Source organism: Hetaerina americana, unplaced genomic scaffold, assembly GCF_022747635.1.
Source record: "Hetaerina americana unplaced genomic scaffold, ioHetAmer1.1.p SCAF_32, whole genome shotgun sequence".
Taxonomy (NCBI): Eukaryota; Metazoa; Arthropoda; class Insecta; order Odonata; family Calopterygidae; genus Hetaerina; species Hetaerina americana.
Genome location: NW_027286897.1, coordinates 3263436 through 3551793, shown reverse-complemented (window position 1 = coordinate 3551793; position 288358 = coordinate 3263436). Strand labels below are relative to the sequence as shown.

Here is a 288358-nt window from a genome sequence, read left to right as displayed (position 1 = left end):
TCAAGATGTCTCGCTCGTCTAATATTGAGATTTCATTCGCCACTTAAGAGAATAATTTGCTAGTGCAGGGCTTTCGTTGAGCATTTAATGGTACACTTCCAGAATATATGTATATTTCGATGCAAGTTTGTTTGACGTAGCTGGATTCCTAAAAAAATTCCTTCAGTACATGGAGGCTATTACTTACTTGCACAAGAAAGTTTTTTCCAGAACGTTGAATAGTATAGTGATTCGAGGCTCATTAAAAACTTCGACTTATTCCAATGAGGTGATTTTCAACCAGCGGACTCATCTCAGCGTGTATTTTTACCTTAAACTCTTTTAGTAAACGTCGTAAAAGTGAAATCATGATCAAATGCTGAGTGACAAAATATTGAACAATATTGTGAATGATTATAACAATAACCGGAACGCATTCAATTTCTTTTAGCGTTAATTGATTGGGTTCCGTTTCATGCTCCATATTCAGCGTTGTCATTGCTCAAGAGTTCTCAACCGTTGTACCGTCAGGTTAATTGATCACCAAGCGAACGAAACCCAAAATCCAACCGCTGCGAGCATAATATAATATTCTACTTACTCTCAAAATAGGGCAACACATTTTTCTCTGAAATCGCATTTCGAGCGAATCTAGTTTACGATCTACGTTAGCTGTCTATTTCATGCATCAAGGTTTTCATTGGCGTCGGATTATTACCAGATGGTATATAACATTTAGCACTTTAGAAAAGTAGTTTCTAACCATACCTATTGATGCCCAGCTGGTAAAAAAGCTTCCTTTGGTTAGGATGTTCACCCGCCGAAACTGTGAACGAGGAGGGAACTGCGTCTACCTGCTGGAAAAGTTTCAGGAGAAGTCGAGTTTATTGCGCTTTGCCAACATAATTACTAACACTGTTCCCACGCCATATGTTATCCATCGTGTCTAGATCTCAGATCTTATTCTTTCGATAAGAATCTACTCACTTCCCTCCATTACATTTATTTTTCCTCTTCCTCGAATCCGGTAACAGGATTCCTCGACATTTCTCCCTGTGGCCCCTCTCCTTTCCGGGAGTTCTATTTATGGCGGACGAAGGAGACGACAAAAGAAAGATGATCCAGCGAAACCAGCCCGCCCCTCCCGAAACGCACCGGCGCGCCGGGAAGATGACAGAGTAATGAAATGGCGGCGGTGGGAAAGCTCTAGGATACGGAACCGCCGTGCGTCTATCCTCGGGAAGACCGAGCCTTGGGAGAGGGAGGGAGAGAGGGGCGGGGTCACCAGAGAGAGCCTGCCGTGTGTGGAGGGTTTAGTTAAGGGTGAGGGAGGGAGGGAGGGAAGGAAGGGGGTTAGCAGAAGGGTTGTGCCTGACGGGGAAGGGGGATGGGGTGGGGTGCATGATCTAGGCTAGATCGAGATGGGCGGAGAGGAGACGACACTGATGGAATGGCGGGCGGAAGGAAGGTGCGGGGTGGAGGACCGGGCGGGGGTCGGCCATGTGATGCACGGGGAGGTGGCGGTAGTGGTATGGGCGTCTGCACGGGATAGTGGCGACCCTCCCCCATACTTCGTCTATCGAATAAAGCATGTCTGCCTGCCAGAACGATACGCAACGTTTCGCTCCACCTATCAGGAACCAGGTCTCATCTCAAAATGGTAAATTAGAAGCGAAGAGGGTACCACACATCCTATGTTTGGGCAACAAAAACAAACTCTCCTCATTCTATGGTTCGTGACTTCCTTGGGTGATGGGGGGCGAATAAATTTCCCGATGCTTTCTGTAGACAAAGAGCCAAGCAAATATAACTCATCCATCTAAAATCGTTTTTTGTTGACCTACGGGCATGAATCTATAAAGCGCGGTGCATTTAGCATTATTTTAAGCCAAATTAGGGTGATGGAATAACTACCGTTGCTATTTCATCAATTTTAAACTAAAATATCATCTATTCATAATATTATTATTAGCAGTAGTCTTATCAGCTTAGGGTAGGTTTTTAATGGACCCTAGCACTATGCACTACCGTACTCCAGCGCCCTTACTAACTTAAATTGCCAAAATAATTTTCGGGGGTTTGTTTATCAGCATTTCGTTGATTGCTAGGTAAGGGTAAATGAATTTCTCCAGGGAAGACAAGTGGAATACCTAGCTACAAACCGCAGTACAACGGGAAAATGAAAAGCCCCAACAAACGCACACATTAGTCTTCAAATGAATTTCCCCGATTCGCAATATATGTATACAGGGTCTCCTCTTCCATTTCAGCGGTTTCTCAGGAACTCCTAAGGATATATAATACCCAAATAAATTGATAAATTGATGACCTAACGAGTCCAAATCCGCAAATGACGAAACATTAAAATATACACAATTTAGTTCGATATTCGCCGTCGTCGAGACGAGCGATTGGAGGGATATTTTTTAAAAATCTCATGAGATTCCTCGTGCTTGCCATCATCAACAAACAAAATCAAATTTTCAATCCAAATCGTTTCAGTTCTCACGGAATCAATCCGGGGGACTTGGGAGTCGCTCAAAGCGGAGAGCACCCCGCCGTCCCCAGACAACCAACCCTCTCGCTTCCCCGTCTCCCATCGCATGCCCGAGAGACGAGTTCCCTCCCGTCTTCACGTAATTTTTTTTCGTCGTTGTCTTTCCCTCTTCTCCGAGATGGATCGGATGCGCGTTGCCATGGTTTTTATCTCTCAATGTGCGTCTTCTATTCTTCTATTATTAATCCCGCCCTTCCCTTGCCACGGAATGACCCGACAGAGGGACGAGACGCTCGCTCTTCCATCCAAGTGGCACTGCTCCTCAAAGGGAGGTTCTCCGGGTGAGGGAAAAAGAGGCGGTGGCTGACGTGCTCTGCTCGAGTCATTTCAGCGAATCCGAAATGCGTGCGGGGAAAAGCGTGGGATTCGATGCTGGGAAGCATTCGGGTGCCAGTTGTCGTATTTCCCTGCATCTCTCCCATTCTTACTACCTCTCTCGTAACCTTCAAAGTAAGCCTCTATTTCTCTTGCAGCTAAGCGGGGGGCACGTTCTCCGAGCAAGTATCTGCTATAATTTTTGTGATCGACAGACGGTTGAGAAGTGCGAATGTTTGAATTTCGAGATCGAGCCGATTTTATTATTTATTGGAAATTTTTTATTGACCGACTGCCACTCCAAAGAAATTTGCTTTTCCATACAAATATTTGTCTGTATACCTCAAATTCCCAGCGAATACAAATAGATAAGGGTCAAAGAAGTATAGTATAGTAGTTTGTAGTCAAATACGATATCAGCTTGATATACGAGGTTAACCTGAATATCAAAATTTTTCTTTTAAGAAACTTATTTTTTGAAAAGTATATCACTTTAAGTTGCTAGAGATTCTGATTTTTCTTGATATTTTTTTATTTATTTTCTTTCATTCTTATTAATTTCAATAGTTTTGATTGCTTTGGTAGGCTATAAATTTGAGCCATTACAACCTCTGTACTCGTAAATATTCTCTTAATTATAGGGAAAGGTAGTCCAGCTTAATTTCTGTAGCGTATCTATCCTTATTATCCAGGGAAATGTTAATCGCAATGAAGTGTATTCTATCAAAACAAGTTGAAAGAAATACTCATTTCTGTGTAATATTAGCATCTGTATTATATTGATTCCTTAATAATTCCACTCCACGTCACACTTTTTGGCATCGTTTCTTTGATGCGTAAAAATGGTAATCGTCCACCCTTTTCCTTATTTTGAAACAAAATTTTGCGGAGTGGGATTCATAATTATAATCTTTATTCATCATTATATGGTCATATACCGCGATATATGTCGTCGAAAAATTTTTAAAACACAAAAGAGAGTACCATTATTCATAATCGATCTCATTTATTTTTCAGAATTAAAGTTTTGGATCCAACAACGAAATGCTCTCACAATTTCTTTCATGAGCGACAAGAAGAAACGCCGGAATGCTGAGAATGGCAGTTCAGTGCGTAAATTTCACAAAACTGGGGCGCTTTCAGTTCCCAATTTGAAGGATGCGCATAGAAAAACGATGAGTACAAACAGACTCAATATCTACCATCAAATGACAGCGGTATACGAAATTCTCGCCAAGCACTTATTTTGTGATCTCCAAGAAAATTAGTTTTCTATCGACGCAAACAGTGAGCAATTAGTCTAAATATAAGCGACCCGTATTCATTTCAGTAAACCGTGTTGAATAGTGGCTCGTCGAATATCAATAAAGTTTAAAGTTATTAATATTAAAAGTATTTTTTCCATGAAACCCTAACTCGGAAAATGCATGAACGACAGAGTGTGGTGAAGGGGTTTTAAAATGATGTCCCTTGTTCTCTATAGGCCCGAAAACGATACTTTCAATTGAACATAATAGGAGTGGAGTCACACAAATAGCGTTTAGGACGATATTCAAATATGCTCGAGTCTTTATTTTTTAATTGCTCTCTGTAGGAATAAATTTCAATATTTGAATAAAGTTACCGTGGAGAAAAGAGAAATGATGGAGTCCGTTCGAAAAATATTTATCCTGCAATCGTTATTATAATCGTTGAAAATATGCAGATTAATTTTGACTAAGCCCTATGGATTTTCTATGAGGAAACGAAATGGATTTTCTTACAAATATTTTTATAGTTTTACATTTTTCTGTGATTTTTCGATAATATTGCAAGCAAGTGTCCGAAGACGAAAGGAAATTAACTCTTTGGATCTAAGACTCTGCAGGAAAAAAATCATCATTTATCGATGATTTCTGCTCGTAACAGTATTATAAGGGTGCTAAATAATTACCTAGCGCTGAGCTAAGCAAGTTCAAATTCAAAAGTTTAAACTTCTGCTTAGGTGTAGGCCATCCGTACAATTTGGTTCTCTTAGTGCGAGAAAAACGTTTCAATCAGACATTCCAATCCAAAGTCTAAAATCCAAAACTTGCATTCATTAATGTACTACATACATATAATTAAATCATAGTAACCTACAAATTTACTTGATAAAACTGCACAGACTGGATACTGAAAATTCCAGCTCTGAAAGGCGATGTCCAGACTTTTCGTTTTTGAAGTTTTATGACAAAGTTAAATGAATCACAAAGACTTTTTCGAAGCCCTTATTACATAAAGACTCCTAATGCTTTTCCTAATGACCCTTGTGTTCCTTTTGAGTAAAAAATGAACAGCCTGCGATCGTTTTCGTTTTCAAATTTGCACTCACTCTTCCATTTTTTTCTGGTTTTATAATGCTTTCCCATGCATGTATAGCGAGAAATCGCAAGCGTGCATCCAATGACATTCCCGATTTATGCCATTTGTTCAATGTGCGTACGCGAAATTCTTACTTGCGAAATCCGATCGACTCAAATTTCACCTCCAAGGCGCCATGCTCATGTAAACGGCAGAAGTCGCCGGGCAGTGTGATACGACCACGGCGTACGCAGAGTCGAGCAGAGGACTTCATCTTCACCATCCACCATGGGCCCAAGACGCCGTCTCCCCTTCAAATAACGCGGTGAATATCCTCCTGGTCCTAGACCACCCTCTTTTTCTACCGGCTTCTTTTCGATGCTTATCTCTATACCTTTGCTTATCTCTCACGACCATATGAGAGAGAATAGCATCCAAACTATTCTCTTTGATCGGAAAATATTGATAAGGTGAAGGAAATCGTCGAATTCCTGCAACTAGGTGCTGTGGTATGACTAAACCTCTCTTTGCTGTAGTTATATCTATTCACTTTACCCTCGGCTAGTGATGGGTCGTACACTCTGAACCTATTGAAACATTTCATTGAACTTGGTGCCTGAGATGCTCCTTCAATTGCTGCCATATCGTGTATCGTTAAATAATCATAATGGTATCCTATACGTGACAGCTATAAATTTGAAAGGTAATATCATGTTGCACTGTTAACACGGTTCTAAGGAATGAATTACAGTATCATATTGATGACTAAATGACATCCATGCACAACAAGGGGCGTTAACCCGCGATCTTGGCGTTAAACGGTGATCAGGCCTGAAATTAGAGCAATACAGCGTCGGTTGGTAATTCACCAAATGAAAACTAGTTGAAATGTAGACATGTGTAGCAAACCTAATTTCACGTTGATGATGGGACCACCGAAATTTCGGGAAAAACTGAGTTCGTTTATTGGGAGTTTCTGGGCGATATATATACGTGTGTGTGTGTATATATATACTCGTATGTATATAACACTTTTGTGAAAGTCTCACGGACGTGAATAATAATGTATATGAAGTTAGCACTCTTGGACAGAGAAAAAATACAGAAGTACAAAAAAAGAAGAAACTCACAAGGTTATGTGAAGGGAAGTGCGGGGATAATGCGGGAAACTCAAAACAATGGAGCAAGCCTTCATCTGACTCCTGGATTCCTGGATTTTCCCTGGTATCAATATTAGATATTAATTACCCCGATCTGCTCATTTTTATTCCCCCTCCGCCCCCAACAACTTCCATATTATCTCCGCATTTCCAAAAATCCTATTAACTCTTTCCCTCCCAACTGTTCCCCTCACAAACCTTTCCGCACCCTCTCCTTCCAGCCCTTGCCTTTCTTTTCCCCAGTTCTATCCTTCTCTTCCTTGAGAAAGGTGGCTGGGACCACCGAAAATAGGAAACCTAGAGAGGAAAAAAATTTTATATATATATATATATATATATATATATATGTAATTTTTTTCCTGAGCGGTCATTAGTTGCCTCATTGGTTTCTCTTTTATCTCGTCAACGTCAAGAAGTTCGTGCTGCAGTTGCAGGGGACTTGCTCCAAACCGCAAACATTGACCCATGTTTTCTAACAAAGCTCATAACTGCATATGAGTCACAGGTCTACCACTTTCACCCTAAAACAAAAGCCCAGTCCTACCAACAGTCAGTTAAATAGATAAAGGAGAATGCGACTTGGCAGCTGATGAACATTCCGAAAAAGGACGTTGCCGATTGTTTTGAAAAGTGGGAGAGACTGTAGGACAAGTATGTGAGGTCTCTAGGAAAGTGCTCCGAATGGGACTAAGGCCTCATTATCCTAGGTAGGCTACTTTTCTCAAAATAATGCATGGCTGGATCCTTTCCTGACAGACTTCGTGTCAGTGTATACGATACATTCTTGGGGAAATGTCGATTAGCGATAACAACGTTGAAAGATACTTTTGAGCACAGGCACAAGTACAGGTATAAAGGACACCCACGTGTCATTTTTACTGTCAATTTTCCGGAGGCGTGTGTATTTTTACGTTCCGGCGGTCGAGCCGCCTTCTTTGAATGAAGAGGAATTCTTCTTCGTTCAAAAAGTGAAAATATGCAGGCGTCTTTTCGAATTTGTGTTTTAATAGTGCCATTATGCTGAGGGTATATGTCTAATACAGACAAATACGTGTGTGTGTGTGAGTATAGACCACTGCCGAATCCAAGTGCCATTGAGGCATCTGATTTATCGATTTTTAAGTGTCCATACTTGTCTCCAAGTAAACATGAGTATGTAATGTAAACACTCGCACACAATGGCATACACACGCACGCATACCAAACATTGTGACGGCTAAGTGGAATTGACACAGTGAACTGACAGCGAGCGGTGTGGGACGGGAAATGGGAACATATGGACGCGACTTTTCGAAACGGTTCTGATCGCTCACCGAGATGGAGAGATGAAACGAAGGGAAGGAAGAAGGGTGGGATGAGCGGTGGGAATTGGGAAAACAGGAGAGGGGCGGGTGTGGCTGCGGCCGGGGGGGGGGGGGAATGAGTTCGTTTTAAGTGATACGGCACCTAGTGAAGTCGAGGAAGGCGGACAGGGGGTTGGGAGGGGGGGAAGACGTTTCAGATCGCCAAGGTTGGTGGAGAAGGGCGGAGAACAGGGACGTGGAAGGAGCGAAGAAGGAGAAAAATTAAAAGAAAGAGAGAGACGGAGGCGTCGGTAGTTGAAGCGGTGCATGAGGCGGGGTGGTGGGCAGGAGCCGACGACTCAAAAGAAGGGATGGAGAGATGGTGAGAGATGGAGAGATGGTGGAGGGAGAGTCGGGAAGGATCCCGGCGGGTGTCTCGTCTCCGCAGGCCGGGGGACGGAAAGGGGACGTGCCGGAGGAGGAGAGACCAAGATGGACGGTTCTCGATTGATAAGGGTGCGTCGGGAGGGGGAGGTGGGTGAGTGGTCCCGTTCGGCGGGAAGGGGGTACGGAGGGGGGGATGGAGGCCCAGGGACGTCTCGACGGAAAGAGTGGAGGGAGGGTGCGCGGGAGGAGGACGTGGAGGTCGCGCCGTGGTGTCGTGGGAGGCAGGGGGAAGGGGGTGGCGGGATGCGTGGTGTAGTAGGGGGTGGGGAGGTCGGAGTTGGCTCCTCGCAAGAAGGGAGGGGACCTCGAGACAGGTCGTGTAAGGACATAAAAGCGTGGTCGCGGTCGTTCGCGGCGCCCGGGTCTTGGGAGCCCCACGCGCTTCTTTCTTGAGCTCCGAATTCCCGAAGCTGCCCCAATAGCACCTGAACCCTTTCTCCCGGTTCTCAGACTTTTATACAAGCTGTATCGAAGGAAATTCTTTTCTCTACTAATTTAATGGAATTTTGCGAAAGTATTCAATACTCGAAAAGTAGGTCGTAACTTAGGACCGCATACCATTACATGTATATCGCCTCCGAGCCACAAAGGTGGCAGGGGGTTTAGGGCACCTTCCTATGTAAGATTGAATGAATGTGATATGCCAGTAATAGGGTTGTTAGATTACAATTCTATCATAGTTGAGTGAGTTACTTAGCCTTTTTCGACTTGTGATCGCCACTTTGGAAAGGATTCACAAATAACAGTGTCTGGTCTCTCTCTCTGACCTTTCTCTCTTCCTGCATCAAACATATTTTAGCAGAAATAATATTACCAGCATTGGTATTAAGCTCGTGTTAGCATTTACATTTTCAATTAATCACCAACACAGATGGTGAGTTCTTCAAACAACAAGTTTCCAACCAAATATGCCGCCATCATTCTTTCCGTAAAAACTCCATGCTCCATACTTTATGATCTTCATTTTTTCTGCACTACATGTTCTATTTTATTTTGCCTCTCTTCTTTCTTCATGACCCCCCTCCTTTTTCTCCTCAACTGGTTTCTCTTCTGGTAAAGGAGTGCTGTTAGAGAAATACTATATTTGATGAACTGCACGAGATACGAAATTTTATTTTACCCGAAATTATTACCAAAGAATTGATAGGTGGTGTGAAATATTATTGTTTTGTTTTGAGTACACAAATGAATGCGTGAGGTTGTGTTACAATCGGCGACTATGGTCATTTGGAACCGTAATCAACTCTTAATATAATTCACCAGATCATGATTCCCAAATTGGTTGACTTTCACCCTTTGCGTATAATACCTCCGCCCTGATACCCTCTCTCTCGTGGTATTGGGAATCGGTGCCACTGCTAAAAAACGATGCCAACTTGAACTATTACCAAGAACCAAAGAGGCATAGGTGATAACTGCCAATGAGTGTGCCTGAGATTTTCACGCCCTACAAAGAAACTAGACTGGATTTGACAACAGTATTTAAACAGGCGCGCATACGCAATTTGCCTTATTCCAAAGGAAAACGAACGGAGACGCATTCCTCAACTGTAGGACACGTTCAGTGTTTATAATTGTCCTGGCTAGTTCACAATTATTTCTTTTTCCTCGTTTTCACCAGGAGTTATATCTAAAAATGTGGCGGCGGATGAAATCCACCGTTTTAACGTCCAGAGGGAACGATGCTTCTCAATTTCGCGACAGTAAAAGGTTCACGCACGCTTCCTCATCACACCTTCGTCTTGGCAACAATTGCCGGCTGCTTCACGCCCACATCCATTCCATCCCTTCCATCCGCTGCCGTAATCTTCCAAGGCTGCGGATATCTGGTCGGGCGAAGAGGGCACGCGGGACACCCACAGCATTAGTCTATGACGGTATGCGATACGGCAACATTTCACTATCATCATTATTTTCTTTTTTCGTAACATACTCGTTGATTTGGAGCGCGGGAAGAACGCCTACGATTACTCTGAAGCTGCACCTTGGATTCACGGACAGCTGAATGGGATTAGTACATCTACATGCATTTGAAAGCGTTGAAACTTCCATCTCATTTTTTTAAAGTAACATATTCACCACACACACCGTTTAGACTAGAGTCTTTGTAGCTTGTTCTCCACGGCGATAGATATGCTAGTCGATTCATCTATGAAAATATGATATAACTATCTTAATTAGGCATATTTATCGCGTTGGATTGCGCGGACGCATTCTGAATTCTTTCTTCCCCCGGTTAACGAACATGACTGCGGATTTTTAAGGTGCCTTGGCTTGAAGGTTGAGCGGTGATAGATGAATACTCTACATGCCTCAGCTCTCGTGTTTATCCCGAATAGTACATCAGTTCCATGCTCAGGAGGCCGAAGTAGTTTTAATAGTGATTAACTGCATCTGTGACCAAAGGTTGAGGCGAGCCGTAATTGTGCGTTCATTTGGGTAATAAAGCCGACCACCGCATTAAAAAGTTTTCATTCGTCGAGTTCACACCCGGGGCAGGATTTAGGGGCGCGATTAGCTTGCGAGCGCACACTTCGCCCGTGTAAAAACTAACTCAGTCGGCTTTCAGCGGCAGTCCTCGTGTCCGAACCGGGACCCGTTAATCTAAAAATAAGGTCCATAAAACAGACGGTATTCGTCCGGTCATCCATTGTTCGCGGATTTGGGCCGCGTTGCTGCTGCTTGCACGCGGCCGTCTCGTCTCTGTGGGACGTCAAATTTGCACCGTGCGAATGATTGCCGCGGGCCGTCGCTTCCTGCGTGAGCGTGTGTCAGCCGGAATTGGGGATCCCATGACAAATTGGCGAATTTCGAGGGTAGAAGTAAAGGGATCGATTTGAAGAGAGTAATTCGCCGTCTGCCGAGTCCGTTTGATGGAATTTTTTCAAATAACAAAAAATTACTCTTCTTCATCACAATTGGGTTAAAAATTGATTCAACGATCTTTTTCTGCCGGATGGAAAATTATCTACCGCAGTGCTACGTAAATATTCGGCCCACCTCCGAGGGAAGAGCTTTCTTAAGAATTGACAAGAGTGCAGGAGACGATGGCATCCCAGAATGGCCCTGACTCGCTGTCCAACTTTCTGGGAATGTTCGAGAGACTTGCACAATTGTGCAAACATTCAGAAATGGTTTTGAATCCGGAATGTGGTCTTTTTACGTGCTTATCCTTTGAATTTCCATGATCTGCATATTTCCATGAGCTCAATTTCCATGAGAATTGCATATTTTATCCTGAATATTATTTTATTCTGAGTAGTAGTAGTCTCGTGGATTATGATGGGTTTTTGTTGGACCTTACGTGGGCACTGCAATCTACTGTAATCATAAGACCTATATAGCATGGCAAAAAATATCCATAAACTTAATATAAAATACCTCTTTCTTACATCACTGTATACTCTCTACCTCCATTAATTTAATCCAAAACGTCCATTCTCTTTCTCCATCATACTTTCCCAACATTCTAATCTCTATTGCCATCCTCAGCATCCCATTGGCTATCAGTATTACGTTAATCAACTTGTCCGGCCTTCTTCGAATTATTAATAACAGCAGTCTCTCTTCCTCTTTAATGAATGGAACTTTACAGTTTGTTTTCCCTTCGGTCGGTTTTCTTTTTCCCATTCTTTCCCACACCCACATCTCAAAGGCTTTCAATCTGCGCTTATCCTCCTGCCTCATCGACCAAGTTTCCGAACGTTACAAAACTACGCTCCATAAATAAGTTTTCATAAGTCTTTTCTTAACATCTATTCTTAAGGTACCCATCATCAACTCCTGTTTGTAAGCATTACTTTACTTAACGCAGTTTTTATTTTAATGCCCCCGCCACTCTGCCCACCCTCCTCCAAAATACTTCCCAAATAGGGTTTAACCTTGTGAACCTTTTCTACATAGGTTGTGCCCACCCAACTTTCATGTTTATCTTCGTTTCCCTGCTTCTTGATAATCTCATTGCCTTCATTTTCTGATGATTAATTCTCCACCCATACCTATCAGACTATTTCTCCAGTGCGCTATGTAATAATTGTAACCCTTTAGCTAACTGGTTAGATGACGCTTAATCGTCCACAAATCTGATTTAGAGTTCTCCACCTAATCTCACCACTGCCTCCATCCATTCTCAAAGCTTTTGTACCACCCTCCGCATGTATATGGAAAAGAAAAGGTATTAATATAAACATCCCTGCCTTACTCCCCTGCCTAGCACTGCACATTATTTATTTTTCGCTGCCAGGTAATCGGGACTGAGAATTGATTCTGATTATAATAATTGCAAAAATAGTAATATATTTGTCCATTTTATAACCCCCTTCCAAATTTAAAGAGATAGGCAAATAGATCTGCATAACACAATTGAATGAAAACAATAAGTTACCATCATACATTGTAAAATATGCACTAAAATAAAATTTTCGCCCTGTTCCTGCTAAGTCAAAGACTTATCAGGAACCATTTTTACAACATTCTCGAGTGCTGCTATAACAATTAATTAATAAAATTTTATCTCTTCATATGAGTATTTTCTGTAATACAATTTATATCTCCAATAGATGTTAAGCTTTTCAATTTTCCTTGACAGAGCATTGAGTTCGTAGGAATTGACTCATTTAATTCTGCAGGACTCTTACGCCATATTATCTTGGTAATATTATGCTACCAGTGCTCATCTTTGAATAATGGAACTTGATTATTTGAAAGTAATTTTGAGTTGAATTAATAATGTGTCATGATTACAAGGTGAATGAGTAAGGTAACAGATTATACGCAAATACTTATCTGCAGATCTATGATATGAACAATTTTTAACATCTCTTAGTTAAATTCCAAGAAACTGCGTGAGATGCCGCGGCAGTAACTTTTTTACGGAGTCATCCGCTAATATGCATTACAATGCAACACTTTCAGAGTGTAAAAATCATTCGCTTTGACCGGGATTCTGGCTAACCGGCTAAAGCACTCGGCCGAACATCGAAGGATCAGGGTTAGAATCCCAGTCAAGGCGAATGAATTTTACACTCTGAAATTGTTGCATTGTAATCTGTTTGTTAAGTTAAACGTGCTCAATATATTTTTAAGTCAGTGCAGGCACAATTTGCTGATACTTATATATAATTCGGTAGTTCACCATTTAGGCAAGTGTTGGATGTGATCTGAGTGACTGAACACCGATACACTTCTTAGCCTATCCTCCTAACTTGTCACCGTAAACTGCAATAAACCCTTCTTCAGTTTCACATACTTTCTTTCGTCCTTCATCCTATCCAATGTGCCTATCTATCCTTTTCCTCCCCATATATCGCCTGCCTAGTATTCTACCCTCTATTACAGTCTTCAGAATTCCATCCCCGATTGAAATTATCTGCATCCACCTTTCCTGCCTCATTTGAATTTCTACCCACAATTCCCTCTCCAACCAACTATGCCTAACCCTACGTTTATTTTCCTTTTGATTAATTTCGCCATTTCGATCCTTCTCCGCACCCACATTTCAAAAGCCTCCAATCTACGCCTATCCTTTTGCTTCAATGACCATGTTTTCGAACCGCTTAAAAGCATCCTCTTCATCAAAGTTTTCACCCGTTTTTTCGTAAAATCCTTAATTAACATCCTTGCCCTCAATTCCTCCTCCTTATGGTAACTTCTTTGCCGAACGCAATTCTTCTTCTTACGTCCCTACTATTTGGCCATCTTGGTCCAAAACATTTCCAATACAATGTAACAATTTCAGAGCGTAAAAATGATTCGCCTTGACCGGGATTTGAACCCAGATCCCTCGATGCCCGGCCGAGTACTTTAGTCAGTTAAGCTATCGAGGCGTCCTCTTACACTCTGAAATGTTTAGTTTATTTTAGCTTATTTAGCTTATTTCAAATTTTTAGCTTAGCTTACTTGATAGCTTAACTGGCTAAAGCACTCGACCGGACATTGAGGGAACCGGGTTCGTATCCCGGTCAAGGAGAATGATTTTTACGCTCTGAAATTGTTGCACTGAAATGCACATTAGCGGATTACTCCGTGAAAAGTTACTTTTGCGGCATCTCTCGCAGTTTCTTGGAATTTCCAAAAAATTAAACTGTTCAACATGTTCTAGTTTTTACCCCACCATTTTAACGTTTAACATTACTTAGCCTTGCTCCTACTTGAAAATCTCATAGCCTTTTTCTGCGTGCATTGATTCTCATCCCACACTGTTCACGCTGATTTTCTAATGCGCTAAGTAATGACTTTAACACTTTGACTTACTAAAGATTGATCACTAGCAAACCTGACTAATTTTATTAATTCTTCGTCGACTTAATTTCTAATCTCAAGTTCTTCCCATACCATTTTTATCACTTCCTCCGCATGCATATTGAAAAATACTGTTGATAATGGGAACTCTTGCCTCACTCCTCTTCATAACACCGCCCATCGCGACATTCCATCCGTCACACGCACTTGAGCAGTTTGAGACATGTACAGGTTACGGATAAATCTCCCTTCCCTCCAAGCTACTCATATGGTTTGCATTACCTTCATCAATTCCACCCAATTTACTCTAGTGAGCTTATTCTCTAAATCAACCAAACAAACGAATACCTCCTGATTGTGCTCTTATGTTCCTGTCTATTAGTGACATCATTATTGCTCTGGCTCTCCCGAGCCCAAACTGTTCATGCCTTAAGTAACCATTTGTCCTCCCTATCCTCTTATTGATGATCCTAATGATTTATAACCTTACCTGCGTTATTATTCTTCAAATCAAACTGGTATGTATTGTATCTATAGTGCCTGCATACGGTTACCTTTCCTTTTTTAGGAATAGGACTTATCATATATAACGAAATATTCCGACCAAATTCAACCCTCATAAATTCTACAAAATAGCCCTAATAATACCTCTTCCTTCCACGGTTTCCTAAACCCGTAAGTAGCCCCGCGGGGATATTACAAATCCCCATTCCGTATTTGATTTCGGTTCACTAATTACCTTTCTATCTCGTAATCAAGTATGCCTGGTCCTAAGCTATCCCATACGTCATATTCCCTTTCTGTGCCTAATCTTGATGGCCTCATATAATTATCATACAGATCCTCTATGTAGTCTTTTCATTTCTCCCGGATATTTCCTGGCGTCATTAACTGTTTTCTTGATGTAAATTCAATAAGTTCCGCGGATTTGCCCTTCTTGCTTCCAGATAATAGCTTTCTTCTTTCTCTAGTGTTCACCAGATTCACCCTTCCTTTGTAAAAAAATACCATATTTTCTCCCTGCGTCTTCCACCAAGCTTATTCAGCCATATTAGTTTCCGCCCCCGCTAATTATTTATCTCTTGGTACTTGCTTCTACCTAATTGCTTACTTCTTCTATATCCTACTGTCGCTATCTCTGATATCACCTCGTCTGTAATCCAAGTTTCCCTTGTACTTTTCCTATTTATTGATTCTATAGTTTCGTTTGCGGCTTTTGATTTTTCTTGTTGAGAATTTTAACATCTTCAATTTTCTGTATCTCTATTCCTGTCCTCATTCAAAATTTTTTCCTCAGCCTCCTGGTACTCCTTTCTTATGGACTCAGTGAATGCTTTTACATTCCATTTCCTTATTTTTATTTCATTTTTAATGCTTTTGAATCTGTCATTAAACTTCATTGGTACAAAGTCATGATCTATATCCACATCTTCTGCCGGGAAAGTATGAACTAATCACGTTGTTCCTAGATCTGTGCCTAACCATAACATTGGAATTCTAACAGCTATTTTAGTGTATTCGATGGTTTCTGGCTCAACTTTGTGGAAGTTCATGTTCATGGAATAAAGAGCACAATGTGCTCGTATTTTTTCACTGTTCTTTATTTGGGTACCACTAGTTTCAACACTTACTGTAGGCGTCAACATCAAGAACCTGATGATGACGCCAACGCCTAAGCTTTGAAACTAGGTGTAGCAAAATAAAGAATGACCTATTTTGCTGTTTAAACCAAGTGCTTGCTTTAATTAGACCATTTCTCCTGAAAAAATGATTTCTCCCCGCGGTTATCCATTGTTCTAAACCATAGTCTCCGATCCTCACTACGCCTTACCTCCCTCACCACCTTGTTTCAATCCCCCATCACTATCAAATGTTCCCTTCCAGGAAAATCCGTACTTTCACGTATTTCCTCTAATTGTTAATATACCATGCCTATTTCTTTCTCCCTATGCTTGCCTGTTGGCACGTACACCAGACTAAGTTCCTAGGCTCAGCCTTCAATTCTACTCATAATATTTCACCACTCACCTGCTCAATGGTTACTACGCTTCTTCTTATCTTTTTGTTTAACATAATTGTCACCCCTCGATGGGTCTCGCTTCCTCCGCTGTATAGTACTCCGTGAATGTCACCCCAGTACTTCCCGTTACCCCTCCATCTCACCTCGAACGATCCTAAAATATTTACATTTCATTTCTCCACCTCCCGCTTTATATTTTCTAATTCCCTTGCATTCGACATCGTCCTTACATTCCGAGTCCCTATTTTTACTGGTTTGGGCTTCTGTATCTCCTTTACTGATGATGCTGTCGATTTCGCTTTGCTATGATTTCTTTAAATGACGACCGCGGAGGCCTTGCCTCTCCCGCTGCCGACCACGACACAAATCCCAGTAGGCGGGATCCCGCGGCTGCCAGGACTCATTTTCATGCTTTTCTCTCCCATCATTACTTGGGATAAATGCTTGAGGTGGTTTCCCTTTTTCGTCCTCAAGGGTGTTTTTGCGAGGCTCTATCATTGGCATGGCCGCTCCACTGGAGCCTGTTGTAGCCTCCTCACTAAGGGACAGGTCAAACGTGGATCGCTAAAACGGGTGTCTTAGAGCTCTCCTTTTGAGCATATATTCAACTCCCTCCTCAAAGATGAACACACTGACCCATACAGTTTTATACGTAATCTTAATCTCAGATCAATCCTCCAGTTCTAATATCTCCTGGGTATTTTCTTAACTACTCTTAGCTATGCCCATTTCTCTCATCATTTAAGATTAACATAATACTCAAATATCTAATTCATGTTTCTTGCGCTGATAATTATTTAATATGTTCCACAGGAACTGCAAAGCCTTGGCTTTGTGACTAATTATACCTTTATCACAGCATACATTATTGAATGCCCTCACTATTTTATTTCTTTCCCCTTTTTCATTATTAATGAAAAGTTAAGCTTGTTGTTGATTTTTTATTATGAAGCTCCATGCCAGGGAAAGCTTACTTATCATATTGTTATCTCCAACACTGTGGAAAAGAACACTGTGATGTAAGTTACGTGTTTGAATTTCCTGTGCCCTCAGCGTACGTTAACGGTAGAATTCGTGCCGGCATCTGTCTGAATCCTCATCCATAAGCTTACCTAGCGCTTGTTCTTGGCCGTTGAGGTTCAGTTACTTCAGATTGGATAGTCGATTCCAGCAGTGTGAAGGGATAAAATTCACGCAGTGTGCTCCAGAGGTAATTTTGCGTTAAAGGTTATGTCTCGGAATTTCATATTCATGGGCGGGATCCCTCCCGGAATCAGCTCGTTAGGATTTGGCAACATAGACTCGTGATCGGAGGGCTCGAGTCCTCCCCCCTCCCCTCGCCGCAGCGGTGGTTTTATTCGGCGAGCGAGGGTTCATCGGGAAGGGGAGAGATGTTTCTCGGAGTGCACGGTCGACCCCCTCCCCCCACCCCCAGAATAGTACGTGGGTCCCGGGGTACCGTGCGTTGCACATCCCCCTTACGCCCAATCTCCACCCCAGACCCCACCGCGGCCCATGCGTCTAAAATCAAACTGTTTCCTTCCCCAATCCACCAACGCCCCCCCCTCCCAAGCCGTAACCCCGAAACCTCCTCTTCCACCTTATCCCCTTCCGCATAATGTCTCCTTCACCGCTGCTTGCTCCTTCGGACCCCTTTTCGTGTTCGCTCCCTTCGGATCCCCCTCCCCTATTTGTCCACCCACCGCCGACTTCCACCCACTTCTCCTTCCACGCGTTCGTATTCACAACCACACAAACACAACCATGAAAGAAAAAAGTTTGCTTTATTTATTTTTTTAATTATTATTATTTTTTCAGTTCCGCGTTCCGCATTTCGTCCTCGGCAGCCGTGACGTCACTCCACAAAAACCCAAGGGTCTCTCCCTCCCCCACTCGCCCTGAATCCCTCACTAACCCTTCCCCAATACGAATCCGTCCCCTCCCTTCATCCGTCCCTCGCCCCTAGAACACGCGCTCTTCCTAACCCCATGCCTCCTGCCTAGCCAAACATTCGAGCGCCCCCTCTCCCCTTACTCCTTTTTTTCATCGAACCTTATACTCAGCCATCTTCTCTCACTATCTCTCCCTCCCTTTTCTCCCTGCCACTAAATTTCCCTCCCTCCTCGCCACCTCGTACTCCCCACCTCCTCTAGCTCCCGCTCTTCTCCCCGCCACACAGCTCTTCCCCCAAACCTTCTCAGCCGTCGCAGACATAGACGGAGGAATAGAGAGGAGGGGAGGGAGCTCGCCATACCCCCCATTGTGTTAGTTCTCCCCTCCTCTCCTCTAACCCCTCCGTCCCCCCTCCCCGCGTTCGCCCCCCTCTCATTTCCCCTCCAGCCCCACTCCCTCTCACACTTTAGTCAATAGGGCTGTCGCAGAACCTAGAACACGGAGAGCTACAAGCTTTGGGAGTCGGTTGTGTGAGGGGTCGCGAGGGGGACAGGGATGGGGGAAGGGTGTTGGTTAGGGGTCGCTAGGGTGGGGGACGCCGGCCGCGGAGCCCTGGGGGGAAAAGGGGATCGCACACAGATACACGTACGAGTAAGGAACGATGCCACGAGGGCTTCCTCTCCTATATGGGTGTATGTATGTGTGTGTATATGGGTATATGTATGTATGTGTATATATACATGCATAAATGCGTCCACGCACAATTATTTATACATATATATATATATATATATATATATATATATATATATATATATATATATATATATACACTCGATGCACACTTGCAATTAATTAGTAAGAATAAAGAGTTTAACCAAAACATAAACACAACTTACTCGGAATTTCCGTGGTCGCAGCCACCTTCATCAGGGTACAAGGAGTCACACATTATACATATGTTAATATATATTTAATGTATACAGATTTGTATATAAATCTTGATATTATATGTATGCATTTATACACACACACGCACACATGTATATATGTGTGTGTATATATATATATACACATATATACATATATATATATATATATATATATATATATATACACACACACACATATATATATATATATATATATATATTTATTTATTTATTTATTTATTTATGCATACATATATATATACACACATATATATACAAACACACACATATATGTGTGTGTGTCTGTATTTATGTATGTTTGTGTAATTTATATTCATTCTTTTAACGCTCTTGGTCACTTTAGTTGATTTTCTGTTTCCTTCCTCCCTTGGTCTCTCCCTCCATCACCCCTTCCCCTCTTCCGCTTCTTTTCCCTACCTCATTCCCCTTTCCCGGCCTCTCCCCTCACCTCTCACCCCGCACCGAAAATTTCGATGCTATTCTTATCCGTCGAGTAGGTTTGGGGTCTCGGAGAAAGATCGAACGCGAAATTCGTATTTTTTTTTACCTCGTTCATTTTTTCCCCTCTCTTAATTTCCAGAGCGATATTTCTTCCGCCGCGATCAGACATTTTTTCGTTCGAAGCTCGTACAACCGCGGGAGTGAGTCCGTGAGGCAGAAATCTTTTGGTCGTTACCCCGGGACCCGAAAAATGACAAATTTTAATGCGAAGGCAGTTCGATTGTCCTTAATTTATTTTCTTTTTTTTAGTTATTGGCGTCGCGGCGTCGGATGGAGGCATCGGTCCGACCGGTCGGAGGCGACCGAAAATGGACTGCTGCTAATGAGTCGTTTTGGTCGAAATCACGAATTTGAAACTTGAGCCAAAGGTATTTTTTTGGAGTCTCATTTCTGTGGGCGAGACGTGGATTTTGGCGAATGGGGCTCCAGCCCGTTTGGGAAGGAGGGGGGGATGAAGTTTCCTTCAGTTTGCTCAATAATGAAGGAAAAATTCAGATACCTTCGTCAGCGTAAGCAGAGAAGTTTTGTTTTCGTTGAGACCATCGCCATTTTCTTAATTCAAGCCACGTTCGTAAACATAAAATAACTCGTACGATATTTAATTGTGTCCCTCACGATTAAAAAATAATTTAGGCATAATATAAGTGAATCAAAGTGATATAGGATTTCGCTCACTACTCACATTAGATAAGACGCCGTTGGTGATGAAAAGGCCACTCCTGCGCTCAAAAATTCGCGTAAAGTGTATTGCTCTATGACCTATAGGCATGGGTCATTGGGGGAAAAAGATAAGAGGAAAAGGGTGGGGGCCTTCAAAACTGGGATCTACTATATAAGTAAATGCGGAAAATCAATTAGGCGTATAAAATGAAAAATTAGGAAGTATTCGAAGACAGAAAAGGAAAGTTTTATGCTGTGGAACTATGCATGGAAAGGATAGCTGGATGGATTAAGAGTGCCGCAGGATGAAATGAGCTTGTTAGGAGCATAATAGGAGGTCCAATGGAAGGGAAGTTCCCACAAAGAAGACGGAGGGACAAATGTGGAAACCAAATAAGGAGGGAAGTAAGACGGAGGGGTGACGAGGGTGTCAGCATTGGGTAAGAATGGAAGGCCTAAGTCAACCACTCTTTGGATTCAAAGACTAATGAATAAGGGCACTAATTATTTTCCAGGGAGTGACTTCAAATAAGCGTCATTTTTCAGGTGCAAGAACTTTTTTTTTACATTCATGGAAACCACGGTCGGAAAAGAATATAGGGAACGAAATATTATAAAGTTTTTATTCACTTAATTTACCTCATAAGAATTGGTTATTCATAAAATGTTTCCTTATGTTCGCTACAAATGCTGAACTATGCTTTTTCCTCATGAAGAATTTATTATTATCACTTTGTCCAATGTAAAATTTTTCGCTATAGGGTTCAGATTAATTATAACTGTCCAGAGCATACGTCGTCCATTTCCGTAATAGTGCCATGTCAAAATTTCACCATGTCATGAATTGTGAGCGAGTCACGGTTTCTTCAACTTTGAGTCTACATTTTGCAATATAGTGGGTTTGATCCATTTATTCTTTACACATTTCCATGCCTCACGTTGGTATGCCAAATGTCAAAAAATATGGCTGTAATTGTTTGCGGTAGCATATCAGGGTCAGCAATTCTAGTCACACTCGAGAGTTTTGTATAGATTATGTTTAAGGGTACCCATTGGAATTCTTTTCGTAACATTGACGGCTTGAGCAATTGCGCGGCGTTTCTCGACCGAATCCCTCGGACAAATAATTGCATTTCCCCGCGCCGTGCGGTGACACCGTGGGGAGAAAAAAAACCTTTCCCCCCGTGCCAATCCATCGATCGAACAGAATTCAGATTTCTCCGCTCTAAAGCAATAATGAATGAATTTGGACCATACATTTGGACATTCGAGGAGGAAAAATCGCACACCCCCGGCCGTTCGTCGCATCAGTGAAACGGTGCGATTTAAACACGGAGTTAATTTCACCGAGTTTAAGTGGCACAGCGAACAGGTTGGGCTCTGTTCATGCGTAATAGCCTAGATTTTTGAGCTTGGACGGAAGCGTACAAAATCGCAGACCAAGGAGCAAATATTTTATTTTTTATTCCCGAAGAAATCTTCGAAGGACTTCACTTATTAGTACCTCCTGGAAAGGGGGAGCGGTCGGGGTGGTGGGTTTGCAAGTCGACCCTTAAATACACCCCTGACGTCGACCAATCGCGCTGCCGTGATGTACATGCGATAACGCGATTGGACGGGCGATGCGAAATTTCTCGTCGATGCGCGGGAACTTGTGCGATCCTCAATTGACAATTCAAAGCCCGCTCTCCTGTCTTCAAGCGATGCCGGGCGGGGAGGAAGTTCACTTCAACGGCTTTTAAGAGTTGGAGAAATACTATTGTTTTTACCATTTGGCAATTTCCCCCTGGTGGGATTCTTTTTGCTTTTCGAAGGTACATTTATCAATTCCACCAACAAGTCTGGAGGGTCTATTCTTCCATTCCCATAAACTCGCCGATTTCACCCTAACTCCCTTTATCAGCCTAGAGGAATGGATATAACTATTTATTTTTATTTTATCATTCCTTGTCACGTTCGGCCCTGATATTTTTTTTGGTCTGACAAAATTTTATGTCAATCCGTTTCAGAATGTTTCGTTCGTCGACTTGTCTTCGTTCTCGGTGTTCCCAGTACTTCCCACGGTCGCCGCAACCGACACGAGAGGCACAAAAAATCTCGCGATTGCAAAATTTCGGCCTTATTCCGTGGCGCTTGGATGTTAACGTCAGCGCGTTCCCGAGATAACGTTGCTCCGTCGCCGAGGGGCATCCAGGATTTTTGCCGGCGGTGACCAAGGAACTAGGGAATAGTGCCCTCCTCAAATAGCACCGCAAGCAGCCACTCCGAGAGGTCCCGATGGGCATTCCCTTTGAACCTCTCTGAATTCCCAACGAAATTGTTTCCGATTGCGGAGGTCAAATGCGAGATGTGCGCTCTTCGTTGCTATCATAGGAGGGCAAATAGGAGTGTTTGTTTTTTTCCTTGTATTTACGTTTATTCCTGGTGGACAGCGCAGCAAATATCCAGCTAAGAGAAATGAATCATATTTCATTCATGAGGCACTTCTTTATAAACCTAATTGTTGGGCTGGACAATTTTTTAAAATAACTGCCCACCATTTGTATCCGAGATAAAAATGTGCATCTATGATATTTTCTTCAAGCCAAAGATGAACCAAGACATTCAATGGCTCCATCACTCGACTCAGGTTTGTTCTTTTCAGTAAGTTTCTCGTAGAGATCTGCATGTATATTAGGTAGAAGATTATTGGTTGTCTCCAACTTACCATGATGAACAATTTCACCAAATCTCCTCCTGATATATAACTTCATGTATATCCACTTTATTTCCCTTACATATGTTTAAATTTGTCCCAGTTGTGTCATCAGCATACGGGTAGTTGACAGCTCTGCTCTTCCTTGTATTTGTGATTTGTAGGATTTGTGTTTTTAATTTTTGTTTATGGTGCAACATTCTAGCATTTTTACTGGTCATATCAATTGCTGTAACTCCCATCTCTTACATCGGCTCAAGTTGCCGGAACATTTCCGTTTTGGGGTTGAAGTAAAATTTGGACAAATATTTTGACTTATTTATGTGCAAGGTAGTACGAGGTGAAATAATGATTAAACCTCGGCACGGCGAGTTTTGAATTTATGAATACTATACTATTTTTAATAAATCGTGATTCCAAACTCATGTGAGTGAACTACTTCCCGTTGAAAAGAAACTTAGTTCACGGAAGTAGGTAATCAGTATGTCTGTCTTAATCCATGCCCCGCTAATATTACTAAAATATATCTCTATATTATCTTCCTTAGGTCCCTTGGTCTCTTCCATCGGAAAAGGAAAGAGTGCATCTCATCAATTCAAGCGAGACTTTGAGTCCTACCGAACCACCAGTCACAAGGAGACGACCTGCGAGTGCCAGAACACGGACAAGTACCAGGCAATTCTGAGGCAAGTAAAAATGAATGGTTGCATGTGGCAAAGAGATTTTGCGTGAATTTGCGCTGGGATGGTTTAAATTTTAATATTAGATAATATTTAGGTTTTTGCCAATAAAATGTTCAGTTAGTTAGCTCGCCGACTGAAAGGCCTTTGCACATTTCAACTTAAACTGTTTTGATATTTTGGTTTTGGAAAATTGAACGATCGTGGCCATTGAGTGGCCTTTTGTTTTCCATCTGCGAAATTTATGCTTCTCATCTGAGATGGGTGTTTGGACAATTTAACCGGCAAACTGTCCTTGATAAGCAATATCTTTTATTTTTGGTCTTCCTTTTAAAGAATAGTCCCATCAAACGACTGAATTTTATTTTAAGCGTTTCCATGTTTCGAAATAGCAATTATAGCTTAAATGATTCTAATCACGAAGCCATCAGTCAACTAAGTAAATGATGGTATTATTTGGTGTATTTACAATTTATAATAACGTTTCAGGATATCTGTCAAGTCATTCAGTATATTTGTGAACATATGTTAAATAAGTAATGTAATCTTGGAGCATCATTCAATTTATTTCAAGTACATCAAATCACTGTACACGCTTTCCTAGCTAAGGTAAGGCTGTTATGGACATTTGACCATGGAAATAACCCTTTTTAACCCACATTTTTCCAGGCATAAACTGTGAATGAACATCGTGAACGTGACTCTGAATGGGTATTTAAAAAATTAAAGTAAACATTGTAACACCGTGTGATGAAAGTTATACCGTGGCATAGTGATGAAAGTAAAAGTATAAATACCAACCCCAACATGGAGGTTTGGCAAGAGGAGATGAGGATGTTGTCTTCTGTAATGTAAGTCTTTGGAGTATGCATTTCGATAAGCAAGTATAGATCCATAATATTCATGAGAAATTCTATTGACTGGAGCTTAATGTGTTTGATCGAATTTCGGTCGTTAAAAAATTCAATGAAAAACCATATTTATCCTTTATATATTTTAGTGTGCTTAAAATTGGTTTTGATTTTCTATATAAATTGGCGTTACGATGTGAGACAAAGGTTTTGCATTCCGTAGAACAGTGTTGGAAGGCATCAAATATGTGCATTACACTTGAGGGCAAGCAAAACCTTTCCTAAAAGTAATAGACATTGTTGTAAGCGTGGATACTGAGATAAAAAAAAGTTAATGTTAAACTAACAGCACAAGGGTATATTTCATTTGTTTGAAAATGCTGATCACGTGAAGAGTACTAAATATTTCCTTTTTATTGTCAACAATGCGAGTCTTCTGTGACTTGGAAAATACTCAGTTTTAGTGTTTCTTAGTCTAAATCACAAAAAAACCTCAGCATTTGCTTTCTTCCTAATAAGTAATGAAGTTGAGCTAATTTAATACGGTCTTCTTTGAGCTTCATTTGATTCCTGAATTAACATTTTTTCTACAATGGACGCCGGTCAGTTACGTTTTCTAACTGTGGGTTAACTAAATAAAATAATATAATGTTTGAATACACAAACTATAAATGCGATAGAATAAATTTGTGGTTATTATCATGAAGTCATCAGTGGTGAATTTTCTTCTCTTTTCTTTTATAAAGAACGCTTTTTGCATGGACTTTATTGGGCATAACTAATAATGAGAGAAAAAAATATTTTCACCAATCACTAATCTATAGCTGCTCACTCTCTCTAATGGAAAATATCTTTTTTGGTTGGCATAAGATGGATTAACTCTTACAGTGTTTCTATGTTTCTTTGCTCTCCATCCATCTTTCCTGCATTCAGAAAAGATGAATGCAAAGCATTTTTACTGACGATGGAATGCTGATCACTGCGATAGAGGGTAGGACGTTAAGCAAGTGAGTTAGGTAGAAGAAAAGGATGGGAATGTCGCACCGAATGAAAGGAGATAGAATGTATGCAAAATTTAAGGACAGGTTATTTGATGTGGGGTGTGGCATGTTTTGTCTCATTAGGGGAGGCTAAGAAATATAGGATTGTGCAGTAACTACCCATCCAAAAGCTACCATATAATAATAATGTTTCTTTACGCTTGTTCCCGCTTCACTTCACCTCACAGTCATCCGAAGTTGCTTCCGAAAATGGCCCCCATCAATTATACCAATTCACATAACCCTATGAAGTAAACAGATACAGCGATAATATTTTGACACGGACTTTGTTTTGTAATATTCCCGCATTGTATGAGATTAGACAGGACTTCGCTAGCAATGTATGTTGCCCTAGCTTCGAATAGGAAATTATTCGAGAGATTTTTGGTGGCGTGAAAAATTACTTTTGCATGGCGAAACATCATTTGAAAATATCAGGTTTGCATTCTATTGTAATATCGCAATTAGACGGTCGTGGTAGCATAGTGGATTTGAACGATGGTCTCGAGCTCTGATCTTGGTGATTCTGAACAATCTCAGCTTTTGTCCAAGTTGATTAGCTTTTGGGTATCCATTCTTCCCGAGGAATCCCAGGTGGAACAGGAAGTTAATGTGTGGAAAGCGTGCTGCACTATGGTCTCCATCTTCACATATGAAACCAACTCTCTGGTAGATTACAGTAATTTTACTCTAATTATAATTAATCTGTTTACCATCAACAATAGTAAAATAGTTAATAAGTCCGGAAAAAGAACGAATATGTTCAAATGATATTTAAGGTTAACTTTGGAGTCACAGATTTAAAACTAGGTAGTACAACGTTCAGGGCGATAATACGTCTCTTTATTATCCTGCATGATCGAACCGACATCAAAATATTCTGGGAATCTTCAATTTGGCCTCGAATACTGAATGTGCGGTAACCCTCAATAATAGAAATAAATCGTCTTCATGGGAGCGAGATTGAAACTACTGTAAAAAGTTCCTTCTCCCACCTTAATCATTTACCTCCTCCTCCTCACCTCCCTTGAAAATATTACGTAAAATGAATAACGTTGGAAACTGGCAATATAAAAATAAAATGCGTCCAGATATGCTAAAATACTTAAATATTTACAAAAATTAATAAGTACTGAATTGACGATTGAATGAAAAACCGATAAAATAAGTGTAAATGCGATCGCAACAACATTTTGATTGTCACATGACTATGGTAATAATATGGCATTGTCACAGGTAAAATATTAAATTCCATTGACTTGCTCTGAAAATGTATATTTTAAGAAAATAACTACCTTCCAGAATCATTTTAGTTGATTACTAGAATTCCCTGATAGTTTCAAGCAAGAGATAAGATTTTTTTTAGATTCTAGCAAGGTCAGCCAAAGAAAACGAATAAATTGTTTCTGATGACTCTTCGTTGGATATTTCCAGTCGAGGAATCGTTGTCGTGTGGTGAAAACCCAGTGAGATAATTATTGAAGGAATGCCCAAAGGCGGACGAACGAAAAACTCAATCATAGGTCAAAATGTGCCTTTGTGCTGATCTTGTAGGGAAGTGAATTTCCTAATCTCGCCTTGACGAATGAATTCCTTCGGCATCACGTCATTTTTATCATTTTTGCTGGTATTCAATCGCTTCATGTAAAGTGACCAAATCCGCCTATAAACGCGAACGGATGTGTGGATAATGCCTTCAAATTCCATTCTATTTGGCATGTTCACTGCATCCGCTGCATGAACACGGTTAGATTACAATGTGGAACCGGTGGTATAAGGGGCGTAACATTAAAATATATGTCCTGAACTTTCTTCAAATTAAACAAAATGCCTTCGAACATCGATCCTAGTGTGTATTGAATGTATAGAATGTTAAATATGCAATTATTGAATATTGTATTTAGCACGTTCATTCGTCATTGGTACCATTTATTAATTTTTGGCAGGAGAAAATAATTTTTTAGAATACATAATAATGCCATTCGGCTAAGATACTATTTCGTAGACTACCACCCTAACTGAAATATGTTGATTTTCGTCGCACTATTCAGACATATTTAATTGGTATGTCATCAGCCTGGAAGAATCCTGGGTCTACCCCTGATATGTGTGCTCATTTTATGCTTCCATTGGCCATTTTCGGACAATCTTGCAGCCTCTAGTAAAAGTTTTAAAGCAGTTTTGGTTTGTCTATTGAAATTTGTATAAATAAACCCAATACCCGTCAAAAGCGGTTTGGAGAAGTGATTTCATCCACCTGATCAGAAAATACTCTTCCGCTCGCCACACACTCATGTGGCGGTTTGCGGGTTATGGTGTAGATGTAGATGAAAGTTTTTAAATGATCATTTTAGAATAATTTAGTGTGAACTCCTGTGTGTGTCGAATGCGTTTCATCATGATATCATCAGCGGTATATGTTAAACATGTGCACGTAAAATACAAGGAGGTACAGTTTAATTCCGCGTGTGATTTTCAGTTATTTCGGATTTAATCTTCACCGGTTGTCAGATTTTCTTTCTATGCCTGATTATATACATATTAATCTCTCTCTCTCTCTCTCTCTCTCTATATATATATATATATATATATATATATATATATATATATATATATATATATATATATATATATATATATACGTATATATATATGAATGTATGGAAAATTGGGGTTAGTTTCAAGCCGACATTTGTGAAGCTAGGAAAGCCATTACATTCCAAGGCTTAAATTTTCCAAAGCATTACATTTGAAATTTAGAAATTTTCAAAACTTTTGTCAGCATATAATGATTATACACGAAGACTTAACGTCACGAGCCTATTATTAGTTAATTATCACAAGCTCATTATTGAATTTAGAATGAAAATGAAAAAAAAACGAAAAACTTGAACTCATTAGACAGTGAGAGCTTTCCTTCCCTTCTTCCTCTTCTTCTCCTCACCCTATTTCCCATCGCTTTCCTCTTCTTCCCTCTCACCTCTCCCGCAAGCTCATTCACTCAAACCCATCTCTCATCCTCTGGTAAGCACTCGCTAAACACCGTGCCTTTGCACTGACATAATCCCGTATCAAACCATCTATACATTTTTCTTCCCGATAGTAGTCACCTTGGTGACCGAAATATCGTTGCAAAGGATTATTGACTACCGGATTTAACACACTCTTTGTTCTTTTAACAACCATGAGTGAATTCATAGTCATTTCGCCAGAGAGATAGGTCAGGTATGGAAATTCATTCTTCCAAAGGCTTCAGTTTTAGTGCTAGACAATTCACGTTTTTTTGCATAGCTCCATTTGCTGCTTTCAAATGTCATATTTTCAAGTCCGCAGCGACTCCGGTGCCATGCTACGAGTATTAAAGCCATCCTTCTATGATGAACTCGTTTTATGAAAAAATTCGATTTATTTACCGTGGTAAGGTGGAGCTAAATAACGTACCTAATGAAAATGGCGTATTTCAGACTTGCGGTTGTTGCACTTGAGTGCGGAGCGCAATGACAACAGTTTCATCGGCAGGTCATGCCTCCGTAACTTTGGGTATACCAGCTACCAGGTGCAGACAAACGGTTCATGTGGTCGCGATATGACCTGCCTGAATCTTGTTTGACATCCTGTTTCGTGCATTTAACTTAAAACGAAACTGGAATCCCGACTAGTTTCTGGGAAATGGATAAACCAGTCTGGCAATAGGAAGGAAGCCTGTCGTGAAAAAAAAATCCAAAGTTTCACGGGAAAATCGTAAGGTTTATTAGTTTGTTAGTGCTATCGTTAGAAATGGTAAAGCCCAGTACATGAGATCACCCATTCCTTCATTCATTTTGTGCGTGATCTGTTGTGAAATATACACACCTTCGGTCAAAAAATGTTTTGCTCGATTATGAAATTCTATATGATAAAGGACTGGTTGATATATTTCATGTTAAATTAAGGGCAGATAAATACAGTTCATATGAATATTCTGTTGGGAAAAAGGCTTTAAATTGAAGTGGAAAAAATAAAAAATTCATACACATGCGATACAGTGAAATGTTTAGCCTGTGACCTAGAGAGTTTTCGTAATCTGTGCCTTTGGTGCCGTGTGTTTAGTGTCAAAAATATACATGGAATTAGAAATTAAACATTTTATTTTAATCTGTTGTAAATCTTCCGTTATTAATTGGAAAAGTTTTACTTTGTCACATTCACTAACAATTTACCTACAAATACTTTTTATGAGATTGTTTAGGTAAGTTTTTTCTCCATTGGTGCAATTAGTTCAGTGTATTATTTTGCAACACTCCTAACAACCATTAGTAAAATAATTGTCATTCACAATTTATTTTGGCTACTTTGAATTGTCTGCTGATTATTTCAAGAACATGTGAAAGAAGTGTGGAATGAACAATTTTTAGTTTGGTATGTGAAATGGAAACTGTGGCTATAGATCCGCTGTGTAATATTGGGTAATAATGGCTGCGAATTATTATCATTTACTCCACTGTGATGCTGATAGAAATGATCACAGCTATTTTAACCAAGTAACCGTAATTTCTATAAATTAGCAATTAAGTCTGTTAGTTTAATTACTCTGAAGAGGTTGGAAGTAAAATTGATTACGGGTTGAAATATTTCACCCTCCTTAAATTTATAAAAATCATAATTTATATTAAGTTTCTTCATTATTTTTCTCATTTTATAAAGTTCTCCTCAATCGATAAATAATATTCCACGCTTTGATTTATCTCTTATTTAAAATCAATTTGTTTAGACGGAGAATGGCTATACAATTATCAGATTGTCGTGATCTAATAACAAGTACGTCGCTTGCATTATCATATAATATTCATCTTAATTGATCCACCAACTCCGTTCCGTTTTTATCATGATACATGATGAATACCAGGGAATTCGGTGACGTGATGATTTTCGATGAAAGTTGATATGTTTAGTTGTTATTGACAAAAACTTAAATAATCAGATTGACAAATTATAATTGTCATTGGAGGGCAAATTTTATGTGTGGCAGAAATATTATTATTTATTATCGCCCTATTCAAATTGGCTCTCGTCGAAAATTCTCTTTCCGCCACAGTAGAATCGACTGTTCAATCAGATATTATTCGGCGGGAGGAGTGCGAAATTCCCCAGGTGATCAGGCCGTTGTATTCCGCGGACTTCTATATTTCCCCCCCCCCCTCGTCATCGCAGGCGCGAGTGGGGAGCTGGTGGGGTGGCAAAACTCTCGGAGCTCTTTCCCAATTAAAAGAATTGATCGACCCATTTCCCGAAGAGAAGTGGCAAATATCCCAGCCGTCTCCCGCACCACCCATCCATGCCCACTAACCTCACCCCCGTCCCACTCCCTGCCGACGGACAGCGTCGCAAGAGCGTGGGGAGCGGGGGCTGCGGCGTGGGTGCGATTTCGTATATCGCCAAACGCAAAGAAAGGCCCGCCGTTCTCCCGACGCCACCACCGCCGCCAGCCTCGCGACGGTCTCTTCCCATCGGCCGCGGTGGTGGGATATTTGATCAGTGGCGGGGGCTCAAAGGGGCACCCCCACCCTACGGGGCGGTCGTCTGCAGTGCCCTGGGCATCCGAGAGGGCGGCTGACGACAACCCCTGGGACCCTCGGGGAATTCCATCTTGGCGACTTCGTCCACCGCTTCCTCGTCCATGTAGGAGTATTTTATCCACGGAAGGGGTCAACTGTCTCCTTCCCCGCAGGAGCACCATCCTTCGTGATCTACATAAAACAGTGGTGCAATACCATTTCTAAGTGCTAAGACGTAATATAAAGGAACGAATAATTTTTTTTTAATACTTGTAAAGAATTTGCGGAAATAGTTGACAAATTCACGAAGTCCGGTTAGAATCACCTAAATTAATGATCGTCGTGATATGATAAACGTAGGATGAACTTGATCAGGCCCCCTCGTGATATGTTTCGTTTCTTTGAAGGAAATTGGGATTATAGATTTAGAAATATTACAGCTGTAACATTATATTTCTTTTGCCAATGATTTAATACCCTATCATAACGAGTACATTTTACGTTCATTCATTTAACATTATTTACGATATGTTTACTTTAAAATCTTGTGTGTGAAAGGTGGTTCGATTTACATGTTACTCGTATATACTTATTTACCTGTTAAAATGAATGTTTTTTGAGGTGTTATTAGAGAGTAGCCCTTAACCGCAAGAAAACGAAAGTAATGAGATTTTCAAAAGGTTCTTAGCATTTAGAAAGCCAAGTTGGACATGAAAGTGGGAGGGAATAAACTAGAGCATGTGAAGCAGTTCATGTATTTGGACAGTATTTCAGAGGAAAATGGGCGTGGTGGTGGGGACTTTAAGAGAAGAATAGCATTGAAGAAAGAAGCACTTGCAAGAAGAAAATTAATGACAGAAACGGCAAGGGAATACGCGAAGGAAAGATTAGTAAAATCATTATTATGGAGCGTAGCACTGATTGGGTGTGGATCCCGGCATTTGCGACGAGAGGATGGGTGTGAATAGGAGGCTACCGAGACGTGGGTGTGGCGTAGAATGGAGAATACTACCTTGATCAAAAAGTTCCCGGAATTTATTCAGAAAATTAAAAATACAAGTTTATTCATCTAAATCTATATTGTCCCTTTCAAAGTAATCCCCATCGACTGCAACACACTTATGCCAGCGCTTGATCCAATCCTCGAAACATTTTTTATATTCGGTTTTCGGTATGTCCATCAGTGCTTCCTGCGATTTTTCCATTACTTCCTCTCGGCTGCTAAAACGCGTTCCCCGTAATGGTTTTTTAACTCGATTGAACAGAAAGAAGTCACAGGGAGCCAAATCAGGTGAATTCGGTGGCTGTTCGATGGTATTTGTTGCATTTTTCGTCAAAAAATTACGAATAATGATAGCACTGTGCGACGGTGCGTTATCATGGTGCAAAATCCACGAGTTTTCTGCCCACATTTCTGGTCTCTTTCGGCGAATTGCTTCACGCAAACGTCTCATAACGCCCAAATAATACTCTTTGTTTACTGTCTGGCCTTCTGGCAAAAATTCATGATGCACTACACCGTTGTAATCCATGAAAACCGTCAGCATTGCCTTCTTTTTTGACTGAAAACGACGTGGTTTTTTTGGTCTCGGCTCATTTGGTGAACGCCATTCACTTGCCTGATGTCTGGATTGCGTGTCGTACTCATAAACCCACGTCTCGTCTCCAGTAATGATCCTTTTGATGAATGTGGGATCGGATTCAGCCTCGCAAATCATGTCTTTTGCGACGTCAACACGGTCTCTTTTTTGCATGAAATTGAGGTCTTTCGGCATGCTACACGACGGAAACCCAAATCATTAACCACAATGTCTTGGGCGGATCCATAGGCAATGTTCAAGTCCTCCGCTATTTCTCTGATGGTTAATTTGCGGTTATTGACCAACATTTCTTTTACTTTATCAATTTTTTCACCGACTTTCGATGTCGATGGTCTGCCACTGCGTTCATCATCTTCGATTGACTCACGACCACTTCTGAACCGCTCGTGCCACTGGTAAACGACCGTTTTTTTTTAGAGAATCGTTGCCGAAACACTTTTCCAACATTTCCAACGTCCGTGCGCCACTAAATCCGTTTTTTACGCAAAATTTAATACAAGTTCGTTGTTGCAAATTTAAATCCATTTCTGAAATTGTAAAAAATCGCCAAAACACACAGAGATAGATGTACTCTTGGCTACGTAACTTTTGTAAATGTCAAGTTATGACACTAAGATTTAAAGGGAATATCAACAACAGATGTACCAATTTAACAAAAAAAAACAGAACTCAAATCGGAACGATGGGAGCGCCACACGGTGGTTATTCCGGGAACTTTTTGATCAAGGTAGTATAAGTTGGGCAGAGAGAAGAAGAAAAACGATGAGATTTTAAACGGCATGGACGGAGAGAAGATGTTGCGGGGATAAATCTGAAAAAGACACAGAAAGGGGATGGATAAAACATTGGGTTGTGGAAGGGCGAGATAAAAAGGGGGATATCGATGGGTAATGGAGGAAGTGACGAGACATTTCTGTGTGTGATCACCATGAAGACAGGTAAAAGTTACGAAGAATTAAGGAAATATGTAGAGCATGCATGAAGAAATACTCGTAATTAATAGGCGATAGTCTTGATGAATCATCCGAAACCTATCTTATTAGGTAGACCACCTTGATAGAATTAATGGAGTGCCCCATAAAAGTCCATGTAACAAGCGAAAAAAGTACCCCGGGGAGCCGATTTTTTAAATTATCTCCGTCGATAAATCGTAATTCAGAGATGCTATATTGAAATTAACATAATATCTGGAATGAGTTGACCCTGGGAAGAGAACCTCCTAAATCGTGTGACCCCTCTCCCGCCGTGACGACGGGCACCTCCCGCACTTGTTTAGCGCGGGGAGACACGCCTGCGACGCGTGGAGGGCGGCGCGGTGTGGCCCACACTTAACAGCTTTGTCGCTCGTGTCGGTCAGTCACTCGCCGCGCCTCTGGTCAGTATTTTCGAATTCACCCTGGGGGTGTAATATGAAAATACTTCTTCTCAAAAAATCATTTTTTTGGGCGCCAAGCAAAAGTCGATCATAATCAGCTGGAGAAAATCACTGCATGGTATCATGAAGGGGCGTGGTGTGAGCGTGACGGGGAGGAAAGTGGTTTGCTGCGTTCAATAATAAGTCGTTCCAAGGTGTGTGTCATGTGATTGCTTATACATTTCATGTAATTTTTATGTTGCTTTTCGAGAAAGCTTTTTAGCCTGGCCTGAATTATAGTTATACATGTATGTGTAATCAACGGCACTATATTGTTACGTTTCCTCCTTCTTAAGGAAGCTGGACGACAACCATAATTCTTATAAATTTACAAGCATTTTGTGCAATTTTTATCCGTTTTCTGAATGAATTTATACCAAAAAAATTTCATTTATAATATACATGGATGCCTACTGCCACCTACGCCCTCTACCAATCCATTTCAGAATTTGTTCAAACTTGCAGAAACAATTGACAAAGCTTTAGCAAGTGGTTTGTTTCGTTTAATTTTGCTTATATTTTGTTTGAAACTCTCTAACATGCAATGCAGCTGGTCATGGATTTTGTTTTTACGTGGAAATACTGGTCAGAAAACTGAAAAACATACATTTTATACCAGTGATATTCTCTGACTGACTGAAAGCACCGGATTCCTCCCCCCCCCCCCTCTGGGAAAGAGTTATTCAGGTAATCACGTTTCCGTTAAATCATTGTTGTGTCTGCACTTTATCCTAATGCATATCTCTTTAGGTTTAGCGCTAGTCGATTAAACTGGTAGCCGTAGGATCGTATACTGAAGTTGTCTTGTGACAAACAGAATTTTTAAGATAGGACATAACGATACGGTCTGAACCTCTGCTGCCTTAGCAACTTTTATGACCACATAATTAATACGGCAACAAATACTCTCACTGCGTAAATTCGCAAAAAAATTGTTACATTACATTACTTAAGTCACTTTAATACATATTAGAGTATAATGGAGAAGTGTAGGAAGAGAACCAGTGGCTCTAGCTGAACAGATAAACCTATAAATTGAAATTAGCAAACAGATAGACCTATTAGTAACCAAAATGAAGACCATTTTATACGGAATCATTGGAAAATCCGACACCACTAAAAATACAAAATGTGTTTTATTTTTAGTACCCTGTAAGCCACCGCTAGGGTGTGTGGTATGGGGTGAATACACACCAGACTAATTTCGACCCGAATAGTTTTACTTCTACAGCGGTCGGAAAATGTTATCTTATCCCTTATCGTTCATGGAAAAAATGACATCATCAATCCATCTGTTCTACACTTAATATCTCAAATTTTATTGACATGATTTCTCCTACCGTAGTGCGATGGGGGTAATAATACATTTTCAACAACACTGTTAATGAAACGTCCTTCAAATTTATGCAAGAGATTTATCTGCAATTTAACCCTCGCTCCGTGAGTGATTCCCACCGTAGCTCCTCTAATAATTTTCAGACGTTCTATGGTAGTTCTTTAATTCTTCTGGTTTATTTTCTCAATTTTTAATTTGCATAAATAAGTTCTATCATGGATGATTTGAAGGAATCTTTATCCTGAAATTTTAGAAGTAACTCATTATTTCGTATTTTATCGCGTATTTTGTTTTCCTTGAAATAGTTTGGCATTTCCTGGTTTAAGTACAAACCAGGATCATTCAAATAATAAACTTTATGTTTCTGTATTTACCCTCGTTAGTTGTAATCATATTTGTAATTGATACCTGTCATAATTGCTAATCTTTCATGGGGAACGCGTACAGGGAACATATGAGGATCTGTCTTGAAATAGCTCCGTAACGCGAGACGGATGTTACATTGAGCCGATAAAAAAGCAAAGAAAAGAGATGATTCCATGTCAATCAGGCAACCTTTGAAACATATTGCATGTTATTGAAAACTACAACTATTGAAGAAAGAGTCAAACTCAAGTAAAACCCTCTTTTTGTATTTTTTTACTGGGTAAATGTGATGAAAAGGTCAAGGAGAAATGTTATATTTCGCTAGTTAGGCCTCATTTAGGATATACTGCAAGTATATGGGATCCTTACGAAGTTGGATTGACTCTAGCTCTCTAAAAGAAAGAATTCTAATGGACTGCTAGACTAGTAATTCGATCTCTCCAATTCACAATCATACACAAACTAATGATAAATACTCCAGCAGTACCTATAAAATGACCGTTTTCCCTCATGATTTCCCTTAAATGAACAATTCAAAAACATAACTAATGGATTTCTAGAAGAGTACCATTATATCCTGAAGTTCTAACACCCCCATGCGATGCCTGACTGGGTATGGTCCTGGCTTCGATTCTGGAGCGGTCACCTAGGCAAAGTTGTAGCTGTCAGGAACACTTAAAAAGTTCTAGCCTTCCCTCTTCTAAATGATATAGTTTTGATTACTAATTCCTTCATCAACACTTCTTTTAGCAAGAGGTTTAGTGGATAAGTGGTGTCTAGAGGGTACGGAGGCGTCAGGCTTCACCCGTCAGGAAAATGCACGGGAGGGTCACCACCGCCTTAACTCGTCCATTTTTCACCTTCCTTCGGCCATAGTTCCGTCAACATCCGACCCCCTTCTCCCATTCCTAAGTCCTTTGTCCCCGTCCCCTCCTCCCACGCAGCCTCCTCCCCCCCCCTCGCCCCTTCCTCTCACTCCTTCCTGAAGTTAGCATCAAGCCGCCTGCACAGACACACACGCACGCGAACGGCGTCAATGTGCCAGCCACGACTCACCTAAAATTGCTCGACACTTGCGTTTTAAGTGGACTGTCTTGAGAGGGGGCGAGGGTGGGGGGGCTGGCATGTGGGAAGTTACCAGGGGGAGGGGGATAAGGGGGGGTAGTTGAGATGGATGCCTTGAGGGGGTTGGGAGGAGGGGGGGTGGAAATGGGGTTGGGGTGGTGGAGACGCGATTTTCACGCGGCCCGGCGTCGCTGAAGGGGGGGGGAGGAATCTCCGCGCCTGTGGTCTCCGACGCGAGTCACTCCCGAAGCGGGTGAAAGTAGAAAGTGTTTTAAATCTGGATTTTTCTCTCCCCAAACGCGCCCCTCCCCCGGCCACTATCCACCGTTTCCCCGACCTCCCCCCCCCCCTCTTGGTTCTACATTTCCCTTCCCCGAATGTGCAGGGGGATGGAACGTCGATTCGTGTGGTCAGCACGCCGAGCATAGCCATGACCATTTGAAATTATCTCTGTACTGCTACCAGTGAATGCAAATAATTGCAGATTTTTTTCTAATAATGATATCCAAATAAGCATTGACAATGCATTGATTTTTATTGATCTAAGATAAATTATCATCATCCAGTAGCTAAGTAGGTTGGTTGCTTGCTGACATAAATTGTAACTTGACTGTTATGAGCAACAAATTGTTTCGGTAATCGATGAAGGCATCCTGAGATGGAGCATATGGGTAGAGATATGCGTGATTACTTTATAACGAGCGTGTGTGATTATTTATTCATCAAGCTAAGAGGCTATTGATGCCATTAAAAGCAGGAGGCAATAAGTGTTTCAATGGGAAGTTGATCGAAAAATAGGGAAAAAAAATTGCATCAAGGGCCATTCTGACAGTATTCCCTTCATCTGTTTCAGAAACGTTTTGAGATGCAAATAAATGGAGGCAGTTGCATCAATTTGGATGAAAGTGAAGTTGTTTTGGCTATATGGGGTTGGAACTGCACAACTCAGCGTTGGAGAGCGGAAAGGGGCGATGCAACACCAGGAACGCACGACCCTTTTAAACCGTTAATTTAATAACATTTATACTTGACCCGTATTAATGAAAGGCTAGAATTTGAAAGGTAAAAAGTCAGTATGTAACGGGTACAAACAACTTTAGATACACTAAAATATTAAGCTCTAAATTCCAAAAATTGTACGCTAATGAGAGTATATACTATTTTTTTGATTCACATGTATATGCAATGTAGGCCAACTAGGTCGAGCGAATGAACTTCTGTGCGATCATAGCAGCATCACAGAAATGATTTATTTTAGGCCTATCATTTTTACATTCTAGTTCTCTGATCTTTAATACGTAATCCTTCCCACCTAATTGGATGGAGTTCTCTACTCCTTTTCAAAATCTTGAGAAAATGGCCCAGATTAAAATCTTCCCAAGAGTCTGTATTTTAATTATCAGAAAATGATTGATTCCCACCGAAGTTCACCCGACTATTTCTGTCATAATGTCAAGTGTGTCATAATGTTTCGCAAATGTAGCCACCCTTCTTTCCAATTTGCGTTGCACAAATACCGTTAAGTGCCATTCGGATTCATGTCGAGAATTTTGTCTTAAGGTGCATGTACAAATCGGGAGTCAATCCCCTCAGGAACGCAAAAGGGAATCCATGAACTGCGACGTCTTCCCTTTCATTCCTCTCCAAACCATCCATTCCCCATTCACCTCTTTCCTCGACCCACCCCAATCCTTCCTTCCCACTACGAAGGGATAACCGCATTCCTATGCACGTTAATGTCAGGGATGGCGCTATAAATCGCTCGATAATCCGGGAGGGGTGGTGATGCCGAAAGTTTTTTTTTGGATCTATTGACCGCCTTTGATTCCGCTGGGGGGGGGGGGGCGTCGTTTCTCTTTCCTTCCCAACGCTCCCCCCGAGACGTTCGACACTCCATTCACCCCCCCCCCCCATATACGCACCACGGTGGATAAGTAGATTTTGAACTATAAATGCGGTGTACGTTGGTTTTAAAAAGATTGATGAATTGGTGATTCCGATTCATGACATGAAAATGAATAATTTGAGTAAAACGAAAGTAATGAGATGTCGAGGCGTTGAAATATTAAATCAAACTGGTGCTGGATGTTTAGAATTGGATGGGTTTGGAATGGAGAGGAGATTTGAAGAAGGAATCAGCGAATTAAGTAGATATTGAGAAAGATGTTGATTCTGGGTAGTATGGGGGAGGGGAGAAAATAGGTATATTCGATTTCAGGGGTGCCGGCCATAACGACACCTAATGCACGCCGACAAAAATATATACGACTAGTGGCTCAAGCTACCTATGTTCACTACTTAAAGTGGAATATGTATTGAAAATATTTATTATATACTTCCTTACAATGGAGATTTATAATGAGAATATAATAATTGGTGCAGCAGGAAAAAATTACCCAAGTATTGGGCGCCACTAATAAAAATAGGTTGAGGAAAGCGGGTCGGACATCATCTTATTTCATTTTTAGGTGTATTTTCAAAGTCCACAGAGACATGTTAAAATTTTCAGGGTCTACATGTCTGCAAATTCATTCCTTCACGAAATAGCGACTTTAGTTGTATCCGGCATCTAGCGCCTGATTTGAGCGAGATACGTCCAATGAATTAAATGCTGCCCCTGCTTCGTTACAGGTCGAAATCTTGCACCTCCGAGCGCCAGGTAGATTTGAGACTTTTAGGAAAAGTTCTTCCTCCTTTCCTGTCTTAAGAGTTCCCGGCGATGGTTTTCTGAATTTTTTGCGCCTCTCCAAGCCATTCACTTCTCACAAAAAAAAACACAGATGATAGTTGCTGAGCTGCTTCTGCTGGTATTATGATGCTCCTAGCGGCTCCCCACTATATTCTTCTTCACGGTGCTATAATGTTTTAAAATACGCGCTTTAACCATGGCTGTAATTAAATCGCCGTTTTTGCTCCAGCCATCGTGCTGGGAAGAAGTGGACTTGCTGCGTTTTTCTAATTAAAGAAAATAAAACTCTGGGAATCTCTCATACACATTAATACCATCTATCAATTTGTATCCTTCATGCCTATTTCCCTCAAGCATTTGATTTGTTCACTAAGGTCATGACGATTTTTTTTTCCTACGATGTAGCTTGAAATATTTTTAAGTTGGTAAGGAGCATTAATTAGGGATTATGATAAATGGACAAGATGCAAGTAATTTAATAGAAAAACCATAAGATTTAGTTTTACAATAGACTGTTACAAATTGTGGCAGTGTTCCCTTCCCCCATCATGCTCGTAAACCGCGCCAGCCTCTGGACTGAAAAGCAATGAGTAAGTGTGGGAATCACGCTCTCGGTATTCCTCTTGGAGCAACGGGATCCCCCACGGTTTCCAACGTCTCGGGTCTTCTCCCACGGCTAAGTAAATAAGTGATTACGAAGCATCGAGTTTAAGTTTATGAAAAACCCATACAGGTATAGGCTATGAAATTGTGTGGAATCGCTGTATTTGGAGAATTAACATTTTTCCCACTTTTTGTATCGTGGGCCATCTACCTTTATTGGCGAAGAGTAAATATTGGCCTTCGCAATGAAATACACGTGGAACACATATGTTGGAACTCAAAATTACATCTCAAATTTGTTTTAGCACATCCGCCCCCGTTCTTATCACCTACCTTTATCATGTCTTTCGTGATTTTTTTCGAATTTTAAATATCCCCACGGGAATCGTTTATTGAGACTGTTGCGGTAAATTCTTGTTTCTCTTTCAACTTATCTATTATTATTATTTCCATTAGTATTGTTCTCACTTGGTGATTTTTACTGGACGTTTTGAGACTATTAGCATGGTGGGTGTCAGGAAGTGTTTTTGGTGCTGGCCAGAGGTTAGAGAATACGAGTACTTAGTCAATGAAGCTAAGGGCTTGAAATTAAGTTACATGCATCAGATATCAACCTTTCCATTTCGCTTTTTATCCTTCGTAAATTTTTGTTTTTATGTGATGATTTCATTTTCTACGTATTTATTTATTTATTCAATGGCCACCAAAATCGGACCAGAGGCGTTTTACATTGGCAGACACAATAACCGTAAAATAACCAATGTAGCATCAATGAATAAAAAAATCATAAGTAATGAATTAACAAAAGTAATAAATTAATGAAAATACAGGTACAAAGAATAGATGGTGCATTAAAACAAGGAGATCACTTAGCGGGGCTTAATTGGCTAAATGGCGTTTAAGAAGGGAGCTGAAGACATTCATGAAAGGCAAATGTGTGGCCAGGGAGTTAAATATAACGGGCATTCGGTAGAATTGGGGGAACTGGGAAAGGAGAAGTTTTGAAATTTTGGTAAGACTATTGTTGTGTGCGGGCCGAGGAGGAACAAGGATTTAAGCGAGAAGAAGTGGTTGTCGTTGGAGCGGTGAGATCTGTTCATGATGGTGCGTAAGAACTTCATGTCAGATAGTACACAACATTGGGAGAGATGGCAAAAATTATGATTTTCCTAGTGTATTTCTAAGTAAATATATAATTTCGCGTGAATAAAACAAATATCTATTCGAATCCTAAATCTTATTTAGTTCGATGTAATAGTCAAATACTAATATAGTTCGTATGGCTTCATGGTCTCATTGTGTGTCTTGGAAACATGTAAAAGTATGTACCATCCAACTTTGCCACATTTCAAGGATCACTGTTCTACCATCATTGTGAAACTTCTTAAATAAAATACTTAAACATAATTCAGCATCTAGGGAAGGTTTCAATTCCCTGAATTGATAACCGACGAGTGCCGCTTCTGACGCCTCCCCAGGATACTCGGCAGACACCGAGCATAGAGACATGCATTATGCAGTGTGGGTAAAAATACGGCTTGGAGCTACTAGTCGGTTTATCTTGGGTCCAAATCGGTCCTCGGATGGCACTGTGAAACTTAGTGGCCTTAAATGCTTCTAAGAAAACAAAGAATGCAGGAAAAGGTGCCAAGTAGGTTCAATAGCCAGAGCTTCCGGGTTACCAGCCTTCGTGAAGTGCAAAAAAAAGTCACCATATTTATGATTCCTGAGCAAATATTTGAAATTGGAAAATAATGAATCCGTATTATTCCTCAGGTTGCAAATAAAAACTGTATTGGATAATTACCCCTCCCATTTCAGAAAAACCTCGAGGCTCGGAAATAATCACTGTTTGCATGCAGCTCTTTCCTGGAATTCTGATCCAATAAGTAGATACTTGATGTTTACAGAATTTTAAATGTTCCTCATGCTTTTAATGGTTGACTGATCATCGCTCATTAGAACGGTGTTATATCAATGTCACAGAAAAAAGTCGAAACTTGAAAACAAAATGTGTGTGAGTTGCTTGTTGCATGCCATTCGTAGGTCTTCAGTGGGTTTTTCCACGAGCTATACTGGTTCTCGGATTACTTATACAACTTAAAAACTATCGAGATGTCAGCAATGAAATTGGTATCAGTTATTTCTCTTCCGTCACTTTGATCACTTGTGAACTCATGAGGACTCTAAAACCCTCCTTCGTCAGATTGCAATCAGATTTACTAAAATATGTTCACATGAGATGGGATGTATACAAAATACTCTAACCTGCTATTTTTTTCACTCGACGGGTTACTTACTTTTTAACTATTTCAGACACCAGACCCTTTCTTCACGTTTTCACGCTGAATATAAAATTTTTAAATATAAATGTGAAAAAAAATTGTTCATTCATATTGAAAATGGATTTTTCCTTGTCATACGACAGAGATTTTCAATGTGTGCAAGAGCTTTATAGTTGCCAGGGGCGTGGTCTCTTACACAGAGAGATTGGTGTGTAATCCTCGCATTTAACGCATTTGTTCTTGAGAGATTGTTTATTGAAATCATTTTTGTGTCGATACCGTTTGTTGATAATTAGTGCACTGGATTGAGTGATAAATGCATTGGATTGAATTTGATAATAACTTTTAATTCAGAGACATATACAGAGGTACACTTTTTTCAGATTTATATTTAAAAATTTACCAAAGATTTTAAGCGGGCCCTGGTTATGTTTGAATCATTTTATTATATTACCCGCATGACAGAGAATGATCCTAGTGGAAACGCTATCATATCCTGAGTTAAGTTGGTTTCCGGAATTGTGTTAATGTCCGCTCTTTGAAAAAATAAATTTTCAACGATATTTTATCTCTCTGAGCTATGTTTCCAGTTTCTTGAGGTTTAATTAGTATCTAGGTCGAATCAAATAAGTAGCCCGATATAGAATACCAAACTTTCGCTACAGTTGAATCATTTGTTCAAAATAGGGAAGGTATTGTCTCTATTGTCAACAGATGGTTCAGTTGTATCAGAAGTTTGGTATTCTATATCGAGCTACTTATTTCGTTGACTTCTGACTTCAGAGTTTTATCTCCGGTGATTAGAATTTCGCTAAGGTTTCAAGTTGCACTGGCATTGAATTTGAGAGTTAATGGAGTATTAAATTTGAGGGTTAAAAAATAAAAGGAAAAACCCCAACGACAACGACGAGCAGCCACTAACCAATTCTGAAAACTGCTCAGTAGTCACATCGTATAATTTGTGGAAATGCGGTGTTTTTATTTGTCTATACGATGGAAAAATCCCACCAAGTAACGGCTCAAACAGTTTCACCATCTACCTGGCATAAGTCGTCTAATTTTTCATATTCGTTGTATGTACATATGTGTATTGAAAAGTTTTTCGAAAGAAGTCAAGAGAAAGAGGTAAGCAACATCCTTCGGATAGTGTAGACCGTTGAGGTCATGGAAAGAGCCGTAAATATGTGATTACAGGCCATTTATGGCAGTCTAGAAACAACCGCTTGTGCTGGTAAAACTAACGGCAAGTCAGCCACACCCTTGTCTTAAAAAATCTGATTTGTCACACCTGAATAGTATGATATCATCGAACCAAGTCAACCCATCGGGGCAAACGCTTTGAAACGAAGGTGGTTCGAAAAGTGGCACGCTGTCGGACATCATTTTGACATGATGCGGGAGTTTTCATTGGCGGAACCACACATTTCCTGAATAGCACTAACACGAAGATAGTATCAGAGATTAGGGTAAAAATCTTGTAACGACTCGCGTCTCCTTGACGCACACCCACTACTTCAGTCGGCCTATTTTTACCCCCTCCCTTGTTGTAAACATGAACATGCATGTGTACTAGTTGATATAATTTAACAAAATTTTAATCGTGAATCAATGAGAGCAAACCCGTTCAGGGATAGGTCATTATTATCATCAAGCTGTGTGCATAGATGTAAATAATGGTTAGAGAGTAGATATTAACACTCAAGTAGGAAGGCTATCTGAGTAGATATTCTTTATTTCTTTTATCCCGTAAATAGATGATACTTGTATCGCTTTAAAGTTCGGCGATAGTCGGCAGCTAGCATTCGAGCGTTCTTGTTAGAAACGCGTTCCACGTTCCATTAGAAGTGATTTCAATTGGTGATCCAATTGAAAGAAAACATGTAAATATGTCAGGACGTAAATTTGGGAAACCTTATCAAATGCCTGCGTCCTACGAAGGAGGAGGATGTACAGGAAATATTGCTCGGATTTCATAACTATTAGTCAGGAAACTGGGGATTAGCGAAGCATTCCTCCGCTCTAAAAGCAATATTAGATACCTGTCGACGAAATACATTACCTTCAACGCCAATACCTTTCCACCATTGACCTTCAGAGAATGAGGAATTCTTAAGTGCGTATCTAAATAATATAGTCCGTCGCTCGAGCTCGCTCGAAAGAATCGTGACGACTTATTTCCATCCGTTCATGCCTTGGCGCACAAAGTCTGCAAGTGTGTGTGCCCGTTCGCACAAACCTTCGATAGACCGAATAAAAACGAGTAAGGCGTCTTCCTGAGCCACTTCCCCGAACTAAACAGTTCCTCCATTTTAGAACACCCTCATCCCGTCCCCCGTCCCCCCAGACGCACACACTAAGCACGCTCCGTCAACGTCCGCGATAAAACCGAAAAAGGTCGACCGGGATACGAAACAAAAATGAAAGACGCGGGAATAACATTTGAAAAAAAATCAGGAGAGGAAGGGCGACAAACAAACAACCCGAACCCGACTGACTCTCCTTCCCGAAGGAAGGAGTCAGCGAGGTCGAAGATCCCGATACGTCTTCCTTTTTATTTGCGTGTATTTTTTTCCGGAGAAAAAAAAACGAAAAATCCTCTCCCACCCCATCTCCTTCCCCTCCCCCCCTCATCCCCAGACCACCACCCTCTCTCTCTCTATCTCCTCCCGCATCCCACCCGCCCGACCCCCACCCCCTTCCAACCGCATGTCTGTGTGTGAATTCGTATGTGTTCCGCGTGTGCGGACGAGCCGCCGTGACGTGTGCGATCGGGAATGTGGGCCGCTGTCGGCGGGGTTTCGTGGTGGCGTAGGTTAGGGACCCTGGTGGCATCGGGAGGCCGGCCGCCGCCGGAGGGGGGGCGGCGGAGGGAGAGAGAGAGGTGGAGATAGAAAGAGGAGAGGCGGTGGAGGAAAGCTCGGGGGAGCGGTACGGAAGGCGCGAGGGGAATGAGGGGCGGACGAAAGTAAGAAGTTGGTTATAAAGGAAGTCGTCGGAAGAAAGAGCGCGGACGAAGTGGAGGAAAGGAAAAGGACCCCCCCCCATGCCCCCCATGCCCAAGGCTCACCACCGTCTTATTCCACCCATGCGTCTTTTCCTTCCTTCGTTCCCTCCCGGGTCCTTTTCCCTTCGTGGGCCGACCGACCAACCAACGAACCGAACCACCGCCAGCCCAGGGCCACCAACCAACCAACCAACCACAAGCGAATGGCGAATCAAGCTTTAGACGCCGGTCCGGCGGTAAGAACCTTAGGGCGGGTTGGTCGTCGGGGGTTGGGGGCTGGGGGGAGGTCCGGAGGGAAAGGGTATGGCAGGGGGGCGAAACGAGGGGAGGAGGGTGAGGATTGGGCTATAAGGGGGTGTGAGGAGGCGGAGCGGTTGCGGGGGATGTGCGGGGGGAAAGAGAGGGGGGGGGGGAGAAAGAGCTTGGGTACGCGTCTGAGGCGACGTAGGGGAGGTTGAAGAGGGGGCGGAATGGGAAGGGGGGAGGGGACCAGAACGGGAAGGGAGGGGCAGGAGGGTATTGGGGGAGAAGAGAGTCTTGGAGGGAGGCCAATGACCCCAAAAAATACGGCGGGGGAGAAAAAACGCGCGAAAGAGGGGCTAGGAACGGTGTAGGGCGGAGGGGGGTTGGCGAGGGGGGTCTGTGGCGTAGAGGGGTGGCGACGGATTGGGGGGAGGGAGAGACGAGGGGAAACAAGGCGGGCGGGTTGAGGGGGGACTCCCAACCAGTTTTATTTACCGGTGTTTCTGACCTGCCTCACTCACCAATACGTGGTCGCAGCTACTTAGCTCCTTTCCCTCCGACTCCTCCTCCGGTGTCTTCCTTCTCTCAAACCTCGCCGTCCACCTCCTCCTTTCGGTCCCCTTCTTTTTCGCCTCCTCTTCCTCCTTTCTCCTTCTGGCGGGTTGCCTCCTCGCTTTTCTCTCCCAACCCGTCCCTTCCCCAATCGCGCGGCCTGCCCTCTCTTCCCAATCCGTCGGCCAAGAAGGAAGACGGGGAGCTGCTGCGTTGGTGGGAAGGATATAGAGGGAGTCTGTTCTCTCTCTCTCGAACGTTCGAAAGAAGAGACTTTCGCAGTGCGTACGCCGCCGACGCCGCCGCCGGTGGGGTGAACTTAGTGGTGGGGGGGGGGGTTATGGGGTGGGGGAAGGAAGGGTTTTTTTAAAAGGGCGAGAGAGAGAGACGCAATCCTAGCCGTTGGGGTAGAGGAAATTCGTGGAGAATTGAGAAAAAGAGAGAGATTGGAGAGATTTCGTGGGTGAGGAAGGAGAAAATGAGAGCGTTTGGATGAGGAGATTGGGGGTGGGGAGGGTACGCGCTGAGAAATTATCGGGACGAGGGTGGGGGAGGGGTTTGCCTTGGCTCTCTAGCCTAGATGAAGCGTCACAGCGAGACGGTGGCTAGGCTGTTGACTACTACTATTACTACTCCTTTCTGGCCGTCGGTGTTGGGGGGGGGACTGTCGGGTTGGGAAGAGGGGATTGGGGATTGGCGAGTGAGTGTTACGGGGGAGGGAAGCAGTGGCGGGGGGGGGGAGAGAAAGAGAGGCTATAGGGTGTGCTGAGGGAGGGAGGACGAGGGAGAAAGAATATCACGTCGGCTCTTTTCCGGCATTGAACCATTAGGCCAACTTAATCAATGATCCGTCTTGCGAGACATCTGGGCTGCGTACTGGAGCTTCTTTTTTTCGATTACTCTCTCTCCCTCTCTCTCTCTCTCTCTCCCCTATGACGAGCTCTTTTGATGCGGGGGCTCTGTCTGTATGGGACACGAAAGGATTTGAGGAAGGGGTGGCGCGTAACTGCGTAGTCGTTTGTTTTTCAATCACCTCCGCCTCCCCGCCCGATTTTTAGGACTCGCTTGTTAGGATTTCGAGGTGCGGCCACTCTCGGCGGAGCCTTGCGGAGAGGGTGGAGCAGATGGACGGGAGGGTCTGTGGCGGAAGAGCGGCGATGAAGCACGCACATGTATGAAGATGAGAACGGTGGCGTTCGAAGGATGGCAGTTACCCGGGGATACAATCATGGTTGGGTGGTGTTGGGGTCTCCCGTTGGTAGAGCTGAGGATAACTGAACTTTTCACAAAATTCTCGCTGATGGCGGAGTGGAATTTTCAAGTATTGCTTTCCGCAGGTGCGACGTGTGATTTTATTAAAAAAATGTGGGGATCCTATAGTGGTAACTTAACACCCGAATGTCTTCCGTAATTTTGGAATAAGTAAAACATTTCAATGGTAGTTTTGGTACTCCAAGGCCTCGGGCGACCTCCCCTTTGGTTTGTCATTGGTTGTGAGCAGAAAATATGAGGAAGGAATTTGAGGACGAGTTGCTGAGATTCCTTGTCCATTACCCGTCGGTAGATCATATATACACGATGGCCTCGATGTAACTGTGGATTCTGTCGCCGCGCACTTTGCATGCTGATGGCATTTGGTGTCTCATTAACCGAGAGAGAAAGCAAAGATCGTATTTGCTTGGATTTACAACACAGAAGATGGTAGAGACACACCCCTAGGACGACAACACTGGAAGTGACAATGAAGCATTGGAACCAGTGCAATTGTTTTGAGAGATATCGGCACGTGCGACCGTTATGTGTATTCGAGATGAGGTGGGGTGCCTAACTAACTTCTTCGCTTTGGGTCACCCTTTGTCTGCGATTCCTACGAATCGAAAACTTTAGTGTCGGCCCAAATATTTCACCCCAATGTGCTCCTCCTCGCGGTTGCTTACATTTTGATTTAGCGCGTGCAAGATGAAGTTGCAAAAACGCATATTTGCGACGCTGCAATGTAACTTCGTTTCGCCGCTGGCGTCTCGGATCCATTGGGTTTTTTTAACGCTGAGTGATTTATTCTTCCCCTACGCTCTCAAAGACGTTAACTACATCGCCACGGGCTCGAAGGAAGTTTTAACCACCGATGCAGCCTTTAGAGACTTGACGTGAACTTTATGTTCGAATGTAACCGCGCTGTTTTATGTTCGCACCACGTCGCCGACCAATTTGCGGTCCTCGATTTATGAAATTTTAAATTCAAACGAGCATTTTTTGAAGCAGTTTGTGTAAATGTTTGTCTTATTGATTATATAGCTCGAAGGGGAATTAAAAAATTAATGGTGGAAATTTTTCGTATCACATATTCCTTAACGTAATTAATCATTATCCCCATTTGTCAATCTGTCTATTTAAAACGCTTACTGAGTGAATCACTACCTACTTCCAATTTAAACTGAAATAAATGAATGCAGAATTTTCATGCAGTTCTAAGTGAAAATAGATTTTTTGTACGAATTCGAGAATACACATCAGCTCTTCCTATATGTAGTTCAAAACATATAATAAAGGCAGCAATTAATCTTGTAAATAGGACTAAAGTATCTAGCTAGCTCATCAACTCTCTTAATAAATGAGGAAATAGAGGAGAGGACATTAGAGAGTAACTAGATTACTAACCAACACAAGGGGAATGAGGTTCAGCTGGCAAAGCTTGGTGGTCAGCAGCAAATCTCTTGTACCAAACTCAATGACTTTGATTGACTTGATATTTTTTTATTTCTGCTTGAACCTACTTAGTCTATCCCGTACCTCTCTGTGTAAATGATAATGTTATTGTCAATTACTAAGCGTAGCACAAAAATATTTTAGGTGGCTTATGTTGAAATAAAGGGTAGGGAAAAATGTTTTATAATGAACCTTGGTTGGCCGGTCATATCATGTTGCAAAAAGTTTTGTCGATATATTTACCAATGATCAGTTTATGAAGCTAGAATGCCTTGTGATCCCAAGAAAGTCTCAGCTCTAATACGATTCCACCTCAAGCTCAAAGCAAGTATTGCACTTACCCATGTCAAGTGTGTACCTCCCCCTACTTAAAGATGGATTCTATTTGCAAAGCCGAACTTAAGCTTTTTTTGACGATAAGGTACGGTATACTAGTGTGTTAGAATCCCACTCCGACAGTCTAATTTTTGGTAAGGGTACCTCCAGTTGGAAAGCAGAGAAATGATGTAATATGTACATATTGCGGGGTATTATGTAGATTTATTTATGTATGACTTCTCTCCTGGTGACTGACGAAGCCGTACATACATGGGTCATATCGAACGTATATGTAGAACAAGACGGTCGGCATTTATATTTATACATAAACGCGTATTTGTGTGCATGTGTGTATATATATATGTCAATTACTATACGTATGTACGGCTTCGTCAGTCTATATATATACATACATACATATATTTATTTGTAAAATATGTTTGTGTATATGTATATATATATATATATATATATATACATACATTTATGTATGTATATATATATATATAATGGGCTGACACAATATAACACAAATAGAATAGAATAGCAACATTTAAAAGGACACTCTTACCGTGTGAGTGTCCTTTTAAATGTTGCTATTCTATTCTATTTGTGTTATATTGTGTCAGCCCATTATTGTGCCGCTCGTGTGAGTTTTTCCGTAAAATCGATATATATATATATATATATATATATATATATATATATATATATATATATATATATATATATATATTTCTATATACACACACACATACGTTGTCAATTTTACTCACAGACACTTACGTAATAATATGATAAAATATTAATAAAAATTATAACACTCGCTCAAGAATTATATATTTCGGTGGCCCAAGCCACCTTCATCCGAGTACGAGCAGTTACTGAAAAATAAATATATTTTTTTGTATTTTTAATACCCTGAAAGTTAAATTTTGAATTTTGAGCCCATTGTGTATAAGGCTTTCTAACCTCTGATCTTTGAATTCTTTATCAAGTGTGTACATTTGGCCCTTGCTACTTCTATTTTGAGTCTAACTAGATCCACTTTTGATGGTTCTTCAAGCATGGTGTTATAGGTTATTGTTCAAGCACTCTACTAAAATAAATTATACACATACTTATTAACTGTTGGAAATTCATCCCCTTCTTGGTGCTCTTCGAAAACCGTCGCAAGGAAATCATGGACTCTAAATCAAGTACATTATACTTGTGCATGTATAGATCGAATAAACAAACAAATCATCTGCATCAAGAAATAGTATCAATTGAAAGAAATATTGTCCATTGAAGACTACTCTATTTAATTTCAATGACTGATCTGCATTTTAAAAATCACCGTTTTTCTCCAACGAAGTTTAGCAGATGAAAACACTTTCATTTTCTAAACCAAATATGATCTGGACATATTGGATTCAAAACTACCGGCAAATATACTTAAGTGTATCTTCCAAAACCTTATGTAAATGTTGAATTCTCATTATTTTGAACTCAATTCCAACTCTCTCATTTGCGTAGTAATACAATGATCTTTCTCAGCTACTCGCTATATGTTATTTACACAGAGAATATATGTTCATATCATTTTTAATTTTTATGGTTGTGTAATAGCATTTACCGGAAATTTACTTGTTAAATAACGTTACTGGAAGCGTTTCTGAACTTATATTCACATATTGGCTTTCAGGCCATGGGAATAGGATTCTCGTCTGTGCCCTGATTACCGTATAGCCGCATACGATCCGTTTTTGCATGCTAAACCTGTAGTGCTATACTTACCCGTACCATTGTTAAATGTCTTTTCCTAGAGTATTCTTTGGAATGTGAGCGGCCGTGGAATACTCAGCCACTCGGTCAGCATCTTCTCCTTTTGAACGTCAACCCTAACTGGTATGGTGTTCTCCACCGCTCTCATTCTAAATAACATTTGAGCGCAATCAGAGCATGCGAGTAAAGAATCGACGCGCTAAAACAAGGGCACTTCTCACCCATCTATACATCATACCTAGCGAGCCGCCACATAGACGTGAGATCTGGGATGTTAGAGCAACAGCCAATAATTATTTCATGGTGGGTAGTCACAAATTAGTTGCAGGATTTATTCGTAGAAGTAGAAAAAATATTGTCTTAAAGGTTACATATATCTCACTTGTTAGACAGGCCTTTTTTTATTTTATTCGTAGGGATTGTCTAGCTTGTCGATAAAACGAAGGATTCAAATAATTTCCGCGGCGTGGACCGCGAACTTCTACGAGTCGATTCCAATTGCCGTACTCTCTCAAACGCCTACTTGCTTCGTCTTTCGCAAATGAAGTCTCTCGCGGATGCGATCTCGTTTGTGGTTGGCATGGCGTCGGTCAGGTCCAGTCCGTGTGGTCTATGTGGGGGCTCTGTCGCCGGCCGTTTGGGGTGACGCCGTGCGCGAAATATTCCGGCCGTAGTAGCACCGATGCCGCGGGCCCCCCGTTGCGCGGGGCCCCTGGGTGGCTGTCCCGCTCGCCCGCCCAATCCCGCCCTAAACGGCCGCCCGAGCCACCGGAAGTCCTAACGTGTGACTTCAAGGGCGAAAATAGTTGTCAGCGTTTTGGTTACGGTGCCTGCAATCTTTAATTTATTTTTCCCTGTATTTTAGTGTTCCCGACGGAGAATGTTATGCAAGTTGGGGCATGCACGCTAAGGCATTTCCTAAAAAAGGACGCAAATTAGTTGAAAAAACATCGGTTCGAGCTGAAAAAAACGTAAAACAATAGCAATTGTGGTTACGCAAAAACAACTGCGAAATTTGGTTTCATCACCGTATTTAGAGAGCATTCAATACAATAGCGTTCTGCCCAGATAATATTTTTATCTTGCAGTTCCGAAAACACGTCCTGGACACATCCGCTGCCTCAAATAAACCAGAGTGTTTAGGGATACAAAATTATTCTGCTATTTTAACAGAGGCCTTATTTCAAACTGCTGTCGCTGGGAATTACTTTCAACTATATTTCCTCACAAGCTTCTCGGGTCTGTTCTTTCGGGCATAAAGGTTCCAAGGGCCGAGTAGACACTCTCCCATAATCTAGATATTTTCAGATTGAAATGGATACGCATCATGGCACGCGGACGAAAATTTCCATTTTTTATGGATTAGTTATTATCGATTAGCTAAGTTAACCAAGGAACAATAGCTTCTTTAGTATTTACTTTTTTTAATCGAGTAAAATAGTGTCAGTGTGCGTACAATGTAAAGCACTAATTATGTTTTATGTAGTATCCGGTTCATATGCGGGGACGGTAAAAGTTTTAACTATAATCCAAACAAATTGTAAAAACTTTAACTAAGGCTGATGCAAGTATTTTCAGCGCAGAATCGTCGTACGCCTATTTTGGTAAAATTAAGACTCGGAGGACCCAGTGATTGGTCCTACTGCATGACAGTGACGCCAAGCCTTGATTTAAGGCAGATTGGTGGGCAGTTGGTTATAACTAAATTGATTTTATTGCTTAACATTTACATTTCATAATGGCATGATCATCAGAAAATACTCAAATATATGATTAAAATATTGCATGGGAAAGGCCGCGCTCAATGTCTCAAAAAGCTGCATATGCTTCAGAGACCACAAATTACTTACCCATTACCAACGGAAATCTTGATATTTAAGACGACAAAAGTCGTCTTCGTTGGCTTTCAAAAAACTTGTAAAGAAAACGGCATCGAGATGTAGACTATTGTACTAATTGGTTTCAAATCAACCACGCTCATAAATATACCTACACTTGCTCGTGATCCAAAAAACGGTACACAGCGGATGGGCTAGAACCATTGAGAAGGGATTGTGAGTGAGGATTATGACTCAAGGATGGGATTAGGAGAGGAAGCATGATAGTACATATATATATTAGGAGTAATGGACAATATAAATCGCATTGTCACGATTCATTTATACTTTGTCCACCTGAAATTTCTAAACGAACTTTATTTACTTGTATTGAGTAGATATTTTGGCATAGCTGGAAGAGTTTATTCGTTTTGGCGTACCTCTATGAATGGAATGGTCTGTAAATATTCTCCGTAGCGTTCCTCATAGCCGTTTGTATTTTTCATTGGGTGCATCCTCTTCTGATATCCACTCATGTGATATTGTTCTCATTTTTTTGTCCGGTAACCGAGCACTCGGGTGAGAAAAGGACGAATTTGGTTGATGCAGTCGAATGATACTCCTTGTGCGTGTTAATTTTCGTCGTGACGATTCCTCATCCAAAGAAGGCGAAAAAAAATGTATGCCTGATGACTAAGAAATATGATTCACACTCTTGGGTTCCTGCGCGTTTTCTCGCCGGTCCATGTGTCACATTTTCATCTTTTCGCTACCCATTCCAGTAAATGAAATGTGTTTATTTTCTTTCTCGTCGGTTGTCGAAATTATAAAAAAAATGTTCACGTCACAAGCTTAGCAGTCGGTAGAGGTTCTGATCAAGTGAAGTATGTGGGAATGATTGTTAAATCTTTGCTAAAGTCGAAGGGGGAAATTATAAAAAGATTTTCGGAAGACTTTGTCCAAGATGTGCGTATGCATACCGCTGCGTCATAACCTGCAACTTGCAACGCGGGTGTTTGCCAGGGTGCGGTTGCGGTTGGGCCGCGTCCATTATTCATATAAGGTGGATATTTAAGTAGGGGCATCAAAAACGACAGATAGCAAACTTTTTTGAGTATTGAATGTTAAACTTATGTGCAATGGAGGGAAATTTATTGAAATGTATTTTGCTTTTGTTATAAATTAATTAATGCTTCTCTGATATTTTCCGAACAGTCTAATTTGTCGATGTGTTGTAGTGTTAACTATTCTCTCTGTGATGGAATCTGTGAGTGGTCGTGTGCCTCTTTCATTCCAAGAGTCTTAATCTGACTTGCTATTTTCGTGACTGGAGTGTATACCGTCATACTTTCTCCAGTTATTCTGGAACACTTACTTTCTTCCTCTAAAAATCTTTGACTAATAGGTATCTTGGATTTTCTTTGAACTTTATCCAATTTCTCTATTAAAGCTTTCTCCGACGGATACCACCGATTGATTACTGCTTAAGCCGCGTTCCAAGAGGTTCCATATGAAACAGTAAGAGGCAAGCTTGTGCACCTTCGTGATTGTAATGTTACAAGTAACTTACATATAATTTCCCCTAAAGGGCTACGCTAGCATATAATGCCGTCCGCTTTCTGTGCGGTTCCATGCTTCCCCTTTCTTTCACTCTATAAGATCTCAACTGCTAATATGTATTTTTAATCTTCAGTATTTGGAACCGACCGATACCTATTTTAAAATCAAGAGGATCAGATGTATTAATATCTGATACTCTTGGATATTCTGTGGAATATATCTATACCTGTTTTTACACAAGAAATACATTTGATAAATTCCGCGAAATTCCTTTTTGCTCTGACCTAAATGGCCCATGTGTTATAGTGTATATTTAATGTTGTAAGAGCGAAACCAGTCATACCAAATTAACAATGTATGTCTGTATGTATGTGTGTGTGTGTATATATATATATATATATATATATATATATATATATATATATATATATATATATATATATATATATAATGCCAATGAATGATAGGTGAGTTAGTCAAGTATTATCACAGCTGCCATTGTTAAAAAATAAAGACACTCCAATTTTAGTTCGCTTATTTTCTATTTCTCCATTATCGATTCGATGGCATAAACATATTTATCCCGGTAAGGGAAGATACCAGCATTTTCGCTGTGGTGGTTGTATCAATATTATTTTAATATATTCGGAAAATATTTTAATGAAACAAAAATAAAATATAGTATTTACAAAATACTATTAAAACCATATAGGCTATTTTGTATCTTCGAAAACACATAAATTAACTTTCATGAACAATTCAAAACAGTGTATATTTAATCGGAAATTAACCTAAATATGATAGTCAATTATAATATTAAACAATAATATCAATAATATTTATTTATAATAATCATAATCTAATATTGTGGTTTACGTGTAAGCCTGCGTCTTCAGCGTACGCGATGTCGAGGAGGCCTTTTCGCACTTGAGGCAAGAGCCTCTTTTCATGCATTTTTGGAATACTTTGTTGTATTTCGAAGGTGGAAATCATCGTGGGAGATTAGAGAAATGTTTTTCGTCTCAGATGTAAGATTTGTCCGGTGAGAATTGGGTCACACGATATTTGTCTCACTATCGGATGTCCCAACCAAAAAGATGATGTCCGAGTTATATAAATGTATATATTCCCAAGTTTTAGTGATCTTGAAAGATTTCATTATGGAGGGAGATCGCAGCCCTCCGCAGGAGATTCCTTAGAAAGCCCACTGCAGAAAAAGTGCACGGATGCATGGTCCCGCCGCCGTCTTATTCGACGAGAGTTGAAAATCAGGGCACCTAAGGTCCGGTTGCTAACTTTCCTCCCAGTTGGGCCAGCTAACGCTTTCAACTCGGTGCATTTCAACCGTAATTATTTATATACGTACACCTAGGAATTGTCGGAACACATTCGCCGGACTGTCGCCCACCAGGAATATTATTCCGGACGGAACAGAATCGTGCCACGACGATTTCGAAATGGTCTATGTCTTCGGTTTTGCCCCGTAGATACCTAGTCGAAACGTTATAGAAGATTCTTATCTCTCGAAAGGTCATTCATGTTCTCTTTCGCGGTGTGTGGCCGCTGCACCAACGTCTTAATTGACACCGACCGCGGAACTCGAGAAATCGTCCGCGCGTCCCGCGAAACCCGATGCGTGAGAGCTGAAAATATTAAAATAAATACCCCCTTCGGCGCTCAAGTTTAGCGCCGACCGGTCTGACGGAGGACTGCTGGCTTTAAGGCCAAGCTAACTGATATTGACATTTCATTGCAAAGCTGATCGATAGTCTATCCTAATCAGCGCTCCGTCTTTCCGTCAACAAGGAGAAAGGAGAGAAATTTCTCGGAGGGAACCCCGGCGGTCGGGAGGAGGGAGGTTTAAGTATTTTGCGTCCATGCCGCAAGGAGGGGTTTAAAACTCTACACGCACACACACACACACACACGCATATGCACACCCGATCTCCTTCCCTCCCCCCCTGCAAACACGCGCGCACAACCACTCGTCTCGCGAAGGCATCAAAATCTCACTCATTGCAGAGAAAAATTTACGGCTAACTGGACGGAGAATTTTCGTTCCTCGGACGGAGGAGTGGTAAATGGGGGGCACATTTTCGCGCCCCCTCACCTCTAAGACCCCACCTTTTCCACCCATTTTTTTCCCGTCACTTCCCATAATAATTTTTTTTCTGCGCCCGCTTTTCGTCGCCGTATTTTCCAATGGCGGAGGGAAAAAGGACGGAATTTACGTAACGAATGCTTTAGCCGTTCATGGGGCTCCCTCCTCTTTGGCCCCTCCCCCCTTCCTCCGCCCCCCCTCTCCTTGGCGTCTCCGCCCCTCCCTCCTCTCCATACGTCCCACCATTGTTCCTCACTTCTCATCGCCCCTACCAACCCCTTCCCCCCCTCTCTCCCAATCCCCTCCAGCTACCCCACCCTTACTCTCCGGTTCCCCCCTTCCCGAGCTACGCCCCCTCACTCCCCTTCCGTCCCCCGTCCCATCAATCTCGAAACTCTCCCCCTTCCCCATTTTCCCCCTCCGCTGCCGCCACTCCCCTCCTGCCTCCCTTCCCCCCTCCGCTGCTCCCCCTTCTCCCCTACCCTCCGCCTTCCCTCTATTCCTCCCCTCCGATTCCTCCTGCGATTCTCCCTCCGGGCCCCATCCCCTCCGAGCGTGTTTGGGCGTGGCGAGAAGGGCAACGCAAACTAAAAGTGTCTGGGTCAGGAACACACAGAGGCGCTGCGAGTTCAGAGCGAGGAGGAGAGGAGGGAAGGAGCCGAACTGAGGAAGAGAGAGACGGGGAGGGAATTGTAGGGGAAGGAAGGGGGGAAGGGTGAGAGGTGGAGGGGGGATAGTTTTCCGAGAGGAGGGAGGGAAACGAGGGGAGGGTAACAATCTCGCATCGAAATGTAACCATTCGCTCTCCCGCACACACGCGCGGCGGTGCTCAGTACAGAGGGAAAGACGCAGGACAATTAACCTCCCCCGACGGAACACTCGGATATTTCGTAGGGCATGGTTTTATCCTTGCCCCCCTTCCGATCGCCCCTCCACCTTCACCACGGGTTCCCCCATCTTCCTCCTCCTCCTCCCCAAGTCCACCGGGTCCCCCCCCCTCGTCCCCCCCCTCTCTCTCTCCGCTCCGCCCCCTTTTCCCCTCTCTCTTCCCCCTCCCCAAGCCGCCGAACCCCCTTCTCTACCGCCCCTCCCTCCTCCCCCTTATCTCAGCCGCTGCTTGCAGCGCGATCCATAACATACATTCACTCGTCGGAGGCGGTGCAGCGGGCAGTAAAGGAGGCTAGGGAATTTTTCGGGGGAGGGGGGTGGAGTTGGAAGCCGAACGACGAAAACTCACCGCCGCCGCCGCGGGAAGACGCCGAAGGACGCCCGTGGACGACCAAGGCAGACCCCTCGACGGGAGAGAGGAGGACGGGCCGCACTCCTCGTTAAAAAAACCACGCGTGCTCCAGACTCAAACGGCCCCCCTTCACGTACGACATACACACGCACGCTGTGCCGAGACCCTTTGTCAATCTCTCTCTTTCAACTCAAACACACTCACATCCAAACACACACACACACCGCACCAGTCAAAATCTTTCTTCGCTTCCCTCCCCCTCACCCACACACACACACTTCCCCCCCTTTTGGATCCCTCCCACTCAATCCCCCCCGGACGCGTCTTCGATTCTGCTCCTTCGCCCGCCTCGGATTTTTGCATGTTTTCGCATCGGCCGCGACGGTCGTCCCGCTCCGACGCCGAATTGCAGGCTGCAAGATCCCAGCCGACGGCGACGCGGTGCAACGTGTTGCGTCATGAGGACGTGACGTCACAACAGGGTGAAGGCAAAAATGGCTGAGTGCTCCTACGCTCGCTGTGTACAAGAGCGACGAGCGATCAAAAAAGAGCTGCAGAGATGGACCAAGAACATTGTATTCCTAGTGGGTGAGTACGTGAAGTGTTGACGAAGGATGGGGGGGGTCAGAGAAGGAATCAGTTGCCGTGTATTTTACGAACCACGAGTTATTTTCGCTACGATCTAGTGGACCTGTTACACCCAAAATACACGAGATAGGTTGGTGAGGGAAGGGAGGGAAGAAAGGGAGCGAGAGGGCCGCTAGGCGAGAAATTCGGGAATCGGGTGGTGGTCCCGTGAATGTGTTACCTACCGCCCCGCGGGACGGGGTTTTCCGTCGACCCCCCCCTTCCCGCGGCGTCGGTGGTCTCTACGGTGTCTCCTCGGATTAAAATTGCCCGCTACGCATCCTCGTGACATTGCCGAACGGGGATGGGGGGGTGACCTGAGAGGGTGGTCCTCTCCGAATATCTCTCTCTCGTGGGTGGAGAGTAGTGTGATGAGTGCGGAAAAAGGCAAGCGAAGCGTAGCGAGAGGGCGCCGTGCCGTATAGAACATCAGCTGTGGTGTGGGACACCTTAGTGCGAGGGGGCAGTCCGGCGATGGGAAGAGCCCGGCTCCCCCCCCCCAACTTCCCCCCCGGTCTCCCGTCCTCCCCTCCCGCCCGTTCGCCGGGCCTCTCCCCCCTTTACTTGTCATCGACTGAGAGGAGAGAGAGACGAGTACGTAAGTACTCTCTCCTTGACCCACCACCACTTCCAACCAGATCGTGAGGTAAATAATACGAGGCGAAATTGAAGTATCAGGCATTCGAGTACTTGCAAATATAGGCATTCACGTGGTGGCATTGTAAAATTTTGGCTGTCGCTCCGATGTATTTTCCCCGAGGAGCGGGCTTTTTCGCGTTCGCTGCTGTGAGTGACTACTACCCCCCCTTTCCCTCCCATTCAATGCATCGGCATGCATGCACTTCGGTTTCGTTGCATAGTGCGATGCAACACTCCAAGGCCGCGGCATATTGCCCATGTAGAACTCTTGTCGTCTGCAGTAAGAGTCACATAAACGTCAACTCACTCTTTTTTCTCTCCCTCTCTCTGTTATGCGCAAGAAGGAAAATATTGTGCTGATGTGCCGAAGAAGTTTTGTAGATGCGATACTCGGAACTAGGAAGAAGCCAAATGTGGAAGTGAATTCTTAAATTAGTCGATAAAGTGCATCGCTCGCGTCGACTGCGCTTTCTCCCCGTATTTACAAATTTTACTTTACGTGTGTCGAATTCGTGCGTGAAATGTCTCCTTCGGGACGCGAAATTAATTTTCGAGTCTTACGGAATTGTACTACCCGTCGGAGTAATACAATCCCCTTTGCCACAGTAAATATAACATTGATTTTTTAGATTTATCGGAAGTGACCGGTTCATCTTTTTTTCATTTTGGAGTTTTTTTTCCATTTGAGATTATTTTTAAATTTTTATCCTCCAAACATAGATTTTGCGATGTGTAGAACGAAGGTGTCTTGTGTCGTTTCAGGTTTGGAACGAGTAGCTGAGGAATTGATGGGAAGAAGGAAATGGAAAAAATACCAAGAACTTGTATACAATGTTCCCTTGAAGGCAGGAGAAGAAACACAAACATTAGAATCAGCAACAGAGATCAAAGACTGGGAGCCCGAAGACAGGTGTTGTTTTTGTGATGGAGGAGTCTTCCTAGACTCAACGGTGAGACTACTTTTACTAGTCGGACTTCTAAGTATAATACTGTGCCCTATGAGTGTCTATAGGTTTCCGTGTGAGCATTCGCTTGCCAGTGAAATAATACTATATGTACTCAAAGAGTGGTCCGATGTTCTCAGGTTGGATGTGACTATGCACGGACTCCCTTTTTGGTCCAAACTCATATTAGATTAATTTAAATAAATTGAAAGCCTCGTTCGTCGTCTCCCCGTGTGGTGATTATATTCGGCCTTCACCGAAAACAAGACGACCTACGTCCGAGAAGTGCCGTGGTGATTTAATTCTCGGGTACCACCATTTATAACTAACGGATTGGAAATTAGATCGCATCGGAAATTGGTTTGGGATTGCTGTGTTCCTAGCGTGTCTTACTTTAGCATGACACTGTGGCTGCATTTTTTATCCGCGACGTGTACCAACTTTTGTGGTTGAATAGTTTGGAAATCAGTCGGTTCAATCTTAGGTAAATGTTAAAAATGGTGCTCAGCAAAGGGTTTATCAGATTGTGATTCAGCAGAAACACCAAAAGTGCATGTATAGTGTAAAATCAAATTTGGATATATTGAAAGGCAAAATTGAATACACTGGATTATTCTACGGAAGAATTTAATGAAAATTATTAAAACGTTTAACGCTAATTAAAGCGTGTGATCTTTAAATCATAACTGATTGGTTTATTCATGTAGATTTAACCAATTTTTTTATTTTTAGTCAGTAATCATCCTAATATTTGACTAGAAAATTTGTGCCAATGAAATATAAAATGCCAAAAAGTCCACAATTGATATATTAATGCTATACATTTTCAAATGAATGAGCAGGCTGTGCTGATGCACATTCTATATGTTCTTGGTTTGAAATGTAAATATATTGTGCAGATGCCACATTTGTTTTAAATTTATGATATCGATGACCGATAGGCTCATGATATTAAATAATGCAAAGAAATTGCAGTAAAGTACTTGAGTAAGTGTTCTGTATTCCTCTTTAAAATAACATGCAGAACTTTTTAGTTGTATCGTGCACTTATTCCGCTAGCTTTAATTTACTAATCGTAAGTCATTTTGCTTGAAAAGTATAAACCAATAAGTGGAACATGTTTTGTTTTCTTTTGAGATGCAGAGCCCACACTCTGAGAGTAGCCAGAGTTCAAGGGACACTCCGCCATTGCCCGACTCCATCTCTGCAGCCTTTCCTCACCTGCCCATATCCCTGCGACACCCCCAGACGGACTCTTCAGCACCAAACGAAGGTGGCGAGGGGACCACCCTCGGTCCCCTGACACCTCCCATATCCCAGACAAACATAGAACGCTCTCCCTTCAACCTCTCGCCTTACCACCACCACCATCACCACCACCGCCACAGAAGGCCCCACGCAGATAGGACTCCCACGCCAAACACAAGCCTTGCAGTGCCTCCACGCATCCCTGCTTCCTCGGCGGCAATGGCCACCTTGGAGGCGGCATCCTCCATGGCGGCGTCACTCATCACTGAGGCCGCCACCCTGTCGTCGCGGCCGGGAGTGAGTCCGTCGAAGACGTCCACCGCCAACGCGGCGGCGGGGGCCGCGGCACCGTCGTTGCCTCCCCAGTTCTTCCCGCCCTCGGCAGGGGTCGCTATGTTCCCCTGGTACTTGCCTCCCCATCACGGATCAGCCATCGTCTCCCAGCTCCAGAGGCACGGCCCCACGCCCCCCACGCCCACCGAAGACGACCGGGGATCGTCGGTGGAGTCCTCTTCGTCGGACGTGGAGGAGGAAGTGGGTCGGAGGGCGCCCTCAGCCAGCTTCCCCCCCGTGCTGCCACCTGGAGCGCTGCCCATGACTCCCTTGCCGCCGCTCCCACGTGCCTCGTCGACGTCGCCCTCGCCAACCAACACCCTCTCGTCCTGCCTCTCTCTCGAGCAGCCCCTCGATCTGAGTGCGAAGGCCTCCAGGCCCCAGGAAATGCATATGGACCCCATGATGGGGATTAGCCCGGTCCCGCCGTCGTCCTTGAGAGTGCCGAACATCGACAACAAGCACATATTCAAGTAAGTGTGGAGCTTGACCCGTGTAATTCACCCCTTCGCCAAATCCTCACTGAACCTTCAGGTTTGATTGGGACGTAGGCCGGCCGCGAATGCGCCAGTCGTGCTTAACTGTGTTTTTTGCCGTATAGTTTTTCGAGGAATTTCAATCAAGTCACTTAGAGTGTGGAAAGTCAAATCAATTGCTTGAAATGTTCACTCTACACATAATGCTGTTTGAGATACTTTAGTGAGCTCGATCACCTGAATTAGGAAACTTTATGCAGAAATGAATGAAAAACTGCTGTGGGCGTCATTAAGTTGCTACTACAGTCGAAAATTTCATGAATCAATATATCTAGTTTTTCTAAATTCATTCAAATAATCTTCTCTTCCAAAATTTCAACTGTCACTTTGAGATTTCAAAATTTTAATAATTTTACCTGTTTGGTGTCTAATGGAATTAATTCGCTAATAGTGTTCTTTTTCAGTTGAATTCTATTTCTATCACACCTATTTACAAAGGTACATGCAGATAATAATTTTTTTGGGGATCAATCAGACCAGACCTAGACAGATTGACTGAATGGTCTCACATTATAATAATATTCAACTCAGTAGGTCTTACAGAGGCATTCATCATGTTTACAATTGCGGATTTAATTTCCCGATTTTAAGAAAAAAATATCAATTAGGTAAATGAATCAATTTAATTGCTAAATTAGAGTAAATATGTGATACTTTTGTCCCATTGGTCCCTTCGTTCCCACCATTTTATTCTTTGCTCTAACTTGAAAAATCAGCTGCAAAAGGCTGCTGCCACCCCTGTTGGTGACCAATCGTTCTTGGGGTTATGTCAGGGATTATCTCATAGGCTGCCTTTTATGATTCTTATTCAAATGGATACAGTCATGAATGCTACCCTGAGTATTTCATTTTAGGATGCATTAAAAACAAAGGGTGTGCTCATCTCAAATTATTCATACTACCCATTCATCATTCACTGCCATTGTATTTAAATTAATATTATTGACACACATATTGGGTAAATGCTTTGCCATGATTCACTCCCTTGTGATTATAGCTACCATCATTTTTTTTCAATGCTTTATAATAGGATAACTAGTTATTCTCTGGCTATGAGATCAAAATATGGCCAAAATAAAAGCATGTCTCATTTTAGGATAGATTGCTATTTAAGTGAAGACCACTCTTCTTTAAATAGGTACATTATAACAGGTATCTACATTAAGTATCATCCAAAACTTATATTGTGGCATACCTGAATATTTGGCAGTGGTACATATAAGTTCATTTTCATTTTGTTCATTTGCATCGATGCCATATTTTTTGTCTTGGTCAGTGGCCATTAAGAGGCAAAATTTATCATTTTTCCTTAGGTTGTGATTGAGCTTAATTGTGTTTCTCAAAAGATGCCTTCACTTTTGCAACTGAAAATCCACTCTGATAATTTGCGGAATGCCTTAGACTCGATTCAATAATTTCTGTGATAGAGAGATTATTAAATTTAAATGGGAGAACTTCCTTTTGAGAGAGAGCTCAATGAAAGTTTTCATTCTATTGCCAACATTTATTTTCCTCCCAATAACTGTACAAACTGCTACTATTGATGGGAAGGGAAGGAAAGAAAATGAAAAATAGTTAGTAAAAGTTATTCACTGTATTATAGAAATGTTACATTCATAATAGTAAGGTGATTCTACAAATAATTAGATTTGATGTTGGATTAGATCTTGATAGTTTTTACACAAATGATACTGGTAATCTCCTAACATGTACAGCTACTAAGGTCCATTTACATCATTTAGAGTATATAGGTTACTATAAGGAATTGGATTGTAGAGAGAAGCCAGGTGTAGGTTTTGGCTCTTTTTAGAAAACGACCTGAGTGGTATCAAGGTTTTAATGAGTGATCCTATAGATAACTGCACCAATCTAATCTCTAACTAGTTGGCCAATAGCTGACGCAGTAATGATTTGAGCTTAGTCTAGACAGTACAAAATGAGTTTGTCTAATTTAGGTGTGCAAAATGTCTCAACTTGTAGAATTTCTACCATGGAATACTTTTTATGCTCTCAACTGCCATCCTCATTATGTCATATATAGATGTTATATGTCAGTCATGATTCGCAAATAAGAAGCCAGGAAAAAATAATGCAATGTACATGTTAATTCAATTAGATATTCTGGTATGTGTCGGCAGACCCATTTATATTTTCCACTAGAATGTTGCTATTTTTTATACACGGTAGATACTAGTTGACTCTTGTATTATAACACTCCCCACATTGAAACTAGAGGTGGGTCTACATGAAAGGAAAATCTAGGAAAACAGTATAACATTATACTTCTATTAGAGCAAATAATGGTTGAAACCAATATTAATTTATACTATTTTTATTGCTTCAAGTGTCATATCCATACTTGTAATCTTATTACAGAAAAAAAGATAACCTGAAATAATGGGGTAAGTCATCTTCATATGTAGTCACAGTGACATTTTATTGGCCTATTGTTTTATCCATTAAAATATAGGAATGCTACATTAAGAGTAGCAATCGCAAAAATCATTATGACCAATATTGAGTTATATCATTTGATCTTTGGGCTGCTATACTATACATTTTTGTATTTGATTATTTAGGCTGGCATATTAAGTCTGATTTGAGAAATTAGCCTTGAAGAGATGTTTTGGAAATGCACTTAGCAGTATTTTGCTACTGTGCCAGATTTTATGCATGGAGACAGTTATTCATTTTCAAAATGAATTTATTTACAAGAATTCCATTCAAACAGCTTGAAGTTATTGATCAAACCTTAATAAGGTAGTTACAGATTCACTTTTGGCACTTAAATAATATGAAGTGAGCTTAAGCATATTAGGCTTTTGTCTGGTTTGTAATCAGGGGTAAAAGAACTCCTTATTTATCATGAATTTCAATTTAGCTTCGCTTAGGTTTCCATAGAATGTGTTCCACATCCTCTGTTTGAAACCCTATACAGTGCTTTCTACACACATAAATGCATTGAGAAATACAGTCACCCAGATCTGCCGTCAAGATTACATTAATCTGAATATACTACGATGGGTCTTAGGGTATTTCACCCTACTTATTTTACCTGTCTCACCATGAATGTGATTATCAACTTGTTGTGATACATCTACATGTTCTAAACAGCTTACCTTGACATGGAAGACTACTGAACCATAACCACTTAGTTTCACATACAGCTGAGAGCACTTTCAAAGACAGATCTATAACTATGAAGTAGTTTATTGATGTCAACCGTTGCATTATTGCCATTCAGGTGAACAGGTAGAGTCAAATCCATTCATTTTGTAGAGCTAAAACTTGTTCAATATCTATTTGGTGGTATTTTATTAAAATTTGGAATGAATCAACCACACAAACCAAATTTATATGAACAGTTTAGCCTCGTATATAATCATCATAAACCTGTACATGTTTTGCAAAAGTACAGGGCCTACTTATTAGTTTCATTTTCATCAGAAAAATTGGGGAGGGAAGAAGATGTCTGAGATATTATTACATGATGGTAGCAAAGATGGGCAATTGATATCCATTGACAAGGTAAGTGCCAGTTGCAGCCCCATGTATTTATGAGTCTAAATTGGTTTGATTACTTTCAACTTAAGTCCTGAAGTACAATTCTTTGAAAGTTATTGGCCTGTCTGTGCCCAACAGATGTCTGGCCAATCTTCTGGCTTTATTTTTATTTCTTGAAGAACGTCTCCAATCCTTCCATGATCTCATGACTATCACTGGTCTATGACTTGTATGAAGGGCTTATATACTTTAAAAATTGGTTCTGACATTGTAATCACACACATTGAAATGCCAGTTTCCTTGAATAATTTTGTGATTTGTAGTTTTTTACCCATTAAATTTAATTTAAATTTGTTGCATTTGAATTAGATTTTATGAAGCATACTATGCAGCATAATTACAGCAGCAGAAAGCAATTACAAGGAAAAAATTCAGAAAAGTAAAGACAAAAAAACGGAGGGTATTGGAATCGGGAGTGATATGTTGGGGTTTTTCATTTCGTTCAAATGTGCTGTTAATGGCAAGTTTTCAAATATTGTATCAGAGGTTCATGGATTCAGCTATCATAACATTCCTGAGAAAATGCAGCTAACCTTTTGCTAAAATCAATTGAAAATGGGTTGCACTCATCAAATATACTATAGACAGATATTATTATTTTAAACCAAAGCCATTACAAATTCATGTATTTAATAACGTACAATATCTGCCTGCACCTGGAATTTTATATTGGTGTGACTTTAAAGTTTTTAACTATTTATCATTTTTAATTATGCTCCAACTGTAAAGAGGGGAAATTTTAAAGAAAACGGTTATGATGGGAATGGAATGTCATAATGAAAATCAAACCATTATAACAGTATTATTTCTGGAATCATTGGGATTATCCCCATGGAAAGTTCATGTATCTACAATAGTTATGATTGAGTTTTGCGTAGGTAGGCACACATCATGAGTATTCTCATATGGTCATTTTCAAATAAAAATCCTTATCTACAATAAAATAATCATTTGCTCCCTTAAATAATTATGTAACATTTTTAGTTCCTTTTTTGTGCAACCTTTGTATTTTTAATAAGTTAAATGGCATCTACAGCACCTGGAATCATAACCTCTAATTGTGAAATATGTTTGTCAAGTTTTAATATCTCTCTGGCATATTACAAATTTGATTAAATAATTGTTTGCTTTTCCTGGAAGTTAGAGTGAGCTCCTTCCTTGAGAGATGGTATATTACGTATGTGGTACATGTTAAAGAAATATTTGAGCTGGGAATAAAATAATTCATTAAAAATAGGGGGCATGAGCCTGAAAAACTTGAAAAAATAAATTTGACTGAAATTCAATACCTACCTTGATCATGTAAATATTCTTGTGGAAGCAGGTTAACTTGCCAATCCAATTCAGGTAATTTAATGCGACTTAGTAGTATAGTAAAAGTATTGTGGATATATTCATTGCATTGATAAGAAGTATAGCTAGTTGGTGCTACCTGGGGCAATCCCAGAGTTTTCTGCACATGTAAGTGTGCATAAAATCATCCTTTTGGATATAAATAGATAAGCATGCCACTTTGTGAGATAGCAGAATTCAGTTGGTGGGGAATATGCATTGAAAAAAGAAAATTAGTGTGTGCGTGAGATTCTCAGATGTACCAATGTATACATATAGATAGATTTCTGGTAAATAATATGCAAAAGATTTTGATACGATATGTCAAGGCAAAAAATTTGGCAGAAGAAAATAAGGTGAATAGAATTTAGCCAGCATGCATCACAAGGTTTACTTGAATGTTTATTCATCCCTCAAATTATCTTCCCTTCTTCTCCCCCTCCCTCATAATTTCATTTTACACCATTTGAGGTATTTAATCCCAATTCCCCTACTTCTCCAGTTGACCTGTAGTGTTGCCTGGGTTGCACCTTCCCTCAAGCTAGCTATACCAGTGGCCTTGGTACCTGTACCTACTTTATATCTACATAATACGTATGATCAGCGGCTAATAAAATATTATTATTATTACCCAGTGTAGCCCACAGACGAAACAAACTATTCATTTCTGAACTTCAGCATAGAACAAGTTAGTTAAAGATTTTTTCTGATTAATGCTTAAAAAATAATTTTTATTAGTTTGGACTAATTTAATTGAGTAAATATTAATTGTTTAGAATAAAAAATAGTTATTTAATTTTTTTAGGAAGCATGGATAAGCTATGAATTCCTTTTCCAAACAGTGCCCATTTTGCTAGGGTGAGGAAGTTGCAACATCTTTTGATACCAAATTAAGCAATATTATCACAAAATATCCCTCCCAGCTACTCAGTTCATTTGAATAATACAAAGTAGTTATTTGATTTCTGGCCATCAAGGCCATTTTTCATCACATATATATCAATGGTTGTAGCTAAATAAGCATTTATTGCTAATTCATTGCAGGGTAGAGTAAGAGAGAGAAATTATAGGTCTTCAAAGGAGTTAATAGAATTAATATTGGTATGTAAAATGATGCTTGATGAGGGGGATCCACCCCCTATTGTCAAATTTATACATGTTTTTAACCAGTATTGATTTATGATTGAAACACCACTAAGCATTAATATAAAAGGCAATTTCACCTGCCCCAGTGCTTGTTATAAATGCTACACCATTTTATATCAAGAAAGTGTTATTGTGTTTAAGTAGTGCAAGGTTATTTTGTTATCCCATTCTCGATGACCATTCTTCATTGGTATGTAAATAGTTCATTGAGTAAATGTATGTAAGAATTGGTGTACTCGCTAGATTCAGTGAATCTAGTAAATAATAATTTTAGGTGGAGAGTATCGTATGCTTCTATTTGTGGAAGGAGATAAGTTTCATATAAAGTAATGATGAATTGAATTAGAGCGGTGTAGGAGAAGTATTCCAGAGACCACATCACTTGACACAGGGTTTCTGGGGTCTAAACAATCTTCAGTTTTACCAACTTTTGGGTCAGTGAAAATTATGCATTCCTGTGTATTCTGGACAAAAGCAACAGAAACTACACTAGGTAGTAACCCTTTTCATATCACGTGAGCACAAGATCATGCGATACAATAAGGGATGTGTAAAGAATATGACACAGTTGATATCATAGTTAGAATCTTAACTAAGTTTTTCCCTTTTGTCATAGTGTAATCATGGAAATTCCCATGTTGGTAATGCTTTTGGCAACATGTCAAGTTAATGGTATTCTTATAGTGCAGTCCTAGTAAATCAGTGTTAAGCTAAGAGATCATACAGTGGACACAAAATATGGCATAAGCTCTTTTCATTGAAAATCATTATGGAAGTATAAGTTATTGTTATTAGCTTTTAATTATGGATGTTAGCATTGAGTAATGGTAATAACAACAGTATTACTCATCAGAGTTAAATCTTTTTCTTATTCATGATTTTTTGCTCACACAATGGTCTTCAACTTCACCAATGAATCATATGCTGGTTTTTTCCGCAGCTCTCATAGTCCCTTAAGAGTGTCCTAAAAAATTATTCTTTTGAATTTTTTTTATTAATGATATTCTAAGAGTCTCCCAGAATTGAGAGATGATTATAAATGAATGCCTCCACCCCATAAAACATCCATTAATATTTTTCATGGCCAGATTTGTTATCGCACCATATTTCTTCGCAACTCTTTCTACAACACGAATTGCTCTTCTGTCATTTTCCAGTATTGCTTGTAGAATAAAATTGTTCCATTTGGCTTTCAATGGTCACTACAGTGGGCACTCCATTGATAATGCTCCTCTCTTAACTCCTGGCAGCTTTTTCCATGTGTCATGTTTGATTGCATTGCAAAATTGTTTAACAATCTATATGCTAATTTTTTATGAAATTTAAAATCTACTCCTCTTTTTGTATCACTTATATACCACATCTAATCCTGTTGCATCATTGCTCTGCTGTTTCCTTCCATTGTATTCCAGGGGCTCACATACTGCACCTTCTGAATATGTTTCTAATGTAATACGCGTGCTGTAAATGCATTTGCCCATTAATAAGTGTTCGCTCAGTATATTTTTTTTGTTGTTTCCATAAGTTTTTTACCTCGCTTTACTTTTTTATTATTTTTCTTGTTCCCACAGATGCACAACGGATGATGCTTGCTTTATTTTTTCCATATTATGGTTTTGACAAGTCTTTTGGAGATTACAGCATTAAAAGGGACATAGTCAGAGGTCCAGTGACAAATTGTATCTCTTCCTCATTGACTCCTACTCTCAAGATTGAGAGAGCATCACTCTTTTGAGAATGGGTCTAAAAGGGATGAAAATAAGGGATTTAGTACTCTCCTAGTATTTTTGTCACATGATTGGGCAGCAGTAAATGCATTGCCTTTTATTTCTTTCACAGAGCCAAGCCACGGATGAGTGCATTGGGTGGCAGGAGAACATACACAGAGGAGGAATTGCAGGCTGCCTTGCGGGACATTCAGAGTGGGAAATTAGGCACACGGAGAGCTGCTGTCATCTATGGCATTCCCCGGTCCACTCTGCGCAACAAGGTCTGTGCTCCCTCAGATTTGAGGGTAAGGAGTGAATGTCATTCATTTTCTATGCTCTTAGCTGCAGTAGGGATTCTCATAGTTACAAATTAGGTTTGCATGATGTCTCAAGTGATTGAGTTGTGCAAGAATGGTAGTGTTTTGCAATAAGTGCATGTTAATATTAATTAAGGAAGGGGGTTATTTGATCCATTTTTGCTAAAATAGATTGAAAAAAAAATTGCTAAGGAATGTGAGCAGTCCTAATTAATGTAATCAGATAGTAGTTTTCAAAGAAATGCATGTTCAAAATTTATTTTAAATATTTATCACATTGGCTTTTTATTTTCTTTGTATGTATGGTATGTGTCATTTTAAGAAAATAGGCAGCCACTGGAGAGCTCTTGAATTGAAAACAAGGCTGCAAACATTTTAATCACATTCTTTTGAAACATTCAGTCATGTCAGGAAAGGAATTACATTCATGCATTGTCCAAAATGTGGCAACAATGGTTCGGACTGATGAAATATAACTGTTATTTGAATTATAACACCATTTACATAATTGTTCTGAATTCTGATTAATTTTCATACATGGTTTTATTTTTCCGCTTCTTCTTAAAATCTACATTGACAATACCGCTGAGAACTTCTGAGATACTGCAATTAGTAAGCAGCACTGTGACATTATTTTCCATGTTCCTTAATTATAGCGATTTTGTTACTCTTTGAACAGTATGTACAGGTGTAATACTTTTGATTAATGCCTGTATAATACTTGTGATTACATAATCTAAAAATTCTAGGGTACTTTTGGGTGAATGTGCATAATTTTGACAAATTTAGAGAGTAAAACCACAAAACTCTAAAGTTCACGATATTTTGCATGACAGTTGTATTGGTAATTCAAATTTACATTGAACTTAATAGAAATAAGTTGATCCATAGTGCATATATGTGCTATAGCACTGGTTTGCAAATGCCAGGCTTGCAGATGTTTAATATTGTTGGAACAAAACCAGACTAAAATTAATATTTTTGCATGGACTTCATGCCATAATGTTCATCACGATGTGCTTTTGAGTGTTATATTACTTAATTAAATTATTGTTATATTATTTTTTATTTTACTTGTTATTAAATTATCAAGTTTATTAATCAGCACTTTATTCAATACTTAACAGTATAAAAAAGAAATCTCAGGCATAAAATATCATTCAAGAGGGAGTGTTCATTTAATTTTCCTTAGCTTTATCTCATTGATTCAGAGGCATCTAATCATTTTAGGTAACATTGGAGAATTCACTTCATTTATTGATCGAAGAAAATATAAGCATAAATCTACTTTCCCGTACAAAGCATACCAAGGCTTTCACTTCGTCTTGGCCATTAAAAGTTAACTTTATTATCCTTCAATTAAAGTCCAGTGTTGATGAGCAACTTTAGCCAAAGCCTCTACATTTTTTTTCTTCTGAGGATGAATATACTTGCATTTAAATTTATACACACTTGCATTTGGGCACTCAACACTCACACTGCATGGAAAAACTTTGTTTATGAGCTGAAACTTAATTCAATTCAGAGCTTACAGGGTTTTTCTCAACTTCAGTCACTGATATTAACACTCCTTTAAATAATCAAAAGGAGAATTTTCTCTGTCTTAGTCAAGTCATGTTTTGAATATCACTTCTGTTGACGATAAAATTTTGGTAGTTGAAACATTGCTTACGACTTGGGAAGAGAGAAACTCCTGATCTTGGGATCAAAGGACTGAACAAGAAAAACCCTCCTTATTCTTGACTGGAATGGAATGTCAATGATCTCCCATCAATCCAAATAATCTGAATCTGATGACCACTGTGTTCAAGTTTCATTGATTTAATTATATTGCCCTCCAGAGAAAATTAATAGTCTTGGGACTAAATTTTGCTTTGATTTTCCTAGTAGTAGTGACTACACCTTTGCATTGCTTGATCTTTTCAATGAGTTTAATATCTTAAATATTCTTTATCTGATGGATAAAGCCTTCTGGACATTAACATCTCCTCTCCTCACATCCTCAATCAATCAAATTCTGAATCCCGTCATAATTATAATTCAATCACTCTTTATTCCGAATTCACAGCACTATGATGAATTCTCAGCATTATTCAGCCAATGAATGTTGAAAACAGGCCAGGATGTCATGAATTCACTTCTCAAGGAACAGAAAGACATGAAATGGGAACAAGTAAACTGAAGTAGAGTTACTTTGGTTAGCGATTACTTTTTCCAAGTGTGCTTATGTTACAAATTTCATTATCAACATAATTTGAATTGAAACTTTATGTCCATTCAAACTGAATTAGCTATTAGGTAGTTTTGTTGTCGGGAAGGAAAATTTTTAAAGTTGTGGTTAATAAAGTGCAACTAGCTCAAAGAGGGAAATCAGGGGTTACACCTACTTTATTTCCTGGAACCCACCTAAAATTAAATTGGTTGGTATTCAAAATGAAAAACCTTCTCTTCCCGATTGTGCCATTGGTGGGCCTCATATTTTTCAAAATGGAAATTTTTTAAAAGGCATCTGTCTCTATTGCTTTAGAAGATGAATAACTTTTCTAATGCATATCTCATTTCTTCATGAGCTCTGCTTTTGTCTTTTTACAATGTGCTATTTTGGCAATGCGGTCTTCAGTAACTAACGTAAGTAAGTAATGGCTTGTAAATTTGTTGACATAGTAAAGCAAAAGGCTTATCTAATGACATTGATTTGATTAGAAATATTTTAAACTGTAAATATTTTTCTGACTGGAAGTTTGCTATTTAAGTCATTTCTGTCCTAAAAGGATTAATGTTTGGAGGTCATCCTCAATGATGGAAACAAGCAAGTACTTACCTTCAGGTCCATCTTGGACACTAGAGCATAATTGTTAGGGAAAAGAATTTTGGGAAGGCAAGAGATAAACTAAACATTTAAATCCTTATTCAAGGATATGGCAACCTATTGAACTTATACAAGATTCAACCCAAAACGTTTTTTATTGTGCAGCATTATTTGTTAAATGGTTATAATGCAATAGAAGAGGATGTAGGAAGAGGAAACAGATACATCCTCCCAATGGGATATTTTCATGCATTCAAAACTCCTAAGTTTTTCACTAACTAATAATATAGCTTAGGGACATCAGAGTGAACAGTTCCCATGAAAATTCTCCATATAATGATTTAGTTCAATAATCATTTATTTTAATGTTTATCATGAAATAAAACATCACTTTAATCTGAAAACTTGTTTAGTACCTAGTTTTAAAGCAGAGCGGTATTTAAATTTGGCTATATTCTGGTAAAACTCTACTAGATGATGTCCCTTTTTATTTTGTTACCTTTTTGTCTCACCATTATTTGAAAGATCAGCCGAAAGCAATAAACAGTTTTTAACCATAGATGAACTCTAATAGAAAGAGACTAATGAGTTCATAGCTACTCTCCATATCTGAAAAAACAAGTACCTACAGCTCTTTGAAGTGATCTCAAGTTACACTCTTAGAGGTCTTCTGATGCTGAAATAACTACCTCTGCTGGGATTCAAACGTGGAACATTGGAGTGAGAAGCCAGTCACCCTCACCTATTGGATTCCCCATAGTCTGAAAATATTAAAATAGAATTAAATTTTGTGTGCATGTGTACCTACTCTTCATTAGCATTGAAAAGGGTCAAATATATGTTTCAGTTTCAAAGATGTATCTCAAGTTATTTTTAATCTGATTTACTATGTAGTATAAATTCATAGGATAGATTTTTCATTCAGTTAATGATCAAGTTATAATGTAGTAACATGAAAATACACTACGAAAGAATTGTTTTTATGAAAATAATGGTACCTATTGTCTTCATATGTTAGATAATATCATAGAATATTTTTCACAATTGGTATGCTAATAGACTCAAACAAACATCATTTGACATGAATAAAATTGAAGTTACTTTTAACAGGCAAATTGGGTACCGTGAGACCACTTATCTGAACTGCTAAAATCTTTAAGTCAGCAGTATGGCACTAAAAAACTGTGTACTTGCTATTGCAGACTATTGTCGAATTCAGGAATTTATTCAATTTTTAATAAAATTTAATAAATAAATGATTAGTTACTATATTAAACAATATTGCAATTCCTGGGTATCATAAAATAAGAAGTGGTTTTCCACTGGGATATTGACTAGAAGGTCCTTGTTCAATTTTGGTTGATGCCTCTGGACATCTCCAGTTTCATCCTATTTGAGTGATATTCCAGGCACCAGACCTTCATGGGAAACCACAGTTGAAACAGGGAAGGGAACTTGTCACCGCTATCCTGATGTGTGATTTTAAAATGCCTTGGGCTTAGTACTAAGTGAGCTCTACCCTTACCTGTCAAACAAATCTTAAAGTTGATTCGTATATTTGGTTTTATATTGTTGAATTTGATTAATTGATGAAGATCCATTTGATTGAAGTTAAGAATTGAAATAGAAAACATTAAAATTTGCCTTCATCATTAATTTTCATTGCCTGGTTTGCTTGGTCCATAATTTCTCATGTTACCCCCTAAAACTTCTTGCAAACATCTAGTGCATGACTTGACTTAGTTTGAATAATTTTAGTATCATCAACAGTTATTAGCCAATAAGGAAATGCATTGGTTTGAAGTGTTAATATTTCCAGAATAATTTCGAAATTAAAACTCTTCAGGTGCAAGAGAATTTTTGCATTGCATCTAAGGATGATTCATTTATCTTAATGGCCTTTGATTCTCAATGCAACAATATCAGAGTGTAAAAATCATTTGCCTTGACTGGGATTCGAATCCAGATCCCTCAATGTCTGGTCGAATGCTTAGCCAGTTAAGCTATCCAGGCGTCATCTTAAACTCTGAAATTTTGGGGGCTTTAAAGGAACAAGATGTTGTGACAAAATACGTGCATACAATGTCACAGGCATTCATAGTCATGCGTGATGCACCACAGTCCACTTACTGCTTTACATTCCTTCTTTTTCTCCTTCATGTTTTTACTCACTCACGCATGATGAAAGTCATAACCTTAGGTTTTTTAAGTTTAATTTTGAAGTATATATTTGTTATAATAGTTCACCCTTACTAAAAAACTTATTGCATCGGAAATACCATTACAAATCTTTCTTGATTGAAAACTTTAAATATTAAATACATGTTGATTTGCTGATGGCAGACTCAAGAGTTTATTTCACTTTCACTGCTTATATCTTATGTGTGATTTGTAAAAATGAAAACAAAATTAGAGGTCAAAGTCTGTAGGGTATGTCAGATTATTACACTTCACCATCACCTTCTCAATTGAGATGTTATATATTTTAAATGTAAAAATGAAACATTTTGGTCATAACAAAATTGGGGAATGATGAGATTGGCACTCAATTATTTACACATATATGAACTTGATAAAATGTATGGGTGATCTTTTGCCCCTAATTCATTTGCCATTGCTGATTCTGAACATAGGTTTGCACAAAAAGAGCTTATGAGCACCTAAATAGTTCATATTCGTTCAGTGGCATTTTTGAGGGGATGGGTGCACTTACATTTTGGCAATTAACTTTTTAAAATCCTGGGCATCTACTGCAAAAACTACCACTGTAACTACAATTCACCTAAAGTGTTCATATATCCCCAATATATTCAAGATTGGTTTTAAGATATGTTTTTATGATAAACCATGTAAGAATTTATTTTGATTCAACCAATTTAATGTTGAGCTTGAGTAATCACTGCATGCATTTATATCTCTGTATTATCTTTGCTTAAATGCATGAGAAAGTCTAAACATTTTATGACATATGTTAATTTTACATATTGCATAAAACATGTATGGCCTTCATTTTCTTAAAATTTCCTCATTTTTTATAAATACTAGAACATAATGAAAATAAGAACATAACTTTATCCAGCATTAGATTTAGAAATTTCTTTCTTGAGATACATTTTTTCAGAAATATGCCTATTGGTTTCCTTGCAATTAATTGTTTGCAGATAAAATATTCATCCCTTGGGTTTGGTATAATTTATATTTAGATTTCATTGAAAGGTATTACATTTCAATTGAATTTCTTAACATTTTTTTTAGCAAATTAACTTTTTTAAATCATAATCCCAGATTCAGGAGGATTGCTCTAAGTATTCTTCCTTTTGTTGGTGTTGGTGTTTTGTTGGTAACACAAATTATGTTGAATTCAATGCTTTTAAGATTTCATGCTTATTAATTTCGTCACATTTTGTTTTCCCTAGGTGTACAAACTTGCAATGGAGCGCGAGAGAAACCACACAGGTGGACTGGGGGGACCAGGCCCACGGGGTGGCAGAGGCATGACGGGCCCCAGGGGGGGCTACTACTCAGCTGCAGCTGCCCTCACACACAACCCTCCCGTTGGACTGGAGATGAGAGGATCACGGGGAATTGAGGAAGAGGAGGAGGAGGAAAGTGAGGTGGTGATGGTGGCTTCTGGACGAATCAAAGGTGAGGGACCCGAGGGGCATGAAGATGTGAATGAGGACGAATCAGTCAGGAGGATTGTCGACGGAGAAGAAGCTGAAGGTAGGAAAGTTTCACTTTCAATGGAAGATCTGGTGCGCTACTCTGGGCTGGATGGCCTGGCCACAACAGATTCACTGCGACAGCTCCTCCAGGGTGGTCCGGGCAACAGAGGGAGCAGCATGGGCACCGGTAGCAACCCCTTTGATGTGTTCCCCTCTGCCGACCTCCTGGACAAGGCGGCCCTGGCCCCATACATAGCAAACATGTTTGCTGGCAGTGGCATGTTTGGAGGGGATGGGTCAGGTAGGCAAGAGGGCACCTCAAGCCCTGGTATGGATTCAATCAAGAAGAGGGGTGGCCTGAGGCACTCAGCCCACCTTCCTGAGCTCATGAGACGAATGGCAGTGGAGAGGGAGGTGAGTGGGAGGGTGAATGGGTACCATCGGGAGGGACTGGAGGGAGGAAGCAGTGACACCTGTGGACTGGAACGAGAAGAGGGAGAGATGCTAACCATGGGTGGGAAGAGTGTGGATGGTAGTGGTGGGCCTACCGAAGTGGCAGATGGAAGTGTTGGACAGAAGGAGGAGGAGGGAAGCCGTGAGGCATCTGTGACTAGCCCTGCTCCTAATGTGATACTGAAAATTCCGTCCTACAAGCCAACCAAGAATGGGGTGGCCGGGGAAGAGTCTAGTCAATCTATAGCCTCTGGTGGAGGTCCAACTTGTGCCGAAGTTGGTAGTGAATCCAGTTCTCCCATCCCATCACCGGCTGTCGGAGTGGGAGGCTTGAGGGCACTGGGGCCCAGAGAATTAATGGCTCGTGCAATGGTTAACCAAAGGTTTGGTATGGTTGACCCAGTGGTATCAAGTGCAGAAAAGAGAGTGGGGAATGTATTCCAAGATGCGAAAAGGGGGAGGTATGGTAGTGATGTTGGTTCCAGCCAAAATATGGCTTGCGACACTTCCAAAGCATCTACTGCAAAAACTGCCACTGCAACTACAACTGCCTCTACGACAACGACCACATGCACAACTGGCACAAATGTGACAGGTGGGAAAGGAACACGCCCTAAGAGAGGGAAGTATAGGAATTATGACAGAGATAGTTTGGTGGAGGCAGTCAGAGCTGTTCAAAGAGGAGAGATGAGTGTCCACAGGGCTGGTTCCTATTATGGTGTGCCTCACTCAACACTTGAATACAAGGTCAAGGAAAGGCACCTCATGAGACCTCGCAAGAGAGAGCCCAAGAGCCAACAGCATAGCTTATTGGGAAAGCAGCACCAAATGTCACACCCAAACTATCCATCAGCTGAGATGGGTGACAGGAAGGCAGGGATCGGTGTCAGTCCTGACAAAATCAACAAGCCTTCCCTGAGCTCAGCCCTACCACATGTCAAAACCAAGGTCCCCCAGACTTTTGGCAGTCCACACTGTGGCCCACCGCTCTCCCTCCTCCCTCCAAATGGAGGACTCAAGTTGAGATCTCCATATGAGGGAAACCCATCAACGTTGCCTGCTTCTCCATCTCCATCTTCCTCCTCCCCATCCTCTGTCTCGTACCCCTCCACCGCACCCCACCCTAGTGCCGCGGCTTTCCCCTTCTGGCCCCCATCAGCTGCGGCTGCAGCTGCTGTGTTCCATTCCCACCTACCCATCGAAATATCACGGGAGCAAATTTTTGCCTCGGCCATGATGCAGATGCTGCAAGCGGACGCGACCGGGGGTGCAGCCGCAGTGGCTGCCGCAGCCAGCCGGCCCAGTGCGCCAGGTACCGCAGGAGGGGGTATGGGGGGGGCAATGGGCAACGGTGCAAACCCCGTTGCTGGAAGCTTCCTCGATGGCCTCATTCGATCGAGACTGGAGATGGGAATCCCCGGGGGGGAGAGTGTTGGAGGGGGCATTGGCGGGGGTTTGATGAGTGGGGGAAGGCTGGCACCAGAGGGTATGTCTAATGTGACACTGCTGGACCAGCTATGCCGTAACAGTCGCCTTGGCACATTATCCCGCTCACCACCCCGGTCACCCACTCCCCCTTCTGCACCCCAGCAGCCATCTGCTGAGGCTGTAGTGGACTTATCAAGAGTGCTCTCTGACGATGAGGGCAAAGTGCAGAAGGACGATGGTGTGGTTGCCGAGCCTACTGAGGTTGATTTAGATGAGAAGAAAAATTTGACTGATGACAGACATAATACGGAGGAAGTATCAGATTCAAAAAGTAGTTTGAAAAGTGCCTGTGATATGAAGGAAGGATTAGCAGCCAAAGATGGTGATGATGACTGTGTTTCTTGTCCAGTGACTGACAATGCTGATCATAGTGTTGTGGACTTGGAATTGGGAGATGTGGAAGTGATGGTAGATGTGCAAACTGCCTGCAAGTTATCTGAGGGAAGCTCAGAAATCCCAGTAGGAGAGACATTACAAAGTGAGGATATTAAGTCTGAGAAGAGTCTTGAAGTGTCTGAAGAAGGAATTAAAGAATCTGCCAGTCCTCCTCCTGAGGTTAGGGAGGAAGTAAAAAATGAGGAAAATACCAAATCAAATGTCGACTGATACTTCTATTGTTCATTAGCTGACTTTAGGAATGCAACAAAAAAATGCGATGACAACAAACATGAAGGTGTCCATTTTTCACCTTGCTGTACTGATTTGTAAGTGTTGTATGTAGTTTTTTGGTGGTATTTTTCACACAAAAATTTCCTTGAACCATTTTCCCCATGAGAGAAATGCTTTTTGCATATTTTAATGTCGTGTTTTTTCTCTCTTTGAGGTTGACAATCCCGATGTTGCCAAAGGTATGTAAATCATAAGTTTGACCGAACTGTTTGAAGAGACTTTTTAATATTGTGATGATATAGGAGAGAAAAACAACTGTATATACTTGGGGAAACTTTTTACAAAAAAGCCAACTTGAATTTTCTGTGGTGAGGTTTCCCAAGAGATATTTGTCAAAGCAGTTTTAACTTGATGGCATTTTCTGTTGTAACTTTTCTTAATTTAATTTTCTAAAATATTGGGTGGACATTTTTGACACCATACTCTAATGAAGGCTGCTTGCATGTAAGCGTGAGTGCCTGTATGTTGGTGTTTGTTTGTTATCGTATGCAAGCATGTGTACGTGTGAGAAGTTGTTTGGCATGCATAGTTTAAGAAAAGGATCAAATATAAAATGAGATATATAAATATATATATATATACATTAATATAAGATTTAAAGCCCAGTTATTGGAAAGACTGTCTTTCACAACAAGATAGACTGCTTTGATTTGGAAAAAAATATTCTTGGGATGCCAAGAACTGTCTGTGATGAAGCCAAATTTTGTGAATGTATATTTTCTCTATCAATATAGGCTATATAGTTAGGATTTTGTTCACGACATAATGAAGTGCAATTAGTTTGGTGTGGCCTCATGTGGCCGACATGACATTCAAGCTCTGAAGGAAGAGGATAAACTGAAGGGGGAACAAACAGCATTTTCAAGAACCAAATTACACGCAACATCCCAAGCCAACCAACCATCTAACCATTGACCCATTCAACTTACTTACCGACTGACCTATGAACCAATCAACTACCACAACCACCATTACCACCACCTCTACCTACAACAACAAGAAACAGAAAACATCAGCAACCATTACTTCTAAATGCAGAAGTGACTCTATCTACAAAATGGAAGAAAGGGAAAGTGAAAATTAATTGCCACTTCATAAAATTGGATTGGCCCACTCCAAATTAACATAATCAATGTATTTATTTTCCATTTTGCTGCCTCAACATGGGCAACTGGTGCTGCTACGGGTGAAGAAAGAGGATTTGTTTCTTGGAAAACTGCTTAAAATGTCTCCTTTGGCTGCTTTGGTGTTGAATGCCTTGCATTTTTACCAAACTTTGATCACCTGTAGCAACACAAGGGTGCCCATGTAATAACCCCTTCCTGCAGGCTCTAACCCTAACCATTTTCCTCACAAGGATATCCAAAAGGCAACCCATTTATATGCCTTTCCTATTTTAGCCCCACATGTGGCCTTTTTATAACTTAACTAGCTATATTCATATCAAATTTAAATCTGGTTCTAGCGTACTTCTCATCAGGCAGTGAGGTATGAACTGAGATGGCTGTTTATATACATGGATCTTAATCGATTGTTGGAATTTGTCCCACAAGTCTATGGATTCGTACGTTAAATGTTCTTATGATCCATCTACTGATCTTTTCAAAATTTGCACATTTATATAAAACTGAGGCTCTGGGCACTGCAACTTTTGGGATATTCTCTATTACCCACCCTTCTTTCCTATTACTGGCCCCTTCCCATTGTTCTTTCTAATATAAGATGACCTACAGGAACATTCCATAATGTGCCAGATATTTAACAGTTAAGGAATCCAGATCTCAGCCAAGATCACTTGTGTGTTAAATAGGTCTTACGATATATGTGTGAGTGTGTGGTCTTTAATGTTTGTGTGTGTGTGCCTGTGAATGTGTATGTCACATCCAAAAACAGAGGTATGGTGAGGAACAGAAAAAGATGATTCATTCCTTTTCCCTCGCCATTTACCCTGTTTGCTTTGTGATTCTGAGTGACTTTTACGAGAGCTATGTGTGTATGTGTGTGTGCATCTGGTACATGTATGCGAATTGATGGGTGTAATTTGAGTGAATCAGGTGAGAGAGAGAGAAAGGAGAAACAAACTCGTTAGTGCAATGCTGAGATAAAGTGATGTTAAAACTTTTTTTCAATCATATTTGAGATGTACAGATGTAATTTGTTTTCACTTTGTTGTTGTTTTATGTGCGTGATATTTTGGTAAGAAATTTTAAATGAGCTAGCATAGATAGGTGGGAAAAAGGGAATGCCAGTTTGTGTTAACCAAAACATGGACAGACAAAAATCTACAATTTATTATCGTGAAAAATATTTGAAAATGATTAAGAGCCATTAACTCTTTTTACTCTCTTTCTCCAGTTTCTGTTATTTTTGGTATTATTCTGACGCAGCTATATATATAGGCATATATATAGTGCATTCAAATATGTTAGGGAAAAAAGAAAAAGGGCTGATGTGAAATCTATATAAATATATATATATACATATGATATATATTTCTCTACTAGGAGAGAGAGGGCTGTGATATTTTAGTGAAGTGTCATGTGAAAACCAGTTTTATCCTTTTCCTTTGCCAGACTTCTAAAAAAAGGAGGATTTTACTCTGAGGGCAATTTCCTGCTGAAAAGGCTCTGTAAACTGTTATGCATCTCTGTACAAAATTTTCAAATGCTAAGGCTGTTATCAAAGTTTCAGTTTCAGTCTATTTACAGCACTTGGCTGCTTGTTCACATATACTCCACTTTTTCACAATACAAAAGTAGACAGGCAAAAGGTAGATTCAGTAGCAACAAGGTATATCTTAGTTGCCATCCATTCAATACAGTATAATCGGTAGTTTACTATAAACATTCATAGAACCGGCACACACATCTGTATACGCAGACACATATGGATATAAACTTAATTACATGTAAACACAAGTATTCAATAATAATAGGAATATTTTGTATGCTACTGATAATTACTATGCATTTTTTTCTGGGAAACATTTGTCAAATTTTGTACAGAGTTGTTAATTATTGTGTAGACATAAACAGCGAATGCAAGCTGCAGCGGTTCTTCACCCCCCAGTAAAAGTGTTTGTTATTTTATCATTTCTCATTATGAGGTAATGTACATTGTATTTTATTAATCAGCATAAGTTGTTTCTGTGAACTGGTTGTAATGTTCTATTGTATAGTTTAGTTGATCATGACTTCAGATACACCAGTCACTCTATTATGACCAATGCTGTTCATTTTCATTTTGAAGGAGTGTATAGCTTGTTTGTTTCATTATGAAATGCATTTGCTGCATTTGTTCAATGAAGCCTTTGCATGAAACTTTTTAAATTTATAACAATAGGCCATGTGTTATGTAATTAATTTAGTGGTCAAATAATTTTGCTGCCATTATTACCAAGAGAAATGTTAAATAGTTTGTAATTGTCATTTTATTTTCACTTGAAAATGGTGTTATGTAGGAAAAAATTGTATATTAGAAATGTTTTGCCTTAATTTTCCTACATAATACTGCTGTTAAATATTTTCATGTTCAGTTTGTATCTGTGGTTCAATCTCTATTTTTAAGAGTTGATTTTGTAATTATAGTTACATTTTTTACAACTGATGGGGGTGAATGCGTGTAGCTCATATAATATGTTAAAGCAGACCTTTAAATCTTTATCAATTGCTGTCCCCATTTCCCACTAAAACTTTTCATCCCCTTTCTTTCAACACAGTCATGAATCATTGTACTTGTTGTCATGGGACTAGTAATATGTGCATTTTTGTTTTATTTTGTTACATACTTACTTAGTACAATTCCTCATCCACAAATTTTTTAACATGTTTCGTGTATTTTCCATGGTGAGGGGTGAGCTTGAAGTTGGCTCATATTAATGTTAATCTTTATGCTGAGTACAGCTCAAAACAAATGCCGCTCTCAGTTGATGCCTGTAGTTTCTGGTCATGAAATATGTCACTTTAAGCTACCATCTCCCCATTTCCTGTCTCACTTTCTTTTTCTCTGCATTTTTTTATGTGACAGTTGTAGTAAGACCATCTTCAAAGGATGGCAATTGTAAATATTTTTTTCTCACTGATTGTTGTATACTCCATTGTTACAAAAACACAGTACAGTCTGAATACAGTGTTACAATTGATATTTCACCATTCCATGGTTCACACTTGCATTGGACGGACATATCTATCCATTTCAGCTGACTTATAATATCTATTTATATCTTATACTGTTTGCTCTAATGAATTGAATTTACATCTCTTGTCCCACGTATATCTCATGAATAACACTGAGTCTTGTGGAATGTCACATGATGGTGTTGGGACCAAAAAGGTGAAAAAAAGAAGCCAACAGATTGTGCAGTAACTTACAATACTTCCTTTATTGTTACATTACTAAGGAATTTTACCACTATTAATACAGTTTTCACAGTGTAATGCAGTTTAGGACAGTTTTCTCTACTCTAGATTCTGTTTCAGAGGTTTATGGGAAAGGTAGGTGTTGCATATGGGACATAGGGTGAATGGTGCTGCAGACAACTTCTGTTGACAGAAATGTCGAGTTCTGGCCTAGCCCTAATCTTCCTACAAATGCACAGTGCATTTTGTGCCCTATTATAAATAATAAACCACCCTATTCTTATTGTGCCACCACCTTCCTCCATTGTTCTGGTATTAACTTTTTTAGTGTCTATCGGTCTGCTGGCATCTCTCCCATGTTTCTCACTGCTCCTGCCACAATCTCTGGGCTCTTAGCAAATTATTATCTCAAGGTTAATGCATTTTAGATTCTGTTACAGTCGTAGGCTGCATTATGTACAATCAATACAATAGTATCAACAGTAATTTACAGTGTATCTAAGAGTAATTGTAACAGTCACTTTTGTGACTAGACATATGGACTAGGTTTAAACAATAGGACAATTCTGCATTGACTGTCATGATGGAATACAAAGTAGTTTTAAAACTTGGAACCCAGAGCAGTAGATTTTTTGTGTATTTGATGTCCTTTGCAAGTGTGACACAATTCATTCCAAACTTCTTTTTTTTGCAATTGTGAAAGAAAAAAATCTCACATGTGTTTTGAGTACAAGAGTTATGCTGAGAAGGTATATGGTAGGAATCAGTAAAAAAAATCCCACATTGAAATAACTGTCATGATGGAGCTTTTTGGATGCTATTCTAATGATGGCCCACTCTGCATTTTTGACCCTTTACCACCCATGAAAAAGCTTTCCTCTGTTAATTTTTTCGTTAAATATGTCCAACATTTGTTTCTAATAGTGTTCCTTGTAAATTTTCATTGCCTTTTTTGCAAATTGTGGTTACATCCCATGTATTTTTGCAATGTTTCAACTCTCTGTGACCGAAGACTGACTTGTGTTATCATTCTGTGCTTGTGCCTCTTTTCGTAGAATTTTAAAAAGAGAAAGGGAAAAATGTTTGAGAATTGAAAAGTCTGTTTAAGGGTTCCTTATACTGACCTGCATGCACCAAAAATAGTAGAGATGGCTTAAAAAAATATTTGATTATTTGGTGCTCTTTGAGGTTGGTCAAGTTATGAAGATGGTTTTGATATCTGTTCCACTGTGCCCCATTCCTGGTGATGCACTATTAATGACCTTTGATATTTTGACAAGAGATTAAAGGCTGTGGATTTCTTGTGGTTACACCATTGTTACAACTAGTTTGAACTAGTAACCGCTGTCCATTTCCAGTCAATCACACTATTGAGAGAGAAAGAGACAGAGGTCACAGAACTGTTAGATATTCTAGTGTCTTTATTTTGATTGAAAGAGTTGAAACAATCAGTAATGTTGAATTTCAGTGTAAAAATTTGGTATTCTCTATGTTGAATGAAATTTTGTTTATGAAAGATTTTTTTTTTTTGCTAATCAGTGTTAGCAGCATATAGTTGATCAATATTGAATACTTAATATAAAACAAAATATTGTTTATGATTGGCCAGAGAGTTGATAGAGAAAACAATTTTTGAGCGTTTAATATTTAATGGTGATACTTGTGATGGTCTTCTAAATAATTAAGAACTGATTCACAGCCTAGATGAAATTTAAAGTCAAAACTTATGCCAAAGTGTGTCTTGCCTTTTATTGCTTATGAAATGTTATAGAAGTGCAGACTTCAAATTCATTGTCTTGCTATATTGTGGAAGGTAAAACGAAATCAAATATAGGCACTGTCTATACCAGTGACACCTTATGAATATTTTTCCTTTTTTCATAAGTGTACAATTCTTTTTATATATGATACATTGGACTTATAATGAAAAATCTCTATACATAAATTATATACATACTCATATCTATTCATATATTATATGCTGTATGCTGAAGGCACACTTAATTTTTTTAATTCTTCTTGAGTCATACTACTGAAAGAGAAAATTGTAAATTTGTCTGTCTTCCTTCCTCAAAACATTGGGTGAGGAAGACAGTAACAAGTTGAAAATTGTCAATATTTAAAGAAGAAAGTCATATATGTGGTGCACCACAGTAATGCAAAAAATGTATTTTAGGTACCTTTATTCTTTATATACCTGTATGTGACATATCAAAATTTGTATCTTTTAAAGATTTGTGATGTCTCTAATCTAGTCTTTTTTCCCATTTCTTGTTCTTCCTTAACTGCTCTGGCTCACCAATTTTCACCCTTATTAGAAATGCATATCATTCGGTGCCTCTGTCAATGAAATTTAAAGGAGGCTAGAATGATTGGGTGAGATTAAGGTGTAACAAACTACAGACAGACTTTTGTAATTATTGTGTGGCACACGTGAGGATTTGGTCGCTCGCTTTCTGTGGCTTCAAGAATTTATCATTCTAACTGTACCAAGTTGATGTTTTTAATATTGGTTGTGATGACAGAGGTTTGACTTAAAAGTGCAATGTTGTGCTTGTGTGGACTGAGTTATGTTTTACTATATTATTATATACAAGCATGAGAGAGATTAGAGTTATGTGGTGTTTTTGATTGACAAGTTTTTGTTGCTTTCTTCGTGTTGTTAATGGAAACATGTATGAGATTGGAACAAAAGATGAACTTCTGTATGACTTTTGGCCTTTGAAATCATGATCTCATGACATGCTTTCACTCTGTTGCCAGTCCACTTCCGGCCATAGGCTCTGCCACGGAACTCGTAAAGACTGAAATCTGCCAGTATTCTTGAGATTCAATTATTTTTTAATTGAATCGATAGCTTTTGTCACTTCTATCGATATGAAGAAGTTTACGAATTCGTCCGAGTTTCCAATACAGATGATTGCGACTGTTGAAAAAAAAAATGGCAGGCACTTTTGGGAGAGAAAGTAAGAGAGGGCCGTTAGCAGGGCTGTGGTTGCAGTGGTAACATCTGCATTCGGCTGTTGTTATGGCTGCCTTTTCTCTCTCTCTTTGTTGAAGAACACTTGGGCATTGAAATAATGTATTCTAAGTGACTCTTTTCATTCATTGGTGATGTGACCACCCTTTAAATGGATGGAAAGTATTACAGACAATGGCTCAGCTCGTTTTTAAACTTTCAATCATTTTATGTACAAAAATTCATTCCATTCCTGCTTCCAGAGATGTTATTTATGCTTCTTTAAGTTTTTGCATTGACGTTATGAAATGTTTTCTAAAGGCATAAAACTTCCATGGAGACCACATACATATTCTCTATCACTGTCTGTTTTGGAAGGTGTCATCAACTGTGCTATGTGGGACCAAGGGATCATGATTTTGGATAACACTTTTACATCTTCAAAAGTGTAATTGAAAATTTATGCTGGAAAAGGAACCTTCAGTAAATGTTATTGTATTGTAATAAATTTCTCACTGCAGTTAGAAAAAAAAATTGCCAGCTTATTAACTGTAATTCTATTTTGATGATGTTTTGACTCCTGGCCCGGGACCAATGTTATTTCCTGCACACCCGGCTGCCAAACTAATGTTAAAGGCATCCTTGAGAGTAAGCTAAAAAATTCTTCAACTTTTCAGAGAATGAAGGCATAACTGGCACAGATGTAAAGACCCGAAAATATAAAAAAAGTGATAATAATGTATTTGCAGACTGAGGTCAGTGGGTGTTTTCTTTCCCTTACATTTTTGATCTTGCATCCCATTTACGCCTTTGCAGAACATTGATGAGATTGTTCCGAAAGAATTAGGTGAGTGTGTCAGCCACTCATCACACATAGGTGTTGAAAGAAAATGGTTGACATGATTGTGGGAAGTGTTATTTTCAGAGAATAAAAAAATTGTATATTTATATTGTGACTTTGGAGTAAATCAGTATTTATTACTGTGAAGTGTGTTTTTTATTCTTCAGTCTATTAATGTTTTTTTAGGTAAACACTGAATACAGCATGTTGGTTATTGAATCAAAAGTATGAAGTTCTGAACTTAAACTCATGCTGCATAGTGTGTGTCTTTGACTGCTAAATATATCATTTAAATTTGACATTTCTACTTGCTGTACCTTTCCTTGATGGGAGTTAGAACCCTCTGAGGAAGTTGAAATACATTGTGGAACAAAATAAACAATACGCACATGGAATCATGTTTTAATGAAAGGACAATCATTGAATTCATTAGAAAAGGAACTGCAGTCTAATGGCATTTAATTATATCTATGGTATGAATAAAAATATCTGATCCCACTTTTAATTCCATTCTTCTAATCATATTCAGAAATAAATCAAAAAGTGAGGTTTAAGCTCGTGAAATAAACAAGAATGCATGAAGGAAACATGAGTTTTGAAGCACTGATGCCATGAATAGTCATCAAGGGTTAGTACCTACCTGTATATTTCTATTCTCTAACTCATGTTCTTAACAAATGTCTAATAAATGTTATCAAAATAGTAATATTGTATCCAGTTCCACCTAAATCATGGCCTCAAAATTCATTATAGGCACCCAAGGAACCAACTTTTCATAATATGTTTCATTATGCCCCCAAAGAATTTTTTTAGTTACCCTATGTTGAGAAATATTTCTTTTCTTAAAATTATATGTAACCAACTCCTCTGGATAGAATTTTCCAGCAGAAGAAAGTGTATGGGTGATTGTAAGATAGTCTGCAGTGGATAGATTTTTGTTAGCTGACAGGCAGATGAAAGTAATACCAGTGTTATAGCATCATAATGGTTAGTCAACCATTTGGAGGTGGGTCTTGGACGATTCTTAGCAACTATTAATTGATGTTGTGGACTTCCTGCACCCTAATCTCTTGTTTGTTCAACATTTTCTTCCTCCAGTTCTTCATACCTCGACCAACCTTTTTGACGCCTATAAAGACCATTCTCTACCTTCCTGTCTGCATCTTCTGCATGAAACACCCTTATCAACATTTGTCTCTACTTCTCAATTTCTCCTCCATCAACTTTTTCTGCCTTCTTAATATTTTACCTAGTATCTTCTTCTCTCCTTACGCCATATAAAAAAACTTAATTTATCTTCCTCTCTGTTCAACATACTTCATTCATTCATTTCTCTATCCACATCTTAAAAAGTCTCAAATCTATACTCATCATCTTACCTCCAAGGCAAGATTCGAGATGCGTGTTAACCATGTTAAGCTAAACTATATCAATGTGGTTTTTCATCTTTTCTGTATAGCTTTACTTACAGTACGAGACAGCCATTTTCTTTGATGATTCTTTCACTAATGCAACTCTTCTCCTAATGTCCCCATAATTATGGCCATTTTCTTCTTGAATACTGACCAAATATTTCTCATCTCTCTAATGACATCACATATTCCTTTCCCCGATCCAAACTCTTTGCTGCATCTGAAATTAATATCATTGTCCTAAAGTCTTCATGTATTGTTGATTTTTCAAGATGGGGATCAAATTGATCTAAAGAAATCTTTTGGCTGAATTCCTTCCTCTTAAATACTGGGCATAGGTTCTAAGAATCCCTTCTTCCATTTTTCCATGAGTCTTCAGTAATTCTGTGGGGATTTTATCTATTCCTACTGACTTATTCCTATTCCTACTGACTTATTCGATTTCTTTACCCAAGTGATTTTTCTATCTTGCCAGCTGGTATTTCTTGATTAATGATTATTTCCTTTGTTAAATTCTGACTGTTCTCTTACCTTCTTATATACCTCTTCTAATTTCCTCTGTTTCTGAAACTTCTCCATATCCTTCCACAGATCTTTCCAACATATTTCTTTGGCTATATTAGTTTCTTGCCTAAGTTTATCATTTAGTTTAATGGAAATTCTTCTCCCCATTTCCATGTAAATTATCTTCTATTTCCTTCCTTCATTCAGCCATCTCATGATCTCTTCTGTTATCCATGGCTTCTTAATTCCCATAGAGTTTACCATTCCTATTGTTTCCTTAGCTGCCTTTTCTGTCACATTTTAAGACCCAGACATCTTTCCCCAACTGTTTTCATTACCATCTCATTTAGATATTCATAAAGTTTTTCTTGGCACTCCTTCCTTTATATTCCTGTTCAAGCTTCAGCATTCCACTTTCTCACTCCCCTATCTAATAATCTCTTTAAATTTTAAATGCTCTCCAGTTCTAAAAATCCATTATTTTGTACATGATATCAACTTGCATCCAGCCCAGGGAAGTTGTGAAAGTTGGTGACACTCTTTCTGAATTTATGTCAAACCATGACTTGATCTCAACAGACTTGGCCATCACTTAATGGAAATTATGAGTGTTGGGTAACTAAAAGCTATAAAAATTTCCACTGAAATCTTTTCATTTCACAACATGATTGCTACAAAATGTTCTCATCATCAGGTGTTGAAGATGACCATCTTTTGTCAAAACTGGGTTGTAAAATAAAAGATTTTAGTGGAAATGGATTCAGAGTCATTTTCACCCAATATTAATATAATCTAACTGTTACCTGCTTCTTTTTCTCAACCTTTTCATTTGTAAGTACCCATGCCTGTGGTGGTGTTTGAACCCAGCATTAGTTATTACCAAACAAACCCTTCCTCCAACAGAATTTGATTGCCATCTCTTAAAGTTCATTTTAGATTCTGAGAAAATACTCTCCTGTATCCCACTAATCTATCCCTTTACCTATCACTGAATTCAATCCTCCATAAAAAATTGGTGTATCCTTCATAGCACATTTCCAATTATTTTTTCTAAAAGATTGTGCTGTCAACTTCTTCTTGCCAGTGACTAATTGTTGCATGTACTCCTGTTTTACCCTAGATGGATGAGAACTGCTTTTACCTCTACCAATAGAATTGTACAACTCACCTCCTACAGTAAATATTCACTATCCTTTTGACCAATTTCCTATAATGTACTATGGCTATTCCATGTGGGCTCTGCTCCCCCAATTTTAAAGTACATCGCATGTGTTGCTCCAGTAATCCCTGTTATTTCTCAAACTCACTCATCTTACATACGAATCTATATTTCCATTATCCTCTTCTCTGTCAATGTTTTCTGGCCACCATATCTCTTTCATCATCAATAACATTCCGTATTCCACATAGTATACATATATCCCATTAATGATATTGACCAATATTTTTCCCCAGCATTGAGAACAAATAAACGAATGCATGTATCAAATGGTTCTCTGTCAAATTTTCCCTCAACACCCTCATCAAACCACTCCAAGCTTCTTTTTCATGATCATTACAAGATGCTTGCATTCTGAAACTCTCTCTCTCTCTCTACCTACCTCTGATCTCCTTCGTTCACATGAATAAGGTAGTATGAATTGAAGACTCATGTGTACCTAGCCGACCTCCAAGAAAGGTATTTGTTGTCATTTAAATAATGTTTATTATCTGTACTTGAATGGCATAGGTATTTGAAATAATTGAGTGTACACCCCTTGATGGTTTATATGTAGAAGTATGCCCCACTGATTTGAGAGCCAGAGTTTAAATACAAGAAATGTGTGCAAGGTGATCTGTACTGATTCAAAAATCTTCCCTTACAACATTCAATCTATGGAGCATGAAAATTGAACTATTGAAGTATTGCTGACTTGGAACAAGGTACATAGCAGTTCAAGGAAGAACCATTCTTGAAATTGCTACTAATGTCCAGTATAAATATTTCATATGACCTTTACCCACTGTAAAAATATGTGCCAGTGTTACAGCAGGTCAAATGTCTAGTCCAAAGATAAAGTATTCTTTTGTGATATAAACTAGTCAAAAATGATTTATTTGACATCAATTTATGATACACCATAAATAGCAATATTAACTTTTTAAGTATTGTGGATCAATTCAAAATAGAATATTACTTTAACATCCTAGCAAACATTTTTGGAAGAGCGGCAGATTATTTTTGGTTTTACCATTTTAATCTTTTAGTCATTGGTAGCATGAAGTAAATTCATTGTTATATTTCCCTCTACAATTATGTATTCTTTAACACACAAAGAAAGAATCAAAGGCCTTGCGTTTCCACAGGAAAGAATTTATTGTGTCAACGAGTTTTGCTACACAGTAGTATCATCTGGACTGGTTACAAAAAGTATGCACTCATATATATATTGTCAATGAGTGGGGGATGGTGGGGAGGGGAAGGGAGGAGGAAGCTCCGGTGAGTTTGATGTGAGCGGAGAGAGGGTGACCACCATGGGGGCAAGAAGGGTTGGTATATTGTGGTCAGTCACTGAGTTCAGGGATGGGGGTAGAGGTCATTAGTTTTTCTTAGGTAGTAATTGTGGGATGTCTAGGAGGGGGGAATGGAGAAGGAAAAGGTGGTCGTTGGTGATGTTTTCCTTTCTTCAAACACTGGTGAGAATGGCAGTCTTTGATTCTTTCTTCGTGCATTACAAATGGATATCCACAAAGTATCAGCCTCAACTATCTTTCAAATATATTATTTGTTATTATTATTTACCTCCACTCTATAAAAAAATGGGAAGTAGGTAAATTTAGTGAATAGGTACCCCAATGAAGACATTGATCTCATGAATGTACATGCCTTTGCATATACTTGAATAAATAAAACCATGAACACAGTAATCAACCCTAAGGTCGGTTTGTTAGGTGATGATAGAGATCACGGCGTGTGAAATTCACACATCAGGGTAGGGGGGCCAGTTTCTTTCCCTGCGACAGTTTTGGTTTCCAAGGAAGATCTGGTACCCAAAAAATCACATAGCTTGGGTGGGCTGCAGGTGCCTAGAGAGACTTGCCTGGGAATCGAACCCTGGCCCTGTGGTCAGTAGTCCGACACACTACACCTGGACTACCGCAATACACTCTTAAGTAAAATACCATTAAAAATCATAATAAATGAAAAAGAAACACTTTGTTCCAATCCACCACTTTATTACAGGTACGACTAGTTTCGACGCTACAGCGTCATCCTCAGGTACAAACTTTGTACCTGAGGATGACGCCGTAGCGTCGAAACTAGTCGTACCTGTAATAAAGTGGTGGATTGGAACAAAGTGTTTCTTTTTCATTTATTAAAATGAACTTCCACAAAGTTGAGGCTGAAACTATTGAAATAATTAAAAATCATTATGATGCAATCATGCCAGTTTGACTTTCTTATGGTATTCATGTTCAATAGAAGGTTGCGGACACTTCAGGAATGGGTACATTATTGACAAAAAAACAGGATTATGGATTAGTAAAAGCCTTCAATAAGTAAATGCTAAATAACAATGAAGTTCTCCAAATTAAATGTGCTATTCAGGTCTACAGACCAGGGAAAATATTAATGATTATGGATTTCTATGTGATAAGAAGAGGTCTGGGAATTTTCAGGGACTTAGTACACCGTTGTCTGATGTTGAGTCAGCAGTTCCCAAAAAGATCTGGGCAAGAATCTAGAAATTGTAGGGTCAGTTGAATCCTAATACTTATTCCACACTTCAAACCATGGTATTTTGTCCATCGTCTTGATCTCCAATATATTCAGCCTTCATTTTTTGGTATCATCAGGAGCTTGGACAGAGAGATAATCAAACAAAGTAGTACTAGGTATTGTGGGGGGGGGGGGAAGAGAGCATTGAGAAAAATCCAAAGAAGACAGGAATGATAGTTGCAATGCATTTTGATTGGCGATAAAATACTGAAGATGGTGATAAAGGGGAGGAAGTGAGGTAGGGGTAGGAAAAGGATGGGGATGTTGGGCAGAATGAAAGGAGGTAAAATATATGCAGAACTGAAGAACAGTTTATGGATTGTGCAGTGTCAGGTTTTGCCTTTAGGCAAGGTTAAGATTGTAGGAGTGTAAAGTCCAAGCATCAATACAAAACCTACCTTAAATGGTCGGATACCAAATAATAATAATTGGGAGGTGTTTGCATTCATAATTAATGCAAAATAATTCTGACCCACATTCATTACTTTGATGTTTGCCCTTTCTGCAGTGGAAGCAGGTGGTTTTTCCATGATAACATAGAGTGATGATTCTCTAAGCATTGACATTGGTAGCAATGTATAGGACTTTGGTTTAATGGTCGCACTCAAACTGATTCATAACCGATTTTAACTCTCCCTGGGAGATCACATTGGAACTCAAGATCAGAACTACAGAGACGGGTGTTTGTGTACCCATTGCTCTTTATTGTTAGGCTGCGTCAATTGGTGACGCTAGGTAAGGCCATTTCTCTCTTTATTTCGCTGCCTTCCACAAAAAGAGGGTCATGGTGACTTATGAACTCACAAGAATTCAAGGTTCAGTGTGCTTCTACCTTCACCGAAAAATATCTTTGGGAATGTCAGCAGCTTCTAACTTTGCTCATATGTGGCTGTTTCTACAAGCAAGGTGAATTGAATCGACATCGAAGCCCATAGCTCATTTTTAGATACCTCTTGCAGGTACAAACACCACAATCTCCTCCATCCATGTCAGAATGGAATATTTTTATTGGTGGGGGTACAGCCTACAGCACAAGTGCCACAAACTTTGGTTTGGCTCGTTTTGTCTTTAACCTTCTCACCAAGTGAGCCAACCCAACGGCTAAAGCGGTTGATCCATTCACCAAACGCATCAAAGCGAGGATGGGAAGGCATTCTGATGCGCCGGCCCTTCAACGCGCTGGAAGCAAGAGTCGTAACGCATACCATGTTTCGGAGGAAAATATCTTCGTAGGTCAGGGAGGAAGCCGAGCCCTGTCCTGTTTTAATTTGAAATTCCCTCATTACACTCCTCACTTTTCGGCTGTCATTTGGCAGCGCTCACTACCTCTGTGGTGGTTGTTGTCGGCGTAGAAAAGGAATGCTCACTCTCTCGGGAACTTCAGAGGAAAGGAGTGCTCCGTAACTCGCGAAGAAGTACTTGTTTTCGCTGAAGGAGAAGAAAACTTTCTTGACCGCAGTGACAAACGGTAAGTTCCCTTTCCTCATCTGACAATATCGCAATCCTCATTACTTTTTTCAATGCCCCATTTCCCATCGTAATTATAATAAGATTATCCCGGACGAGACGGTCAGCAAAAGGGTTCCCCGGGAACGAACAATTTGGTGCCGAAACGCGTAAATTGATTAGAAGTAATTATTGTCCCAGTAAGTGTAACGTTTATCAGATAATCTTGTTTGGACCGATGAATCAAATGGTGTCGGAAGGCGAAACCAATTCATCGCAAAACTTCTAGGATTCAGCGCAACCAGTTAAAATGTACCATAGCATTTCCGTTAGTCGAGATGGATCGGTCTGGGGGAGAGTTTTCACGCCGTTCAAATGTTAGATTTTTTAAACGCGATTTAAATTTTTGAAGGAAACTCGCTTCCAATTTTAAAGCTGCTCAACGACTGAATACTAGAGTATTGCGTTCATAGTATCAATTTTGAACATTTCGCCGTATACGTAGGAGTTTTCGCTCTTAAGAAGGAAATATTTTTTTTTTTCAATTTTCAGTCAGTCTTCCTGGGGCCCAAGTCTGCAACTTTTCTCTCCCGGAGAATAGGTAAGACGTTTTCTTCTCGAGGATTCTCTGAATAAAAGTCTGTAACTGAGTGAGAAACCTCTTTCTACCGGAAGGTAGAAGAGTCTGGACTCGAAGAAATTTATGAAAGGTGGGAAGTGCTTCGCGAGTCAATGAAATATTTCATTATTACCAATTTACGCGTTATATCACCGGAATACATATTGTGCAGACGAGTATCATGCAGTGTGTGAAAATATTTGTATACAGGTCATATTTAATACTAATTTTGATAAATAAATTGGTTTAGGATACTGCAACACTCTGTCAGAACGTTCACATTAATAAGAAGATGAAAAAATACCATTGGTAAATTAGTATCACCATAGTTATTTTCGTAAGCGGATAATAGGTAATTTCATATTTACGCAATCAAATTAATATTTCCACAGTTTGACATTTAAGTTAACATTTTATGGCATACGCAGCATTAGACGTTCAGCTAAAGTTAACGATGGTAATCATAAAAGCAATGTAAAGAATAGGGAAACTTTATGGATCAAAAACTTCCTTTGGAACCACGCCAACCTCATCCCATCAGCTGTTGTAGTTTAGAACGAAGGAAAGCTCCTTCCAACTTTTAATCCTCTATAAATATTTAAGCGCTGAAAATACCTACCCATAGTAATTTAAATTTGTTCACTTTACCGTCGAAGAAAAGCGGGGACGTCGTCATTGGTTGATCTTCAAGAAAGACATTTGAGATATAAATCCTTAGGCTTCCGCGCCGTCTATCTGATGAATCCATGCTGATTTCCGGGAATTACCGTCGCGTAGATTAGTTGGTAGACAACTGTTTCGCCCCCAGTCCTGGAGGCGAAACAGTTGTCTACCAACTAATCTACGCGACGGTAATTCCCGGAAATCAGCATGGATTCACATTTGAGATATGTTATGTAGTTGAAGTTAAACCAGTGCAAATCACGGTGAGATAGCCTGAATAGGTAGTTACATTTTATTTTCAAAACCTCCGTGCATTCTGATTTTGACTCTGAAATAGCAATTTGAAAGTACTTCAACGTTTGAAATATACGTGAGAAAGACAATGATGGCTCTGTTGAGTTTCAATTGCCCTTGTGAGGAACTAATCAACGAGATTTAGAGCTTCAATGAAAGAAATGTTTGAAAGTATTTCATTAAACCATCATTTGACGAATACCTATATTTGTTTCATATGCATGCTATTGTGGGATTTAAGGCACAATGGAAAGTGGTGTATGTACGTTTTACGATTGAATTCGGGAACCGCAGCGTTTTCATTGTAGAAAATGGCACAGGATTCTACTGATTGTGCCTGTACATGAATGTACTAAATTGTAAGGTCTGTGTCCTCAATTATCATACCGTCTAGCCATATATCGTTACGATTCTTAGCAAAAGTTTTAAAGTTCTTTTCGACAGGAAGAGAATATAAAGTTCCCATACCTAGTTATCCGTTACAATTCTAGTTAATAATGAATACCATAGGGTGGATAGCAAACTTTAATATCTACACATTGTATTAAAGTAACCTTTTTCGTCCATTATAATGCAAACTCACATCAGCCAAACTAGTCAGATAACCTGCTACAACGGAAGCACTTGTTTTACAAATAAAAAAATTCATAAACCAGGACTTGTAAAAATACTGATTCTTACCTCACTTGTAGACTAAACGAAGCATTTTCATTGCCTATGAAAACATCTGATTACAATTTTTAATATATGGATACTTTATAAACGTAAAGATATACTATGCAAAATATGATGAGCAATTAATATCAATGCAACATTCACCCAAAATATAATCATTTAGGAAAAAATGAAATGATATCACAAATATTTATAATTATATTTCAATTAAATGGATATTTGAAACTTAAATTCTTAGTAGTACTGGTAATCAATGATGCATGTCAATCAATCAGTGGTATGACACTATAAATTAATTCAGCCCTTTCATGAATTTTACAGAAAATTATAACCACAGAACCAATTAGCTCATCAACTGGAACGACAAAATGCTATTTTTTATTTACTGTAACAGATGTAAGAAGTCGGATTAAAATAGAGAAATTACCTTTGCATAGTCCAACAGTGTTTACATTTGTCTCTACCTCAAAGTAAGAAGTAATATGGTTAATGCTTATTATGCACCTCGACCAAAACCAACCTTTATAAATTTTACACAGAATAAGTTTATTTTTAATGAATGCACACAGCCAACCAATTTTCCAGAAAAAGACGTTCGCCTTGAAGCCCGAGTTGCCTAGAAGAACAACAATTTTCAAAGTTAAAGTCCCTACTTCATCTACGTTGCCGCTCGTTTGCACCGCAGGCATTATGATCGTCATTAATTTGCAACAATGGACAATACCCATGAACCACTCGGAACAATTATAATTATTGTTTATATGTAATTTAAATTCTACAATCGTTAACAAACTGGCTGAAGGTGGGCACAACACCAAACCACTGTAACGTGTTGATGGGTAACGTAGGGTTCAGTATACAAAGAAAAATATTTGAGAAATATCTAAAAGTCTTCCGCAGAATCGTGCATCATTATTTTCATCTTACTGCTCCCAAAATGCGGAAATTAATCTCAGTGGTCCTCAAAATTTCAGACAGAATTGACAAATCACTGTCAAAATACGCAGTTCTACCTAGGAGAAAACTTTAAGAAATCACCCTCTCAGGACCGACGTGAAATATTTTCCCGCCAGAGTCCCCCGGATGTTACTTCGCGAGTTACAGCCTTGGGTCGGAAGACTCGCAGTTTCTCTTCACAAGAGAAAATAAGTTAAAGATTGAACCCTGGGATCCGGGGAAAATAACATGCCAGGAGGTATCCGCGTAGATGGTTCCACTTAACTCCTGGCATCGCAGGAAAATTCTCCTCCCTCCCTCACGCCCGGCAGTACCCCATTGGCCGAAAAACCAAGGAGGCGGATATCACAGAAAATATAAATCGGCCAATCCGGTAATATTGTCTCACTCCCCATTCAGGAGAATGGAAAAAATTGTGATTAGACAGTATTTCTGGCGGAGGATTCAGGATCAGTTTTGACCCACTGGCCAATAAGACTCCTTCAACCGGTGAAGTGTTGTAAGGTAATTTCCGCACATACCAGGAGCAGGAGTCAAGTGGAACATCCTACAAGGATTCCTACTAGCATATGTTTGCCGGAAACAAATCAGCGTTTTACTGCTAAGTGATTTCAACGAATTGCCAACAAAGGATTGTATGAAAAAGTTAGACGTTGGGTAAACAAAAATTACATGCATTGAAAAACAAATTGTAGTGAAATAATCCGAGAAAATTGTGGGAAAAAATTAAATTATTGCCAGAAGAAATAATCGCAATAAATGCGATGAGGACATAATTAAGTACTTTCAACTTCATACTGGCTTTATTATGAAATTGAGCTTTCTTTCTACATCAGTTTACCGTTGAAATGAAGAAACTGAAATCATGCTTTTTCGAAAAAGGGTATAGTCAAAGTTCTAATGCATTTTTAATCAGTACGGGTAGGTATCTGGTACTGAAGGTAATGTTAAACGTAATTAAAATTATTTGAAAAATTAAGATCCTGGGATTTATAGGATATCAAATCAATCAGGAGATATCACTATTCGTTTGAATTTTACCCTCTCGGAATAGAGTTAATATAATTTTAAGAATTAAATTTTGTTTGCGCGCAAATATTTTCCGATAGTTTGACATTAACAGCGTATTAGAAGCCAAATTTCCATCATAAGGTAGCCCTATTAGTTTTGTAAAATTATGACTTCCGTAAAGCTCGGCTATTAAAATCTCCTGACAGCATAAACAAAGAATGTGATCCCCGTTCCAAAATAGACTATTTTTAAAGTTGCTTTTCTATGAAAGCAATAGGTAAAAAAAGAATTTTACAGGAAGTTCACAGTTAAGAATTTTCATTATTTTAAATATTGGGGTCATTTAATAGTTTAACGTCATAATTTGGCGTTTCATTATATGCTTTTTGAAATTTAACCTTCAAAAGGGAAAATATAATAATAAAATCCAAAAAAGCTCGTATTCAGGTTCCACCTTCCGCGGCACGTTTTCGGGAACCCTATATATAGTTTTACAATTAAGAAAAGTTTTAGTTTACTTCTTTATCCTATTTGGAAAATAAATTGTGTGAGCATAATCGATTCAGATTTGGAGAAAATTCACTTGACTACAGAGCTACACCTTTGGTTGCAACCGAAGTAGTTGAAAAATATACCAACTTTGCTATAGTGAAGTTGAATTACTTATTGCGAATGTGCCTATACGTCCGATGACATTAGTAAGCTGCCATGGTTAATTATTCGTAGAGCGATAAGCATAGACACACTAAAGACACTTTCTTTCTTTCAATAACTTTTTTGATTACGCGACTCCCATGAAAAGTGTACTTGAAAGCAAAAACAAATTCTGCGTCCCTAGGTCAGGGAATGTGGGAATTAGAGGAGGAGGAGACAATATGGGGAGAGGTCTTGTAAATATTGCACGAATATTCACATTCATTTGGGATATAATGCGGTAATAGCCCCGGCAGGGACGCCAAATTCATCGAAATGAAGGCTAGTTTGTGAAAGCAAGTCGACGCGCGCGACATTTTAATAATTCCCCTGAATAATAGCCCATCCCGCGGTTCTCAAGTGAAACAACTGGTTGCAGAGATATACGAATGGGAACTGTCTCCCGGAGCTCTGCATCGCTCCCAATCGGCACTCAACCTGCGTGGAAAACATCATATAATCTTCATTAGGGCCAATTCGCTGAACAATATTCCCTCCAGTCGTCTGAAACGCTGAAAGTAAATATCCCGATAAGTATAATAACAGAATACACAATCTGAGCAAGGTGATGGACAACACGAGCAAAGGGATCCTTTTAATGCATAAGATGTGGTCAAGGACTGGGATCACAAATAAACACGCGATGAGATACGTGAATGTAGGCCAGTTTTATGTAAAACATTTCGTGGGTTCGCGGATTACGATTTTGATACGTTGACTGTGGCGCATCACGCACGATTACGAATGCCTGCGTCATTGTATATGGTGCGTACGTCAAAATATCTTATTCCTTAAAAGCCCCCAAAATTTAGGAGGGTAAGTGGACACCTCGATAGCTTAACTGGCTAAAGCACTCGGCCGGATATCGAGGGATCCGCGTTCGAATCCAAGGTCAAGGTGAATGATTTTTATACTCTGAAATTGTTGCATTGTAAAAATATCGATATTATATTTCTGACAAGCTAGATGGTATATCCCAATTTGATTGAATAAGTTTGAACTCCAGGAGGTCAGTTAAACTGTAATAGCTAACACCACGAACAATCAATACCGTTGTCATGATTACTAATTACTATGTTGATTGGAAAGAATTCAAAATGGAACAGAAGATTTTAAGTAGCATTCTAGATTCTGGCCAATTCACGGGCGGAGAAAGTGAACGCCAGGACACCCTCAACGATTTGCTTACCCTTCCCGACATTACTATTCCGTTTGATGATAATATATGTAATTTATGCGAAGAAATTGAGGCACTCCACCATGAAGAATTATTTAGGTATGTGCTCTTCGATATCGACAGCCCATTTCCACCCATCCGCGTTCTCTAAATTTGTTATAAATTGGCAATTGAAATAGTTCTATAACGGCTCTCTTACACAGTTTTCGTAAAGTGAGATGAAAAAAATCATTGATACCTAAACCTTTTGAAATTTCATTAATTTGATAATCTCAGCGTCGCAATTATTTTGTAGGAAGTTTTAGTTTTCGTAGGAATAAAGTTCGGCAGCTGGCATCGATAATTTTTCCATCTGAAAACGCGATAAACGGAAATAGTAGCCTAAATAATGCTGGCAACAACGGGGCTAAGTTCGCTGGAGTGGGTGCTGTGCCCCACAGCAGGAATGCAGGCCATAGTCATGTATCAGAAACGGAAGACAATAAATGATTAACCCACCATAATGATAAAAATTTGAAATTATTTTGAGCCCAGATAAGTTAGAAAACATCAAGGAAAAATGTAATAAGGGAGCAGAGGTAGATTCAATTGGAAAAGTAAATTGGAAAGATAGTGGGGACAACAGGAGGTATCTTCTGTGAATGAAAAAGAGTCAAAATGCGGAATTCGTAGTACTACATAAATTAAGAGAATTTCCTTTGCTTTCATACCTTTCTTTACGAAGCATTAAATCAGAACTTGAATCCTATTTCCTTTTGTTTTAAAAAATCACCACAAGGGAACAACAGAGAGGCGTCCTCACCACAGATCTCTTCCCAGAGCACTGATGTATCACGTGTTTACTCATTAAGGGTTATCTTTTACTATGCCGGAAATATAGGAAAATCAGTGTGATAGGTATGGGATGAGAATCAAGGAAAGCAAGCATAGGTTATGAGGTTTTTGAGAAAGAGAAAGGCTGACTAAAACGTTAAAATAGGAGGAGATAAACGAGCATGTGAACAGCTAACCTACCTAGGCAGTGTTTTGGGCAATGATGCTCAAATTAGTAGAAGTAGTAGAAGTCAGAAGAACACCAGGGTAAGTCAAAGAATCTTTCATAAGGATGAGGGAATTGATGACATGGACGTTAACAAAGAATGGCCATTCCAGCAAGATAATAAATGGGAGGCTTTTGAGATGAGGGAATAAGGAAGGATGGAAAAGGTGGAAGAGGAAAGTAAATGAAGCATTAGGTACGGTTGAAAAGGAGAGGGGATTGTTGGTGGAAATCCAAAGGAGGTAGGAAAGGTGGTCCATTTTAATTTGAAATTGGATGTTGAGAACTGTGATTGTGGCAAGAACATCAGGCAAGTGAGGAAGGGGCAGGAATAGGATAGAAATGTTAGATGGAAGAAATGGAAGAAGGAAGTATGTGGAGTTGGAGAAGGTTTTATTTTAGTGTCAGATATCAGGTGGTGCTTTGTTAGGAGAGGCAAAGATATGTATCATGGCAATGACTTTAGTCTGTGTTCATTCAAAGCCTACCTTAAACAATGGAATACCAATAAAAATTATAATTTAATAAAACTTTTGTGGTGTGGTTCAACTTAATTACTCAAAATTGGTTTCTTGGATACACCAGGCATGATGCATTCAATTTAAACAGGGTTTGAAGCTTTGGCTACAAAGAAGAATTAAGTTCAAAATGTAGGTAAAATATAGAGTAACTAGACAACTAGACACACAACACAGATATCCGATTGCTGAAAAGTAAATAGCTCATAATCACACCTATTTCAAAGAAGGCACATTTCATCTATTTTATAAAGCCTAAGAACCTTTTGAGATTCTTTTATTTACAGAAAGATATCCGAAATTACAAAAATTCAAAATTACCCATTTGATCTTCGAGCCTACTGGCTGATTGATATAATAGCTGGATTTCTCATTGATGGTAAGAGAAATGGACTATCCAGTGAAAATCTTTGGGCTACATTGTCATGGTTCAACTTAATTTTTAATGGATTTAGAGGTGAGAAAATATCTGTAGTCTTTCTTTAAATTTCATTTGGAAAGTAGCGATTGTAAATAAAAGATGTCCTGATAACATGTTGAGTTCAAGTGAATAATTATGGAATATTCCAGATTTTTTCATTAATTAGAATATGATATATCTTATCACTGCAATAACCCTAAAAGTTATTTCCTCATGCAGATATTTTTTCCAGAAAATAAATGGACCCATGAATCACTAATGCAGCATATACAATCTGTAACTTTGGCATCGGCACAAGAAGTAAAAATTAGAGGTATTTGATGAATCATAATTGAATAATCATAATCTGTAGATGTTTTGAGGATGAAACATCTTCCTATGTAGGTAATGTTGAATATATTTCCAGAGATCAACATCTTTTAATTAATTAATCAACACTCACAAGGGATGATAAAGGTATCTTTGAAACCGCCAGTACCTTGATTGATTGAAGCAGTTCAGAATAAAACATATGTAGGAGGCATGAATGAAGATTTATATCCTCAGTGAATCTGAATCATGTACAGTAGACAATATGATTACAGAGCTACATGCCTTTATACTATTCCCTTAAAATACAACCTTTCTCTCAATTCACTTTCTGTCGCTCAAAGTCAACTCACTAATACATATGCTTTACTGTTTTAATAGGTCACTTTAACAACATTCAATAAATGCTTATTCATTTATTTCCTAAGTCCTAGGTTATAGCCCTTAACATTATAAAATGGTATGGTGGTTGCATTCTTCCAATTGTCTGGTCGAACTAAGGCTTACCTATATATATAAAGGAGAGTGTTTGTTTGTATGTATGTAATTTGTTTACTTTTTTGCTGTCATAGAAACAGCATTTTTCCAACTATGCCAGCAGGATACTTTTGCAAGAACACTATTGTATTCAGAATTGCCGAGATATTATACGTGGAATACATCAAGGAAAGTCTTTTGTAGAAGAAAAATGGGCAACTTTGATCCTGAGAATAATATTTATCCATGTGACGCGTTGGGCCGAGTCTACACAGTCCATCCTAACAACGCCGAATGTTATTTTTTAAGAATGCTTCTACATACCATTAGAGGACCTCGCTCATTTGCAGAATTAAGAACGGTAAACGGAGAAATATGTGAGACATTCAGAGAAGCTTGCCAGAATTTAGGGTTGCTAGAAGGAGATCAACACTGGGATGACTCATTGCGAGAGGCCAGTTTGATTTCTCTTCCAGGACAAATCCAAATTTTGTTTGCCATCATAATAACCTCCTGTAATCCATCTAACCCAAAAACATTATGGGAAAAATATAAAGAATCAATGAGTGAGGATATACTGGCTAAAGTTCGAAGTGAAAATCCTACATTGGATATTACGTTTAACTCCGACATTTTTAATAAAACTTTGATTATTTTGGAGGAAAAGTGTATCACCATGGTTAACAAGACTTTAGTGGAACTCGGTCTTTTTGCACCTGTACAAGATCAACAGGGTGTATTTTATCCAGATTATATACGTGAAACTAGCTACAATGTCTTAGACTTAAAAGCATACATCGCGGATAAAAAGCCACTTCTCAATGAAGATCAGAAATTCGCGTACGAAACAATAATGGATCAAGTAGATAAACAAGAAGGAGGTATCATTTTTCTTGATGCTGCTGGTGGCACGGGAAAAACATTTTTAATTAATTTAGTTCTCGCTGAAATCAGGGTTCATGGAGAAATTGCTCTAGCCGTTGCATCTTCAGGTATTGCAGCGACATTAATGGAAGGAGGAAGAACAGCCCACTCTACCCTTAAGTTGCCACTTAATATTTCCCGACAAGAAAATCCCACATGTCATATAAATATAACAAGCGGCCAGGCACAAGTTCTTATAGAATGTAAATTGATAGTATGGGATGAGTGTACGATGGCTCATAAAAAATCTCTTGAGGCTCTCAACGCAACACTTCAAGATCTTAGAGGAAACTGCAGTTTAATGGGAGGAGCTCTGGTACTCCTGTGTGGAGACTTGCGTCAAACTCTGCCTGTCATTCCAAAATCGACTCCAACCGATGAAATTCATGCCTGTTTAACACATTCTGTTCTATGGAATCATGTCCAAGAAATTAGCCTTAAACAAAACATGCGAATCCTCTTAAGAGATGGGAATGCTCAAAATTTTGCAAATAAACTTTTGGAGATTGGAGAAGATAGATTAGTTATTGAAGCATCTGGTATGATAAAATTGTCATCAGATTTATGTGTATCGGTGAAAACTGTCCGCGATATGATACAAGCAGTCTATCCTAACGTAAATCAAAATTATAAAAATTTAGAATGGTTGCGAGAAAGAGCCATTCTTGCTCCTAAGAACGATGATGTTAATGAAATTAACTAGGAGATACTAGCCATGCTGCCAGGAGACGTGATTGAATATAAATCGGTTGATACCGTAGTGGATGCTGACGAAGCCGTCAATTATCCAACGGAATTCCTAAATTCACTTGATCCAGCTGGATTGCCACAACATCGCCTTATACTTAAAGTAGGATCTCCAATCATTTTATTGCAAAATTTAGATCCACCAAAACTCAATGCAATGCAACTGCAATGGGATACGATTGTGTGTGACAAAATTAATGAAAAATGTAATCCAGGCAGTCATTTTAACTGGAAAAGGAAAAGGTGAAATAATTTTTATTCCACGGATACCCCTAATCCCAACTGATCTTCCCTTCAACTTTAAACGATTACAGTTTCCAGTCCGGCTAGCTTTTTCAATTACCATTGATAAATCACAGGGACAGTCTTTAAAGTTTTGTGGTGTTGATCTAAGATCGCCATGTTTTAGCCACGGGCAACTTTATGTTGCTTGCTCCAGAGTAGGTTCGCCTAAAAATTTATATATTCTTTCTCCTGGATATGAAACAAAAAATGTAGTTTATGAACAGGTGTTAAATAAAAAAGATTCTTAAATTTGTATGAAGTAGTGTATTATTGTACTTTATAATTTGTTGTTTTTATTTATGTAGTATATTTATATTATTGTTTCTCCCTAACCCGTGCAAAGCCGGGTATTCAGCTAGTGAACTAATATAATTTGGAATTCACAAGTAATTAACCTATAAATTCACAAGTAATATACACCAGCAACTTTTCTATCCTTAACAATTCTCATTGCTGTAACATCGTTAAACTTCCTAGGCATCATTTTAATAACCTAATGCATTTGACTCACTTTCTAACTCCACACCAAAATAATCCCGCAACAGTCTCTAACATCCACAATTCATCCCAGGAAATATCACCATGCTTATTCTTATGCACTCATCCCTTTGCACTATCATTGTTTAATCCTTTGAACCATTTCCAGAACTATTCTTATTTTTTTTTGCTCCTTCCATTAGCAATGTTTCCTTATTTTCTCTTATGACATTTTTGCATTCCTTATTTTCCCCTTGTAAATGTCACATGCTATCTCCTGAGCTCCTATGCCTTTGGTAAGAATCATCCTCTTCAATGCCTCTTTGTAGTCACAGACATTTAACAGTCATTCCTTTCAAACTCTCCGAAGTACAACTCGCATTTGAATTTTCAAAGTATTTTTTCCATTCAGCCTGTTAAATTGAGCTTCGCCTTAAATATGCTGCTGCCCTGCTTTTACATCTTCAAGGTTTTTACTTTTACTCTTTGACTGCTGGGGCTGTCTAACTGTTCTTGCCACCCAGTTTCTTCCCAACCTACCTTTAAAACTACCAAAAAATTCGTTTCATTCCCAGGACCTCTTGTAGCCATTAGATCCTTCACTAATGCCCACATTCATGGCTTTGACTATCTTGAGAGCCAGCAAACAATTGCAGAAACTCAACCACTAAGAGGTGTGGCAGTCTGAATCTGACACATGAGGACACCAACGACAATAACACAAATGACCATTGAAATATAAGCAGAAAGAATTTCCTTAAACACCAGCCATAACTTATATCATTTCCCTCAGTTAATTCAATCTTTTGATGTACCCCACCATATAACACTTTTACAGACCAACCAAGGAGCTTCAATGACAGTCCAGTGAAAACCATTGCTGCAATTCCTAAGGATGGATCAATGAAAAATATTCCATCCAAATCAAAACAAAAGAAAGCAAATAAAAAGATTGGTAGCATTTCATCCATGGAAACACTTACTCAGTATTCAAAGGGAAATAAGAAGCATAGAAGCACTAAAGTGTATTCCATTTCAAAACCTGATGTTATGTACACATTAGAGGACTTATTCATTATCACCAACATATTTTATGATCTGTGAGACATTTTAATTATTCATGAAAAAATTCAGGTGCCTCTGAAACTTGATTAATGGTATTCTAAAATTGCATTATTTTAAATACAGGTTTGCCAAGCCATTCCAGTTTAAACTGCTTCAGTGGGCATTACAAGACTTGGATCAAGTGATAATATTAGAGTTTCCATATCCTATCAACATTCCAAGGGATCTCAAAGTCTCGCCCTGCCCAGTTCCATCTGAATTGATCAACTCTGCATCTCAAGGGGACCTTAATCTTAAGAAGAATGATAAAAGAAAGAAAAAGAAAGGTCAGTCTCAAGTTGGCCAATCAAATGAACTGACATTGCAACAAACAGATGAAATTTCAAAATCAAGAGATAGAAAATCAAAAAAGAAAGGTGACCTTCAGTCAGAGGACAAGAGGCACGAGGAGCAAGAGTTGCAAAATGAAGATGAGATACCAAAACCAGAAGAAGTAGTTCAAGAAAACTGGGAAGTTGATGAAAATATTTACATACTGCCCTTAAAGGAAGCAAATGGCATTGGAAAGGATTTCTTCCTACAATTATTTCCTCAAACTGAAGATGAATCTGAAGGAAATAAAATTAAAAAGCCTCATAAAAAGGAAGGGAAAAAGAATAAAAAAGGCAAATAAAGCTATCAAAATTGAGCCAGATTATTTAATCAATCATTAGATATAGACACTTTGTAGCTTTGGCATATTATGTTATTGTCTATAAGGGATTCATTGAGCTATGAATGAGTTATATACCAAGTTATTTTAATTCCTTAAAATGTCCTACTAATCATTCAAAAAGAAAAAGAGTATTCCAGCTTCAACACAGAAGGTATTGATGAATTTAACCCACTCATCCTGGGATGGAAATTTTAGTTAAATAGTCTTAAAAATTACAAACTGAGAGCCCTAACGGTTGATAGGTTTTCCATCCACAACCCTTATTAGCTGCAGCAACTCCAAATGAATGTAAATGCCATCATATTATCTGATTATCATATTTTTTATATTAAAAAGGAAACTAGAGTAGCATTAATTACTTGTGTATGCAAGCAATAAATGTGGAACTCCCATAAAGCTGAATTCATTCTGAAATTAGGGATTTAATGCACTCTGGATGGTTTTTAAATCAAATAATTTTATTTAGGTGCATACCTCTAGCCATCCACAAATAGTACAGTACTCCAGCTTCCACATTCAACATTAATAATTTTACAGTAATCTTGACCTGGGATTGTAATCTTACTTAAGGTGTTGTACAAACACCAATCTGAGAACCCTAACTGTCCATATAAATTCCACCCACAACCCCAAGCAGTTCCATCATCTGCAAAGATAGTGAATGGAATAAAGTTATTACACAGTATTTGGGTCACATTTATTACAAATAAAAACATAAGTTGATTTGAATGCATGTAATAAATTTTCAAGTACTGAGCAACTGACACTTGAAGAAAACTACAAGAACTCGACTATTTTGACAGTGGGTGTTGTAGGAACATTCTTGAAGAAGAGGCCCAGAGTGGTAAATTGGAAGTGCTTATTGGCATTACAAATAGGAGCTTGGTAATGGCGGAGCACATACAAATATACAATACGAGGGTAATCCCAGAAGTACCCAACCCAACAGAAAAAAACACAAAAATTTTGGAAAAAAATGTATTAATTTTTCAAAATAATCTCCTTTCAGCTCAATACACTTTTCCCAGCGATGTTCAATAAGTTTGATACCCTTTTTATAATAAGAACTGTCTTGCTCCTCAAAATAGCCATTAACTGCCGACATCACTTTTCTACAGTTGGAAAATCTTTGACCACCGAGCAATTTTTTCCAGTTTGCGAACAGAAAATAATCCGAGGGGGCTAAATCTGGCAAATAGGGTGCATGAGGTAGCAATTCAAACTTTAACTTATGAATTTTGGACATTGCAATTACGGATTGGTGAGCTGGTGCATTGCCATGATGAAACAACACTTTCTTCTTAGCCAAATGTGGCCGCTTTTGCTTGATTTCTTGGCTCAAACGTTACAATAAGTTCTCTTAATATTCGCCGTTGATATTTTTTACTTTTCCAAGATAGTAAATGAAAATTATCCCATGTGCATTCCATAAAACCAACGTCATGACCTTGCCTGCAGATGAAATGGTCTATGCCTTCTTTGGAGTTGGTTCTCCCTTTTGAATCCATTGTTTTGATTGTTCTTTTGTCTCGGGTGCGAAGTAATTGACCCATATTTCATCCATGGTTATGAAACTGCACAAAAATTCCGCTTTGTTGCTGTGAAACTTTGGTAAACACTCAATGGAAATATCTTCATTAGACTGGTTTAGCTAGAGTGTGAGCAAACGTGGCACTCATCTTACACACAGCTTTCCCATGTCTTAATTTTCAGTTAATATGCGATGAACCCCACTTTTTGAAATGCCTACCATGTCTGCTAGCTTGCACAATTTCAGTTGACAATCATCCAGTATCACTTAGTGGATTTTCTTCACTGTTTCTGGAGTCGTCACCTCATTTGGTCGACCAATGCGATGCCCGTCTTGACAGCTCGTAGGGCCTCGTTTAAACTCTGCTACCCAATATTTTACTATTGTAAACAAAGGAGCAGACTCACACAGAGTAGAATCCAGTTCAGCTTTAATATTGGTTGGGCTGAGGCCTTTCAAATAAAAGTATTGTATCACATAGCAATGATCAATTTTCTCCATTTTCACAAATTCACTGAAAACCCTCATTATTGATGGCTGCCAAACAAATACTAAACAACATGGCGTCTTCAAACTTAAAACATATACTTTATAGATTGCATACTTTCTAATATAGTAATATTTTTCAAACAACTACCGCCATCTCTAGGTCAGGCCGGGTACTTGTGCCTTCCCATGCATATATTGCAATAATATTTATTCATCCAACCTCAACACATACATGAAGGATTAAATATTGTCATTTTCTGCTTTTACTTCAACAATCAATGACATGTGAAACTTGACAAATATTTGTGATCTATCGAAAAGGGTCAGTGAACTCATTGAAAAATTACAAACTTTTAATATCACGTAACATATTTTTGAATAAATAGATTACACTTTGAAATTTTTTAAACAATGCTTACCAGTTAATATAACTGTATGCCGGCTTCCACAGGAGGCAGCAATCATCAATTTCCCTTCATCACCTGGAGGAAAATTAATTGGAACTGGAAGAGCTTGGATTGTTGTTATTTCCTTTGTATCTCCTCCAGCTTCTTCAGATGAGCCAGAAGGGGTGCTCGTGTCAACTGAGTGAGGCATAGTATATTCCATTTCTTCATCGACTCTCTTTGGTATCTCACTGCAAGGTAGGCCCAGCTGCCCTGATGAGTTCCAACCCCATACATAAGCATCACCTGCACTTGTTACCGCAACTGAATGCCATCCCCCTGCTGAAATATTCTTCACTTGCAGCCCAGAAAGCATTTCCAATTCTCGGGGTGAATCTTCATCTTCAAGAACATCATGCCCAAGCTGTCCTCTCCTAAAATAATACTTCTCCTTAATTATTTCAGCCATTTTTGATTTGTATCAACATAAAATGAATTCCCAATGCTTACTTCCTTTTAAAAAAATACCAATTTCTTAGGACATTGCCATTGATTAATAAGAAAAATAAGTGAATATCATCAATATTAGCTACTTCTTACTAAAAAAATATAATCATCTACTCAAGACCTGTTTAATTGTTTTTGTATTAGACTTCAAATAAAATTTATGGAAAAGCAACCATAAACAGGATACATTTAAAAAAAATTAACACCGCTGATGCCTTATGAATGAGAATGTCTTTGAGGGAATCAATTAATGTGTAGCTCATTAGTAAACTTAAAATGCTCCATCTATTACAAGCAGGGTTTTATTACATTCATTTCAATGTGTCTTAATTGTACAGAGCTCAAGAACTTTATTAAGCAGAAGTAAAAATACCAGTTACGCAATATTCATTCATTTCCTCAGTACCCATTCCTTTTTCTTGATTTTCCTGACTTTCCATTCCTTAAATAACAGTTTCAGGCATAATGTGGAGGAAACCCTTCATGATGAAAGAAGACACTTTGCTTTTTCCACATGATGTATATTTATTATGACCTATGTTTCATTACAGTGTAACATTTTCAGGTAGAACAAATACACATGAAGATGCTATGATGCAACAAAACCTAGGGCATAATAAAAATACTCAACGTCAAAAAGCAGTGTCTTCTTTCATCATTTCAATTCCTTTTTTCATGATTTTCCTGTCTATTTCCCTCATTGTGAACATGCCACTGATATCACCAAAGTCAGACTACTGTAGTTTTGGTTTTGCATGGGTCTGAATGTATGAGACCCTACAGCAAACATGAATTAATCTCGCAACTTTAGGGAACTTTCTTTGCACAGGAAGTAGACAGCTACCACATTAAATTCCTGATTTGATAATCACATTCCAGGCCTTAAAAATTTTTCTCCATATTTTCCTAAATAAGAGGGTCATCCGGAAAGTAGTACCCGTTCGTGAATTAAAGACACAAAAGTAAATATTAACAAACATAAAAAATTTTATTTGAAAGAGGATACTTTAAACTACTTCTCAACATAATCTCCAAGCAAATTAAGGCATTTGTCATAACGTGTGACAAGTTTCTGTATTCCTGCTGCATAGTCCTTCGCCGCCAGCTCATTGAGATACGCGAGGGACCCATCTTGCACAAATTTTTGCATAATGCAGATGGTGTTTAACAATTTCATGAACAATTGTTCGAGAAACATTGGGAAAATGCTCACAGATGTCATCAATTGTGACGCGCCGATCGTTCCTCACGAATTCGTCAACTGAGCTCACCAGTTGGTCTGTAATGACAGACGGTCTCCCCGAACGCTCATCGTCGTGTGTGTTCCCCCTCCCCATGTTGAAGTTGCGACACCACCGCCGAACAGACGACTCGTCCATTACATTGTCTCCATACACCTCCTTTAATTGGCGATGAATATCACATGGGCGAACGTTTCTTGCATTGAGGGATTTAATCACTGCCCTCACTTCACAACTGGCGGCGTTCTCAATTTTTTTAAACATTGTAAACAATCACAGAAACAACACAGGCAATGCTAGCGTCACGCAACTTGGCTCAGAGAAGGCAGACAAGCCACTGAAGCTATCTGACCTCGTCCAGCGGCTACTCGCGTCGTCAGCACTTCATGCGGCACGAACGGGTACTACTTTCCGGATGACCCTCATATTTGAAGAAATTAAGCTATTCTAGACTTTTCCAAACTGAGTAGTCACCATAAATTGGTGGAATATAAAAAAATACTTCACTAAGCAACAAAATACCCCATGCCTGGTCAGTCAGAACTGTAAATGTTTAAAAACTTTCTGTATTAATGACAGGGTTGCCACTTCTTTCAACCTACTAGAATCGGATGCTTTCACAACAGTCTGACAGAGGTGCAGATGCTGCATTGTCTAACGGTCACCAGCTTTCCCTCCTTTAAACTAACTGACATAAGCCTGGTCAGTCAGAACTGTAAATGTTTAAAAACTTTCTGTATTAATGACAGGGTTGCCACTTCTTTCAACCTACTAGAATCGGATGCTTTCACAACAGTCTGACAGAGGTGCAGATGCTGCATTGTCTAACGGTCACCAGCTTTCCCTCCTTTAAACTAACTGACATAATTACACAAGAAGTCACCATTGCTTCCTCAATCACAATGTGCAAATCCTTGCAACATGCCTTGGTTTAGTCATTTATGAGGGGACAATTTAAAAAGAAAATTGTGAATATTTTACTCAACACCTCCAAAAAATTCGGAAGGAAAAATATTAAGAGGATTATCCAGAAAGTGACCACCACAACAAATTTTTATGTAGCGTGATGTGAAGTAGGAAGAGCACTGCCACCTTCATGGCACATATTGTGACTTGGTACCCATACAGGGATGCTGTAAGAGATATAGCACCAGTTTGCTCTACAAATGTTGTGAAAGAGAAATCAGATTTTAACCAAAGAAGAGAAAAAGGTTAGTTGGACAGATTGTTGATGTGGAAAAACAAAGATGTTTTTGCATTTCAATATGAAGGAATTTCACAAAGTTACACTGATACAGTTAACTTTATTGGTGGTTGATGGCCAATGACTGTGAAGTGGGGAAAGATATCGGGAAGGTAAGGATTAAAAAGGGAAATGGTAGCTCACTTCACTCAGTTGCAGAGGTGGAATGAATACATTGAAGTACTCTACAAGGGTCCCAAGCAATTTGAAGATGACTTAATTAAAGCAAAATCTTGTCAAAGATAATTAATAGAGCCCAAAAATGCTGAAAATCTAATTTGGTCAAGCTGTTAGACACTGAGAAAGAACAAGGCACCAAGAGCTGGCAAAATAAATGGAAAAATAATCAAGGCACTCAGGATCAAAGCAAAGTTCTCTTTGGAATAATCAAAGATAGCTATGAAAGTGTAAAAATACCAGAGGACTTTCAGAATAGGTTGATAATATCAATACCTAAGAAACCAATAAAAAATAAAAGTAAAGAATGCAGAACATTGACGCTGATGTCTTGAACATCAAAAACACGCACCTGGGAAATCAGCTGAGGAATAGAACAAAAGAAATAAGAAAGCCACATAAAAAATTATTTTGGACTAGGGAAAAACCCAGGAGCAAGAGAGGCAATACTCAATTTGAGGGTACTGAATGAAAACATGACACTAACAAGCCATTATATGTGGCATTCATGCACTTAGTCTTCGACAATGTCAAATAGAACAAGATATTCAAGATACTGGAAGCACTTGAATTGGACTACAACAACAGAAGTAGTATCCATTACCACTACAAGAATCAGATAACATCATGGAAAATGAAAAACTGAAGGAAAATAGAAGACAAAATAAACAAATGTTATACAAGGGTGCAATCTCTCACCAGCAGTATCAAACATATATTTAGAAGAGACAAAAGGATGGAGTCAAAGTGAATATCAAAGAAATTAACATTCCCAGTTCATAAATAGCATCACAGTAGCCATAGAAATACAAGAAGACCAGCAAGCAATTCTAAATGCTATGGACCAAGCACTTTGGGAATATAATAGCATCAACAAGAAGAAAACTAAAATCCTTGTCTCTCGAAGAAACATTTGAAAGCAGAAAAGACAATTCAAGGAGTGAAACTACAGCAAGTAGAATCCTTTACCTACCAGGGCAGCAGTACAACTTGGGATCTCAGGTGTTCAACCAACGTAAACCATAGAATACTTTTAGTTCAAGCTAAGAAGGCTTCATGAAGAAGAGGTAACTACTGTGTCCAAAGAATCTATAGTTGTGAACAAGGAAGCAGTTCATCTAAGCATTAGCATGGAGCATGGCATTCCACAGATCAGGAACATTTTAAAAGTGGATCAGCAAAGTATAGAAGCCTTTGAAACAAGGAGCTGGAAGAGAATGCTGAACATTAAATGGACAGACAAAATGAGGGGTAAGGAAGTATATACAAGAGCAGAAGAGAAAAGAACTAATAAAAAATAGAACTATATTCATTGGACACATCTTGAGGCACAATGGATTAATTCATAGAAAATAATAATGCACTATTCCACAGTCAATAAAATACATTTTGACCTAGGTTTCAACATTACTTGGTCATCTCCACCTGAAATAATATTGAAACCTAGGTTGCAATATATTTTATTAACAGTGGAATAGGGCATCATTATTTGCTACCAATCAATCATGTTCATTTTCTTACCCATAAAACTGATCCACAATGCATTAGTAAGGACACAATTGAGGGAAAGATTTTTCATGCACTTAAACAACAGTGGAAAATAGAGGAGCTCTATGGAGTGAGGGTGTTAACACCAAATAGAGAAAAATGGAAAGTTGCAGAGAATCAATCTCATGAATGAAATACTGATGATGCAACAAAATGCACATTGGACAAACCAAATCCCAACTCTTCATAGGATTCAAGGAACATTTAGGACATTCTTAAAATACAATGGACCAGAGTGATTCAACGTTGCTAAACACCTAGTACAGACCAATCCCTTCATAGCTTCCACAGACTTTCAGCTCTTAAATAGTCACTCTGACTATCTTCTTGACTCCAATGATTGTGTTTTCATTCACAAATTTGACAATAGTTTAAATATAGGCCTGGGCTTGATTGCCATCCCCCTCCTTCAGTTATCCTCACGGATTTAACCCACCCTTTCCTCCCATTGTTTTACAATTCCATTACTTCCCTGTGATGCTCTGCAGTCACTGTATAATCATACTTAGCTTGACGAAGATGTACTTTCCATTCAAATGACATTGCAATGTTCTCTTTATCTCTCTCCTTTCCTTTTCATACTTCCTTGGATACTACTTGTGCCTCACAAACTACCTTAACTTTTGATTAAACCACATCATTACCCTGGGAACCACTTGTGCCCTCATGCCATTTGGAAATGATGAAAGTACAACCAAAATCTACCCAGTCCTGCTCACACCCATTGACAATGGAATTTCCAGTGAGTTATCAAAATCGGTTGCATTTTCCCTTTTCAATCCTTTCCCTCATCTCTTCCCACTTCACAACCCTTGGCAACCCATCTGTTCAATCTACTTCTAAAACCATCACTCAAAATGTGACCTGCAAATGAAAATCCCACCAGCTGCGAGAGTTGTACATTGTGATTAGATTTCTGTAAGCCAAGAACTGAAAAACTGTTGAAGTTCACCACCAACTAAGTAAAGTGTGTGAAGAGAGCATAATAAGTGCAGGTGGTGTCAAAAAATTAGACCTAGCATAAAACAAGAAGTTGAGGAGAATGATTCAAAACAAACACCATGGCATGCTCACCTGTAATATGGTCTTCTTTGCAGTATACCCACCTGAATTCTACTATACATACTTGGAACCTTATAGAATAATTCAATTGGGAGTCGTTTGAATCACTGCACGGCTCAGTAGTTATAGCTATTACGGGAGGGGACGGCTGAGGTCATCTGTGCCATTAGGGATAGGTAGGTAATATGGTAGGGGTATGTTGTTCAGGGAAATGAGGATAAAAACCGAGCATCAGCACAGCCTACACTTTATAAAAGATGCCAAGGGATCCACAATTTAACACTCCATCAGGCAGACTGCATACTCACTTAAAGTGCATCCCATGGTACCACAAGGCACCCCAAGGAAGTAGGGATCAGAATACCATTGAAAAATTCTATCACCTCCGGGAATCAAACCTGAGGCCTATGAGTCAGAAGCCAGAACATTAGCCAAAACACCATCCCATCCCCGCTGTACAGCTCAGATTTTGCATCAATTGAATACCACCTACTCATAAACCTAAAGAAATGGCTAGCATCATTGCGCTTTGAAGATATGGAAACAATAAAATGCACAATATAGGTGAGTTTCCTACCAACATAATTGCATGATTACGGGAGTCAAAGACTTGTAAAATGCTATGACACTTCTCAATTTGAATGGAGAATAAGCTTAAAAATAGTAAAAATGTAACTTTGTCATATGTATTTATATTTTGTCGCGTTAGTTGATCCTTTAGGGGTAACTTTAATTAATTTAAAATTCACGTTACCTTCCTGAGCCCCACGAATAAACAATTGAATCCTCAGTTAAGGCTAAGCAGTGATCAAAGCCACATGATATTTCCACAACTTTTTTTCTAGGAATTGGAAGAGCCGATGGAATGCAATAAATCTGACCTAAAATTAAAGCAAATTAAGAATATTATAACTTTAATTAATCAATGTGCCCAACTAATTCATTTAAAATAGCATTTACCTAAATTGCATATAGCCAAGTTTAATTTGTCTCCACAACAAACTTTGGTTATCCGGTGATCATTCGATGATGACTCCGTACTTAAGTTTTCATTTATTAACTCGTGCGAATCAACTTCTGTCTTTAAAAGATCTGAAATATTTTTCCACGCACCAGAAAACTGATGTATCCAACAATCTCCATCTTCAGTAATGACAAGTATATTGCTCCTAGAACATGAACCCTTACAGCGGAAATAACAAATTAAAGTTTGATAGTGACATCAAAAGATAACTCTTAATTAAGTTAACCTTACCACACCAGCACGACTGACCTGTGTGACTTTTTTCCCAACAGGTATCGAGAGTTTCTCCAATTTGCCAAATTCTTCATCAATTAAGCCGGATAAATATAACTCTGATCCTAATATTTAATTTAAATAATGTAACACTTCGCAATAAAAAACATTTTCTCATGCAATATTTGCAATGCATACAACTTACCAGTAGAAAAACATATCCTATTCCATGCACAAGATACGAAAATAATATCAAAAGGAATAACAGTTGGAGTAAAAATTGAAAAGTTATTATTTTCCCTGTTAGGAAACTGGCCGAAACCATTGAAACCACAATAATAAGCTCTCATCGGAAAAAGCACTTATCTGACCTAGGCCCACGGAGAGCTAAAAGCACTCAACTGAACTTGGCCCACGGAGAGATACAAGGAAAAAGCTGCACAGGTGATATTTAATTTAACTATTTCAGCCATATAGTTTATGTTGAATGTTTTGAAACTTTTGAACGCTTGCGCTAAGAATTTCGCCTGGCATTTCTTTAATGTTAGTTATTCATTACCCTCTTAGATGGAGTAATGTTCTAAATGTCCTGGTCGTTATTATTTTGCGTTATGTTAATAATTTTTCTATTCTGACTTAGTATTCGAATTTTATTATTCGGTGGAGTTAACTGAGTCAAGTCTGTGTGACTGACATACCTTAATGCGACGTCGATACTATCAAACAAAGTTTTGGTGAACCGGGCAAAACTACCATACACTAACTATAAATATCAATAGCTTTCGTGTCATGTATATTCCCTTATTTAGATATGAAGATTAACTCGTATAAGATTTGTATTCTTTAAAAAAATCACTTTTTCAAGATTTGTAATTCGCCATCATAATACAAATGTATAAGCAGTAGTTGACAGAAATGACTATCACAAGGAAATTACTATGTTTCGTAAGGCTATGCATTGTTCGATTGATCGATTAACTCAGTCGATAGATCGAGGTGATTTCACAAATTTTTTGAACCGTTTCTCAACTGTCAGTCAGTCAATAAGGCAAAGCGGAGGTAGATCATGGTAAGGTGGAGCTCGAGATTGTTTTCTTGTTATGATAAAACTTTGGCAAATTTTGCGTTTTGTAAAAAGAAATTTCTCTCCATAGGGTTTGTTGGCTTTATTAAGGAAATTAAGGTCGACTCCAGATAAAGAATTAAGACTTCTTCTCCTGGGTCTAGACAACGCTGGTAAAACTACGTTATTGAAAAAACTGGCATCCGAAGACGTAGACTACATAACTCCAACCCAAGGATTTAACATTAAGTCCGTTCAATCTGATGGATTTAAATTGAACGTTTGGGACATAGGTGGCCAGAGGAAAATTCGACCTTATTGGAGGAATTATTTCGAAAACACAGATGTTTTGGTACGAAAACATTTTCTTTGCCAATGATTTAAATTTATTTTTAGCGCCATGTACATTTAGGCAGAAATATACAAAGTATCGCATAATAAAACTATAGCCGATATCCGCTGGGTTTTTCGTAGTTTTGAAATGTAGTTATTTCGATTATTTTTCATCGAAGTCTTTACAAGGTGAAACATTTGATTAAGGGCAGTTTAGGCGAGTATGCTTAGACCATTTGACTTCGTATGTATATGCTTTAGTATAAAAATAGGCGGATGGAACCTGTTAAGGATTTACGAGTTAGTAGTTTCGGTCTTAAGTGGCAGGCTTGTGCGCGTCCAAGGAGAACGTGAATTCGTAGTTTGAAATGTTGTGCATTAATCGGTTCAGAGGGCGTTGTAGCCCAGTGGGTAGAGCGCGGGGCCATTGAGCGGAGGGCCTGGGTTCGAAGTGGCATCACTGGACACCTTCAGCTTCAAGCAAGCTTAGTGATTTTTTGGGTATCGCATCTTCTTGAGAAACCAAAGGCGGCACAAGGAAAAGAACTGGCTCCCCTTCCCCGATGTTTGAATTTAACCCACCATTACCATTAGTATTTAACACAATTAGTAGGCGAAGCTCTACCCTCGCCTATCAAACTAGCCCACTGGGTTGGTAACTGTAGGTTTTTAAATGTGGTTTAACCCTTAGATAACCAATTTGTCTTCATCATTTGCATTTTTGTAGTGGCTGAGATTTGTGCATGCAATTGAGGCTTTTGGGAGCCTATTGTAATTTCTATTTTACACGAAAAATACGGTTTCATTCCAGCCTTGGGTTTTGGGTATCATGTTCCTGTGAAATAGATTTTTAATGCTTATTGAGTATGTTTTGAAATTTACTGGAGAATTATGGTTGTAAGGTAATTATGTTTTTGTTGTATATTTCTTACTCATGTCAAGATTGCTAGGGGTTTTTATATAATATAGGGGTTATGATTAATGGTTTTCACCTGCCGAAAGCTAATTTCGCATTGCTGTTGTCAGGAATAGTCCTGTCTGACTTACCTCTCTACGTATACCTGCTTTGTATCGTATTAATCTAAGTATTAGATGATCAAGAATGTCGGATACTCCTGATGAGAAAAAATTGTTTACTTTTTTACTTAAGTAAATAATAAGATCGTACCAATTAATGTGGCTGTCCTAGCGAACACCAAGACATTTTGTGCAGAAAATTGGGCACTGAAAACTGCCTTCAACAATGCAAATTTCAAAAATTTTTATTTATGTTGGAGATATTAACCTTTTGAGCTTTCTCATCTTTAAGGATCAGCAAATTGTCTCCAGCCCAACAGAGCAGGTGCTGAGCAACTAGATTAGTATTTATAGTTTCTCTGATATAAGGGCAAGTAATTACGACATTCATATCATCCACGTGCTTTATAGGGCCCATTTGTAATTCTATTAGGAGAATCATTAATATAGAGTAAACATACGGCAAAGTAGAGAACTAAGCCTTGATAAATGTCTTCACTGACAAACCTTTGGGTGGAAAGGTAATTTTTTCCTTCGTAGTAAATATGGCAGTCTATCTATCATGTAATTAGGATTTGATCAGTCATATGTTGCATCTGCAATGGCTTGTTGGTTAAGTTTTAGTAATTGGAAATTGCTGATTCACCTTTCCAAAAACCTTGGAAAAGTCTAGAAACATACCCTAGACACAGACAGTTTCAGGCTGAACTCAGTGGAATTCTTTCGTGTTGAGGGTAGAGATAGAAACTTTATACTTCCACCTAAAGCGTTATTACTTCACACGACCATGGTTTTGATGCTGCGCATCATCATCAGGAAGTCCAAATGATGCTGAACATTGAATCCATGGTTGTGTGAAGTAATAAATCTTTATGTGGTAATGCAAAGTTTCTTTCTCTACCCACATACCCAAGACTTCTTATTTGATTTGACAAAATATTATTTATGCAGATCTACGTGGTAATGGTGCAGTAATGGAATTAACTACTTCAGAGTGTAAAAATCATTCGCCTTGACTGGGATTCGAACCCAGATCCCTCAAATCCCAGTCAAGGCGAATGATTTTTACACTCTGAAATTGTTGCATTGAAATGCACATTAGCGGATGACTCCGTTGAAAGTTACTGTTGCGGCATCTCCTGCAGTTTCTTTGGAATGGAATTAACTATTTATAGAAGCAAACTTAAGCCAGTGTACTTGCCTTAATAATGACTAATTTAGTACTCTATTATAGCAGACCATAATAGTTGAGCTTTGCTTTCAATTTTTCAGTAGGCCCTAGTGATTTTGTAGTCTATTTTTATGTATTAGTTTAAGCTTTGTATTTAGATTGACAGTTTAGCCTCAACGTAGTAGGAATGCCGACCAGCCATTCAAAATTTTGAGTAGTCATAATTTTGTTTGTTTTTCAAGTTGCCCGCTTCGTTATGTAATATAATGCTCATTGGAATTTGGGAAGATTTGGAATTATTTATTCATCACGCAATATCTCCTCCCATTTTCAAAATTTGCATGAAACTACTTTTCAGATCTATGTCATTGATAGTGCTGATCGCAAGAGAATGGAAGAAACAAGTGTGGAACTAATGGACCTATTATTGGAAGAAAAGCTTCTAGGTGTACCCCTTTTGGTGTATGCAAACAAACAAGATCTTTTGGGTGCAGCCCCAGCATCTGAAATTGCCGAGGGGTTGGGGCTGTTGTCATTGAAAGATCGAGCGTGGCAGATTCAAGCCTGTTCTGCTACGACTGGGGAAGGTGTCAAGGTAAATTAGCCGATTGGTGGATTCGGCCATTTTCATTGACTGCAACTTAAGCTCATAGTTTCTTCACACATATTCGAGACTCAGGTGTGTCAGGCCTATTATGTCTCTCTTCGTTGTTGACACCCCTTTTTTTTTTTGAGGAATTCACCATTATTTTCTGTGAACCCTCGGGGAACTTTTGCGGATAAATTTGTGTGCATTAGTAATCGAGGCTGTCTGGCACATAAGTATTATTTTGAAAGGTTACCTTTTTCTTACTGTTCATGCATGTGGAGTTCCTATTGACCTTCTGGTGTGGTTAATGCTAAGGAGCCGCACCGATGATATGACATTTTTAATCAAAGATTTGTTTATTTTATCAAGGTGTGTAAATTCAAATATTTTTAATAAATATGTAGCCTGAGACAACTACGGTGTCCTTTAAAAACTACTAATGGGTGTTATGTTTTTGTGAGGGAGAATGCAGTTAAATGATAGTAAATTTGTCACAAGGTTCTGCCTTATAATTAGTACAAATTTGAAGCCTTACACATAAACCTTTGGTCTAATGCATGTATTGTGTAATTGTTATTATTCATATGGGATAGTGGTAAAAAATGAAGCTTCTATGAGGAGAGATAGTGTATAATAAGGTCTCATATTCTATTTTTCCATCCCAAATGGTATGCTTTGTTTTGAAAGTTTTGTTATAACTATATTTTTGCAACTGCACTGTCAGAAAGGTCTAGAGTTGAAGGGTTTTGGGAAAAGATGTCTATCAATTTAATTTTCCTTCAAGTGTTGCCAAACTAATCATTTCAATGTGATTAAATTCAGTGAGCTTGCTTTTTGAATTTTTGCTTTATTTTCCTCTATATTTCCCACTTACGTAGAGAAAACCATTATCTCAGGGAATTAAATTAATTTCATTGTATTAGTGATGCTCGAAAGAGAGACATTTCAATTTGCTCTCTTTGAATAACTAAAAAGTTGTTAAATTATTCAATGTGGTAGATTATTGTACTTACCAAGTGCTGCAATTAATTCATTTACTCATGTTTATTTTCAGGATGGCATGGATTGGGTCTGTAAAAATGTTCGAAATAAAAAGAAATAAGTCTGCTCCTGATCATTTCCTAGTCATTAGAATGGCTGTGCAATATGTATGAAGTCAGTTTTCATGTATCCTTGATGAGTGGACAAACAGCCAATACTGATGCAGTTTTTAACTGTTTGATCTCATCCGTCCATGCATTCCATTTAATGTCAGCATTTTTAAGAGTCGGCAAACTTTCCAGCATTAGATTGCTTATTTATCCTTCATTGTAAGCAGTTATCAGTGTTTTTTTACATTGCTATTTATTACTGGTTGCAAAAAATGATTGAATAAGCTATGTTATCTAGGGATGTACGTATTTTTATATAAAAATTGCCAATTTTTCTTCTTGATATTATTAACACTTACATTACAGAGTTATTTTATATTTATTTTTATAAGCCCAAAACATATCACAGGACCTTGTTATTCTGAATTAGCCAGAAATTTCAGTATACTCTAGCTATATTTTGACGAGCTAATTGGTGCTTTTTTCTACTTTTTTTAAAGTACACAATTCTAAATACTCGCAATGTAAGAAGGAAGGGTATTATCACAGTTTGTTTATTTTGTCTGAAACATTTTGACTCTTTAATATTTCAGCATTTGAAGCATAATTGCACTGGCATAGTCTTATTAATATAAAATTAAGGGCCAACTTGTGCTGTTTTGATGTGTACTCAATTGCCTTTTTCAATGAATTCTATGCCTTCACATTGAATTCAGTATTATGAATACTCTTATACTATTTCATGATTAACATTGAGTGGTAGGTTTTCCCATTCTGCAACTTCTATAAGCAATTTAATAACACTTTCGTATGCACAGCAGTATGTGGTTTGTTATGGTAACGAATCTAGTCAACACAGTATTGTCTTTTTTTGTTAAATATTGTTGTGCGTGAAACACATTTTATCTGCACAAATGCCTTTACACAAGTGCCTTAAACACTAAATTTACTTCTGTTTACGACATTTCCACTTCAGTCCGTTCAATCATTTTCCTCTTTTTTTCTACAAATTAGATCAAAATTCTATTTGAATAGTCAATACACACTTTTCAGACACAACGCACATGAATAGTATTACCTTCTTATGCCAAAATTTACTTCATTTGGGTGGCATATGTTTATTTATGCTTGTAAAATGACATTTTAGAAATGTTTTGATGTCTTGTATAATTTTTAGTAAAATAAGTGTGGTTTTATAAGAAATATATCATAAAATGGCTGTAAGTTTATTTTATGATGTTATTTTGTTAGAAAGGAATGTTACCATTATGTTATTTTTTATAATAAATTATTATTTCACCTGTTTTAAAAATGCCCCTTACTACATCCAAGTGCCTACATGCATGTGAATTATGTGAACTTGACTTTGTTTTGTAATTTGGGCAAATAAATTAAATTCACAAACATTTCACTGAAGATTACCTCCCTTTTAAAGAAATATGATAGAAATAACATATATTGCATCATGTTTGAGCGAAGATTTTTTACATAAATAATGATTATAAAGTGCATCCCATTTGAATGATATGTGACGTTAATGTTGCAGAAGGTTTAAGACTTCCAATGGTTAATATATTCCCCATATGTAATGTACTACATACTTTTTTGTCCGACTGATCCTCAGATTGAAAATTTACATGTACTTCATTATACATGTCATAATATAACTCTAGATATTATTTTTCATGAAGTGAAAAGAAGAAGAGCACTTGATTATATGTGATGCAATTACCTGACTTGTAATTAGTCAAATTAATCAAGTGTATCTTGAGCTGATTAAAACTCAATCTTTCTGTTTCTAAAAACTTCTATATCTGGGGATGATATTCTTCATTGTCAAAAAACCACCTCAAAGGGGTATCTGCGTTGATTCCCTTTTGCGAGGGTATTTCATACATGAAGATCTCTCTAGAAAGAGAGTATGAGTTCACTTTATTGGGAACTTCCCATGTATTCGGCTTATTTTTCCAAATTTTTATGTGACAATAACAAATAAAAAGACTAAGTAAGATAGTGGAAAATATTTTCTAATTTTATTTACAAATATTTATTTATAGTATTGTAGAACAAATCATTATGGTCAGTCTTCCTGTAAATAAACAGGGTGCTAGCTTTTGGGGTGAGCATTTTCATAATTCCATGTGCGCATATTCTGTTGTAGCCTTCATGTCTTCAACATGGAATTCATTGCAGTCTCCAGGATATTTTACCTTTAAGAAACAATTATTCATTGATTTAATTTGAAAAAAGTATAATGCATACAAATGTCAAAAGAGAACAGCTAAAATACCTTGCATATATTTTCTTCCATAATGGCATCGTATAAATTCCAAAACGTTGTGCCTTTTGTGTTAGAAAGAAACCATCCAGCAGCCAGACTGTTGAAAGAAAAGTCATTTTATATTAAGAATCGAATGTCATTAAAAACATAAATGCATGTTGACATACAGGAGTGGTAATTTCCAAGTTTGCATATCTGGGGACGATATTCTTCATTGTCAAAAAAACACCTCAAAGGGGTATCTGTGTTGATTCCCTTTTGCGAGGGTATTTCATACATGAAGATCTCTCTAGAAAGAGAGTATGAGTTCACTTTATTGGGAACTTCCCATGTATTCGGCTTATTTTTCCAAATTTTTATGTGACAATAACAAATAAAAAGACTAAGTAAGATAGTGGTCTTTATGCCCTCTGGTTTCTGTATAGATTCTGTGAATTAGGTGTTGGTTGAAATAGACATTGTAAGAAATAAAAATTACATGCAGAAAGTACAGTGAAAGGAGCCATGAAATTAAGGAAATAATGTCTGTATGGAATCCTTTTCTTTCGCATAATTTCTACAAGTGCATGCATCTTGGTGCTGTGTAATTTTATATGGGTGAAGTGCACTAATGTAGCTAGGGAGAAAAGGGGCGACACTGAAGGTCTACTGCAGTGGCCAGGTACTGGCTAAATGACTCCAAATGGATAACATATTCTCAGTGGCAAAGCGAGGTTCTTCAGGCTGGACAATTCTAGCTATGCCGCTGATGTGTATCAACAGTAACAAGACCTTCTTTATCCATTCGATCACAGTCAATGTTTTTGCTGAAATTCATAATAAAAAAATCATAAACTTAAGCTAGAGCCTCGGAGAGTATACATGTGATATAGGAAACCCAAGCCTAGCGTAGGGCACCATGTAAATGTAAATTCGCACTTACATGGGAAGAGAGAATGAAGCATTGAGCATTCGCCGTGCTCTTAAGGCATGAGCTCCTCGGCCTTTGAATGGCCCCCGGTAATAAATGACCGTTCCCAAGAACAGCGTATTCGTACCTTAGATTCAAGATTTTTACACTGCAAAGTAAGCAGCTGCATCGCAGTGGATTAACTAGATGAACTAATTAACTGAATATTCTGTATCACACAAGCTTGGGTGATAATAGAAAGTTTATGAAGATTTAAAGGGATGTAAAAAAAGATACATATATGATCCTATGACAAAATAGTACCAGTACAACGCGATCCTCATAAAATAGCCGACATGGAGCATTCTAGGTTGCCATGAAAGCGGAAAACAACCTGGCATTAAGCAATGAGTCCGTTTTCAATTCCGCGTACTTCCCTTCGTATCTCCGCGTAGCCTTCGTTCCGTCCATCTGGTCTTTTTATTTCTATCCCCTCATCGTTTGCCAGATATTCTACGCTCCATCACAGTTGTCAACGTCTCATTGCCAATCAAAACGCTCTGTATTCATTTTGCTTTCCGATTTATCTCAATGATTCACTCTACCAAGCCTAGTACATCTCATTTGTTTACAGTCCATTGCATCTTTTCCATCCTCCACACCCACATTTCATATACTTCTAATCTACGCATATCATCTTGCTTCAACGACCAGACTTCCCCGCCGTTCAAAGTCACGCTCCTTATCAGAATTGTAACGAGCATTTAATTAACAGCTTTATTCAGCGTTCCGTCATCAATCCACTCCTGAAAGCTGCTTTGCCTAGTGCAATTCTTGGCCATATGTTCCTATTACTTCGACTATTTAAGTCCCAAACTCTTCCGAGGTGGGTGAACGGCTCCCTTGCCTATCGCACTGACTTTCGTAAGTGCTCAGCAATGCTTCCTAACCCTTGGCTAACTGGAAAACTAAAGCTTAATCATCCGCAAACCTATTCGATTTTATGAATTGTCCACCGAATTTCATTCCATCTCCCCATAAATCTTGAATTATTGCCTCCACGTATGCGTTGAAAAGCACGAGTAAAAATGGTCACCCCTGCCATAGGCCTTTTCCTTACAATGCACATCCCGAATCTCCTCTCGTACCTGAGTAGTCACGTACGTGTAACTACCTTCACTAGTACTCGTACAGGTTAAGGATAAGTTTCCTATTCTTCCAATCTACTCCTCTTTTCTGCAGTGCATTCATTAATTTTACCCAACTCACTAAATCGACCACATTCTCTAAATAAACGAATCAAACAAATATATCCTGATTGTATTCTATGTCCCTCTTTATTAGGGACTTCAATCCTGCAATGGCATCACCCATGCATTTCCCCTTTCAGAACCCAAACTAATCATTACCTAAGTAATCACTTGCTGTGATCTCCATCGTCTTATATCGATGATACTAAGCAGCACTTCACCTGCGGGCGAAATCAAACTTATTATTTTATAGTCATATATATGGCTTTTTTTAAGTGATCTAAGGTAGGTTTTGGATGGACACAACTGCCAAATAAATATTTTGTTACTCCTTGCAAAACACAATCCAACAAACTACTCTACATCAAGTCCCTCTGCGTTCTTCCTTCATCCCATCCAACATTCCTATCCTGTTTCTGCCCTTTCCTCTTTTGCCTAACATTCTCCCATCGAGTAATCTTCAACATCCCACTGCCGATCAATACGCCCTTCATCCACATTTCCTGCCTCCTTGGATTTCTCCCAACAAACCCCTCTACTCGACCACCATACCCAGCACATCCTCGTTTGTTTCCCTTTCGGTCCATTTCATCTTCTCCACACCCACATTTCAAAAGTCTCCAATCTGCGTCAATCCTCCTGCGTCAGGGCCCATGTTTCCGCGCCGTACATAACTATGCTCCATAGCAAAGTTTTGACGAGTCTTTTCTTACCATCCTTACTCATCGTCCCTGTCATCAACCCCCTCCTCTTTGTGGAAGCCTTTTTGCCTAGCGCAATTCTTCTCCTTATGTTCCAATTACTTTCGCAATGCTGGTCCACAACACTTCCGAGATACGTTAACTGTTCTACCTGCTCTAGTTTTTGCCCTCCTATTTTAATGTTTAGCATAGCCTTGTCTGTGTGAAAAATCGCATAACCTTTGTTTTATTTATATTGATTCTCATCCCATATATGTCACACTGAATTACCAATTCACTAACCAATGCTTGCAACCACTTGTTTGACTGACAAACTAGAGCTTGGTCATCAGCAAACCCAACTGATTTTACGGTTTCCCCGCCGACTTTCATTCCTATATCCAGTTCTTCCCATACCAAAGCATTACCATCACATATAAGTTGAACACCACCGGTGATAATGGACATCCCTGCCTTCCACCTCTTCTTAGCACTGCCCATCCGGACTCTCGGTTCCCCACTCGCACCTGAGCAGTCTGAGACGTAAAGGTTACGGATAACCTTCCTGTCCCTCGCATGTATTCCTATTTTCTGGAATATACTCGAGATTTTTTCCCAATTTACTCTATAAAACGCTTTTTCGAAATCTACGAAACAGGCAAATAAGTCCTGATTGTATTCTACATTATATTCCTGTCGATTAGTGATCTCATTACTGCAATGGCATCGCGCGTTCCTCTTCCCTTCCTACACCCAAACTGATGATTCCCTAAGTAATCATTTTCCTTGCTCTCCATCCTTTTGTTGATGATCCTGAGAACAACTTTAGCTGTGTGGGAAATCAACATTATTGTTCTGTAGTCCTCATAACGCAAACTTCATCTTTTTCGGAATAAGAACTAGCACTGATCTCACAGTTTTCCGGCCAGTACATATATATGGAGAGCTTTCCTTTTTTGGAATAGGAAACAAAAATACATATCTGACAAAATCTTCTACTCAAAATGCGTAAAGCCTTGGCTACGAATTAGTCAAAACTCTTCCTCCCATTCCTAAAATCTTAAGTACGTAGTCCCGCGGGAATGTTGTTGACACAACGGCGTTTTTTATTTTAACCCCCTTTTTATATCGGTATCAAGTTACCCTGAGTTATCCTCATCTGCGTCCAATTCTCTCTCTGTGTTTAAGCTTGATTGCCTAATGTCTTAAGCGTATAGTTATCTACCACCCTGATACATACCTTCCGTCTATCTTGTATCTTTCCTCGTTCAGTTAATAATTTTCCTGGCTTATAGTATTTTCGACTGAAGTAAGATCTGGTGCTTTCCCGGCGTATTTGCTTGATGAAGTTTTCTCGGGTCTTCCACCGCGTCAGGGGTTCCTCATCTACCCTGAGGACGATGCACGAGTCGGGCATCGAAACGTCGGCCAACATGGGAACCCCTGACCCGGTGGAAGACCCGAGAAAACTTCATTATTTTCGACTGTTTGCACGGATTTTTCCTTCTTACTTCCTAATCTTTCACCTTTCCATACCATGCACCCATTCCACTCTTCCTCTGTAAATGTTCCATATCAACGCACCACGTCGTCTATCTCGCTTATTTCGCTTTTATTAATTTCCCAACTCAGATTATTATTCAATTCTTTCTGCTTTCTTCTACTTAACTCTTATGCTTACGTTATTCAAAATCCTTCTCTCATCTATCTTTCTAATCTTATCGTCTGCAACCCATGATTTTCTTGTCCTTTTCCAAGTCACCGTTCCCACTGTTTCGTATGCGGCTTTCGATATCCTTCTTGTGATATTTCCCATTCCATTATTTATTGTACCAATCTCCCTTTCCTCACTGGCTATTTTTTTCTACAGCCTTTTGATACTCTTTCCGTGTCCCTCCAGTTAATGCTTTTGCATTCCATTTCCTCGGCCTTTATCCTTGCTTGATCCTCTTGAATCTTGCGATGCATTTTATTTGTACAAAATTTTGGTCCGAATCATAATCCGCTCCCGGGATAATGTGCTAATTAATCACGCTTTTCCTAAATCTACGCCTAACCATAATATAGTCCAACTGATATCTTTCTGAATCCCGGGCATTTTCTTGATACCTAAGCCTATTGTGGTGTTTTAACCAAGCTTTGATTAAACCTTCTAACTTGCGCAACGCTATAGCTTTCTTTCCGCGGTCATTCCTTGTTCCTAAACCGAGGCTCCCTGCTTTACTTCCATCCCTACCTTCGCCGAAAGTCGCGTTCCAATACCCCATCACTATCACGTTTCCTTCCAACAACACCCGTTCCTTTAATTTATCGTATACCCTGTAGACGTCTTCCTCCCTAGGATTGCGTGGTGGCATTGAACAATGACCAAGTTCGTTAGTTAAGCTTCTTCTTCTGCTGATAATATTCTGTTCGTCACTTACTCCGTTTACTACGCTTCTTACTACCTTTGGGGATAGGGTTGGTGCGGAGACGAGCGTACTGGCTTCCCACCGAGAGGGACCGGGCTCGAATCCTGGAGACGTCTTGAGGTACTTAGAGTGAGTGCGCCGTTCGTCCGACGGAACGTTTAACTGTGGACCCCTTGGAGCCCTTCGATAAGGGTAGGTTAATTCCGACGCCGGGTTTCTCTCAACCCTTCCTCCTTTCTCATCCATCCCCAATGGCGCAAATGAACTTTGCAGTCGGTCGCCTCCCCTAAAACTACCACTGCTACTTCCTACCTTTTCGTTCAATATCATTGCAACCCCTCGCCGGATCTCGTCCCCCCTTCGCGGTATATAATTCTGTAACTATCGTTCAGGTGATCCCCGCTATCCTTCCATTTTAGTCGTGGTTAATCACCAGTACAAGATATTCGGGCACAGGTCTACAATATACTCTAATCGGTTTCTTATTTTCGTTGCAAACTGCTGGTGAGTAGACGGTTATATGCGGTACTACAATTTACCCGTTTCAAACTTACCAGAAATTCCGTGGTCATTGCACTAGACCCATATGTATATATCAAGCATAATTTTCTCTTATTATTTAAGGCTGGAAGTACAATTTTCATAAACAATTGACATTGCTCAATAGCTCGCAAAAACGGGGCAGAATCTATAGAAACAGCCCGCAAGAAATATGATAGCGTAAAAAAATTAAAGTAATAGATTGCTTTTCAGCCGTAATTACTCCAGATTTGGCTGCATTTGACCATTTCTTTAGACATAACTAACTAAAATGTTGATTACTGGATATTTCACAGTTTTTGATTTTAACGATTTCCTGTTTTTTTCAGGGAAATTTGGATTACATTGGTTTTTATTGATACATAAAATTTTATGTACTTCGTGGAAACCAATGTTTTAAATTAACAGAATCGTTATTACTGTATTTCATATTCATATCATTTGCTCCAGGCCCAAATTGCATACACTTACTTGCATAAAAAATCTTCAATCATACGGCGTTGACAATGCATCATTATTACTCGTAGCACAAAAGATATTGTGTAGTTCGTGGCTTCACCTATTGAAATGATAAACAACCTTCGGCTTTCCAAGAGTTAAACGCATTATGGTACATAAGCCTATGAGCCAATCGTTCGACTCGAGCGGAATATACAGCCAGAAGTGGTTTTCCAGATATCAAGGAAAGTCGATATAATGTCAATGGAAACATCCAATCTCGTTACTCAGCCCAGTCTCCAAAGAGAAGAGAAGTTCTTGCCTCTTCCACCTTACATACCGAGCGATCATCTAACAGCCCACAACTCCATCCCTACTTCTCTTAGCCTCCGGTTATACGATATATTAGATGGGGATTGACATTAACCATTACGTTAACTTGGTCATGAAGAAAAAGAAAAGGGGGTCAGGATGGTGCGGTAGCTAACGTGTTGTCTTCCCACACAGTGGGCCCGGGTTCGAATCCCGAAGTCCCAGATATTTTTCAGTGGTATCCCAATCCCTATTTGAGGTGCTTAGAGGAGAGTTGGGGTGAGAGCGCCGTCCGTCAGTTGGGACTTAAAGCTGCGGACCCATTGGCGCCTTTCGTAAAGAGTAGGCTAATGTGCCTAGTGGGTTTCTCTCCCACCCGTCATCCTTTCCTGTCCATCCCTAATCACGCAAATGGACTTAGCAGGCGGCCGCCTCCCCTAAAACTACTTTTGCATTAGTACTAGAAAAAGAAAGTACTCCATTATCGGGAAGCTCGTGGACTTTGGTGCACCATTTTTCCTGCACAAAAACATTATTATTAATTATTAGTGTGTAATGAATAATTTTATAAGTTTACAAAGCCTCACCCGAACTGAAATCCTGAACTAAGTAATATGTGGGTAACAAGAATGCTCTTACCCACTTTGCAACCCCACCTGAATTTGCATATATTGACATTTATGTCTAGGATTCAGCAATAGTGATCGCATATACTTAAGCGAAGAACATCTAATTCCCTTTGTGTGAAGCACACGTGCACTGAATACTCTTAGCCGTCCACCAGGCGTACTCGCACTTGGCGTTTCAGCGTGTGGTCAAGAGCACCATTCCCTCCCCTGCAGGTCATTTGCCATGTCACCCTTCTCAGTTTCACTCTCATTGCTTTCCTTTTCTCTCCGCTTTTATTTCTCCTTTTCTTTCCCCTTCTCCTCTCTCGCCCCCTCACTTTTTCTTTCCTTACACTTACATTCTCTTCCTATCCAGACCCCGGAGGAGGGAGTGCATCTCTGCACCGAAGTGTGGGGCTATTTTCGGATATACCGCAAGTTGTCAGACTTTCGAAAGGAACTTAAAGACTTCGTACATCATATCCGAGGCATCTCAAAAGTAGGTCATAACCAACATTTGCACGTGATATTATTATTTTCCAGAGACTCGAGCCAAAACAGCTCACACTGTAGGGTAAATTACTATTTTAGTTACACTTAGCTGTTACTCCACGCTTCAAGTTGCTTTGAGTACTTTCATATCCAAAACGCAAAATTTTCTCTCCGAGCTTTTTGTTCATTGCCCTTACATTATAATCCAATTCGCGTCGCTGAATTTTTAAATAAACATCTCAAATGTCCCTAAAACATGCTACAAGTTGTTGAAATTGTATTTTACAAGACCTTGTAAAGAATGAAATAAACTTTTCGCAAGTTAGTTTCTTATCGTAAACTTGGAAAAAAACATTTTACCGAAATGAGTCGGGGAATTATTTTGAGTTTCAAAAGGTCGCCTCTCGTGGCGACTGCAGGATATACAAAAATTTGGTTTACTCTCATATATTCCGAGATCAAAACGATGAGATTCAATCTCCAACTGATAAAAAAGGACTGATCGAGGCATTGGCGGGGTCTCCACGTGGCCTTCCAGGAAGTAAAGAGAGTAAAACCTAACAAAAACGACATGCTCGAATAAAAGCCACTATTTTCACCCCCTGGTAGAATATGGCGAATAGGTTCCTGCTTGCCCTTTTGGTTCACTTAAAAAACCAGGGCAGGATGCGTGCTTGGAAATTATACGCAATTTTATGAAGAAACTAACTCTGAAATCACTATCAATTTCCAACAGTTTCAAGCTTAATGCGAAATTTCTTCCAAGAAATTGTGTATTTTGTGTTGTGTTGTGTATTTTGTGTTGTGTAAAAGACTATTGTGTATTTTGTGAACGAATACGAGGAAATGGGAAATTGTCAGTAACGGAAATGAGTCGAAATTAAATTGTTGTAGATTATGTGATTCTCTATCACTTCAAACTGCTACCTGTTTTCCAAGCATGAAGAAATGTCGTTTTGAGCATTTATATTCGGTACAAAACCACGTAAATATAGGGATTTCCTGTGACTCCTCCCCCTCCTCCTCCAGATAATACGTCCAAATATACGTCAACCTTGAATTCTAGCTGCGGCACGTGTGACATTCAGGGCGACACGGGGCGAGTTGAGTTACGTGCTGGATCATTATCGCCCACTTGTTGCCTCCAGTAGACGAAGTAAGATCTCTCTGATCATTTTAACGATAATAAATTCCAAGACAAATTGCCTTCCGTATATTTTGTCATTTGAAGAAACCGCAGTTGCCACGCATTACTATGTTTATACCTTCATGTAGTTTCCGTTTTAAAATAGATTAAATGAAGCTTTATTTAATAATAGATGATATTTTATTGCCTTCTTAAGGGAAATATTGACGAATTATAATTATTTATTCTAATTCCATCATTATTTATATGTTTACATATAAATAATGATGGTTAGGTAAACAATATCACCTCTTCTTGTAGGCTAAGTACTATGATTACTATTATTCCTAGAGTGATTCACAATGAAATGATGTACGCATTTTAAATATCAGATTTTACATAAATACGAGGGTCATCCGGAAAGTAGTACCCGTTCGTGCCGCATGAAGTGCTGACGACGCGAGTAGCCGCTGGACGAGGTCAGATAGCTTCAGTGGCTTGTCTACCTTCTCTGAGCCAAGTTGCGTGACGCTAGCATTGCCTGTGTTGTTTCTGTGATTGTTTACAATGTTTAAAAAAATTGAGAACGCCGCCAGTTGTGAAGTGAGGGCAGTGATTAAATTCCTCAATGCAAGAAACGTTCGCCCATGTGATATTCATCGCCAATTAAAGGAGGTGTATGGAGACAATGTAATGGACGAGTCGTCTGTTCGGCGGTAGTGTCGCAACTTCAACATGGGGAGGGGGAACACACACGACGATGAGCGTTCGGGGAGACCGTCTGTCATTACAGACCAACTGGTGAGCTCAGTTGACGAATTCGTGAGGAACGATCGGCGCGTCACAATTGATGACATCTGTGAGCATTTTCCCAATGTTTCTCGAACAATTGTTCATGAAATTGTTAAACACCATCTGCATTATGCAAAAATTTGTGCAAGATGGGTCCCTCGCGTATCTCAATGAGCTGGCGGCGAAGGACTATGCAGCAGGAATACAGAAACTTGTCACACGTTATGACAAATGCCTTAATTTGCTTGGAGATTATGTTGAGAAGTAGTTTAAAGTATCCTCTTTCAAATAAAATTTTTTATGTTTGTTAATATTTACTTTTGTGTCTTTATTTCACGAACGGGTACTACTTTCCGGATGACCCTCGTATGTTGGAAAAATTATCGCGCGGTGAAAGTTATCTTTAGTACATTCCGCAAGCATGAATAAATTCGAGGATGAAGAATATTTGCTAAACATTCGAGAGGATAAAAATATTTCCGAAACGATTTTTAATGCAAACAAATATAAATTAGAAAACAGCTATAACAATACCGAAATTAAAATGCAGCACGCGGGCTGTTGGATTTCGTCAACATTTAATTTGCTCTTTGCGTGATTACAAAAATGATAGACATTTAATTTAACGTACCTCAGAGTAATCTTTTAAATTTATTTGGTCAAAAATCCAAATGCGTACATTAGCTTGGACAGATATTTTCCACAAAATGGTAAAAACATTCAAGTTATCTCAAAACCTATGTAAATTCGTCACGTCCATGGAAATAACTCCTGAACACTAGGTACGAATAGAAAAATATATTGTATTCACTCTACAACACTTCTCAGGTCTTTCGTGAGATTACCAGAACATTTTTGTCTCGACAAAGAAGCATGTAGACGAAGAACTCGCCGATATTAATCAATATTCCGCTTTGACATTTTTGATCAAGAAAGCTGTTATAGATTCAGCTGCGACACTGGGAAAAGAATATATCGCGGAATAAAACATCCTTCGCGCGGCTTAAGTGATTTTTTATCTTTGCTTGTCGAAATAATCTAACATGCCATTTCATGAAATACATTTTTCAAAGGAATACCAGCCTATTGAAAAAGAAATTATAGGGAACAGGAGATTGACTAAGAAATGGCGCAATCATTGCAACGAAGCAATGCAGCTTACTACCTTCCGGGAGGTAAACAGAAAGGGATGTGTTATGAAAAGCACTGTATAATTTAGAAAAAGAGATTCAATTTCATTCATCACAACTGCTTTTCGCACTGAAAAGTGATCGGAGTCTTCTTCCCAAAAGATTGTGGCTGCAAAACTTTATGAATAACCTAATCATGGATTCGTTGTACACTCGACTGGGGTTTAGCTTGGAAGTTATGTTTTAAACAATCACAGCGAAACATATAAAAACTATTACAATTGCAAAAGTACAACCAAAAGGCATTCACAAATATTATATCCAGGGATTAGTTTTTATTGTTACACCTTTTGCACGAAAATTAAAAATCAGACGTAGGTTTAGCCGCGATGGGTGATTATATTGACCGAGCATGAACAATTCATATTTGCGATACGACATAACGATGTTTTTGGCGCTCGGGAGCGTCTAAAAATCCGACATTAAATCCATAACATCTGTGCAGTGGTCTATAGCTCACCGTCACCTGTTCAGGAAATCTTAATTTTTCCTGCGGCGCAGTCTCCTGGCGGGGTGAACGACCCCTCCCGTGTGTTGGGACCGTTATCCACGGCTCGGCACAAGCCAACATATTAATATCGAAGGGTGTACCTAAAAAAGTACGTACCTTTCCACGCAACTCTCTCACCTTATTTCCCTTTCATTCGCTTAGGTTCTACGTACATTTTCCCTGCGGAATTGTTTTATAAGAAAAACGTTTTCATCAATTTCAAAATGCCAGAATGAAGAAATGAATGTTTGCGGTATTTCGTGGCATCTAAATAAAGTTGTAGGGAGCAATAGCGTGTTTACTTCACACACACACACACACACACACACACACACACACATATATATATATATAATTAATCATAGAAACACAAAGAAAGGACACATATGTAGGTTTGACATTGCGACGGCACGACCGTCGTCACGACGACAGTCGTGTCGACCAATTGTGAGTGCCCTTCCTTTGTGTTTCTATGTTTTAAAAATCTACATCGGTGTTTTTATATCTTTGCCTCGCCGAAGAGCATTTCATTTCGAAGATATTTTTATAAATAAATAAATATATAAATAAATATATATATATATATAACGTTTACTATCTGAGAGATGATTAATATAGGGTTCAGAGGATAGTTTAACCCTTTACCGTCAAGCCCATTTGGGAATCTACAATCTTGATAAAAGTGGGAATAAGGAATGTGAAAATGTAGCTGCTTTAAACGAGGGCATACAAAACAGAAATTAAAAATAATTACTGATATTGCGATTATATGATAACAAAGGAGGCTAGCTTTAAATCGGAGTACGAAAGATCACATCAATGGAAAACTTTTTTCGGCGCCACCGAAATAAGTACGCAGATGCTTTCTCGACAGTTTCGTAAATGATACGGTTACTCCTTTTAGAATTTTGATTTTAATAAATCTATTAAATGAGCATACCATTCAAAATAAATAAAGCCGCATAAATATCGCTTTTGCAAAGAAATATTTGCTCCAGGAGACAACTTTCCGGTAATGTGCCATCTACATCAAAGCTTCTGCTACACGGATTGGATTAGAAAAATTCTTCCCGGGGCCCGTTGCCCAAAGCTACACGCCAGGCTAAAAGCCGTAAGTTGCATATGAGGAGTCTCTGATGATGTTATAAATGTTGCATTACTTGTTGCTTGCCTACATTACACAGTTTTAGAGACTTTAAAATCTTTCTTCTATGTACATTTAATGCTGGATGCAGAGGGATCGTAATTCAACTTGTAGCTTTGAAAAATGCCAATCGAGAAGCCCCGTGCGCCGCTTCGAATAACCCCATGGACAATAATGAATTCAACTGAATCGTAGAGACGGAGAGGTAACTTCCGGCTCGCACAAAGTTACTCCCAAATTAGTTTTTATTCGCCAAAAAAATCACGCCGAGTCCAGAGCAGAATATTCCTTTCTGCACGCCTTCCCACGGTCTCTGGCGGATCGTGGCGTTCGGTTCTCCCCACTAACGGATCTTCCACAGCCACAGTCACCGTTTTCCTACGAAACCACTCACCTGGTAACTTTGGTGACGACCGGCTTGAGTCCCACACGTGGCGGCTGTTTGCTCTTGCGTTGCGTGGAGGACACGCCATCCTCCTCCTCCTCCTGGCGGTTAATGGTGCATAGGGTGTAACGGGCGCAGTCGGGCCGCCGCGTGGCAAATTTGTAGGCCCTCCAAACCCTGAGGGCGGGCTCGATCAGCTCCCCGTTCACGGCCTCCGCGAGACGATCTTCAACCTTCAAGAGAAGGGGGGACGGGTTTTGGAATTAAAAAAATTTTTTTCAGATTAAGTGCGACGACCCTACGCCGTATGCGAGTGGACCTTGGTTCACATCATCGGGCCACCCATATCAAATCGATCAACCCGAAGGTGGGGTAGGGTAGGAGGAGGTAGATCGTACTCTACGATAAGGCTATTTAAGGCGAGTGAAATTTTCGCGAATGGCAGGAGCGCCGATTTCAATGCGTCACCTGAGCCTTAGCGCAAAGTTTTGGTATCCGGAGAATATGCTCGGATTATGGACGGAGTAAGCCCAAGAGCAAGCCTGGGATCTGAAAAAGAATGACGTGTATGGCTGAACCGTCTATCCATTACGCCAACAACATTTAAGGTAAATGATAAAAAATTGGCAAATATTTATTGTTTCAATAACAAATTGTTTATCATGTCTTCAGTGACAACTGAAGCAGAGGAGTTAAATTGCGATTGTTAACATTCTTAGCAGCAAGATTGGGTAATCGGTTGAAGGATTTAAAGCCAGTACCATGGTCTGACTCAAAGTAATAAAAAAACGCGAATAATGGATAACATTAAGAACCTAGTACCAAACATTTTTTAATGCGGTGGTCTGATTTTGGCATAGATTATTATTAATGTAACGTAATGTTACCCACGTTATCTTAGATGTGAGGTGTGCATAGTCCCCATTTCAAAGGTAATTGAAAGTGGTCCGCAAGGATCTCATGGAGGGGCGCTGCATATGCTGAGATGTGTTTTTCTATGGTGGGAAAAAGGGTAGACACCATATGAATTCCAATACCGTTTCTAACAGTAATGTATGCGGTAATGGGAAAACGCGTTAATCAGGTGCTCGGAATTGACAACTTCCTCTCCTTGACAGAAGAGGAAGTTTTACTAGGCATACTACTCGAGGATGATTAATATTTATTTTTCATGTTAATTTTCACAAAAATTTTATCATTCACATTGAGATCCCACCATTTAATGAACGGCAGTAATAAGTTAAGGAACGTAACTATGGCTGTTGAAAGCAATAGCAATTCTTAATACCCAAGGCGGTTCTCTTACGCCACAAGGTTTAAGAATTTCAGTATGTATTATTATTGATATCACGTGCAACGAAATATCGCTCAGTGGAAGGGTGAAAAAATATATGTACAAACAATTGGACCTGATGCTATACAAATGTGAATTTAACAAGAAAATATTATAATAGTACCATATCGTTAACACATTCCTTAAAATCGAGATCGAACGATCATTCTTAAATATTTTATGTTTATGAGAAGAGGCTCGAGAATAAGACAATATAGTTCATTCCGTTCTTCCATGTCTCACGAAAATTAAATAAAAATACTGACTGTTGGTTGCGAAATCAAAGGGAAATAGGTTTCGTCGCGGCCTAATTATCATTTGTTTGTATTAGTGTTTATACAAGAGTGATTGATTCAATTTTCTGTCTCATAATTTATATTTCAAAAAAACTTGAAAATATTTATTGAATCTAAATGAGTTCACATTATTTATTAAAAAAAGAAACCCTAGTGCCGAGGTCGACGTCTACTAATGGGTGCACGTTTACCGCTAGGGGAACATATTAAAACCCCCCTTGGGCATCTTCATGACGTTTCATAAGCTAATGCTTATGTATTACACGACTTTTGTTATTTTTTCAATGTTTCAGTAAAATTTGCGTATAGGCATTGACAACCATATCCTATATACCTGCTTATAGTGAGAATTTTTCAATAAACGGAGTTACAATTGGCGTACTCTCTTCTTAATGACAATAGTTTTCAGTTTAGATTGAACACATTGCCCAACCTCTCCCTCCTTAACTGGTTTTAAATGTTATTACCCCCACAATTGGCATTACGTCACCTCATAACTCTACGGGAGAAAAGCAAAGCTGTAGCGATATAATCAGTTTTCGGTGCATCGGCAGTCAGGATCAATTAGAAACTTCGTTTTATTTAAATTATTTAAAAAGATGCTTTGTAAACTATATTCGGCATAAAAAATGCTAGAGATTTGGTTATCATAGTCGTCTTACATTAGAATAAAATTGTACTTCCCACAGGAATTTTAAAACTCCATCCATTCTTCAGATATGGGTGGAATTAGAACAGCCCCCTACTCTCCAAAACAGAAGAATGTGTCGGGGGTGACAAACTGGACATAATGGATGAAAACTGAATTATTATGGAATTATATAACAAATAAAGCAGTATCTGACAGCAAAAATAGACCAGTTACAAATAAACATTGATACCTCATCCCTATTTATTCAAATTATCCCGAAAATGCTGTGGAATAGATTGGGGACAAGGGATATGAATTGCGAAATGATCGTGGAGCATGTATTTGTCGTGCAACCATTTTGTAGTGTTACAATAATGCTATAGTGTGTACCTGATTATTGATAAGTGAGCTGAAACGGCTTTTTTTGTTTTAACTGGGGAGAAAATGTGATCTTGTGTTATGATTCGAGTACGATCTCCTTCCATCCAATCAAGCCGGGCGCGTCACAAATATACTTTTATGCTGAGAAACTGCGACACCAAATGAAAACCTTATTTTAACTTTCTGGAAGCGAAGAGCACCGAAATCGCACCCATAACCAATACTGAATTTTATTCCTGCATCGTGTTTTAGCCGTAGGTCACTTTGGTTCACTCACCTGTCTCGGGCTGAGTTTCGCGAGGGCGTCCAACATTGCGCTGATGGTTGCTCCCAGTCCTTTCCCCTTCTTCCCACTGGCCGTTATCTCACCTTCGAAAAAGTTCTTGATGTAACCAATAGCAGGTTTTAAGTAGATTCCGGAATCAAGATTTTGGATTCCCAAAAATCGACGCGCGCCGACATTAATCACCCTTGCTATTGTTTCTTCTATTGGTAAATTCGTTGGATCAAAGGAATCCTCGCCGAGAACCTGTTGCATTGAAGAAAATAGACACACATAAAATTACAGAAATACATATATACAGTATATTAATGCTTCTTTTACTCCATATTCTCGTTTCGTCGCGGGTATAATTATTAAAAATTCCGATGCAAGACCAGTGACTCCTAAAACGTGTAAAATCATTTTTCAATTTCATTTTGAAAATAAATTGGTTTTTTATCTTTTTAATAATATTCTTCGTCACACGTGTTGAGTAATAAGATTGAGGAATGTGATAATATGTATGCTGACAGAAAGAGCAAGCTGAAAACATAATTACATTAAATATTTTGTTGCCTACAATATGGACGCACAAATTCTTTATACCAAATACCGTGAGCACCAAATACGTAACAGCCTTGGATAATGCATCACACCATGGGGACATAAGACAGTCTTGGTGGAGTAAAAATAGTGTTTTTTTGCCCAGAATAAATACGCACACCGATGTAAAGTCCACATTACTTACGATCGAACTTTTTCGTCGCCAACAATATGAATTCCTTGGTCATTACCCGATGGTCGATCGTGCTAATGAATAAAAATAAAAATTTGAATGAAAAAAAATGATTTTAACTCAAAATTATGCGTTTTAAAAACCTGGAGTGTGAAAAAATCGAAGAAATTTAGGAAAGCCGTAATGACAAAATATGAAATGTCTCTTACATTCTCGTGAAAGTACTTGACTTGAGGTATTTACGCACAAAGTGGCGTAATGGAAATGCGACGGCTTGATTGATTTGAGTCGTCCAAGATAACGATGAAATTAGATAGCACCTGTACTAAAATAAATATATTCAAAATAACGTACGCCCAGATTTTTTTCTTTTTGTAAATTCGTTTGCGAGAGCATTTTTGCCGTAGATTTCATCATCGTGTTCTTTAAATAACAAGGTCAAAATTGTTTCCTTGCACTCGAAGTTTTGAGCCCGTTGAATAAAATGTTGTTTAATCAAGCGCGACAAAGTGAAAACTGAAGACATCGGGGCTATTCTTTGCCGTACCCATGTTTATTGAGACTTAGGCTGTATGACAACTCAGAACTTGCGCTGGAAGAATATTACATTCAAATTAACATATGCCATTCTGTAAACCAGAATCCGTTACTTATATGGTTTCACGGTAGGTTATCATTCACACGTGTTATCATAAGTTCAAGACAGGGATAATATTTCATATTTTAGTACCCTACAAGCCACCGCTAGGGTGTGTGGTAGGGAGTGAATAAACTCCAGAATTATTTTCACCCGAATATGACCCTACCGCGGTCGGACAATGTTATTCTGATCCCTTATCGTTCGTGGAAAAAATGACATATGTTCTACACTCTATCTCTCTAATTTTATTGCCATGATCTCTCCTACAGTAGTAAGATGGCGGTATTAATATATTTTCAACATCACTGCTAAAGAGAAGTCCTTCCAACGTATGCAAGAGATTAAATCTGTAATTTAACCTTCACTCCATGAGTGATCCCCAGCCTTGCTCCTCTAATATTTTGGATACGCTACTAAGTTTATCATTACAACATTTTACAAATCTATCTCCTCTAAGCTGCTATATCTGCGCGAATAACTGCTCATCAGTCACCGAGTAGCCACTAGTCTTGCTTTTTAATCTGAGCTCTGTCTCAAATTGAATGACTATCCCAACTCAAGTCATACGCTTAACTCCTTAAGTGCAGATGACATGCACCTGATCTTAACTCCAATCTGGAAATATTTATCTGGATTAGCACGATCCATCTTCAAAAAACCGATTTTTCGCAGAAATATTCGAATTTTTACATGTCGGTGCTGTGATTAAATAGAAAGACCCTCTTGTAACTTTTGGAAAAGGAAAGAGAGATAATGAGTGAGAAATCAACTTGCTCACTCGATTGTCCTCTAGTTTCCTTCCCCGACGGTTCGATTCCCGTTTGGGGTAACAGGGAACGTTACAGAGGTTTCAGTTCCTTCCTGTGAAGACATATATCATGATAAGAGCATCTTTAAGTCCACTGTGCGGTTTACCTAATGGCTAATATATGTATGCTTTTTTGACCATAGGGCAACTCTCGTTGAGGTCGGGCAAATTTTAACGGTCCCTTTCCCTCCGCAACTCACGAGCTGACCTCACGGGATGTCCAGCATAGACGTCGAATCTCAAGCAGGTAGGGATTTGGCTAAGTGCGGCAGAACGTCCAATGAAGCGAATGCCAGATTGACTATGAGATCATTAGAAAACAGTAGTTTTTACCCAATTAATACCCCACGTCACATGACCACATTCTTTAACTCAAAGAATTGCTGATTATTATGGCTGATTGATAAGGTTGGAGCTCAACGTGTTACAACCAAATGTGTGTAGACTCGATTAAATACATAAGACGTTACCTTCATACAACGACCTCTCCTGGCAGAAAAAAATTCGGGGAATATGTGGAAAATCTAACAAAGGTTTATTCGAAGAGTACTGGGTAAATATGATGAAAAGGTCACGGAGTAATGTTTCGCTGGTTAGGCCTCACTCAGAATATGCTCCTAGTAAATGGCATCCTTATGAAGTAGGCTTTAATGCCGAATTGGATCACGTGAGCGTAGAGGAGCTAGATTTGTAAAACATTTTTATTATTCACGTAGTAGCGTATAAAATATATTAGAGCAACTTGGCTCGGGAATCATTCGCTGAGCGAAAGTTAAATTACAGATTAAATCTTTTGCATAGATTGGAAGGATGTATCTTAAGCACATATGTTGAAAATGTATTATTACCCCCATCGTACAACGGTAGGACCGTATGTCAATAAAATTAGAGAGATTAACTGTAGTACAGATAAATTTTAGATCATTTTTTCCGCGAACGATAAGGGATCAGAATGATATTGTCCGGCCGCGGTGGGGTCATATTCGATAACACTCCTCATAATGAAGCGCAGCATTTATCACGGGAGATTCGTAACTTGTGACGCCATTTGCAGCAACGCGGAAAACCGGGCACTAGAGATTGCGGTGCCTAATAGCCCGTTGCGAAACTATCTATTACACATGTGCACAGTGTGTAGTTTTAGGATCTTCTGAGTTGATTATCAAATAGCTTCACGCAAGATTCTTAACAAGGAAACTTCCACGACATGTTCAACACGAGTGCCAATGAGGTCATGGAACTATGACGAGCGCTCTCGTCTCAACCCTGGAGAAGAGAGGTAGGCCTCTCTCCATTGGCGCCTACCCCCTTCCACCTTCTCCATGGCGAGCAACATGGAAAGTCTCCGACTGTCCGGGTAGTGCTCAGCGCACATGTGCGCACTAAAACATCTCCCCGGGTTTCCCTCTTCTCAGCTCCTTCACTTCTTTATGGACTGGAGACATCCGAATTCCTGAATACGCCTTCCGCTTGGTCGTATTCATTTCGTGGCAAATTAGTCTAGAAATCAATAATGACTCGCGTTTATTCCGGGTGATCCCGGTGGCATATGATCTACGGGTTCACTTCCGTTTTCAATTGCTGGGTATCTAACGAAACATGACCACATTCTTGTGTTCAACGTGTGACAGTAAAATATGAGTAGACTCAATTAAATACCTAGGATTTACCCTCACTCACGAGCTATCCTGGGTGAAACACATATGGGGAATATGTGGACAAGGTAACAATAAATTAGGATTTATTTGAAGAGTACTGGGTAAATGAGATGAAAAGGTCAAAGATAAATCTTATCTACTGTTGGTTAGGCCTCATTTAGAACATACATAAAGTACATGGGATCCTCACGAAGTTGGATTGATTATTGCCGAATTGGATCGCGTGCAGCGTAGAGGAGCTAGCTTTGTAAAACGTTATTATGAAAAACTTAATAGAATATCCAAAATATTGGAGCATCTAGGCTAGGAATCACTCACGGAGCGAAGGTTATATTACAGATGGAAGCTCTTGCATAAATTGGAAGGTCTTTTTAGCAGTGGTGTTGAAAATGTATTATTACCCCCATCGTACTATGATAGGAGAAATCATGCAACTAAAATTAGAGAGGTTAAGTGTAGACCAGACAGATTTTCGCCGTAATTTTTTCCTCGAGCGATAAGGGATCATAATAACATTGTTCGACTGCGGTAGGGTCATGTTCGGGTAAATTATTGTGGTGTGTATTCACCCCCTGCCATATACCCTAGCGGGGGCTTGCAGGTTATATAAAAAAATGTATAAATAAGCCACCGCCAGGGCGCGAGGCATACCGATGCAATGTGAGATAATTTGGCAGTAAGCGTCAAAGGATTAAGTGGCTCGAGGCCGTATGTTTGGGCAGACTCGAAATATCCCCGGCATTGAGGAAATAAAAATTGCTTCTAATTCTCGAATGGAACAGGCTTCAGGGAATCGAGAACTCTCCTCATTCAATCCCCAAAAACCTTATTCTGGCAACCCAAATACTCAAGGAAACACCAATTCATTATCGACCGCCAGGCCGTTTGCATGTCTGAGGGACTCAATATCTCCGATGAACAAGATCCCTTGAAATTCCTCGGAGCCATAAATCACGGACGTTTCTACTCAGAAAACCTTTAGTGTTAGGTAACTTTATTCCAGAACCTATTATTTAATCAGAGAAACAGAAAACCGAGCCTCTCTCGAGACATCAGTTGAGACATCGTCGATATCGAGAAGATTAAAATAAATATCTTGGTAGCCCACAATATTTAATGGATTTGAACTCAGTAGAGATGTATGGAGATAATTAGGCATTTGCCTGCAATCATTACTGAAGAACTCCTGGATTTAAATAGGAATCAATAAATTGCGAAGACAAGAATGTATTCCGCAGTGACCGAGCAAGATAGAGATGGTATGGTAATTGAGAAGAACACATTATGAGAAAGGATAATTACATTCATATTTCCCTAAATGTTACCCGAGCAGCAATACAAATTTGAAATGAACTCATTTGCGTGCGGAAGTCAAATATTTCTCAAAGAGCATGAAGGTTCGGTTTTGCTTTTTTATTTTACAAGATAATTTCCCTAGAGATGAGAATGACAAGAATGCATTATAAATACGAAATAAAATAGAATAAACGAAAATGCAATGACGCGCTATCATACACTCTTTACTACCGTTGAAATCGCATAAACGTTTTTTCGACATTCCCCTCCGGATTAATTTCCCTCCGAGTCTTAGATACCACCATGGTGTTTCGCTCTTAAAATATTTTCGGGGCCATGACCTCTACTGTGAGGCACGCTCGGGTGAGAGTGTTTGCGCTTTTACTCTTTTCCGAAGCGAGAAATGAATGCTCTCTCAATTAGAGATACTTTGGGCTGCATGTGTGGCAGTGAGCGCGCAAAGATAGATGGTTATCCCTCATTAGCACATTTCACCAGCCCCATCTTCCGGCAAGCGAGGGAAGCATTTGGCGGATTAGTATATTAATGTGAATAGTGTGGAATTGCCTGGGCTACAAGGAAGGAACTGAAAAACCGTGAGCATAACATCGATAGGCATATTCTGCAAAAAAATAACGCGATACATTTCCTTGAATTCCCCATTTCCGAAGTACGAGGGTCATCCGGAAAGTAGTACCCGTTCGTGCCGCATGAAGTGCTGACGACGCGAGTAGCCGCTGGACGAGGTCAGATAGCTTCAGTGGCTTGTCTGCCTTCTCTGAGCCAAGTTGCGTGACGCTAGCATTGCCTGTGTTGTTTCTGTGATTGTTTACAATGTTTAAAAAAATTGAGAACGCCGCCAGTTGTGAAGTGAGGGCAGTGATTAAATTCCTCAATGCAAGAAACGTTCGCCCATGTGATATTCATCGCCAATTAAAGGAGGTGTATGGAGACAATGTAATGGACGAGTCGTCTGTTCGGCGGTGGTGTCGCAACTTCAACATGGGGAGGGGGAACACACACGACGATGAGCGTTCGGGGAGACCGTCTGTCATTACAGACCAACTGGTGAGCTCAGTTGACGAATTCGTGAGGAACGATCGGCGCGTCACAATTGATGACATCTGTGAGCATTTTCCCAATGTTTCTCGAACAATTGTTCATGAAATTGTTAAACACCATCTGCATTATGCAAAAATTTGTGCAAGATGGGTCCCTCGCGTATCTCAATGAGCTGGCGGCGAAGGACTATGCAGCAGGAATACAGAAACTTGTCACACGTTATGACAAATGCCTTAATTTGCTTGGAGATTATGTTGAGAAGGAGTTTAAAGTATCCTCTTTCAAATAAAATTTTTTATGTTTGTTAATATTTACTTTTGTCTTTTTATTTCACGAACGGGTACTACTTTCCGGATGACCCTCGTAGTTATTCTGTATGTTACTTTCATCTCTCCTGGATCTCCTCTGGTTAAATTTGTAATTTTTCTGGCTTATCTCTGATTGCTTGTCCTTATTTTCCCTTCTTACTACCCTACAGAGGCTTTGCCTTCCTATGTGGTGGAACAATATCACCCTTCCTCAGTAAACCTTCCATATCATAGCACTGCTTCAGCCGCCTACGCTGCTTCCATTCACTTTGTTTCCATCTTCAGCTTATTATTCAAATTTTTGTATTTTATTTTATATATCTGTTTCCACACTTCCATTACATTCTCTCGTCTATTTTTTCAATCATCTCGTCCGTATTCCATAGTACTATTTAACTTTGCCCATCTACGAGGGTCATCCGGAAAGTAGTACCCGTTCGTGAAATAAAGACACAAAAGTAAATATTAACAAACATAAAAAATTTTATTTGAAAGAGGATACTTTAAACTCCTTCTCAACATAATCTCCAAGCAAATTAAGGCATTTGTCATAACGTGTGACAAGTTTCTGTATTCCTGCTGCATAGTCCTTCGCCGCCAGCTCATTGAGATACGCGAGGGACCCATCTTGCACAAATTTTTGCATAATGCAGATGGTGTTTAACAATTTCATGAACAATTGTTCGAGAAACATTGGGAAAATGCTCACAGATGTCATCAATTGTGACGCGCCGATCGTTCCTCACGAATTCGTCAACTGAGCTCACCAGTTGGTCTGTAATGACAGACGGTCTCCCCGAACGCTCATCGTCGTGTGTGTTCCCCCTCCCCATGCGGCACGAACGGGTACTACTTTCCGGATGACCCTCGTATCATCAACAAAGATAAGAACGAGGAAAACGCATCTTGCCGTTTTGAATGTCAAAAGAGCATATTGAATAGCCGAACAAAATACATTTAAGTTGTTAGGGTACTTATCGTAATGGTGAGTAGAATTTATTTAGTATTAAAGTAATAACGTTATTTAATAGTTTCAGAACATCGTTCAAAAACCTGTCTATCAGAAGACTACTGACAATTAAAACCAGACATAAACTCATATGAAAAAGGTGCGGAAATTCTTAAAATAAAGTCACATGAAAGGTTGATCGTGATGCTGTAGGAGTGGCAATTGCAGCTTACGAGCGGAGGGAGAGACTTATACATAGATCAACGATTATTTTTCTAGTCTACGCGTATGCAGTACTCAGGACTATTAAGGGCGCGATTAGCATGTGCCATTTCCCAGCATTCTCAAAAAATAAACTAATGAGATTACCTTAAGTCAGTAATTACAAGTGCTCGTTGTACGGAAGAGAATGCCTAGCAGGGAAAGGAAAAAATGTAAAGAAATTATCTAGATAGAAAAATGACATTCTTCACTGTGAAGGGTAATGGTTTAACAAAATAATAAATAAAATTTCCTTTTCATTACAGTTTGCACCCCCTACCACACACCCTTCAACTTTTCGGTGGACTTTTACGAGAGCGCTTGAAATTCTCACTAGTTAGTCGCTTGTTTGTAGCACGTACATATACGAGGGTCATCCGGAAAGTAGTACCCGTTCGTGAAATAAAGACACAAAAGTAAATATTAACAAACATAAAAAATTTTATTTGAAAGAGGATACTTTAAACTCCTTCTCAACATAATCTCCAAGCAAATTAAGGCATTTGTCATAACGTGTGACAAGTTTCTGTATTCCTGCTGCATAGTCCTTCGCCGCCAGCTCATTGAGATACGCGAGGGACCCATCTTGCACAAATTTTTGCATAATGCAGATGGTGTTTAACAATTTCATGAACAATTGTTCGAGAAACATTGGGAAAATGCTCACAGATGTCATCAATTGTGACGCGCCGATCGTTCCTCACGAATTCGTCAACTGAGCTCACCAGTTGGTCTGTAATGACAGACGGTCTCCCCGAACGCTCATCGTCGTGTGTGTTCCCCCTCCCCATGTTGAAGTTGCGACACCACCGCCGAACAGACGACTCGTCCATTACATTGTCTCCATACACCTCCTTTAATTGGCGATGAATATCACATGGGCGAACGTTTCTTGCATTGAGGAATTTAATCACTGCCCTCACTTCACAACTGGCGGCGTTCTCAATTTTTTTAAACATTGTAAACAATCACAGAAACAACACAGGCAATGCTAGCGTCACGCAACTTGGCTCAGAGAAGGCAGACAAGCCACTGAAGCTATCTGACCTCGTCCAGCGGCTACTCGCGTCGTCAGCACTTCATGCGGCACGAACGGGTACTACTTTCCGGATGACCCTCATAGATTTTGAAAATGATCCTCTCCTTCTGAAGCATTCTGGGTTTATTCGTACAAAATTATGTAAAGATGAAGGTAAGCACCCGAATACCTCTACTTCAGCAGAGCGCAGAATAAAACAAGGGGCAGAAGTATTTTATTTGCCCCTGAATACTCCTTTTAAAAGATGCAACGGACAAGTATGGGCCTCAAAATCCACCCTCACACCAGGACCAATTAAAGTTCGTTACGTCATTTTTGTTTGACGCCTAATTCCGTGAATTGAATTTATATCCGGTTCAATTTCCCCGTGGAATGTTGTGACTTAGATTCATCGACCGCGGTTGGAGTGAAAGTTTTCAATATTGTTCCACTGACTTGACGAATTTTTTTCCAAAAAATGCCGCTAATGCATTTCGCCAATCGCAGTTCCGATAATTGCTCAGAAACACCTGCCCTAACCGCAATGAGTTCCATTTTACGCATCAAATCGCTCAAATCACTGTTTGCAGAGGGAATAAGTAAGAACTTAGTCCACCTAGAGAGTAATGTGACTCCATTAGTAACACTGAAGGCTTAATAAAAAAGGGTCTCTTTCACTATGTTGTGCAATTTCTTCGGAAGCTATACAAGTTAAATTGCTCGGCAAAAGCATGAGGATATAAGTTCATTAACTGGAAAGGCGTCATGGATCCAAGACGTCGAAGATTGACTGATGAAATTGACAATATGTGCCCATTATCAATTACATGGTTTTGGACGCATTAAAGTTCTTTTTCCCCTCCAAAATAACGAATACAGGAAAAAGTTATAAAAAAACTGCATGCATCTTGCTCCTACTTATTTTATTAATCATTAATTTATTCATTCATTCCCAAAGTCTGTCTCCTGCCTACTCTTCCAGGAAAAGGAAAATCTGGCCAGTGAGTGCAGTTACTAAGGGATGACGTCCTCCCGTCCACATCTAGAAAAGCAACAGGAAGCCGTCTACTATTTCAAGGTCATCTATAGTTGACGCCTTTGGAAATCGTAGGGCGACGCATTTAGGGGAAAAATATCGTAACTCCCAACTGTGGAAGGGGAATTTACTGACATCCCTGATGAATGGTTGAATCTTCAGCAATGATCAGTCCTTTAAAATTTTTAAATGAAATAATATCAGAACGTATTACACGCAAGGAGTTTACCGACGCCATTCATGAAACAATTAAAAACAACAATAAAATAATGCGCTTAGGTCGTATCATAACTTTCTATTAAGTGGTGCTTTTAACAGCATTCATATTTTTCGACTAAAATAAAAACATTAAATGTATTAGGAAACCTTAAAAAAAAGTATAACAGGACTGGAACATCACCAATGTTACATCGCACAGAATTCCATCATCATCCCCTTTTCACACCCTGCAAAACAAAAAATTATCGTTAAATAAGAGTAGAACAGATAGATTTAAGATGTCATTTTTTCCACGAAAGATAAGGGATCAGAATAACACTGTCCAACCGCGCTAGAGGTAAAAGTATTCGGGTCAAAATTAGTCTGGTGTGAATTCACCCCCAGCCACACACCCTAGTGGTGGCTTGCAAGGTGCTAAAAATATTAAATATAAACATTAAAAAAATACATTATGAGCCGGAATTTCCTCCCTCTCCGGTTTCTCTTACTGAGTTGAGAAAATTTTAATATCGCGTATTTGAGAATATTAAATATTTTAATATTTAATAATTATCTAACACTGCTTTCCACGAGAGTCCAAATGATTTAGGGAGGTGATACAGGTTGTATTAGCCAGTTAGGACCAAGGGAATCACTTGTGACACGAGATATTTTAGGAACATAGTGAGAGTGACCCTCTCCGATAAATATCTTGGCCGATAAATACTTACATTTTTTATCGCGAGTGAAAAATGTAACGATTTCAAAATTCAAAATGTGATCATAAAATTAATCCAAGAAAATGCAATCTTTGGTCTGTGAGACTCCCGAATGCACCCAAACCGGATGACCTCACCTGTGCACTTTGGAGCAACGCTGTCGCCACCCCCGTGGTCGTCTTCACGATCCTCTTCCTCCAGTCTGGTTTGGCGGCGTAAATTGCCCACCTCGCGACGAAGGACGAGGCCCCACGGACCCACCTCCTACGGAAGGGTGCGTTCTCCAGGGACGCCATCACCCTCTCGGAGTCGAACCTGCCCTCGGAGTCGAGGAAGATGGACAGCGTGGCCCCGAGGCCGCTCTCCTCCAGGAGCTTCCTCGCCCCATCCGACTTCCACAGGTTGTCCCACTGATCCCTCAACGAGGCCAGCAGTGGAGGGATCAGCATGGCCCAGGGGCTTTGCTGCTCTTCCTCCCCCCCGCCGGCGAACCTCGGCGTCCTCGACCCCCGCGCGTCTGAGGCATCCTTCCCGCCCGCCGCTGACTGGAGGAGGAGGGGCACGAGGTTCAGGAGGGCCGCCCCCCCCTGCCCGCCGCCACCCTGCTGTCCGCCCATCATGCTGGACGCGAACCCGACCAGGGATTCCACGTCCAGACCGCCGCCCGAATCCCCACCTCCCCCACCCCCGGCGGCTCCCGCCAGCATGTCCACGAAACTCCCGATGGACTCAGGGTCTATTCCCCCGCCCATACCCTTGCCGGAGGCCGACGACGCGGAAAGAAGGCTCCCGATCCCGGAAAGGAGGTCGGCTCCGTTGGTCGAGGCCCCACCGGAACCAGAGAGCATGTTACCTAGTTGCCCGATTAGTGCCTCGCCCAGATTTAGGCCCCCTTCGCCACCGCCGCCGTTGAGAGAATCCTGCAAGAAAGCTCTCGCCATGTCCGCCAAAGGGTTTGGCTCCTCCATTGCAGCGGCGCACTCGGAAATTTGGGTCCTCGTAACCAACAACATCAACGTTATCCAAAGCATTGCACCACCCATTTCAGTTCACAGTTTTTCTCTATAGACTAGGTCGGAAATTGATGGCACACGAGCACATCCACGACAAATCTAAGCGAAGTGACCGCACTCCGATGATGATGAAACTTCCTCCAGCTATGCGTGTGATAATCCGCGTTCCTCGCGCGGTGCCGACGGAGAAGCAGGTCTTGAACCGACGAGGGCGACACACAAGACTGACGCCTTACGGTACACCGAAACAGCATTTATGGGATAGGAAGGAATCTTCCTTCTTCCCCTCCGCTCCGTCGCCCCGCCCCCTCCGCTGTCAATGAACCTTGCTCACCGAACCGGAGTTCTGAGCCGCCTACGTCCGTCCCCACGCCTCCGTGACTCAGGTAAGGGAAAGGCTTTGGCCGGAATAAAAGGTTGCCCGTCCCACCTCTGCCGACGCATGTTGTCCAAGATTGCCGTGACGTGGGGAGGGATCTTTACTCTTTTATGCTCCATTCCTCGCGAAAAACATCGCTACTGGCGCCGTGGTTCGTTTTTTCTCCCTGCCATTCGTGAAAACCTTGAGGTAAATAAGCCCACTGCGTTTACCGTGAGCGGCTGTTGGAAGCAGAGGTCGATTTAAGCCCGGAAAAGCGGACCTTCTCCCTTAAAAGCTTCTGCGTGTACAGATAGCACGTCCGATAGTGAAAAAGTTTCGCCCTAATGGAGAGGGGAGAAATAAGGAATTTTTGCATAGGTCTATGGCAACGATTTATTTGAGCATTATTTACAGTGAGGTCTGTCGTCATGTGGGTTGCTCTTCCGTAAATGTTGGCGTCGCAATGCTTGGTCTATATTCCGTCAAAACCTGCATCATCACCGCCTAGAAATGAAGGGACATAAGTTACATATTATTCCATCCACTGTGCGGTGATAATTCTTAACTCAGGGAATATGCTGAGATAGGAATGCTTACCATTAACGCCCATGCATGATTCTCCGCGGATTCCCAGACAAGGGAGTTCGTTTTATGATAGAATACGTCATCCGTTACTTCATTCCGGGTGCGTGGAAGGTCATGAAGGAAAATCCATTTGAGGGCGGCTTCATCCACGAGCTTAAAGAGAAAACGTATGCATTTATATTGTTTGAGCAGCTGCTCCATAACAAGTTTACTAAAATTACGTATGTTTAGATCATGATAATTTCTTAGCAAACGCGTTAAGTAAATTGGATAACACACTACGGGACCGTAAGCTGTTAACCCCTGGTCTACGCCACCATAAAATATGCGTTCATTGCTCGAACTAATGCCTCTTAGAATGACACAACAAAGTATGCACACCAAAATGAGGGAGATTAACTGAACACTTATTGTAACTCTTTTATAATGGTGGATCGACGCCAAAAAGGCAATTTTTAACCGAATTCCTGAAAAATGACGCTGAGATTGTATTTACAATTGTCGGAGGAAAAACTTCCCTGGCGCATAGTTTAGCATAGCTTTTTTAAAATTTCATTTCTTTAGAAGTTTACAGAACCTCCACAACTAGGCAAAAGGATGTTTTTGAAAGGTAATTTATCCATTTTAAAGGCATTTAATTGAAAGGTAATTATTAGATATATGAGCTATATAAAGGAAGTTTACGAAACTTCTTTCACAAATATTGCAGTCATTGTTTTCAAGTCTTTTTGACTCCGCTCTTGGCTGTTGATGGTAACGGACGTGTCTGAGGGAGCTCTGACTTGAATCTTTCCCACCCACCTGCCCTTTACCAACGATCCAATTGTATAGTGGCTGTGACCGACTACTGGCTGTTATGTAGCTGTAGCGATAAATGTTTTATAGTTTATTGTATTAATATATTATTCTTTTACTGAGTTGAGTGCATAACAATCGATTATTATTCGAGTGTGCGAAATATTAGCTGGTTGGCAGCTAGAAGAGTTTACTTTGTGTGTTACTTTGTATACTCGTGTCAATCGTATCATTTTCACCGCACCGAGCGTCACCCGCCATTCACTGCGGTTATTTTTATCCCAAGTTGGTCAGACTTCATTTAGAATATGCTTCAATTATATGGGATCTTCACGAAGTTGAATTATCGGAGGCATAGCAAATCGTGGCGGTCAATCGATGCCCAAAATTGAATTCTAATCTAATAAAATAGAACTTTTGCTGCAAAATATCAAGCCTAATAAATCCTCCGGACCCGATGAAATACCCGCTCGCATATTTAAGGATCTACGGAAATTGCGCCGTATCTAGAAATAATATTTAATAAGTTGCTGGTAGATCACAAGTTTCGCAGAGATAGGAAAACGACTAACGTAACACCAATAGTTAAAAGCGGACACAAGGAAGAATGAGCAATTTACAGACCTATTTCCCTCACATCCATTTGGTGAAAGGTTATGGAACATATAGTTGCTAGTTCGATCGTGAGACACCTCGATAATCAAAAGTTGTAAGAGAAAAATCAGCACGGTTTCCGAAAAGGTAGATCCTGCCAGACACAACTTGCGCTTTTTGTTCGTGATATTCTTATTTCAGGAGAGAGCAATGTTCCAGCGGACGCGATTTTTGTAGATTTTAAGAAAGCCTTCGACAAAGTACCTTATAGTAAACTACTCGCAAAGATAGAAGCATATGGCATAGAAAAATATATCCGGGGTTGGATTGAAGAATTTTTGAATAGTCGGGTACAAGGAGTAGTGATAGACGGAGTTAGCTCAATTGCAGTAGAAGTTACTTCAGGTATTCCCGAGGGAAGTGTTATTTTTTTATACATACCCTGCAAGCCACCGCTAGGGTGTGTGGCAGGGGGTGCATACACAGCACAATAATTTACCCGAACATGACCCTACCGCGGTCGAACAATGTTATTAGGATCCCTTATCGTTCAAGGAAAAAATGACATCTAAAATCTGTCTGTTCTATACTTAACCTCTCTAATTTTAGAAGCATGATTTCTCCTACCGTAGTACGATGGGGGCAATAATACATTTTCAACATCACTGCTAAAGATACCTCCTTACAATTTATGCAAGAGCTTCCATCTGTAATATAACCTTCGCTCCGTGAGTGCTTCCTAGCCTAGATGCTCCAATATTTTGGATACTTTACTAAGTTTTTCATAACAACGTTTTACGAAGCTAGCTCCTCTACGCTGCACGCGATCCAACTCGGCAATCAATCCAAATTCGTGACGATCCCATTTACTTCCGTATATTCTAAATGAGGCCTAACCAACGACAGATAACATTTCTATTTGACCTTTTGATCGCATGTACCTAGCACTTTTCTAATAAATCCTAATTTTTCGTTAGCTAGCCCACATATTCCCCGTATGTTTTTCACCCAGGAGAGGCTGTGAGCGAGGGTAAGGCCTAAATATTCAATAGAATCTACACATTCCATTCGGTGTTCCCGATGCAGCAGGCGTTCGGGAGGGAATTGCTCTTTTTTCCAAAAATTCATCATTACGCACTTTTTTAAGTTTAATTTTTATCTCTAAGTGTCACAAAAACGTTGCGCAGCGTTAGGATTTATATAGTAAGGGTGGACAATTACGAAGAAGTGTTTTGTTTCAATGATTTGGGGCGATTCCAAACAAAGTACCCCTGCTTCAATTAGTTACATGTACCATGCAGATAGATCAATAAGCGTTATACAGGCTTGTAAGCTTGAGTCAAACTTAAATGCTCTGCTTGCTTAGAAAAATGTGTTAGTCTAATACAACGTATTAATGATATCAAGGATAAATATGTAATATGGGGGTGGGTGGGTATACTCTTACGCATCCTTACAAGTGAGGTGGGTAAAAAAGCCGAGAATGGCCTCACGTGATTTGAGGGTCAATCGAGAGTCAATGCTTAAAGCACAGTAACTCAATCCAACCTGTCAAACTTCTTTTCCTTAGTAATGATAAGAAACTAGTCTACTGTACATAAAACTTGACCATTATCAATTTTCTCCCTTCATTCTATAATGCCGCCAATTCCGACTAATTGGATTTTTAAGTAGCAATAGATAAAGAGATTTTTGTTGTTATAAGAATACACGTGTGCAACGCATAACCGAATTATAGCTTTCCAAACCAAGCTAAGTTTGCTCGAGAATCAAAACAAACAAATCAAGAAATTCTGCGAATATTGGCGAGTTGATGACGCTTTGTCTCCATCCCTTGAGCTCGAACTACCTTGTTAAACTGAGCTCGACTCCTGAAAACTATATTGCGCGAGAAATAAGTTGAAAGACGTCTATATTACGAACGTATCTAATCTGTATTTTTAGACGAAGACAAACTTCTCCATTTGTGAACGCCCATCGCTTGACTAAAAAAATAATTTTACTCATAATAACTACCAATCAGGAAATAAACAACAAAAAGATAGCTTCACGACAAGAGGTTCCCAGGATTCTGGACGCCACACCTACGCTATCAATTTATTTATTTGTCCAAGGACCAGATACTGCAAAAGAAAAATTGCACATTTAGTACAGGACATGTTAAACGGGAGTAAACAACATAAGCAACAATAAAGGTATTCTCTGGTGCTAGAGAACATTCTTTACATTTAATGATTTTAACTTAAAGAGGGATTTCATCTTACACTTGAAGGATGATCCCTTTAAGAGGGATTTCAACTTACATTTGAAGGATGTAAGGCACACTGAAATTTTAGATTCAGCTGACAGTTTGTCCTACAAAATGAGATCCCAGATGTTCGGGCCCTAGATAAGAACGGTTAGTACGTACAGAAGAAATATTTAAGTTATTAACCTCAAGAGTGCTATAGTTATGTACTTCAGTATTACTAGAAAATATTGCTATATTCTTTTTTACAAATACAATTGCAGTAAAAATATAAATACGTGGAAGGGGCAATTCATTGAAGTTTCTGAAAATGGAAAGACTTGAAGAATCACACCTGATATTGCCTATCAAACATAACATTTTATTTTGTCGTTTAAAACACAGAAACAGCTTGAGGAGTAAAACCCCGAAACAATGTGTACATGGGGTACAATATGGGAGTAAAAAAGACCATAATAGATAGAGATGAAAACCTTATCAGAAACATTTAAACAAATAGTGCGAGTAATAAAACAAGACGAGTTATGTCTCTTCTGAAGAATGTTAATATAAGAATCGCAATGAATTTGGGAATTCCAAATATCCCAATATCGGATTCTTTTAACGTGCAGCTCAACGGCGGCGTAAACTTTTGGACAATGAACATCATTTGAATATCGTAAATGAAATTTGGGCTCACTTAGATTGAAAATGATCGCTAAGATAAACAAATAAGCTTGTCACTTGTTCTTATCGTCCAAGGCATTACATCGATTTAGTTTTAGGTCAATCTGCTGAGCCTGAGCATTGATATCGTGTTTGGGACAAAAATATTATGAATACTCGGCGAAAAGTTAATTATCTCGGCAGTAGGATAAACGGAGTTATCCGTCCGGCGAAAAGCTCATAAAAAGACACGATTAAAATGAACCGTGATAACATCCTAAATAGACCAATTGAAAAGTGCAAATAATATGCCCGTTTAACGTATATCCTTGTTTTTACATGTACGTATCGCGAGCGCGAGAGCACAATCAAAGCGTGCATTGCCTTCCACACCCTTAAAGTACTTACCGAAAGAAATGGATTTGCTTCCAACTCATCTTGATTGAGAGGACTTGCGAATATATTTTTTTGGAATAATAGTGAGTTGAATGAATCAAGATTGTGAATGAGAAAGTAGGTTTTCACATCTCTTATCGAAAATAGCGATTGGGGACGACCTTAGTGCGTTAAACAGCTCAAATGAGACAATAAAGCACTTGAGAATGGTCCGACCTAATAATCGCGTGTTATTTTTCACGAAACCTAACGCGAAACAGAATGGCTGCTTAAAATATCTCGAGAGTTTTGGTGTCACCACATTTAAGGGTGCACCACTACCCTGATAAATTAGTTCAGTATTTTCTCTAAATTATTGAAGAGAAAACAATTGTTTAATTACCATAGCATTTGTAAAATTATGTACTGATGTACATTTTTTTACACTTCAGCACGCAAAATTATTATTAATACATGAGACAACAAGCTTCGTTAATAATCTGAAATGTTTATGACCGGGGAGTTAAAATCTTTTAACTCTTCTTTGCTCATGTTTTCCATATTTATACCACTTCGTAGAAACAATGAATGTTTTTCTGAAAAAATCTACCCGGTGAGACGAGTCTTTCCAGTACATTTCCAGGGGAAGATTAAAACTGTTACTTTACAATAAGAATTTTCAATGTGAATGATCCTAATGGAAGTCTTCAAATATTCTTTGGAAGTCTTCAAAATTCATCTCGTAAGTTTGTGTGGGTATTAGCTTTAACTGTGAATTGCGAGGGTGGTAGAAGTAAAGAAACTGACCCCCCAACAAGCATATGCGGCAAGAATTAGGGAATCATATCAGGAGAAATTCTAGAATTGAATGTCAATTCAGGGAAAAGCTACCATTTCGCAAATGCTGTAATGGAAGAACAGAAGTAGTTACAATATTATCAGATAATTCGGGGTACCTATGGAAACACGAAAACGCTATGCTTGATTAAAATTATTGAAAAGGTGTCAATAAGTTTACCCTCAGTTTCCTCTACGGATTTCACGATCACAGTAAAGGGAAATAATAAAATGTTCAAACCTATCTCCTTTTGATAAAACTTTTTCCGCTCCTTTCTAAGATAGATAAACATCGCGGGTTCGAATCCCGGAGGCGGCAGATATTTTGCAGTGGTATCTCGATCCCTACTTGAGGTGCTTTGTGGAGAGCACTTTGAGTGAGTACGACGTCCGTCGGATGGGACGTTGAACTGCTGAACCCTTGGCACCTTTCGACAAGAGAAGGCTAATGCCGACGCCGGGTTTCTCTCCACCCTTCATCCTTTCCTGTCCATCCCCTATAGCGCAAATGACCTTAGCTGTCGGTCGCCTTCCCTAAAACTAGTACTACTACTGAACATTGCTCGTCTCCTCATTCCACCTGCTCCCCCATATTGCGTCGACTCACATGCCCGTAGACTTAAACCTCCAATGCAGTTCCACCGTTGCAGGGTACGTATCAAGTGTTATTCATAGCTATCAAATTAACCTTCAGAAGAACTCGCTTTGTTTTGGTTTATCTCTATAAGCAATAATTCATTGCCAGGCCAAGGCCAGACGAGCACTCACAGCGCCGCGGTGATCTAGCGTTAATTGAGCACGAGCGATTCTAAAAACAACCTACACTTTCCTGTCCAGACCAGGGTTTATCATTTTCTTCAAAAGGAAAGATATGTTAACATAATGCATGTGCCTCGCTATAAGTTTTATCTCACTTCTCCAAAAACCCACCCATACGAATCCATTCGTATTTCATCGACAAACCCACATTTTCCTTTCCCTTTTACTCAGAGCCATTTTTCGCTTCCTATTCGAGGTACAACACTCCATAAAAACCGTCTAATATTAAAAAAAGTAAATGTTGCAATGGTTGAAGAGCGGGGAAGCAAAAGAGTTGCACGGGAATTCCGCTGAAAAAAATGGTTACTAAATGATTGAAGCTAAATGAGTATTGCCTATGCAGATGTCTCTACCACATGCCGGAAATGAAGTACAAATGTGTCCCTAGTTAAAAAGATTGGAAAAAAATACCATTTACCACCATAATACCACCAGTGGGCTTACATTTGTTTTATTCTGCATTGTATTTTAGTGGATTTAATTTGCTATGATAACTCGTAAAATGATAGACGCCAAACACGAGAAGGAATTCTTCACCACTGATAGAATTATATTCTGACAACATAAGTCTGAAGCTTATTGCCTTCACAATTTGACGATATCGACCATCCTTGGCAGCTAAAAAATTTGGAAGGGTTGAAAAGTATTCAACACAACACTTCAGTACAAGCATAACATCTCAATGTTGCATTTTCACATTGAAACAGGGAAATATTACGGAAAGGGAGAGGAAATATTTTCCACAGTGTTTGAAACCAGATTGCATGCTTCACTAGAGCGGAAAATTGAAACTTTTCTTGGACACTGCACTGCTTGTTCTGTTACAGAGCAATTTGCCAGTCTCCTACCCTCAAGGGGAGAACCTGTTCTCCCACCTCCTAGAGGTGGGCAATAAACTGTAGGAATAGAGAGGAATTATCTTTGAAAATGAAATAGGCATTTCCTTGATAAATACCTAACCAAACCTCCACAACAACACCTCGGATAAGGCTTTACTTATACTTGGGTACCTAATATATTTTCATGTCATAAGATCAGTGACTTTAGAATTACACAATTTTTTTATGCACCATTAAAGCTAAAACTAAATCTTGTATCACTTTATAACTTGCTATCAATCACCAATTGCAATAGGGCAATTTAATGTCTAACTCCTCAATCTTAAATGTTTTTATCACACTTTGAAAGATTCAGCAATGCAATGGCCTTGAATAATATAGTTTCATCAAAAACTAAACTTCTAGGTTTTATATGGAAAATGCTGGTTGAAAAAATTGTGCTAAATGACCTTTGTTCGGCAATGGATGCTGACGAAAAGATGCTCAAAACATTAACTAAGAGTAGATGCTCACATTAGGTTGAAGGTTGTTTGAAAGTTTCTAGAAAGGCTGATTTACACTCTACCCCATTCATATCTAAATACTGACTATAGATCTTCATAAAACTAAAATAAAAGGCAGCTACTGAGCTTGTAAATCGCAAGCACTAATGAATTTGAGTGTAGAGAATATAAATGACAATGTGATATTACAATGGTTAATGTATAGATGCATGAAAAACAAAGCACAAACAATCTCACTGGTTATTTTCATTGTATTAATTTTTTTCTGATTATTTCTACTGATTTGATGAAACAAGTATCTAAATGAATATTTTAAGCAATGATGCAAATAGAAAAAAAATTTGTGGAATAGAAAAAATGAGGTAAATATTCAAGAACAGAAAACAAATAATTTTACTAGAGATAAAATACATTTCACTTCATACCGAGCCAATTCATTAATTTGAAAAATATTTCTCATTTTTAACTTCCTGGGTATGGAGGAAGATACAACCAAAAAAGGGTACATTCTTTGCCAAAGAGCTCATGCTTTTCATGCAAGAGCATTGCAAAAGTGAAAATGCTGACAGTTACTGGAAATAAGCATGGCTTATCATGTCAACTTGAACAAATCTTGAATGTTAGAAAGAAAACACCTTTTCAAAATGTACAAGTGAAAGTCTCTCCAATAAGAGCCCTGCTGAAAGCTTGATATCCTTTTTACTATGGACAATCTTCTTTCTGATGCTTACATTGCTGAGCAAAACTGCCACAGTTGTCAGTTATGCAATATTAGTCAACACATTTATTCCATCCATTGTGAATGAATTAAGTTTGATTTCCCCGCTCCATTTTGATTCTACAAATGAGTGGAAAATATAAGACTGCTTCCACACTATAAATTGAACAGTATTTAAAATCTTAGAACAAATGCTGGATATTTATAACTTTATCTTTTTCCATTTTGACAATTCTCTCTGTTCTTTAAAGCTTGAAACCACAAAGCCTCTCACTCGCTAACTCTTATTGCTTGAACACTACACAGCATTGATTAATATACTTAATTTTATGCCTTTCTAGATTGATTGCAGTCGGGCTAAGATTTCATGTTCTAATGATACCCGCCGACATATTTCCTAAAAATACAATTAGAAATATTTCTTTCTTCATAAATATCAAACATGGCCAACATTAATGCTCAGTACCATTTGATTATGTACTTGATCCACCTGACTACTTTGTAACAGACTGAATGATTTTTGGCTACTCTCCTGGTGGGTAACATTCTATCAATAATGATCAATTTATGAAAGTAGAGTGATTTAGTTTTTCAGTACTGTCAAACAAAGAAAAGGAAATGTATGGAATAACACCTGAAGGTAGATGATTTCTTTACAAACCTTATATAGATTGTAAATGGCATTAACTACCTCACTAAACATCTAGTTTCAATGTAAAAGCCAAATGACTCAATATTGTACTGAAAGCATATCTCAGCGAATGTAGAGTTCATTTGAAGGGATGAAGACTTTAGACATAGTAGACTCATTTTCAGCTCTTTGAAGGAAGGCTTTGGTTTAGGAAATCTGCCACGGAAAGGTGTTGAACACATTAAATCATTATTCATAGATGAAATCCTGAGCAGAAACAAATTCATTGTAGAGCTATTATAATAATGGTTCTACACTATCCATTTATTTACACTGTGCCAAAGTAAAAGTTTGGGTAGGCTTCCCTTGGTTTAAAGTTGAGTTAAAATTTGAGAGATGGTTCAGGCTGATACTATGTGGAAAATCATTTCTAAAGCACGAAGAAAGAATCAATATCTTTGCATTTCCACAGGAAAAAATTCATTGTTGTCGACTAGTTTTGCTACACTGCAGCACCTGGACTGATTACAAAAAGTTCCACAATTACTACCTAAGAATCACTAATGACCTCGCCCCTCCTTCCTGAACTCAGCAACTAACCATCATACACCAAACCCTTCTTCCCATCCTGGTCACTCACTCTCTCTGCTTGCATCCACACTCACCCCAGCTTCCTCCTCCTCCCTTCCCTCTCTCCTAACCCCACCTATTGACCATTTATATATATATATATATATACATATATATACACATACACATATATATACATATATATATATACATATATACATACATACATATATATATATGTGTGTGGGTCGCGGTAGTCCAGTGGGTAGAGCGTTGGACTGCTGATCAGAGGGTCCCGGGTTCGATTCCCGGGCAAGGCTCTCTGGGCACCTGCAGCTCCACCCAAGCTAAAGTGATTTTTCGGGTACCAGGTCTTCCTGGGAAACCATAACCGGCACAGGGAAAGGAACTGGCCCCCCTATCCTGATGTGTGAATTTTCACACGCCGTATAGGGCTTAGTACTGGGTGATCTCTACCATCACCTACTAAACCGACCTTCGGGTTGATTACTGTGTTTATGGTTAAATATATATATATATATATATATATATATATATATATTTATATATATATATATATTTATATATATATATATATATATATATATATATATATATGTGTGTGTGTGTGTTCACATATATGAGTGTTCACTAATAGTGCATGAATATTTGCATGTATAAGGGATATGATTGTAGTTCATGGAAGTTTCATGCTTTTGTTTTCTTATGGAATGGGCTGTGAGTGGCAGGACAGTATCTTCTGGTAACTAGCATAACATCATCATAGGTGCATCACAATACTCAGGGCTTTACTGTATGCATAAACATGTCTGCACTGGCACCAGTCTGGCCTTTCACTGTTGAGTTAGTTTCTTGAGGGCAAACATTATTCCAACCCAGAAAATTTTGTTTAGGTTTTATGCATTCAATTCTGTCGTTCTTAGTTACATTCTGAAGTAGGCTTGTATTTTTGGGTCAAGATGAGTCACAATGAAAACACCCCCATCAACTCTAATGGGGATTAACATACCTTTCTTGTGATACGGAGTTCATCAAATGAGTGAGAAGTTGTGATGATTGCATCAGCTCTGTATGTAGCTCTCTCTGGCGAGGAAGAATGATGAATCTCACATCTGTATGAAGATGCCAACTTCAATGCTTTCTCAAGGTTAACAGGAGTATTACAATTCTGAAAGAGACATTGGCCCTGGTAAATTGTAGTGAATTAATGTGCAGGTCTCAACATATGTTTTGCTGGGATCTATGACTTAAGAAGCAAAGAGGCAACTATTGTGTGATTCATGTACTGTGCGCATATATTTGATACACATATGTATGCATATTTAGTTAAGTTTAGCCATGTACAAATAAGTTTTCATGTACTTGTAGAATTGTACAATTCCGATATGTAGAACCCACAAAAAATTGCCACTAAAAAAATTATAATATGTGATGAAATGACTCATTCAAAGTAATAATATTTTGGGTAGGTAACAAGTGTTTTTTTAAATAAACCTTGAGCTTTGAAAAATTAAATTATTCAAGTAAAAATTGACATAATTATTAGGTAGCCTACTGTTTAATGTAGGTTTTAGATGGATAAAGACAGTATATTGCTATATTCCATAACCTTGCCTAACAGCACAAATCAGACATCCACACTACAATGAACTGTCCTTCATTTTCACATACATTCTATCTCCCAACATTCCATCCAATAAGCCTATTGTTTTCACATCCCTGAACATGTCTATCTATTTCCAATCCCTTCCTTGCTTGCATGTACCCCTTTAATCAGTCTTCAACATCTCACCACCAATCAAAGTGCTCTGCATCCATATTTTTCATCTCCTTTGTATATCTGTCAACTATCTCTCTGCTTTCCTTCCTTGCTTAGTATTTTGTTTTTCTTCCTGCCCATTAGAAGACTCAAAATGTAGTTTTCAATCAATCATCAGTGTTGATATAGATAATAGAAACTTTGATAAATACACGTGAAATTCTACAACATTTAAAACTAACAAGCCATGGTTGTTACTAAGGCAAGATCTAAAGCTAGGAAAATAGTCGTGTCCATCAGGTACTTGTGTTTAAATGAAATTTGATAATTCTCACATAATATTGGCCTATTTTTCTGTATAATAATTTGCTCACATTAATCATTATTAGTAATGCCAAAATCAACACCATAATGACAAAGTAAAAGGAGTATCATAAAATTAAATAAAAATACATTTACATAATCCTCAAGAACGGTTCATCATGAATCGAAGTATCATATGTGGTAGATTGATGTAATGCACCATTTTAAAAGATTTTCAAAAGTCCACTGCTTCTGCCACTTATTTTTATTGATAATTCCTTACTTTACTCTAGGAGAAAAATTAATTGGTTCCATGTACTTTTTAATTACTCTGCACAAATTTACATTGAAATCACCTGAACATTTAAAAATTAGTCCCAGCAAGAATAGTTCTCATACAGACATATGCTTTAGCGCTTGAACAAGCAATTTTTCAGTTATCAGGAAAAGGGTCTTGAAGAAGTGTTTCATTCCTTCTCCTATTCACATGAGTTTATAATGACAGAGATTATTATAATAATGATTTTGTACTCAAACAACATTCTACACAATAAACATTTGATGCATCACTCAAGAGCAACTAATATCAATTCTGGCACTTTCAATCAAACTTCTCTTAATTACTGGGGCATCTGTATAGATGAAATTGTTCCCATCAGTCAATTTTTTTTAAATTCTAACCCCATTTAACTGAAATAGTTTCATGATAATCAATGCCACCAGCTAACTTGTGCCTGTTTGTACCTCTTTCTAAAAAACAGCTGGTTTGATAATAAAAAAAACGCAGTAAAATGTTTAAGGAACTAAAGCTTTAAACATATTGCATGTATGTATAACCTCAAGTGAAGCATTCTCTAGTGAGTATGAAATTCACACTCTTTTTAGGTCTTAGCACATGATGGACTCTTACCAACTCTATCAAATATATCTTCTAATTGATTAATACAGTTTGTATCACCTCCAATATTTATTACTTAGGGTACATATTATACGAAACGAAACACTGTTTTTAACGTAACAAGGTTTTATCATTGTCAACATTTTAATTTCAAGTTTTATGATTCAATACACATTTATTGTTAGGATATTCAAAAAGTTAAAATGGTGTATTCAAAAAATGTACCCTCATTGGGTTTAATTTAGTCTCTCCTTTCCTGATTGGGGAAATAGAAGCAATTACCTTGCATATGGGAATTGCCGAAGGTAATAAGAGTAGAGAATGAAAGGGAAGTGAAAAGAGAATAAGAAGAATAAAAAGCAGAGAGTGAGAGGGATTGGATGATGGGGACTTCATTTCATCACATGGGTAGTGTGACCACAGGACTATTGCTGGAGTTAAGACTTGGGTTAAAATGATATATCAATATCATGTTGATATTTTTTCATATTGACCAGGTTAATGCAGTTGTCTGAGGAATTTATGTATCAAAGGCGACCATTATAGTCAATAAACCAACATATATATTATGATGGCGCTGATGTTATTGTCAATGTACTCTGGATGTGATATGAATGATATTTCATGTACTGATCAACCTGGAGGACAACAATTGTCAACTCTAATCTGGCCACCAGAAAAAAAACGTTAGGGTGTGGCCACCAGCTTACCAAGGAGTAGCTTCCACACTAGTCAGAAGATGCATCTTTACAGATTTTCAAGGCTTGGTGCAACATACCTGATTGAGTGGGGTTCACTTAGCATTCTTCATATTTGGAAAGTGAAAATTGCTACCCACTGTAAACGTTAACTGGTTATACTTTTCATTAGGGCTGAGGAAATTTTCCCATCAAGGCAATTGTATGATAACACTGTCAAAATCATGCAAAGAAATGTTTTTCCAGCAATGATATTGATTGCTTAGCTAAGCAACTACTAGTCAAGATCTCTATGTACTTGTGTTAATTCTTTTAGTTAATCATATGTTTGGGGTTTATGCAATCCTGCAGTCTTTATCATAATTTGGCAACATTTTATTTCATGATCCTTGGAACTTTCCAATAACCGTGAAATAAATTTATACAAAACATATTATGCCCTTATAAAACAGTTTAAGTCGAATGTGGCCCAGTTTGGATAAAAAATAATTAAGTTGGTCAAGTGACTCAATAATAACTATCCCTATAAAATTATGGCAGATAAATGATTAAAAAATGGTTATAATCAATTACCTCAGTGGACATATGCAGATGGGTCCTAAATTTGGGCATCATCATCAACAGTGATGAAAGTACTGAGCTGTTACTTGGACCAACCCATGCAATTCGCACACGCTCTAAACGGTTAAGACGAGTTAAAATCGTTATTGCGTGAGCTATTGCAGCAAGAGGGTTTGAATTTGAGGACCCCATGTTGATTACAGGCACTGTGGCACCGGCTGACAATTCACACAGAGATTTTCCACAGCGTGATGATGCAAGTATTACTTGTGACATAATTGACAGCAAACTACATCCACAGTAATGGCCATTCATAAAAAAGATATTATTGTTATTAGACATTTAGTACTTAAAACGAGACCCTTTTGAAGTTTTACATCAAGAAAAACAAAACTTCTGAGGCTACACACCGTCCTGTTTCACTTAAACACTCCGCCGATTCCCAATGTTGGTCAATTATTGTGCATGTTCTTGCACCCATTAATTGCGAGGCTTTTTCTATATTAATTTGATTTTTCACCGACGGTTCACACAACAGGGAGCTTATCATCGTACCATCACTATCATGCATGTCCTAAAATAGGTAGGTAATGGTGTCAAAATACATTTATCATTCGAGAGCAAGAATATCAATCCATACTTATTTACACGAATGAAGGTGTTTTTGAAGCGAGCTTTCAAATCTAGAGCTGTCCACATGATTAACTTCAATTCATCGAGGGTGAAATCATTAACATCTAAGAAATCTCTTCCTTTGATGTTTTGACTGGAAGAAAAATTATAAATAGATAAGATGTACCACAGATACTCCACGCAAACATTTCCCAATGCAGCGAAGAATGCCTAATGCCTTATCAAAGCTATAAAAGGTTAATTTTTTTGCATTTTGGGTATCTCATCTGCATCTTTATAAGAGAATTCTAATACAATGCATGCAGGATTCGATTGTCACAGTCACACTAAACAGTTTCCAAAGAGGGAACGGACGTACTTAATTGTTACGGAAGTTCGTCTTTTAGCGTTCACCTGCCAGTAAGTTCTGAGATTTCTTAATAAATTCAAACTGAACCTGTTCATAACGACGAAATACCTTTGAAATTATATTTTTTTTTTAAATTCTCAATTGCAATGTAGCCCCTAATATATACTTTGTATTAAATTATTACAATAAATTAAATGAAATTCTCGCTCAAATAATTTAAATTCGCTCGCTAAACCATTATCCTGATCCATTAATCCGCGTAAATAATTGAAACGCGCCGAATTTCGAACTTCACCTATTATTCAGCTTCAATCTTGGGAGGATGTAAGGGACATTTCACTTTCGAGCACCTACCAATTTCAATATGCTATATGGTACAGCAAGGGGACTAAATTAGGCTGCATTTAGGTGCTGCCTCATTCTTCCATCATTCACCACTTGGAAATGGTAATGTTTGCACTTGTCACTTCGGGTGACGGCACTAGTTTGAAATCTGTGAAATACAAGGGCTTCCCAATATCTGTCTCTAAAGAAATAGTTGTCACCTAAGCGCCATCCATTTAACACAAATTAATAGTGGATATTTAATTAACTTTTGTTTTACGTGAAAATATTTATTTGTCACAATTGTCATCCTAAGGCCGGAAACGTTACACTTAATGTTGTCAAAGGCACTAAAACTACTGTAAGTAATAAAAACTAATCTATAATATGAACACCTAGTCTCCCAAGACAGCATCACATTAAAATTAGATTCTGGAATCAATCGGAGACGAGGAAAATTTCTTAGATGGATTCGACAATTTTCAGGGATATTTTAAATGGTGAATGCACCAGATCTCCAAAATAATTTGTTTGTTTGTATAATTGGAATATAAAGCGAAGGAGATAATATCTCGTAGTAAGAATGTCGATATGTCTAAAGACACATTATTTATGAGTTGAACAAAAAAATCAATGTGAAATTCCTCATAAATATTTGTCTTCATTTGGACCAGAAGATTCCGGACGAAATTCGTAAGGGACGACATTCTGTGAAATTTAATTTGAAAAAGACAGAGTAATAAGGTTCACTTGCCCTGAGGACACTGGGGAGAATTGGATTCGAAGAATGAGTTCCGAATATATACAGCTACTGTGTAGAGAATGGCAATGAAAAATGATTTTCTCCTGGAAAGGGGTTTCTAAAATTATAATGGTCGTGAAATGCGTATTAAAAAATGCATAACTAAGCACACTTTGTTTTGGCAATTACGGCTAACGGCTGCACATAATTTATGATAACTATGAAATGCTAGCGGAACATTTACTTCGTAGCAAACAATCGAGAGACCTCACCGAAATCGCAACTTCAAGACGTAAAATATTTATTTTAAAAGTGATTACTTGAAACAATGCGCGGCGCCGCGGTAGAACTGAAACTTGTTTCGACGTCACATTTACCCTGCGCGCATACCTCTCCGTGGGATAGATAATCCGTTGCGAATTTTATAAAACATGATTAATGCCAAATGAACGCGCCAGTGTGAAATTACAGAAGGGAGATTTCCATAGAGAACTGCTAGAATTCATCTTAGGCTTAATGATCTGCATGCTCTTTTGTCCCGTTCGTCCACTTGTGATCATTCGAGGATGGAATCGGTAGGATGAGAAAGCAAGCGCCATCTGTTGTAGCTTGAAAGAACTACAACATTTAGAAATGTACACGTGATCGTTAAAGTAGAGCTTGATATTCTTCCGGAAGCACATGTGTTGACTAAAGTTTATCGTTTCGAAATAATGTAAGTATGTTTATAAATCTTACCATTTCATCCTTCGTGCATAGAAATCAATATTTTTGAATTGGGCGATGATATCCAAAAGCAAATGAATGTGTAATAATTTATCTTACTCTTGAAATATGTGATGGTTTTAGCGGCATGGTTTTGGTTTTGATGCCTGTTTTGTTCCACCTAAAAATAACACATCTTGTGTTACCTAAAAAATATTCGAAAACCTGGGTTGATATCATTAAAGTTTTGGCCCTCTTTTAGGTAAAAAAACTCAGCCAGCGCCGGTTGATTTGTGAGCGTTACATTGTTTTCGTGTTTAGGAAATGTGCTGCTCATTCTAAAGTGAAAATAGGCCACCTTATATTTAACGGCGGCTCATATTTTAAGACATCAATGTGAATTGGTGCACCAGACTGTTAAGAAATACCACCTTATAGTTTCGGCATCATAGGAATTACATTTATGTGCTATACTGAAAGTTGATGATGGTCCACACGTACCGGATATTGTTAATCTTGTTTTTTATATAGAACACCAAGTTCACTACTAAACGTTTTACATTTTAAAAAACCAAGGCATTTTACTCGTTGCACGATCACCCACGACCATGTTTTCTGTTTTTCGACTTGCTTAGTTTTTACTTATGTTTTTACGTTTTTGCAATTTATTTGCAGACAAATTGTCATGGAAACTGATTTTTTCAATTTTCAACTTGGATCCATAGCATCACCTTATTACAACCAGGTTTGTTAAATTTTATTGCGTCGGCTTTTATATTGGGCTTACAACGTTTGAATTGAGTGAACTAACCATACGAAATTGTTTACAGGGAGGTTTGGAAGATTCTGAAAGTTCATTATTGGACAATTTACAAAATGATTTCTCGTACGAACCCTCCGCTTTTGAGGGTTCTGCTGCTTTATGGGATGCTGACGAAGAGTACGTATGCCAATTTTTTTAGATACTCAATTAATAATATGACATTCTATTCATAATGAAGTACTGTGTATATTCGCGCTAATGGTCATTTTAAGGTAAGGTAATATGTGATGAATATGAGGGAAACCAGATGCAACTTGGCGATTTGAACGAGTGGTTGAGTTATTTGAATATTTATCTAATTCGCCTAAATTTTATTTACTCTTTTCTTACAGATTAAGCTCGGACATTCCAACATTAAGCATGGGCGCTTTGGATGGGACATTTTCCCGAGGGGACACAGGGTATAAGGAAGACTTCCACAAGTTGTTGACAGACTGGAACGAGCATCTTGGTGCACTACAGGTATATACTTCAAATTACAATCTCTTGTATAGCAGAATGATTTATGATTGCATCGATTGTTTTACTATTTAAAACACTCCCATTGTATTTTGTACTGCTGTTTTTTATGTCAGTTATTATGGGTTCTTTTGTTAATTGTAGGTATCTGACGAAGAGGAAATAGATGTGAAGGACATGGGAAAAATTTCGGAAAAATTGCCTGAAGACATTTTTGATGACTCTATGGAAAAAAGAAGTTACCTCACAGGATTGAGTCCAAAGGGAAGGAGTCGTGTTAAACGTATTATCAGAAGTGATGTGAAGCTAGAGAGGAGTGTTGATGGGAGAACTGATGTGGATGGTGATTCACAGATAGAGTGCATAAATAACATGATGTCTTTGAACGAACCAGAAGTTAAGATACCATCGTTTTCAGATGATGGTTTGCTATTTGTACCAGAGCAACCTGATTTTCTCTTTGGTGACTATGAGGATGAAGAAAATATCTCAAAATTGAATGCTGTCAAGGTTGAACCTGAATCTGGTCGTGGATCACCATCTGGATCAAGCATTGAAGTAGAGGAGGACTGTGTTGATGTGGAAACTGTATCTGGGCCAGTACCAGGTGAGATTCATCCATACCCGTGCAAGTTAGGTGTGTACAATTTTAGAATTTTCATCAAATAAACCCTCAGAATAAGTTTAATGTGAAATCCATGTATATCTAAGAATTTATTCGTTACTTCTCTTGAACGTTTCGCCATATTAATACTTAGTTTTCGTCGTATTTACTTTAAAGAGTATAAGTAATTCGTAGCAAGAGCTTTTATCAATTTTATTTAATCCATTTTAACATGAATTATTAAGAAATTCATATTGAACTATGAATTTTGGTGGTAAAGTTGTGTTGGAAGGAATAATGTATTGTTTGCATTGAAGAGTAAAAGTCAAATGGTGGGCCATTAGCAAAATGTCGATTATTTTTATAATTATCGATTATGATATTTTATTTATCCACACTACCTGCTTTCTATAAATAGATCTGGATTGTGACGTATTATTGAAGTAGTCTTATGTTTTTGTATTGCTAATGGTAGTCCACTAGTGAAGGTAAGTTTTAGATGGACAAAGATTAGCCATTTATACGTTTCTGAGCCTTACCTAAATGACAGTGTACAACCTTACCAGAATTAATTACATTAAACCCTTCTTCAATCTACTTGTTCTCTATTTCCCCATCATTCCATCCGACACGTATCTACATATATTATGGTCCTTTTCCTCCCTCAACCTCGCCATTCTCCTCCCCTCTATCACAGTTTTCAAATTTCCATCATAATTCAAAATACTGTGTTCACTTACTTTGGATTTCTATGAAAAATCCCCTACCATGGTTGGTAATTATTCCTTGGTTTTCCTTATCATCCATTGTACTTTTCCCTTCGCCAAATCTGAATTTTAAAATGCCTCTGTCTGCACTTATCCTCTTGCCTCAACAACCAAACCTGAGTCATACAATACCACCCATCATATCCAAGTTTACACTAACCTTAATATCATTCTTTATTCAAGGTCTTTGTTATCAAATCTAAAATGACTTTGATTAACATTGACGTGCCTTGAAAAATCTTTTTGTTGCTCTTTTCTTGTCCAAGTATACCTACACTACTCTAACCATCTTCATTCCGAAATACTTCCAAGATTATCATTCTTTGGCTGACTGACAAATCAAAGTTTGACAATCCACACATCTGATTTAATGTATCCCCTACCCACGTTCATTATTACATTCAGCTCTCCCCAAGTTCTTTTACTTATTTCTCCCCATGTATGTTAAAAAGCATTGATGATCATGGATAGAGCTATCTATCTATACATCTGTCCTCTCTTCTCTTGTCTTACCTACCTGCCCATCCATACCCTTAATTCACAATGCACATTTGTGCTGTCTGAGATGTATGCAAGTTTCAGATAAGTCATCTGTCCACCCAGTCTATTCATTTTCTGCAAAATGTTCATTAATTATCCCATTGTTTGTTTAAAAGGCATTTCCATGCTACATGAGAAGCATGCATCTTGGTCATGCTCTTCTTTTTTCTGTCAATGACCTCATTACTCCTATGGCATGCCTCTACTCTTTCTATACCCAAATTGATCTTCTCTTAAGTAATCATTTGCCCTCTTCTGGCATTCATTTGTTGGCAATTCAAGAGTAGTGCCTAAATCAAACTTATTGTCCTACAGGACATAGTTGCTTTTCAAGTGTTCTGACCTAATTTCTCTATTGTAAATGTTATGAATGAACCCCTGTTTTTTCTAAACCCGTGAGTAGTTGTTTGGGGATGTTATCTATTCCCATGCCCTAATTCATTTTTTATTCATGTATTTTTTATCTCACAATCAAGTCTGTGTCGATCTGGGTTTCCTCATTGCCATAATGTTCGCTTTTCATGTGTAAACCTGCTGCCCTAAAGTATTAACCAATGCTACCTTTATGTATTCTTCCCTCCTGAATCTTTTCTGAGTTGATTATAATTGTGCCGTCAGATCTCTGAAATCGTGCTTAGTTTGTCCTGTCTTACTTCTTGGCAGTGCTTTCACAGTTTCACAGTGCTCATTTCTCTCCCTTTACATGTATGCATACTGTCCATATTCTTGCACTTCTTCTTCCACCACATTTTGTTTTTTTTTTAACTTCCTGCCTTAGTTTGTTATTATCCTTCAGCTCTGTAGTCATAACTAATTCTGTGTTTACATTTTCAGTTGCTTCCCTGGTCTGTCATTCTAATCATCTCTGAAGTGATTCATGGCTACCTTAACCTGTTCCTATTTACTGTCCCTATTATTTCATTTGCAGTTTTCAGTGACACTTTTTTTGTGTGCACTGAACTTCTTGTTCTCAGAAATTTTTCAACTGCCTTTTGCTTGTCCCTATTTCCTTTTAATCCTTGGTAAGCTTCTACGTGTTATATTCTCAACTGCTTCCTTTCTTATTCTCCTATACATGAATCTAAATTTAAAATTTCACCGATTGGCAGCAAGGATTGTCACAAACATTGGCTGCTAATGTGATGTACATTTTAATTCTTGATTAGAGTTACTTATTGGGAGCAAATTCTTATCTCAAGTCAAAGAGTTTGAGGCTGGAGTTTACTTGGTGGTGTGATGTTTTCTCTCTTTAATTGAGTTTCAAATTTATCTTTTTAAACACTTTTTGTGTCTGTGTCTGTTCAAGTTAGGCTTTTGATGGACTCTTTGAAAAAAAGCACTGCTACAATTCCAACCTCAACTTAGCACAGCACTAAAATACTGCTGATATCGCAGCTCTAAATCTGCTGCCCATGGCACTATGCTAAACCTTTTTCTGGCTACAAATCTTTATTTGCTCCTCCCTTTATTTCTTCCAATATAACTAATCTTCTCCCACATTTCCGAAATATTTGCCTCTTAATAGTCTTCATGCCTCTAAACTATGAATGCTGACGCAATTACAACAATGCCCAAGTTACATACACATTTCTGAAGCACCATATCAAAGTTTTGCTAAAATTTTTTTGATATCTTAAATCAAGTTCGCTTCATATATTTCATTTTTGTTGAGGATAATTGACTTAACATTCCCCCCCCCCCACTATTTAATCCCCTTCTAAAACACTTCCCAAAGAGGTGATCTGGTGTGCTTGATCTAGTTTATGCCCTTTAATTTTATGCATCCATGCCTGTAAACTTCAGCAATGTGCTCAGCAGTGATTTTAATCTTTTGGCTAGCTGTATAACCAAAATTATGTCATCTGCAAATGTAACTGATTTGTTGAGTTCCTTATCTACTTTCATTCCTAAAGCAATCCCTTTACATCCCCCTCCCACCAGTTTTTCCAATATATATGAAAAAGCACGGGATAGAGGCAACCCTGTTTCCACCCCTGTTGTTACAGCCTACACTGATTCTCCATCTGCTATCCTCACTTGTGTAGTCTAAGGCATGTGCAGATTTGGGATGATCTCCTATCAATTCACACCATCTGCAATTTGCTCATCATTTGCCCCCAATCAACTATTTTAAATCTTTCTGGAAATCCTTAAAGTAGCAAATACATTTTAGTTGTAATAGCCTTATATATGTTCAAACAATATGTTTTCAAAAGTTTCAGGATTTGCTCTATGCTCGCAAAACTTACAGCATTATAAGCAGCAGCAGTATACTAAGCAGCATTTAAAAACTTTAATTTTCAAGTGCTTACTTGTATGTTAATAAAGTGTTGCCAGTACCATCCATGCTCATTTCTATCAACAATATAACATAGTTGTATGTAGGTCATGGTAGTTCAGGGGTAAAGTGTTGTTGGACCCCTGACTGAAAGGTCTGGGTTTGATTCCCGGGCATCTCTCTCTGGGCACCCTCAATACCCAGCTGTCATAATTTGGGTACCAGATCTTCTTGGGAAACCATAGCATGCGCAGGAGAAGGAACTGGCCTCCTACCCTGATGTGTGAATGTTACATGCCATAGGGATTAGTACTTGGTGACCTCTACCATCGCCTACCAACCGACCTTGGGGTTACTGTATTTGTTTTTTTACTAGCAATGTGAATTTATTTAGTAAAAATTAATATTTTCTTAATACTATGATTCCTTCTTTTTTTTTAGACAAATTTTCCCTCTCCATCAATGGTCAAAAAAGAACATTTATTGAAGTAGCTTAATTGCCTTTGCAAGATATATTTTAAGGTAATGACATTACCTGGTCACACACTTAACATTATTAATATAATACTTTGTAGCTGCTGGTAAGGGGAATCTCACTATTGGGTGCATCCATGCAGGTATGAGTTTTTCCAAATGGAACCCATTAGATACAGTAATAATTCACCTTTGACTGTCATTTTATACATTTGTAGTGGCCCGTGAATTTTCAATATCTAACTTCCAATCCCTCCTATTGATGGTTGTCCTGGTAATGAGTCAAATAGTGATAGGGTAAAGGATGAGTAGAAGTGTTAAGGAATTGGAAAAAAAATGATTGAAATAAACAAGTAATTAATTCTTTCATATTCATGATCTACCTTTCATAATGTTAGGGCATTGTAATATACAGTGTGTTACAATGCCTGGGTATTTTCTGTTAGGCAGGGATGTGGTGGTGCTGCTCAAGACAGTGAGCTGTAGGAAGTGGGCAATGGTTTGCTAATTAGTGAAGAAGCGGGCATATGTAGAGGTCAGAGGAAAAGTACAGTCCTGAAGATCTCCGTATGAGCTGTCCACAAGGGGAACTAGGTTGGGAGTGTATAGTGACTGCCATTGGGGAGGGGTAGTAGCAGTGAATGTTTACCAGAAAATAGTTTCTTGCTACATTCCCAATTATTTCAAACTTTTGAAGTAGGTCAAGTCTGGGTCCCTTCTTAATAATGGAGGAGAAATTTGAATTTTTGTGTGGAAATAAATTGTTTGCTAAACTCCTTGGTAGGGGAATGGACTGAATGTATTCAACCCAAAGGTTGGTATTAGTTGGTGAGGGTAGGGTCCTCTTCCAAGTAAGCCTTATGGCATGGAAAATTCACACATTCAGGGGTGCCAGATTCAGTTCCTTGCAAAGTTCTTCTAGCCATAAAACTTAACTGCTTGAACGTTTCATGGATTTTCTAAAGGCATCACCTGGAATTTTGAACCCTGAACCTTTATGCAGGTGTCCGAACCCATTAGGCTACTGCATCCAAAAGATCCTAGCAAGGTGCATAAAGTAGAACGAGCACTGAAGAAAAAAATTTGGAAAGAAAAATGACTAATTTTGTGTTTGCTTGCGTATTCTCATTGTAAAATAAAAATGTTCCTTGATACAATCCCATTTAACTACTAATATGTACAGGTGAAACTGGTGTACTTCTCTAAACTCCCTATAGTGGTCTAATCTTTATTCTCTTTGGTGGCCATTTTGTTGAGAGGTTCCACTCAATGGAAGGGCTCATCTCAATCATTGTTTATGGTTTCCTGAAAATGAGCAAATTCAATTAATATTACAGGAGTTAAAAAGTATTGAAACATTTTTTTATATTTTTCTTTAAAATTTAATGATAATACTGTTTTGTCTTTCATTGATTGCTTAGTGATTTTAAAACTCTCAAAGAAGTCCTGGGTAAAAGCATTAGTGACAATGTGTTGTTTCAGTCAACTTATTGGAATATATGAATATGTAAGTGTACCATTTTATTTTTGATTACCATAATTAAGATATTTTTAAATTTAGTTCTCCAAGCAGGTGATTTGACTAGTCTTCTTGAGCAGTTTGAGGCATCTGAAGCAGTGAATGGAGCAGCCACGGCAAGCCCTGGACCAGTTAGCAAAACCCCTGTTCCCACTGTGCCTATAACTTTTGCATCAACTCCTGTTACTACCTCCCCATTGAAAGGGAACAAGGGAGCATATGGAGGATCTCTGCCTTCCACCCCTCTAATGACCAATCAGAAAATACGGGATTCACTGCCAATAGAAATTATTGAAAAAATTAAGGTAAAACCTTATATATAATTTCTGCCTCTGCTTTTGTAGTTATGTATGTCTTTTGAATTAGTTTTGCATGATGTAGGCACATGGTTGGCTGTCTTGGTGGCACAATATACTCATATTGCCCTTAAACCTTTGTCAACATTCCTGCGAGCTATATAGATACATTTTCACAGAAGTGCAGTGTTGCTATCAGCCACTTTTTTAAAGACTATAAATATAAATAACAGTGTATAAATTAATTTTTTCTCAATTTTTTTTCTTAAGGCTATATATTGATATAACTTTTTGTTGTGTTGATCCAAATTTAAACTTTTTATGCTTATTCAAATACTGGTGGAGAAATTTGTTAAAAGTTTTACTTACACTTTATGTGGTCCTTTAACTTCCTTTATTTCTGTGATAATCGTTCAAATGCTGTGCAGTGGGCATGAGAAGGAAGCTTTGGCTTGTGGACATTTTCATGGTTTCACTGAGTAGCTTTAGAAATTATCCAGTGTTTCAACAGAGTAGGCTTATTTCTTTATTTTTCTTGTGTTGGAAACATGAAGATTTCTTGAGAAATTTTACTACCTTATATGGAGAGATAGGGACCTGGAAATGGGTTTGATATATAGTGGGGGACATTGTTTACTGAGGGAATATGAAGTGCTGCAGCTTAGGTCGGATTTCACTGGCGACAGAATCACAGAGCACCCTTGAAACATTCGACCCCTTCCTATGGAAAGATAAGATGAAATTTCAAAAAAAATAATTGATTTTCTAATTATTATCATCGTACTTCTTGCATGTGTGGTTTTTTTCAAATTGAAATGATAGATTTTGTATTTTACCATTTACCATATTATACTTACATTATAGTATACTGAGTACGTATGTCAGGGACTTAAGAAAGGAGACTAGGTCATTGCTAGCTTGCAGGGGTTAGTCCAATGTTGTGTATCAGTGGTTCATTTCAGTTGGTAGTTGTCGCATATCTCATTTACTATTGAGTTTCTGTGTTGATATAAGACGATTGAATTGACTTTTATTTTGGTTGGCATCCATCTAAATGTAATTGGTCGTAAAGTTGCTGTGCACGACAGTTCATCCAAATGTGTTTCTGAACTAACCAAACCAAAGGCAGAATTAAATATTTTCATATTGTCCTAATAATTATGAGGTAAAGCAGGAATCTTTTGTCCTCAGCAGCACCTTGAAATAGAGGAAATGCTCCTCCATTGGGAAAATCCACTTTCCCATTTTAACATTTGTCTTTTCTGTGTTGAAGTTCAAACCACCACAGCATTGGCATTTGCCAATATTAGAACCCAGGTTTTGATGGGACACTACTTGGACGCAATATTGCTTCTTTGTAGTCATAGAAGATCAGATTCCTTCCATCTCCTGCATTGTTAATTTCATAATCTATTCTCATCTAATTTGAATTGATGGTACACTTAAGATGGCAGAATATATTGGACCACTAAATGGAAAAATTTTCTGACTGAATTTTTCCTCTGCATGACTAGTGGTTTCCAGTGGAATTCGTCCAAGTACCACTGTAATATGCGACTGAGGAATTTCATCTATCACTGTGTGTGTACTACTTGAGTTAAACTAGATAATTTATCAAATTATTATCTGACTTTGTTCAAACAGAAATTTACCAAATAAGTACTCCCAAAAAAAGAGAAAATGTTTAGCTTTTGCAATGATTGAAATTTGTAAACAATGGTGTTAATAATAATAGCACCACATTTAGTTTTACAATGCATCATTTTAAATCATTTCTTAAAAAAGGTTTCCAAAGATAAACCACAATAGAGTCTAGGAAACTTCATTAATATTTGGAGGTCATGCAAGGTCATTTGATTAAAATTGATATTGTAATGGAATTTTTTTTCTAAATAATTAGGGTAGTTCTGTCCTTGACGAGAATATACATGAAATTGAGTTAACAAGGCAAAAGAATAATGAAACCATTTAGGAAAATGTATTGCTATTTTTCTATATTAGAATTTTTAAGTACATATTTGAAAAGTTTATATTATCCAAATATAATCTTTGTATTGAATGCTGTGCTTTCATGTTTGTGCATTTGAACCTACTGAATTATGAACAATAGCTTAATGTATCAGTATTCTCAAATGGTAAGTTCATCTGATAATTGCAATGCTGTTCATTGAATGCACACTTTGTGTACATTAATTTAATAATTAACAATAGAATAGGTTTAGACAAAACATTTTTAATGCTCTGAGCTTAGGGACCTTTCAGTAACATATATTCTAGGCGATTATGGCTTTATTTCATGGGCTTATTAGGTAATAATCTTCCATGTATCTTTCAGTGAATTACTTTGCTTTTTATTCATCTTTCCCTTATTGAATTGTTCATTCCATCCACTTTTCCGAAAAGTTGACATAGAAAAATCCTTCAAAAATGGCTTCATTTTGTTGCGGCATTTTTGCACTTGCCCTAGCCTCATACATGAAGCTGCTAATGTACAGCATTACTTTAATCTTTACTTTATTATTTGATTGGGTGAGTCTGTATTTATCATTATAATTTATATTTATCATCACATATGGGCATTTACCATTTTATTGGTGCTAAGGTATACATGCATAACATTCATCATGAATCTTAGTTACAAAAATCCAACTAAAATAGATTCTCAGAGAATGTCTGAAACTCTACGAGTTGAAGAGAGATGACTACCAGTACATAATAATACTTGTAGTGCAATACGTTTGTGCATGCATTCATATGTCCCTAAACAATCTAATTGAATTTTTCATTTTCAATTTCTTTAGTATTTACAGTGGCTTGGGCTCTTTACATTATTTAGAAAATTGGCTTGATCATTTGTGGCTAAAACTCCCAAGCCACAGAACTCTCACTGAAATTTTGACTGTTAATATTTTCAGTTGCATTCTAACTCTAGAATTGCAAAATTATGTTTCACTGGCTGAGCTACTATTTTAAATATTTGAATTTATTTCTTATTATTTTGTGGTCCAGTGTTTAAGGTAGGTTTGTGTTATGAATACCCCTATATTCTTGGCCTTAATTAACTGGAAACAACCCAATATTCTACTCTTCAATAAACTTCTTTAATGCTGTATACATTCTATCTGCTGTCATTCCATTCAAAATGCCTATTCTTTTCCTGCCCCTACTCTTTTTGCCTAACATCCTCTCTTCTATGCCATTCTCCATTACCAATCAAAATGTTCTGCATTTATCTTTCCTGCCTCCTGTGGATTTCTCCCAACAATGCTCTCTAATCCCCCTTCTTCCCATTCATCCATTTCACCTTTCCCATCCTTCTCTATACCCTTATTGCAAAAACTTTTAGTATATGCCTATTATCCTGCTTTAACTACCAAGTTGACAAGTGATAAAAACCATGTTCCCTACCAAAGTTTTGACAGTTTTCGTAACCTCCTTACTTTATGTCCCTTTCATCTATTCCATCATTCTTGTGAATTCTTTTGCTTAATGCCATTGTCCTTATATTCCTACTACTGTGACCATTTTGGTCCCAGACACTTCAAAGATATTTCTAAATTAATATGATGCTTATAAGGTAATGTGCATGATGCATTATTGATCTTATATTCTTAGCGAAATGTTGGGAGTAAATGTGTCTGACCAAAATTATTATTGATTTTAGGCATGTGGGCGTAAGAAGTCTATAGCTGTCATTCCAGCCTTGCCCTCGAAACGCTATGGACAGAGAGGTACCAGAATGCAAGATGCTGGAGCAACACTGAGTCGTAACAAACTCCTTAAAATTGTGAGTCAAGCTTTGGTTTGCAGTACTTTTTTCATCACTGTCCATATGAAATGGTATACTGAAGGAAAAAATCAAAGTACAAAACAAACCACGGGGATGTGAATGTGGCATCCAAGCCAACCAATTGTTATTGTGCAAGAAAAACTGACAAAATGGCAACACAGATTGATCTAGTGGAAGTAGGAGTCAGAATTCCATGAACATGAAACTTAAATTCGTGTTTGTAATTTGCATACTACAAATTCCCAAAGGCATATTTTTACTATTCAAATTAGAAGTAGTTAGTGCATCATTTTAGTGTCTAGTGTTCACTAGGACACATTAACCACTAAATAACACACAATTTTGAGAGGTTGTGAAGATTATAGATTATAAAGCTCCTAATCATATTGTCCCTTATTTTCATATTTCATAATCTCACAGCTCTTGGTATTGAATGTGGGTTTTGAAGAGTTCTTCCAATGAGTTAAACTTTGCCACCATTCCGTCACACTCCATCTCAAAGATTGGATTTGATATCCTGTGCTCCATCCCAATGGGTCTATGACCATAGATAGTTTCTTTGTTGTACCTTCGTCCTGTATGCTAACAACAGTATGTGTAAGCTTATGCCCTCACTTGCCAATGTTTTCATTGCCTCTGTAATGCCTGCACAGGCAATGCTCAGATGTTGTGGAGTTCATTCATGGTTACTGTTTGCAAGGCTCTTTGCTATCACACTCTAAAGTTCTGCATTAGCCTTGGTTTTGCCAAGCTGCTGTGTATGGCTTGTGTTATTTCACTGTTCCATACAGGTTTTTGCATTATACCTCTGAATCCCTAATGGACACCCAAGCTCCTTTGATTTTAGCCTCAAGCTGCACACTTTTTCTGTTGATTTATGTAAAATAACAAAGTTATGTGATTAGGTTGGCTATCTTAGACATGTAAAGGGAATGGGGTCTGGATGAGTAGGAGATTGCTGGGCTCCAGGTATACTATGAGATTATAGATAGTGAGATAAGAAAAGAATTACATAAAATGAATGAATAAAGTCCCTCAGGACAAATTCTCTCAGAATTGCTGTAGATTTGGGTCAATACTATGAAAAAGAGTAAAGTAGAGCCTTAAATTAATTTGAGATGAGGCCAATGTAGTACTGATAATCACTTATTTAGTTACGCAATAGTGCAAATAGCTAACATGGCTAATCAACTTAGATTTGGAAAATGGATGAAAACGAATGTCATTGCAGTACCGAGGGCTGAAAGGGTACAGAATGATGGTGGGTTTGGAGAAAGCTTTTGACAGAGTAGAGAGGGCAAAGTTGAAGTTAGTGCACATTTAGGGCATAGGAGTGCACTGTTGCTGAATCAAAAACCTGTGTACAACTCGGACATCCCAGACAAGGATAGCGAAGAGAACTGGAACGGGCAGTGGTTAGCTGAGGTAATAATGGAGAGAGAGAGGGTTCTCCATTATTGCTTCTATTTTTCAACTTATTGAATATGGTGGAAAAACTATGGGTGGCAGTAGATGGTCTTGGGCTGGGAATAAAAGTGGGTGACAGGACAATAAGGTCAGATAAAATATTCAGTATAATCAAGCAAAAGTTAGTCGAACAGCCAAGGTATTTCTGGGAATGTTTGAGTGCTTCGCCAGAGCAAAATGAGAAAAACCTGATGAAGATTAACTGAAAAAGAAAGTTGAAGTAATTAGCTTCTCCAGAAGTAAGAAAACTTAGGCAAGCATTCTGATAGAAGGAAATAATTAGAGCGGATGGAGAAATTAAACAATTGAGATGTATTTTGGAGGAAAAAGAGTAATTGCAGGAGACATTTGGAGGAGAGTAGTTTTGGCAAAAGAGGTTTTTGCAGGAATGGAATTGATGACAGGTATGATTAGTAGGAGCAAAGAAATTATTTTTCAAGACTTTAATGTAGATTGTATTTAAATATGGATCCTGGTATTTGAGATATAAAGATCTGCTTGGATTCAAGGCTTCTAATGTGTGAATAATGTTGAAGAACGGAGAAAATACGGTGGAAGACTAGTGACAGAGTTTCAGATTAATTGGAGGAAGAGAGTAAGTAGCTATTTTTCCAACTCAAAGAAGGCCGAAAATTTGAGTTGAGGGAATATTGAGAGGTAATGGGATGTTTAGTGCAATAATAGAGAGGAGAGTGTTGATAAGCTATTAAGAGGTGAAGATAACATACTTGTTAGATGACATGAGACAGATAGAAAGCATGAAGATTTAAAGAGGAAGTAATTTACGGCAAACAAGAAAGAAAAAGTCCACGTGATTCATAATAATTGTTGGGACTATTCAAAATCTACATTAAATACAATAGGTGGACTACATGTGAATTAATTATGGTATGGTTACTGAACTGTGGTTTTATTTTTAGGGCCTTGATGGCTTAATTGGAATGTGAACATTTGGCCAATATGGCTGACTGGAGACTTCTGTAATGAATGTCTCAACAGTATCTTGGCAAACAACATGTAGATGCTGACTCAGTCAGAGCTTTATTTTTGAGGCACTTAACTTTCTCATTTTTCATAAACTGTCTATTAATTGGATTAGTTCAAACACTCCTTTCATCATGCAGTGAGCATTTGATGTGAATCATTTTTCCCTCCCATCTCTCTCATTAATTTTCTTCTTCACCTGTGCCTCACCTCACTCTTTATTTATTGTGACTGAAGTTCACTTTGCACGCCCCAAATTGTGATCATATATTTATGAGAGAATCATGACATGCTAATAGAGATGGAACCAGTTGTATGAGCCACATGGCTCCAGCAGTGGTTTTGGAAAGGTATAAACTGGGGAACAGTAAGTTTTGATAGAATAATGTACAAGTTTTTAGGCTTTTGTTTGGTAAACTTTATATTGCATTTGAACAATCTTTCTGCCTTTTTTCTGCCTAGGTTTCTGGAGGTCAGCTGGGAGGAGGTGAATCTGTTCAGCTTGATCATGACTACTGCTCATCTGAAATGGCTCGTCCACCATCATTCTATCATTCTGATGCCTCGGATTATGCCAATGAGGGACAGGCATGCCGATCACGGCGCAACCGTAAGGAGAATGCCAGTCTCCCAGTGCCTGCGCTTGGTCCTAATGCACGTAGTATAGTCACTAAACCTGCCATGCCTACCCCTCCAAGCCGAAATACGGATTCCTCTCGAACTGTTATGCAAATTGGTGCAGTTGATAGGGCAGTGACTGATGTAGTAAAAAGTATCTCGGATAGATCTAGAAAATTGAATGTAGGTTGTTGTTATGAGAAGAATTCAAAAAAAGACAGTGGCCTTGAATCGGGTGAAGTGAGTGATGCTGGGGAAGAGGCAGGTTCCTGCCCCAATGTCAGCGTAGTGCACCCGGCCAAGCGCTCTTTAGGTCTTCCTGAAGAAGCAGATGGTGCACGCGGGACGGTGCCTACTGCAGGCTCTCAGGAACGTGAAGTGCAGAAACCGAAGCGTAAACTGAATCTGCAAGAGTACCGTAGTCGTAGGGTGGAGTTAGAAAAGCAGAGAGTATATCCATGTGAAGTGCAGCTGTCTGAGATTCCCATGCCACAGGAGGATCATGGTGGTGATGCAAGTGGTGTCGGTGGTGAGAAAGTAGATGTAGATAATTCTGCCTCTGTGAAAACAGTGGCAAAGGAAACTGATGTTCCTGAGGATAAAGTTAGCGAAGAAACTAGTGGCGAGAAGCCGAAGATGCATAGTGTGGAAGTGCAAACAAAGTGCAATGAGGAAGAAGAGAAAGTTACCCAAGAGAAGTCTTCATTAGAGGATCAGAGAAGGTAAATTAAAAGAAATTGCTCTGGGTGTATTTTTAATTTCCCATCATCATTTGATCATTCCGATTTTGATTGACGTTGGCTGCATTTGTTCAAAAAATGCTCTCCTATTGTGCCATGGATACCCTTAAAATGTATCTATAATGAATAACGTTTTAAGTAAGCTGTGCACTTAGGCCAGTGTTTTGCCTTAATTTTTCTGAAGGGCAAGGAAACTAGTTTCTCCTATAACCGTAGTTTGACTGAAAATATGGATGATTGGGTGGAATCGTGGCATGAAAGGGCTCAATCCATGTTGACACTGTGTCATTGATAAGTATTGAACCCCTCATATAAGTACATGAAAAATTGCACTGCCCTAGGGGAAAGGCTTTGAGTAGATATTTATGGGAATTTTGGTCCTACGCTTGCAGCTTTGGTTCAATTATGTTTGATGTGCAGGTTTGAATGGATTCTGGTATAGTGATTGTGGTAGTGAAAATTTCTGACATGTAAGTCTGACAGATGTTTCATGTATGTTTCTGTTAATAGGGTGTATATGGATGGGAAAGGTAGTAGGAGCCTAAGATCTTGAAATTGGAGTGGTAGATATGATGTGAATAGCCTTCTTTTGCCATTTAAATATGACTTGGGAGAAAGGAGATGAGCCCCAGAGAATGATACCATGGGTAATATTGGAGTAGATAAGGCTACAGTAAAGCATTAGTAGCAAACTAGTTAATGTGACTGAATGGTATAATAACTTTAATGCCAAATATTCTGTTGGAATGGTTACTTAAGTTGTTGTCCATATCTTTTAGGAGTGTCCATTAATGTTCTTGTCATTATGGAAAAGGTTAAAAAAGTTAAATTGACCCTATGCATATGTGGAAAGTTTTAATCTTTCAACTGCTGCTTACTGCCATTTTTATGACAATTCTGTCGCCTTATTTTGTTTTTGGTTTCCCCGGGTTTAAGAACTGTTAAAATATTGGGAAGCTGCCAGAAGAAAACTAAATCCTGTGGATTATAAATTATGTTCGGTTTTTAAATATGCTCGACCCAACAGCAATTAGCTGTGTTTAATAGGTTTGAAGTTTGTCATAATTTTATGAAAAAATGTTAAATTTCAATTATTACTATTCAAATTTTATTAGTCATGGCTCTTTTCAGTAACTGTGAGAACTCACATTTAAAAGTCACTTTTTACTTAATGTATTTTGCTTTTAATGCAATGCTGTGTATTAATTATAATTATTGTTATTTTAAATGATTTCCACTGGTGAGCTTACTGAATGATGTATGTTTTGATTTATCTTCTTCTATTTAACTTGATTTTTTTCATTAATATTTTGAAAATTTGTTTAAATAAGTCAATATTACTATATAGCTATTAAAATAACAGCCTTGAAGGAGATGTGTTTCAGACATAAGAATCTGCGAGCCACCAGCATACATAATTTAAGCTTTTCCATCTATACCTTTTGCAGTATTGTGGTCTTTTTCACTCTATTTCTTTCTGTAAGGCTGTAATGCTTATTTTCCAAATTAAGAAGTTGTGGTTAATTATCTTAAGTTAGAATTTCTTGAAAATTAATTGGAAAATGTTCCAAATGCTAAAGGAAATCAATAATGAGAAGTTTATACTAAACATGAATGCAATGAAATTGCCCTTATCTCAAAAATGCTAATGTCACATGTTTAGAAGTCTTGATTGAATTTAGTTTTTCCCATTTTTATTAAAAAGTGGTTGAAATACTCTCTGCATGATTTGACACAGGGCTGCTAGATCCCGTGACCGAAGAAGGCGTAATTACCGATCTCATCATCATAATAGACATGGCTCTGCCTCATCCAATTCATCTGTACTTTCACATTCGTCTTATGGCTCTGCATCATCTTGCTCATCTCGTTCCTCATCAATATCTTCCTTGAATCAGGGGAGGAACAGGCATCATCGCCACCATCGTGGCCATCATAGCTGCCATTGTAGATCAAGCCATTCCCATAAAGGCCGGCGTCATAATTCTCGAACTAGGAGGTATGTATTAAATTATAAAATTTGGGAACTGTCTAATTTGTTTTATATGTGCGGAGAACTTTTGTGGAGATGTACATGGGCTACATTCTCCCATTTATGTAGGGGTTAGGTGGAAGAAGTGACTATAAAGTCTGTCTCACCCCAAATAAAAGATGTTACATAAATAAATAAATTCATGTTGGGGTAGTTGGCTTTGATAGTGAAATTTGTCTGCTCAGTAGTTGTATTTAGATCTCTGAGATTTCCCTGTGAGTTCACTGCAAAACATATTTTCTTTTGAATGCTTCATTTCTGTAAATGTTTGTCAAGAAATGCTCAATGCGATTTTCCTTTGCTTGTCATTTTTACGATGGATGTGACTGAAATGGTTTATTCCTATGCACTCAGTTCTTGTTGATATGTACCATTTTAGTGAAGTTAACCTTTGAATAGTTGCGTAGTGGGGACATTGTACATTTTTTGTTGTTTTGTTTTAGTTGACTAGGTATATGTAAAGTTGAACACATGTTTATTTGTAGGTGTGTATGGGTGTGCACCTTTTTACCAATCTATGTCTATAGATCAAGGGTCTGTAAAGCTTCAGGGAGCTTCTATTATTACAGGCTTCAGAGCACCTAGATCTTCTTGTCTTAGTATTTTTTTCATGTTAGTTGCTGTCATTTTTATAGCTTAGTCTTCAGAGTCTTTGTTGTTTTCTTTTTCTCCTGGTTTACTGGAATCACAATTTGTTTCAAAACTTAAGCTTCACAGAAATGGCAGTTCTAATTTTGATGCCAGATCGTTAGGTATTAGTAATGGTTGTCTCAGCTGATGGCAGTAAATTGGTGAGCTTGGGTGGAAATATGATCAAGTTGGAATTTCTGCTTTAAATATTATGAAGGAAAGAAGGTGGAAATATTTTTTTAGCTTCAATGCTTTGTTATGTTTAGTACTAAAATTTAGGTGGTTGAATACATTTTGGTTTCATTAAATGCTTGTTTCTGGGAGTGGAATGAAAAAACCCATGGTAATGGCAGAAGGTAAGAAAGTATAAGGGTGGAGGTTGTTATCATGCAGCCAAGGTGAAAGTGAATACCATACAGTGTTCACCCTACCATATTTAGACCCCTGACGTAATTTATAACTTGATATGGAGGTTTGTCTGAGGTGTTTGATAGGTTTTGTAACTGAACTAACCAGCTACGTTGTTAGAGGAGAAATTGTGCTGTGGGAAGTACTCATAGGGAGGGGTGAAATTTGGTGTACTAAATAACTTAAATGACCATTATATGACGAAGTTTTGTGCCTGAATACTAAGGGCAGTCAAATGAAGACCGAACACCCACCATAACACACAGTCCACATGAAAGGTGGCAACACTGTTGTTACGTATCGATTCTGCCATTACTGTGTAGGAGAACTGTATAGTGACAACTTACAGGCACACGCAGTCGTTGGGTGGTTGTGAGGGTCGTGAAGTTAATGATATGAGTTTGGTTTTCGTTTGACTTCCCCTCATAATGCACTTTTCTGAGGGAATACACTCTAAATAAACAATCTTGGCAAACTCTAAAAAAAAACCAGTTTATTTGTCTGGGAACCCACTTCAATCATTGTTATAAACATCCCTTATGGTTTATCTTTCAGAATATTTGTCTTTTGAACCAATTCAGCCTGTAGAGAAATTGGTAAATTTTGCAATGTTTAACAAGTGTTATCTTCAGGATTGCCACTGATAGTGATGAAATATGAGGTTCATTTGAAAAGTTTTCGGAGTGGAATAGAAATAAAGGACTAGCTCAGTGAAACTTTATTTATTTTTCAATGTAGTGTCCCTGTACACTAATGTAACTGGTCCAATTATGTTCCTATGTCTTGATCCCATCTCGACAATGAGATTCATTCAGGCCTGCAAAATACCCGTCTAATTCGGCTGTTCTTTGTTTGAAGAGGTCCACCTAGGAAAATTTTGAGTTAGGGGTGAGATGGAAATCTGATGGAACCATTTCAGAGGAATAAGCTTGGTGTAGTTACAATTCGTGTCTTAGTTCAAGTATTTTTGCCTTGGCATGGACATTTGTGTGTGGGCGTGCATTGTTTTGATGAAAGATGGCTTTCTTCCTTGCCAAATGTGGCCTTTTTTTGTGTGTCTTTTGCTGTAGTTGGTCCTGGAGGTTAGTGTAGTATTGTCCAGTGATTGGCCAGTGGGTAGATAATCTATTGGCAGAATCCCCTTCGCATTCAGAAAATTGAAGCCATCACCTTTCTGGCTGACCATATTGCTTTTGTTTTCTTTGGTGGTCGTGAATCAACATGTCTCTTCTGCTTTTGTCTCTGGGGTATAGTGGTGGACCCATGTTTCATCTGTGGTCACAAACCAGTGAAGACTTTTGGTTCCTCTTAAAATGGGTGAAACATTGTTTGGAAATTTCCATTCTGATGCGTTTGTGATCCTGGGTCAAGAGTTGGAGCACCCAAGTGGCAGATAATTTTCTCATATCCAATTCCACTTTTCAAATGTGATATGCCTGATCAGATGGCATCCCTACAGCTTCAGTAATTTTTTGCACTTTAGGTCAGCGATTTTCCATGACCATTTTATTCACTTAGTGAATAATTTCTGGGGTAGAGGCACATTTTAGCCAATCACTACGTGGATCTTCATCTAAGCTGTTCCAGCCAAACTTCAACTCGTTTGTCCACTTTGCAACAGTGGCATATGAAGGAGCAGTGTCACCCAGTGTGTTCTGAAAGTCAGCATGGATTTCTTTTGCTTTCATACCTTATTTACATAGTATTTAATCACTGCTCGAATCTCCTTTTTTTTTTCATTTTCACCAATCTTTACACTGAAAAAACAGCAGAGAGACGTCCGCACCACAGATCTCTTTCCAGAGCGCTGATGTGTTGCCTGTTCACTCAATAAGGATTACCTATTACTACGTGGGAAACTTGTTGTGCTAGTGATGATTCTGAGAACCTTTCAAATTACCCTTGTAATGATAATAGTTTATTTGCCAGCAATCAATTTTTCAGGTAAAAGTCACACCATACATACTTGCAAGCATACAGAAAATTAGCAAAGACATAAAGCATATAAGTGTATAAATAGATTGTAATCCAGTTTCGTAATTCCATTAATTCATGAAAACTACTGGCTACTGTATACAAGCAATAATTTAGTTGGAAAGCTTTTACCTTTGCTACATAAAAAAGAGTGCTCATGGAACTTTGACCACCAAAGGCAGTTTATTATACAAATACAAACTCAACCTTAGGACCCAGAGCAGTTTTCTTAGTATGGACGTATAATCCTTCTGTTTCATACCATAATTATCTATCCTGGAATTAATTGAATATTCCTTAAGGTTAGATTTTGCTCATATCAAACACTGAAGTATATATACACATGGTATGGATGAAATGTTAAATATTTTAAATAAGGGGTGATAGAGAGCACAATAGTTTTCATAAGCAATCAAATGAATGGCCACCTTTTGTATTACAAATGTGTACAGCTTGGGATGATGGTCGTATTGTGGTAATGGTCATTTAGAGCAAAGTAATTATTACTGAAATACACAAATTTCATTGTGTAAAAATCATTCAACTTGATCAGGATTCAAACCCAGATGCCTTAATCAAACCCAGATGCTTAATATACAACTGAGTGGAAGGGGGCAATAAAACAAGCAGTAGCGAGTCCTTTGCTCCTGAAGAGGTTCACTGTTTCAGAGACACACTAGGTCACATAATACTTCTGACGTAGCCACCATCGGTAGAAAGCTATCTATATTAATGATTGAAAATGGCTGCTTTAATAGTTCTACGCTGTTGTAAAAAGTATTGGGGTTTCCGATAAACTAACGAAGAAGTTGTTTTCATAAGCTTCAGCTTCTTTCAGTAATGAGTTTTGTAAATGGAATCTTGATTTAAATTAATCTGTTGGTTATGACTTAAATGGAGTTCACTGTGGTAATTTCAAATGAAACCAATTAGTCATAGTTACACACTGACCATTCCCCCAGAAGCAATCCATTGATTGACTACATTTTTTGTTATTTACTAATTAACTGTTCTATCTTCTTCCATTAGCTGTAGTGCCAAGGGTGGAAGCCATCACATGAGAAGATCATCGTCGATGCAGCGTGGCCATTCTCAGGTGAAGTCCCCTTCATCCCTCACTTCTTGTGGCTCTTCTCCATCATCATCCATGCGCTCAGTGACACCCTCGTCCCCCTCTCCTTCTCCCCCCCACAATGATGAACAGCGTTCTAGAAGAAGAAGCAGGAGGCGCAGTCACAAAGATGGAGAAGCAAGGCGCAGGAGTTGTCGATCTCAGTCATCCCGTTCTCCCTCTTGGAGTTCTGATTGCTCATCGTGCTACTCCCGGTAAATATACTATGGGTTAATTTTGTTTGCTCTGCCTACACTTCTTTTAATGTTAATTGTTATTTGAAGCAGTCATAAGTAGGGTCTCGTTGCTATTATTAGTCCTTCTGTTGTTTGCTTATGGATTGTCAGGAATTGTTATGGTGCTGATGTGGAGATTTACTGATTGGCAATATTCACATTCTAAATCTTGTGAAATTTTCTTTTGAAAATAAAGATTTTAAGGAAAGACTTAGTATAAAAATTCAAGTTGACCTTTTAATGCAGTGTGTGTCAATGTATGCTTAGGTTTTTAGTAGTAATAGGGTGGTTTGGTTCTTGGTTCCAGAAATATTGTTTATACTTGTAAGATTGATTTCATACACTTCAAAGTCATACAAGATCATAATATCTACCACAGAGTACCAAAGATTCCATAAAACATTTTTGAATCCCAGCATGTTAATGTGTTGCCATTTATACAGTTATTTGATTCAGTATGTCTCAGAACTTAATCTGATATGGATATGTGCTGTCCATAGTTGTTTGTGGTAAGTGAGAACCTGTAAGATAAGTTTTATTTGATGGTTACTTATTTGAATGCGAGGGATAATAATAATAATGCATCTCTTAATGGCATAATTGCATTTTTAGCTTATGGTGCATAAAAGAAGTTAAGAATATAGCAACGGATGAAGGCATATTCTAATTAATGATTACTATTGAAGTAGGTCTCGAAATTGATGTATGAAATTTGGTGGAATTAACAAGTTATAGAACTCATTGGTGTCAGGTTTATCCAAGTAGAAAAATATGAAAGGTTTTTTCCCCAACATTTTTCTGCACATGTAACATTTCAATATAATTTTTTATGCAGATTAAACATTTCTGAATCTTTTTTTATGTATTAACCTTACTTCTCATGACAACAGTGCTTTAAATGCAGAAAATAATCATCATAAACCAGTTTTATGAAAGATATCATAAAGACTTAATTTTGCTGTAGTGAGTGTATGTATGTATAAATTTCAGGCAATCATAATTTAGTTTTGAAACTTAAAATAGTCATAAGGATTGAAGCATAACATCTTGATATTGTGAAACTTATCATAAACTATACTTATGTTCAGTTATATCAAACTTTAAATTAGGTGATAATAGTTTTAAAGGTGATGAAGACTTTGTCGCTTTTGCTTATTATTTCAACTGTCAACAGCTAGACCCCTATCCATTATTAAGGACTATTCAAGTGCTTTAATTTCTGATATCACTTCAACATCAGGCAGTAATGTAGTATAATGGGATAGCCGTCAAACTCTCAGCATGTGGTAAATTGAGAATTGATGCTTACTTAGTTGTGTATTAACTTTCTAATTTTTCAATTATCAAGATAAGTAATAATGATTAACTCTGCTCCATCATGATTTACTGTATTGTTTATCATTATTTATTTTAGATATTTTAGTATTAAAAATATTCTGGTAAAAAATTCTATGTTTGGATTTGTTCATCATTGTTCAAAATTGTGTACTGGTACCATTTTTGCCATCTCAGTACAGTAATGGGGAAGGATTAGCTTAAATTATTATTCCTTTTTACTCTCATCGCATGCTTCTTCCTTTTTGTGCATTTAGTGAAGTGGGAGGCTAGCTTTTTCTGACTTTTGATTGTTGCCATTCATGGCATAATGGGAGTATGTGCTTGGTCTGTAGGTCACGTTCACCAATACATGGGGCACAGCACAGAGCTAAGTCAAATAATAGTAGTTGTGGCCTTGCGGCACTTCCTCCTTCATCCGATTGGCAGCCAGGCATTGAGAGGGAGAAGATTCGTCAGGTTTGTCATGTAATGCTGTTTTTATTCTGCCCAATTATTAATCTTAGAAAAGTCCCTGCATTTCCTGAAATTTGCATATTTCATGAGCAAAAATAGTAAGTTTCATTTCAATTGCAAGCAATATTGACTGTGTGTAGTTTTTAAACAACTGTGCAACCTTGATAAATTGATTGTACGTTGGAAGTGTGCTCATTAACTGTTTGTTTTGCTCAAATTTAATATTGTTCTCCCTTGTCCATATTCCTTAATGGAGTTCTGTGTGATTTGTTCAAGTGGTGTGGAATGCTAAATATGTTGGATGCAGTTAGTCTTTTAGAATTCTACAATCTCCTAATTTTTTTATGTTAACATATTTCAGGTTGAAGAACGTAGGGTGATATATGTTGGACGGCTTGCTGAAGGAACTACAAAAGCTGATTTAAGACATCGGTTTGAGGTGTTCGGTGAAATAATTGACATCAGTGTTCACTTCCGAGAGCATGGGTAAGTTAACTGATTTTCAGTCACAGAAACAGAAATTTTAAGTTAAAAAATAATTGTTAATATTGCATATTTCCGGTATTTCATTGGATAATTTGTAACTTAGTGAGTTAAATAGCCAATTTATAGGTATAATTTACAACTATACTTTCCAAGGTGTCTGGATTAATTAGTTATCTGTCCATAAGCTGCTTGTGCTTCAAGTGATGTTAGCTAATAATGTTTGAATGACTGGAATCAACTTTTCTACTAGCTTTGCAAACATTTATGAATTATAGATGAGAGGAAATTTTTCATGGTTACATATTAGTTTTTCTGGGCAGCACTACAGGAAAATGAGATTGCTTGGATATTATGTATGAAGAATAGTCCATAGATTTTAGAATTTTGCATAGAGAATTAACATATCTTTTTGGGTGTCATAGAAAAGCTAGTTTCACATTGTTTTAATTCATTAGTTGTATTATCTGTTCCTTCAGTGAACATTTGTATTAAAATTAATTCAAAATTAAAAGGGATTGGTACCAATTTGATATCACAATTATATTATTTCTTAGGTTTCGAAGACTTATTCACCAAGTTTCACTTATGGTTCATCAGAGTAACTAAAATTTTTGTTTTGGCCAATTTCATCATTGTTGATATAGAAAATATTAAAACAACCAAATCCTTATCTTGGTTCCATTCCTGCTGAATTCAACTTATTTGTCTTAATTTAATGCTACATTAGTAATTAAAAGTCAAACCTCTATCAGTAATATCATTTATACAGACTTCAGATTGCTTCGCAGGCTAAATAGTGAATGCACAGCACATTCTATCTTCGGTTCTTCTGGCTTGGGTACATGTTTTTTTTATCTTTCATCATTAGACACATGATAAAAGTAAGGCCTTTACCCTTGGAAAAATCATTTCAGTATTCTTCCCATCCACTCTTCATGTACAGAAGAGGACATGAGGGGATCATAATAAAAATATCATAGACAGGGTCTCCAAAGACATTGGTAAGCTGGGCTAGCAGTAACACAGGGCTGTAACTGGAGGGGAAAGGATGGGGCTTTTGCTCAAAGAACCACAGTTTGGGAGGCTGTCAAAGTGGCTAAATAATTGCTCGTCTACTGAATGTACTTTCTCAACTAACCAACACTTGTGTTAATTCCTGCAACATAGCAATGTGTATGATTTGTATTTTTTGGGGGGTGTGGCTTAAGGGGAAGGTGGTGGAATTCTCACTTTTCCCAGTTGTCACTGACCTTAGTTGGCAGCCCTGCTTGGAAGTATTTCAGTCAGTCTGAAAAGGGTTGTGTGCTTGTCATAATTAACAGTTTTTCATAGTTTATTCCACTTCCATGAATGTGTCCTCTGCCTCCCCTGTATCAAGAGATTAAAGAGTCTCCCTTCACTATCACTCTGGCATGCCATTGTTGACAGCACAGTGACCTTGACCTCTTGTCTATCCAACCTGCTAATGAGGGAATAATATAATGGCTGTGCCTGGGTGGCCAGTAGTACAACTGGCATACATTTGGCTCTAAGCTCTTTTTCAATCTCCTTGATGGAGACAGGCATTCACTTGTGCTGGCAATTGCATGGTGCACTACAAGCATTTAAAATAATTCGTAATAAGTCTGTCAAATAAGGACCTGCTCCTGCTTCCGTTCCTATCATTTCCATTGGTTTTAGTCTATAGCCTTTGACAATTCAAAAAGAAGTTACTTGTTTAAGGGGTTTTTCTTTACTGAGCATAGGAGAGGATACACAGGATAACTCTCTGACACATGCATGAAACTTTGCTGTACATAAATGCATAATAATTAGAGAAAGTTTTCAAAATGAACAATAACTTTGCAAATCAAGGGACACCCTGATTTGAATTTCATTGATGTCATATTTCAATTTATGCATGGTATAAAGGACTCAACGTCTGCTGTTTTTGGTTGGCTTTTGCTCTAACCTTTGAATTGCATTGTTATTTGAATATATTAGATTAAAACAAAACAAGATTTTAATATAAATTAAGTGAGAGGTAATGTGGGGCAAGTAAAATTTGATTGCTATTCCAAAAAAGTGGGTCGCGGTAGTCCAGTGGGCAGAGCGTTGGACTGCTGACCGGAGGGTCCCGGGTTCGATTCCCGGGCAAGGCACTCTGGGCACCTGCAGCTCCACCCAAGCTAAAGTCATTTTTTCGGGTACCAGGTCTTCCTGGGGAACCATAACCGGTACAGGGAAAGGAACTGACCCCCCTACCCTGATGTGTGAATTTTCACACGCCGTATAGGGCTTAGTACAGGGTGATCTCTACCATCACCTACTAAACCGACCTTAGGGTTGATTTCTGTGTTTATGGTTATTCCCAAAAAGTATTTTAGTATTTCACCACAGATGGTCAGTTAGTAAGAATACAGAAATAAGTCTTTCATACATTCTAAAAGAGTGACTGAATTCCTGAGAAGATAAAATGCTTCTCTTGAGTTTCTCATGCATTTGCCTTAATAAAAGGTAGTATTCTCATACATTTTATAGAAAAACATACAAAGTTACATTAATTGGATGAAATTGGGTTGAGAACTTTAAATTCATCCCAAATTTAGTTTTTAGTTAGTATCTCTACCAATCTTTTCCCCAAAAATATGCTGCATCTATGAATAAGTTACAATTGAGGCATTGTGTGGGATTACCAGTAAATTTGATAAATTAAAAATATATGTATAACATGTAAGAAATGAAAAAATATATGAAATATTTTTTTATGGCATGCATGATTCATTCATTTCATGTTAAGTATTCTACCAATTAGTGGTAGGTTTTGAATGGTCTCTCATGACTATTATCTGCATATCATGAGAGTTTCCTTTGGTTTGTCTCTCACTTTTTTGAGCCTTCTGCTGCCTGTCATTGCGCTGTTTAAAAGATTCCCTCTTTTTTTTCTACACCCTGCTTATCCAAAATTTTATCTTCTATCACTGCCTTTCAATATTTCCTGGATCTCTACTCTGTTTTTTTTTTAGTTTTCCCAGCAGTCTCTCCTCTTTACTCATCTTAGATAAAACTTATTTTCGTCTTCCTTTCTGTCCAACTTCTTTTCTCCATTCTTTATCACTCCCGCATCTAAAGACCATCCAATCTATATTCATCCTTTGGCCTGATTGCCCAGGTTTTACATATATAAAGCACTGTGCTCCGCATCAAAGTCTTACCAATCTATCTTCACTTAGTGTACCTTAACTAATTTTCTTTTGGCAAATGCTTCTTTTGCTGATGCATTCCCATGTTATGCCTATTTTCCTCTAAAATACTGGCCAAATACATGAACTGCTTCACGTGATCTAGTTTTTTTTTTACAATACTTTTGTTTTCTTGTGGTTAGTTGTCATCCTATTTCTCTTGCATTATCCCTTTAAAACAATCAGTAATAACTCCAATCCCTTGGCTGTCTGGATGGTGAAGTGGTTATTCATAATATTGACTGATAATATTGCCATCCTAAAAGTTGCGTTTTCAATTTATTAGCTGTAAATTTTTTTGAATGGACGAGTCCTCGCAAGGACACAACCCACAGCAACATCTAAACAATAACCCCCCCTTTTTCTTGCCCTGAACACCTTCATAATATGGAGGTTTTACGGTACTGTTGCCTTTTCGAAATACAGAATTTATTCTTTTTATAGTGGGTTCCTGAACCACACTTCTTTCTGTTTAATTCTCTTGAAGAAATATTGATAGTTCTGATGGATGGCCAAGACTTACTGTTTGGAAGAAATGTACCTTGTCTTTGGTAGTTGTTTTTTTTAATTGTTGTGTTTAATTTCATTAAATTTTCTATTTCAGAGATAACTATGGCTTTGTGACCTTTGCTTACAAAGTCGATGCCTATGAAGCAGTTGAGCATGGAAATGATGACCCCTCTCTACCCAAGTATGATCTCTGCTTTGGTGGCCGAAGGGCTTTTTGCAAAGTTAGATATTCAGATTTAGGTAAGCCATAAAATAGGCTATGGTGCAATAATTGGTGCATTTTGTGTGTAGTTAATAAAGCAAGGACAAATTATTCTGATCTGTAGAGCTCTTCTTGTCTGTCTGCTTGGAGTTGGAATAGATATTGAGAGTCTTGGGAATTTAGTAACATATGAACAATTAAATTATCTCTAAAATAACAAATAAATATGAATCTAAAATTGTCAAACTCAACTGGAAAAACCCACTCACCCTCAAGTGTTATTTCAGGTGATACTAAATAATCATTTTTATTAAAAACAAATTTGCATAAAACTAGTTTTATCCTTAGGTCTTCAGGTATCTCGTAATATGTTTTGAGTTCCAATATTTCCCAATCTATATAAATATTAGGGATGGAAGTCAATACCTATTGATGCCTCAGTATCACTTGATTCATAAAGGTATTGTAATTAGCGAGTAAATATCTACTCATTGTTGTGATGCTCTTGATTAGATAACTACATGAATATTTGCTGTGAAATTGTAGTTATAAATCAAGTCTAGAGTTGTTCCTTGTAATTAAACTATGGGTGCATGTAGTTTGTTGTAAAGTTCAAAATCTATAGATTCTGAAGTAAATCGATCAAAATGTTAGCAAATCAAATCACACCAATTAACATCCAATTACTGGAATTAAAGTTTTATATTAGCAAACTTGCTGGAATGCTCATTTATTATGCCCGAAGGAAACAATATTTGTTTTAGTGTTTGCATATGTTATCAAACCAGGAAGCATGGGGCTCATGATTACTTATATTTTCTAGAAGATTGAGTGATTTTAAATACATTGAACCTATTGGCTCAAAAGATTTTGCATCTAGCGATCAAATAATACAGCCCATGATGGATAAAATATATTAATTGCATAGGTATCTCAAAGCATGCACATAGTAGTAATAGCGGATTAGTAAGAAAAAAGTGTGAATTGTATATTGTAGTTGAGTTATGCTCTCTGTTCTTTAGATACAAAAAAATTGACTATCATGCTATGTTTCTGAGACAATATAAGGAAGAATATGTTTGCAGAATTTTACATACCTGCTTAAGAGGTATACAAATAATATTATGGTGCGTGGTCATTTGCTTGAACCGTACAAACTGAAGGTTTCAAGCAGCTTAATGGCTAGGTCCGTTATTTTTCATAAACTATTGTGATTATTTTTGGGACTACTATGAAACAGTGGCCATTCATAATCATAATAACTACTTAATCATAATGATGAAAAAACATGGAATGAAAGCTACTAACTCGATGCTATCACAGGCAACTATTTACCCGAGCAGGAACAATACTGCATTGGTCTAATAAACAAAATCACCTCGGTAATGTAAAAATTAATGAATACCAATCATTATAGACACAAACTTGAAACATCCATGAATATTCTCTCATAAAGGTACTGGTACACTATTGAATTATGATGATGCAGAATATACTGAACTTAAATATTCCACAAAGAACAAAGGCTAGTGACATAAGAAATCATAATATCATGGCATAAATGAGTTATAGTGTTAAGTTAGCTGATTTTACAGTAGACTTGGGACTAGCTGCAGAGATACTTAATTATTTTTTATTCTCCTGAATGAGCAATTAAAAGTAATGTAATAACAGCATAGAGACTCAATAGTAACTTTCAAATTTTCAACTATGTTCAAAATTTGTAATGTTAGTGGTGAAAATGAAATATTACATCATTATCATTAAGTTACAATTTCATCACGGACATTGATGGATTGAATTTTACTATGCCATATTAAACTTACTAAAGTGGAACTGAGAGCAGTGGAATACCATATTGATTGAATCACTGGGTCAGTTTAGACCTTATGTGAGGCTTCATCCTAAGGCGTAATAAAGTGGCTTTTTAAAAGCATCTATGTAAGGTCCTATTTTTACTAAAAGAATCATATTTCTGGTCTGTGTATGACTAAGGTAATTGACAGGTCTGTTATTTAATAGAGCATAATTACAACTTAACTTCAGATTTCCCATTTTGTGTGTGTAAGAAATCAGGAGAGCAAGTAACTGGACCAAACAGTTTTCTTTTATATATATTTAAAAAAAAAACAAATTATACATGGGTAGCAATTTTTTTTGTCTAAGTATGTACTGAAAATGTTAGAGAAAAGGTAAGGGAATGCATCTCAAGTTTTGAACCCATTTGCTTCTCTCTCATTTTGGTAATAAAAAGGGCACCAGGTTTAAAAGAAAGCATGGCATAAAATTTCCCTCTGGTGTGCGGGTCACATCTTATAAACCAGGCATATGCTTAAACTTTGGGAGAAAACAAAATAGTTTTAATATACTAAATGTCTTAGAGAAGGGGATCGAGATGGTGCGGGGGCTAACGTACTGGCTTCCCACCCTGAGGGCGCGGGTTCAAATCCCGGCGGTGTTGAATATTTTTCAGAGGTATCTCGATCCCTACTTGAGGTGCCTTGTGGAGGGCACTTTGAGTGAGTACGCCGTCCGTCGGATGGGACGTTAAACTGCGGACCCCTTGGCGCCTTTCGTAAAGAGTAGGCTAATGCCGACGCCGGGTTTCCCTCCACCCTTCATCCTTTCCTGTCCATCCCCTATGGCGCAAATGACCTTAGCTGTCGGTCGCCTCCCCTAAAAACTACTACTACTAGTCTTAGAGAAATTAAATGTGTGCTATTGCTGAATATTGATTCATACAGTAGAAGGATTGTATAAATGTGTTCACTGTGTTTAAAAATTTTTTTTGGGTTTAGATTCTTTTGTGAATAAGTATCCATTTGAAGAAAGGTCAGCAGTAGAGGATTTTATGGGTAAATAAAAATAATTTGCATGGAATTCCCAAGAAATGCCTATGCATTAATGGGGTCTTGTATGTTTTGGCAAATACGATATATTGCTAGGGTAAATTTTCTTTTTTTCCTAACTTAGTAGCTACAGAATGTATTAATGTTCTTTTTTTAATGATAGATGCAATGAGCACATGGTCATCATCTGGAGGAGGCTTTAAAGGAAGTGGAGTCAGCAGAGGTGGAGATGACTCATTTGATTCACTTCTGAGAGAGGCCCAAGCCAAGATTCGGAAGCGCCAAGTTTGACACCGGCTAATATTTCTAGGGTAATAATAAGTAGAAGTAATTATATGTAGGCTGTGTTTATAGTTGTAATAACAAAGGCAAATGTTTTTCTCTTCTTGTCTTATGTATCAGGCATACTTTAAACCTGATGCTGAGAGAGTACATTGACCTTGAGGAATTAATCCACTGGGACTAAATATTCTACAGACAGGATTTATATCTTGCTTTCCACAATGTAGCAAGAAAGAGTAGTTTTACATTGATTTGTAGAATATTGGTTGTATTCTTGATTAACTTCAGTGGAATTAGGGAAGGGAATTTGAGGATTGGTTCATGTAAATAGTATACAGAAATGTTTCAATTCTTGAAACAATTTTAATTTAGTACTGCCAATTTTAATAGGCATTTGTGTTCCCCTCTTTCAAAGTGAAAATTTGTAGTTGAGCACAAACACTATTTATTGCTAAGTTGTCTACAATGTCTTTCTTTAAAATTAGCGAAGTTTGTGCATCAGATATGATCTGCAAAAATCCATTCAGCCATTTTTGTCTCAGTATAGCCTTCCCCTTTTTATGATCCTAATGAGAGATGGACTAAAATGCCTCTTTTTAGGGTGCAAAACTGCTGGGAATATTTCAGTATCAAGCTGTTCAATAATATCCATACAGTTACACACAGTGTAGTTGCATACTTTTGATCTTCCATCATCTTAGTGAATTTTCTACTGGGTACTTGCGTAATAGAAAAGGGATTTCTTGGAAAGGCTTACTGAGCCTTTCAGAACCAAGTTTCTGTCTTGCCTAATGCAGAATGAAACCAGACAATATGTAATGAGCTGAATTTTGAGAAAGAAAGTTCAAACAGACTTCATTCCTGTTAGGTACTCAAATGCCTCAAATTTTACCATAATAACTTATATTTGCATATTGTTTTGGATATGGATTGCCATATAATTACAAACCTTAAAATTGCTCTTGGAAACAGGCCTTTGGCCTCTGATTGGCTGAAGGAATCAAGAAGAGGATTTTTCTCTTAAATTGGGAATAGTTCAATAAGCCAGAAATAGCTTTGATTGAATGAAGGGCTACTTTCAGCTGCTAACAGTATTGACAAGAAATAAAACATTGTCAGGAAACAGTTCACTTTAAGATGGCAATCCTCATGCTTGCCCATTTCCTCACTTCAGGATTTCAAAAAATGTTTTAGTTTTCAGAATACTTTATCATGCCATGTTGCTGAGACTATTTCAGTATCAAAGTGATTTTTGTAGGTAAATGCGTATTACATTCTTCACCAAAAGTTCTTTATTTTCATTCTTCATCATGGAAACATTTTCTAGATATTTGATATTTATTTTGGAGATCTGGTAGTATTTTGCTCTTCTTATATTTTGCTGAATACACAGTATGATTTACTTAATGTGACATTTTGTTTTATTACTCTTTTCCACACCTAGAATGAAATTTACCTAAAACTACTTTATTTTCTTTTTAGAAGTGTTATTTGAAAATTTATTTCCACCAAAGTGGTTTAGGCGTTTTAATCATGTTGTGGTTCTTGCCATTTTCTATTTAAATGCCAGATGTTTTGACATGTATATAAGACAGTAATCATGCATGTCATATTTAATTTACATAATAGGTACACACACAATCCTACATATTTTCTTATATTATTACTAAGTTTTCTAAATCACAGTTAAATCCACTCCCAAAGAAATGCCTCTGGATTCAACCTCTCAGCTGCTCAATGGAATTAAATATTCTTGAAATATCATTAAGTTCAAACTTATTTTCAAAAGACTTTAATGTGCTTGTTTGCAAGAAATTGAATTGACCCTCAGAATATATTTTAGTTTTAATTGGTAATGAGTGATAGGGAAAATGCAAAATATATATGTGTGAAGCCGTAATCAGGGTAACCTGTGTGGAGTGCTACATCAGGAGAAAATAATCTTTCATTCTTTTGAAATGAACGTATGATTCAATTTTGGTTTGAAAACATATACATGCTGGTAATGGAGTAAAAAGGCCTTCTGTTTTTGATGATTCGGGGCATAATGGTAAAGCATTTCAAGCATTCCCTAATCTCATAGAGGTCAGGAGAATGGATATCCCTTGAGCTTGGTCATTTCGGTAATAAAATGCAAGAGGCTTTATAGGTAGCTTAACACATGATATTTGCTTAGTCAAAAAAAGATGTTGGGAATATCCATATTTTCCTCTGCATTGTGAAAATGAGGATTATGTTTAATAAATTTATAGGATGCAATAAAATGATAAAGAAATAAAGTACTATCAGCAAATTTAAAATGCATAAAATATACTCTCATCTCTCTGTTTAGTTTGAATAAACCAAGGTTTATAAATTGGATAGATTATGTGCATTTCTGTGACTGCCATGAATGTACTTATGGAATGCATTTCCCCAACGTTAGTTCAAACAGTTCTTTTCTGATATGATAGTTGATGCATTTTAAGAGATTACAATTGTATAATTTGCGTTCAGTTCAGATCCTGAAAGAATGGTTTGGTATTGTTAAAATGCATTCCCATCGATATTGTCATATGAGTATTTTCACACTTAAACAATTGATTGATGTAGGATTATATTTCAGTCTGTACTGATATTGTTCCCAAATTTTTGTAAATAGTCCATCCTTAAGTTATGGCTCCCTTTTCATTCGCAGTTATAATAATAAGCATAAAAGGAATGATGGCTATAGTTAGACATAAATGGTGCTACCATATTGAAATTATGTTAGTTCCGTCCGTCTATCTTTTATTAATTTTTGTTAGTATGCTTTGCAGTTCTGTTGTAAAAATTACATATTCAGTTATAAAAATATATCAAATTTTTACTGCATGTTCACCTGCAAATAATGTGCAATCTTAGTAAATTTTGTTGAAAAATATGTAGGCATTTCCTTGATCAGAGTGGCAGTGAGACAGTATTGTTAATTTAATGTCAACATCAACCTCATTGGCATAATAGGTTTTAATTTTATTCTGCTGAAATGTCATTGGGCTTGGATATGGTGGAGTTACTTTCTCCATTTCTTGAAGACATAAGTGTGTGCCCATGCAGTGCATTAATAGTTGCTTGGCGAGAGAGGTAATTTAGTAATTACAGCACTTATTTCTTGCATTTGTAACAATTTTACAACATGACCAGCAGCTGAAAATGTTTATTAGTATGAATTTTTACCTCAGCTGCAACTAATTTTTTTATTCTGTTGTCTGTGCTGTGGGTCTAAATTTGGGGTATTATTTAAAATTCATCTAATTATGATATATGACTGATTCATTTTAGGCTCAGTTCATCAAGCATTGAGAATTGTATTTCAGTCATTTATTGTTAATTTTTTATCTCTGGAAAAAATATTTGAAATTGAAACCTGGATAATGTAATAATGCATTAATTTGCTCTACCAACATTGTGACTCACATTATTGTGTAGAAAATATGTGCAATGGTGCTGTTTATTTAGTAATGTGGTATTTCATTATTATTTGCCATGTTTGAGGCAGAAATTGGTGATAATGTTAACGTAGTCTTTGTTGATGCAGAATGCAATGTAAAAATAATATGTTTCAATGTTAATTTGGAACGTGAAAGTGTTGAAAAGAGCTGAATATATTGCTCATAGTATGATAATACATACTATTTGTTGTATTGGATGGAGATACCAACATTGGAGTTTCCAGGATAAAATGAATTAAACACAATCAATATCGATGTATTTTTATTAAAACTAGTCATACAAAACCTGGTGTTTTTTAAGATTTGAAAATGATAGTTAATCATCACTTTAAAAATGCCATGTCACAACCAACAATAGTGTTATTTTTTTTGTTCTGCATTTATAATATTATAAATACAGGATTCTTTTTATTATCATTTGGCTGAGGATTGGGGATTGTGTACATTAGAATAGACCACACACGTGGGAAAAAGTAAAACCCAAGGAAAGGAGAATTAAAGGAATGAATGATTTATTTGGAATTGGCTGCAAATATTTTTGTAAAATGATGTAATCACTCTTGCTGTGTTTGTCCATGGCAATGTTCCCCTTTGAAACCAAATTCCTTCTAAAACTAAAATGTGCAGTGGCAATCAATGACTTTTATTTGATTTTTAGTTGTGCATAGTCCCATTTTTTTGTCCAAGTGTTTTATGATTAATTGAATTCAACTCAATTTGAGGAAAGACCTATTTATAAAAAAAATCAAAGCTTTTATGTATAAATGTTGAACATAATAGCAGTTTTACCTATTGTGCAGAGAGACAGTCAACTTACCACTGCTGGTTCTAAACAGTTGTTTTGAATATTTATTGGCAGTTAGGTTGCCATTTACTTAGCAATTCCTACCTTTAATTTTATGCCACACTTTTTGATCTTTTAAGTCTTTTTGTACTGACAAAGCAAATATACTCAGTTAAATAAGACCTGATCTGTTTGAGAGTAAAGGCAGTTTCATCCTTTTGTATTTTCATGTGGAATAGGGCTTCAAATTGAATTAATATGATGTCAAGCAGCAGAGATTCTCCAATCATTTACATATTCAGAGTAGGAATTTTTCTTGTCATATTTTTACAAATAGAAAATATAAAATGAAACTTATGAATTAGTATTAGACTATTTTTGTGTATGACATTTTTCGATGCAACTTTTACTTGAGTATGTCACTGCTGAATGACTTTATTTCGAATTTTTCCAATCCCTTCAATCTCACATTCCACTTCATCACCAACCTGCAAAAGCAATTAGTACATTAATTACTATTAGTAATGCAACATGAGGCATACATGTTACATCAGTGGTTTACATCATACCTTCAGATATTCTGGCGGTTTGCGGAAATGCCCCACTCCTGGAGGAGTCCCAGTAAGGATTACATCTCCAGGCAATAATGTGAAAAATCTGTAACAAGTTATATAATTTCTTTAAATGACCAGGGGTTTATTTCTTCAGTCATGGCCAACAAATGTTTTCGGATTTATATCATACCTGCACGAGGTCATTGAAAATATTGCCTCCAAATTTAAATGTTGCATTACCATTAACCTATGTTAAATTTAGTGACTTTAACAAGATCAGCTGTGCAATTTTATATGCTACATTTTTTATATAATCCAAATGATAAATGCAATCCAAATCCATGTTACATTTCACAATGTTTACAAAGTTAGAAGGTTATTCTGGGTAAATTCTAGGCCATGCCCATCTCTGGAACAATTCTTGACCAGCACACAGAACGTTCATAAAGGAAGTTTTTAAAAATTCTATTAAAGAAATTCTGTTTTTTAAATTCTATTATTCCTTATTAAAAATATCTACCTCTAGCAATCTTATGTATCTAGTTTATCATGACTTGTATCCTATTAATTGTCATTGTTGAATCGGGGTAATGCTTATAGAAATGTCAAAAAAAGTTGTGAATGTCTCCATAATTTACACTTAATATGTTGGATGATATTCGTACATAGGGATACTGTATTTGCTACAGTAGAAAGCATGATCAGGTTTACAAAATGTGCAAGGAGAAGCAAAACTCAAAATAAGTGAAATCAATTTCAGAAAACACACATACACATCACAGTAGTATAGCTGGGAATTATCACCAATGGGGGCCCATTTTCCCAATGCATTTGCCTACCTAAGAGGGCTTTTTTTAATAAGTAACATTGGTTAATCAATTCCTTATTACAATATTCCTTTCCTCCAAATATAACTAGTGTGTGCAGTCTGGAGTTCGTTTTTAAAGCTAATAGCTGATTTACATGTTCTTACAGTTGGTTCATGTAAAGCCGATTAATGGCAATTAATCTTCCAACAATTATCACCTGTACATTTGACAGTATATGTTGTTTAACATACTTCATACAGTAGCTATGATTGCTTTTAAAGGGCATGTAAACTGATATGTGGCTTCTGAAGAAATGGGCCCCTGGTTAAAAGGATGGTAAATGGCAAGTCACACGTGGGATGGAAGGAAGCCTAGCCCATGCTAACGAAACTTGACCCTTTCTACACCACTGATAAATTATCAAAGAAGCTATCAATAAATTCTATTGTTTCAGGCTTCACTTCGTGGAAGTATTTAATATCCATACTAAAAAGAAAGACTCATACTTTTCCACAGATTTTATTATATGGTACAACGCGTTTCACCGACTTGCGGCATCATCAGGTACAAATTTGCAAAACAGACAGAGCAAGAATATATACCCTCAGGACAGAGTGGGGGCGGGGAGGGTTGGAAGGATTTGAGAGGGGTGGGGGCTCGCAGGTGCGTTGATGGATTGTTTTGACCATTTCCAGGCTAGTTTTTCTGAGAGGAGTGGGGAGGGGTATGGGAACAATTGCTCATTACAAAGTGTCGCGTTGGGGTTTACCAAGTGCCTTCTAATCTCTAATTGCTCGAGAGCGTCCATTTTTAATCCTTTTGGGAGTGTGTGTAATATCTCTGGGACAAAGTCACTGCTGTGGTCGAATTCTAGTAAATGCTTGGCGAAGAGAGAGTTGTTATTCTGATTTTTGTGACACCTAGCGTGTTCCTTGACTCGTAACTTGATATTCCTGCCGGTCTGACCGACATAAACGCCGTTGCATCCTCGCATTTCATTTTATAAATGCCTGATTTGAGAAGGCTATCCTGGGTGTCTTTTCCATTGGCTAGAAGTTTGGAGAGGGTTATGGGTGGGTAGAAGGCTGCTTTGAGTGAGGTGGCTAGGCAGTTGGAAATCCTATATGAAAGATCTCCCAGAAACGGGATCGAGCACCACTTAAAATCTTTAGATACTGCGGGCTGAGATACGAAAATGCTTTTTATGGCCATTGCTTTTTGTTTTTTCCGTAGTAATGTGTCAACTAGTTTGGGGTTGAAACCATTGTTGGTAGCTATATTAGTGATATTCACGAGTTCAATTTTGAAGTTTTTGGGGGAAAGGGGGATGTGTAGGAGGCGGTGGATCATGGAGTGGAGGGCTGCGTGTTTGTGAGAAAAGTGGTGTGCGGAATCATTAGAAATTATGTGGTCTGTATATGTGGGTTTCCTATAAATTGCAAATCCGTGTCTATTATCCCTAATTGTGATTGTCAAGTCGAGGAAGTTGATGGTGCCGTTGACGTCTTTTTCCATGGAGAAGGAAATATTCCGATGAAGAGTGTTTAGGAAATTAAGGAAGGAGTCTAACTGTCGGTTGGTTCCCGTCCATAGGTATAGTATATCGTCAACGTAACAAAACCAATAGCCCACGTTTTTGTTATGCTGATTGTCAGCATTAAAAAGATGTTCTTCTACAGAATTGAGGAAGACTTCGGCTAGGAAGGGGGACAGTGGGGAACCCATAGCTAACCCATCTGTTTGGCTGTAAAGAGTGTGGTTGAAACTAAAGAAACTAAGATACTGAAACTATTTTAGTTTCTTCATTCAAAGTGGCAGGGTGTAAGTAATCAGAAAATTAACTGGGATGATAGAAAAAAATTATTCAAATTAGGATGGAAATTTGATTGCTCATATCTATCTGAACTGTCTCAGTCATAGCCTTCTTTGCTACCAGATCTACTATATAAGCCCTCAATTTGAGTGTTCCTTGTCGTTGGAGTGTTGTGTACAGGGTGCATTCTGAAGGTAATGCAATTGAATTTCCTGCGCCGGTCCTATTGGTCGCAGTGGGATCGAACCACTTGGAGTAGGCGATGGGGACGCTAAGCTTTGCCATGGAACCGATCTCAGTACTTTCCAAACTGTGGAATTGGCATGATGCCTGTTATTGTAAGCCTCTACGCGACTGTGTCATGAAAGACCAAACGAGCAGAAGTTTCAAGTGAACTTTTGCAATGTATGGAAAATAAACCTCATAATTTGGACATCATCACTGGTGATGGAACCTGGGTTTTTTAATACGACCCAGAAACAAAATGCCAAAGTTCTTAGGGGCAAACCGACCAGTCCCCAAGCACAAAAAGGTAAGAATAAGAGCATCAAAAGAGAAAACAATGCTCATTGTCTTTTTCGATAGTAAAGGAGTGGTCCATAAGGAGTTTGTCCCTCAAGGAGAGACAGTTAACACTGCCTACTGCGTGGATGTGCTGGAAAGACTCCGAAAAAGGGTCATCAGGAAGGAAAAAGATATCTGTGCTACCTGGCAACTACTTTTCAACCACGTGCATTGCCACAAAGCACTATTAGTCCACGAGTTCCTGGTGTAACACCAGGTGCCAACGCTGCCCCAGCCCCCCTTTAGTCCTGATGTTGCCCCAGCAGACGTCTTTTTGTTCCTTCGGATTAAGGCAGCCCTAAAAGGAACCCACTTTTTGTCCATAGATCTAATCAGTCGTGATGAAGACCTTGCGAGAGGTCCCCGAAGATGCCTTCCAGAGCACGTACCGGTCATGGTAGAGTCGCTGGAAAAATGTGTAGAGGCACAAGGACAGTACTTTCAAGAATTTTAAGTGTTTGTGAAAATCTGTTCAATACATTACTTTAAAAAAAATAATTGCATTACTTTTGGAACGCACCGTGTTTACATCCAATGCACCAGTGAGTCAAGGGATCAAGGATGGTGCAGTGGTTAACATACTGGCTTCCCACCTAGAGGGCTTGGGTTTAAATCACAAGAGGTGGTAGGTATTTCTCAGAGGCATTCTGATTCTTCCTTGAGGTGCTTTGTGGAGAGCACTTTGAGTGAGTTCACCATCTGTCAGATGGGACGTTAAGGTAGAGACCCCTTGGTGCCTATCTTTAAGAATAGGCTAATGGCACAAATGATCTTAGCTGTCAGTCACCGCCCCTAAAACAACTAGACTACTATGAGTGTGTAGTGAATGTATCCAGTGAATGTTTTGTCCACAGTTATGTATCAATGCAGAAACTTCAGGATTGTGATGGAAAAGCACCTAACCAACCTTCGAATCAACTACATGATTGAATTTATTCTCCACTTAGAGCAAATTTGGTACCCATCTTGCCGAGATTTATTTCACCCAATTTTTTGTGCAAAATTGAAAACACTATACCTTATGATATGCCTGCAGCAGCTTTTTTGTGAACTTTGATCGATTAATCATTCAAAACCATATCATGGATTTTGTCATTAATTCTGGGAGGAAGTCACTTCTACTGGACTCTTGAATGATGTTCATCATTTGTGGATGTACGGCCAAATTTATATTCATTAACCTAATTGTACCAGCACTGGAGCAGATATACCAAGAATGTCATCCAATATCGATCTCTTTCTGTGTTAAGCCTTTAATAAAAGTATTTCATCACCACATAAAACTCATCTTCCACTTATTGAAATAAACCAAAGTTTCTTAGTTAGTTGATTCAATCGACAATGAATATGAAACCATGGATATAGCTGAAACTTTTACGGCAGTCTAGAGAGAGATGAGGCTTACTCAATGCAACCAACCCTTTTCCAATACTACGAGCACCATTTCTTGTATTTTTAAGGAATTATTGAATGACCCATATCTTTTTGTAATCTTTTCCTCATCCATCGTGTTTTTTTTAAATATTTCATCTTGTATTCCTTTGAAGGCTTCTTTGGTGTAATGATATTTACGACATGTCTTTTAGGAAGTCAGTTATCCCTGCATTGTGGACCTACATTTGTAGAAGAAAAAAATAGGACGAGACTCTCGAAGAGTCCCTTCATATTTGAGTCTGTGGTAAGGTCTACTGAAAATGGAACAAAGGCAAACTCACCTTGAAATAAATGCAATGATGGCATCAACTCGATGGATGATATTACTGGTATTTCCATTTTGTTTGACTATGTTGTTAACTGTGAGACAAATGGGGAGAGAGTATGGATCTGCTATTTCATCCCTTGTGACAACACATGGCCCAAGAGGACAAAATCCATCCATTGATTTTCCCAAAAGCCATTGCCCGCCATTTTTATTACGCTGCCAATCTCTTGCTGTAATATCATGTGCAACAGAATATCCGAACACATATTCCATTGCTGACTCAATTGGAATATTTTTTCCCTTTTTTGCAACAACAAGAGCTAATTCAACCTCCCAATCAATGGCCTAGAAAAACAAATGCACTAATTAATTGATCAATTGATTTCAGTTTAAGGGCATATTTCAAATCAATGTTAAATTTTATACATTTGTGACAGCATTGAGGCTGGATTAATATTCATGTGTGTATATTTAAGGTGGACAGTTCAAAATACTTGATGAAATAAAATAATGAATAGAATCATCCACTGTACACCACCTCTTTAACATATATTTCTGTTGATACATTTTTGAAGCTTCATTTTAATTTCACTGATGGCCTTATTGATAGTAGAAATAAAAATATACTCATTACAGCTGTTAAAATTGTCTATTTAGAATGAATTTCTTGTTTAATCAGGCTGTTGCCTATTTTTAACTTACCTTGGATGTTGTTGGAAAAGGAATAGGATCATATGGGCCAATAATACTGCTTGGAAATTTGTTGAAAATCACTGGTTCTTCTGGTATTGGAGCATTTTGTTCCTTGCAATGGTCAGAATAGTTCATACCAACACACACTACCTTATCTGGTCCTATTATAGGAGCCTTTATACTGACTTCAGAAAGGTTATATATACATTTCTTTTCCTTTGACATGGACCTGTAAAGAGTTGGGTGTTCTGTAAATTAGAATAACTATAGTAATAATTCATGTCTTCATTTGCTTTTTAGAAAAGCAACCACTTTCTCTGCTATTTAAATATCAGGAAAGCTGATGTAAGTCTTGCAATTTGCCATATTTATACTTTGGAACTTGGGTAGAGATTCCATGTATAGCTGAAGTTAATGCTAGAAAATTACTCATTTCGTTTGTAGGGAATGAGTTCATGTCCATATTTCAGCCCATCCAGCAGAAATGTTTACCCTGATGATGGGAAAATACAAAATGAAATTATTTAAAAAATTGTCGTGTAAAAATATTTGTGGTAAAAGTGTAAGGAACTGGTTTCCTTAAAGAAAAATCAACTTAAGAAGTGGGATGTGAAAAACATGCGAAACCTACTGATTTATGACTATGTTCAGATACCTAATAGCAATGAAAGGGCAAATTATATCATGAGAACACACAGAAAAATTGTATACTAAATTTGAAATAAATTGCAGAGTAAATATATAGAAAAAGAACATCACATTTAAAGAAAAGAAATTAATAAAGTAAAAAATACGAATAATTATGAATTAGAACTACATAGTGCAAGAAAATAAAATTTGTTAGAAATAACTTCGGTAATCACAATATTATGATAAAATATTAATAAATATCACAAACAAACAAGCTAAGAAAATTTAGTATATATAAATAAAATAAAGAATAATAAAACTGAATATTGACAAAAAATATGCTTAGTAAATGTATATGATTATGTACCCATATCAAATTTACGAGTATAAATATAATATATGCATAACATTAGTAAAAACAGAATGACTATCAATCATAAATAAAACAACAGAATAATCACGATCATATCTACAGGACTACCTGTTATTCTGAAAGGATGAATACATTTGTGCATTACCTAATCTCTTGTGCCTTAAGGAGTATTTTGTGCAAAACCCTTTTAAGTGATGGCGGAGAAGGTGCATTTCTTTTGGTCATGGTAAGCTCTTGATTATTCCACTCTAGGCTAGCAGTAACTGAAAACAAATTCTTAAACATGGCTATTTGATGATTGAGGATTACGAGATTTTGATTCCCTCGGGTGTTTTTATACACCTTATCAAGACTTGATTAATTGAGGGTAAGGTAGTGAGGCATTCTGGTTTTCAGAATTTGGTACAGAAGGGCTAAAGTATGCAGAGAGTCAAGTTTTAGCTAAGAGGGTTCATCATTATAAGTGGTAATGTGATCAGATAGTAGTAAGTTAAAGATAAATTTGGTGCATACATTGAGGGAACATCGGGAGTTCCCTCATGGAATGGAAAGCTCTTGAGAGATACTTGTATCTTGAGATACCACATCACATAGTCAAAATGTGGTAGAATTAAGCTGGAAACTAATTGTATCTTTAAAGATGTGAGAATGGCATGCTTAAGTTTAAGAAGAGGATATAATGGCTGAGTGATGATTTTGGGTAGTTTAATTACAATGTCCAAGAGAGAGTTTCATCTATCATTAAACCTGAAGTTTTAACAACATAGGGATATGAGATAGGGACATCTGCTATATAAAATATATGTGTATGCTCTTTTTTAATCAATGCTAACAATTGGGGGTACCCTAATATAATTACTTGTGACTTTTTAGGATTTAGGTTTACTTTGGAAAATTGATTTGCTCCAAGTGTTAAGATTTTCTAAATCATTAATAATATGCCTGATGCTATTATGCAAGTTATTGAGTGCACTTAGTAAATCAATTTGCAGGTCATCCACTTGTAGATGATGTTTGCACTTTACGAGTGAGGATGGACAGAGAAAATTAGAGCAGATCAAGGATTAAACCTTGGGTTGCACCTCTTGAAACCTTAACTCATGATGAGCATGAGTTATTATTTATCACTATCTATTGTGGACCAGATTGGTATACAGGTAAATTAATCCAATTATTTGCCAAAGCAGAAAAGCCTATGCATCTTAATTTTGCAGAAAGAATATCAATATCTATTGAGTCGAATGCCTTGCTAAAATCTAGCAGAACAAGTATTGATACTTTCCTTTTGTCCAGTGCACATCATATGTCATCATAAGCTACTTTTTACTTTTCTATTAAATATTAGATCTATTGCTTCTCTATACATCACATCTTTCATCCTTATCTATTTGCTCTATTTCACTTAGCTTGCCACTCATCCCATTTTCTTTCGCCTTATCTGTTATACTTCTGAGATACAGATAAGGCCTACTTCAATACAGCAACCAATATTCCTCTTTTATTACTTTAAGTATGACGCCAACAAAAAGTAATTAATTCAGCGTGTACAATTTTCAAACATCCTTTCATGGGCTCATATTTAACAACTTCTTTTAGAAATATCGGTGAGCAGGATCACGGCTTCAATATGACTTAAACTACAAAAATTTTAATGCCTGAATTCATCAAATATAAAATGTACCTAATTAAATTTTTTAATGATTAATTTTTGCACCAATAATCATCATGATCATTAGTTTTTCTGCCTTGCAGCAGGTTCCCTCATGGTGATTTTCAAACCTTCCTGTCCTGAGCGGTTCTCAGGGTTTCTTCATACTTTCCCCAATCAACCTTGTCCAATGTCATATACCTGTTCCTCCCTTGTTCTTCTTCCCTTCTATAATTCTCTGTAAAACAGTCCTTAACAGGCACTCCACACAATTCCCTCAACCAATCAACGTTCCTCTCATTGATTATCTTTACTAATTGTTTCTCCTCACCAACCCTTTGTAGCAACTCCCCATTCTTTACTATATCCTCCCAACCAATTCCTCTCTTCTCCTCCAGATCAATGTTTTGAAGGCCTGTATTAATTTTACTTCATCTTTACACAAACACTGACTTACTGACTGATGTCTTTTATTACTCTTCTTTCCTTCCAATCAACCCCATGCTTTATCTGAATCACTAATTATTTGTCCCATTTACTCTGTGAAAGGCTTTTTTTAAGTCAATGTATGCAACATACATGGTTTGTATAAAAAGTAAGGAAAAAGGTTTCGAAGAATATATTTATTTCAGATATGCCTCAAAAATTTTCAAAGTACATCCCCTAAGCATCGACACACTTTCCAGTTGCTTTTCCACTACTCGAAGGCTCCCTGGTGGCACTTGGGGTCCCATGGTGGTGTCCTGTGAGGGAGGATTACACTTTTGGGAATAGGAAAGAGTCTGCTGGTGCCAAATCGGGACTGTAAGGGGGTTGGGGAATTGCGATGCCATTTCAGAAGGTCTTCGCAAGCAGAGACTCAACTCAGCTCTTGGTCATCCATCAAGACCTTCGGGACTAAGTAAGTGCAGATCTTTCGTAACGCCAAATTTTCAGTGATAATGGTGTGCACTTTCATCTTATCAATGCCAATACAATCTGCGATCATGTGCACACTTAACCAAAGGTCTGAATTCAGCACTTCATGCAACAATTATGAAAAAATTATTACCGATACTTTTTATACAAACCGTATATCCTTTTTTCTTTTCCCTGTTTCTTTCACCAAATGCTTTCAACAGACGTATTGCATCTCTTGTACATTCATATGAATCCATATTGTTCTTCTCCCATCATAATTTTTAGTTTTGCATAAAATCTTTTCTTGATTCTTTTAAAAACTATTTTAGCCAAATATGATATCAGGTTGATTGTTCTGTATTCTTTGCTTTTCTTGATATTTTTCTTCTTTTATAGATTCCTTGAAGTCTTTAGGCCATTGTCCCTTTTTGTAAACCTCATTACTCATTTTTTTAAAAATTCATTCCTTCCCTTCTTATTGTGAGCTTTCAATGTTTCATCAGGAATTTATGCTCCTATTGCTTTCTCATTTCTCATCTCTTATATAGATGTTTCAACTTCACTTTCAAGTATTTCAGTCCTCTTTTCCATCATTGGCCTCCTTGTTTTCTTCCTCTTGTTCCATTTCCTATTCCATGAGTCTTCTTTCCAATTCCAATAACATTTCACTGTATTCCTTCCTCCTGTTCATTACCTCTTCTGGTTCACTAATAGTTTTCCTATCATTGTCTTCTATTTCAATGCTACTTCTTACTTTCCCATTAAATATTAGGTATCTTGCTTCTTCATACATCATATTATATCTTCCTTCCTTATCTAATTGTTCTATCTCACTTCACTTGTCATGCCTCCAGTTTTCTTTCGTCTTATCTGCTATACTTCTGAGAAACAGATAAGGGTTGCTTCAGTAAAGCAATCAATATTACTTATTTGAAATATCAAACCAGCAAAAATTATGAATCCAACCTATGTAACTTGCCAACAGCCTTTTGCGGGCAGGGGTGAAGAAGGGATGTAGAAAGAAGCAACATGGAAGATAAGTGGTGGGGCACCGCAACCTAAGCCAAACCTAGGCATTGAACTTGTCTTTATGAACTTTGCTGTGAATGGAAGGAGTTTATCAACTTGATGCCCTGTTGATTAAATGGTACGGATCCTACTGTTGGAGAACCTGGCAAAGGATAATAATAAATAATAATAACATTTAGTCCATGGTACCGACTCAAGAAAATGGAATCAGGCAGATAACAGAAGATAGATGGTGGGTATAGGAGGGAGTTCTTCCATGGTGAAAATCGTCCCAGTACCATTTGGCAAAACCTCTAGTCATGCCACCTGGACTGTTTTGTGCATAACTGTTTAGATTTATATGCAACTATTAAATTTTTTCTCTGGGCACATGTTGGTCCATTTGGCCCCTGGTTCTGCAATCACACTTAGCTTGCTATCAGAATTCCCCAGGGGCCTTACCTCCATAGTTGTCATGACTCCCACACCCAATGCCACAGCACCCAAGACTTAGGGTTAGCTTAAGTGTTAAGACACCCAACTAGCAATCCCAGCCAAAAAAGTCCTCTGGCTGCCTTGTAGTACTTCACCCGAACAATTACGAAGGCGATTCGAAAAGTAAGGACTCCTATTTTTTTAATGAAAAATCAAATTTATTCTCAACTTTCCAAACATTGTTGGAAAGGTTAAACATTTAGCTATTTTTCTACATAGTCGCCTTGATGATAAATCACTTTTTGCATCCTTGTAAGCTGCTTTTTAATACTGGCGTCGTACCTTTCTTCCGCCACATTGCAAAGCCAACTGACGACTACTTCTCTGATATAAATTCATCGCCATTTAGTAAAGTGTACGGTGAAAAGTGGATGGACATCAAAAACGTGCGGAAGTGGTGCAGGGAGTTTTTTGATGGCCTGGAAAACATCCACGATGAGCAGTGGGGCGGCCAAGTTTGCTGGAATCAACGGTGGCTCCAATTGATGAGATGGTGCACAATAACCAGAGCATTACCCTTCATGAGATAAAGGAAAGCCTTAATGAAGAGAGTGGCTACTTCTCTGGGAGAATATTGTGTCGGAGGTCCTCGGTTACAACAAGGTGTCTCATCAAAGGAGTGTGTCTGCATCATGACAATGCACGTCCACATGTGTCACATCAAACCACCACCCGACTCAATGAATTCAGCTGGGATATCATCGATCACCAGACTACAAGTCTATCACATTTTTTCCATCTTGACCACCCAGCTTTAAAGTTGTATCTTTTCCATGGGAAAACTGAAGTTTCATTTTAACTAAGTCTTAAAAAGCACAGCAACATCAGAGCTGCTGGCAAAAATAACGGTGGGGAAATATTCAGCTGCTGAAGCTTGTGGAATGAGAAAAATTCCCTGAGAAGTGGGCTAGCAATGATCAAGGTCATTGGACCTTGCACCCACCTTAAGATTCAATTACCATTCTTCAGTTTTGAATTTGAAAAACTTTCTAAGGTAAATGGGCTCTTATCATGTTATTTAATGAATTTAATAATGATGTATTTTTTAAATTGAGGAATCAAGATCCCTATAGCCTTCTCTTTCCTATAAACAACAAACACCGAAGATATAGGTGGAGGAAACTCACCTTGGTACAAATTGAAGCTATGAACTCTGTATTAGCAGGCATGTACCCTCTTGTTGCCACCAGGAAGGTAACATCCTTGTTAAACAGACATTAGGAAACTTTTGAAATTTATAAAAGGAGACCGCTGAAAAATACTTAATCTATATCCTTGGTGCAATAAAATGACATACCTTAATTGAAAAGGGAATTAATCCCTTTCCCCTCCTCCCTTGTGTCAAATTAATTCTGGAGTAATAGGATACAAAGGGTGCTGACCATTGGTTATGTTGATGACCATTGACATTGATCAAAGAAAAAACATCTACCCTTTGATATCTAAATTCAGATAACATAATTGTGATATTTTCGGTCACCTCCCCTCCTTTTCAACATCTTTCTTCTTTTGCTAGACTCTATATGTGCCTATTTAATGATGATACTTTCCAATAGTAAGTTTTTATTATATTAAATTCAATTCTAAATCCTTTGTTTTACATAAAAACTGACCAATTATAACTGTCAGCATGCAGCTTTATATTAATTACTGATGATATTAAAGTGGCTTAATTAAAGAATTCATGTCAAATAGCATTTGTTATAAAATTTCATGGCTTTGAGGAATGTGGCTATTCAATATTTTAAAGAAGAGAGTGAGGTACGTTAAAAAGTGGTTCAAAATACATAGTGTCTCTCTTAAATTGAAGTTCTCATGGTAACATCAACCTACCAGAGACTCTTCAAACTTCAACTTGACTTGATCAATTTTAATACTATGTACTCCGATCCCCAAGGCCTCTTGTATGCAGGAGGCTATCTCCTAGCCCAGTGTTGCTCAATATCTTTTTTAATTCCTTTTAGAAAAATTAACCTTCCTTTGCTTGATTATTGTTGCCAATTGTCTCTCTGCTCCAATCCTCCGTATAAACTCCTCAGTCTTTACCCTCCCAACTAATTCCTTCCATCCTCCTCCAGATCCATGTTTTGAAGGCCTGTATTCATTTTACTTCATCTTACCTCTAAGTCTGTCTCTGTTCTGTACAACATCACTCTCCAGGTGTAACATTGGGCCAATCTCTTTCTCATTTCCTTTTTTAAAAATATACATAGAAATTTCTTCTTATTATTAAGTCTGTCTTTTGCCATAGCTATTTTTGACTTGATTTCCTTTGAACAGAACATGTCTTCAGCAATGGTTCTTCCCAAACACCTAAAGCTCTCTATAATTGATCTTTTCACCCCCCAATGTGATGCAGATCCTTTCAATTTCACCTCCTATTATACTACTTAGTCTTTTTCTTGCTTATTAATATTTCATATTCATTACATTTTTCGCTAAGGGCCATTTTGCATTTCTATGACTTTCCTTTACTATCTGCAACTACAGCCATATCATCAGCTAATCTGATGCATTCCACTTGTTTTCCACCGATATTTACTCTACTTCCATCAAAGCAGTCTGTTATTATCTATTCCAAATATATGTTGAATATGATCGTTGGCAGGTAGCATCCTTGTCTATCACCCCCTCCTTTTCCAATCTCATCTGTCTAGTGGCCTTCAGTCCTTATTCTGACTGAGATACAGGTCTATAATCAGTCAATAGCATGATTGTTTCAGAATCATCATTAATTTACTCCATCTAACTTTATCAAAGGATTTTTCTGAGTCAATAAATACAACTGCAATACAATTTACTTTTTTGTTCTTTTCCGTGTTTTTTCATTAATTACTCTCAACAACCCTATTGCATGTACACCTTGTGTGAATCCATATTGTTCTTCACCCAGCACACTTTTTAGTTTCCCATGCAATCAATCTTCTATTGACTGCTTTAAAATTATTTTAGCCACATGTCATATCAGGCTTATTGTTGTGTTCTTCGTATTTCTTGGCATCGCTCTTCTTTTCTACAGGAACAATCATTAATTGCTTTAAGTACTTTGGCCATTGGTCCATTTTGTTCATCTCATTGCTCAAATTTGTTAAATCTTTTCTTCCTTTGCTACTGCGTGCTTTCACTATTTTAGCTGGAATTGTGTCAGCTCCTGGTAATTTCACATTTCTGATATCTTTTTTAGATACTTCAACTTCACTTTCATCTATGTCATACCCTTTTACATCATCGGCTACCTTGTTTTCTTCCTTTAGCTCCCATTGACATTCCATGGGACTTGCATCCAATGCAAATAACTATTCAAAGTATTATTTCCACTTGTTTATCTTCTGAGAAATAGGTTAGTCTTGCGTCAATAAAGCAATCGATATTACTTATTTTAAATATCAAACCAGCAAAAATGTATTAATCCTACCTATAAAATTCGGCAACAGCCTTTAGTGGTTCGGAGTGAAGAATGGGCGTAGAATGAAGCAATATGGAAGATTAGCGGTAGGGCACCGCAACCTAAGCCAAGCCTAGACATTGACCTTGTGTATAAATGAACTTTGCTTCGGATGGATGGATTTATTCCACTTGGTGCCCTGTTGATTTAAAAGTGCGGACCCCGCCTTTGGAGAACCTACCAAAGGACAATTGTCCGATACAACCGAAAAAATTTTAATATTTAGATCGCAGTTCCTACTCAAGAAAAATGGAATCGAACCGATAAAACTTGGTGGTGGGTATAGGAAAGAATTCTTCCATGGTGAGAAGCCATTCCCAAGCACGATTTGGCAAAACCTCTTCTCGCATCATCTGGGCTGTTTCGCGCATAGTAACCGCTCATTTTTTCTTCGGTCACATGTTGGACCATATGGCCCCTGGTTCCGCGATATACCATTTCTTAGTTTGTTATCGGATTAACCCAGGGGCCTGACCTCCGGAGCTGACACGACTCCCACGCCCGATGCCACAGCACCCTAGATTTTATGTTAGCTGTCGCGTTAAGCCACTTTACTTGCGAATCCAGCCAAATCGGTTCTCTGGTTGCCTATTAGTACTGCGACTGAACGATTATTTGCAAAATTTATTACCTCTTTGCAGTTGCAAGCATGCTTTCTCCTCCTCGTAGGAAATCCAGCAGATTATTTGGAATAGCTGGATCAGCAGACGACAAATCTATCACATGTTTTCCGTCTTGAACACCCAGCTTTAAAGTTGAATCTTTACCATGGGAAAACTGAAGAAATTTCATTTTACTAAGTATCGGAAAGCACCACTATCCAAGCTACAGGAAAGAGTAACGTCGGCGAAATATTCAGCTGCTGGAGCTCGTGGAATGGGAAAAATTCTCTGAGAAGTGGGCTGGCAATGATGAAGGTCATTGGACCTTGTACCCTCCTCGAGATTAAATTACCGTTTGTCACTAACTGTCTGGATGATTACTCAATATTACATTTACCTATTTGTTTGGAGTAATGTTGCTTAGTACGTAATTAATTGGACTCCATGAGTACGGTAGGTTGAAAAGGAGTAATTACGTAATTTTTTGTGGTAAAAGAAATGTTTCATTAGTAACAGGCAGCTGCAAATGAGTAGTGAAACTGCTATTCTGAAAATATGGCATTTGTTGTCTTGATAAACAAGTAATAAGAAACGATTTCTTTTCCTTGTTCGGCCGAGATTTTTATTTATTAATGAGTGTGAAAAATGCACGAGTTTGAATACCTATCGGAGAACAAAATTAGCCATCCCCATTGCAAAAAAAATCGAAAAGGCAGTGCAGAGAAGCTAGAAATGCCATCACCAATATCATCACGTACAATTTCACCGTATCTTGTAGCGGTCAACCGCATGCCGCGGTTCTCTGCGTGTTTTTTGTTTGCCAAATGACATTGAAAGCGCATGCGTATTCGGCGCGTGACAGCCGGTTTCAAGATAGGAGAAGAGACTACATAAGTTGTCGAAGACAGAAGAGTGATTGTTCATAGGAAGTTCGTTTGAGTGGGAAGAAGTCAGGGGATCGATCTACTTGGATTCAGATTATATATCTACAAGATGCCTACATTACCGTAAGGATTGTCTGAATTTTCTTTTAAAATGCACCCTTGTTAAATGGTAACCGTCTCTAATTTTTGTCAAATTTTAGGTACGTCGTCCCTTTAAAGTCTGTGAAGACTTTGAATGATACAGAATACGATGGAATGGTTTTAGTCAGTCACACGTTGCCGACCATTTTAGAGTTGGCCTCTATAAAATCTGGCATTGAAAAAGTTATGAAGGTATTGTGACCACATCAAGATAATTGAAGATATTTCAAATATAGACGGCGTTTAAATAAGGGCGTTGTGATCATGTGATGAGTTGGAAATCATTTCATTCTGTTTTGAGTTACATAGTTCGTGTGCAATTTTGTTGCAGATAGACAAAGCGGTGGAAACAGAGGGATGTATTATTGAAGTTAACTTCCCTGCCCAACGTTTAATTTATTCACCCACCGGACCTTTGAATAGAGATTATGACGATTCCAGAAGTTACAGTGAAGCAGCATCGAGGGGCATTGCAAGGTAAGATCTTACTTTTAAGAGCACTAATGCTCAATATACATTATCATATATTTCCATCTTCGAGTCGAAAATGGCCACATTTAACCACGTTTTCCCCGGAGACCCAGAAGAATGAGGTTTGTAGCATTCCTGCCTTGATATCAACTTCCCATAATTGATGAATGCAAATCGTCATAAGAAAAAATCAAAGTACCAAGAATATGGACTTATATTTGATAAGAATAGCTACATTCCTAGTATGAGTGTAAAATTGGTGTTTAATTGAAAAGAAGTGATTCAGTATTACTTTTTAATGGGCCAAATCCCAATTGTGTAAGTACATAATCATCATTTCTTCATGTGGGGCCACCTTTAAGGTCACAGATTTTTAATTCATCATTTGATTGAATTTTTGGTACAAAAATTCCTGCATGAATTTTTGGGCATGGATCGGGCGATATAACCAAGAATATGCGAGCACTTTCTAACCTCCCCTACTGCTATAGCTATCACTTGATTTGCATTCTTTGCATAATTTATCTTGAGGAAGTAGCCATGTGGTTCGACTAATAATTTTATTTGGCCTTGAAAAGTATTTTAAACCACAGTTTGAAATATGATTATAAACCTTGTAAACTCGGTTGGTTCGGTGTCAATAACTTAACAATTTTTCAGTGAAGAATTTTTTACATTTTTAGGGTGACTGAGGAACATGATTGTTTTTGCAGTTATTGTTTAAGCTTCTCAAGCTAAAGTAAAGTTCATTTAGCTCACCAAGCATGAATTTGCCGGCTTCAAAATTCATTCCTGAATACTTGAAGTCTCATGAAATTTGGAAATGACATGTTGGTTGTATGTTAAAATTCCACATTGAAAACCATTAGAGCTGGAATAAGGGTGACCTAACTTATCTTTGACAAAAAATTATAGGATACTGATGAGGCAAAATGAAAATGGCTCTCATTTTTCATTTGGTGTTAACTATAGATATTGTAGAGTGGAAAAAGTTGGGCCTAGTGCCAAGCTTTAGTGTACATCAGAGCCTTTGTATAATACCCAAAACCTTGATATTTCTGCATTTTGTGCATCCACAGATCTTGGTCGTCAAACACAGGGAAAAAGGGCTGAAAACTGGGAAATGATTCGATTATGAATAAACAGGTAGTTGTTTTGAAAAGCTAATAATTCATACACCAGTCCTCTCTACGAAGTCATATTCTTAGTAATTACGGAATGGGTTAGTGGTAAGGGACTTGACTATATATCATCCCTTGACACCTGCCTTGTGGTTACTAATTTTTAATAGGAATTTTAAGTGTCATGCAATTCATTAACAGAGTGAATCATTATTAGAATATCTTACATTTTTTAGTTATGTAAAACAAACAAGAATTTCCTTTTGCCCCTGAATGATAGCCCGGTGCATATCAAAGGAATGGGAAGCCATTTTAGATTTATTTGCTGGTAATGAATTTGTTGGAACTTGGCCTTGTAACCTTATAGATCTAATGAATTAATTTAGATCAATCATCGTAAGTTAAGCTAAATGATAAAATGTTTTTTGTGGGATATCTAACTTTAGTTGACACTGATCCTGGTGCGCTGGTGTGACACTTGGCAAATAGAATTAAATTTAAAAAAGTTTGTATTCATAAAATTTTGTAAAAAGACCAATGCCCTCCCGAATGCCTACTTAATCGGAAGCACCAAAATGGAAAGCGTAGTCTTGATTAAATATTTAGGCGTTACTTTCGCTCACGTTCTCTCCTGGGTGAAACACATACGGGGAATATGTGGACAAGCTAACAAAATATTAGGATTTATTAGAAGAGTACTATATTGCATCCTCACAAAGTTGGATTAATTGCTGGATAGGATCATGTGCAGCGCAGAGGAGCTAGATTTGTGAAACGTTGTTATGATAAAGTTAGTAGTTTATCCAAAATATTAGAGCAGCTAGGCTGGGAATCACTCTGAGTGAAGGTTAGATTACAGATTGAAGCTGTTGCATAAATTGGAAGGTCTCTTTGGCAGTGGTGTTGAAAATCTATTTTTATCCCCATCATACGGTAAGAGAGATCATGTCAATAAAATTGGAGAGATCCCCAAGACCCCCTTCGTACTACAATAGGAGATCATGTTAATAAAATTAGAGAGATTGTGCAAAACAGAGATTTAAGATGCCATTTTTTCGACGAAAGGTAGTGGATTATAATAATGTTGTTCGACCGCAGTAGGGTCATGTTTCGGTAAAATTATTCTGGTGTATGTTCACATGGCAGGATTTTGCCTGCTAATCCTGTCGTTGTATATGAGAAAAAAAATTATGTTGAATATATTCTGATGTTGTGGTCTTGATTCTCACCTAGAAAAGTGTTTCTCTACCTTTGGCCTTTGGTGTTTGTGTCTAAGTTTATTATTATTTCATGTTACCATGCATATTGAAATGAATGTAATTTGGGTATTCCATTTACTTCTGTAATCTTTAAACAAATTTCTCAATAATGTGTAGTCTGTTTTATTTAAGGAGTCTTTTTTTTAAACATCTTGTTCTGTCTTTTTGAAAAAATAACATAGATCGGGGATTGTTGGGAAAATTCTTAAACGGGGTTCCACAGATTTGTACTAGTACTGGTGTTTGTGTGGGCCTGTATAAAAATATTTCCTGTCATCATTTTCTTTCTCTGAATTCCTTCAACTTGATCAAATGGTCACCTGAAAAATATTAATTAATATGGCGGCTAGCCTGTTAAAGATACTTGTTAATATGAAAATGGTGATAAAATTAGGAAATTCACCACTGTCTAACATTTCAAGATTTGCAATGAGCTATCTTCCTATAGGTCAATAATAATTATCACGTAAAGTTTATTCCTTCTTACTGTGCCATCATTGAACTGCATTTGAATTCCAAAAATCTATTATCTCAGGTTAAATTAATCAGAAAAAGATTCCATTTTGTCTATGCTTGGCCTTTATATAATCAATGCAGGAAATAACAAATGACTAAAGCTCCATTATTGTGTATAGTTCCAAAAATGTTCATAGTTTAAAGCTGAGGTTTTTTTTCAGAGCGCTGAAAGCTGGTGTAACATCACCACTACTAATTCTTCCTTTTGAACAAAAGTTTGTTCATGCTGATCTTGTTACCCTGCTTGGGGCTTTGGAAGCTCTATATGTGGTGAGTATTAATGGGTGTATTATTTAAAAATAGTTGACAGTTGAAGGATTTCAATGGATGGCGGAAAATTTTATTATGGTCAGTATTACCAATTAAATCATTTACCTGAACCATTAGAGCACACACTTAAGTGACCAAAAAGTTATATCTATGCATGAAAGTATAAACTTTTGATTATTTAGTAATGAGGACAACTACTCAACTTAAAATGTAAAAAAATCTGAGGTTATACAGTATTTAGCTATTTCTCTCATAATATGGCTCTATAATGTAATGTTTTCCTTAATAGGTATTATATTCAGGAATGGCAACTACCTTTATGTACATTTACCTCCACAAGTATAGGGTTTATGATTGAAGTTTAAACAAAATAAACAGCAATCAGATTGAAAAAAATGACTATATTACCTTTATTTTAGAAACTACCTATTTAATTCATGTGCATGCTCGAAGTCCGTATTATTATGATTAAATTTAAAATGTGGAAGTTGTATGCAATATGATGAAGAAAATTAGCACTTTCTGCTGATAGGGAATGCAAAAATAATTCCTTGCATAAGTGAAGGAAAAAGGGTATCATTGTACTTTCCGAATGGTGCAAATTTTAACAATCACTAGCTCTAACTGGATAGAGTGTATTCTGAAATGTTATTCTAGGTGGCATAACTTGGAGAAACTTGCTCCTCAATGGCCTCAAAAATTTGTTCCAATGGTTAATTGTCCTGGGAAGCTCTTTTTAACTTCTTATGACTTCACATGAAAAAGGTGAAGCTGTGGGAAGAATGTTTTTGCTGATGATCATCAAATTTTAATTTATTCTAAATCTTATTTCAATTATAGTTACATTAAAGAGTGATTTATTGTTTGGCATTGTCTGTCAAATCCTTTGCCCTCAAAAAATGTTTAAGTTGAAACACATTAATTATTTGCACTAGTATAGAATAAACAAAGATGGTGTTTGAATCAATACAATAATTGAATTCATGTGCTATGTAATGGTGTATAACCGCTGTAATCACCCTTAATGTTGGTTTTCATAACTGTTCACACAGTTCACCTTTTGCTAAACTCTCTGGCATATGAAATTCACTTATAAGAGTAGGGCAGGGTCGGTCCCTCTCACAGTGCCGTGTACACTTCTGCAGAAAGGTCTAGCTCCTGATGAAATAAAATGGCCACACTTGGAGTGTTGAGTGGTATCGTTCAGATTTGAACTAGTTCTCTCTACATTAGTTGAATCACTCTCCATAATTAGCTACCATAACCCATTGTATAGAATTCAGTGTAATTAAGGAGCACCAAAATATTATCTGCAAAATTCAGTGAACTGATATGTAAGATGTCGTTAGCATATGCTCTCATCAGAAAAAATTTGATGGGGTAGAATAGGCAGTATTATTATTTCCTTTTTTTGTTCTGCCATTTTACGGTAAGCATAGCATTCCTCAATGGTGAAAGTTTATGGAGTGACCATTTCACTATCCAATAAATGTCACTTCTTTTTTCCTTACAGCCTCTTCAGTACCGAGAAGACTGCCCTGACAAAAGCCAAAAAGTCAAACACTTGGGAGTATGGGGGCAAGATCCAATGGCTGTGACTTCTATAATAAACTTGGCTCTTGCTCTTGAGGATGGCAGGTCAATTTATTTCCTTAATTCTACAGTTATATTGTCTTTTTTATCTGACTGGGGTCGCAGGATGTTAAGTTTCCTGAACTGAACCATTCTGCAACCAGTGGGCTGCATGCACTTCTATGTTGATGTTGCTTCTCTTGCCAATTTTTCTGTTGTGGACTTTCTTCCTTCATATGCTTCTGTATTTATGGAGTTTTCCAAAGCTGATCAGTCAAAGCTATACCCCTGTGTGGGTATATACCTCAGGATTTTTTAAATTAATCAAATCACAAATAAAATACTAAGTAATTGGTGATTAAATATTAATTGATAAATCAAGGAAAATGATATTTATTTTAAGACTCAAGTTTTCTTTTCTTATTTGGTTCCAATTGAGAATTCAAGGTGTAGGGAAAATTTATTCCTGGTTTTAATTTTGAAAACAAGAATTGAATGGCTTGAATGAAAACTAAATGCTTTGGCAAACAAGCAAGTTTGCCCTCTCTTAGGCAGCACATTTTGGTTTTGGTAATCATTTAGGTAGCTGGGATAAAAAGCAAGAATTGGCAGTTCACAATGGGATGGTAAATATAAAAGGGAAAAAAATTAGTGGTTTTATTGATTTGCTGCTGAAGCAGATAAAAAATGAATGATAAACTTAAATCAGTTGATTATTGAGCCAATTGGAATCATAATCTCTGTTTAATATGTTTAAAAAAATCAGTTTAATAGGCATTACCCCATTCTAATCAGTTGCCAATTTTCTCTGAAGGAATGTTACCATCAAAGAGTTTTAGTCGGCTTCAAAGCTGTTTGGCTATAGACTGCACCAGCCAATTATCTTGGAAGATAATGTTAAACTCAATGTTCTACGTTTGTCATGAATTCTAGACTAATAACTTGGTAGTCCTTCTAAGTGTGGTTCAAAAAACCAATGAATTGCTGAGGTCACTAAATTTTTCTAGAGTGCCCTCATTGTAAGTGATAGTTTTTGGTGGAAAGAGATCGAGGAGGCATAATTAAATGAACCCAAACACATTTGCAAGAAGCTTGTTTTACTGTATAACTAAAATTAAATTACCTTTCAAACCTTTTGCTTCTGGCATCGAATGGTTTATAACTTTGGTTGAAGTTTATTTTTATTACCCAATATGTTTGAAAAAACATTCTTTAATTTATCAGGTGTGTGGCCAGGGACATTGGAGGTGGTGATCCTGAGAGAATGGCTCCTCCCAAAGTGGAGGCATATGTTGTTCATTCATTCAAGCAGTATCCAAACATAACAGTCAAAGTAATAAAAGATGTTCATGTTTTTGAGAAGGAATATCCACTGTATGCAGCTGTTAATAGGGCTGCACATGGTAAGCATTACTTGAAGATATATGTGAATTGGAATCAATCTGCATGCCCTACTTTATGTCCCCCTACTTTAATGTGTAACTTAGACTTGCTTCTGTTGTTGAATCTTTATGCTTTATTTTAATTCCATTCCATGCATGTACTGATGATCCTTTTATCAGTTGTAAACTAGTACAAATCAGCCAGTCTTAGAGATTGGTTTTGATGATAGTAGAGCTCTCCAGGTATCTGGTGGTATAATAAATTTGTACTTGAGGGAAGAATTACTTTCCCTGTTCTGTGTACTATTTCTCAGGAGGTCTCCGAAACTCAGAAAAATCAAACTGGTTCAATTTGGATGGAGATGTCTGGAGGCTTTGCCTAATTTTAATCTAAGGCCATATTATCAGTGGCCATATAATTTGTCTGTTATGTTGCCTCACGTCAAGATTTCGATAAATGACTAAACTTAAGATCCTAAATATTCCATTGAAATTGATAGAGTAAGCATTAATAATCCTCGAAGTACAATTTTTTAAAACTATTTAAAACTTTGAATGAGAATTTATAAGGGAGAAGACTATAAGGTATTTTAGTGGGATCATATGCATTCAGAATCTTAGTCATATGACGAAGTACTTATCTTCTCTAATTAAAAAAAAATATTTGGAGATTTTATATATTTTATAGTGATCTGGTCAACTGATGAAGTGTAGCCAGCAAATTAGTTGCTTATAAGAAGTTTGTCCAAGGAATTTCGTGAGTCACATTTGATGCTGGTGAACATTATGGCTGCCAGATGTTTCGTATGCCAATATGTTTTAGAGAACAAATTTCTTAACTTTTTTATCTGCATTATGGGATGATATTTTTTTATTGGATTGTTTAAATGTAAAAATAGTAGCAAATATTAATACTTGAATAAATAGTCCTTAAATGTTTAAAGCTTTATTATCATAAAAGATGGGCAGGACTTTCAAAAGTAGTTGCAGTTTTGGCTATTGCAGTGAAAGCAAACAAAAACTAAATGTATCTTGGACATTTATTGTGATGCTGATTGCTACAATTTTGGGAAATATAATGTCTCGAGTGTGTGACACCAAAGACAAGTGCTGGCATTTTAGATGTGATAGGCTACTCAAACCCATTTGCATTTGTCACCGGTTGCACCACTTGATGAAGAATTTGAGCTGAGACATCAGGAAAAAAAGTGTTTAGGATTTCCCAGCAGCTTGTTGAATGACTAAAAGCCTGTCTGAAGAGTAATCACATGTGAATGTGAAAATTCTCATTCTTTCGTACTCATCATCCTGGGGTTGTGACCAAAGTTTTTTTCCATTATGTCTCACAGATGGGTAACATATGTCATTTCCCAATGTCTGATTGCATGATGATCTTTTAGGAATAATCTTTTTTTTATGGGGAACAAAATCCTTGATAGACATCTTAACGCCTTAAATGTTTTTTTAATATTTAAACATTTGCCTTAATCATCTTCATTAAGTGAAGAAATTGCATTTCATTCTCCCAATTAATGGATGGGAAGTAGTCCATCATTTACAGCTACATATTCCTGCTAAGTATAATTTTTGAAAAAAATCAAAGTTTACGGAAAGAAAAAATGGTGACCACACAGTTGGAAAAATCATGTATTTTTCAAAACTTGAAGACAGATATGAGGAAAAGTAAAATTATTTGAAAATGTCTGGAATTCGATATGCTAATGGGAAATATATTGACTTTGGGAATTCCTGTTGCAAAGGGCATTCCTTTTAGTCGTGGGAACAGTTTGAGTTATGCTTAAGTCATCATGGCCACTGGCAACAAGGGAGCTAAATTTTCAGGCAGATATCAGTGATACCAGTGGTATATGAAGTGATCAGGTAATACATAATGAAATATACCTAATCAATTTCCTGTGACCTGATAGAAAAGTCAGAATAAAAGTGGGAATGGCATGTTTGTTGGTAAAATTTGACAATGGGAATCCAAATAAGGAATGGCCTTGCTGCAAAGTCAATTTTTTGTAAAATTTCCAATCACCACTTGAAAGCATCAAAAAGTTAACAAAAGCTTTGGTCAGATTAAAACATTGTTGAATTAAACCATTTCAGAAACCAAATGTTAATAGTTCACTGGTTTTAAATTCTAGGTAGGCTCGACTTTGTCAGTACTTATTATTCCTCAAATGTGTTTGTGTTAGTCGAGGACTTCCGTAATTTCTTGAAGGGATATCTTGACTATTTTCTGGGTACAACATATAAATTTGTTTGTATCAGCCCGGCGTTGTACAGATGTATGATTCAATGTGGAAATTTTAAGATTTCAGTCATACTCTATTTTTTCCTTTGATAAAAAACGAGTACATAGACATCTGAGTGAACAAAGTTAAAAGATCTCTTGTGCAAATAGTAGATAGAGCTCTGGGTGAATTCTAACAGGTTCGCTTCCCTGTTGAATATTGGTTGGAAGTGTGTGGCCTCTTGTTGTACTGACCAGGGTTGCTCAGAGGGTAAAGTGCCATTTGGGGAGGAAACTTTGACAAAAAGGCAAATTGTCTCAGACAATGGTTAATTCATTACGGTTGTGTTCACATGTATGTATTCTTTTATTACTGTGATTCCTCAATATAGACTCATCCAAATGAAAAACTGATTTCTGCATAGAGATCCATAACTTTCAGCTGGGATGCACATCTTCCCTTTTGCCTATTTTTAATTAAGTTCTGTTTGCCTCCGCCTTTGTCTTATCTAAATAAACCTGGACACTTTAAGTGCTAAAATGTCTAACTGAGCATAATTTCACAGCGGTTCCTCGTCACCAAGGAAGGATCATAATGCTTGAATATGAAGGTGAGGGACCAATTGACTGCACTCTGATGCTGGTTGGAAAGGGAGTGACTTATGACACTGGTGGTGCTGACATCAAAGCTGGAGGAATAATGGCTGGCATGTCCAGGGACAAATGTGGAGCTGCTGCAGTTGCTGGATTTTTGAAGGTTGCTGAAATATTTAATTTGAGTTACTGTGCAATGTATTTTTGTAAGCTCTTCTTTGCCTTGCTAACTGAAATAAGTAAAAGATTGCAACAGTTTGCATCTGTTAGGAGTGAGGAATTTACTTAGTTGAATGAAAGCAGTTGGGAAATCAAAATTTGCTTGTCAGAAGTTTTCCATTCTGTTCTCTTGTACAGTAAACTCTCGATTATCCATGCGCAGATCATCCATGCTATTGTCTTCCTAGCATTTCAAACTTTCAATAAAATCAAAATCTTCAAATAATAAAATGCTTTAAAACTTAAAAAATACTTTTTAAAATACAATTTTGAAATACCTGGGCTTTCTTTTTAAGTTTTTGATTTGGCAAAACAAAAGTCGATGGTATTTAATGTTTTAATTTGAACACTTATGTAGTCTCTGTACTTTCCCCATTATCATTTCCCTCACATAAGTAGGCATGAGACTTCCACATTCTCCTTTGAGGCAAATGTATAGTTAGACTATGCAACAAATGTCATTCACTCTCTACACTGCATTATTTTAATCTGTATCGTATGATGGGTATGGACCTATAGCAGCAATCCTTTGTCAATATTTGCCCTATGACAATTATTATTTTTTCCTGGCTATGTGCTTTGGTTTAGTTTTCTGAGAAAATTACGTCCCACTTGATGATAGTTTTGTTTTCAGTGGTTCAGTTTCAATGGTTAAGAAACAGAAAAAAATTGTACTTTCCATTGCTAAAAAGCTTGAATTAATCACAAGGAATGAAAAAGGAGTTTCCATATGTATCTCGTTATATCACAACATTTTCTGCATATTTTGGTCACCTGGGTTTTTTTTATAATCCATGGTTCATCATGCATCCATTGGTATAGATAATTGAGAGTTAAGTGTAGTTGACTTATTCAGTTTTTCATCATTCCTTATGGTGTCATGTGTTCTATTCCTGGTCCTCCTCTTTACATTTCTCTTCTCTTTGCCCATTCTTTATGTAAGCAGGATTTTGTACTTAAGAAGTGCCATAAAGCATTTCTGAAATGGATCAAATTGATAGATTAACATAGTATAATAGCATCGAAACATGGTGAATCCAGTAAGAATTGTAAATTGGCCTTGTTGATTGGATGAGGTAATTTACTACTCTACAACCCATAGAGAAACATGATCAACATTTTCACCATCTTTCTAAACCTCTAACCCCTGAATGGGCCAATCTGTGGCTGGTGTTATTCATGGCACTTGAGGATTTTTAAAATTTTTGCAATTGTTTTATTTTTCATTTAGTCTTAAAATCCATGCTTGTTTTTACAGAGACAAGTGTTGTCTAGGTCATTTTATAAAAAAATAGCAGGTCTGTCAAACGTAACAAATTCTTCATAATTATAATTATATAGCGATGTGACACCATTTGGATATCTAATTATTTAATAAACATGGTACAAAATGTTAAATGAAATAGAGTATATTTATAACTTCTCAATTTTAAATATTCGTGGTAAATGATCAATGTTAAATTGATGTCAAAATTACATACATGAATTTCCAATGAATCCCAATCCATTATTATACATATGTATGGAAAAGACAGCCCAAGATCATGATAAACCAGTCTGCAATGTTCATCATTATAAAAAAATTACACCTGTAGATATCTTGAAGTGCAAATCTCCCCTCATTAAGGCCTAACTTTTTTGTTTTATTGTTTCTCTAATCTTGCTTTTATTTGGATGCAGGTTGTTGCTGCTCTCAAGCCCAAGCGAATCAAGGTTGTTGGTGCAATGGCAATGGTTAGGAATAATGTAGGTGAAGAATGTTATGTGGCTGACGAAATCATAACATCTCGTGCCAATGTAAGAGTAAGAGTTGGGAATACTGATGCTGAAGGGAGAATGGCAATGGCGGATCTCTTGTGTGAGGTAATAATTTTGGTCTCAGCAGGATATTGGAATAAGGTTTCCTAAATTTTTGTGAATTTGCCTCAGAACAGTACTAATATTGAAGAATTGTTTTCTTGAAGAGGTTAAACCTCTTATTTATTTCTTTAAAAGAAGGCTATTTTCTTACATTCCAAGAAGCAAAATCAGTTGGGAGTTATATTTCTGGTTTTAACTGGCTGAATTAGTTGCCTACTGTATTCACACTAGAAGAGGAGGTATAGGGAAGGAGAGAGCAAATGAGATTTTGTGCACTAACCCTGCACCATCAATGTGTTGATGTGAAGTGCAAATACATTCCAGATTTAAATTAGGTATTGCAGAAACATTAATACCCTGAGTTATTCAGTGTCTACAAATGCACAAGATATGGTTTGGGGATGTGTTGGACCAAAATATGGGCAGTCACCACAAGAGAGTAGAAATTTTCAGAAGAAAATTACAGAATGACTTTGAAGCATATAGAAAGCTATTTTGGAAACTTTTAATAAGCATGCAACATCGAAGTCAGTGCTTTTGGAATTCCAAAACCATCATTCCTATGTATTTTGCTATGGAGCATGTTCACCATAAGATTCTCGAAGTAAATAGTATGATTCAGGAGCAGTTTTTTTAAAATGAAAACAAAAAATTAACTTTGTCTGTGTATTTCCTTTGTTTGGTGTAAATTTTGACATATTGAACACAGCAATACTACACTATTCAAATACTTTTTCCATATAACACTCATGTGCATCTGACCCTTGTTGTTGGCAAAACAAAATGGCACAAGTATCAAATCTTTATACCAAAAACTGCATTGTAGCACCATCTGTTGTCTGAAATCCACATTTTGTACTTGTACACCTGATACTTTTATTTTAACTCGGCTTTAATTTTACTTTGAATTTTCTGTTTAGCTGTTAGCCTAAATATATCTTGTAAATATATGTATTTTCAGATGAAAGAGAGAGCAGTTGCTGGAGGGATCAATTGCCACTTGATGACAATGGCCACCCTCACTGGCCATGCCTGCCTAGCTGTGGGAAATGGTTATTCGGTGCGTTTCTATTGAAACATTGTTTCTGAAATACTTAATAATTTTGCTCGTATTTTAAAAATTTCATCAGATTTCCATTATCTAATTCCAGGGGGTATAGGAAAGGGGGTATCTTTCTTCACATGTAAAATTTAAGCTATTTAATCTTGTCAATGCTTGTTGGATCTCTCGCTGGCTGATATATCTCAAATATATCAGCCAGCCAATTGGAGTTCATCTACAGTGAGGTTCATTATCACAATCCTCAGTAAATTGCCACAATGGTGTTGAACTGGGAGTGTTAGGATGCCAACCATGAATAGATTCAGTAATTGTACGAATTAATGTGAGGATAATGTAATAGTTTTCAAACATCTGTTGCACTGAGAGTTTGGTTCAAGTTACTTGGGAGGGCTGAAAACTTAATATGTGACTTAGCAGGGGCCAACTGACATGCTGTGGGCAAGGTCCAGCATCTCAAAAATTCAGTCGCTCCCAGACCCCTGTTGTGTTCACATGGCAAATCTGCATGCTATTTTGCTAAACCTTCATTGTCATTATTTGCTTGATTTCCCATGTGCTTTTATAATAATTAATCGTATGCCTCATTCCAAGCACTTTCTCCACCTACTCCACTCCTCTCCTTCCCTTCCGCATTCTATTCCTTTTTTCTTTGTTCCCCCATTACATTCAACAACATTACTCATTTTATCCGTGCATTGTTAAGATATTTCTTCACAGACCTATCAAGGATCTTGCAGCAATTTTGTGACAAAGGATTTGCACACCGTGTAGTGTCTGCCCAAAATGTGCATTATCAGTTGAATTATCAGTAAATGGTCATTTTTGTTCAATGCCTTGGCATGGATTTGTGCCTAAGGGGGAAGAGAGGGTACTGGAAGGTATAGGAAAACATGACAGATGTGTTTATATATTGAAGAACGTTATGTTTGAATCTATTATTTGGGAAGGATTTCATTTATCAGCATACAAGTGATATATGACACTTTGGTTATTTTCTTAAATTCCTGAAACTTAAGTTATGAGTTCTTCCTCTTAGAGAATTTTTCAGTTTTAATATTTTAATGCAGCAAATTTGCCACTTACAAGGCAACTCCCTTGTGAACAGTTGTTCACAAGGGAGTTGTCATACATGAAGATGGTTCCTGAGTAATAATCTTACCCAGTGAGAGTGGTCCGATTAAAGCCTTAATTTAATCTCTAAAAAAAGTTGGGCCAATATGATTAGGGGGAGGAGAATTGGGAAGTATGGTCTGATGAGGAATGGGAAGGGATTGGTGCAGGGCTATGAACACAAAGCGGTCCGTGCCTAGAAAACTTAATTTAGTTAGACCTAGAAAATGAAGGGGAGTGGACCAATTATTGACTAAATAAATTCACCTCCACTCACTCATCTGAACCCTTCTGTAATTCTTGGTGGTGAGTGACTGCACAAAAGTGTTCATGTTTCTTACATGGATATACGAGGGTCATCCGGAAAGTAGTACCCGTTCGTGAAATAAAGACACAAAAGTAAATATTAACAAACATAAAAAATTTTATTTGAAAGAGGATACTTTAAACTACTTCTCAACATAATCTCCAAGCAAATTAGGCATTTGTCATAACGTGTGACAAGTTTCTGTATTCCTGCTGCATAGTCCTTCGCCGCCAGCTCATTGAGATACGCGAGGGACCCATCTTGCACAAATTTTTGCATAATGCAGATGGTGTTTAACAATTTCATGAACAATTGTTCGAGAAACATTGGGAAAATGCTCACAGATGTCATCAATTGTGACGCGCCGATCGTTCCTCACGAATTCGTCAACTGAGCTCACCAGTTGGTCTGTAATGACAGACGGTCTCCCCGAACGCTCATCGTCGTGTGTGTTCCCCCTCCCCATGTTGAAGTTGCGACACCACCGCCGAACAGACGACTCGTCCATTACATTGTCTCCATACACCTCCTTTAATTGGCGATGAATATCACATGGGCGAACGTTTCTTGCATTGAGGAATTTAATCACTGCCCTCACTTCACAACTGGCGGCGTTCTCAATTTTTTTAAACATTGTAAACAATCACAGAAACAACACAGGCAATGCTAGCGTCACGCAACTTGGCTCAGAGAAGGCAGACAAGCCACTGAAGCTATCTGACCTCGTCCAGCGGCTACTCGCGTCGTCAGCACTTCATGCGGCACGAACGGGTACTACTTTCCGGATGACCCTCGTAATTAAGAAAGCGATGAAATATTTTTCATTCATTCCGTTAACTGGTGAGATTTCCTTACCCTTTGTTTATGTGCACAAATTCAAATATATTTCCCAATACTACTGAATCTGAACTAATATGGTTTAAGGACATGTTAAACAGTGGAAAGTAGTCCATAGGTATCAGTGAAGGGTATATTAGATTAGATATAGATTCTGTAAAGGTTGGACTTCAAATTGCTTTTTCATGGAATTCTGCTTGAATCTGAATCTTTTTTCCAATGGCTTTTGCTTTTCCTGGGCATTGTGTGTCTAAAAATAATGTGGAGTCATACTAACTGTTGTGAGATTAGTATCCTAAAATTATTAAATTGGCTTCTCCTCTTTCAGATTGTGATGGATAATGGTCCAGCAAGAGAAAATGGCCACTCGAAATTGCTGCAAGAGGCTGGATCAATAATTGGTGATCCTTTTGAAATTAGTACCATCAGAAGAGAAGATTTTGCTTTCCACAAAGGTATAAATATGGTTAACAAATTATTTTAAAGCCTTAGATGGCACACAAATGTGGTCTTGTTGCACCAGTGCCACTGAAAATGATCAACTTTGTTATAATTGGTCATAATCGCTCAGTATGCCAAATATATGCAGCATTGGTATTAGCAGAGGAGTGAAGCATTAGCTTCCAATGTAATCAACCTCAGAAAAAGTACAAGCATTAAAAAAACTATATACCTTTTACTATGTTATATATAAATTATGGCAATCTATTATATATCTCATGATAATGGAATGCATGAACTTTTTTTATAGATCCTGGTGAGGGTGTTGACGTCTTGCAGTGTAACAACTTGCCTTCTTCTCGCACTCCACGAGGTCATCAGACACCTGCAGCATTTCTGATGTTGGCCTCAGGGTTGGATAAAGTAAGAAATTAAATTATCTTTTCCTTGAGGTTTTACTTTTGCTCCCTATATTATGTGGTTTAAGTTAATGTTTCTCATGAGTGATGAGTGAAACTTTTTTCAGTTCCTGTGCTGGTTTAGTGCCTTCCCCTTAACATATTTTGCATTTTGTTATTGTTTCAAATAGCTCTGATGATTAGATAGGTATCAAATTACCAAAAATCTGGTTAGTAAGCAAAAGCTTGATGTTGCTCAAAGAAATATCCAATTATATATGTCAAATCTCCTATATAAGCATGTGTGTAGTTAATAAGGTTATATTCTATTTCAAAGTTTTATAAGCTCTTCATGGTCCTTTTTAAATTTCTAAACTGAGACTTGATTATAGAAAATGTTAGTGATTCGCATTTACTACAGAATAAAGTCATTGTAATTTCTTTTATAGTGGCACAAATAACATCTTCCTGAATTTGTTTGGGCTCTGTTTTATTGCGGAGGCAAGAAAATAGATGAAAAGTGGTTTATGATCTTTTTGAAATGCATAACATATTAATTTGAGGTATTAGTTATTGGACTTGTTTAGTTTAAACTTGAAAACTTTTCAGCTTGAAAAACGGCATTCAACCCCTGTTAAGTGCATATCTAAATTAAAACCAGATTCACTGATTCACTTGCAGTGTTAATGGATATGTATTCTTAAAGATAATGGTGATTCTTCTTCCTTATATAAATCACTGTTGGTGAAATTCTCATAATTCAAAGTCACTCTTAAATTCCTAAGTGACAGAAGTAGTGGAAAAGTGCCTTTTATCAATATTATTTGATTTGTTCAGATTAGCCTTAGGAGTAATATGGAGTCCTATTGTAGCTTGTGGGTGACCTTCACATTCTCATGTAGAAGAGTAATACCACAAATAATGTGTGTTCAACTCTTAAAGAATTCCTTGGCAATTCTGTGATATTAAATAGTCTGTTGTATGCAGTTTAAACTGTGAATGTATGATCTAATTATAAGTGATGGGGATATGGCATACAACAACCCTCATTAAAATGGTATGGAAGAAATAACATGTTATCCAAAAATAATCTTGTTTACAATGATGAAATTTATTTAAATGTTGTTTTGTATGCAAAAATACTTACATTAGGTAGTTAGGTAGTTTGATAAAAATGACAAGCTACAGGTCTAAAAAAAGTAATCAAAACGCATGTTTTTAATTGAGCAGCTAATGTTCAGCTTGGTTTTCTAATTATTTAGTGTGCTGTAACCAAGAGATGCTATCTAGCACCAACGAGAAAAGTTATTATGGTCAAAATCAACTTAAATGTGTTTATAATGGTGAAGTTTGAATTTAAGAATGATAAACCTCCTCCAGCCTCATTCAAACTCAAAATTTCTGGCTGCATTGATGATAGCTGAATGAGCTTTGTGAGTCTGATGCAAGTTTCATAAACTTTTAAGTTGGCTGTTTGACTTGGAGTGAAGAACGTGGCACTGAATTAAATAGCAGAAGTACACCATAAATGCACCTCTTTAATAAAAAACTGACTTTTAATAGATGGTCAAAAATAGGAAGGAAAAATGTTTTCACTCCAATGCAACAATTTCAGAGTGTAAAAATCATTCGCCTTGACTGGGATTCGAACCCAGATCCCTCAATATCCGGTCGAGTGCTTTAGCCACTTAAGCTACCGAGGCGTCCTCTTAAACTCTGAAATTTTGGGGCTTTTAAAGGAACTAGATTGAAATTGTTGCATTGAAATGCACATTAGCGGATGACTCCGTTAAAAGTTACTGTTGCAGCATCTCCCGCAGTTTCTTTGGAATTTGTCAAGGTATAAACACCATAAGTGTTTAAAAGTTGGCTTTAACCTCGTGGACTGTGGCACGTCGCGCATGAATACGAATGCCTGTGACATTGTATGTACGGCATTTCGTCACAACATCTTGTTCCTATAAAAGCCCCAAAATTTCAGAGTTTAAGAGGACGCCTCGGTAGCTTAAGTGGCTAAAGCACTCGACCGGATATTGAGGGATCTGGGTTCGAATTCCAGTCAAGACAAATGATTTTTACACTCTGAAATCGTTGCATTGTAATGCACATTAGCGGATGACTCCGTTAAAAGTTACTGTTGCGGCATCTCCCGCAGTTTCTTTGGAATTTTTTCACTCACTTGATTAGTTAAAACAAGGCTGCAAATGAAAGAATGAAAAACGGTTCAGTTTTAAACATTGACATGTTTAGAATTTTCATTGGATAGTGTAGCAGCTAAAGAAGAAAATCCCATTAGAGATGACTGCAGTATGACTCCTTGTCTATCTGATTGAGATGTTCCTGAAGGTGAATAATTTGAATTGAATCAGCAATTACATCTTTAGTCAGTGAATAAATTTAGTACCTTCTAGAGAGAGGAAATTCTCCGGTAGCTGGGTGTAATATTCTTTGGTCCGTAAAATTAAAATTCATGAGTCGTAATGGTTAAATCATGAGGATGGATTAAGTATTTGTACATTGTACAGGCTGTATATCACGTGCACTGCTCATGTTATTCTGGACCTGCTGTTTTGAGGAGGGATTAAAGAAAAAAATGAAAATGTCCATTAGAGATTGACGTAGGTATCAAAATTCAAAGAGCATCATTTCATGATATGGCAATGAATTGAATATTAGTGAATTGCCTTGTTTCTGACCCCAAAATTGTTAATTTCAGTCAATTCAATAAAATTTTTTAGTTGAACTAGCTCTAAAAATGATACCTTAGAAAAACATCAAGCTCATAAAATATCAAAGTGTAAGAAGTTGCCTTGGTTGCTTAACTGGCTAAAGCAATTGGCCAGTCATCAAAGGTTCCAGATTTGAGTCACAGTCAAGGTGAATGATTTTTTCACTTTGGAAATCTGGCCGTCAAGTGTTTTTTTCTACATGTGTATTGTTTTAATTCTCAAGTTTGTACAATGAGTTTTATAACTGAAGAATATACTGGATTCTTTGCAACCTTCCCTCTGTCATTCAAAACCAATGCTACTTCCAGCTTAGTTTTTATTCCTTTTCTGCTAAATACTAATGAGGATTATCTCCAGGGGTATTGTAAAGAGCTAACACAAATAAATTGGAAGAGAAAATTTACTTTTGAAATGAAATAATTAACTTTGTAATTCCACGCACTTTAATTTATTTTAAAAAACACGACCCAGGTTTCGACGTTGAACGTCATCATCAGGTTCATCACCTGATGATGATGTTCAACGTCGAAACCTTGGTCGTGTTTTTTAAAATAAAATAAAGTGTGTGGAATTACAAAGTTAATTATTTCATTTCATTTCAATATGTTATGCAAATTCCATAAAGTTACGCCCGAGTCAAGAAATTTTTTGAGAAAATTTACGTTTATATAATTTTTCAGAAAATATTCTCTAGCAGAATTTTCAGTAGCAGTACTATTTATCTAATTCTAAAGTTCCGTTTTTCTAGTTTGTAATTTTGGCTAATTTTATTTTGCAGCATGGATTGGATTCTTCACTCCCCATTAAATTTTCACACTTAGACATTGCTGCCTCTGCTGGTTCAATTCCCAAAGAGCCGACAGGTTCACCAATATTGGCTCTTTATGCTGCTTATTTGGAGGGAAGACATTAAACAAGGCTCATGGATCATTATTCGGATGGGATCTCCTTCATCATATCCAAAGTTTAAATTTGGAAGACTGAAATTAGCTAGAGAAGTGGCCAATCCGTGACTTAAATTTTATCAGGTTTAATTCTTAATGTTTTATTATTTGGTATAGAAAAATTCATTCACAATATTTTGTTTGTTATTATATTATTGGTTTTATTATTTCTGGCCTATGTGCATCAGAAAGTACAGTGGGCTAAACATTTTTTTTTAAAGTATTGTATTTTTTCTATCATTATTTCAGTTTAAATGAATTTTTAAATGCACCTCCATTTCAGTGAAGTTCCACTTTAAATTTTTAGTACTTTAGGTGCATTGCATTTAAATTAATTTTTATTATTTTTATGGTATAATTAGTTTGAATGTTTAGGCTCACATTCTGAAATGACACTGCAGTAGCCACTACTTTTAGGCATGCCACATTATGATATATATATATATATATATATATATATATATATATATATATATATATATATATATATATATATATATATAGTGTTGTAGGCCCTATGTACAGTAGTTTGTCAGTAACATAGAGTTGTTTCAATTCTCTTCATTCTTTACTCTTGGCCACTGTATTCACAGTACTAGCATTCTTTAATCTGCCATATTTTAATAGGCTTTGAAATCAGTTTTATTTAAAGTGCCTCTCAACTGAAGATTATCCCAAAATCCTCTGCTTTGGCTGGTTACCATCATAAATCGAGGAAATATTCACATCTAAATTGGAAAACATTGTGGCAACAAAGCCACCTCCCATTATGAGAAGACTAGTGGTAGTGTTGTCCCTGAATATTAATTTGTTGGAGAAACAACCCTAGTAATCCAGACGGGAGTCGTTGCACGTACTGTATGTAGTGTTGTTTCTGAATATGGGCCTAATGCTCACATTACCTTCAATTGTTAGAATTGGGTTCTCTACTGTACTTGTTGCACCACTCTCAGCTCATGCATAAACCACAACTGTAGTTAGTGGCATATAGGCTTTACTCATTTACGTTATATAATCATGATTTAATGGCTTAAATGTTAACTACTGAAGGGAAAAAAAATTAAACTGATTTTTAGTGCTCAGACACTCCAGTGTCGTCATAACTCTTGATTGGAAGGGTAGCTAGGTTTGATTTGGATGGTCACCATTAAGTGGAATACAGTGTTTCGATTAGGTCTCTACTATCTTTAGATGTTGGGAGCCTTTCTTATTAGTATATACGAATCCATTTCATCTGAAACGTGTCACCAATGATTACACCAATATGTGTTCATATTCCCAGAGACACAACTCGGTAGTTTAACTGTATGGATGAATTACTTTTACATTTTTAATATGCCTCTAATAGTCCCAACTTTAAATTTGGACTTCACTTTGTATTGAAGCCCCCTTGAGCTTATCTTCTGAAGCTAACTACACCCATATAGATCCATAATCATTATCATGAGGACCAACCAATTACCTTTATAACAAGTATTCCTTAGATTTGTGGATATCTAGGATAAAAATGTGGTAGCTTTACCACATTATCACTTTTGGGAAGTTCTGAATTAGATAATGCTGTTGCATGTTTAGGCAATGGTCTGGGCTCAAGCACCCTATTATGTACCTGCTTTATGGGCACATAGTTGACTCTCTAATTAATATAAAACTTAAATCCATGCGATGGAAAATGATTCCTTGAACAGGCTCTCTAGCCTTGACTACATAATGATTTGTTACTATCCTTTATATTCATTGATGTATACCTGTCATAAAAATATAGACTCTCTTCGCAAGTATGTATTTAAGTTCTCTCTTGTTATGCGAGCAGATTTTATATCTGCTCTCCTTGTAAGTACATATTTCATGATTTCCATGTATCGGTTTGTCTTACTCTACATGAGATCTAAGAAAACCTTACCAGTATTGGAAAATCAGAGTAGCTATTCATTCAAAGTTTCTAGTTATGTCTTTCTATCAATCTAGTTTTTAAATATTGTGTCTTTATCATGGACAGTAATCAGGATTGTCATTTTTTTATTTTGAGTTTGTTCATCTTTAAAACATATATCTAAGCATACACTTAGAAAGTTTGTATTTAACAGTACTCTTAACAATATGTGCATCTGGTGGCAATCCTTTTAATTATGAGGTGTGATTGAACTTTATAAAAGTCAGTATCTTACATGTAAGATTTGTATAATGGCAAGTTGATGCATTTATTTTGCTTTTGTTAATTGCTCAGGGTGTGTACTCTTTCCAGCATGAATTACTATTGTTTGTTTTCATCATCTTTTTTGTTGTCATAATTTCTTAATAATGATTTAATTCACACTCGGACCAAATTAGAGAGTGATACTCGTACCGAGATTATGGCAAGAATAACTTAGGAGTCTGGTTCTATTTAGCTGCTCTTTTATTTTTTGCATTGGAAATCCCTCTCTTCGGCGTGATTATACATGTATATGAAATATGATCTCTTTAACATTGTGCTGTATTAAATTTATATCTGTTCATGGAAGTTTTGTGAACAGTCTTCTTTCATCATTAGTGGGTATATGGTTCCAAGGGCAAATGAGTTGAAAAGTATAACATGCTCACAGCCTAACTTTGTTTGTTCACTTTTTGGTATTTTTGTGGCTTGCATTTCATGCTGCATTAGGTAGAGGTGTTCTGTCTTGATATCTGCTGTAATAATTCATTCCATATCTTTTGGGTCGACATGGACTGAGAACATTCGGCTTCTCATCATGTTCGTATGCAAAGCATTCAGCTTGAACAAATGCTTATACAATTTTTGACTTCAGCTTGGATATATATTCAATCATATCATTTTGTTTCCTGGAACTGTTTTCTCCCTGATCCCAAAGTGCAATATTTTGATACTAATGTTTTATAGCTTGCAAAATATTGATTTACTGGTTAAGCTACGCTTTTGAAAATACTATCTTAAATGAACCTAAATAATAATAGGGTTATGAGCATTGAACACTTTCTGTGTATTTATATGGTTTTTCTGTGTGTATTCTTACAAAAGTGGAGGCAAAGAGGGTATGGAGATAATGTATGTAACTTGTAGTTATAACTTGCTAGGTAGTAACTAAATCCACTTACTTCTCATACCTATACTGCTGAAATTGCAATAAGCTGTGAAAAATTTCACCCCTTGTATGATGTATGTGATCATGGACATCCAGTCTTTGACTTTTATAGTATAGGTTTGTGACACTGTTAATGTTGTTATAGTCTCATTTTTGCATAATAGTTATATGTACTAGACAGCTGTTCTGTACTGCAAATATTGTTGATACAAAGAAGCAGTTTAAAATAGGCATATATATGATATTATTGAAATGAGTGTCATCAGTACTAGTGCTGCAATCACTCTGTTTTGGTTGGCTCTTACTTATTACTCTATTTATTAATATTGGGCGGAATTGATAGTTAAAATCCCAACTTAATCCCTATTGATTAGTTGGATACTCGTTGTAAAAATGATTTTTGCAATTTTGGGCGCTACAATTTCAGTGATTCATGACCTAATTCTATAGTTTGGAAAATTAAAAGGAGAAAGATACTTAAATTCAGTTGTACTTAATTGTAGTAATTAGTTAACTATTGCATGGACTACATGTAATTGTTTTGCAAGGTCATATTTGTATGCTTATGTTATTTTAAAGAATTTGCGTACAAAAACTTATGCCGTTCAGGGGAAAGACTAGTTTCATTTACATTTTTTTCATGCCAAAGTCACTCTGTGATACTGTTATTAGAGTCAGTTTGATTGAAAAAAATACTTGTTGGGAGTTGGTTGGCTCAGGAAATTGGGGTATTACTGTTGTAAATGACATTGCCAAGGCATTGCATTCTAGTGAAATGATTCGCGTGATAATTACTATACAGGTTCATATTCATGAAGTGCCAATCTGAAGTTGGTATGTATCATGTGCTTGGTGGTTGGTTCATGAATCATAGTTATATGGTGTACTTTGAGGCAAGGTTTTTAGTTTTGGTGGCTCGTGTATTGGATTTTCTGTGATTTCTTAAAGAAAATGTTATATGTATTAAGAAGTTATTTTTTACCCCACACTTTTCATTGTCATGTTATTGCCATGACAGCTTTTAAGGGTATGTTCACTGCTAAATGTATTGTAGTTAATACTACTGAGCGGTGTGTTTGGCTTATCATTATGTTCAATCTGTGATTTTTTCAACCAAGTGTTTCAGTACAAGTAATTTACCTGCAATGGCCCATTATTGATATGGTCATAATGATGTTCATATTATTTAGAATCACTGACTTAGCTATGTTTACCCTTTTTAAGCTACAGTTTTACTCATGAACTGTGATAAATTCATGTGATTGCAGAAATCTATCATTTGGTAAAATATATGTTGCAGGGATTAAGGTTTGTTTCTGCTTCTCATTGTTTAAGTAAATGGCATTGCAGAAGCTGCCTTACATTAAGCATGTATTAAATATGGAAATATATTTCTTGTGCATTCAAGGCTTGTATTTTTTTGAAGTTAGGTAATCTTTTCTTATAGTATTTATTTAAATGTTTAATTATTGCCAAAGTCTTCTGAATTTTATTTTGTTTCATAGTTTTCAAATGACTCTAATTAATGAAATTTTTTTTATAGCTCCGAGTCCAGTTATGTCTGGTATGCTCAAATAAAGGTTTCTTTATTATTAAATGTCTTCTTTAGATGCTTTTCCTTCTTTTATCTGTTGATAAAGCATTAGCCATTGGATAGAGGAAGCATTTTAGATTGAGAGAAGAAAAAAGTACGGTACAGTTCATGCTGATAAATTTGTAGACAATGTAGATGTTCATTACTTCTGTGTGCCCAAGTTTTAATATAACTGCAATTCTTTATAGTTTCATATAATTGAAATAAAATAGTTTTATGTGATTTGGCATGGCACATTACTGCATTAATCCATATAGCTGGAACTGCAAATGAATAAATTAGTATTTTTTTATTTCTAAAAAATATGTACCTGGTGCAATTATTTTGGCAATATGGACTTCTTTTAAATCATGGTTTGCTTAGAAAAGTGCACCGAGTAGCTTGCTTAAGGTAATGACTTTTTAGGGATTCCAAAAGGAATCTGTAAGGTTCTAAACGATCAACTGTGTATTCATTAGATACATATAGTATTTATGGATATATATGGTTTTAATGGTTTATATATTTAAGTGGGTCACAGTAATCCAGGGTTAAAGCGTTGGACTACCGGAGGGCCTGGGTTTGATTTCCGGGCAAGCCTCTCTGGGTACCCTCAGCTCCACCCAAGATAGGTGAATTTTTGGCTACCAGTTCTTCCTGGGAAAACCTAACCGGCATGGGGAAAGGAACTGGCCCTCCTACCCTGATGTGAAATTCACACTCCGTTGGGCTTAGTGCTTGGTGAACTCTACCATCAACTACCAAATTGACCTTTGGGTTGATTACTGTTTGTTTTGTTGTATATTTAAGAATTTTTATGCATTTTTTGGCTCCTAATTGCAAGAGGGGCTTGCAGCTATGAGCTCATATTACACAATGTTGGGGAGGGCACCACTGGCATAGCCATGGAAACCTTGATTGGGCCAATATTTGAGTCTTTGAGATGATTTCTGGAAGATATACCAGACTTGCTACCAAAATGCCTTTCACTGGCATTAATTTTCAAAAAATTTCATTTCATAGTGTGTACTCTTAGTATACTTATGAGTGTAGGTATTACATATCCATTTCTAATATTTTTAGACCTAGTAGTAGTATTTAGGGGAGGCGACTGACAGCTGAGGTCATTTGTGCCATTAGGGATGGACAGAAAAGAATGAAGGGTGGAGAGAAACTGTGTCGGCATTAGCCTACTAATTACAAAATGTGCCAAGGGGTCCGTAGCTTAATGTCCCATCCGACGGATGGCGTACTCACTCAGTGCCCTCCACAAAGCACCTCAAGTAGAGATCGAGATACCAGTGAAAATATTCAACACCGCCGGGATTTGAACCGCGGGCCCTCTGGGTGGGAAGCCAGTACGATAGCCAGTGCACCATCTCGATCCCCTTTGTAGACCTTAAAATTGACAAGGGGGCAGAACTTTTTGTGTTTGCCAGCTCTTGTGGGTGTAAATATTAGTTGTAATTATTTCATTCTATGTATTTAATGTCGCATATGTAGTTCATTTATGAAAAATGAAAATTTAATTTGAGTATACCCTGGTAAGCGATGTGATGGTACAGTGGTAGAGCACTGGGCTACTGGCCAGGGGACCTGTGGTTGATTCCCTTGTTTACCGATAGACACACTGTTTCATCCAAGCGCTTTGATTTTTCTGGTACCAGATCTTCCTGGAAAACCATAGGTGGCACAGAGAAAGGAACTGGCCTCCATACCCTGATGTGTGAATTACATGCACCATTGGGCTTAGTAATAGGCGAGCTCTACCCTCACCTATCAAACTGGTCTTCGGGTTGGTCCCTGGCACTTGGATTGAAAATGAGCCATCCATGAAAACCTTTCTTTCATTATGTTTAATGGTTATTGGCATTGACTTTCCTCAGCCCTTTTTCTTGGTGTTATTTCCAAGTCTTGGTTAGCCCCTTAAGAATATTTTCAAAGAGTAACTCTGAATAATTTTTTCAATTATCTCATTTTTCATAACTATATTTCAATCGATTAAGCAGGGGAACGAACGGCACCTTTTGGCACAAGTTTCCTGAGATGTTATGCCTTGCGAGAGTGTACATTTGACATTATCATTCGGGTCGAGGACAGGGGGCGTAGGTGAGGTGTTAGGGGTGGTGGAGTGAGACAGCTGCTGATTAAACCCCCCCATTCCGCGCGTTTTTTCTTCACTCGACTCTTATTGACGCTCTTATATAGTTTATAACTCCTTGTGAGTCCTGCGATTACACAAGGTCACCCCGACAACATCCCCCGTCACCATCCCCCGTCATTCTCTCGCACGATCCGTCTTGGGCCCCCATCAAAGGGCTCCGTGCACTCACGTATTCTGCCGCGCGTTGAAGTCACTTCCTGCAAACATCCAAAGGGCGCAGCACGGGTCTCCTCGGAGGGCGGGGGGATGTTGGTAGCATTGTGGGGTTGGGGGAAGGGAGAGGACGACGACAACCACGGTAGGCGGCCTCTGCTAAATGTGGGCCAAAGAGTCGATGACCGACCGAAAGGGGTGAGGTGGTGGTGGGGCGACTAGTTAGGGGAGGCGTGGAGTGAACGGAGGGGAAACAGATAAGTGAGGATTGAGGCGAGGGGGACGGAGGGGTTGGTTGGCCGAGGTGGTGGTTTGGAGGGAGAGTGGGGGGGGGCAAGGTAACTCGAGTGGTCTGGTTTCACCAGAAACCACTTCATTGAAAGCGACCGGCGGAAAGACAATGCAGGAAGGAATAATGCAATGCACATACGAAGCGCTCCCGCGTCTCTGCATATCTTCTCAGACCATCTGGATTTGATGTTGAAGAGGGAGGATATTTACGGGATCTTGGCGGTAAATGCTCTTACGCACCCTTGCTCTTTGAGCTGGCTGTCGTGTGACTATTGTGCTATAGACACACGCTGCCCTTTCCTCGAAGTTAACCGGCGTGACGATGTATTTACCTAACCTCACGTGAAATTTACTGAAAAGGTAAAGGTTCAAAAGGCTAGTAACTATTAAGATATTTCTGTCATAACTTGGGTTTATTCCCGGGAAGGAAGAATGGGGCGCTCTAGCATAATGTTAGGTTAACCCGATGCAAATCAGAATTAGGGTATTTTTAGTGCTTTCTAGACCTCTTACTTTTTTCTTATTTATTATCTACTAAATGATTAGCGTATGAGTAATGCAGTACATGTACGAGTGGGATCTTCATCGATGATTGTCACAGCTTGATGAGCATTCTCGATTAATGGGGTTGTAGTCCCGTAGTAAATTTGTGAAAAATGGAGATAACTCATGAGTTCCTCAATTTTCCATTTCATCGGTTTACTCTGTGTCAACGGTTGGTATTTTGTTTGAATAGAAATTGTAAGCGTTCCCATTCCTGCGTTTTTTTCACACTGGCAATGGCCTCTATATTTTATATTATATTAGTGTGTATTGTATCCTCTACCTTTGGCAGTTTTCAAGCAACTTATCATTGTGCGAGGGTAGTAGTAGAACCCAAAATCTCAATCCATCAATTAGACTGTACTGTCCATCTACATCATCTACAAGTACTGAGCCATCTAATTCAGTTTGCCTTATTAGCCATCTTTAGCCACGACTAGGATGGTCCTCCGATATTTTAAAAATTGCTCCAATGATATCGTGGCATCGGAAGATTGGATGGAATATAGATTTGGTTATCTCTTAAATTGTTCTTACGTTGAATAATTTTGGATCGAGCTACTTTTGATGGAGAAACTTGACTCCATTTGCCTTATAGCTACATTCGAAGATTTTTCTCTTCCTTTTAGTCATTCATTTCTGCGGCGCAAGCTGATTTTGAACGACCATTAGGCAGGCGAACCTCACTCAATTCATTTCGCCCAATGTTCAATCAGCGGCGCATTAATCCCTACAATAGAAATTTATTCTCTAAAATATAGATAAAGCAATATATGTCATTGTACTACATTGCTCCTCCATTGCTAATGGCGTTTCACGGGACTAAGTGGTAGTTACGTCAACATTAGATGGATTGGGCGTCCGGAATTTAATGGCACTTCTTTCGAATTTTCTCATGTACATATTTTCATTTCTAGCACCACACAGTGTGCTTTGTAAATACTTTTTTGAACGGGAAAATCATGTCACAAATCAATCGTATTCACATTTTCGTTCACTCTGTCAATTCTCATTATTAATAACAGGTGAACATGAAGACGGAGTTGAGGAAAAGTTATTTGAAAAACTGTTCCGAGTTCGCCTTTATCCTATTTTTGATATAATATGATGCAGAACTTGTGCGGTATTTATTGAGGAAGCCTGAGTCGGTATTTTTCGTCAAATAATTTAGCTCGCCTAGGTAAATTTTAATCAAATCACGAACAACTCATTCGAACTAGTCTGTTGGTAATAAAGAATTAACTTATGAAGGTGCTCCATAGTGTTATCAAACCATACATTATTTTACATATTTGTAGTTTTTGGAGTTCGGCATATTTTGTGTGAGAATGACCTCGGGCACCAAAAATTAAATTGATATATGCGATTTCCTTTCAGTTAATAATTTTTTACTCCTTTTTCCTTTGTCCTCCATTGAGTCCTCCAGTGACTTTGGAGAGATTAACTAATTTCTTATATCTGTATGTTAAGAACGTAAAAATGTGTTCATGGTTGACTTCTGTACAGGGTCTATCTAAAAAATAAGTAGAATAAATCCGGGGAAAAATTATTGCAGATGCAAGAACAAATAACTAAAATGCTTTAAAAAAGCACCCTTGTTCATCGACGCCGGCTCCTCTGACAGTCGCCGACTGCCGCTTCCTGGAAGGCGTCGACGGGAGCCTCATCCAGGCACCTCGTCATGGCCTCTTTGACGTAATTAATCGTTCCAAAATGGTTATCTTTCAAGCTTCTATTTGTTCTTGGTAGCAAAAAGAAGTCCGGCTGGGCCACATCGGGGCTGTAGGGCGTCTGAAGCAAGTCCAAGACATTACATGAGATTGTCATACGAACAGAGTTCTGATCTTCTGACAGCACCTTGGGAACCGTAATAGTACACATTTTTTATGGTTAAATCTTATGTAATAATTCAATGCACTGTGGCTTTCGGAATATTTAACTCTTCTACTAAAATGCTGACACTCAGGCGTCGATTGGAATATAGTATGTCTCTCACTTTTTTATATTATCGTCGCGCTGGGTCTTTGACGGACGTCCAGAGAGTTCATCGTCGTCAACATCCTCTCTACCCTCCCGGAACATCTAGTGTCAGTAGAAAACCATTCCTTGGGACAGTCCTTCATCTCTGTTAGCATCCGTAACTGTGGTATTGGTCTCCGAACCCAAGCTTAACGCAAAATGTGATCACGTATCGTTGCTCCGTGGAACGTGGCATCGTGAATCCGTGACGCGACCCTTGAACAGGGATGCAATCTAGCAATGATCCGCACACTGCAACGACCTGCATGCAACTGATGCGGGTCGCGTTGCTTTCCCAAGACCCTTTCCGCCCCAAATGGCACCTCATCAGCCGTTCGCGTCGAAGGGAAAAAATCATTCTACTTATTTTTGGTACAGACCCTGTATGGATATGCAAAAGTTCGTTGCTCACCTTTAGTATAAAGGTTTATAAGTGCATTAAGGATTCTGTAAATAGATTTATTTATTAAGAATGTATACATGTCATGGTTGTTGATGCACCGAATACTAATTACTCTTAAAACGTGAAATGGCATTGATAACTTCTTTCCCTATGTGCCTACTTTTTAAATGTTTGTAATCAAAGTTAATTCTAATTACGATATATGGTTAGATTAGCCTTTTGATTTTCGCACATCGTGCTGTACAAGTATTCAGTACACGGATAAAGATTAAGGCAATAACAGTGATGAATTGATAATATTGCACTTTTCTATTCTTCAAAACCTGTTTTACGACGTGCGTTTCGGCTTACCGAGCCACGATCTAGTAGATTTTCCGCCATGTCCCTGATGGACCAAAGAGCCGAAATTCCCGTCATAATAAATCTTTTATGTGGAGGAAACATGCAATATTTTTAAATGTTCACTATTCATTCCTATCGCAACATAATTCCTGAAACAACTGATATTTTAGTTAATAATACTTGGACATACTACAGGTATATCCATGCTGTTTCAAAGTCAAATTTTAAGTACATGTGTGGGAAGACATAACTTTTGATCAAGAAAACCTGGGAAGTCAGGGAATATTGGAATTGGAAAAAGTGGCAACCCTATACGTATATATAATCTCCTTTTCGAAATAATTCAGCTTCGGATGCTACTTTTGGAGGGACCGAGGTGACATTCTTGAGTTCTTGCGTCGCGATTACGCCTATGGTTCGAAATGCAGGTACGCGTGAACGAGTATAACAAGATTTTCGCTAATTGACGTATGTGTATCGCCCATTAATGGTGCAGGCCTTTTTCCGTGTAAGCACCTGCTAAGTTACTTTAAAAAGAAACGTAATTCAGGCCATATAGAAACCTTTCGAAACTTAAAAAGTGGTCAAATATCACAGAAAAAAAGATTAGGCGGAATTTGATAGTGAAATCATTTGGATGATTTAATAGCAAAATGGGATCCTTGAGAATTCTCAAAGGCCTAGGTCACTTTATGATAAGTTTTAGTTCAGTAAAAGTTTTTCGCGTGTGCTATATTTTAAAGTACTTAAATAAAACATTGGGCAAATTGTTTGAATACTAGTTTCCTTTGCGACATATTCTGTTGATCAACGTCTCACGAGGCTCTGTTATGTCAGACTCTTATAACCATGGATGAGCTTAATGCAAAGAAAGCGTGATTCGTTTCACGAACCTTCAAAAACTTCCTCCTACTTGAACATCGTATTCTTCGGTTGACAATAGGCAGGTCGCTAATGTTCGAGTACCCGTTAAACTTCGATCCATCTTAGAAATTTTAATACTGTTACAAAAACGAGCTGAGATCTAATAACGCTCTCGACTTTTCGTCTCTCTTAAATTATGTTTGCCCAGAAAGTATTCCTCGTGTAGCTATTTTTATACATGTCGAAATGGCCACGAAGCGCGCGTTTCTCCCCGCTCCACTTTCCGGAGAAACAAACGACTCATTTCCGGCGAGGGTATGGTTCCAAAATGGTCATCACCTGAAAAATCGATCTTTAAGGGTCCCTAGTTTTGGTTTCCCCGACGCGATGCCCTTGATGACGCCTTCGCCATGCAGGGCCATCAACCATTTGCCTCCTCAGCTCCAGGTTCTCGTCTGTGACATCATAATGACACACTTCGAGTCGAGAGAGGAGAGCGATCAGCCGAAGGCCTTTTGTGGGGGTATTGATTAGTGCTCGTTTTGCTCAATGCTCTTTATTTTTCGTGGTTTCAAATATAAAATCTCTTTGTCGGCAGCATGTTTGGTATTTCCCGTCTTTCACGTTAAGAGGTAATGACGTGCAGTTTTAGGCATAGTTTTCCCCCACGATGACTGGAGCACGTTAGTCATTTTCCTTTTTTCGACCAATAACTCACACGAGACGATTGCTTTGCTTTGATCCGTTCCCGACCAGGAGGTTGTTTTCCGTTTGGCGATAGGAAAACTGAGTGTTAAGAAAGGGAAGGTATGCTGTTTGTGGAACTCCTTGTAGGGAGTTTTGTGGTTTCCACGACCGAAAAACATTGATTTAAACTTACCCTAGTTTGTGTATTCATGTACCTATTCGCTTCGACGAGATCATCGCGATAGAGTTTTCAGTGGTGTAAATTTTTTACGAATGCCAACTATTCTTTTACTTATTCCTTTGCTGTTACTAGAAGAATGAAATCATCAAAAACTCCAGTTGGTAACACGTTCGACTGCTGATGGAAAGGTCCGGGTTCAAGTCCCACATAAGGCATGAGTGTTGTGTCAACACGAGTGTTCCGATGCCCGAGAGTACTAATGGCGAGCGAAGATATGTCGGGCTCTCACGAGCATCCGGGTCACGAGAAGTGTTAGCAGGTAATGTAATTGAATGGATAGAGGCACTGATAAAGTTCTGCGAGAAATTTACGTACACCAGGGTAACACCTAAAATGAGAAGTAATAAACTTAAATGACATATAGTATTCTGATGCAGCGGGCTGAAGAAATAAATGAAGGGAAAACTGTATGGGGATAACTGCAAAACAGACCTACGGGCACCGATTATTGTACAGTACGGGAAGGCTGAAGATAAAATATAGTAAGCTGTTGATGGAAGATTTCGATAAGAAGACATTTGTGAGAGAGATTAGCAGAATGTAAATTAGGTAACTTAATTGCATCAATGATAGGATTGGTGGCAGGTGGCTATTTGTATTCTAGAATTTATTTATACTTAGTAGCTTAAATAAAGCTTTGAATTTATCTGTAATGCCATGTATTAATTAATCCTATGAGGCAACGCCGAGGATATGTGAAGAGGCATGGGATGGACTCGAGGTAGGAATGAAAGTTGACGGGGAGATGATTAAGCCGATGATAAAGCGTTAGTTTGCCTGTCAGCCGTGATATTGCAGTCATTGTAGAATGCATAACAAGATCAATGTGAAAGGTACTAGATTAAGATAAATCATAAGAAAATAAAACAAATGAGTATATCAAGAAACAGAAAGGCGAAGTTAAGCATTAATGTAGGAGGATATGAATTAAATCAAGTGGAACAGTTAACATATTTGGTCATTTTTTGTATCGGAAAATGAAAATGTTAGTCACGGCTTTAGGAGAAGAATTACGTTAGCGAAGAGGCATTTGTAGAATAAAAGGAATTGATGACAGAGATTTGATTAGATTCATAACCTCAAGAATTTGATTTGGGACATAGTATAGCAGCTTTCTCAACATAGAATGCGATCATTGAACTTCAAATACGCGTTTGGGGATGGTTATCGTAATTATTGTGGGGGATAATGACTACGCTAAAATCTTTTTATTTTCAAATTTCGCGCTTTTTCTTTGCAGAAATCACCTCTTTGTTGCACCATGCTGGATCGTCTCTTTTGGGAGCTACTACAGAAAAGAATATTCGTCTTTGCGAAAAGTATTGATGACGCCTAAAAGATAAGTTTTGTCAAGGCATCTTCGAAAATGATGCCTCCAAAACATTTCGCTCCACTTCAGGAGACTCATTCCTAGCAGAATCGCTGCATCAATGACACTTCGGATTCGTGATTCATCACCTACCTGTATCAATAAAACTTTCTTTGAAGCTTTAGCTAGGGTATTATTATTTATTATGAATGGTAGTCTACCAGTTAAGGTAGGTTCTGGATAGGCAAGTAGACCAACTAATGTTATATTTCGAAGACTTGTCTATCACGATACGTATCACGCTACACTACAATAAGAAAATAATCCCTGTTGTTTATTCATGAAACTGTAATATCAAGGAAACATTATCTGTATTAGTTGCTAATGGCCGAAGTTTAAAGAATAAAGTCACCGAAATCATCACTTCATTCAAAGCAAAGGCGTAGCTATTTTGGAACTGAAAGCTGGCTATTCACTGATACCGCTGACAGTGAAATTTTCCCGAATTCCTTTTCCGTCTACAGAATTGACAGAGTAAATAGAATCGGGGAGGTGCCTTCATTTCTGTCAAAAACTCTGGCGCTAGTAGGGCTGAGGTAGTTCCAAATAATGGTTTGGAAAGTGCTTGGTGCTCCGTTAAAAGTCGGGAATCCAACGAAATCTATGTATGCGGATTTTACAGGCCCCCAATGGCATTGCTAGAACTAGACTGGCAAATCATAAGTTTATTCTCAATTTCTTAGTTCACTACCCATATCTGATTTATTAACTCCAGCTGTTTTCTTCACCCTTACACCATTTTCACCCAGAAAACGTTGAAAAGTATGGGGTACATCCCAGTTTTACTCCCTACCCTGACACTGCCCTCTTTTCACCTGCTACCATCACGTGTTCTGTCTGAAACAAACTGATTCCACATTAGTCATCCATCTTTCCAGTTTAATATTTATCTTTCGAAGTGTGTTCATTAATTCTACCCAATTTATCTCCTTGAAATCAACGAAGCTACATGGATGTAGTACAGGTTTTTGGTTATTTGGGAACCATTTAATGTATAAAAAGGGTCACGGCGGGGCGTAATCTCATCTAAGAGAGCGGGAAACCATTTCTTCGTAATTTTGCAACCCATGCACTTAGTAGTGTCTCAATATACAAGTAGTTCTAACTGTTTTTTAGATAGGATTTCCGCAGGAAACGGAACACTTCTATCGCATTCATTTTTTAAGGTGATTTATTCGTTATAGCCAGGAGCACATCATGAATTTCTCATAACATGCGTCATACTTTACCAGCTTTAAGGGTGGTTCATCGTCGGGCAACTACCTAGATGAGTGCGTATATCAATATTCGGATAGACACATATGCGGGCTTTGTCAGCTGAGTCTTTGAACTGAACCATATTACTAAGTCCAATGGAGACTTGCAAAAAAATAAGATTTTATTCCCGAAATCTTGAAATTTCACAGTTCAAAGGAAAGCGAGTTGATAGGCAAGTTGGAATCATTGGTTACACATCACAAGGAATCCGCAAATCCGTCGAGTCCTCAAATGTGTTTTGTTTAAGGTTGGCGTTGGTTAAATTTTCGTCGGAACGATCACCCCGGTTCCAACCTTGTGGCGATGTACCCCTGTATGCGCGGCATCATCGGCCGACCGACTGACGCGATCCTACGTTTGGGACTATTAAATTAGAATTGTATTCTCAATGAGCATATAGTCATTGATATGATTCGGTGAGGAAATACTTAAAAATTTCATTGATCTCTCAAATATGATGCTCGGCAGATTTAAGTACAACAGATTCATTTTCACGAGATGTCCGCATTTTCGCGAAAGTGAAAAGCGGCGTTAGTATTGCTTACTCTTTCTCAAAGGAAAACACAAATTTACTATTATTGACATTCCCGCGAACGAGTCTCTTATTTTTCGAGATTATGGGTGCAGTGCAGTGACGAGATGGGGTGGGCGATTAGAAATATTTTCTCCGATCGAGAATACTGGCTGCAGGGAAGTGAAAAAAACCTCTCTTCCCGATACAGTCGCAAGTGTTGAGATTACGGGAGTTTAACACGGGACGAACGTGAAACCAACTAGCAGGAACGTTATTCCCGAGCTCACTCTCGCAATCAAGTAACGGAACTGTCCATATATCCCAACTAAGGCCTTAGAATACATCGGGTATTCTAAGAACAGGGGTACAGCACACCCAGATGGTATGAGAGGACTGTTGCCACAGTGTGCGTGACATCCGTGAGTGCGTGGGAGTTGACAGGAAGTGCGACGTCACACCGGGAGTGCCAAAATGTGGTGAAATAAAGACTACAGGCAATGTAGCGATGGCATAAATCACTCGCGGATCACTTTCATTGCATGAAATGGACAATGGACGACTAAAGTATCCAAATTATTCTTTCAAATTTGAAATATTGTGAGGAGGTTTAAAGGCGTCGTCGTGGTGTTTTATCTTTGTGGTTATAAGGGGAGGACGTAGTCAGAAAGCCAATACACACGTGGCACAGGATTGTACTCATCGTTTACCCAGTAATTTTATCCAAAGTTGCCTGAAGTTTGTATTATTTTCATGCATAATATGGATTGAGTTGGGGAATAAGAGCAAGTAGGATGCCATTCAAGTGGCAAAATTCATCAGTAGAAGTAGCTCGCTGCTTTTATTGATAGCGTTATCTGTAGCGCACTGTATTTAAAAAGTAGTAGGTAGCTAATTCGTTCCTGATAATACTTTTAATTTTAGCAAAAAAAAAGTAATATCTTCTAATTAGGGTCTATTATTGTCTACAATATATTATTACTATGCACTAAATCGTCACTATATTATTATTATAAACTGTTCAAGATTTAATGTAAGTGAGAATTTTTTACTGCCACAAATATTTGAAATAATTTTTTGTGTCTGATATACATCTGGAGGTAATTAAAAAAAGACTGCGGACTCAAAAGCGTTTATCTCTCTGTTCTCAGCACATTATCTAGAAGATGTTGTTTGATTAGTTGTTCAGAAACAAAGGCACCCGCTGAAATGTGTTCAGGAAGAAGTACAATATTCATTCGTTGTGAATACAGAAAAAAACCCTCGAAGGCAAAACCTGTACGGGGCGGAGATCTGTCCAATGTGGAAATACCGAAGTGGTAATGCATAATGATAGCCTTATTCTCGAGTAAGGTCCTCTGAGTGACGGAACCTGTGAGGCGTGGGTGGAAAGTATTCGCCGCGCCAATTTTTGCATGAATAATCTCTTTTGGATATTTTGAGAGGTCTTAATAAAATTTCAGAGGACATCTTGAAAATAAATCTTTTCTGGCTTGAAGTTGCTGCACGTTTAAACGATACCCTTGTCGCGTCTTCTCCCGCAGTTCTTTGAATTTGCCAATCTTGGTCGTAGACTGCTGTTTTGTGTAATGACTTGTTTTTTACCGGACTCGTAAATTTGAGAAGAACTTGATTTCTTGGCAGCAAACTAATTTATTTCTAACTTTTGGAAAGTTAGGTTAATTCCTTTTGTCAATAATAAGGAACTTAGAAGGCTCCAATGACGTTGCATATATTTCGGTCAGTCAGTGACCATCAACGGGGAGAGAATTGCTCAACGTCAAGAGAAGCGTTAAGTCGCTTCTCACTGTAAAGCCCTCCCTGTTGATGGTCACTGGCTGACCGAAATAACGTTATTGCAGCCTTTCTAAGTTTCTTATTATTGCTTAGAGGAATTAACCTAACTTTACATTCACAGCCAATAGCTCATACGTCTTCTTTCTAACTATTGTGTTTAATTTGTTCAAAAACGTCCATAACCATTATTTAACCTGCCTAAACCTGCTATTAACGGAAATATCATTCGGCCTCCTGCGATTCCGTCTGTTTTAAGTATTTATGTAGTATGAAAATGAGCTGAATCTGATTTTTTTCAGGGGTAGTAGTTCTAGTAGTTATAATATCCAGAAAATACCGAATTCGATGTTTACCAAAAATCCCGTTGGAATGGAAACAAAGGCATGATTTTTCCTTTGCTGCAAACCACCCTTTACCTGCTTGGCAGAGCTTATGTTCCGGAGTAGATATACATGCAGGTGCCCTTTTCACCATAAAGTTGCTAAAATCTGGGGTTATTGGTGGAAAATAGCTTGGGCGATCGCAAAATCTGCACTCTCGGTGGGATATGTGCGTGCATATCGTCTCATCAACCACCCAGGGTCGAACGTTTACGTGTTAGCTGCTTTTTATTCAGTCAATTTATTCTAACGTTATGCATTGTATATAGAAGTTTTGGGATCAGCCAAATGTGAAGTGTATAATTTCGGTGATCGTTGGCTTCGCTGCGTTTTCAGTCCTTTGACGCATATGCAGAACGTCATACCATAGGACAAACACAAAAAAATATTGCCCGATCTTTTCATTAGTTGTGCATGCACTGATTAGATGTTATTCTCAATGATGTTTGGGAGGTTAATTTTTACCCAGCTTGTTCTGAATTAATACAATTCTATCCCCTACTTTGTACGTGGATTTTAAGTTTCCCATTCCCTTTGGAAAAAATTCATTACCGTACATTACGTCGTAAAGTATCAAACCAATCCCGATTCTTTCTGACAGTCCGGAATTTTGGTCTGAATCTCTTGAGAGTTATCCGCAATATTAACAGCAACTCTCCCAGTTGTCTCTGATAAACTCTACCAATCAGACTGTCGCATGCAGAAACTCAAGTAGTGCGTTGATGGAAGCTGCGACTCATTCCTTCGCCGCCTCGTTCTATTCTGTTTAAATAGCCAAGTAGCATCCTCTTCGCTTTAGCTCAAGTGCTTTCTGGAATACTAGTGGCTGGAGAACCGTCTTCCCAACGGAGCATGGACGTGACGCAGTTCGCTGAAGGCTTCCACTCTTCTTACTATTCGCAGTTGGGAGAGCATTTTCCCCGAATCGTTCATATTGCAAGTCACTCCAATGCTGTAAAGCAGGTGTCAGGACGTCATGAATCAAGGAAGAAAACGATTACGGACGTTTCGAATTTGTTTGCCTTCTAATGATCAGGGGGAAAAGTAAGATCACAGGCCTTGTATATAAGCCCATGCAATATTAACTCTCATTATGTGTTCCCACTGCGAGATGGTGGGTTTTTGTGCGTTGTGTCACCATTTCGTCCTAATATTTGTGCGGAAGCATGATGATGCACCTGATGCAATAAAAATGTTAATATCAAAAGGAAATGACAATAAACATTGCTGGTGAATAAAATAATTACTAGCATGAACGAAACTATAATGAAGGAAATAAGGAGAAGAGAAACATAAAAGATTTCATCTGTCCTTGGTCAGCCTGTGTGCTTTTGTGAAGTGCAGTACCTTCATGTATTTATGAAAACTGTGCTCTGTGCTGTTGGAGGGGAGTCCCGTTTTGACTTTGGAGGCTAATTTATTCACCTAAATTACTAAATACGGAAAGTTTAAGAGGTTTGCAAATATGTTTTAATGTACTAGTTTGCGGTTTTTGCATGCATCTTATGTACAAAAGGACCTGTCCAATTATATCCTGTATTATATCTATCTAATTTTGTCATTATTTCATGTCCCCCCCGCTGTGTGGGACTTAAATTGTACCCTCGACGCCGTGATTGAAATAAAAAATTGCTCCAATTGCAGTAAGCATAAGCCAGCGATGAGTCTTCGAGTGCCAATGGTATTCCGTAATGGTTTACGTAATAATTGGGCGACTCTCTTTGTTCTTTCGTAGCAGTGTATCACGGACCGGGTTTTTTCCTGTATTTTGGTAAATTCCGAAACGGTATTTTCTGGAGCGGGTCCTAAATGCCCGCAGCATATCCGTTCTGGTGTACCTAACGAGAAAATAGCATGTTTCCTCTGATTTTTCATCTTTACATTATGCAATTTTGTGTTTCACAAGTGTTAGCTTCTCCAGGATAGCACCGCATAATGGGGTTTTCCCAAACGTGGTGGTTACATCCCAGTACGTTACGTGATCCTAAACAATCGTTTAAAGTCAACACACACCACGTTCAGGATTGAACAGGCACGAGTCCGTGGTTAATCAGTCCCCGGGTTGGAAAATAATAACGTCGACAATTTCAATATCTATTTTTCAATGTTTAGGTTGTTTATGCTATGGTAAACGTTCTTAATCGGCCCTGGAAAACCGTGGATACGCCCTTGAATCGTTGAACAGCGGATCCGAGCGTCGGCAATTTTCTGGCCGATTTGGTTCCCGCCGTTCAGTAAGCGTGCTGTCCCTATCGGAATGGTGGGGTGGGGTTTGGGGGGGGGGGAGGAGCCTGAAATCTACGCGGTCCAGCAGCGAGACGACGAGGCGTGCAGACGGGGAGTCCCGGTCGTGGGCCGCGTGGACTGGGCGCCCTCAGAACCACCCCTGGCTCACGTTACTCTCGTTTCCCTCCCGGCCTCCCTCCATCGCATGCCTCCTCGCCCTTCCTTTCATGCGCCCCTTGGCGGCCCCTAACCCCTCCCTCCCCCACCCGCGTTCTCTTCCCTCCTACGCCGGTGAGCATCCATACCCCCGCTGTCCCCTTCGCACCCGGGGAGGAAGAGATGCGTAAAAAACGCGGCGGGAAGGAGGAAGGGCGAAAGGTATATATATTTAAAAAAAAAGAACGAAGACACGCCAAGCGAGCGACCAAGTACCTACACTGTCCCCAGCTCCATGGAAAGCGAAAAGTTTTTTTTTCTCCCGAGATATTTTTTTCTTCCTCCTTTCCACTTCCCTCTCTTTTTTTATTTTAAACATGTGCTCTCAGACTCACCACCGCACTCCCGTGCTCTCCGTCGCTCACTCTTCTTCCCCCCGCGGAGGAGCATCATCATACAGGGGGCATCGCTCGAAACCCCTCCCTCCCCCCAACCCCCACTTTCCCGGTGGCGGAAACGAAGCCGTGGACGGCCATCCGTTTTGTCTGCGGCGCTGTCTTGCGGGGTCCGCCGCTAACCTGCCTGCCGTGTTGCGAGGAGACAAGGGGCGCGCGGGGGTTCGGGTCGATAGGGGATACACACGCCTCTTCTTTCGACGGGTTCATGGCCGCGCCCGCGGTTATTTCTTCCGGCTGGTCGTCTGGGTGGTGCCAGGGATCAGCGAATCGACCAGCTTTTGATGAAATAATCCATTGGCGTGTGGAAGTTCATTGCGACCTAAAAATAATAACATTCGATACTATCCGGACTCGACTCCCAGAGAGATGATTTGACAAATTATACCACCAGATCCCAAGGGACGCGTAAGACCACGTAGGCACTGACGCTAAGGCGATCTGGAGATCAGGGCTCCAATTCCGGTTGAGTTGGATGATTTTTCAATGTAAATTGTTGCTTTAACTGAAAACATGCCGCGTGATTGTATATTTTGTTCATCGCAGCATTTGTCTTGGAGTTATTGATCAATAAATTGACCAATAATTGCTTTCTCTATTCCTGTGTTGAACCAGAAAAACAAAAACCAATTTTTGGCATCTCCTCGATTACAACGAATGGTAATCCCAAGTATTTAAGGATGTTCATCGAGATGTCAAGTGTATGTCATTTTGGTAAAATGTCCTTTATTCTTAGGCACAAGTGCACTCTCTCAAATTACGCTGATAGAACAGGGTGTGGGTAAAGAAAAGGGATTTATGCTTTCAAATTTATAGAAATTTCCATTTTACCGATAGGATGAACATCCTTTTGGAAAATATGGAAATGAGAGGATAAAAACCGTGGCACCTCTTGGCTATCTATCTTCAGATGTTTGGTCAGTCGCACTGAAATGTTCGAATGGAAGCTGAACTTCCGGCTGGCTGTTCTTTCTAACCATTGGGTCTAAGATGTGACGGAGATGTTCGTCAGAGCTAAGAAAATACGCCATGTTCCTCACTTCTCCAAACGTCCATTGCCCCTGCTTGCTTGAAAGGGAACTGTAACAGATGAAGGAGAAGCTGTGGATCATCGGACGGCTGGATGAGATGGGATGATTGTCCCGAAGAAAAAGTACTGCGGTCCATGATACCTACTTATTCTTCACGGGCCAGTCCCCCTCGGTCTCTCTGGGGAAGGTCCGAGAGACGCAATAGCATCGAGGTTTCGCTCGATCCTCTCGTCGGAAGAAAAAAACATTCCGGAATGGCTCCCGCTCCGGTCAGTCCCGGAAAAGGATTCTTCAAGAAAAAGAGGAGGGAACCTTTAAAAAAAGTTAAAAAAAAACTGATCTACCTTCACCCTCCAAACTCACTTCGACCACCGAGTCGCCGTGGGTCGGGTTAAAAAAATCGGGTCCAGGTGGCATTGTGTGTGCGTTTTTCGGAGGAAGAAAGGGAGTAGGCCTGTAGACTGAGGCTGTTAGGCTGAGAAGGGAGTGGAGGGGAATGAGGATGAGGAGCTCGATTGTGAGGCAAAAGAGGAGGAGATGGAGGAGGAGAGATGGTCTCGAGAGGAAAAGAAGCGTCCCCTTTTTTAAGGAAAAGAGAGAAGGCGGATGCCCCTCCCCTTTTCTCTCCCGCACACAGATGGGCCAGGAGAGCCGCGACGTACGGATAATATACGCGCGCCATTCTCGGAATGGAAAAAAAATGAGACAATGGCTGTCTTCCCTGTCTTTCGCTTCTTCCCTTCCTCTTTCTTTCCTCTCGTCCCCTCTCCATCACCTCCTTCCATTTCTTTCCCCTGCACCCGAGATACTCTTCCCACTAGTGAACCGACCCCTGTTGCCGCCTTGGTTCGGGAGCGCATCGTTCCCTGCTGGAGTGGGTCCTGGGTTCGTTTCCTGGTCTGAGATTATCACTCGCACTCGAGAAGCAGTCGTCACCTTGCCGAGTGCGTCGTTCCGAAATTACGAAGGACAGCCGTCGGGGGAAGAGCCGAGGTTGATTTATACCTTAGTTTGTTTGCTCCCATCGAACTTTGTACAAACGAGATATCGGATGACCTTGGTAATGGACGTTTACTTGCTAACTCCCGTGGCCTAATACGGAAGTGGAAATTAGGTGGCTCCGTGTTATACCTGTGATGTGAATACGTCTACTTTCAGGTCGTGGGAGTTAGCGAGGAAATTATAGTCATGGAAAACTTAATTTTATTCGCCTCTTACTCAAACGCTCATTTCATAAAATTAGGGAAAACTTTAAAATAATGTAACTTTGAATAATGTCTACCATTTTGAATATTTTCAATTCTTTACCACGCTGGATTATTCATGTTGCGCCCTTGAGAAATGCAACTCCAATAAGTACTTGTTAATATGGTCCGATAATGCCACTTCACTTTATCGGCATGAACATATTTATAAATAACCTACATACTATATATTCAAAATTAAACCAAAGCTCTGTAATTCCTTCAAACTTTGGTAAATATTCATACCCATTCTCCTGCCTAGGAGGAGGATTCATTCTACGTAGGTTAGTCCAAGACCAAATTTTTAATTTGGTCACCATACTCCGGTCACGCATCTAAACCCGAGCCACCAGAAATTTCTGAGACGCCGCGGGTGGCACATCGTGCTGAACTGCCTCAGATGATTTAATTGAACACACTTAACAAACCGACCTCCGATTTAAATACTGCGGTTGGTTGGCTGTGGTCACCTAGACGAAATGTGCGAAGCCGTAGGAGATATTACCCACGGCATTGCTACCCCGCGGACTTCAGCGGCTTCCGACCTCTAACTGCCATTTCTCCTCCCCGACAGCATTCCATCCTGATCGGACTCGGGAGCTCCTTCGTTACCTTCTCATTCTCTTCTCTCCCCGACCTTCCCCACTTGAGCTCCCACCACCCTCGCGTCTCCCTCCCCCCCCTCGACTTATTATTCTAAATCACTTCTCTCCACCTCGCATCCCCCGGCCACTCAACTGCCCTCCCCCTCGCTTGCACCTCCTCCTCCTCTCCCCTCTCCCTCTCCACCTTCCCTTCCGCATCTCACTCACCTCCTTCGATCCAGGCGCGATTTCAATTCCAGGCATTTTCATGCTCCCCTCCTCAACCCTCCCCTTCTCGTCTCCGAGGGATTTCTTCACCGGAATGCCATCCATCCTTCCTCCGGGATCCGGGACTTCCACACTCGTCCTTCCCGTCGAGGGTGAAGCCCTGGGTTCCAATCCGCGCTTGTTGGGTGACGACCCCGAGGGTCGGAGATGAGCCTCTCGCTGGCGGCCGGTCGGCGACGCGGCGAGGACGCAGGGAGCATTAATGACGGACGCGCACTTGCTGAGTGCGAGGTTTTCTCCCTTCTCGCCTTTTGCACTTGTTTTTGTTTATTTATTTATTTTTTTAAATATCCGCGATGCGAGAAAGTTTCCCAGCGGTGGGCGTGTAATGCTCATGTCGACGCGGAGATCCCCCCGGCGTCGCATTTCGTGAGGATAATCGTCGATAACCGTCCCCATCTCCCCCGCGGTTTTAATTTCCGCCGTCAGGGCGTATTAGTTAGTCAGTCGGGGAGTTATGGGTCAACCTGACGAGCATTACTCATGAGCGGGTGGCGGGGATCGGGACAAAGAGCATTACGGCAAAAAAATGTCAATCATTCTGGAGACGCACGCGCTGGTATGCCCTCCCCCGAGGATTTCTCCGGAGGGAGGGGCATTTGTTGGGGGAGGAGGGAGTGGGGGGGGTGGCAGAGTCCCCCTCGATTGTTGAGGAAGACGTGCGCATAGCCTCCGAAGAAATTCAATTACCTCGAAACGCGTCGGGTGATCGCCCCCCCCCCCTTCCCCACTCTCCGGCCGCGCAAAAAGTAAGTGGTGATAATGAAATGATTTCTTGCTGGGTCGAATAGGCAATTCTTCTCCCGGCGAGCGTGCTGTAATTAGGGCACGCGCATTACGGTGAGCATCCAATTTCACCAAGCTACTACCCATGATCCATTATATTATTATTATCCCGCTTACATTTTCTGATCTTTTGCTCGATATGGCTTTTGCGTTTTTGTGTTCATATTTCCTTGTCCATTTGCGTCGTTGTCATGTCCATTCTGCCATTTCATTCCTAGTTTTTCAAAAATCCTTGGAAAGGAGCGGGTGCTCTCGTGGTTATCATTCAGCGTGTTATTATCTGCGTGTCTATAAAAAAAGATAATAGGCACAACTCTCCATTTTATTTTGTGTATTGCTGTCTGCATTAGAGACTGTCGTAATGGCATATCCAAGGAAGGAATCTGAAATCTGGAATCGGTCTGTGACTGGTGGAAAATATTAGGTAGATTTTGTTGATATCGACTGCATTCTAAATATTTTATTAGTAATCAATTCAATGACTGAATGAAAATAGTAAAATATGTTGATTTCGTATTAATAATTAATTTAATTAGCTGATTTTTGGTTGAAATCAAAGCACTGTCCAAACAATGGATTTTTCTGTTGCGTAAAATTTCCTTTTGATATTGTTTTCGTTTTCACTAAATGTGATCGTAAATTATGTACTTACTATTTATTTTGAAATAATTCTGATTTGGTCATGACATATCTGGCTAATTGAGTTTTGTATTGGACCTTGATTGTTAAATAAAAAAACCCTACTCTAGACACTGTAGCGATGCCATTCCCGGTTCATAAAAGGTGAATTGGAGTGAGTATTTAGAACATAGGAACACATTGTTGAGGTATATATATATATATATATATATATATATATATATATATATATATATAATTAGGGATCGCCTTTTGATGAAGAGATTACCCCTCAAACATTTCTGTTTGACTAAGTACATTTGGAAGGATAAGAATCAGTCTAGAAATAGCAACAACTTATACTATTCCCTTTATTTATCTTGCAATGTTAATTATTTACTTGTTATACTTCTATTGGCATATAAGTTATGTTTTTATCATTTTGAACACGTCTTAAGTTTTAGAGAGAGATAATTTGCATCTATTCTAAAAATATATCATGCGCAATATCCCCAATCATTTAACAGGATAAAATATATATTTGAAAATTATTTATTGGTAAAAGAAGCAGGATAGATGAATTTTAAAACATGGTGAAAAATGGAAAACAAACACAAAAGAATAGGCATCTACTAGTATAATGGAATTATTACAGACGATACATTTATGTAATCCGTTGCATGAGCCATCTGGACCATATGGTCAATCCCTACGGCCTTTTTTTCCTCTAGCGCAAGTCTAAACGATTCTCTTTCGCGAAATGCAACATTCGTGTGAGTGTCATTGACTGGGAATATCCAACATGAGTATTTATTATATTTATTTATTTTATTTATTTAAATATATATTTATATTTGGCTCAAGCAATTTCCCCTATTTCTTCCTTGTCGGATTTTCCCCATATTTTCATGCTGCTAACATTCTTGGCAAATCCATTCCACTCCGGCTGTAACAGATCTCTTTAGTTCTTCTTTTCCGTATAGTTCTGTGAATGGCCTTTTCCTCTTTTGCTCTCCAGCAAACTTTCTCCTTCTTTTCTCATCCTATCTGTCCATTAGATCTTTTAAGATCCGCTCCCAGTAGTAGGATGCGTTGACTATTCTCCTTCTATGGTGAGCTTTCCCACTGCTCCAAGTTCGTGTGCCATTGACCAACCAAATATATCTGGATATGCATGAGTTGACAAGGGGCAAGTTATTGGAAACAGTCACTACAAGTGCATGGCGATCTTGGAGAACTTTGTAGATTTCTTTTCTACCTCCTCTGATGGGTTTATAATTTTTCATAGATCATAAATTTCTTATTTAGACCAATTTCTTCAGTTGGACTATTAATCCATGAAATCAACAGTGCAATTCATTACACCCCAAATCTAGATATTTCATCAAATTAATTGGTATTCAATCAACTTTTGATTTTCTGTTGCCAGCACAAGCGAGTCACGGATATTAAAATGGCTATATTTAAATGAAAAGAAACAAATTAGAGATGTAACTGAGGTAAAAAAAGTATCTCCATCAAGCCGCCCCAAATTCGGGCATTGTCATAGGAGGTAAATCGAAATTACTTTACCTGTGATAAGCGGAGACGGAGGTGGTGGGCGGGGAGAGGGGAGAAAAATTGCGTTGGGGTAGAAACGCCAAGGATTTAAAAAAAAGGATAGGTGGCTCGAATAATTTTTTTTTCTTGTCGTTTCCTTTTTTAATTTTAGCTTTGTGGAATAACCATCTCTTATTTATTCAAATGCCCACAATTTATATACTTAGATTTCACACTTAAGTTGCTAGAAATTAGCCAATGAGTATTCGCCAAATGCTGAAGTGACGCATGCGTCAATTATGTTGGCAGTCATCGGGCAAAATAGATTCCGATGTCAGTTCCTTTACGTTGTATCTCCAAAGAGAGTATTTCTGGCCCGAGGATATGATACCACACCTTGACCCTCGATTTGCGCATACGTTCGAATAGTAAGAACCCCCTTTTTTCAAGTTACGCGCGAACGACAAGACCTCTCACCTTTCATGTCACGGCTTCCACAACAGCAGTCCGTCTGGGGGGGGGTACGTGGACTTCCGGGTTTTCGAGCCACATATTCTTTTTTTTTTACATCCTTGGCGTTTCTGCCTCAACGCAATTTTTCCGCCCTCTCCCCGCCCGCCTCCTCCGTCTCCACTTACCAATTCCTCCGCTTCCGCGGGGCACCCTCGGGTTCCTCCCCCTTTCCCATCTCCTCGGTCGGACAAACTGCCCCACCGAAGACGGTCCGACGTCTTCGATATTATGGATTCCCTCGCATGAGGCAGGTGGCCCAGGTACAAGGCCCGCTCGACCGCGGAGGGCCCGCTTCCTGTGCCCGTAAAAAAGTCGTCGAATTCGTTTGGTGCACCTTTTCCGTTTATTGAAGTCTCCCCCTCGCTTCTTCGCCTTCCCACCCCTCTTCTCTTTCTCTCTTCCCTCCCCCACGGAACATTTATTTGTCCGTCGTCTCCCTTTCGGAAGGAAGAAGCCACTGCTCCCAGCTCCGTCGGACGAATGATTTTTTCCCCCCACCCCCTCTCGGTCACAATAAATCGCGGCGCACGCCATAAAAAAGGTGCTGCGAACGCGGCACGTGAACTCCTCTTTGTCATAAAGTTACCAAATGGTGAACTTATTGTCCAGTTTTTTTTTCTCCGGCGTTCGCTCTTTGTTCGAATGGAGCGGCAGAATCCTGTGAGCAACATCTTGTGGTTCTTAGACATTTGGCGGGGGAGAGGCCATCGTCTTACAGATGTTGATCTAGAGGATTATTTTCCCGCATTTCCTCTTCCACCCTTCGCGGGCATCGAAAATGGACGTTACGCTCTATATGGCGCGAAAATTCCATTTTAGGATTAAAGTGTCACCTCGGTGAAATGAGGTTACTTAAGGTGTGGTTAAGATACGTATTATTGTGAGCTATCTTGAAAACGGCGAAATACTCTTTAGACAAAAATAACTACATGTTTCTCTTTACTGTAGTACAGACTTGAATACGATTTCGGGAGGTCGCAAACCTGACTGATAGCTCTAATATATCATCACGAAGTCTCTTGAGCAAAGACTATTTTTCCCTATCTGTCGCATGGCAATAATGCTGCTGAGATGTGATTACGAAAAACATTATGATGCGTTCATCCTGATCCTTCCTTAATCCTTTGCAACTCTCCGGAACTGATGAAACCTTCTGTGGCTGGAAATTCCCAATCCTTATGCTTATTTCACTTCTTGCAATGCCATTATTATGCCCAGTAATTGTGAATGCTGAAAATTATGAGGCGTTGGGGACATTAGGTTTTGAGTTCCGAGTAATTTACAGTGATTAGAAGTCGGCATTAGATGCATGGGACCTGGGTCTAAGGTAATTGGATTCTAAGGATAAATATAGCCTTGTTGAACAGGTATGCGTGCCATTAGGGACGGCAGTAGGCAGTACAGTTCAGTTGCAATTAAAATCAAGAAAGATGTGCCATCCGGAAGGTTGTTACCTTATGATTTAGGATAGATAATAGGAGAATAGCATATGAAGGTAGGGGAATGGAATTCGAGCCAGTGGTCGTTTTAAAGATAGAGACTGCGTACGCAGTTAGTGTCGTTAGCGGATGATATCATTAAAGCGAACCATCCATCACGTTTAATGCTTTTTTTTCACATGTAGTGCAGTGGCAGTAAACCAGACCATAATTCATTCTTCAATAATTAGCAGATTCCTTTGCTTTCCCCGAATGAATTTCGAAAATTGCGAACTCTGATAAGGCTGAAATGTTGCGAAATATTCTACCCATTCTCATTAGCGTCTATGGATAATTTTCTGCAGAGCTAAACTTCCTTGAGTCGAAGCTCAGGATTACATCGGTGTATTCAGCTTCGAAGAGACCTGGCCTGTAGCTAACGCACGAGTCTGTACTAATAATTGTTCGATGGCACAGTTTATGGCATAGTTTGATAGGCACCAGGTGAATCATTGCCATGAATTTTAAAACAATTTGTTCGCTTATTAGCCAATGATTTTCCAAGAACATAAAAGCAATTATAGGTATGTAAATCCCTTCAGTGTCTGTGGGGGATATGCCTTTGATTAAGTTTTTGCTCCAGTTATCATTCCTGCTGACTTTTTTAATGTCACATCCAAACTGATGTGTGAATGGTATGCATGAAATGCTGTCGTGAAGCTACCATTACGTGCGATTACCATGTTCAAGTACCTTAAACCTGACATCTAATGCAAAACATCTTGTCCAAGCGGAGTTCAGTACAGAACCATCACTAATATTCTTGTATATTAAATAGTCCATTGAATCATGGGAATTAAAGCTGAAGAAGGAACCTCCGGGACGGTGAAGTTGAGGAGCGCCCCTACGGGTCATACATTACTAACGACGAATGACGCTGGTGAAGATCCTCAGAGGCGCGTGTCTTGTCAACTTCCGCTGTTAACAATGAGACTCGTAATAGAATGCGAGTATCTTAATTGTTAGACCAAAATAGAAGGTATTGGTTTAATCTGGTGATAATCCATCAGATTATTGCAGTTGTAAAAACGTTCGGTGCCCCTTGTTAATTTTTTAAAACTTTTCTGCCCGTTTTTTTATATGTTACATCCTAGTTGATACTTTGAAGTGATAAATAAGTGTTGGAGCATTTTCAAACGCAAAACCAAACCCACCGAACAAAATGTATTAGAACGCTGAGACCTAAATTTCACTGTAAATTTAAGATAAAACGTCCCGAAAGAGAATTAAAAAACTAACATTGTTATTAAATCATGAGAAATCTGGGATTTTATCTAGTCTATTATATTAAAATAAATTTTTGCTAATGTTATATTATAATGGCTCTAATTACGGCTCCCTATTTTGCTGTTAATTTATAGTAAACTTGAGGGCTTTCCAACCACTTCTTGGGCCTTCGGCTCATCCAATTCTTTTATAAGACTCTTGCATTGTGATAAACATTTCGAAACGAAATCCCTTCCACTTCGTATACGTTAGAGCAAGCAAATCATCAAATTGAAATCGTAATTGAATGTATTTTTCATTGCCAACCACTTATATCTTCATATATTCCCAATTAATAATGGAATTAAAGTGTAATGCAAAATTTTATCCTAAGGATTATGTAATTTAATGTGTATGTATGCTTTTTTATCGTTTCTACTGTGCCTAAGGATGAAAAAACGATACATCGCTCCAAATTGTGGTCGTTATAAATCTAGTTCCACTCAAACTAAATTTATGTTTCCAACTACTCTTGCTGAAAAATTTAAGTTAGGTGAAACATGGTAAGACATTCTATTTAATTTATTTATAAATTTTAAATATTTATAAACTGTGCATTGAATGTACATCAGGGTCACAGTCACGAGCCGATCAAAGTTAAAACTGAATTAGCTCAAATTGCACCTCCCTTTTTTTGGAAACGATCTTTCATTATTTTATATCGCCATTATCTTAGAGCCATTTTAACAAGCATATAGTATTTTAGTTCAGCATGTTTGATCTAATGGCGATCAAGTTTTGAAAATCCTCGATCGTCCTGAAGCTCCTGAAAAGTACCTAAATCAATAAGGTTTGAAAATGATCTTTATCATTTTCACTCCTCGGCATATTTAAAATCGTATTACTACTAAATGACTAAAATATTATTTTGGGATGTAATGATCAAATTTTAAAGAAATATGAGGATTGCAGTTCATTATGGCCTTCCCATTGACTGCCATATTAAAGATGTTAGCTATTATGGTAGCTTTACTCCTTACTTCGAGCGATGATCTCAGCTGTAGGTATTCGGACTTTAAACGTTTTGCATAAGGAATTTCCAATTTATTTTTAGTGCAGCAGTATTTAGTCCGTTGGTGAGGGCGCTAAACATTTTGAGAGGACGAATTCCGGCGTCAAAATATTCTGAAAATGAATAAAATCTGATTTCAATTCAAATTTCACTTTCGAAACTCAAATTACCCCATGAATTCCAAGAAACTGCGGGAGATGCCGCAACAGTAACTTTTAACGGAGTCATCCACTAATATGCATTTAAATGCAACAATTTCACCGTGTAAAAATCATTCGCCAGAATTTATCGGGGCAGTGAAATGTATTGTTGATATCACTGAAACATATTCGACATTGGAAGGAAATATACCTAATGTGCAGAAAATATCGAAGTCAAAACTTTTGCACCCTTCCCCAGTCCTAACCTTTTCTGTCTTGAAGCCGCTCCCGTCACGTAGATCACGGGTTCAGGGTGACTGCCGTCGAAGAACCGCTCTTCTCCTTGAGCGTCTCTTAATCCCTTAACGGGGACCGTCGCCTCCTGAATTTTACATGGGGAAAAGTTGGCCATTGCGTATTCGTCCGGACGAAATGGCGATTGCTTGTACGATGGCTGATATGCAATGCTGTGCTAAATCCTTCGAATACATAAAATCAAATTAACATCTTTGTATGGATAAGGAAGAAATATTGAAATTTGGCTACCATTCCTTGGAGCGGCAGAAGAAGACGGCTCCGTGCATCGGAAGACTGACTGCATCCGTTCTCAACCCCTACAGCGTGAGCGGATATAAACGTCTTAGTTGTAAGCCATCAACCAGGATGCTGGTTCGAAAGGTGATGATAGCGTACATAAGTTCAAATCGTACTAAGCCCTACGGCATGTGAATATCACACATTTTCGGGATCATATTAAACGTGTCCAGAACCTTTCGCTGTACCACATGCGGTTTCCCAGTGAGCGCCACCAAACGAACAATCACACGCCTTGGGTAAAGCTGGGGTTGTCCAGAGTCATCCGGATTTCAGCCCGAGCTCTTCGGTCAGTACTCCAATTTTACACCCACTGGACTACCATTCCCATTTAATTATTGCTCAGTTTATCACAAAATAGGCTCATATTCGGCATGAGATTCACACTTTGTGGTCACCTGTTTCCAAGCGTATTTGCTGTAAAAATCATCGGTGATCATGATGGATAAATTCATTTCACGGCTAAAGTTTATTAATAAATTTGTTTTCTAAACTAGTTCAGGGATATTAAATTTGCATTAAGCCTTCATAGGGCTTCCAAATCTTCCAAATTTGGGTCTCATTAAGGTGCAGTTTATGACATCTTTTTCAATTTCATTGTGGATCTTATTTAAAACATTCTTGAATTTTACTGTAATTTCTCGTGTTTACTTTTCTCATTGCAGTCTTTTGTAGACTGAAGGTCGTTCATCGTGTTCTCTGAATAATAAGGTCGTCGGATAAATTAAGAATCCGATACGAATTTACTCTTAATGTACACTCCCAAAACATAGTACCATGGTAAAACATGGAAAAATTTTCATGAGTGTTTAACTTAGTAATTTCGACCGATCCATACTGGCGTCAATGAGATGATACCAATGCCTTTGTTAAGCTACAAACGACGCTATTGTCTAAGTCCCCCTCATACAAGCAATTCGGCCCAAGAAGTTAAATCTAGCACTTTACGAATTTTCCTTTACATGCATGACTGCATTTCCATTGGCGTCTTCCTTCACAGATGTCACTGCTCTACGCCCTTACATTTTCTCACATTTCTGCAGGAGGCACCGGGTTTAGTTTCACAAATTTGGATATTATCGACTGTTTCCACGAAGAACTTGAAATTTCGCCCATCCGTGACAAGAACATTCATACCAAGCTAATTGGGGGACCATTTCGACGGGGAAGTTCGTCTTCAATAGCTCTGCGTCTCTGAAGATTTGATGGCAGATCCTTAAAAATCTTCCCTTCCATGGCTACTCACCCACCATTGGCATGATTTCACTCAAATATTAGTCGAGGGTAGTAGGTTTGAACTTCAAAACAAAGACGTGAGCGCTACAAGGGAGAAGGACTTGCTCATTCTCGATACCACCTTCCTATCTCGCGCATTGTGAAATTTCACAACGGAGCGTGCCACAAAAAAGAAATGCCAACCTCGTTGCCACAGTGATTGGGTTGCGCCATCAGATATTTTTACTGCCTCCGCCAATTAAGATGGAAACCATTACGCCGCCGATCAACGTGAAATATAGTGCCACCTCTATTCTCTTCCCGGGATAAGGAATGTGCGAGGATATCACCGACTGGCTGGAGGGAAAAGGATGAGAAAAAGAGAGAGAGAACCCTTTCGCAGAAACAATTCATCCCCTCCGTCCCCGGTCGCACGCTTCTGGGCGAGGAGGTCTATAGGGAGAAAGAGAAGAGAGAGAGAAAGAGAGGGTTCCCTCTATTCATTAAGTGGATCAGGGGTTCAAGAGGCGTTAATGCGATTCACTTTTTCTGCGTGACTCATCACGGCGGCGTCGACGCTCCAGCATCCGGGTGCGTCAAAGTAGAACGACCTCGATTAAGAGGAGGGGGGACGGGGACGAGTGGGAGGCGGCGGTGAGCCCGTTCGCACTTTCCCTTAATATGCACGTGTCATCTCGATTCGCCGGGTTCGAGGATCGCCTTTTCCCCGAAGCGACTCATCGCAGGAAGGTGGGAGGTGGGGAGAAAAGATGGGGCTCTCAGAGATCAGGGGGTATCCCTCCCCATCATCCGCCGTGTCCCTTTTCCTCCTCGACCACGGGCGAAACCCAACGCAAGCCGGCTGCCGAGCCGTCGCCGTCAGGGAAAGAGACTAAAAAGGATAGCGAGGGGATTTTCGGGATGGGGTGGCGATATTTTACGGCGCGTCCGCATGCCAACGTTATTAGTGGTGCTGTCGGAGGGTTTTATTTTCTGTCGGCGTTTAGGATTACTGGGAAGCGGCGCTAAGGGAAGAGGATGCTGACCTAAATACACCCCACTCCCTCGTGAGAATCCTTTTGCTGATAACGGTTGTGGTTGTTTGCGAGCCCCCCGAGCATCTTCTGAATTTCAAATGACTTGAGGAAGTGATCCTGAGATTTGAGGCCACAAATGGCATTTCCGACGGAGGCGACTGCCGGAGTCTCTCATGTATATTATCACTTTTCAGACGCTTCAGAAAATTTGAAAGTAGACCGTCCTCGTTTCTCTTGATGCGCGGCTGATTGTGGGCTATGTTTGAGTTTAATTTGACGTATTTGAACATTTTTGGAAGCGATTCAGAGGTTATCATCAAACTAAACTTTCATCTCATATTTTAAATTTTAACAGAGGAGCATTTTAGGGTGAATTTTTATTCGATAATTTCCCCAAAAACTGAGACGACTTATCCCTGAAGCTCAACTTTTGATTGCAATTTGGTTGTCAATGGTTTTTGAGCATAAATAATTAATGATTGTACTATGTGTGTTATGAACAACTCTGTGAGTTGTCTGTTTGTATGAGAATATAGTTGAACGACGGCGAGAGCGATGATGACGAAGAAATTCGACGAGCCTGCAGGCAAAACCAATGGTTTGTGTGATGACTGAGAACTCGTTGAGGCATGGCGATGATGCACGTGGGTGCTCCATGCATGATGAAAGCTGAGGCATGGGCGTTGCTATCAAATTACTAGGATATATGGGCATTGCTCAATAAAATTTCCATGTCAACTTTAAACTCAGATGATTTACATGCGCGTGCCACAATGGCCCACCCATGGAGGTCTTTTTCGGTGTCCTGCCGACGCGTATTGCTAACATTTTCACCAAATGTAGCACGTAAATGTTTGATACTTTCAATGGTTGTAACAAGCTGCAAGCCATGCTGCCATTGTAATAATTTGCGGAATTCCTTCCTTTCTCTTCCTGGGATCGTCTTTTTACTTCGAATCTTCCTTTTTTGAAGCTGGGTCTTTGCTTATAGTATCATTTATCGCCCCCGGTCTCTTTTCATGGGCGATTTCTTCATTTCCCTCCATAAGTCTTTTACTAAAAAAATTATTTTATTTATTTAAAAAAAAATCACGCATCAGGATAGGGAGACAAGATCCTTTCCCTGTTCCGCCAGTAATTTCTCAAGAATATCTGGTACTCGAAAAATCACACAGCTTGTGTAAAGCTGAGAATGCCCAGAATCAAACCCGGGCCCTTCTGTTTGAATCACGGTGCTCTACTTATTGGAATACAACGTTAAATTGGTAAATTCAATTACCACCTCCCCGCTAAATATTGTACTCCCTGAGAATTTCATACCCCTGTGAATTAAGTAAAATCGCCATCACCATGAATTAAGTAAAAATATGTTGCGAGAATTTTTTTCAATGACGCGTCTTTACACATAAATGCGATCATATTATTTTTTCTCTATTGAATAGTCTTCAGAAGCGAGGGACGAGTGGAGGGCTTCGGTCAATCGATCTTTGCATTAAAATAGTGGTGTCGATGATCTGGCGAGGGATAAATGAATAATATCACAACTTAAAAATATAATAATAGGAATCAAAATATCGATGATGATTTTCTTTGGTTCTGCAATATCTCTCCGAATTATCCTCGCCATGCAACGCACGGATCAATTCGAGTTATAAGTTTATTCCTCGGAGCGAGGTTGGAACTCCTTCCTATGACTATTTTTCTCCAAAACTTTTTCATTTTCAGTTTGTCTTGTGTGTTATTATATTGAACAGGTTATCATTAGAAGAATTGATTTTTATTGGCCTAATAATAGTCGAACCAGGTTTCGGTGTCGCGAGGGAATCCCGTTCGCAATTCTCTTGCCCAGAAAGCGAACTCTTTTTGATGCACCTGCTAGGAACCGAATCTAAGGGCGAATGAGAGAACGCTTCAATCGGTTAGGCGTCGACGAAAAACTGACGATTCCCATTGGTTCATCCTTTCAGATTCTGTGGACTCTCCTTGAAATGAAATTCTTTTTTCATGGGCCACTTGTCAAGATTTGTCATGACGGCCACGATCCATAGCATTTTAAATCACATTGTACACTCATGCTATTCGAGGAATGGACACCTCATCTCTGGAGAACAGCTTTTAAAATGGAATGGAAGACGGAGAGGACCAAAAGAAACGAAAGGCTTCAAAGTTGTCCACAGTTTAATGTCTGATCTGACGAACGAAGTTCACTTAATTCTTAGGTCTGCTCTCCAGATGACACCCATGAAGGTGTCGACATACCTTTCTGTTAAAATCACTGGGTTTCAAATCCGGACCCTAGACGTAGGAAAGCGTAGGCTCAATGACGTTTTCCAGAGACTAGAATATGCTCAAATGGCCCGCTTTTCAAGCAGCTGGTGGCGAGCCATGTTAAGGTGGCTCAGGGGGTTTTTTAATGCTGGAGTTATGGTTACTACTTCACGTGAACCCTATTTCCTGTCTCCTAGTTACTACCGAATTATTGAAAACAGTTACATGCACCTAAAAATTTCAAAAGCCATTGCGGAAATCCGAACATCGGAGTCCGGAAATCCGGTACAAGTAACTTATTTTTTCGAAGCAATAAGCCAAAGTGAGTTTAACTTGGAGTTTTCTTGATATTGTGGGTGCCAACCATCTCTTTTTCAGAATTAGAGCCCCTTCCATTCCCAAATAATACGATAGTGCAGCAAAGTTGAATGAGGTCGTCTCCCTCTCAGCCTGGACGGGGTAGCGTCGTGACTTCTCTGTCGCGAGAAGAATGCTTTGGTTTCACAGCATATGAGGCGCCAAAAGCTTCCTTTCTATGGATGCGGTGTGTTTTGATGGAATAAAAATACGAGATCACGTTGCACCACTAAACTCTATAGTCGGTAGCACCTAATGACCGCGAAACGGCGTACCTCCACCGTGCACGACGGTATGTCATGGGGGTGGGAATTGTCGGAGTAAATACATGTCAGCCTTGCGCCGGGTAGAGATAATGGAAGCTAAATGCTCGAATATTGTCCGGAGAAAGGATTCACGTTGTCGAGCGCGTTCGATAAGTAAAATCGGGTTGAGTTGGAAGGGGAAGAGATGATGAGCCAACTGAGAGTATGTCTCGTTAGGTTAAATTTTTTTTCTCAGTATTTTTATCACAGTTATCTGGGTATCAAGAAATAACCGTTGTAGTCCGCAGGAATATAATACTGCTACAAAATGTTCTGAATACTTCTAACGTTCCTTGCTTCGTGGTGCTAGCAAGTAGAACGCAGGAGCCCTTTAGAGGGAATATTCATGATATTATTGCATCATGAATATTTTAACCACATTTTATTTTTTAATTCGATGCCGAGGATTTGTGCATAGAAAAGGTTAAGAGGAAAGAACCATCTGGAGAATTCTACGGTAAAGAAGAACTAGATGGAATAGAAATACATTGAGGCACAATGGATTACATCTACATCTACGTAATACTCCTCAAACCGCCGCAAGGGCGTGTGGCGGGGGGTGTTAGGTCACCATCCGTAAAAGCGAACAAAAACACATTCATAATTTGGAGTGAGATGAAATCCAAGAGGCAATTACATAGGAAAAATTAAGAAAGACGAAAAACTGTCAGGGATTGTGGGAATTTACGCTGAATAGAGAAGATTGGAAGGCTACAGTGTACCAATCTTCGGACTCAAGTACTGATGATGATGACCGAGGATTATGCCGTGAATTTTGTTGACACTCAAGAACCGATTTAGACATATATAATGTTCTAAATAATGGGAATACTGTATCTTTCTGGAAATATTTTTGCGTTGCGAACACATTATATCAACTGCACAATGTATGTACAGTCAGCGTAATTCTTACCCGTGGGTTTTTAGCGCAAAGATTGCTAAATATTTAATACGAGAAATAAGTCCTGCTAAAGAGTAAGAGAAAAGGTATTGCGCTTAGAATAATGGATGACTTCATGAAACCAATCTTCGGATTATAAGGCTGACTAAATAAACATTGTTGATAGAATTGATTGAACAAGGAAAAATTGATCAAATATAATTGAAGAATGATACCTTATTAAACCATTTCTTTAATTAAGTAGTAAGCTATTTTAACTTTCCTTTAAAATTCATGTATTCGGTTAATTTAATTACGTATTATGAAGCCGTGATACTTATGGTCGACAAATTTGGCGGGGAAAAATCCACGCAGTAACTTATACATAATGCATTTAGAACAACGCAGAGAGGAAGAGAAAACATTGATAAACTGCACTGATTTATTATCAGGAACCAACCATTATTTAAGCACATCAAATGATATTATCAAATTAATTACCTGTAATATGGCATATAAATGGCAACTATGGGCTGAAACCACGATCGTTTACCAAAGCAAACCTTTGTGAAAATTAACCACTGCCTCCTCTCCTTTCTTGAAACATGGTCACTATGTATTTACACAAAATAACGACTGAGACTCTTTCTTATATGCGATAGCAGTTTGCATAACGGTTTTAGCAGCATTATTTTTTACTGATGCGACGAGATCCAATGAAAAATATCTTGGGCTCATTCAGGGTAGACTGGGATAAGAGTCGAATCGCGGCAACAAGGAAGTTATGGCGTCACTGACTCGACAAAATTATATTTTTGCGTTCAAAAAAGGCACGTGCGAGGTTGGTGACGTCACAACTTCGATATCTTTGAAAACCATCAAACAGCGTTCAACGATCTCGCGTCATTCCGAGCAAAGCCCCCTGAAAGTTCGACTCATTGAGACAAAAACGCCATATTTACGACCCTGAGCATTTTATTAAGCTGCGTCCAGACTCTTCATTTGGCCGCCTAAATCGCTCAATTCAGGGAGGACGCCATCTTGAAGGTTGTCCCAACTCGTTCGGCAGGGAAAGGGCACACATTTAGGCACCTATTGCGACCCCCGAATTTGGCACACAAGAAGTGTATCCTAAATACGTCATCTTGTAACCCCATAATTCCAAGTGCTAGAAGCAAGACGACTAGTAGAAGAATAATCGCCATGGCGGGAGTGTGTTATACTATATATACTACATGTTGATCACAATAACATTTGTCATTTATTTGAGAGATTACACTTTTACTCGATGAAAAAACGAAGGGCTTGATTAAAATCGAGGCGGGAAAAGGTGGAGTTTTCCTTAGGCCAGAGAAATTTGGCGTCTTCCACATGAATGTAGTTTAATTCTTGTAATAACTTTATTTGATCAAGTTATTGGATACAGATATTTGAAATGTGGAGATAAGAACCTATTTATTTGTTTGGTGCTTCATTTCATGACTAAGAACATCGTCTTTGTCGTCGTTTTTGCATCCATAACTTGTTTGTGCGCTTGTTAAATCTTATTTTGATACATAAACGTTAATTAAAAAAAGTAAAAATTATCTTCAAGTATATTGTTGTGTTTTAAGAGTGCAAACATGTACTAGCGAATGCCCTTGGTAAAAATATAGCCGTCTGCGTGAATTCAACTGGGTAATCATTGGTCGTTAACCAAACCTTTGCAAAAGGAGTCAGTTTCAAAACGTAAGCCCACAGAGTAATAAAACCAACAAAAATGAAAAAGTGCCGACAAAGAATAATTTTAGGATAAATATTTAATTGATACTAAGCTTAACTTAAAAATATTAAACTTTTAGCGAAAAAGTACGCATTAATATGAATGAACTACAGACGACACCAAGCATGCATATTTGAACACAATTTCTGACAAGGATTACGAGACCGAATGACCGAAAAATTACCCCTGAGTAAACTACCATATAATAAGTTAAAGAGTTTAATATAAGTTAAATATAATAAGTTAAAGAGTTTACCATATAATAAGTTAAAGAGTAAAGATAAAAAGTTTGAAATAATTGTAGTGCAATACTATCGGACTTAGTAATTAAAGCAAAATATAAAAAGGATAAACTATGAAGAGTTTAATAAACACGTAGTCCGATAAGAGAACATAAATACGAAACTAGTATAAAAAATCCCCAAAGTTACTACATTAAAAGAAATAAATAGAAAACTTTAATAAAATACTACCGAATGAATTATAAAGTGAACTCAGAATTGCCCAAAAACCACTACGCGGTTTGCAACTACACACAAATGTTTGCACAAGTCATCTCAAATAACAAAATATTTAAATTCGGACATCATCTGTTAATTCCTTATTCTTAGCTACGTAGACGGCAGTACTGGGAACGGCAGTAGGGGGCCCAAACTCAAGCTGCTTTTTCATTAGATGCCTAAAATTTAGGAACCTAAAAGCATGCTCTATAATGCCTTCCCAGTTTGGACGCAGCATCGGTTTCTGCACCGCCACGTATCTCAACTATCGTGCCCCCCGGTGAGGACTCCCACCTTATTGCTGGGAGACGTGCTCATGGGATAGTGAATGGTACATATTTCCTCTTGCTCCTCCCAGAGAGGTGAATAATGAATGCGCATTCGCTTTCATTTGTCTCATGGAGGTAAAATCGAAGGGGAAGGTGACATCTTTTCCTGGAAGTCTTGAAGCGGTTTGACATCTGTGCAACCGCGGGGAACTTGGAAGAATCCGATAAAGATGGGAAAGTTGGCACTTGCGGCATACCCATTGCGGAAAACCATAGAGTACACTGCAAATGTTGGCAATGGAGACGTGTTCCTACCTTCACTACTCAATTTTCGCTACTCCACAGCAATTTGAAGATGCGACCTACATCGTCGTTATCATCTGAAATAGGAAAATGCGGAGATGGAAAAATATTTGGCACAGGAAATCATTTCCTAGCAGTCAATTATCTCGGAATCCTGTTTTACCATAAGGCAATGGATGCCTAATCTTAGCTCTGGGTTAACTTAAACCAAATGAGCGAAGAGAAATTTAAATTTAATTTTGACAATTTTTCAGTATTTTTAAAAAAAGTCACCCATTTTGTATACTGGGATTGAATTGTTGGTAAAGCGAAGTAAATTCTTACATAAATTCATACCAACACAATATTTTAAGGTGATTATTTTCATAATGTGGATCAGTTGAGTAAAAAAACAGTATTTTTTGGCCGAAAAATTCAATCAGGTTCTATATTTGAAGAACGTGGGAAGAGGAACAAGATGAAGTTATCATGCGTTTTAAACTCGAGCAGGGTCAGGCAAGTCGCGGATATCTTCCTGCCGAAACATTTTGCCTTTCTTTTCTGTGTAATAAAATGTAAATCCAAGAAATATGCTTCTCTCCGCTATTATAATGAGTATTAAGGGGCCGCGTGAACTACACAGCTGGACAAATTTTTGACAAAGATGGTAAAAAAAATTTGAAGTACAGTTCAAACTTGCTATAATTATGTTCACAATCAATATTGCATGTGTAGGTACGAGGACTAATTGATTATCGTGATTTCCCATAATACACCGCATCAAGATGGCGTTGAGCAAAGCCGCCGAGAATGGAGGCGATGCATCCTCGTCGGACAAGGGCGTATGAGGATCCTTGCCCTCGGGCCTAGTGTTTTCGAACAGGCTCCAACGTGACCGTTTGCTGCATGCAAGCGAATCGGGGATCCCTCGCCTTCCGTTTCGAACACCGCTTCAGGGAGAAGGAGAGATGGTTGAGGCGACGCTTCTCACACTCTTAAACCGGATTTGTCTTCCGCGTTCCCCTCAGGACACTATCTCCCTCCGCCCAACGACTCGAGGAGAGTGAGTACATTCTCCCCGGCCTGCCGCCACAAAGCCTCATCTCCCTCCCATTCTCATGTACCCAGGCATAACTCTCTTGCCCTCTCTCTTCTTGCCACAAACAGCAATCCTCGTCCGCCCCTCATCGCCCCTCCCCCAGAAACCAGAGTTCAAAATCATGCAAATCCAATGCGACACACTTTACTCTCCTCGCCGACTGTTCCTCCTCCTCCTACGAACTCCCTTTCAAACCACTCTCCTTCGTCTCCCTCGCTCACTTAGAGCCTTTCGTCGACGTCTTTTCCTCCTTCACCTCTCTCCGCTCGTGTGTCCCATTTCTCCTCCGCATGACGGACGATGGGCGTTAAACACAAAAGTGGTCGGAGGAATTTCCGTGTCTGAGACGTACCATGCAGGTACGCCCACATGGATTTTACCTTTCGTTGAAGGAGAATTTTTTTTTATTCGAGGACAGCACTTTGTTTTTATCTTCTAGAGCGTATTTGGAAGAATACTACACACAGGTGTACATATTAAGTATTGACACCGAGTAAATAATTACCAACAACCGCTATTGTAAGGCATCATAGACACGAAAATTTAAGAGAAATAAACTGTTAAAGCAAGCAATAAAATTATTCATTTTCACCCCGTAAGTGTACATTTACAACACTCACTCGATCACAGTACTTTAAAAAGATTGGCATATTTATTCCAGCTAACCGTTTATTAAACTATTGGGCCAATAGTTTAATAAACGGTTAGCTGGAATAAATATATATATCTTCTATATTATCTGAATAAGTCACTAAATTTGCATTAGCGATTGATAACATGAGTCTACTGGTAGGTTGATACTTATGCGTATGTGCGTGGTGACACATTATACAGGCACAGATACACGTGAATGTGATTTAAACCTGTTGTCGCCAAACTCTAGGCCTCGAAATGCTATAATCCAGACTGCCGAGTGTTGGTCGGAATTTCCTTATCTTTCTAGTAAAAACTGTTTTTGTAATTGTATAAAGCTAAATTTATGTTTGTATCTATGTACAAGCCAGATAACACTTAAGAATCTGACAAGTGTAGAGGCTGAATAAATCTTCTTTACAACTTGAAAGACTTAAAAAAGAATATCATGTCTGCAGTGATCTTGTTGGTATCGTAATCCTTTCACGTCAAGGGTTATGAATCAATCATCTCGGGTGGTTCGTCGAAATTAATTTTTCTGACCATTGCAGTAATTAAAAATGTTTTAGGGATCAAAAATATATTTTCTCTTAGGTTTGTTCACGAAGTAACTGTTATTTCACCGATTATTTTATGAGAACTGCTTATTTTGAAGATTTCTAATCATCCTATTCATTGGCTACACTTTTTACTTCGTCGTACGCCATGACGCTTTCTTTAAAAATGTACGTTCAATGAAATAAAATTTGGATTATTCTTTCCCTCGATGGCATCTCTAGGGTATGATTGTCATTTTTATCCATAAAAAAGATCAATAATTGAAAGAACAATTTAAAAACTGCCGGATATACCTACGTCTTTAAATGCGTTGGTTTTGTCGAATATTTTCCCCGCCGTTAACTAAAGAGTCGCAAGGGCTTGATCATTTCTCGTAGACAAGTTGAATAATGAATAATTAAATTGCTTCGGACTTCATTTCCGGCCTGTTGATACGCTCAGAAAAACAAATGCCCACATTTCTTTGGTACAGCTTTGAACCTACGTAATCATAGTCCGAACAGGGAAAGGAAATGTCATCCTCAGCATCAGTAGTTCCATTACACTGCTTTTCTCTGTTGTTTAGTTCAATTTGTTCATTTGATATGCCGTATTCATTTCTCGATTACGTTTATTTGTTTTGCCTTACATTCACTTCTTTCATCATCTATTTCGATTCGTGGTTTTTGTTGCCCCAGAAATGAAAATTGTCGCAGTAATGCGTAAGAAATTTAGGTTTTTTTCGGAGTGAAAAGAGGGGAGGAGGAACATTCTGGTTCCTATCTTTTGCCAATCTATTTTCAACAATTGCCTAATGACTTGGGTTTTCTATCATTTGATTGAAATTATTATTGTTAAATAAATATCTCAGAAATCACGTTTAAGTTCACTTCTTATACGTAACCATTTCCATTTAGTTTTATAAATTTTTTAAAAACTTTGAATTTCGTTGACATTCTGCATTTCAGGTCTAGGATTCCGCAGACATTTATGAACCCTGCCGCTCAGTAAGCGATCGCTTGCTCTACAATTCTGGACTATTTATTACCCCACCCGTGTGCCACAACATTCACCTCCATATTTATTAGGTTTTTCCCGTATTATCCCGAAACAGATGGGAATGATCGGCGGCCTAATAAAGATGACTCTATGACATAGCCTATCGAGCCAGCCGTGGGATCGATGACTACTTCTCTGACAAACGCGATCTAGTTTCGAATTGTTAGTCATTAAGCCCGATTCCCGCGAAGTCTTTAAATTCTCACGTCGCAGTCGACATGGGGGCCCATCGCCGGGAGTCGGAAATCATCACGTTTGACCTCAATCGAGAGTATCCCCTCGCCACAACCTCGCATAAAAGAGGGATGATCGGGTGTGTGTGTGGGGGGGGGGGAAGATGTAATACTTCCTCGAAATGGAAAGGTTGTCTGCCTCTCCCTTCCTCTTTCCCACTCCCGAGGTGGCATTAACCCAGGAGCCGGGGCAGTGGGACCGGCACGACGGAAGGAAAAATGAAGGGGGGGAGGAGGAGGAGGAGTGAGGATGGGAAAAAACGCTCACGCACGCATGAATCGGAAAAAAAATATTCAAGAAGTTGCACAACCAACCCCCTTTTTTCCCTCAGACATCACTAAGCCAAACACAACAGGCGGAGGTGTCGACTCCTTCATTTTTTTCCCCCTCCGCAGTTCAAACTTCCTCGTTGAGCGGGTCGGGAAGGATATTGCCGGTGTAGAACGGGGAGATGGGCCCGAAGGGCGTCGTGTAAGAGGGGGGTAGGTGGACGGAGAAGAAGTCGGTCGTCAGCCAGTGGGTACGTGCGAAACCGATTCCTCAGTGGTTGACGAGTGTTAAAGAGGTCCCGGGGAGACTGACGGGGCGCCAATGAATTGGCAAAAGACACTTCGCCCACTCGCACACCACCTTCTTTTGTTTCTCCACGTCGCTTGACTCGGCAATGTATGCTTTGGCCCGTGACTTGTTTTTTGGGGTCGAGCAATGCATCGTATTTTGAGACGCCGGTGTAAATTTGCGTCTGTTTTTCAAGTGGATTTCGTCAATGCGGCCCTGACTTAGGGGCAAGCGGAGGTCATTGGCAATCCCAATGAGCGACGTACTCGCATGTGTTACGAGGGTACCATGTGTGTCATGACGTGAGAACATTCGATAGATGATAAAAAAATTTGTTATCGGCATATAGGGCTGAAAATATTGGGTCACTGGTTCATTGCGAAACTTGATCATAAATATAAGGAAGAATCAATTGGGGACTGTGAGGCGATATTATTTTCATTGCCACACCGACATTTTCAGGTCTCTGCTAAATATTTGTTTTCTTACCAATTGCTATAAAGCTATAGCGAAAAGACATTCTCGTGAAATTTAGGCAAATAAAATTAGTACCTGTGTAGTGAAAAAAAGTTTTTTATTTCCACGGTTGCCGTGTGTTTTTTCATTCCTAAGGTATTTTTAGAGGGCACCGAATTTCAAAAACAAAATTTAATTCTTTGCAATAAAAAATGTTTGTCTGCAATAAGTCCAATCCATTGCATACGAGTATTAAACTCAAAGCTGACGTTCATAAACTCCTCACGGAGTAGCGTCAATGTATAAACTCGAATACATGAACACGAAAGTTCTAGGTGATCGGGTTTCCCACACCGAGGGCCCGGGCTCGATTTCGGTGGTTGTAGTCTTTTTCAATGGATCCCGATCCCTAATTAGAATGCCGTGCAAATAGCATTTCAAGTGGAGTACTCCGTTCGTCGGATGGGACGTTAAAGTGTGTGTGACTCCTCGGCGTCTTTCGCTTAGAATAGGTCAAGGAAGACGCCGGATTTGCCGGGTCCTTTCGCCCATTCTCTCTTAATGGTACCTCCACCAAAATACTTTCCTATCCCTAACGGTGCAAATGACCTCAACTCTTTGCGGCCTTCCCCAGTAACTCCCGCTGCTGAAGTCTAGAAATTTTTCCGTAAATTGAGTATTCTAACTCATTTGGTCATACAGTGATACTGATTTTTATTATATTAGAATATACTATCGCTGCCGTACAATTTCTGTCGACTACTCAGGTTTGAGAAAATTATATGCTTTAATACTCGTAATGACCAAACATTATTTATAATTTCATCAAACATCAATTATATAAGTTCTTAAGTAACTATTGAAATACCACTCTAAAAATTATTTTTAGTATCCATTTAAAACAAGTCATACACAAAGCAGAAGAATTTTGGTATCCTGAACACTCTTTTTGAAAATATTTCCTTCTGCCTGGACAATTGTTAAAGACCACGGGTGTTATTTAACTATCATTTAATCTATAAACAAAATATTTAATATCTAAAGCTAATTATCTCAAGACAGTGAACTAAAAGGGTAACGCAACATGTGAAATATGAAAAGTGTAGGATGTAGCGTAGCAACTTAAAAGATATTCCAAGAATCTCTTCGGAAAAGAATGCCATTCTCTATTCATACGGTATGACTTTGAGGAAAATGAGTGTCAAAACGCTATGTTCATTCATTCCATATGAGACTCTTTTAGCCGTTTCTTGAATGAAACTACCAAATCAATCCATAATCGATCAATATATTAATTGTGGAATTTCTGTGTTGCTCTTACCTGTTCAATCACTCCACACTTTTTGCTTTTCGAGAGATATGAACTTTGTATGGAGTGAAGTGTTATTGGAGCAGATTGGTGGCGTGGAATTGGTGTTATCAAGCGGAATGACTGAGTGAGAAATGAGAATGTAAAAGGAAGAGTGGGGCAGGCTATATACCGATTGAAGATCTTTCCGTTACATCCATAGCCTACGGGAAAGATATGTTAAACCAAGTGGGCACGGCTTGAAATGTAATACATCCATTAGGAGTGAAGACAAATGGAGGGACACCTACAAGAGAAAGCGTAACGGGAAAAAAATATTCCGAGAAAATATATGCACCAGTTGTGGTCTATCCACGGGGGTGAGGGGGGGAAGCCATTGAAACCAAAAGGATGAGAATTGAGGATTGCGGCTACCAATCTTCGGTTTGTGGGAACCAATGAATGAATTCGGAGAACTTCATCGTAATGTTAGGATTGCTCATTTGCCAAGAACGGAGCATGAGAACGATTGCGAACGAGGAGTGGAGAAAAAACTTAGGGTCGTGTGGAAAAACGCTGGAGAAGAAGTAGGCATGTGGCCGATGAAAAACGGGAGACAAGCATCCGATTCACTCATTCCAGAACGAGAAAGTGGACAAGGCCAGCGAGGCGCGAGGCATGGTGTTCCTTTTGTTTTATGCTGAAGATCTTGTACGTTCGTAGTGCTCCCCCTTCCCTCCCCGGTGCTAGGTAGTTGGGGGGGGGGGAGAAATGATGTGGGTGAGGGGCGGCGGCGAGGGTTAGGGGAGGAGGAAGACGTACTGCTTATAAGTGAACGGAAGGATCGAAGGGGGGTGGGGGGGGAAGAAAAAGCCATAAAGTTCTCGAGGTCGATTCTCACATCTTTTCCATCGAAGCGATCAGAGTAATGGTCGAACGGAGATCGCTATGGACTTGGAACGCACTTAAGACTTATTAATCATTGGCTCGAGGAGAGCCATGGATGAAAGGGATCGAAGGAACACGTCGTAAGAGTTAGTATTTGTCACCCACTGCTTTGGCAGGCCGCGAGGAGCGTGGATTAGGGCCGGCGACTTCTAAAGACGCCTCTGACATCATTCGATATTTTCTATGAGCGTTTGGAAATTGTCTTGGTAAAAGGACCAAGGTTGATCCACTATATGGAATTATGGAGTAACTGAAAACAACAAAGCGGTTTCTATTCCTTTCTTAACTATCTCTTGTCATCATTAAATTTAGAACTTTCTTGTGAGAATGAGAGATATATCTTTATTTTTCTTTTGCTTTGGATTTGAAGTGGATACTTAAATTATCTTTGCTTGAGCAATTGGAGGTTATCCTTTAATTAAATAATGTTTAAAATTATCAGCAGTGCAGTATGATTGGTTGCCAAGGAAAGAGAACTGAATGCTAAATAAAAGGAATATTTTAAAATTATGTCACCCGTTGTACATGAAGAATAAGGTAAATTGATTGAAAAATGAATAATAGGTCGGGAAAAAAAGGCCAAATGTTGGGATCCCTTCAGACCTAAAGGAAAAGTAAGATTAGGCACGAGGCTGGGTTTAAACTACTAAAGTAATTAAATAAAATGGGAGGA

At 38.5% G+C, this 288358-nt stretch overlaps 8 protein-coding genes across 8 annotated transcripts; 4 read left to right on the top strand and 4 right to left on the bottom strand.

Annotated features, from left to right (window-relative positions):
- The first annotated feature begins 57612 nt into the window (after positions 1-57612).
- Eip93F (Ecdysone-induced protein 93F) lies at positions 57613-87829 on the top strand. The gene is made up of 5 exons (XM_071589055.1): positions 57613-58385; positions 59826-60013; positions 61151-62061; positions 70006-70156; positions 76418-87829. Exons 1-5 carry the CDS (start codon positions 58292-58294, stop codon positions 79211-79213), a joined length of 4140 nt encoding a protein of 1379 aa, XP_071445156.1. The 5' UTR covers positions 57613-58291; the 3' UTR covers positions 79214-87829.
- Positions 87830-107672: 19843 nt separating this feature from the next.
- Positions 107673-117956, bottom strand: LOC139691299 (RCC1 domain-containing protein 1). Its single transcript, XM_071589060.1, has 6 exons — positions 117249-117956; positions 117080-117168; positions 116767-116989; positions 116561-116687; positions 110062-110462; positions 107673-108268 (listed from the first exon to the last, which is right to left on the bottom strand). Exons 1-6 carry the CDS (start codon positions 117391-117393, stop codon positions 108099-108101), a joined length of 1155 nt encoding a protein of 384 aa, XP_071445161.1. The 5' UTR covers positions 117394-117956; the 3' UTR covers positions 107673-108098.
- Positions 117957-118062: 106 nt separating this feature from the next.
- LOC139691287 (ADP-ribosylation factor-like protein 3) lies at positions 118063-123713 on the top strand. Its single transcript, XM_071589046.1, has 4 exons — positions 118063-118112; positions 118198-118458; positions 120986-121222; positions 122271-123713. The coding sequence occupies exons 1-4, from the start codon at positions 118110-118112 to the stop codon at positions 122316-122318; spliced, it is 549 nt and encodes a 182-aa protein (XP_071445147.1). The 5' UTR covers positions 118063-118109; the 3' UTR covers positions 122319-123713.
- A 627-nt stretch (positions 123714-124340) lies between these two features.
- On the bottom strand, positions 124341-152150 carry LOC139691307 (uncharacterized). Its single transcript, XM_071589070.1, has 5 exons — positions 151065-152150; positions 140254-140505; positions 137345-137568; positions 124598-124685; positions 124341-124517 (listed from the first exon to the last, which is right to left on the bottom strand). The coding sequence occupies exons 1-5, from the start codon at positions 151968-151970 to the stop codon at positions 124437-124439; spliced, it is 1551 nt and encodes a 516-aa protein (XP_071445171.1). The 5' UTR covers positions 151971-152150; the 3' UTR covers positions 124341-124436.
- Positions 152151-152680: 530 nt separating this feature from the next.
- Positions 152681-168054, bottom strand: LOC139691311 (ornithine transcarbamylase, mitochondrial-like). The gene is made up of 7 exons (XM_071589075.1): positions 167692-168054; positions 167349-167466; positions 167111-167274; positions 166713-166989; positions 163491-163649; positions 152899-153039; positions 152681-152805 (listed from the first exon to the last, which is right to left on the bottom strand). Exons 1-7 carry the CDS (start codon positions 167775-167777, stop codon positions 152728-152730), a joined length of 1023 nt encoding a protein of 340 aa, XP_071445176.1. The 5' UTR covers positions 167778-168054; the 3' UTR covers positions 152681-152727.
- Positions 168055-169365: 1311 nt separating this feature from the next.
- Positions 169366-204254, top strand: LOC139691282 (uncharacterized). The gene is made up of 14 exons (XM_071589037.1): positions 169366-169463; positions 170129-170198; positions 170284-170393; positions 170609-170738; positions 170880-171342; positions 176960-177222; positions 180878-181000; positions 183917-184794; positions 186551-186811; positions 190886-191182; positions 192874-192997; positions 193356-193480; positions 197306-197451; positions 200426-204254. The coding sequence occupies exons 2-14, from the start codon at positions 170139-170141 to the stop codon at positions 200551-200553; spliced, it is 3108 nt and encodes a 1035-aa protein (XP_071445138.1). The 5' UTR covers positions 169366-169463; positions 170129-170138; the 3' UTR covers positions 200554-204254.
- Positions 204255-204259: 5 nt separating this feature from the next.
- On the bottom strand, positions 204260-220549 carry LOC139691283 (oxaloacetate tautomerase fahd2, mitochondrial). Its single transcript, XM_071589038.1, has 5 exons — positions 220064-220549; positions 210943-211162; positions 210254-210585; positions 205368-205455; positions 204260-205286 (listed from the first exon to the last, which is right to left on the bottom strand). Exons 1-5 carry the CDS (start codon positions 220222-220224, stop codon positions 205218-205220), a joined length of 870 nt encoding a protein of 289 aa, XP_071445139.1. The 5' UTR covers positions 220225-220549; the 3' UTR covers positions 204260-205217.
- A 382-nt stretch (positions 220550-220931) lies between these two features.
- On the top strand, positions 220932-240796 carry Dip-B (Dipeptidase B). Its single transcript, XM_071589065.1, has 12 exons — positions 220932-221041; positions 221119-221251; positions 221391-221536; positions 224588-224696; positions 226210-226334; positions 227493-227671; positions 230456-230646; positions 232383-232565; positions 233524-233622; positions 236208-236334; positions 236631-236743; positions 240226-240796. The coding sequence occupies exons 1-12, from the start codon at positions 221028-221030 to the stop codon at positions 240358-240360; spliced, it is 1554 nt and encodes a 517-aa protein (XP_071445166.1). The 5' UTR covers positions 220932-221027; the 3' UTR covers positions 240361-240796.
- The last annotated feature ends 47562 nt before the right edge of the window (positions 240797-288358 follow it).

Coding starts and splice junctions, on each gene's coding strand:
- Dip-B (XM_071589065.1), top strand. Junction 224,697..226,209: donor CTTTGGAAGCTCTATATGTG/GTGAGTATTAAT, acceptor TTTTCCTTACAG/CCTCTTCAGTACCGAGAAGA. Junction 236,744..240,225: donor TGGCCTCAGGGTTGGATAAA/GTAAGAAATTAA, acceptor TTTATTTTGCAG/CATGGATTGGATTCTTCACT.
- LOC139691282 (XM_071589037.1), top strand. CDS start 170,139: ATGGAAACTGATTTTTTCAATTTTCAACTTGGATCCATAGCATCACCT. Junction 177,223..180,877: donor AAATTATTGAAAAAATTAAG/GTAAAACCTTAT, acceptor TATTGATTTTAG/GCATGTGGGCGTAAGAAGTC. Junction 191,183..192,873: donor TGCTCATCGTGCTACTCCCG/GTAAATATACTA, acceptor CTTGGTCTGTAG/GTCACGTTCACCAATACATG.
- LOC139691299 (XM_071589060.1), bottom strand. CDS start 117,393: ATGAGAGCTTATTATTGTGGTTTCAATGGTTTCGGCCAGTTTCCTAAC. Junction 117,169..117,248: donor TAGGATATGTTTTTCTACTG/GTAAGTTGTATG, acceptor ATTAAATATTAG/GATCAGAGTTATATTTATCC. Junction 116,688..116,766: donor CTTGGCTATATGCAATTTAG/GTAAATGCTATT, acceptor CTTTAATTTTAG/GTCAGATTTATTGCATTCCA.
- LOC139691287 (XM_071589046.1), top strand. Junction 118,459..120,985: donor TCGAAAACACAGATGTTTTG/GTACGAAAACAT, acceptor ACTACTTTTCAG/ATCTATGTCATTGATAGTGC. Junction 121,223..122,270: donor CGACTGGGGAAGGTGTCAAG/GTAAATTAGCCG, acceptor GTTTATTTTCAG/GATGGCATGGATTGGGTCTG.
- LOC139691283 (XM_071589038.1), bottom strand. CDS start 220,224: ATGAAATTTCTTCAGTTTTCCCATGGTAAAGATTCAACTTTAAAGCTG. Junction 210,586..210,942: donor CTTTTCCAACAACATCCAAG/GTAAGTTAAAAA, acceptor TTGTTTTTCTAG/GCCATTGATTGGGAGGTTGA. Junction 205,456..210,253: donor ATCATTGCATTTATTTCAAG/GTGAGTTTGCCT, acceptor AACTTGTTACAG/ATTTTTCACATTATTGCCTG.
- LOC139691311 (XM_071589075.1), bottom strand. CDS start 167,777: ATGAACAGGTTCAGTTTGAATTTATTAAGAAATCTCAGAACTTACTGG. Junction 167,467..167,691: donor CGAACTTCCGTAACAATTAA/GTACGTCCGTTC, acceptor TTTTTCTTCCAG/TCAAAACATCAAAGGAAGAG. Junction 152,806..152,898: donor ATCATGCATGGGCGTTAATG/GTAAGCATTCCT, acceptor CTTCATTTCTAG/GCGGTGATGATGCAGGTTTT.
- LOC139691307 (XM_071589070.1), bottom strand. CDS start 151,970: ATGGGTGGTGCAATGCTTTGGATAACGTTGATGTTGTTGGTTACGAGG. Junction 137,569..140,253: donor CGAAACTCAGCCCGAGACAG/GTGAGTGAACCA, acceptor CTTCTCTTGAAG/GTTGAAGATCGTCTCGCGGA. Junction 124,686..137,344: donor GTCGTCACCAAAGTTACCAG/GTGAGTGGTTTC, acceptor TTCTTTCAACAG/TCTGGCTGCTGGATGGTTTC.
- Eip93F (XM_071589055.1), top strand. CDS start 58,292: ATGGCTGAGTGCTCCTACGCTCGCTGTGTACAAGAGCGACGAGCGATC. Junction 60,014..61,150: donor GAGTCTTCCTAGACTCAACG/GTGAGACTACTT, acceptor TTTGAGATGCAG/AGCCCACACTCTGAGAGTAG. Junction 62,062..70,005: donor GACAACAAGCACATATTCAA/GTAAGTGTGGAG, acceptor TTTCTTTCACAG/AGCCAAGCCACGGATGAGTG.